At 37.8% G+C, this 271,922-nt stretch overlaps 14 protein-coding genes, 5 long non-coding RNA genes, 1 other non-coding gene and 1 pseudogene across 39 annotated transcripts in view; 15 read left to right on the top strand and 6 right to left on the bottom strand.

Moving 5' to 3' along the window:
• Positions 1-9,914: 9,914 nt before the first annotated feature.
• TRNAM-CAU (transfer RNA methionine (anticodon CAU)) lies at positions 9,915-9,999 on the bottom strand. The gene is given in 2 exon segments: positions 9,915-9,950; positions 9,962-9,999. It is a non-coding gene; the product is annotated as a tRNA-Met (tRNA).
• Positions 10,000-14,102: 4,103 nt separating this feature from the next.
• On the bottom strand, positions 14,103-17,266 carry LOC126618333 (uncharacterized). The gene is made up of 2 exons (XR_007621657.1): positions 17,174-17,266; positions 14,103-14,415 (listed from the first exon to the last, which is right to left on the bottom strand). It is a non-coding gene; the product is annotated as an uncharacterized LOC126618333 (long non-coding RNA).
• Positions 17,267-22,345: 5,079 nt separating this feature from the next.
• On the top strand, positions 22,346-27,806 carry LOC126618065 (NAC domain-containing protein 5-like). 2 transcript variants are annotated; one of them, XM_050286173.1, is made up of 6 exons: positions 22,346-22,748; positions 23,357-23,625; positions 26,036-26,182; positions 26,284-26,577; positions 26,769-27,194; positions 27,290-27,806. In XM_050286173.1, exons 1-6 carry the CDS (start codon positions 22,559-22,561, stop codon positions 27,563-27,565), a joined length of 1,602 nt encoding a protein of 533 aa, XP_050142130.1. In that variant the 5' UTR covers positions 22,346-22,558; the 3' UTR covers positions 27,566-27,806. The 2 variants fall into 2 exon arrangements, with proteins under 2 accessions (XP_050142130.1, XP_050142121.1); XM_050286164.1 differs by lacking the exons at positions 22,346-22,748; positions 23,357-23,625 and adding exons at positions 24,183-24,641; positions 25,256-25,524.
• Positions 27,807-41,792: 13,986 nt separating this feature from the next.
• Positions 41,793-43,586, top strand: LOC126618279 (NAC domain-containing protein 14-like). Its single transcript, XM_050286330.1, has 3 exons — positions 41,793-42,229; positions 42,839-43,106; positions 43,439-43,586. The coding sequence occupies exons 1-3, from the start codon at positions 42,034-42,036 to the stop codon at positions 43,446-43,448; spliced, it is 474 nt and encodes a 157-aa protein (XP_050142287.1). The 5' UTR covers positions 41,793-42,033; the 3' UTR covers positions 43,449-43,586.
• Positions 43,587-49,970: 6,384 nt separating this feature from the next.
• Positions 49,971-59,104, top strand: LOC126618339 (uncharacterized). 2 transcript variants are annotated; one of them, XR_007621659.1, is made up of 3 exons: positions 49,971-50,547; positions 57,887-57,945; positions 58,821-59,104. It is a non-coding gene; the product is annotated as an uncharacterized LOC126618339 (long non-coding RNA). The 2 variants fall into 2 exon arrangements; XR_007621660.1 differs by lacking the exon at positions 57,887-57,945 and adding an exon at positions 51,165-51,223.
• A 306-nt stretch (positions 59,105-59,410) lies between these two features.
• Positions 59,411-62,844, top strand: LOC126618052 (NAC domain-containing protein 40-like). Of its 2 annotated transcripts, XM_050286146.1 has the most exons (7): positions 59,418-59,859; positions 60,473-60,741; positions 61,068-61,217; positions 61,306-61,413; positions 61,597-62,004; positions 62,100-62,387; positions 62,483-62,844. In XM_050286146.1, the coding sequence occupies exons 1-7, from the start codon at positions 59,670-59,672 to the stop codon at positions 62,696-62,698; spliced, it is 1,629 nt and encodes a 542-aa protein (XP_050142103.1). In that variant the 5' UTR covers positions 59,418-59,669; the 3' UTR covers positions 62,699-62,844. The 2 variants fall into 2 exon arrangements, with proteins under 2 accessions (XP_050142111.1, XP_050142103.1); XM_050286154.1 differs by lacking the exon at positions 62,100-62,387 and having other exon boundaries at positions 59,411-59,859.
• An 8,183-nt stretch (positions 62,845-71,027) lies between these two features.
• On the top strand, positions 71,028-142,447 carry LOC126618220 (NAC domain-containing protein 71-like). Of its 4 annotated transcripts, XR_007621649.1 has the most exons (6): positions 71,038-71,292; positions 71,601-71,881; positions 72,100-72,228; positions 72,319-72,549; positions 72,729-73,086; positions 142,122-142,447. XR_007621649.1 is itself a non-coding variant. In XM_050286293.1 (5 exons), exons 1-5 carry the CDS (start codon positions 71,103-71,105, stop codon positions 141,908-141,910), a joined length of 978 nt encoding a protein of 325 aa, XP_050142250.1. In that variant the 5' UTR covers positions 71,028-71,102; the 3' UTR covers positions 141,911-142,447. The 4 variants fall into 4 exon arrangements, 3 of the variants coding, with proteins under 3 accessions (XP_050142250.1, XP_050142243.1, XP_050142254.1); XM_050286293.1 differs by lacking the exons at positions 71,601-71,881; positions 72,100-72,228; positions 72,319-72,549; positions 72,729-73,086 and adding exons at positions 140,641-140,921; positions 141,129-141,257; positions 141,354-141,578 and having other exon boundaries at positions 71,028-71,292; positions 141,758-142,447; XM_050286286.1 differs by lacking the exon at positions 142,122-142,447 and having other exon boundaries at positions 72,729-73,405.
• On the top strand, positions 94,958-97,966 carry LOC126618160 (NAC domain-containing protein 83-like). Its single transcript, XM_050286248.1, has 6 exons — positions 94,958-95,359; positions 95,935-96,203; positions 96,535-96,684; positions 96,773-96,865; positions 97,146-97,517; positions 97,613-97,966. The coding sequence occupies exons 1-6, from the start codon at positions 95,164-95,166 to the stop codon at positions 97,826-97,828; spliced, it is 1,296 nt and encodes a 431-aa protein (XP_050142205.1). The 5' UTR covers positions 94,958-95,163; the 3' UTR covers positions 97,829-97,966.
• Positions 109,669-110,271, bottom strand: LOC126618326 (uncharacterized). The gene is made up of 2 exons (XR_007621656.1): positions 110,141-110,271; positions 109,669-110,026 (listed from the first exon to the last, which is right to left on the bottom strand). It is a non-coding gene; the product is annotated as an uncharacterized LOC126618326 (long non-coding RNA).
• On the top strand, positions 110,545-112,832 carry LOC126618289 (sodium/hydrogen exchanger 6-like). 5 transcript variants are annotated; one of them, XM_050286338.1, is made up of 6 exons: positions 110,551-110,794; positions 110,985-111,361; positions 111,447-111,544; positions 111,647-111,722; positions 111,818-111,837; positions 112,002-112,832. In XM_050286338.1, exons 2-6 carry the CDS (start codon positions 111,359-111,361, stop codon positions 112,225-112,227), a joined length of 423 nt encoding a protein of 140 aa, XP_050142295.1. In that variant the 5' UTR covers positions 110,551-110,794; positions 110,985-111,358; the 3' UTR covers positions 112,228-112,832. The 5 variants fall into 5 exon arrangements, 3 of the variants coding, with proteins under 3 accessions (XP_050142295.1, XP_050142297.1, XP_050142300.1); XM_050286340.1 differs by having other exon boundaries at positions 110,939-111,361; XM_050286343.1 differs by having other exon boundaries at positions 110,554-110,624.
• LOC126618152 (NAC domain-containing protein 71-like) lies at positions 132,391-135,335 on the top strand. Its single transcript, XM_050286244.1, has 7 exons — positions 132,391-132,630; positions 132,940-133,226; positions 133,386-133,514; positions 133,606-133,833; positions 134,047-134,175; positions 134,279-134,479; positions 134,579-135,335. Exons 1-7 carry the CDS (start codon positions 132,450-132,452, stop codon positions 134,729-134,731), a joined length of 1,308 nt encoding a protein of 435 aa, XP_050142201.1. The 5' UTR covers positions 132,391-132,449; the 3' UTR covers positions 134,732-135,335.
• Positions 142,448-146,471: 4,024 nt separating the features above from the next.
• LOC126618078 (NAC domain-containing protein 45-like) lies at positions 146,472-189,024 on the top strand. Of its 6 annotated transcripts, none has more exons than XM_050286191.1 (6): positions 146,472-146,847; positions 165,478-165,980; positions 172,128-172,196; positions 172,291-172,578; positions 172,904-172,982; positions 188,565-189,024. In XM_050286191.1, the coding sequence occupies exons 1-6, from the start codon at positions 146,643-146,645 to the stop codon at positions 188,690-188,692; spliced, it is 1,272 nt and encodes a 423-aa protein (XP_050142148.1). In that variant the 5' UTR covers positions 146,472-146,642; the 3' UTR covers positions 188,693-189,024. The 6 variants fall into 6 exon arrangements, with proteins under 6 accessions (XP_050142148.1, XP_050142159.1, XP_050142153.1 ...); XM_050286202.1 differs by having other exon boundaries at positions 172,904-173,097; positions 188,689-189,024; XM_050286188.1 differs by lacking the exons at positions 146,472-146,847; positions 172,291-172,578; positions 172,904-172,982 and adding exons at positions 164,678-165,021; positions 187,793-188,080; positions 188,180-188,395 and having other exon boundaries at positions 188,507-189,024.
• On the top strand, positions 149,571-151,064 carry LOC126618258 (NAC domain-containing protein 91-like). Its single transcript, XM_050286312.1, has 2 exons — positions 149,571-149,894; positions 150,443-151,064. The coding sequence occupies exons 1-2, from the start codon at positions 149,696-149,698 to the stop codon at positions 150,880-150,882; spliced, it is 639 nt and encodes a 212-aa protein (XP_050142269.1). The 5' UTR covers positions 149,571-149,695; the 3' UTR covers positions 150,883-151,064.
• A 24,136-nt stretch (positions 189,025-213,160) lies between the features above and the next one.
• On the top strand, positions 213,161-256,535 carry LOC126618197 (NAC domain-containing protein 22-like). Of its 2 annotated transcripts, XM_050286276.1 has the most exons (6): positions 213,161-213,459; positions 213,704-214,269; positions 214,369-214,581; positions 214,693-215,600; positions 215,712-216,254; positions 256,491-256,535. In XM_050286276.1, exons 1-4 carry the CDS (start codon positions 213,246-213,248, stop codon positions 214,852-214,854), a joined length of 1,155 nt encoding a protein of 384 aa, XP_050142233.1. In that variant the 5' UTR covers positions 213,161-213,245; the 3' UTR covers positions 214,855-215,600; positions 215,712-216,254; positions 256,491-256,535. The 2 variants fall into 2 exon arrangements, with proteins under 2 accessions (XP_050142233.1, XP_050142231.1); XM_050286274.1 differs by lacking the exon at positions 256,491-256,535 and having other exon boundaries at positions 215,712-216,299.
• Positions 222,066-226,241, top strand: LOC126618120 (NAC domain-containing protein 30-like). 3 transcript variants are annotated; one of them, XM_050286218.1, is made up of 7 exons: positions 222,066-222,445; positions 222,839-223,383; positions 223,669-223,980; positions 224,094-224,354; positions 224,453-225,548; positions 225,669-225,959; positions 226,006-226,241. In XM_050286218.1, exons 1-5 carry the CDS (start codon positions 222,241-222,243, stop codon positions 224,642-224,644), a joined length of 1,515 nt encoding a protein of 504 aa, XP_050142175.1. In that variant the 5' UTR covers positions 222,066-222,240; the 3' UTR covers positions 224,645-225,548; positions 225,669-225,959; positions 226,006-226,241. The 3 variants fall into 3 exon arrangements, with proteins under 3 accessions (XP_050142175.1, XP_050142179.1, XP_050142172.1); XM_050286222.1 differs by having other exon boundaries at positions 225,669-226,005; positions 226,052-226,241; XM_050286215.1 differs by having other exon boundaries at positions 225,669-226,241.
• On the top strand, positions 237,287-239,026 carry LOC126618213 (NAC domain-containing protein 96-like; annotated as a pseudogene).
• On the bottom strand, positions 241,240-243,083 carry LOC126618313 (uncharacterized). The gene is made up of 3 exons (XR_007621654.1): positions 242,858-243,083; positions 242,090-242,149; positions 241,240-241,376 (listed from the first exon to the last, which is right to left on the bottom strand). It is a non-coding gene; the product is annotated as an uncharacterized LOC126618313 (long non-coding RNA).
• Positions 246,669-247,936, bottom strand: LOC126614196 (uncharacterized). Its single transcript, XM_050281786.1, has 2 exons — positions 247,927-247,936; positions 246,669-247,126 (listed from the first exon to the last, which is right to left on the bottom strand). Exons 1-2 carry the CDS (start codon positions 247,934-247,936, stop codon positions 246,669-246,671), a joined length of 468 nt encoding a protein of 155 aa, XP_050137743.1.
• LOC126618318 (uncharacterized) lies at positions 248,515-249,504 on the bottom strand. Its single transcript, XR_007621655.1, has 2 exons — positions 249,113-249,504; positions 248,515-248,992 (listed from the first exon to the last, which is right to left on the bottom strand). It is a non-coding gene; the product is annotated as an uncharacterized LOC126618318 (long non-coding RNA).
• On the top strand, positions 252,426-255,725 carry LOC126618139 (uncharacterized). 2 transcript variants are annotated; one of them, XM_050286235.1, is made up of 9 exons: positions 252,426-252,679; positions 252,786-252,877; positions 252,968-253,092; positions 253,177-253,258; positions 253,777-253,909; positions 254,089-254,246; positions 254,358-254,838; positions 254,939-255,067; positions 255,705-255,725. In XM_050286235.1, the coding sequence occupies exons 1-8, from the start codon at positions 252,479-252,481 to the stop codon at positions 254,945-254,947; spliced, it is 1,281 nt and encodes a 426-aa protein (XP_050142192.1). In that variant the 5' UTR covers positions 252,426-252,478; the 3' UTR covers positions 254,948-255,067; positions 255,705-255,725. The 2 variants fall into 2 exon arrangements, with proteins under 2 accessions (XP_050142192.1, XP_050142196.1); XM_050286239.1 differs by having other exon boundaries at positions 252,544-252,679; positions 252,778-252,877.
• Positions 256,536-268,343: 11,808 nt separating the features above from the next.
• The window catches only part of LOC126618111 (NAC domain-containing protein 62-like), a 4,158-nt gene continuing 579 nt past the window's right edge, over positions 268,344-271,922 (top strand). The window contains exons 1-5 of the mRNA XM_050286209.1: positions 268,344-268,676; positions 269,057-269,583; positions 270,026-270,397; positions 270,495-270,743; positions 270,841-271,825. Coding sequence (XP_050142166.1) covers positions 268,466-268,676; positions 269,057-269,583; positions 270,026-270,397; positions 270,495-270,743; positions 270,841-271,032 — 1,551 coding nt within the window. The 5' untranslated portion in view covers positions 268,344-268,465 and the 3' untranslated portion in view covers positions 271,033-271,825. The remainder of the gene's footprint in view (positions 268,677-269,056; positions 269,584-270,025; positions 270,398-270,494; positions 270,744-270,840; positions 271,826-271,922) is intronic.

Below are 271,922 nucleotides of genomic sequence, written 5' to 3'. Positions count from 1 at the left end.
TAAAACTATTTCCTGTAATTGAATAAATAAAATTAACTCATCTTCAGGCTGTCTATTTATTAGCATGTATTTTGTTATAATGAGAAACTATATTTTGACAATCTGTTTTAATCGTAAATACTTCATTATGTAAAAATAAAGAGAATGCCTCAAGTGAATTGATTATCCCTAAAATATCTAAATCTGTTGATGGTAATCTTGATTGTACATCATTAAATTTTCCTGATGAATATCTACAAACTTGTTCATCAGACTTTGGTGATTCCTTATACTTTTTTTGGTATAGTATACATGCATATCCTAATGATGAAGCATCTGTTTCAATTATTTTGTAACTATCATTTAATGGTAATGTTAATGGCTTAAATTTAGTAATTTCTTCTTATATATTTTGAACTAATTTAATATCTTCACTATTAAAATACTTTTGTCTTGTTTTGCTAGTTTTCCTATGTAATACTGCTATTTTTCTTCCTAAATCAGGGATAAAATTTCTTGCATAATTTAACAATCCTAAAAATGCTTGTAACTGTTTTTTGTCTTCTAATTTATCTGGAAATTCTAAGACCTTTTTAGCTATATGATCTTGTAATTGTATTGTACATGACTTGATATACATTCCTAAAAATTCTATATCTTGCTTTTGTAATGTTATTTTATTTTTACTAATCACAATTCCATTATTAATAAATTCTTGTAAAATTATCTCTAAGTGCTTTCTATGTTCATTTCTATTTTTACTATGTACTAAAATATCGTCTATATAAACACTACAAAAATTATCATATTTCTTAAAAATTTGGTCCATCTTTCTTTGAAAGATCGATAGAGCATTTTTAAGTCCGAATGGCATAACAAGCCACTAAAAATGTCCTTCTGAACAAGTAAAAGTTGTCCACTCAATTAATTCTTTTGCTAATCGTAATTGTCAAAATCTTGATTTACAATCAAATTTACTAAAATATTTACTCTCTTGAATTTTATTTATAAGCTCATTTTCATTTGGTAACTTATAACTATCTTCATATGTATTATTATTTAATCTTTTGTAATTATAAACTATTCTAGCCTTACCTCTCTTTAATTCTGAATGTTTTCTCACAATAAATGATGATGATCTATGTCTAGACTTAGAGGGTTTAATTACTTTTAGATTTAACAACTCTTTTATTTGCTATTCAAACTCTTATTTATCTATTAAACTACAAGGCATGTCAGCTGTCTTAATGGTTAAATCTGGATTAATTATATCTAATTTTGCTAATATTTTATTTTTACTCAAATGCAATTGTGGGTCTTCTCCTATGATTCTAGTTTGTTCTGCTAATTGTAATAATTCTTCTAAACTCTTTGGTCTGTCTAACTGTAATATTTTTATACGGGTTCATTCTTCTAAAATAGGATATTCATGTTCAAATATTTCTTCATCAAACTCTTCTATATTATTGTGCTCACCATTTTCTTTTGAGTTTTCTAAATAATAACTATCTTCGCTACTAATAAACTCTTCTATACTTATGCTTTTGTATGCTTCTACAGTATTATTTTGGTCAGTTATAGTTATACCTCTTTTGAAAAATGTTATGCTAGGGTTCATAAATAAAAAACCTTGTAAACTTTTCAAAAAGTTTAAACCTAAAATGAATGGGTATGATCCTACTGATGAGACAAATGTTAATGGTAAATTAAATTGTTGTTTTTCTACTTTAATAGACTCATTATTTATACAATGTGTTATATAAACTGGTCTCTCATCAAACTGTGTTATTCTCACTTGTTTTGCTAATTTTTGTCTATATTTTTCTGGTACTAACTCTTCTCTTATGACACTCTTTGTACTCCTTATATCGATCATAGCTGTTGTTTGTATCTTATGTTCTTTTGCTAATTTTATTTCACAATTTATGGTAATTAAAGAACTATTTTTTGGCTTTTCTATACTATAAACAATATTTCCTAATATTTCTGTATTTTCTTGTGATTCTGTTGAATTAATTTCTAATAACTTATTATTATAACACTTTTTTCACACAATATTGAATATGTATTATAGTATTTATTTGCAACTAATTTACTACACTTATGACATTTTTCTAGTCAACTTAAATTAATATAATTATATTTTTCTTCATGTTGTTCTTCTATGAATACACACATATACTCTTCTAAATCACTATTTGTGCCACTTGAATCTTCTGAGTTTGAATGTATCATATTTACACTTTCTATACTATAAATACTCTCATTATCACTTAAATCATCTAAACTATATATTGACTGTTATCCTCATCCTCTTCTAACTTAAACAACTCCATCGAATGTATTTTATCTCTTGGTTGTTTTCTTAATTTTGAACATTTAGGTCTAATATGTCCAGCTTCTCCACATGAATAACATTTACAACTACTCTTATCTTTTGGTGCCTTATATTTTCTAATCCAAGGTCTGTCACTTCTTTTCCTAAATTGTTTTGGAATATATTTTCTCTTCTTATATGTTCAAGAAGGTCTTATGTTGAAATTTTTATGCTTTTTGTAAGGTTTATATGACCTATATTTCTTTTTGTAAATTTTCTTATGCTTATTTTTCTTATGACAACCATACTGTTGTGGTAAATCTACATTTTTACAGCCCATGTAAAATTGCTTTCTAATATGTCTCTTAGCTTTTATTTGGCTATACTCTTGTCTAAGTATGTCTTATACATGTTAAATTCTAGGTCCTATTGCAATATCATTTTTCTTTGGATGCTTTTGTCATTCATTCCAAATCTTTTCACCTATTGGTCCTTTTATTTTTGCCATATAAGTATCTAATAAATTAATATCACTAATTTTACATGTTCTTCCTAAATATTTAAAGAGAAATTTGTTGTATATTCAGCTAAATATTGTAAATCACAAATTTATAATTATTCTAAATTTTTAATTGCCCTTATTTGTTCTTGTTCACTTCTGCCATCTAACCTATTATGATCTAAAAATTCTTGCTTAATTAAAGTAACAAAACCATCAATATTTAAATGCGTTTTAGCTGCCTAATGCTGTTCTGGATTTTGGACTTTTCCATGACTGGAAATAATAAAAAACTAATTCATCCAAAGTATGCTCAAAGTAATTTAACATATTTGTGAGTTACTAAAATCTAACATTAATGCTACATGTACGCAACTTTTTTCCCATCTATCAATTGTTCTCTCCCAATCTTGTGGATCTACATTATCTAAGTTTAATATATTACCTGCTATATTAATTTGTTCTAACCCTCTCAAATATGGAATCCTATTTTTTTTTAGGTGGTTTTATCATATTTCTTCTATGTAATCTACTTTTGCTTTTTCATTATATTGTTCATTTGTTGGTCTAAAAAATTGTTGATTAGTTATACTTGAATGTCCTGAATTTTCTAAACCTAGTATACTACTTTTTTCTGCTGGATTACATTCTTCTTTCAATTCTAATAAATTATTATATTCTTTTTTATCCTAAAATATGTTCTACTCCTATTTCTAAAATTAAAATTTTCATCTCTTCATTTGAAATTCTATGTAGTCCTAAATCGTATGTCTTATATTTTTCTAAGTACTCTTCTTCATCTAAATGATCAATATCTTCTATAAGTTTATTTACAATATGATCGAAATTTTGCTCTACTAAATTAATATTTAAATTATCAAAAGTCATATGAATACTCTTATTTTTTTATCTCACTCTCATCCTCTTCTATTTTTTCTAGTTGCTTGTAATTACTAAACCTAATTGTTGCTTGGCCTATACTAGTTTCATAAACTTGTACTTTATATGGTTGTTTATTTCTTACTACTTGTAAATTAGGTAATATCCATTGAGTTCCTTCTAAAAAGTTATTATCTATGGGTTTTGCTTCTATCATATTTACATGTTTACTGCCAAATGTTTGAACTAAATTTTGAAATTCTAAATTAAACTTATGATTATATGTATTAGACACTTTACCAATATACATTAAGCTAATACACAAATTTTTATACTCTCCTTTCATATTATAATTTTTTTGTTCTTATGCTTACTTTGATATATTTACTAAATTCATTAATTGTCATAACATAATTTGGAATACATCCTATGACTGCTAAGTTTGAACTTAAGTCTACTTCAGCTGTTGCTATTGCTGCTTGTTGGTAGTTATCTCATCTATCATCGTATATGTATACTAAAGCTTTTGTGCCTACTTGTGCTCTGGTTAATCCTGTTATTCCAATTAATATTGTTCCTATATGAATATGACTAAATTGTGATTTTCTCAAATGAGTAACTGCTTCTTTACTAATTAAATTAAGTGTAACTTCTTTATTAATACAACTAACTTCATGTTGACTGATGCTACTTACAATTCTGCTTTTATTTTCAAATAAACCTAATTGATACAAATTATATTCATTTTTCTGTGTTCTCTCAAATCCTCTTCTAATAAATTGTTGTGCTTCTTCTTCATTTGGATAAATATCTCAGCTCTAACTACTTCTTTTCCTTTTCTCTTAAAGAGTTCCATTTTATGTTATCAAAAGGATTTATCTTAGGTCTTCTAATATGTTAGTTGTACTTAAAGTTAAATTTTCTAATTTTTCTAGCAAAGATGGTGGAAGTGATGTCACGCCCCGAACCCAACATACGTCCAGGATCGACGCGTGACATCATCCAGCATTCGTACATCTAATAGATCCCGCCTCCGATATATGTACAAGACATAACTCAAGATCCAACTGCGTAATAGTTTTTCGTAAGCTTTATGGCTGCATCTAATCTCCTCGTTAGACTGCCTACGTACCCTAAACAGGGATCAAGCCATTCGTAGTTCATCTAGCACTACCCATCTACATTTACCAATGTACATTCAAGCCAAAAGATATAACATTCCTTAATCAATCATTAGAACTTGACAAGTATGGAAGTACTAGATTCAAGGCTACATAACAATCCAATATGACAATCAAGGTTTCCATTCCACCCATCATATAAGTCACTATGTTTTCAACATGAAATCTTAATCCACCACATGTAACATATCCAAGAACCAACAAAGCACAATATTATTCTCAAGCCATTTCGAGTAACGAGACTAATCATAATAATAACAATCATATCCCACATCATTCCGCAATCGTTCTACTTAATCAATCCTAAATCACAGATGAATGATATCTACAATTACTATGTTATTCAATCAATAAGGTCACATATCAATTCACAAATTTTAATAAAGGACCCTGCATAATTCCCCACCTGGATTCCAAGTATTAACATGATAAGTCTAATTTATACACAATGTCTACTGTGAACAATTCATATTCACTCGACTCTAAGGTCGGACTACCTTTACGGAAATGAGCAAGAGTAGGGATTCCAGACCACTCAACAGAATCCAACCAAAATACTAAGCGACCTCTTGTAATCTCTTCAGACCTGACATCTGTACAATCAGTGCCTACACCACGGGAATGGTGCATCGGCATCAAGAATTCAGATAAGCTGCAAAGCTCGGGTAAGTTACAATAATACAAGGATGTGATAATAATGATAAAGCCAACCATTAATCATAGTTTACATCTCTTTAATATAAATCATTCATAAGGAATCAATACCAAGCCTTTGTAACTCTGAAGGAGTCACCCCGACATCCAACGGTTCGTTTGAAACAAACCACAATAGCTCACAATCATAATCTCATACAACACAATGAAAAGTAGTGTTACGGCGACACAGTTCGGCCTTAGTCTACATCTTCGAAGCTATCTCAATCCAAATTCAATAACCCCAAGGTGAACACGATCCCGGACCATCTCTCAACGGAATCGCGTAGTAGGAGGGATTCCAAACCATCTCTTAACGGGATCCAAGTGGGTACGATTTAGGACCACTCAACTAAACCGAGCGTAAATCCAAGAAATATAGCAACGCTCAAAGAAGAAAACATGAAACAAGTACTCAAAATACAAAAGCTCAATGAAACAAGAAATGAAGTAATGATAGGATATGTGAAACAAGTCTCGAAGCAACAAACCCCATGACAATGGGTTCATGGTCCACTCCTAACCCTCACATTTCATCACATCAGGCCAATCATGCAAATCAAATCTCATTTCAAATATGCACATCAAATTACTTTCCATCGAACAATTCATCAAGTACTTCAAATCACATTTCACAGATATGATCCATACTCAAGTCAAATCACGACTAATAAACATAGATCCATGACTAATCACATTTGAATAGATTCACATTATATAATCAAGTGATATCCAATCAAAATATGATCGCCTATCGAATGTACCAAGTACAACTAATCCTTATCACCCCCAGAATGCGTAAGGTCCCCCATCACGGATATACCAAGCAGGATCATATATACTTTCTCTTAAAACCAATTCCCTTCTTTGAACATATTAACCTAATATGTGCAAGTAGTATTGGCCTATTGGGAAATTAGAAATCCATGAGTGAATCATAATTCTCAAACCATTTAAATCAAGTGTATGTTATGAACAAATTATCACTTTGATTCAAAAGGAACTATAATTGGCATAGTCATTTCAACTTTTATACCGAAGCAGCCCATTCAGCTTTTGTGTATATAATAGATAAAAGCAAGCATCTGCATAATACTAGTCTTGAAAAAAACGTGGCTAATATATGACATGCAATTGACTCCACCCAATTGATTATGTTATACAATTATCCCTTTCAGGTATTATACCAAAATAGGGTTTAGGTATTTGTGTATAAAACTAGCTTTTGTATCATATATCATATAAAAACTTGCACATACAACAACTGCATATAAAACTAATTTCCCATAATAGCATCCAATAATGACCATAAAAGAAATTTAGAGAATCAGAGAATAATTACCAAAGCTTTCCACCCATTGGATAACAACATACGAAATCATGTTTATTTCATGATTCAAACCCACCTTCTGGGACCTTCTTCTTTCTTTTCTCATCCCTGCCTTTTCTATTACCCTCTCTCCTTCCTCTCAGTTCTTGTTGTCCTGTGTCTCCACTTATACAATTGGATTTAAGTTGGGGTGGTAGAGTTGATTTATACCATAGGGAGATGGGGTTGATAGATGGAGGAAAGTAAGATGTCATGGTGATCAACCACGAGATGAATTTGGGAGAGGTGGTGGGAAGTGACAACCTCCTTCCCTCTCTAACCCCCCCCCCCCAACTGAAAAAAAAAAGAGATATAGAGGGAGGATAGAGTGCTCTAGAGTCTTCCCCCTTTTTTTTTTTTTTCTCTTCCTCTCCTCTTTCTAATTTTTTTGCCCAATTCCACTTATAATATCCGGTCCCTTTAATCCCAATAAATGTTTGGGCCTTTTAGCCACAAGTGGAAATTAAAATAATTCCCACAATTTATAGTTTCACAACTTCAAACGTCCGTAACTATATCGTTATAACTCGGACTGGCAAACGACTTTTGCCTATGCGCTCGTGGCTTCGAGAAAATGTTACTTGTGACCTCAAAAGGTCAATGAATTTTAAATAATTATTTTCCAAACTTCACTCTTCGTAACTAGTTTAATTGAAATCTAAATCCAAACGATTTAAAATAAATTCTCGAGAAATAATATAAAATCTCAATAGTACAAATACGTAGATTATAACAGTGAAATCCGCAAACGAAATTTCACAAGTGATGAAGATGCGTTATGTAAAACTTAGTTTATTTATGCTATTTGTTGTTCAATTTGATCTAATTTCTCAGCCAAACTTAAAACTAATTGAATAATTAAATTATTTTGCCTAATGGGAATATTACTACTAGTTACTTGTGTTGAAAAGTTTGTTAAACCTACTAGTTCTTTATCCAACTTACTAATTTCTTTCTAATCTTGGATATATCTTCTGCTAGTTCTAGAATCGATCATTAAAATAATAATTTATCTATTTTATTATGCAACTTATCTACTTGTTCACTCAAATCTTTTTGCACTAATTGAATTTTTTGAACTTCTAATTTTAACTACTCAACTACTTCTAATGATCTAAGTTCTACTTGCTTCGGCTTATTATCTATGAGGTCAACAAGCTCTTTTATCTCTTTTTTTTTTTGTAGGAAACCTTTGAATATTTCTATTATTATCTTCTAACTGGGATGTAATATAATCTAAATTTTGTCTAATTGTTTTTATGAAATTTTTCTGAAAATGCTCTAATAACTGGTTCAACAAATGATTATGCTTATTATTTTCTAATTTTATATTTTCTGCTTAACTAATAATAAGATCTACAATACTATTGACTTGTGGATTTTCTTCACTATGCAAAATATGATTATGCTGTCTCAATGGAAAATAACAAACTAAACTATTTTGGTCTAATGTTATTTTTCTTTTTTGAGGTTCACTAATTTCTAAATTAAGGTAATATATCATAAACTACAGTCTACCTTTCTCTAAAGTTATTGCTAACTGGTTTCTTAGAAACTCTCTTTCTTCTTCAAAGTCTCTAAAACTTGATTTGTTGCTCTTTTTGCTTGTAAAACTTTATGATGCACTTCTGTATTATTATATTTACTAATAAATGAAGAATGTTCAAGATAACCAAGATAAAACTTATGCTTCTTCAAAGTCCTGCTAATTCTTTTGGATATATATGCTAATCTTCTCTTTATGCTAGTTATAGTTAGATGTCGGGGACAATAAGTACCTCTTGGTTGTGGTTGACTAGGTCTACAAGGACAATAATATATGTTATTCATACAAAATAAACAAGTGTGATATCGGTTGTGTTAATGACTTCCGTCCTTAAGGTACTTTCCTATTATAATTATACTTATTAAAATGCTAAACTTGACTCTGATACCACATTCGCACAGCAATTCCCGGTTAAATAGTCGGATGACCATGATAACAACTAGACATAAAACCTTGCACATGGAACTCGACATGTTTCAGCATGATGGCCATTTACAGTACAAGTATAAGGCCTTAATGGCTGAATTAAGAGGTACGAAGAACTTAGAGGTACCTTGGTTAATGTCCAGTTATTTGTATGACAAACATTCAACTATAACAGAATGCTCGAACAAAGTATGATCGTCAGTTTAGCATGTTAATAATATAACTTCAATAGTGTTTTCATGTTTTGAACTATAAGTCTAATTAAACAAACACACTAAAGAAAGAAAAGAAAACTTACTTAAGACTTGGAGATTGCTTGAATATGTACACTTGAACTTTTATTGATATATAAAATGTTTACAAAGATAATTGTTTACAAGAAAGTGTTTACAAGGAAGTGTTTACAAGAATGCTATAAAAGGCTACCGGGTGAAGATGGTGTGAGTATATGGTGAGAGTAGGGTGTTCAGGTGTTGAGATGTCGAGAGATATGTTCTGCCAGGGAGGAAAAGCTCCCTTATATACAAATCCTAAAATAGAATAACGTTCTAAATATTTACAACTTTTTGGATAGTGACAATACACTGTTTTTGAAACCTGCCAGCACTGTTTTTGAAACCTGCCAGCACTGTTTTTGAAACCTGCCAGCACTGTTTTTGAAACCTGGCTTTCTTGTCTTTGCTTGAATGTCATGTGAATCTATGTTGTCTTGGTTGCTACAATGTTTGCCACATTTTCTTTTCCGTGTCAATGTTTTCTAAAAATGTCAATTTCCTTTTTCTTCTTTTGGATGTATGTTTTGGTGAAACCATATGAACTTTGCAGAATACTTTGGATGTATTCTTTGGTGAAACCACATGAACTTTGTAGAATACTCCAATCTTGTACGGATGTTTAAAGGGTATGATCGGCATTTTTAAAAACTTTTGCTCTGATGATTAAAAAAAAAGTTTTTTGGGGTTTTTGGTTAGTTTTTCATTAAAACTTAGAATGTTTTGTATAATCGCAAAAAGAAAAAAAAGAAATGGGGTGAGAGAGGCTCGAACTCTCGACCTCAGGATAACTCAGAAGCTATGAGACCTACGCGCTAGCCAACTGCGCCACCACCCCGCTGTTGTTCAAGGTCTGTTGATATTCTAAAAGTACATACAATTACACAAAATGGGCCATTTACCACCTATATGTCTTGGTCCACAGCTGCACAACCCACCTCAAAAATTTTGCTTGGTGAAAAACGGTTTGAAGGAGAGCTGGATTACCATTCAAATTTGATGCTTAGAGAAAGATTAAAGCAACCTTCCTAGGCACATTTACCGAATAATACTGTGGTTTATATCTTTATGTATAACGAATAATACTGTGGTTTATATCTTTATGTATAACACTCGGGCATTGAGAACTTAACAATCAGTACTCAAAATACTCATTTATTACGTGGATCAATAATTTTGCGACATTTGTCTCTTGTTATGTGAATAACCAAATGTCTATCTTCTTCCTTAGAGAAATTTTTCAGGATACCGGGTACCCAACCTGACCTGGAGTACCAAGCCAACTACAGGCAGGCATGTGGCCTGCTTTCTTTTTCAATTAAAACAATTTCTGTGACTTCCAAAACGGTGGGCTCGATAACTGAGAAGATAACGGCCGTCGTGGCCTCTGCACAGATCTTCTCAATTCCCTTTAGCTTTTTGCTCGATTTGTTTTTTTTTGTTTTTTGAGCTGGGTTTTTCACAATTTCAAACATTCATGCATTTATGCATAGTATGAATGTTTTGGGCTTTAAGAGGAATACATGGCGGCAGATTGCAATGACTTTTTAAGAAAATGCAATTTATTTTCCTTTAATTTCTCAACTGATTGGTATTCTTCGTCAGCGGTAGCTTGACAGAGTTTCTCTGATTCAGAGAGGAAGAAGCCGGTGAGGCTTTTTATTCCGATGATGTCGTCGGGATTTGGGGTGGGTCCAATGATGCCATCGACGGTGGAAAGGAAAGAGGTGGTGAATGCTTGACGTTTGTCGGAAGTTTTCTTGGTTTTGGATTACGTGTTCATATGTATTTAAAGAAAAAATGTTAATAGTCATGCATCCATCTCTTATTGCTCGGGTACACCAGCTATCAATCTTATGTGGAGTTCCCGGCTCCTTGAAAAATTTCTCCTTCCTTCATGGGAGATCTGGTCAATCCCTCGCCTCCTTCAGCTTTTGCCTTTGTTCCCCATCGACCCAACCTCGTCAGCTTCGTCATTCCCACTCGTCTCTACCATCGACTCCACCCCCTATCCGTCCCGTTATTTCTCATGGCAGCCATGTCAGTGGGGGAGGAAGGTGACAGCGAATCATGAAATGGTTTCATGGAAGGTTTTGTATCGATTGACATGGAAGAAGATGAGGCTGATCATATTTGCAACGACACGGATAAGAGAAAACTAAAAAAATGGATGTTTGGTTATGAGTACAAAGTGGAATTAGTGTTTGGTTATAAATTTAAATGAACAGATGTTGTAATATTATTGAGTCATTGTAATAGGTCAGTATATATTGGGTACTGAATGATGTATACCCAAACTGAAGTATTGTCCTACCTTTATTATGTGGAATTAATCCTATCATCTATGAAGTATACACTTAGGCCTCGTTTGGCAGGTCGGACTGTACTGACTATTTCTGTCGGATAGGATAAATAGTCTCCGGATAGTACTGACTAAATTAGTCGGGCGTTTGGTGCAGTATCGGACTATTGACCGTATTATTTATACTGTGTTTGGTATTATATCGGATAGGATAATCAAACTTAAAATAAAATTAAAAAAAAAAACAAAAATAATCTCTTTTCCCAGATCTCTCCGCCGCAACCCCCAAATCCCTCCCTCTCTCCATTCTTCTTCTTCGTCTGCTCCGCCATTTTCAGCACCACCATCGACAACTCCAGCTACAACTTCTCCAAATCCTCCACCTTCTCCTCCGTCGCCTCCCTTAAAACCCCCAAATCTACAACCTCTCTGAGATCCGCTCCGCGACCTCCAACTTCCTCCCCCACCACCGCCTCTCCTCCTCTTCCTGGCGCTGCTCCATCCGCGCCGAAGACGCCGTCGTCTTCCAGGGCAAGTCCCGCAACCCGAAGAACCCGAGCTACACCGTCCTGTCGTCGTGGCTTTCCCGGATGCAGATCGCTACCGACCTCGCCCACGGCCTCGATTACATCCACCACTGCTCTGGCCTCGACTCTACATTCGTCCACAACCACATCAAGAGCTCCAACATCATCGTCTCCGAGTAGGACCACCTCGTGCTGGGCGCCAAAATCTGCCACTTCGGTACGGCAAAGCTGAAAATGGCAGAGTTGATCGAGTTCGAGAAGGCGAGAGAGAAGGCGAGAGAGAGGGGGTCAAGTTCGAGAAGGCGAGAGAGAGGGCGAGAGAGAGGGGGTCGAGTTCGAGCGGAGAGGAAGGAGAGCGAGGCCGACTAAATTATACCGTGAATTTGGACGGTATAAGCAGTCGGGTAAGCGCCGGATAAAAAACGTGGGCCCGGATTATTTAATCTGGTGCCTATTTAATCCAAACGGCACCAAACACCGTACACCGTATTATTAGTACTATCCGGTGCCCTATACGGTGTGCCAAATAGGGCCTTATGATATTATGGATTAAGTGAAAAATGGGAACAAAAAGGTGTGAATGAATGGTACAATATTTATATATGTGAGGTGGGGTAGTCAGTAGTGTACCAGAAGACTACCTGCTGAGGAAGTGCTTGAGACTTGCTGAGGAAGTATTGGATATCTCCATCCTCCAATCACAAAATTCAAATATATTTCTATAAAGAGGGAGGAAAGAAAGGGATTAAACTTGGATAAGGGCACTCTAGATCACATTATGTGCCTCGAATCTCATGTATTTAATCTCATTTGATCTCACATTGAGATGTCTTAGTAGAGAGTAAATGACATCTGAGATGAAAACCAACCAACCCTGGCAATGCCAATTGCAATAGAATCCGGAAAGGTGACGAAATGGAGGAGGATTATTTCAAAGCCAAAGTTTGTAGTTTTATACTTTCACATGTGTTGCTTTGCTCCTAAAATTTTTGTCTCATTTTTAGCTTTAAATACACAGTAAACTGCCGATTTGGTCACTGATTATTATCTGAGTGAAATTAAGTCTCTAAACTATTTTTTCGATAAAATAAATCTTTAAACTCATTAAAAAACCTACTAACTTCATCTCTATTATAAAGATTCGAATCTATTTTATTTAATTTTATGTTCATTTAAGTCATGTTACTTGCATGCGATACATTTTAAAAGGTAATATCGTCATTTTCTGATGGTTGAGTTTTTTGGCTCGTTTTTACGTTATCGAGAAATGTAAAAGGCTTAGTCCGGTGAACTATTAGTATTAGTGAAGCTTCAAGGACTATAGGAGTGTACACATCAATGCAGTTTTGAAGAATTGAAATAATGGATGACCAACTTGAACTTGATATTTCTTAGTACTTTAAACTCACACCCTTTCTATATGTTGCTTTAGAACTCAATTTTTAAGAAAAATATATAAGCTGTTGTTTCTCCATATATTCCTTCAGTACATGGAACCTATATATATATACAAAAAGATAAAGTATATGTTGCAAGTTTGATAGAATCAGGGACCTGAAAACCTTAAAGAACCAAAACAGACGAAATCAAAAAGTAAATATTCAAAACGGAACAAAATAATGAATGCGGACCTGATCATCTTCTCTATTCAAAGAAGGAATTCCATCTAATTATTTAATGTGAGAAGCTTTCTCACGTTTCAAAGGTTAGTGAAGGAGATTACTCCTTATCAAAAGATAAGGTTAAAAATCAATTTAGGTTATATACATATAATGGTTGTAATAAACCAAAATATAAAACCACAACGGACAAATACATAGCAATTAAAATATTTAAATAAAAACATACTTACTCCAACAAATCATTTCTATTATTGATAAATGATAAGAAGATTCTCAAAAGTAGATTTCTCTATAAACTCTTTGTCATCTCATGTTTTTTTTACAGTATTTTATAATATTGAAACAAAAATTAATGTTAAACTCTAAAGTGACAAAGGGACCATGAAAAATTTCACTTTAAGAAAATTTCCTTAGCATTTTTATCATTATTATTTGATTTTGGATTTGTGAGAAATGCTAAAGAAACTCTCTCAAAGTAGAACTTTTCACATACTTCCAACCACTTCACAATTTTATAGTAATTCTTGTGCCAAATTTATAGAACATGTTGGTACCACACATATTGGGCCTCATACTTTGATACATTGGGCCTCATTACCCAGTCCATATGATTATATAAAAGGAGGAGCCCCTTATTCTATAAAAGGGGACTCCTCTCCCCTCACAAATGGGACAGAGAAAACACAACAGAGGGCAATACCCTCACAAACACAACAACACTCTCTTTCTCCGCGGGACTCCCCCTCACCCTTGTAATCCATATATACAGTCAGAAATACAATCAGTGTGGACGTAGCCCAAATCTTGGGGTGAACCACGATACATCTTGTGTTATTTACATTTCTTGCAGATTCACGGTCGGATTTACATTGTTCCAAAACCTCCGGTTTTGTGCATCAACATTTGGCGCCGTCTGTGGGAAATGATACGAAAAGTTGTGTCGGTTCTCTTTCATTTTTTCATCTCCGTCGTGAATCTGCAAAACCTAAGAAACCAAACACCTACCGAGGGATTGAAGAACACACTGCTTTCTCTCTCTGTCCCTCTCATCATCTCTCTTTTACAACTACTTTCTCTCTCTCCATGTAAAAGTTTCTCTCTCTAGAAAGCTGTTATTCTTGTTAATTTGGCTTTCTGTTTTCTTTGTTTGGTCTGGTTTAGATAGAGAGAGAGAGGAGAGAGAGGAGAGGGATGAGAGATATAGTGTGTGTGTGTGTGTGTCTGATCGTTGAGAGGGAGATTCGGGTAGATTGCCGGGTAGTTGAGGGGGAGGGGGTGAGTGAATGAATGGGAATTCCGGTGGGGTTTGCTAGAGTGACGGCCAGGTGGTGGTGGTGATGTTGCTAACGACGACTTAACTTACTGTCTCTCTCTCACCGGCGACGGAGCCATGGACTTTGATGCCGGAATTCCCATGTCTCGAGCTGCCGCGCCAGTCATTGACGATCGCTCACTGTCAGCCTCCTTGACCCAAGAAAGAAGAAGAAGCAAGCAAGAACCAGGGAGAAAAGGCGAGCGAGATGTCGTCTTCAGACGATGAGGGTTTAGGGGAGGAGTACCTCTTCAAGATCGACGACGACTTTGTGACGGAGACAATCAGCATAGGCGAGACTTCGGCGAAGAGGATTGCCATTGGCTGTGGCCACACCAACGAGGGCCTGTTCTCGGAGCAGCTGGGCTTCTCGGACTCGACGACGGCTCACTCTCGTTTCCATCCCAACTCAAGTAGCATGTCATTTTCCTACTGCCTCATGGATCACAACTTCGACTAGTCATTTTCCCACTCGCTGCTCCGTCCCAATGCCGTTACAGCTCCGTCACGCCGCAACTCTCAGCTGTACACGTTCCACTCTCTCGGTCTGACCGGACTCAGCGTCGCTGACCTGGATGCTTGACCCGGAAATTGCAGGACTGACAAAGGTTGGCCAGCTACTTGAGATGAAGGGAAAAAAGCTTTTGGGTTCCAAATACAAAGATCCCATCTCTTTAGCAAGATAAGATCTTTTTCTTTATTATTTTATTACTTTATCATTATTTTGATAAGATACTTTTGCTTTACAGTATGCATATTAGAGACCACATTATTTCTTTCATGGCTGTCATGACGTTCCACTGCTTGTGCAATAGCAACAGCTTGACGAGACCACATTATTATTAAATAGTTTATTATTTAATCATTCGTGAACTAATTTATTATTTAATAGTTTATTATTATTTTGTGTTGGTGGACGCTTTACAGTATGCATATTCTTTGAGGAGACCACATCATTTCTATCACACTTATATTTTAATGCATAGTTAGCAATATATTATTTGCTTTCATGATCTGTGTGCATATAGTGCGGCACTTCACAATATCTGCTTTTCCACTACTACTGTGTACTGATTATGTCGGGTCACGACGCATACACATCATTACTACTATCATTATTTTACTGTTATACAAATTGCATTACTACCTAAACGAACGGGGTGACATGTTATAATAATATGTTTTACATTATTATTAATGATTTATCACATGACTATTTTCCATAACATGTGACAAGTCTGACCAAATTACACCTTTTATTATTTGAATGTTAAGGTGACATAATTTTGGTGGTTCATGGCACAGACTTTGTTGATCAACATTGTTGCTGATTAAAGAAGCATACCGATACTATTGATCAGCCTATAGATCACTGAGCCACATGCTTATGGTGACAAAGATTTAGTCTAACAATGATCTCTTGTCGGACCAGACACCCACTTGCTCGGACATTTGCTTATTGGGACACCTATGTGCCTGGACCCAACTCGATGACCCTACAGATAGCCCCAACTCGATGACCCTACGTATGGCCTTGACTCAAAGACCCGACTTGCGGACCCGATCTGCGAATCCGACACATAGACCCAATATTCGAACCCGACAAGCAGACCCGAATCATGTCTAGAATCAACTCATACTGAGTGCATGTCGACATAAAGTAGATACTTGCAATGAGGAATACCACGAGCCGAGTCACCTCGTAGCGAGCATAGCCTCTAGCCGAGCCGCCTTGCAACGAGCATCGACTCCAGCCGAGCAAACGCTTCGCCGCGAGCATAACCTCTAGCCGAGCAGCCTCGCAACGAGCATCGCCTCCAACCAAGCAGTCTCGTAACGTGTGATACCTCTAGCCGAGTATTGCTTTATGTTGAGCATTGCCTTGGGTTGAGTACTAATTCAAGACATCTAGCCACTTCGGCCCGTACATAGATTGGATTTGAAGTCTCCAGCCAAAAGACTCTCTTGACTGAAGACTTGGGGGACTACTGTTGGTACCACACATATTGGGCCTCATACTTTGATATATTGGGCCTCATTACCCAGCCCATATGATTATGTAAAAGGAGGAGCCCCTTATTCTATAAAAGGGGACTCCTCTCCCCTCACAAATGGGACAGAGAAAACCCAACAGAGGGCAATACCCTCACAAACATAACAACACTCTCTTTTTCCGGGCGACTCCCCCTCACCCTTGTAATCCATACATACAGTTAGAGAAATACAATCAGTGTGGACGTAACCCAAACCTTGGGGTGAACCACGATACATCTTGTGTTATTTACATTTCTTGCAGATTCACGGTCGGATTTACGTTGTTCCAAGACCTTCAGTTTTGTGTATCAACAGAACATGATGCAAAATATGAGATGATAGAAAGTTCAAAGCCCACTTTTAAGAGAATTTACCTATACCATTACTCTTGGATTTGTAATTCAAGGAGTAGGATTCTTTCCCATCTTTTTTTCCCTCCCCTTCCCTTTACTCCCCTCCTAATTGAACAGTCACAGTTATGCCATGTCAACATCTTATATTAATTTTTTACAGCAAAAAAAAGATAAAATAAGAGAATATGAAAGAAGAGGATGGAAGTAGGGGTGGGCACGGTGCGGTTTTACCCCTAAACCGGAACCGGAAAATATTAACGGTTCGGTTCGGTGCGGTTCCGCTTAAATTTATTACTAGAACCTTACGGTTCGGTCTACACCGGTTCCGATTCGGTTCTTGCCGGTTTACGGTTTCGAATATTAAATTATTTGAACACCAAATCATCATGCATTCAAATACATCTCCAGACTACTAAATATGCTAAATATGAGACAAGATAATTAATCAAGTACAATTAAGTTCAACTAACCTGGAACTGTAGAAGATAATTAATCAAACAGTAGAAGACAAGAGTGTGCAGATGCCCTCCGCTCCAAAATTTCACGAAAAGCTTCAAATGGGAAACAATAGAAGATAATTAATCAAACATCTGTACGCTTCAAATTGAAAGTGGACACAAAATCTTTATTTAAAAGGACAGAAGGTTTAAGCATGATATACATGATACGCCCTCCCAAGATGAAATGAGAACGATAGATTAGGTCTCAATCGTCTATTTGCGAATGGGCTAAGTAATGTATATGCCTCAATGCCACTGTACAGGGAGGACATCCATTCAATCAAAATGACCCCAATTAGACAATTACGTTATACTACTTTTCATTTTATATTATTTCTGTTGTGGGGGTACTTTTAGTTCTTAGCTTCCTCAATTTGCATTATAATAGAAAAAAATAACATTACTTATTTCAATTCAACCATATAGTCCATGACTCCATGTAAGAGCCAATATCATACACCTCCAAAGAGCCACAACTTTCTTGTTACCTCCCCAAGAACAGAGCATTATATTCCAACAAAAGATAATAATCTCAAGGGCAAGCCTGAAAATACCAAACATCCTCAAAACCAAGACTGTCTTATGAAAGAACAATGTCGAGAGAGGTGCCCATCTCTAATGTGGAGATGAGAAATACATAATCTTTTGTTCTTTTAGTAGGAAACAAGAACTTATTACCAAATAGAACTCGTAAAAAATAAAATACAAGATATCAACCACAAGAGAAAAACAAAAACCAAGGTCCAAAATCATAAACATAAATCCTATGAAACCCAAGTGTTCGTTCGATAAGCACAGAAAAAAAACAATAAAAATCATAATCAAACATCTGCACACATCCAATTGAAAGTGCAACCTAAAGGCTGTTGTGTTTGGCTCATATAATTATGAGTTGGCAACCATTTCCTCTCAACTTTGTGGACTTTGGAAGCATGTTTTGTGGAAGCATGTTTTGTGGACTTTGGAAACATGACCCCGTAAACTTTGTTTTTTGGTGGTTGACATAATTGATGGTGCATGTCTATAAGTGAAGGCATTTTTCATACACAAAGAGAAGTGAGCTTGCCGATTGTGAAGAAAGTGAGTGTGCATCTGGAAAACACAAAGAAGAGAAAAATATAGAGTGAGAGTGAGAAACTCTTGGGGAGAGTGAGTCTCTTAGTAAAATTATGTGAGGGTACAAGGGGTTGGGGTTATGTTGATTTAACTCAATTGTATCTTGTACTAGTTATTCTCATAGTGAAGAGCAATATCTCTTGGAGGACGTAGGCAGGTTTTTGCCGAACCTCGTAAATCTCTCAGTGTCTTTATTTCTTGTATTTTATTCTGTTCAACTGAGTGTGAATATGGTGAGGTTGTAATCTGAATCTTGTTTCCGCACTAACGAACGGGCCAAGGCACAACAATTGGTATCAGAGCTTTGTTGGAAGCTTTGGTTCATTGACGGTTCATATTTTTTATTCACCATGATGACTACAAACATGTCATTTTCAGTTGAGAAGTTTAATGGGAAATGCAGTTTTACTCTTTGGCAGATGAGAGTAAAGGATGTCTTGACTCAACAAGGCTTGGCTAGAGCTTTGAAGGGAAAAGATGGGAAGCCTCAAGAAATGACAGATGACCAGTGGGAGGAGCTGGAGGCGCGTTGTGTTAGCACGATTCGACACTGTATAGCTGATAACATTATCAATAATGTTATGGATGAAGATTCTGCGCCTGCACTTTGGGAGAAGTTGGAAAAACTCTATATTGCTAAGAGTTTGACCAACAAGTTGCATTTGAAGCGGAAACTGTACAAGCTGAAGATGGATGAAGGTGGGAATCTCATGGACCACATGAATGAGTTCAACGGATACTTGGATCAATTGCGGAAAGTTGATGTTAAGGTTGAGGAAGAAGACAAAGCCCTCTTACTTCTTACCTCACTTCCAGATTCGTATGAAAATCTTGTGACAACCTTACTGCATGGAAAAGATACAGTAAGTTTGGAGCAGGTGCAAGCTTCTTTGGTGTCTTATGATACACAAAAGAAGAAGACCATTGTTGATGGTGGGCACGAGACTGCTTTAGCTGTTCAAGGTTGGAATCGTGGAAGAAATTTGGGAGAAGGATCTGAGAGAGACAACAGGTTCAAATCCGGTTCCGGAGGCAAAGGTCTACAATGCTACAACTGCAAAGAATTCGGGCATAAAAAGAAAAATTGTCCTTTGAGAAAAAGAAAGGATGATCTTGGTCTGGGTTGTAGCAATTTTGTGGCGGAAGACTTGAAGTATGCCCTCTAGGTACTCGAAGCAACACTTCTCCTGGTGATGTTTAGTCTCAAGTGTTACAGGGATTTTGCAACATGTGGAGCTATGGGATTCACAGGTGATGAGATGATCATGAGGTAGGAGGAAGTGTGGGAATTTTGTCTGGCTCGATGGGTTGTTACTGGAAACGGGCGCACTGACGAGTTTCCAGGTTGCAGACAATGAATAGGAGGAAAACCTGCTGGAGGAGACGAGGATGTGTCGAGATCCTGTCTGAAGCTAAATGGTGATTTTTAGCTTGCAGCAGCTGCACATGCATTGGCAGTGACTGAATCAGGAACAGGACCAACGAGGTTGATTCAGGGTGTGTATGCTGGTACGTAAGGCCAATGGACATTGGTGATGGGTGCAAGGATTTTTGCACAGTATATTCGCCAAGGTGGAGATTGTTGTGTTTGGCTCATATAATTATGAGTTGGCAACCATTTCCTCTCAACTTTGTGGACTTTGGAAGCATGTTTTGTGGAAGCATGTTTTGTGGACTTTGGAAACATGACCCCGTAAACTTTGTTTTTTGGTGGTTGACATAATTGATGGTGCATGTCTATAAGTGAAGGCATTTTTCATACACAAAGAGAAGTGAGCTTGCCGATTGTGAAGAAAGTGGGTGTGCATCCGGAAAACACAAAGAAGAGAAAAATATAGAGTGAGAGTGAGAAACTCTTGGGGAGAGTGAGTCTCTTAGTAAAATTCTGTGAGGGTACAAGGGGTTGGGGTTTGGGTTATGTTGATTTAACTCAAGTGTATCTTGTACTAGTTATTCTCATAGTGAAGAGCAATATCTCTTGGAGGACGTAGGCAGGTTTTTGCCGAACCTCGTAAATCTCTCAGTGTCTTTATTTCTTGTATTTTATTCTGTTCAACTGAGTGTGAATATGGTGAGGTTGTAATCTGAATCTCGTTTCCGCACTAACGAACGGGCCAAGGCACAACAAAGGCTTTCTTCTAGTTGATTGACCAGAAATGCTGATACACAACTCCTACAACCTTATTATTTTCCAGTTCCATGTCTACTCCAAGTCCTAAACTAGATTTCTTAAGAAAATCGTGTTCCTGCCCTCCCACTCCCCAGATGTTAGCACTTCTTACAACCTAAACCAAGGAAATAAAATAAATTCTTTTCAAAATCAAAGTAATTATAGTTCTGAGGAAGCATATGCCAATATTACACGGGGTCATGAAAGCTTAAAAAAAAAACCCAAACCTTGAAAAACAAAAGCTCAATGAGCTATACCGTTCTTGAAGATCCTTTCACGAGAAGCTAAGATATCACTCTGCGTGGAAGCCATGGGAGCACCTGAATCGACAACGCAATCAATCACCATTCACCAATCCGAAAACAAAGTTTCAAGAAATGATCGAACCTGATAATTCGGATGCAATGCGGTGGGGACTGAAGTGGGGAAGGTGAGTGAAGCAAGAGGTCCTCCGCAGCATGCAAAGAAGTGAATGCTTTAGAGACTTGACGAAGGGGTGTAGAGAGAGAATATGAGAAAAGATAGAGAAAATACCAAGGATGGAGGACGGAGGACGAAGCTGTCGCGGAGGAGGGATGACGAGGGTCGTCGCAAAGAGCCGCGAGTGAGGTGGGCGGCGACTTGGCAGAGTGAAGAAGCCTACAGGAATGGAAGTCTAAAAGTGTGAAATGGGCGATGACTGATGAGGCCGTGAGTGAGGATGAGGGTGGGATTCACTGCTTTGCAACTTGGTGAAACTAATTTTTCAAACTAACCTATTATATCATGACATGTGTGCATATATATAATTAGTTAATTTATTATTAATAAAACAGTTCGGTTCGGTTCCGGTCGGTTCCAGTTCATTTGAAACTGGAACCAAACCGGTTTGAAACGGTCCGGTTCGGTTTTTGACTCAAAGTTGACTTTTCCGGTCAACACGGTTCTTTTCGGTTTTTTTTCATACGGTTCGATTCGGTTTTGCGGTTTGACGGTTTTTATGCCCACCCCTAGATAGAAGGGGATGAAAATAGAAGGGAAGAGAATTCTATTCCATAATTTAATGTAGGAAAAGGACCCGGAACTTTTGACAGATTTTATGACTTGGGGCAGATTCCAAAATGTAAAATATTCTAAAAGCTAAACTTCCCAGAAAAGTTTCAAAAAAAAAAAAAAAAAACTTCCCAGAAAAGGAAAACGAACTTCCAAGAGGGGTTTGATCAAAAGGACAAAATATAATAATTAAAGAGAAAAAAAAAACGCGTGGCATGTCTGCAGGGGCTGGTGCTGATTTTTCAGCAGCCAAGTCCCGTTCCTCCTTAAAAGCAGAGTTTAACATCTTCTTCCATTAAGCAGAAAAGCAACAACCGAAAACCGAACACTTTGATCAAACCCAAGTCAGTTTCAGTACTCTTTCTCCTGTGTTTCTAATCCTATACAAACCCACCCACCCAGATTCCGATTCTTCTTCATCAACGATAGATGGCTGCCAATGGAATCCACTTCACCAGAGTTGGTGACGTGTTGTTGCCAGTGGGATTCCGATTCCGCCCCGCAGAAGAAGAGCTGATCCGCTATTACTTGCAGATGAAGCTCGAGGGAATGGATTACGTTTTCAGCCACGTCATCTGTGAAATCAATATCTGCGACCACGAGCCAAGGGACTTGCCTGGTAATTATTTTCAAAACCCAGGTCTTATATTTTCATTATTTTTCTTAGTTCACTGTGTCTGATAATCTGAATTTGCCATTGGGTGTTTGTGTTTAATCCAAATGTAAATTAATTACCAAACCCAGTTCTTAATTTTTTTTATTTTAATTTTGCTGAAATTTTTTGTAAAATCTTTGAATTTGCAGTTCAATGAGTCTGACACTCCGTTTATGCAATTGCGTTTAGTCCAAATGTAACTTTATTATCAAACCCAGTTCTTAAAAAATTCAATCTTTTTATTTATTTTTTTATGAGAATTTTACTGAAACTTTTCAATTTGCAGTTCAATGAGTTTGAATCTCTGTTTACTGTTTAGGAAATTGGGTTTAATCCTAATGCAACTTATTACCAATCCCAGTTCTTAATTAAAAGTTTTCTTTTTTGGGTGACAATTGTACGAAGGCCAGTGATTTCTGCACTCTTCTGTGAGTTGGAAAAATTATAAAATGTTCATTTTTGAGGTGTAAACAGCTGAAAATGCAGTGCGAAAAACGCTACCCCTTTCCTTGAATGAGTCTGATAATCTTTATATGCAATTGGGTTTGAACCAAATGTTGTGTTTTATGCAGGGCTTTCACTCGTAAAGTGGGATGATCAAGAATGGTACTTGTTCAGCACTTACAAAAAAAACAGCAAAAACCAGATCGTGAGGGCGACGAAGGAAGGCTTCTGGAAGGTCACTGGTGAGCGAAAACAGGTCAAGACTGAAGACAAAAGAAGTGTCATCGGTGAAAAAAGGATTCTAACTTTTAAGCAAGGTCGTGTTCGGAATCCCCAAAAGACCGACTGGGTTATGCATGAGTATTACATCCCCCAAACCAATCCTAATGATAATCAGGTCACCATTCTTGTTCTCTTTTTTTGGGGTTATTGTTTCCAAATAACTATATCGGAATGCTACCGACCTTTTCAATCAGACTTTTTCGATCTACCTTATTTAGTCTCTTTTCCATCTTACACATCTCCAACGGAGGTAGTGACTAAATTAGCAACTTACACTGTATACTTATAGGGTAATTGCTACTTTTTCAAGTTATAAATTAAGTCTCGCAATATATTTCTATCCAAAACTATTTGTTCAGTAAAGAGTTTGAAAATAAAATTTAAACCCACAATTATGATAAAGTTAAGACATTTTCCAAAAATAAAAATGCAACTTTTATTATCTATTTGTATCATATTTTTAATTGAGATGAAACTTACATTGTTAACGAACCCACCTTTACTAAAAAGATGATATAAATAATAGTAAAAATAAATACTCAATGCAGTATTAATAATTGGTATGAAAATTTTAGTACCATAATCGTATCGAACCCATTCCTAAGTATTATTCTTGAAAAGAAAATTTGCTCAACTCGTTTGGAGATGCTGACATGATCCCTCGCTTCTCAGTGAGTTCCCAGGAAACGGACCCAGCCATACAGCAAGCGGTCCCACACGTAGGACTCCTTAGCTTCCCACCAAACGCCACGACAACAAAAATTCCACGTCCCATGAAAAAGCAGAAGCAGAAGTTTAATATGTTCTTCCATTAAGCAAAAAGCACCCGCTGAAAGCCGAAGACTTAGATCAAACCCCAAGTCAATGTCCTTACTGTTTCTCCAGTGTTTCTAATCCTATACAAACCCACCCAGATTCCGATTCTCCTTCATGAAAGATAGATGGCTGCCAATAGAAACCGCTTCACCAGAGCAGGTGACCTGTCGGTGCCAGTGGGATTCCGGTTCCGCCCCACAGAAGAAGAGCTGATCGACTATTACTTGCAGATGAAGCTCGAGGGTGAGGATTACCTTGTCAGCGAGGTCATCCGTGAAATCAATATCTGCAACCACGAGCCAAGGGACTTGCCTGGTAATTGTTTTCCAAACCCAGGTGTTAAATTTTCATTAGTTTTCTTAGTTCAATGAGTCTGACAATCTGTATTCTCCATTGGGTTTTTGGGTTTAATCCAAAGGTAAATTAATTACCAAACGCAGTTCTTAAATTTTGTTTTTTAAAATTTTCTGAAAATTTTAGTAAAAACTTTGAATTTGCAGTTCAATGAGTCTGACACTCTGTTTATGCAATTGGGTTTAGTCCAAATGTAACTTTATTATCAAACCCAGTTCTTAAAAATTTCGATCTTTTTATTTGTTTTTTATGAGAATTTTACTAAAACTTTTCAATTTGCAGTTCACTGAGTTTGAGTCTCTGTTTACTGTTTAAGAGATTGGGTTTAATCCTAAAGTAACTTATTACCAATCCCAGTTCTTAATTAAAAGTTATCTTTGTCGGGTGACAATTTTACGAAGGCTAGTGAGTTTAGCACTCTGCACTCTTCTGTGAGTTTGAAAAATTATAAAATGTTCAGGTTTGAAGTGTAAACAGCTGAAAATGCCGTGCGAAAAACGCTACTCCTTTTCTTGAATGAGTCTGATAATCTTTATATGCAATTGGGTTTGAACCAAATGTTGTGTTTTATGCAGGGCTTTCACTCATAAAGTCGGATGATCAAGAATGGTACTTCTTCAGCACTTACAAAAAAAACAGCAAAAACCAGACCGAAAGGGCGACGAAGGAAGGCTTTTGGAAGAGCACTGGTCCCCAAAAACTGGTCAAGACTCAAGACAAAAGAACTATCATCGGTAAAAAAAGGATTCTAACTTTTCAACGAGGTCGTGTTCGTAATTCCAAAAAGACCGACTGGGTTATGCATGAGTATTACATCCCTCAAACCAATCCTAATGCTAATCAGGTCACCATTCTTGTTCTTTTTTGGGGTTATTGTTTCTGAATAATGTTATCGATATGATGTATAATTTGCAGCACTGTTTAACAATTTTTATGAGGTAAGTTCTAAACTGGAGGCTTGAGGAGTTTTCGTTGTGAAACCGAAGCCTATTTGGTTTGGTTCGAAGGGTTTTTGGTTTTGAAATGATTGAATGGATCAAAATCGAAACCCCTTTGAGCCAAATTGGTTTTAACATAAATGTGCAAAGGTTAATGATTTGTGTTTTTTTTTTCTTGAACGAACGATATTATCTACACTAGGGGATAATGGAGGGGGCTAAGCCTCATAATAGGCTAGCAATAACGTGGTTTAAATTCGCATTTGGCGAGTAATTGAACCTAAAACCTCTCACTTACAAGTGAAGAGGAATACCACTAGACCGTAGTACTAAGTGGCCTTTTGGTTTGGAACCCTTGTTTAATTTTGTGTTGCTGCCACTGCATTACATGATTTGTTTTGCAACTTAATTGTGCAGAGGGATTTCGTTCTCTGTTGCATAAAGAAGAAATCAGGTGGGAATGTGGATGCTGCAAACTGTGATGAAGGTGAATCTGGTACATGCAACAATGAATCTGATTTCGAAAATCAACTGCTACTAGCACCTGGTATGGATATTGAAGAGGTGAGAATGTTGAACACGAATGCTGATTAACGTCTTCGTATATATAAACGGTGCAAAAGAAACTGATTTAAAACCTTGCTAAATTATGGTTCACATTGTAGGAGCGTACTCAGCAACAACAAAGCATGGACTATTTTGAGAGGGAAAAGGTTCGTATGCTTGCAAGTGACCCTGGTAATAATGATTACCATGGGTTACAATCTGCATTTGGAGCTGATGGACCGGATGATACGTTCGAAGAGTTCTTATGTTCAGTTATTGTTGACGGGAATCAGGATGAAACAACTCATGCTAACATCTTCAACGACTCCACTCCGCCACAGCCAATTATGAGGGTGTATTTTGAGGATGAAGCATTAAGCAGTGACACAGACCCAGAAGTACTACTTGCACAGGTAACCCAAAAAAAAAAAAAAAGAAAAAGAAAAAAAACACGTTTCCCATATAATAGAAGCTTAAAATATATATTGTTTCGGTGTGTTGGTAGTTTTCACTGGCAAACGCTAAAACTTTGCTCAACTTTTTGGTGCTGGAGGCTTTGGAAACACATTCATGTTTTTAGACTCTTTTTTTTTTCTTTTTTCAGGAAATGAGTTTACAAATGCTTAGTGAGCCACCAGTTGATTCGAGCCACTTCAGAAGACAGGAAGGTGTTATGCTTTACCAGACACAGGCTGCTTCCTCTGTCAATGTAGTACCTAAACCTCAGACTGATCGTCTTCAAGTAGTCACTGATGAACATTCTGGTACACATCGTCAATTAGTTAATGACAAGCATTCTGGTACACATCAAAGAACAAGCAGGCCGCAACGTGAATCAAGACACAATAATGCCTTAAACGTAAAGAATGCTTCCTCTGTGGATGTAGATGCAGAATTACGTCAGATTAAATGTATTCGATTAGCCCCTGACGAATACTATAACAATGAAAGAACACGTGGAAGAACATATCCAACAAGTACCCTCGAAGCACTAAGCAAACAGAAAGAATTAAAACAGCAGCAAAGCAAGGTGAGTGAGAGAACCCAAAACTGCAGCACGTAGAATGTGAATAATGATTCTTTGTAGAGGCTATTTCCACAACTTAATTTGGTTTATTTTTGCAGGCGAAAGAAGTTGCAGAGCGTCGAGCTGCTGTTGATTTTCCCCCGAAGAAGACCTCTGTAACAAAGTCTAACAAAGAAGCAGATGTGGCTCAAGGCAATAATGCAGAAAAGGGTCTGAAGCAGACGCAGAACGCAACAACCGCCGGCAATTGGAAGGACTGTTTCATTTCATGGGAGACATCCCCTCCATTAACAAGTCCCCCATCGGTGTACCTTTTCAACATGGTTGTAGTTGTAGGCTTCTGCGTTTTAGTTTTATACGGGCAGTGGTGCTAGAGGGGTTCTTTCGCCAGAAAATGGGTTAGTTTTTGTTGTCTGTCACACAATGAGTAATGCCATACTATCTGGTTACTTATTGCTCCTCTAAAATGTGGGAGTACCAGCCACAGTTTGCAGTGATGAAGTGTTTATATTTGGTATAGCCTATGGAGTTGACTTTTTTTCTTTTTCTACGGACCAGATGTAATAATGGATGGCTAGTCCTGTAATCTCAATATAATATATTGTTTTTACCTAATCATTTAGGAACCAGGTGTCACGCCCCGATCCCAACATACGTCGGAAATCGACATGTGACAAGGAAATAAAGTTCGTTGAATACGGTATAAGTTACGGAATGAAATATTTTAACCGATAAACCAAAATAATATGAAGGTGGCTAAGTTCTCCACAAAATATTTACAAATATGTACATTGCAAAAAGAAGCATAATCTTTGCTTTACTAAGAACAAGTTTGAGATGCTCAAAAGAAAGTCCCAAAGATAAAATACAAGATAGGTTATAAGGGTAACCTAGCACTCCAAATCTCTGATAACTGTACCGCTACCCCACCTACGAACCTCTCGAAGCTACTCAGACTTGTTACCTGTAAGATCAGTGCCTACACCATCATAATGGTGCACCGGGTAAACAACAACCTGGATAAGCTACGAAGCTAGTGTGAGCGACACATAAAACAAAGTATATGATACTAACAATAAAATCAACCATCATTCACAATTTATAAACCTTGAATATAAATCATTCATAAGAAATTGCTACCAAACCTTCAAGCTCCGAAGGAGTCACACATACATCCAACGAGTTTTCCAAATCAAAACTCAGAGTTCTCAAAGCCACATTCACAAATACATTCAAAACCTGAGTTAGAGTGATGTCGTTCGGCTGAAGCCTACACAAGTAACCAAATAGGAAGTGGCCCCCCAAAGTGGATCAACCAAGCAGAGCCACCCCTGAGAAAATAATCAAATAGGTAGTGACCCCCCAATGCGGATTAACCAAGCAAAGTCACCCCTGAGAAAATAACCCAATAGGTAGTGACCCCCCAATGCGGATTAACCAAGTAGAGTCACTCCTATAACTATTGGAAAGTGATCACCCAATGCGGATTAACCAAGCATGATTACCTTTAAATGTGTATGGCCATACCTAGGATATAAGGATCGCCCAACGCGGATTAACCAAGCGCGATCCACAAATAGTATGGTCCCCTAACGCGGATTAACCAAGCAGGACCATTGCTACGTGGTACAGACTTAGTGTCACCTAACCCCATGACACTAGGGTAATGGTACTTTACAATCCATCATTTTTATCAAACCATCAAATGTATATTCCAAAACACAATCCATCATTTTTATCCACCATCAAATATATATTCCAAAACACAATCCATCATTTTTTTTTATCAAACTATCAAATATCCAAAACACAATCCATCATTTTTTATCAAACTATCAAATATATATTCCAAAACACAATCCATCAATAGTTCAAATATCCAAGTCACCTAATGTTTCATAAGTAGATAGACGGTAACTTAATAGCAACAATTATTTAGCATCAGAACTATTTTAAGAATCCATGGTGTAACCACAAAGTTTATTAGCACAAAAGATTTCAAAGCAATAACCATATCACATAGATTAGAATCACTCACTTGAGATCCACACTAATGCACTCAAACACGAGAGTCAAGGAATCACGTTCTATCACCGCCTAACAAGGTACAAGCCACATTTAGATTTCCTTCGATAATTCACATACTTGAAAATTCTCATATATCTCCCACAACAACATTTAATGAGGAATCGAACCGTCATTCTAAGGTAGGGTCCATGATCTTACGTCACTTATTCCGTAAGATCCAATCATTAGATTTTCACTTGGAAGTCACTAAGGTCCTTAAACAATATCTACCATAGCATACTAAAATTGGTGTCAATACACTGTAAGATCATCAATTGTTAGAATAATCAAGTGGTGGACCTTATCGATAAAATACTCAACCAACAACATTTTCATAAATCGAATGTCACACACCAGAAAATTTGACTTTCTCCAAAAATTCTCAAATTTTACAGGAATGAAGATTTCAATGAGTAGAGTAAACTTTATACCTGTGCCCGAGTCCAATTTGGCCAGGAAGGCCTTCAAATTGGCTCGCACCCAACGAAACCCGAAGGTGGGTGTTCTTCAATTCGGCTTCCTTGGTGTTCCAATGCCCCAACCACCAGTTGGGTCTTGTTCTTGGGTCCAAGTGAAGTTGATTAAGGGTGATGGTGAATGGTGATACTCTCTGGAATGATAATTCGTCGTCGAGAACCCTCGGGTTCTCCTATGGAGTTCTACATGAAATAGACCTTAAAAGCCCTTGATTTTTGGTAAAGAGGAAAGGGACAAGATATTTAAGCAAGTTGCAGGTGAAGGAGATAGGAGAATCAGTTGAGAATAGGAGGAATTGGCCGGTTTGAAATTGGTTGGTGGAGCTCAAGCCTCACGGTTTCACAAATAGGCGGGGGGAAAAGAAAAGTGGCCCTTCCTTTCTTTCCAAATGGGTCATTTCATACCCTTTTAAAAAATAATCTAACAGGTTCCCTCTTTTCTATTTTTTTTCTACTAACTTAACTTAACCTTTAACCCATGATTCCCACAATCTATAGTTCACAATTTCAAACGTCCGTAACTATACCGTTATAATTCGGACTCGCAAACGGCTTTTGCCTATGTGTTCGTGGGTTCGAGATCTATTTAAAAACACTAGTTGTAACTTAGAAATATCAACGAACGATAAAGATTGATTATGAAACTTCCAACTCAAAAACTTATCAATTACTAAACTTATAATTAGTGGAATTAAAATTAACTAATAAATATAACGTAATCGTGAAATACGAATTTAAAATTCGAGATATGTAATGAATGGTGAAATTCCAGGGATGGGATTTCACACCCTTCCCCCCTTTAAAAGAGTTTAGTCCCCTAAACTTAACGCACCTAAGTCAAATAGATGGGGATAATGTTGGCGCATCTCAACCTCTGGTTCCCAAGTTGACTCCTCCACACCATGATTATTCCATAACACATAAACCAATGAAATAGTCTTGGTGCGGAGAGCTTTCTCTCTCCGATCAATAATTTCAACGGGGTACTCCTCATAAGTGAGATTTTCCTTAACCTGAATAGGCTAATAAGAAATGACATGAGAAGAATCACTACGATACCTCTGGAGTGAGGATACATGGAACACTGGGTGAATGTGAGACAACTTTGGAGGTAGTGCAAGGCGATAGGCAACTTTGCCCACTCTCTCCAATACCTCAAATGGTCCAATAAACCTTGGACTAAGCTTCCCTTTACGTCCAAATCTAAAAACGCCTTTCATAGGTGAAACCCGTAGGAAAACATATTCTCCAGTATCGAATGTTACCTCACGTCTATGGGGATTAGCATAACTCTGTTGTCTACTCTGAGCAGCTAATAAATGCGCGCATATCATATAAATCTTTTTTGCAGCAATCTGAATTAACTCTGGTCCCAATAATTGATACTCTCCTACCTTGTCCCAATATAAAGGAGACCTACACTTCCTCCCATAAAGTGCTTCATATGGTGCCATCTGAATACTAGCCTGATAACTGTTATTATAAGCAAGTTTAATCAAAGATAAATGTTTATCCTAACTACCTTTTAAATCAAGTATGCAAGCTTGGAGCATATCTTCCAAAGTCTGAATTGTGCGCTTTGACTGGCCATCAATTTGAGGATGAAAAGCTGTGCTAAAACTCAACTTAGTTCCCATAAATTTATGAAGGTTACCCTAAAAGCGAGAAGTGAAACGAGGATCACGATCGAAAATGATGGATACCGGGACTCCATGCAACTTAATAATCACATCTAAAAATAATCTGGCGAGTTGCTCAAGAGTATAAGTTTTCTTAACAACAATAAAGTGAGCAGATTTCGTCAATCGATCGACGATCACCCAAATGGAATCATGTCCCTCATGAGTACTCGGTAAGCCTGTCACAAAATCCATGGTAATGTGCTCCCACTTCTATTCAGGAATAAGGAGTGATTGAAGTAAGCTCGCAGGCTGCTGATGTTTCGCCTTAACTTGTTGACAAGTCAAGCAATGAGCGACGAACTCGGCAATCTCTCTTTTCATATTTCCCCACCAGAAACTCTCACAAAGATCTTGATACATTTTTGTACTCCCAGGGTGAACGAAAAAATGGGAAGTATGAGCCTTCTCCATGACCTCTTTTCGTAGGTTTCTGACATTCGGAACACAAAGTCGAGTCCCGAAACGAAGTACACCACTGTCAGAAATGGTAAAATCGGACCGAGTACCTGATCGTACTTCATCCATGATCTAAACTAATTATGGGTCCTCACCTTGGGTTGCTTGAATCTGATCAATCAACGTAGGTTGTACAATAAAGGCTGATATGAGATGTTCTCCACCCTGATCAATCGGTTCAATCTTCATTCTCTTAAGATCCTCTGCTAATTGACCAACCTGAAGTGATAAAGCTGCAACACTAGTTAAGTGTTTTCGACTCAAGGCATCAGCCACTACATTCACCTTACCAGGATGACAGAGAATCTGACAATCATAATCTTTCACCAGCTCTAACCAACATCTTTGTCGTAAGTTTAGTTCTCGCTGGGTGAAAATATACTTGAGGCTCTTATGATCAGTATAAATCTCACCAGACTCCCCATACAGATAATGTCGCCAAAGCTTTAATGCATAAACCACAACAGCTAGTTCTAAATCATGGGTGGGATAGTTAAGTTCATGCGGTTTAAGTTGGCGAGAACCATAAGCCACAACCTTACCGTGCTGCATCAGAATGCAACCTAATCCTTTATGGGACGCATCAGTGTATACTATAAAACCTCCAGAACTAGATGGAAGCGTAAGAATAGGTGCAGAGACGAGTCTCTTCTTTAGCTCCTCAAAACTAGTCTCACACTCATCATCCCAAACAAAAGGAGTATCCTTCCTTGTCAGCTTTGTCAAAGGAACTGCCAACAATGAAAAACCTTCAATAAATCTACGATAATATCTAGTTAAGCCCAAAAAACTTCGAATCTCAATCACCGTGGTAGGTCGACTCCAACCGACAACTGCCTCTACCTTGGTAGGATCCACCTGAATACCATCCCTTGAAATCACATAGCCAAGGAATCTAACACTTCCCAACCAAAACTCACATTTTCTATACTTAGCATACAACTGATGATCTCGCATCATTTGCAAAACAAGTCTTAGATGTTCCTTATGTTTAGTTGCACTCCGTGAATAAATCAGAATGTCATCGATGAACACTACCACAAACTGATCAATAAAAGGTCGGAACACCCTATTCATCAAGTCCATGAACGCAGCAGGGGCATTAGTCAGACCAAACGGTAAAACCAAGAACTCATAATGGCCATAGCGAGTCCGAAAAGCTGTCTTTGCTATATCTCATCTCGGATCCTCAATTGATGATAACCAGTCCTTAAATCTAACTTACTAAAATATTGAGCACTTTGAAGTTGATCAAACAAGTCATCAATCCTCGGTAAAGGGTACTTATTTCGGACTGTCACCTTATTAAGCTCACGATAATCAATGCACAAACGCATAGATCCGTCATTTTTCTTCACAAAAAGAATAGGAGCATCCCATGGTGAAACACTAGGGCGAATTAAACCTTTATCCAACAATTCCTGTAACTGTACTTTAAGCTCCCTAAGTTCCAAATGTGTCATTCGATACGGAGCCTTAGAGATAGACGTGGTCCCTGGCATAAGATCAATGGTAAACTCAATTTCCCTCACTAGGGGTAAGCCAGACAGCTCAACAGGAAACACATCAGGAAATTCCTTAACTACTGGGATGGTGTCAACCTCACTGTTTCCTTGATCAACGGCCATGACATGAGCTAGATAACCCTGACATCCATGTTTCATAAGTCGTCTAGCCTTAGTGGCTGATATCATTACTGGTAGTGAATAAGTTTACGATCTCCAATAAACTGAAACTGAGGTTTACCAAGTGGTCGAAAAGTTATCACTTTCTCAAAACAATCAAAATTCACGCGATACAATGATAAGTAATCCATGCCAATAATGACATCTAAATCTCACATCAGAAGAATCATCAAATCCATTGTTATTTCACCCTGGCCCACACCAGCCACACACGATCGAATGACTTGATTAACAACATAAGGCCTCGAAAAAGGTGAGGAAATATAGTACGTAACATCCATTATCTCTATAGGTTTATTCAAAGACTTCACAAAATTATTTGATATAAATGAGTTCTCGGCCCCAGGGTCAAATAATGTTTTAGCAGGGAGTGAATCAAAATGAATAGTACCTGTAACTGTGTTCGGTTCCACCTCGGCCTCCAAGGTAGATAATGCACAGACTCTGTCAACTCGCTGAGTACCTACCTGAGACGTCCCAGCTCCACTGCTCTGGGCCCCAACTCGCTGAGAACTTCCACCAGACTGCTTACCACTTTGTTGTCCTGCCCTCTATTACCCAATCTTCGGCTGGCCCGAGATTGAAGATGCTCCAGCAGGCCTACTCTGCACCGAAGATGCTACTGAACCCCCAACAGTAGTAGATGGTCTGCCAGCACCACTAACAGTAATCTGGGGACAATCACGAATAAAGTGACCCATTTCACAACACTGATAACAGGTCCTAGTACCATCTCTACATGCTCCATGGTGGCGGCGTCTGCAATGAGCACATATCCGTGAAAGTGTCTTATGTGGCTAGTCATGAGATTCCCTGGAAAAACTCTGTGAACGACCTCCAGAAGAAGTCTGGGGTCCACGTTTGAACACGCTCTGGGTACCTCCACGGAAACGACCCTGATAACTCGCCCTAACTGAATGCTGGGAACCTCCCCTAGAAGTAGCATGTAAGTCTCCATGAGAAGTGCCCTGATATCCACTACGTGACGATCTTTGTGAACCACCAAATAATGATCCCATGCGCTTTCGGAATCTACCCGAAAACGCATCAGATAATTGACCCTCTGACCGGGCCCTCTTCTTCTGTTCTCCAGCCTTTCGTGCATTGTGCTCCTCATTAATCTCAATTGTGCGTGCACGATCAATCATCTGGGCATAAAAAGGCAATCTTTGGACCGATAACAGATTTCTGATACTAGGCTTGAACCCTCTAATGAGTTTATTCGTTTTCTTATCTTTAGGAAGAAGCTGAGAGAAACGGTAAAGTCAAGTAAAACGGGCCACATTATCAGCAACTATATCGGTTCCTTGCTCAACAGTGGCAAACTCAGCCTCCAACTCGTCTCAGAATGACTCTGGGAAGTATTGCTAAAAGAATACAGTCTAAAACCGTTCCCAAGTAAGAGGTCCCCCGGATACTAATAATAGATGAGTGATCTGCCACCACTCGTAGGCCTCACCTGTCAACATATATGTTGCAAGATCAACCTACTCCTCGGATGAGCAACGTAGTACAGTGGCGATCTAATTGATCCATGTCTCAGCCGCTCATGGATCAACACTACCATCAAAGGAACACGGCTTATGGGTACGGAACTCCTCGTACAAAGACTTCCCCTTACTAGAAACCGCTCGAACGTGAGCCTGCATCAATTGTGTCAAATCTTTGATGGCCCAGAAAGCTCCATCGGGTCCATCATAATCATGGCTAGCCTCCTGACCAGAAGTAGAAGTGTCCTCATCGGGAACATCATCCCAAACTGCTGAGTAGTACCGTGTGGGGTCGTCATAATGTCTGATGCAAGAAGAATTCAACATAAGCATATAATCAACATTCGAGAGACGAATTTACGGACCTAGTCAAGGTTCACTACCTAACCTTCCCAAGGCTTCCTCACTCTAAGGTTAAGGTATGAAACCCTGAACCTAATCTCTGATACCACAAATTTTGTCATGCTCCGATCCCAACATACGTCGGGAATCGACATGTGATAGGGAAATAACGTTCGTTGAATACGGTATAAGTTACGGAATGAAATACTTTAACCGATAAACCAAAATAATATGAAGGTGGCTAAGTTCTCCACAAAATATTTACAAATATGTACATTCCAAAAAGAGGCATAATATTTGCTTTACTAAGATCAAGTTTGAGATGCTTAAAAGAAAGTCCCAAAGATAAAATACAAGATAGAATATAGGGGTAACCTAGCAGTCCAAATCTCTGATAATTGTACCGCTACCCTACCTAAAAACCTCTTGAAGCTACTCAGACTTGTTACCTGTAAGATCAGTACCTACACCATCAGAATGGTGCACCAGGCAAACAACAACTCGGATAAGCTACGAAGCTTGTGTGAGCGACACATAAAACAAAGTATATGATACTAACGATAAAATCAACCATCATTCACAATTTATAAACCTTGAATATAAATCATTCATAAGAAATCGCTACCAAACCTTGCAAGCTTCGAAGGAGTCACACATACATCCAACGAGTTTTCCAAATCAAAACTCAAAGTTCTTAAAGCCACATTCACAAATACATTCAAAACCTGAGTTAGAGTGATGTCGTTCGGCCGAAGCCTACGCAAGTAACCAAATAGGAAGTGGCCCCCCCAAAGCGGATCAACCAAGCAGAGCCACTCCTGAGAAAATAACCAAATAGGTAGTGACCCCCCAATGCGGATTAACCAAACAGAGTCACCCCTGAGAAAATAACCCAATAGGTAGTGATCCCCCAATGCGGATTAACCAAGCAGAGTCACTCCTACAACTATTGTAAAGTGATCACCCAATGCGGATTAACCAAGCATGATCACCTTTAAATGTGTATGGCCATACCTAGGATATAAGGATAGCCCAACGCGGATTAACCAAGCGCGATCCACAAATAGTATGGTCCCCTAACGCAGATTAACCAAGCAGGACCATTGCTACGTGGTACAGACTTAATGTCACCTAACCCTATGACACTAGGGTAATGGTCCTTTACAATCCATCATTTTTATCAAACCGTCAAATATATATTCCAAAACACAATCCATCATTTTTATCCACCATCAAATATATATTCCAAAACACAATCCATCAACAGTCCAAATATCCAAGTCACCTAATGTTTCATAAGTAGATAGACAGCAACTTAATAGCAACAATTATTTAGCATTAGAACTATTTTAAGAATCCATGGTGTAACCACAAAGTTTATTAGCACAAAAGATTTCAAAGCAATAACCATATCACATAGATTAGAATCACTCACTTGAGATCCACACTAACGCACTCAAACATAGTCAAGGCATCACGTTCTATCGCCGCCTAACAAGGTACAAGCCACATTTAGATTTCTTTCGATAATTCACATACTTGAAAATTCTCATATATCTCCCATAACAACATTTAATGAGGAATCGAACCGTCATTCTAAGGTAGGGTCCATGATCTTACGTTACTTATTCCGTAAGATCCAATCATTAGATTTTCACTTGGAAGTCACTAAGGTCCTTAAACAATATCTACCATAGCATACTAAAATTGGTGTCAATACACTGTAAGATCGTCAATTGTTAGAATAATCAAGTGGCGGACCTTATCGATAAAATACTCAACCAACAACATTTTCATAAATCGAATGTCACACACCGGAAAATTTGACTTTCTCCAAAAATTCTCAAATTTTACAGGAATAAAGATTTCAACGAGTAGAGTAAACTTTATACCTGTGCCCGAGTCCAATTTGGCCAGGAAGGCCCTCAAATTGGCTCGCACCCAACGAAACCCTAAGGTGGGTGTTCTTCAATTCGGCTTCCTTGGTGTTCCAACGCCCCAACCACTAGTTGGGTCTTGTTCTTGGGTCCAAGGGAAGTTGATTAAGGGTGATGGTGAATGGTGATACTCTCCGGAATGACAATTCGTCATCGAGAACCCCCGGGTTCTCCTATGAAGTTCTACATGAAATAGACCTTAAAACCCCTTGATTTTTGGTAAAGAGGAAAGGGACAAGATATTTAAGCAAGTTGCAGGTGAAGGAGATAGGAGAATCAGTTGAGAATAGGAGGAATTGGCCGGTTTGAAATTGGTTGGTGGAGCTCAAGCCTCACGGTTTCACAAATAGGCGGGGGGAAAATAAAAGTGGCTCTTCCTTTCTTTCCAAATGGGTCCTTTCATACCCTTTTTTAAAAAAATATGACAGGTTCCCTCTTTTTTTTTTTTTTTCTACTAACTTAACTTAACCTTTAACCCATGAGTCCCACAATCTATAGTTCACAATTTCAAACGTCTGTAACTATACCGTTATAATTCGGATTCGCAACGACTTTCGCCTATGTATTCGTGGGTTCGAGATCTATTTAAAAACACTAGTTGTAACTTCGAAATATCAACGAACGATAAAGATTGATTATGAAACTTCCAACTCGATAACTAATCAATTACTAAACTTATAATTAGTGGAATTAAAATTAACTAATAAAGATAGCGTAATCGCGAAATAAGAATTTAAAATTCGAGATACGTAATGAATGGTGAAATTCCGGGAATGAGATTTCACACCAAGGATTCGAACTTTTGGGATATCTTCTTAAAATTGTGAAATAGAAGCACGAAGCACTACTAGACCACGGTGTTGTTCGTGTTGTTAGAAGTTGAAATGTTTTTCGTTTTTCTATAGTTGCAAAAGAATCATTTGGGGAGTGAGGATTTGAACTAGTGGGATATCTTGTAAAATTGTGGAAGTTGAAATGTTTTTCGTTTTAATATAATTTCAATAGTCACTCAGTACTACGGTTTGGTGGTATTCCTCTTCACTTGTAAGTGAGAGGTGTCTTAGATTTAAATTTCGTGGATTGTGAATTCGATACCAAATTAGGTTGCCTATTATGTGGCTTAACCGAACTCTCCATCTCTTTAGTGTAAAATATATTGTTATATTAAATATATATATATATATATATATATATATTATATATATATATATATATATATATATATATTATAATTTCAAAAGAAATCATTTGGGGAGCGGGGATTTGAAATTTTAGGATCTTCTAAAATTGTGAAAGAGAATTACATTAGACCGTAAAGTCGTTGGTATTGTTAGAGGTTGAAAGTTAAACTTAGAATGTTGTTGCATAATCGCAATACATTAGACCATGAAGTCGTTGGTATTGTTAGAGGTTGAAAGTTAAACTTAGAATGTTGTTGCATAATCGCAAAAGGATAAAAAGGAAATGGGTTGAGAGAGGCTCGAACTCTCGACCCCAGGATAACTCGGAAGCTATGAGACCTACGCGCAGGCCAACTGCGCCACCACCCCCAGTGGTTGAAGGTCTGTGTTTGTTTTTTACAAGTAGATACCAAATGGGCCATTTACCACCTATGTGTCATAGCCCACAGCTGCACAACCCACCTAAAAAATTTTGCTTGGTGAAGAAGGGTTTGAAGGAGAGCTGCATTACCATTCAAATTTGATGCTTAGGGAAAGATTAACGCGACCTTCCTAGGCATATTTACCGAATAATACTGTGGTTTATATCTTCATGCTTAATACTTGGGTATTGAGAACTTACCAATTAGTACTCAAAATACTCAGTTGTTATGTGGATCAATAATTTGGTGATGTGGATAACAAAACACTTATCTTTTTCCTTCATGGGAGATCTGGTCAATCCCTCGCCTCCTTTAGCTTTTGCATTTGTTCCCATCCTGTCACCTCCGACGACTCAACCTTTTCACCTCCGTCGACCCAACCTCGTCATTTCTATCATTCCCACCCATCTCCACCATCGACTCCGCCCCCAATCCGTCCCCTTATTTCTTGTGGCAGCCATGGCAGTGGGGGAGGAAGGTGACAGTGAATCATGAAATGGTTTCATGGAAGGTTTTGTATTGATTGACATGGAAGAAGATGAGGCTGATCATATTTGCAACGGCACAGATAAGAGAAAACTAAAAAAATGGATGTTTGGTTATGAATATTAAATGAACAGATATTGTAATATTTTTGAGTCGTGTAATAGGTCAGTATATATTGGGTATTGAATGATGTATACCCAATCCCAAGTATTGTCCTATCTTTACTCTGTGGAATTAATCCTAAAATTTATGAATTATACACTTATGATATTATGGATTAAGTGAAAAAAGGAACAAAAAGGTGTGAATGAATGTACCAATATATATGTGAGGTGGGGTAGTCAGTAGTGTACTAGAAGACTACTTGCTGAGGAAGTACTTGAGACTTGCTGAGGAAGTATTGGATATCTCCATCCTCCAATCACAAAATTCAAATATATTCCTATAAAGAGGGAGGAAAGAAAGGGAATAAACTTGGATAAGGGCACTCGGATCACGTTATGTGCCTCGAATCTCACATATTTTAATCTCATTTGATCTCACATTGAGATGTTTTAGTAGAGTTAATGACATCAAAGATGAAAACCAACCAACCCTAGCAATGCCAGTTTGCAGTTTTATACTTTTAGATATGTTGATCCTAAATTTTTTATCCCAGTTTTAGCTTTAAATATACAGTAAACGGTCACTTTGGTCACTGATTATTATCCGAGTGAAATGATGTCTCTAAACTATTTTTTTGATAAAATAAATGTTTAAACTCATTATAAAAACCTGCTAACGTCATCCCTATTATAAAGATTCAAATCTATTTTATTTAATTTTATATTAATTTAAGTCACATGACTTATATGTAATGCACTTTAAGAGGTAAAACCGTCATTTTCTCAAGGTTGAGTATTTTGGCTTGCTTTTACTTTATCGAGAAATACAAAGGTTCTATTAGTTTTAGAGGACTAGGGAGTGTACGCATGAATGCAGTTTTGAAGAATTGAAATTATGGATGACAACCTGAACTTGATTTTTCTTAGTACCATCTTCAAACTTATTCTTCAAAGTTTTGTTTAATCATTTGAATATTACGCATTCTCTTTCTCTCTTAGGATATGAGATCACGTGACTTACAATGTAAACATTCATTGTTGTATAGACGAAGAAAAATGATTTTCACATATATTTTCAGTTCCTACAAATTCCTTTTTAGTTATTGAATTGAACAAATTAAAAGAGAATCAAATATAAAAATTAGTGAGACCGTAGAAATCCCTCCATATTAGAAAGTCTAGTATTATTACGGGAGATTTCAACACATCATTTTTCACCACATGCACAACCCACTTATTTGTGATCGTTGCTTTAAAAAAGTTACAGAAAATCAACGAATGAAAACAATAAGGTGTGCAAATGAAAAAAATGAGCGAGTAGTAAAAAACAATTCTTGGCTACGTAAAGAATGTGTAGGTACTCATACTAAAAAAATTTCTTGTTCCGTTCACAAAACTTGGTACTTATAATCAGAACCCTTTATATCATAAATCATTTTGTAAAAATCATCTTTGCATAAAAAAAGATTAAAATTGAGATTATTTAGTCAATCAATTGTAGCAAATAGATAGACGATTTGTAATGCTTTAATCCTGATTTGTCCATCTATTTTTATGTTGTTCCATGACTAAATGACAATGTTTTAATTGAAATTTTTGTAGAGCTAATCTTTATAAACTGATTTATAATATGAACGATTATGATCATAAATACGAAGTTGTATGAATCGAAAATGAAGAGTCTTGAGAATGAGCTCTTACTTATGTTTTGCGTAACCAAGTATTATTAGTGTAGAAATCATTTCTATTATTGATAAATGCTAATGAGACTCTCAAAGTAGAATTCTCTATAAACTCTCCGTCACCTTATATTTTTTTACACAATATTTTATAATATTGAAACAAAAATTAATTTTAAACTCTAAAGTGACAAAGGGACCATGAAAAAGCTCACTTTAAGAAAATTTCCTTAGCATTTCTCATTATTATTTGATTTTCGATTTCTAAGAAATGATAAAGAAACTCTTTCAAAGTGGAACTCTCCACAGACTTCCAGTCACTTCATAATTTTATAGTAATTTTTGTGTCAAAATTATAAAACATAATGCAAAATATGAGGTATAGAAAGTTCAAAACTCAACTTTTGAGAGAATTTACCTACCATTACTCTTTGGATTTGTAATTCAATGTAGGAAAAGGACCTGTAACTTTTGACAGATTTTATGACGGCAGATTCCAAAATGTTAAATATTCTAAAAGCTAAAGTTCCAGAAAAGGAAAACGAACTTCCAAGATGGGGTTGATCAAAGGGACAGAATATAATAATTAAAGAGAAAAAAACGCGTGGCACATCAGCCGGGGCTGCTGCTGGTATTTCAGCAGCAAGTCCCGTTCCTCCTTAAAAGCAGAAGCAGAGGCAGAAGTTTAACATCTTCTTCCATTAAGCAGAAAATCAACAACTGAAAGCCGAACACTTTGATTAAGCCCGAGTCAGTTTCCGTATTCTTTCTCCTGTGTTTCTAATCCTATACAAACGCACTCATCCAGATTCCGATTGTCCTTCATCAAAGATAGATGGCTCCCAATGGAAGCCGCTTCACCAGAGCATCAGCAGGTGACATATTGGTGCCAGTGGGATTCCGATTCCGCCCCACAGAAGAAGAGCTGGTCCACTATTACTTGCAGATGAAGCTCGAGGGAATGGATTACATTGTCAGCGACGTCATCAGTGAAATCGATATCTGCAACCACGAGCCAAGGGACTTGCCTGGTAATTATTTGCAAACTCCAGGTCTTAAATTTTGATTATTTTCTTAGTTCAACGAGTCTGATAATCTGTATTTTCCATTGGGTATTTGGGTTTAATCCAAATGTAAATTAATTACCAAACCCAGTTCTTAAATTTTATGTTTTTTAAATTTTGCTGAAAATTTTGGTAAAAACTTTGAATTTGCAGTTCAATGAATCCGACACTCCGTTTATACAATTGGGTTTAGTCCAAATGTAACTTTATTATCAAACCCAGTTCTTAAAAAATTCAATCTTTTTATTTATTTTTTTATGAGAATTATACTAAAACTTTTCAATTTGCAGTTCAATGAGTTTGAATCTCTGTTTACTGTTTAGGAAATTGGGTTTAATCCTAATGCAACTTATTACCAATCCCAGTTCTTAATTAAAAGTTTTCTTTTTTGGGTGACAATTTTACGAAGGCCAGTGATTTCTGCACTCTTCTGTGAGTTGGAAAAATTATAAAATGCTCATTTTTGAGGTGTAAACAGCTGAAAATGCAGTGCGAAAAACGCTACCCCTTTCGTTGAATGAGTCTGATAATCTTTATATGCAATTGGGTTTGAACCAAATGTTGTGTTTCATGCAGGGCTTTCACTCGTAAAGTCGGATGATCAAGAATGGTACTTCTTCAGCACTTACAAAAAAAAGAGCAAAAACCAGATCGTAAGGGCGACGAAGGAAGGCTTCTGGAAGGTCACTGGTGAGCGAAAACAGGTCAAGACTGAAGACAAAAGAAGTGTCATCGGTGAAAAAAGGATTCTAACTTTTAAGCAAGGTCGTGTTCGGAATCCCCAAAATACCGACTGGGTTATGCATGAGTATTACATCCCCAAACCAATCCTAATGATAATCAGGTCACCATTCTTGTTCCTTTTTTGGGTTTATTGTTTCCGAATAATGTTATCGATATGATGTATAATTTGCAGCATTGTTTAACAATTTTTATGAGGTAAGTTCTAAACTGGAGGCTTGAGGGGTTTTCGTTGTGAAACCGAAGCCTATTTGGTTTGGTTCCAAGGGGTTTTGGTTCTGAAACCATTGAAAGGATCGAAATTGAAACCCTTGGAGCCAAATTGGTATTTAATGTAAATGTGCAAACTTCAATGACTTTTGGTTTTGAACATTGTTTAATTTTGTGTTGCTGCCACTGCATTACATGATTGGTTTTTGCAACTTAATTGTGCAGAGGGAGTTAGTTGTCTGTTGCGTAAAGAAGAAATCAGGTGAGAATGTGGATGCTGCAAACTGTGATGAAGGTGAATCTAGTACTTACAACAACAATGCATCTGATTTTGAAAACCAACAGCTACTAGCACCTGGTATGGATATTGAAGAGCTTTTTTCGGACCGGGCCGTGGCCCAGTGCGACCGTCCAGGGTCCAAAAAAATTGGGGGCACCAAATATATTAAAGAGGTATATTCATATGCGTTTTCTTAAAGAGTATAAATTTTTTAAATTTGATTAAATGACAAAAAAATTTAGCTAGAATTGGCGTAATAGATTTATTTAATGGTTATGACAAAGTCCAACATTTAATCAGTCCAATAAACATAGCCCAACTAATGAATTTTTGGTTTCGGCCCTGACGGCAAGTCTACTCCGTTTAAGTTCTCTATTTCCTTTCTGGATCTCTCTGCCTCCATAACCTCAAATCCTTCATTTCCTTCCATCTTGTTAATTCCAACTCTTTTCCCTGGTCTCGCCCAAATCGCACTCACTCACCAATCGAAGCCACAAAGCGAGAGTGAGAGAACCTGAGCAGCGGAGATGAAGACCAACTTCTCCTCTGAGACCATGGACATCCCTGACGGTGTCAAGATTCGAGCTCGAAGTTCCTCGTGGGAAGCTTATCCGCAACTTCAAGCTTTTACTCCAAATTATAGAGTTATCGAACAGTATTTACTCCCTTGAATGTTTTTTTTCCCTCCCAAAAACAGCCCTTTCTCCAATTTTTTTTATTTTTTTATTTTTTTATTTTTTTATTTTTATTTTTTATGAATCCCCTTTCTCCTGCAATCAATCACTCCACATAAATTTCTTTTTTAAGGGTTGTGCCATATATTTTAAATGGAGGAAAATCTCCATAGAAGCAAATACATAGAGTAAATTGTAGCTATGATCCTTTAACTTTAACTCAATTGGAGCAATGGTCCCTCAACTAAAAATTCATTACCATTGGTCCCTGAATTTATCAAAACGTGCAGCTATGGTCCCTCAACTAAAAATTCATTACCATTGGTTCCTCAACTTTAATTCAATTGGAGAAATTTTCTCTTAACTTTAACCCAATTGTAGCAATGATCTTTCCAACATAACTCGTTTTGACAAAAATTTTGACGTAGTTGACGAAAAGGACTATAATTACACACTTTGATGAGTTGAGGGACCCTAATTATATAAATGATTATTCCAACATAACTGATTTTGTCAAAATTTTGACGAAATTGATGAAAATGACTATAGCTACATATTTTGATAAGTTGAGGGACCATTGCTCCAACTTGATTAAAGGTGAGGGACCATTGCTACAATTTATTCCAAATACATAAGCTGGGAAAAGGCACCAGCACACCAAACCAAACAAAAGCTAGGAAAAAACGTTGTGCAATTTCATGCGTGTTTTTAGTTAGGTTTTTTTTTCTTTAATTCTTATCATTAAATAAAGCTATATGATAGTTTTTGGTTAAGATTTAAAATGTTGAAACCTTTTTCATTAATTTTCTCTACAATAACCCATACTATTTCTGAAACTACATCAAAATTATCTACACTATTTCTAAGAACTGAACCAAAATAACTACATACTTTTAGAATTAAACAAAATAAACATTTTCTAGAAAGATAGCAAAATAACCCACATTGTTTATTAAATAGAACCAAAATAACCCACACTATTTCTAGAACTACAACAAATTACCAACAATATTTCTCAAACAGAACCAAAATAACTAACACTATTTCTGGAACTACAGCAAAATAACACACACTATTTCTGAAATTGAACCGAAATAACCCACACTAATTATGGAACTACAACAAATTTACCCACACTATTTCTGAAAACTGAACCAAAATAACTCATAGTATTTCTGGAACTACAACAAAATTATTCACTATTTCTGAAAATTAAACTAAAATAACTCACACTATTTCTTCAAAATTCAATGAGAAAATTAAAAAATAACAAATAATAATGAATGGGTGAATGCATGTGGTTCAATATCTTAGTGAATATGGTTTTGGATTTCTATATATTTTTGGTTCGAAACTCTCCTAAAATAGATGATTGTAATAATTTCAAACATTCGTGCATTTAATCATAGTATGAATGTTTTTTTTCTTTTTTTTAGCTGGGTTTTTCACAATTTCAAACATTCATGCATTTATGCATAGTATGAATGTTTTGGGCTTTAAGAGGAATACATGGCAGCAGATTGCAGTGACTTTTTAAGAAAATGCAATTATTTTTCCTTTAATTTCTCAACTGATTGGTGTCTCCATAAAAGGGCAGTGGAAGGCCATCGGAGCAAGGACGAAAACGAGGACGGACGGGTATTCTTCGTCAGCGGCAGCTTGACAGAGTTTCTCTGATTCAGAGAGGAAGAAGCCTGTGAGGCTTTTTATTCCGATGATGTTGTCAGGATTTGGGGTGGGTCCAATGATGCCATCGACGGTGGAAAGGAAAGAGGTGGTGAATGCTTAACGTTTGTCGGAAGTTTTCTTGGTTTTGGATTACGTGTTCATATGTATTTAAAGAAAAAATGTTAATAGTCATGCGTCCATCTCTTATTGCTCGGGTACACCAGCTATCAATCTTATGTGGAGTTCCCGGCTCCTTGAAAAATTTCTCCTTCCTTCATGGGAGATCTGGTCAATCCCTCGCCTCCTTCAGCTTTTGCCTTTGTTCCCCATCGACCTAACCTCATCATCTTCGTCATTCCCACTCGTCTCTCCCATCGACTCCACCCCCAATCCGTCCCCTTATTTCTCATGGCAGCCATGGCAGTGGGGGAGGAAGGTGACAGCGAATCATGAAATGGTTTCATGGAAGGTTTTGTATTTATTGATTGACATGTTTGCAACGGCACGGATAAGAGAAAACTAATAAAAGAATGTTTGGTTGTTTGGTTATGAGTACAAAAAGTGGAATTAGTGTTCGGTTATGAATTTAAATAAACAGATGTTGTAATATTATTGAGTCATTGTAATAGGTCAGTATATATTGGGTAATGAATGATGTATACCCAAACTGAAGTATTGTCCTACCTTTATTATGTGGAATTAATCCTATCATCTATGAATTGTACACTTATGATATCATGGATTAAGTGAAAAATGGGAACAAAAAGGTGTGAATGAAAAATGGGTACAATATATATGTGAGGTGGGGTAGTCTGTAGTGTACTAGAAGACTACTTGTTGAGGAAGTACTTGAGACTTGCTTACTAGTTTGGTATTGCTGTGCTTTGAAAAAAAACTGCTGTGAGAATAAGCGGTTGTGCTGTGAGAATAAGCGGCTGTGAAATAAAGTCAGTAGAGTGTTTGGTAAACTTTTTTGTGAAAGTGCTTTTGGAAAAAAAAGCAGGATGATAGTGTGTCTTTTCATTAAAGGAGCACTGTAGCTCCGTGTGCTTTGAAAAAACTGGCTTTTTTTCAAAGCAGCAAATAGCAGCTTCACCTTTTCCTTTGATTTTCAGCTTATTCTCACAGCAGCTTCCAAAATAAGCCCTTTTTTTTCAGTTTACCAAACACAAAAATGACCCTCAGCTTTTTTTCACAGTGGCTTTTTTTAAAATCACCTCAATCCCAAACGGGGCCTAAGTATTGGATATCTCCATCCTCCAATCACAAAATTCAAATATATTTATATAAAGAGGGAGGAAAGAAAGGGATTAAACTTGGATAAGGGCACTCTAGATCATGTTATGTGCCTTGAATCTCATGTATTTAATCTCATTTGATCTCACATTGAGATGTCTAATGACATTAGAGATGAAAACCAACCAACCCTGGCAATGCCATTGCAATAGAATCCGGAAAGGTGAGGAAATAGAAGAGGATTATTTCAAAGCCAAAGTTTGTAGTTTTATACCTTCAGATGTGTTCCTCCTAAACTTTTTGTCTCAATTTTAGCTTTAAATACACAGTAAACTGTCGATTTGGTCACTGATTATTATCCAAGTGAAATTAAGTCTCTAAACTATTTTTTCGATAAAATAAATCTTTAAACTCATTAAAAAGCCTACTAATTTCATCCCTATTATAAAGATTTGAATCTATTTTATTTAATTTTATGTTCATTTAAGTCACGTTACTTGCATGCGATACATTTTAAAAGGTAATATCGTCATTTTCTCAAGGTTAAGTTTTTTGGCTCGTTTTTACGTTATCGAGAAATGTAAAGGTGTAGTCCCTTTTCGAGTGAACTATTAGTATTAGTGAAGCTTCGAGGACTATAGGAGTGTACACATGAATGCAGTTTTGAAGAATTGAAATAATGTGTGACCAACTTGAACTTGATTTTTCTTAGTACTATCTTCAAACTTATTTGTCAAAGTTTTGTTTAACCATTAGAAAATTACCCGTTCTCTTTCTCTTTTAGGATATGAGATGATGGTCACGTGACTTCAAATGTATACATTCGTTGTTGTATAGAAGAAGGAAAATGATTTTCATACACATATTTTCAGTTCCTACAAACTCCTCCTTTTTAGTCACTAATTGAACAAACTAAAGGAGAATCAAATATAGAAATTAGTGAGACTGTAGAAGGTGCAAAAGTATGCATAGAAATCACTCCATATTAGAAAGTCTAGAATCATTACGGGAGATTTCAACATATCATTTTTCACTACATGCACAACCCACTTATTTGTGATCGTTAGGTTAAAAAAGTTACAGAAAATCAACGAATAAAAACAATAAGTTGTGCAAATGAAAAAGAAAAATGAGTGAGTAGAAAAAACAATTCTTGGCTACGTACTCAAGAATGAGTAGGTACTCCTACTCAAATTTTTTTTTGTTCGGTTCACAAAACTTCGTGCTTATAATCGGAACCCTTCATATCATAAATCAGTTTGTAAAAATCATCTTTGCATAAAAGAAATTAAAACTAAGGTCATTTAGTCAATCAACTGTAACAAATAGATAGACGATTTGTAATGCTTTTATCCTTATTTGTCCATCTATTTTTATGTTGTTCCATGACCAAATGACCTTGTTTTAATTGAAATTTTTGTAGAGCTAATCTTTATAAACTGATTTATAATATGAACGGTTATGATTATAAATACGAAGTTGTATGAATCGACAATGAAGAGTCTTGAGAAGGAGCTCTTACTTATATTTTGAGTAGCCAAGTATTAATAGTGTAGAAATCATGTTGTAAACTGAAATAGAAAGGAACAAAGTTACCCGAAAAATGTAGAAACCTTGAGTGGTGAACGATTCTTGGAATGAGTAGTGGACTAAGTCGTTCTCTTTAAGACGTTTTGCGGCTCTGCCCAAAGTGTGCAAGCAGTTCACAAACATCACGTTGTTCTCAGGATAAAACAACCCAGAACCTTATTCCTCTAATAAGTTCTTTCTTGCACAATGAAAGAACTTTCAAACTCACACCCTTTTTATATGTTGCTTTAGAACTCAATTTTAAGAAAAATATATACGCTATTGCTTCTCTATATATTCCTTCGGTACAGTATATGTGCAAAAAGATAAAGTATACGTTGCAAGTTTGACAGAATCAGGGACCTGAAAACCTTAAAGAACCAAAACGGACGAAATCAAAAAGTAAATATTCAAAACGGAACAAAAGAATGAATGGGGACTTGATCATCTTCTCTATTCAGAGAACAAATTCCATCCAATTATTTAATGTAAGAAGCTTTCTCACGTTTCAAAGGTTAGTGAAGGAGGTTACTCCTTATCAAAAGATAAGGTTAAAAATCAATTTAGGTTATATACATTTAATGGTTGTAATAAACTAAAATATAAAACCACAACGGACAAATACATAGCAATTAAAATATTTAAATAAAAACATATTTACTCCAACAAATCATTTCTATTATTGATAAATGATAAGGAGATTCTCAAAAGTAGAATTCTCTATAAACTCTTTGTCATCTCATGTTTTTTTACAGTATTTTATAATATTGAAACAAAAATTAATGTTAAACTCTAAAGTGACAAAGGAACCATGAAAAATCTCACTTTAAGAAAATTTCCTTAGCATTTTTATCATTATTATTTGATTTTGGATTTGTGAGAAATGCTAAAGAAACTCTCTCAAATAAAAACTTTCCACAAACTTCCTACCACTTTACAATTTTATAGTAATTCTTGTGACAGTCCGTCCCTAATTTTAAGAATTTTTAAAGTTTTAATATAGGATTTTACAAAAATGCCCGTTGAGGTATGCGCATTATTCGAGGTTAATCGTTGTGTCGTGCCATCTAAGAATTTTTTTTCTTGACATATCCTCGTAGTACTCGTCGCTACGAACGTGTGGGCGCTGATGGTTCGTTATTTGGAGTTATAACGAAAAAGATTTTAAAGTTTGAAGTTTGGGCATTTTATAAATTTTATTATTAAAATTTAGATGACCCAGATTTAATGAAGAAGTAAATGAATGGCTCGGATGTAAAGGAAAACAAAAATAAATAAATAAAAAGTGAAGGAAGGTTTTGTGTGTGTGTGTACGTGTGAGGAAGGAGAAGAAGAGGAGATTGGGCAGAAACTGCCCAACCAGAAGGAAGAAGAAGATAGCTCTGGGAGAGAAAGGAGAGAAGCTGGGCGAATAGGGAGAAGAGAGAGAAGCTTCTGGACAATCAGAGAAGGGGAAAGGAGGAAAGGAGAGAGGTCGAGAAGTGGAGGAAGAATAACAGAAATGGGTTTTCAACCCATGACCCGCGCGACCCGGTGGGTTTTCCACCCCATTTCCGTCGAAATTTCTTCACTTTTCCGGGGAGTTACTTCAAACCAACACTTGGAAAACCCTATACGATCTTCCCTCTTCCTATTACACCCCAAAAATCAATGAATTTCGTGGTGATTTCGCGAAGAACACCCACACGGGTGCCGCGACTTTCTTGTTCAAATTCTTCAAATCTTGAAATGTTTCCTTTCAATAACTAACACCATTAGCATTCCTTTAGGACCTGGAACAAAGCCCAAGCTTTGATTTGGACGGTGGAGTTGTTTTGAAGGTCGAATTGGAACTCACCCAATTCTAGGGTCCGCACAGAATTTGATGAATTCGAAGTGTTTCCAGGCCAAATTGGCCTTGGCCATAGGTATGAAAGTTGCTCTACTCATTGAGATCTTCAATTCTGTATTTTTTGAGAATTGTTTGAAATAGTTGGCTTTTCAGGCGAGCCGGCGGCCGACCGCCACCCGCGGTGGCCCGTGCGGCGGCGCGTGGCCAATGGCCCGCCAATGTCATTCTTAGCATGTGTTTATGGTTCTAGGTTTAGTTTTGATAATTGATGGACGTAAATTGAGTAATTGAACCTAAGTTCGTTTAGATTCGTGGTTAGGTAAAAATGTGAATTGACGATCCGACCGTTGGATCGTCACCAAACTTTGATATGTTGTAATACGTAATATTTGAGGATTATAGGAACTTACGGATCAGGAATTCGATTTACGGATCTTTCGGAATTGGAGTTGTAAGTTCATAAAATAGAATGTTAACTGTCACTTGGTTTTCGAAATTGACGGAGATTTGACCGTTGGATGGTAATCAAAATTGTAGGATGATGTCCTAGAGGTATATTGTGGACCTCTAGAAGTTATGGATTTGAAATCTGAGTTGCAGATCTTCCGGACCGAACTACGTAGTGACGTGTCTTATATAAGTTATATATTCCATCGATATGAATTCTGAGGTTGGATTTGATTATTGTTCTAGGCGCTGATCGTCTTGACGCCTTGATGTGTGGTGCTACGGAGTTGTTGGGCGAACTCCAGGTGAGTGGGCAGTTTTTGTTTTTCGTATTACCTATATACTATTAATTGTCCCAGAAATTGAATTTATATGAAAGTATGTTTTCAATTGCCATGATGCATATTAAAAATTATATGAATTGATATTGATGCATATATATATATATATACATACATATATGTGTGTGTGTGTGTGTGTGTGTGTGAATTGGTGATGTGGACGCACATGTGAGTATCAAGTGAGTTTATAGGGTTTATATGAATGAATGATGATGTGAATTATGTTGAGAGCTCATAACCTGCACCCATGGTGTTAGTGCTTATGTTATTCACCCTGCATCACACGCTCACCTTGGATCCAAGTAGATGCTAGTCGTACAGACCACTAGAGGTGGTTTTGACATGCCAGTCGTACATGCCATTAGAAGGGTTCCGACCAGTAGGTGACCTTAGATTATGTGCACATATGATTGATGAGAGAAGCACTAGAGCGTATTATTTCACCATCTTAGTCGTACAGACTACTATAGGTAGTTCCGACTTATGTGCAGTGTAGTGCCGTACAGGTCACAGTTGGTGACTCCGGCTGGATGGGATATTGAGCTATAGAATCAGCCGTACAAGACCACTGTAAGGTCTCAGGTTGATTTATTATTTCGCCTGATTTATATTGATGCATTCATATTATATTTTGGCATATGACATGGCATGACATATTCTTTCTGAAAAGCGTTGAAGGATTGTGATTTGAGCTTTTGATGATATATATATGTTTATTTACTACTTTTCTGAGAAAGTATACAGGTTTTACAGCGAGAGGTTAGAAATGTTTTAAATGAAATGTTTTCGAAAAACTTTGTTTTACTGACCCACTCAATTTTGTTTTGCGCCCCTCCGGGTTCTAGTTAGCAGAGCTTTAGTGGCCATGAGGAATCCAGCGGTGTTCTGACATAATTCACAAAAGTAGGACTCACCCTCGGGTGTTTCATCTTAGTAATTGTATTTTTTTTAAAGCTTCCGAACTGTGTAAATGGTTACGTCACACTCACGTGACGGCTAGCACGCCCTCCTTCGGGACGGGGTGTGTCAGTTGGTATCAGAGCCTAGGTTGCAATTCTGGACATCTTGAGAATTTCCTAGTGTCTTCTGTCAAAACTATACCGCCTCGTAGCGAGTCACGTAGTTCGGATGGGCCTAATTTCCCTGATATAGTAGTTTGGGGGGAAATTATTGCCATTGTGATTCAGTCTATTATCTAAAGGGACTTTTTGAGACTGGTTATAAGTTAAATTTGAATCACTTTAGGGAAATGAATAACCTAGGGAGCAGATCGATGGCTTAATCATTTGGGAAAAGACGTTTCGGATTATGCAGAGTCAAGGGAATCTTCCTCCTGACAGGTGGGTCGAGATGACTACCTAGTTTCTGAGTGTTGAATCTGCATTCTGATGGAGATAGGAATGTTATCCGATGTTATCGGAAGAACAGCTGTTTGGAAGTCGTTTAAAGAATTGTTTAAGGAAAAGTTCATTCATCCAGCATATTATTACAGAGAGTTTATAGACTTGCCTTGTTTCCATTCGGATGTTGTTGCTAATCCGGTCGAGGTGTTATGTCGTTTTTGGTTGGATAATAAGAAGAAGTGGCGTTCTTTGGCAACCACTATTCATTGTACTTTTTACCAGGAGTTTACGAGATGTTGTTGAGCATTGAGGACTCTGAGAACATGATCAGCGAGAGTAAAGAGGAATAAGAGAGTAAAGAGGAATAAGAAAGGAATGAGAATCAGAATAAAGACGATAAAGTTAAAGATCCATCATATCAAAGACCTCGGAAGGCTCAGAGCTTCAAAAGAAGTGAAACTAGAGCTAATTTTCCCAGCTGAGGTTTTAGTGCCACTGGTTAGAGGCGAAGTGATAGATTTACTAGTGATCCCAGATTTCTGAGGCTAGGTGACTGGTAGAGGAAATGTATCTTTGTACCGTAGGTACAATATTAGGCTTTGGAGAGTGTGGGAAGTTGTGAAGGTGTTCATGTGGTTAGATGAGACATAGAGGTATGAATTGTCCCTGGGATCAGTTGTTACCCAACAGTCTTCCTTGACATATCACTTGGAAAATTGATGAGTAAGTCGTATAGGTCACTATATGTGACTCCGACGTATGTGCTAATATGGATGGTTGAGCTACAGACTCAGCCATACAGGTCATTCTAGCTGACTTCGGCTGATATAATTCTTATTATTGACGATGTTGCCAAAGGAAGTTATGAATGAGCACGATCAAGGCGTATATATGTATTTTCCCTGTGAGGAGTAAAATGATAATATTGCACCCTTAAGAATTGTTGCTTACTTATCGAGACGACAGTGAATTATAGTTATTGCGGGCTGCAGACCGTAGTACCCATAACTTATTTGTTGGATTCGTTAAGCAAGTAAATAGGTAGGTCATTCTATGTCGGTTATGACTACTCAGGGTGTCCAGTGATGGTGGAAGAAGTAGTTATGCCAGCGAATCGTATTCCGTTAGACATTGTGGATTTTGATGTGATTTTAAGCACAGATTGGTTACGTTATAATCATGCCAATATGGATTGCTACGGGAAATCAGTTACTTTCCATTGTCTTGGATTATCAAAGGTTACTTTTGTGATTGAGCAAAGTGGAGTGAGGCATGCCGTTATTTCTGTTGTGAGAGCAAAGAGATTATTATCAAAAGGTTGCCAAGGATACCTAGCTCATATGGTGTTGCAGGATCGTACTCCTAGTATTATGGATGACGTACGAATGGTAGACGTTTTTCTAATGTGTTTCTGGAATGATTTACATGGATTGCCACCAGACAGAGATGTGGTGTTCACTATTGAATTGTCTCCAAATACATACTTTATGCTATAGATTGGTTTCTACAGAGTTAAAGGAATTGAAAATTCAGTCGCAGGAATTGGTTGATAAAGGTTTCAGTCAACCTAGTACGTTACTTTGGAAAACCCCAGCTTTGTTTATAAGGAAGAAAGATGGGACCTTAAAAATATGTATGGATATTAAGTAATTGAATCGGGTAACGAATAAGAACCGTTATCTATTGCCGTGCATTGATGATTGTTTGATCAGCTTTGAGGTGCCTATGTGTTTTCAAGGAAATAGTTGAGGTCTGGTTTACTCTTAAGTGAAAGTAAAGCATACTAGTCATTTTGAGTTGGTGTTAAAATGTTTGAGGGAACCTCGGTTGTATGCTAAGTTTAGCAAATGTCAATTTTGGACGAATCAAGTGGCATTTTTGGGACATGTGATATCTACACAAGGTATTCAAGTAGATCCTCAATGAGTGACAAATGGGGAGAATTGGAAACAACCTCGAACCGTCACTGAGGTACTGAGTTTTCTTGGTCTAGCAGGCTACTATAGACGTTTGTAAAGGATTTTTCAGTCATTGCTTTGCCATTGGCGGGATCGACTAGAAAAGAGGTTAGGTTGGAGTGGATGAAAATTGTGAACAAAGTTTCAACAACTGAGGTATTATATCACTCATACTCTTGTTTTAGCACTCCCAGATGATAACAGTAATTATGAGGTCTACAGTGATGCATCCTTGAATGGTTTAGGATGTGTGTTGATGCGACATGATAAAGTGATTGCTTCACTTCACGACAATTGAAACCTCATGAGATGAATTACCCTACTCATGATTTAGAATTAGCAACTATCATCTTTGCTTTGAAGATTTGGAGACATTGTCTTTATGAGAAGAAAAATGCGAGATTTTTACGAATCAAAAGAGTATCCAATATCTATTTATTCAAAGGTATCTTAATCTTAGGCAACGGAGGTGGATTGTGTTGCCTAGTGATTTTGATTGCATGACCAGGGCGATCGTGCAAATGTTGTGGCCAATGCTTTTAGTAGGAAGACCCCAGCGAGAATTAATGCTTGGTACGGTTGCCATGTTCATCTTCTTGTGGATTTGAGATCTACTAGAGTAAAGTTGGGAATGGAAGATAAAAAAGAAAACGTACTTGCTAATTTTCAAGTTAGGCCTGTTTGGTAGGTCGTACTCGAGACTTAAGCGTTTGACGAAGAAATTCAAGAATTTATTTAAAGCAAGGAATTGCGGGAAAAAGAAAGACCTCAGAGTTAGGGAATCAGATGGCAAGCTTATGCAAGAGAACAAGGTGTTTATACCTAATGTTATGGAATTAAAGGAAGCAATTTTAGAAATTGCATACTGTTCAACTTATACAATGCATCCTAGAGGTACTAAAATGTATCATACCACTCGAATATTTTACTATTGGTCTGGTATGAAAAGAGAAATGTTTGTATATATAAATAGATGTAACATCTGTCAGCAAGTTAAAACGGAAAGAAATAAGTCTTTTGGATTGATGTAGTTACTACCCGTCCCTCAACGGAAATGAAAAAAAAATATTAATATAGATTATGTGTGCAAGTTTCCTCGTTCACGAGATGATTGTGATGAAATTGAGGTGATAATTGATTGACTTACTAAATCAGCGCAGTATTCTTCAATGGAAGAGCAGTAACCTTTCCAAAATTGCAACAATTATTTATCTGTCTTATGGAAAAGAGATTTGGGCTTACGGATCTGTTGAACTTCTTGGGTATGTTGGTCCTTTCAATTTATTCCCTAGAGTAACGCCATAAGGCCGTGGAAAGGTGCGGTTTGGGTCGAAATGGAAGACAAGTTAAATCCTAAGTACATCGGGCCGTCTTTGACTATTGAGGGAATCAGTGAAATACTTTCAAGTTTGAGTACCCTTGGGATTGGATAAGGTGTATAGTGTAGTTCATGTTTTGATGATTCGTTACAAAGTAGCAGATTCGTCGCATATGATTCTGGTTCAGCCTTGGAGATTAATCCGGATTTGGCTTATAATGAGGAACCCATGATTATTTTGGAATAGAAATAGGAAGTCCTGAGAAATAAAACAGTGTACTTGGTAAAAGTTTTATGGAGGAATCATTCAGCAGAAGAAACTTCTTGGGAGACAAAAGATCGAATGAGAGGGATGTGTTCCAGGTTGTTTTATGGATATCGATGGATTGTAAAGATTGTGTAAATTTCGAGGACGAAATTTTTTAAGGTGGGTAGATTGTGACAGTCTGTCCCTAATTTTAAGAATTTTTAAAGTTTTAATAAAGGATTTTACAAAAATGCCGGTTGAGGTATGCGCATTATTCAAGGTTAATCATTGTGTCGTGCCATCTAAGAATTGTTTTCTTGACATATCCTCGTAGTACTCGTCGCTACGAACGTGTGGGCGCTGACGGTTCGTTATTTGGAGTTATAACGAAAAAGATTTTAAAGTTTGAAGTTTGGGCATTTTATAAATTTTATTATTAAAATTTAGATGGCCCAGATTTAATGAAGAATTAAATGAATGGCTCGGATGTAAAGGAAAACAAAAATAAATAAATAAAAAGTGAAGGAAGGTTTTGTGTGTGTGTGTGTACATGTGAGGAAGGAGAAGAAGAGGAGATTGGGCAGAAACTGCCCAACCAGAAGGAAGAAGAAGATAGCTCTGGGAGAGAAAGGAGAGAAGCTGGACGAATAGGGAGAAGAGAGAGAAGTTTATGGCCAATCAGAGAAGGGGGAAGGAGGAAAGGAGAGAGGTCGAGAAGCGGAGGAAGAATAATAGAAATGGGTTTTCAACCCATGACCCGCGCGACCCGGTGGGTTTTCCACCCCATTTCCGTCGAAATTTCTTCACTTTTCCGGGGAGTTACTTCAAACCAACACTTGGAAATCCCTATATGATCTTCCCTCTTCCTATTACACCCCAAAAATCAATGAATTTCGTGGTGATTTTGCGAAGAACACCCACACGGGTGCCGCGACTTTCTTGTTCAAATTCTTCAAATCTTGAAATGTTTCCTTTCAATTACTAACACCATTAGCATTCCTTTAGGACCTGGAACAAAGCCCAAGCTTTGATTTGGACGGTGAAGTTTATTTGAAGGTCGAATTGGAACTCACCCAATTCTAGGGTTCGCACGGAATTTGATGAATTCGAAGTGTTTCCAGGCCAAATTAGCCTTGGCCACATGTATGAACGTTTCTCTACTCATTGAGATCTTCAATTCTGTATTTTTTGAGAATTTTTTGAAATAGTTGGATTTTCCGGGGAGCCGGGGCGGCCGACCGCCACCCGCGGCGGCCCATGCGGCGGCGCGTGGCCAATGGCCCGCCAATGTCATTCTTAACATGTGTTTACGGTTCTAGGTTCAGTTTTGATAATTGATGGACGTAAATTGAGTAATTGAACCTAAATTCGTTTAGATTCGTGGTTAGGTAAAAATGTGAATTGACGATCCGACCGTTGGATCGTCACCAAACTTTGATATGTTGTAATACGTAATATTTTAGGATTATAGGAACTTACGGATCCGGAATCCGATTTACAGATCTTTCGGAATTGGAGTTGTAAGTTCATAAAATAGAATGTTAACCGTCACTTGGTTTTCGAAATTGACGGAGATTCGACCGTTGGATGGTAATGAAATTGTGGGATGATGTCCTAGAGGTATATTGTGGACCTCTGGAAGTTATGGATTTGAAATCTGAGTTGCAGATCTTCCGGACCGAACTACGTAGTGACGTGTCTTATATAAGTTATATATTCCATCGATATGAATTGTGAGGTTGGATTTGATTATTGTTCTAGGCGCTGATCGTCTTGACGCCTTGATGTGTGGTGCTACGGAGTTGTTGGGCGAACTCCAGGTGAGTGGGCAGTTTTTGTTTTTCGTATTACCTATATACTATTAATTGTCCCAGAAATTGAATTTTTATGAAAGTATGTTTTCAATTGCCATGATGCATATTAAAAATTATATGAATTGATATTGATGCATATATATATATATATATGTGAATTGGTGATGTGGACGCACATGTGAGTATCAGGTGAGTTTATAGGGTTTATATGAATGAATGATGATGTGAATTATGTTGAGAGCTCATAACCTGCACCCATAGTGTTAGTGCTTATGTTATTCACTTTGCATCACACGCTCACCTTGGATCCAAGTAGATGCTAGTCGTACAGACCAATAGAGGTGGTTCTGACATGCCAGTCGTACATGCCATTAGAGGGGTTCCGACTGGTAGGTGAGCTTAGATTATGTGCACATATGATTGATGAGAGAAGCACTAGAGCGTATTATTTCACCATCTTAGTCGTACTGACTACTATAGGTAGTTCCGACTTATGTGCAGTGTAGTGCCGTACAGGTCACAGTTGGTGACTCCGGTAGGGCCGTACAGGTCATAGTTGGTGACTCCGGCTGGATGAGATATTGAGCTATAGAATCAGCCGTACAGGACCACTGTAGGGTCTCCGGTTGATTTATTATTTCGCCTGATTTATATTGATGCATTCATATTATATTTTGGCATATGACATGGCATGACATATTCTTTTTGAAAAGCGTTGAAGGATTGTGATTTGAGCTTTTGATGACATATATATGTTTATTTACTACTTTTCTGGGAAAGTATACAGGTTTTACAGCAAGGGTTTAGAAATGTTTTAAATGAAATGTTTTCGAAAAACTTTGTTTTACTGACCCACTCAATTTTGTTTTGCGCCCCTCCAGGTTCTAGTTAGCAGAGCTTTGGTGGCCATGAGGAATCCAGCGGTGTTCTGACAGAATTCACAAAAGTATGACTCACCCTCGGGTGTTTCATCTTAGTAATTGTATTTTATTTTTTTTAAAGCTTCCGAACTGTGTAAATGGTTACGTTACACTCACGTGACGGTCAGCACGCCCTCCTTCGGGACGGGGTGTGTCAATTCTCGTGCCAAATTTATAGAACATGATGCAAAATATGAGATGATAGAAAATTCGAAGCCCACTTTTAAGAGAATTTACCTATACCATTACTCTTGGATTTGTAATTCAAGGAGTAGGATTATTTCACCTCTTTTTTTTCCTCTTCTTCCTTTCACTTCTAATTGAACGGTCACGATTAAGTCACGTCCACATCTTATATTAATTTTTTATAGCAAAAGAAAGATAAAATAAAAAAATGTGAGAAGAGATGATGGAAGGAGATAAAAAAAGAATGAGAGAGAATTCTAGTTCATAATTCAATATGTAGAAGAAGGACCCGTAACTTTTGACAGATTTTATGACATGGGGCAGATTCCAAAATGTAAAATATTCCAAAAGCTAAACTTCCCAGAAAAGTTTCAAAAAAAAAAAAAACTTCCCAGAAAAGGAAAACGAACTTCCAAGAGGGGTTTGATCAAAAGGACAAAATATATAATTAAGCAGAAGTTCAACATCTTCTTCCATTAAGCAGATAAGCAAGAACTGAAAGCCGAACACTTTGATCAAACCCAAGTCAGTTTCCGTACTCTTGTTTCCGTACTCTTTCTCCTGTGTTTCTAATCCTACACAAACCCACCCACCCAGATTCCGATTCTTCTTCATCAAAGATAGATGGCTGCCAATGGAATCCACTTCTATAGAGTAGGTAACGTTGTGTTGCCAGTGGGATTCCGATTCCGCCCCACAGGAGAAGAGCTGATCTGCTATTACTTGCAGATAAATCTCAAGGGAATGGATAACGTTTTCAGCGACGTCATCCCTGAAATCAATATCTGCGACCACGAGCCAAGGGACTTGCCTGGTAATTATTTTCAAAACCCAGGTCTTATATTTTCATTATTTTTCTTAGTTCAGTGTGTCTGATAATCTGAATTTTCCATTGGGTGTTTGTGTTTAATCCAAATGTAAATTAAATACCAAACCCAGTTCTTAATTTTATTTATTTATTTTTAAATTTTGGTGAAAATTTTAGTAAAATCTTTGAATTTGCAGTTCAATGAGTCTGACACTCCGTTTATGCAATTGGGTTTAGTCCAAATGTAACTTTATTATCAAACCCAGTTCTTAAAAAATTCAATCTTTTTATTTAATTTTTTATGAGAATTTTACTAAAACTTTTCAATTTGCAGTTCAATGAGTTTGAATCTCTGTTTACTGTTTAGGAAATTGGGTTTAATCCTAATGCAACATATTACCAATCCCAGTTCTTAATTAAAAGTTTTCTTTTTTGGGTGACAATTTTACGAAGGCCAGTGATTTCTGCACTCTTCAGTGAGTTGGAAAAATTATAAAATGTTCATTTTTGAGGTGTAAACAACTGAAAATGCAGTGCGAAAAACGCTACCCCTTTCAGTGAATGAGTCTGATAATCTTTATATGCAATTGGGTTTGAACCAAATGTTGTGTTTATGCAGGGCTTTCACTCATAAAGTCGGATGATCAAGAATGGTACTTCTTCAGCACTTACAAAAAAAACAGCAAAAACCAGACCGAAAGGATGACGAAGGAAGGCTTCTGGAAGGTCACTGGTGAGCGAAAACAGGTCAAGACTGAAGACAAAAGAAGTGTCATCGGTGAAAAAAGGATTCTAACTTTTTACGGAGGTCATAGTCGTGATTCCCAAAAGACCGACTGGGTTATGCATGAGTATTACATCCCCAAAACCAATCCTAATGATAATCAGGTCACCATTCTTGTTCTTTTTTTGGGGTTATTGTTTCCGAATAATGTTATCGATATGATGTATAATTTGCAGCATTGTTTAACAATTTTTATGAGGTAAGTTGTAAACTGGAGGCTTGAGGGGTTTTCAACCGAAGCCTATTTGGTTTGGTTTGAAGGGGTTTTGGTTTTGAAGTCATTGAATGGATCAAAATTGAAACCCCTTCGAGCCAAATTGGTATTTAATGTAAATTTGCAAACTTTAATGACTTTTGGTTTTGAACATTGTTTAATTTTGTGTTGCTGCCGCTGCATTACATGATTGGTTTTTGCAACTTAATTGTGCAGAGGGATTTAGTTGTCTGTTGCGTAAAGAAGAAATCAGGTGAGAATGGGAATGCTGCAAACTGTCATGAACGTGAATCTAGTACTTACAACAACAATGCATCTGATTTTGAAAACCAACAGCTACTAGCAACTCGTATGGATATTGAAGAGGTGAGAATGCTGATTAACTTTTTCGTATATATAGACGGTGCAAAAGAAACTGATCCAAAACCTTGCTTATTTATGGTTCACAATGCAGGAACATACTCAGCAACAACAAATGAATGGGATGCAATCTGCATTTTGGGATGAAAATTTAGAAGAGTTGGTAAATTCATTTCTTGTTGACTGGGATCAGGATGCACAGGTAACAAAAAAAAAAAAAAAAAAAATCAGAGTCCCTCCCCATAGAATAGAAGCTTAAAATCTATATTTTTTCGGTGTGTTGGTAGTTTTCACTGGCAAACGCTAAAACTTTGCTTAACTTTTTGGTACTGGAGGCTTTGGAAACACATTCATGTTTTCAGACAATTTTTTTTTTAATTTTCAGGAAATGAGTTTACAAATGCTTAGTGAGCCACCCGTTGATTCAAGCCACCCCAGAAGACAGGAAGGTGTTAAGCTTTGCCAGAAACAGGCTGCTTCCTCTGTCAATGTAGTACCTAAGCAATTAGTCACTGATGAACATTCTGGTACACTTCATCAATTAGTTAATGATGAGCATTCTGGTACACATCAAAGAACTAGCAGGCCGCAACGTGAATCAAGACACATTAATGACTTAAACGTAAAGAATGCTTCCTCTGTGGATGCAGATGCAGAATTACCTCAGAGTAACTTTATTCAATTAGCCCCTGAGGAATACTATAACAATGAAAGAACACGCAGAAAAACATATACAACAAGTGCCCTCAAAGAACTAAGCAAACAGAAAGAATTAAAACAGCAGCAAAGCAAGGTGAGCGAAAGAACCCAAAACTGCAGCACAGGGAACGTGAATAATGATTCTTTGTAGAGGCTATTTCCACAACTTAATTTGGTTTATTTTTGCAGGCGAAAGAAGTTGCAGAGCATCGAGCTGCGGTTGATTTTCCCCCGAAGAAGACCTCTATAACAGAGTCTAACAAAGAAGCAGAGGTGGCTCAAGGCAATAATGCAGAAAAGGGTATGAAGCAGACTCAGCAACAACAAAGTATGGACTTTTTTGAGAGGGAAAAGTGTCGTATGCTTGGCCTTGGTAATGATTACTATAACAATGAAAGAACACGCAGAAAAACATATCCAACAAGTGCCCTCGAAACACTAAGCAAACAGAAAGAATTAAAACAGCAGCAAAGCAAGGTGAGTGAGAGAACCCAAAACTGCAGCACGGGGAACATGAATAATGATTCTTTGTAGAGGCTATTTCCACAACTTAATTTGGTTTATTTATGCAGGTGAAAGAAGCTGCAGAGCGTCGAGCTGCTGTTGATTTTCCCCCGAAGAAGACCTCTATAACAGAGTCTAACAAAGAAGCAGAGGTGGCTCAAGGCAATAATGCCAAAAAGGGTATGAAGCAGACGCAGAATGCAACAACCGCCGGCAATTGGAAGGGCTGTTCTTTCATTTCATGGGAGACATTGTCAAAGAAGATATCTCAATTGATTAAGTAAATATTGTAAATTGGTAATTAGTTATTTACTTGTTATGTATTTGACTTCCTTGTTTGTAGGCTTTAGTTTAGGATCAGGAATGTATCTGATCTCCTATATATTTTGTAATCCTTGTTTCGATCAATACAAGTGAAAGAATTCTACCACACTACGTTTCTTTAGATGGTACCAGAGTGATCGATCTGGGAAGATCACAACACAAAAAATACAAATCCTAGCAACCATAGCCATAGGCGACAAACCAGACAAGACAAGTCAACCTCTTAAGGCATGACTTTGTATCAGAAGTGGGAAAACCCTAACACCCATTTTACCTCCACCACTCGGATCAGCCTGGCGCCATACTTGTGCCGCAACTGCTTGTGGAAGTCAACTATGGTACATGGGTGCAATCCATGACCATGGCCTTGATGGTCAAAAACAAATTAGGGCTTGTTGATGGACCGATCAAGAAGCCAACTGATGAACAGGTTGAAGAATTACAGCAACGGAATCAGTGCAATAATCTGGTGAAAACATGGTTGCTCGATTCCATGTCAAAAGAAATCTCAGGATGTGTCATACATTGCAAGGACGCACGACAGATGTGGCTCGACCTGCAAGAGAGGTTTTCTCATGTGAACACAGTCCAACTGTTCCACATAGAAAACAAAATCCATAATTGTGTGCAAAGCAACATGATAGTAAGCTCTTATTTCACTAAGCTTAAGAGCCTTTGGGACGAACGTGATGCCTTGTGTTCGATCCCGGCATGCCATTGTGAGACATGGAAAGAGATAATATCGTACGTCGAGACTCAGAAAACAAAGAAGTTTCTTATGGGTTTAAATGACTCATATGCTATGGTTCGTGGTAACACGCTTTTGCTGGAACCATTGCCAATTGTTAACAAGGCTTATGCACTTGTTCTTTGCCATGTGAAACAAGTTGAAGTTTCAAATGGAAAGAGCAGCATCGCGCAACCAGAAGCTACCGTGTTTGCTGTAAGAGGTGCTGGTTGAGAACCTAAAGCTGAAGATAGTGGTCAACGATGTGGAAATGCAACAAGACGAACCATAGTACCAAAGAATTGTCGTGCTCATCTCAAGTGGACCTTCTGTTGATGGAAGGGTCACACATTCGAATTTTGCCGCAAACGGAAGGTAGCAGCTGAAACTGAACAAAGCCGTCCTTCTAATGGCAACCAAGTCACGGCACATGACAAGAAGGATGCAATGCCTAACTTCCCTTTTTCTCAAGAGGACTGCAAGCAAATTCTTCAACTCTTAAACAAGAGCAAATCCTCCTTCGCCAACCAAGTGGGTAATTCTTTGAATCATGAAGAACTTTCAGGTAAAGCATTTTCTTTAGTACGTAATGGAAAGCAAACCATTTGGATTTTGGATAGTGGTGCCACAGACCACATCGTGTGTAGTCCTGAATTTCTCATATCCTCAAAACGTGTTGAAAACCATAATGTTGAATGACCAAATGGTTCTCTTGCTACCATGACTCATGTCGGCCAAGTGGTTCTCTCCCAACCTTGTCCTTTATAATGTTCTATGTGTGCCATTGTTTAGGTTAAACTTAATATCCATTAGCAAATTAGCCTATGATTCCCTATACATCACATTTTTTCTAAAACAATTTTGTGTCATACAAGACCTACGCTCGGGGAAGATGATTGGGATGGGAGTTGAACGGGAGGGACTCTACTATCTCAAGACCTACACCAAGGAAGGGAACCTATAATACCGTAACCATCATGAGTTCTATCTTTTGGCACCAACGCTTTGGGCACCCATCACATAAAGTGTCCATGTTATTTCCCTTTTTGCACAATAAACCTTGTGATTCAAATAAATGTTTCATTTGCCCATTGGCTAAACAAACAAGATCATCTTTTCCATTGAGTTCTATATCTACTAAGTCATGTTTTGAATTAATACATGTTGACATTTGGGGTGGTTATCAAGTTGCTTCCATTTTAGGTGCCAAATATTTTCTCACCATTGTAGATGATCACACTAGGTGCACATGGGTTTATTTGATGAAACACAAATCTGACACACAAGATCTCCTTGTTCAATTTATTCACATGATCGAAAATCAATTCAACACTAAAGTCAAAGTGGTTCGAAGTGACAATGGTCTCGAGTTCAAACTTGACACATTCTATAAGCTCAAAGGTATTCTTCACCAAACTAGTTGCATGAACACACCACAACAAAATGGTGTTGTTGTACGCAAACATATGTACTTGTTAAATATCGCTCAAGCTCAAGCCCTACTTTTCCAAGCCAACCTTTCTAAACGTTTTTGGGGGGACGCCATTCTTACTTCGACCTATCTCATAAATCGTACACCCACACCTCTTCTTCAAGGCTAAACACCATACCAAAGATTATTTCACAAGGAACCTAATTACATGCATCTACGTGTTTTTGGGTGTTTATGTTTTGCATCCACTCATGCACAAAAACCTTCCAAGTTTGATCCTCGTGCACGTCGTTGTCTTTTCCTTAGGTATCCTTATGGTCAAAAGGGTTATCGTTTATTTGACATCACACTTCAAAAGGTTTTTGTGTCAAGGGATGTAACATTTTTTGAAGATCAATTTCCATACCAAACCTCCTATCCTTCCGCTGCTCCCAGTTCTTCACCCACTACTACCCCTTAACCACTCTCTTTTGATCCATCCCCTACTCTCCCACATTCACCTTTCACAGAATCCTCCTCACATTCTCCTGATGTCGATGCTTCAATCCCCGCCGCCCCACCACCTTTATCCATTGATACCAACCCTATCGACACCACCTCACCTATATTATCTTCCCCACCGCCATCACCTAGGTCTCTTACCCCAACTCACCTTGTTGTTGCTGCCCACCGCCACCGCATCGTGGCACACGCCCCCCAAACCTTGTACTTTTCTACAGGACTTCCACGTAGAAACCTCTCTCCCATCAAAACCTGTTCCTTCATCTTCCACGAATGTGGTCAAGTCATCAGGTACTTCTAACCCTCTCTCTCAATATTTATCTTACACCCGCCTTTCTCCCACACATAAAACCTTTGTCACTAATGTCACAACCATCCACGAACCTACCACCTTTTTGCAGGGCTGTCCAAAATCCAAAATGGCATGCTGCCATGAAACACGAAATAGATGCTCTCCAGGCTAACCATAATTGGTCCCTTGTTCCGCTTCCACCTCACAAAAGACCGATCAATTGCAAATGGGTGTACAAGGTCAAACTTAAACCTGATGGGACCATCGAGCGCTACAAAGCCCGGTTGGTTGCGAAGGGATATGGCCAAATAGAAGGAGTTGATTATCGAGAAACTTTTGCTCCCGTTGCTAAATTGACCAATGTTTGTGTACTTCTAAGTGTGGATGTCGTGCGTTAATGGAATTTGCACCAAATCGACGTCAACAACACATTTTTACATGGTGACCTTGACGAGAAAGTCTACATGCACTTACCCCCTGGTTTCAGACGAAAGGGGGTGACTCAAGTATGCAAGCTACACAAATCCTTGTATGGTTTCAAGCAAGCCTCAAGACAATGGTTCATTAAGCTTTCTACCGCTCTCAAGACTACAGGGTTTCACCAATCATGGTCTGACTATTCATTGTTCATCTGAAGTCGTCAAGGTAACTTCTTCGCTTTATTGGTCTACATTGATGATGTAATCTTGGCAGGAAATAATTTACAAGAAATTGAAGAAACAAAGTAGTTTTTCACACAACAATTCAAATTGAAGGACTTGAGCAACTTACATATTTCATAGGGATAGAAGTTGCACGGTCCAAAAGTGGCATCACTTTATGCCAATGAAAGTATGCATTGGATATATTAGATGATGCTGGGTTTTTAGGTGCCAAACCTTCACGATTTCCCGTAGAGCAAAATATTTCTCTCTCACAGGCAGAAGGAAAGCTTCTGGTCGATGCTTCATCATACAGAAGGCTTGTAGGTAGATTAATCTACCTGACTATAGCAAGGCTGGACTTAGCACACCTCGAGGCAGCACACAAGGTTCTCAAATACATCAAAAAGGCACCAGGACAAGGTATATTTTTGCCATCTACATGATCATTGCAGTTAAGGGCATTTTGTGATGTCGACTAGGTTAGATGCAAAGACACAAGGAGATCAATAACGGGTTACTGCATTCAACTTGGTCAAACACCGATATCTTGAAAACGAAGAAGCAAATTACTGTCTCTCGTTCTAGTGCAGAGGCTGAGTACCGTTCCATGACTACCACATGTTGTGAGATTACATGGTTGAAGAACATTTTGAAGGATTTGAAAGTGAGTCATCCACAACCAGTCACGTTGTTTTGTGACAACCAAGCAGCCATATACATCGCTTCGAATCCGGTGTTTCAGGAAAGAACAAAGCATATACAGATTGGTTGTCATTTGGTGAGAGAGAAGATCCAAGGAGGAATAGTTCGTACGGCCTATATATGAGCGACTAATCAACCAGCTGACATCTTCACCAAACCGTTGAGTTCAACGCAATTTGAAACATTACTCAGCAGGTTGGGTGTTATTAACATACACTCCAACTTAAGGGGGAGTGTTAAAGAAGATATCTCAATTGATTAAGTAAATATTGTAAATTGGTAATTAGTTATTTACTTACTTGTTATGTATTTGACTTCCTTGTTTGTAGGCTTTAGTTTAGGATCAGGAATGTATCTGATCTCCTATATATTTTGTAATCCTTGTTTAGATCAATACAAGCGAAAGAATTTGACCACACAATGTTTCTTTAGAGACATCCCCTCCATTAACAAGTCCCCCATCAACATACATTTTCAACATGGTTCTAGGCGTAATAATGTTCTGCATTTTTGCTCGGGAAGCAGTTTTATACGGTCAGTGGTGCTAGAGGGGTTCATTCACCGGAAAATGGATAGTTTTTGTTGTCTGTCACACAATGAGTAATGCCATACTTACTGGTTACTTATCGCTGCTCTAAAATGTGGCAGCACCAGCTAGGGCTGGTTCGGTATGGGATACCGAACCGAAACTAGTATCCCGAATCCCAAACTGAAATTTTTCGGGACGGGAATTTGAAGACCAATCCCAAATCAAATTTTCGGGAATCCCAAAATATTTGCAGGATTTTGGGACAAATCAGGAATCTCAAATTGATATATGAAATTATAAATTGTTCTTCAAATAGGGCTACATGTAATGGTTAAGCTCTGCAACTAGGGCTGGAATCTAGACTTGTGAAATTTAGACAGATTTGAGAAATTTAGACTTGTGGTAATTTAGACTTGTGCAGCTGTATCCCCGTCCTGCGCACATGGCTATGTCACCCTCACGTGACTACGTCACCCTGACGGCATGTTCCCATATGGGAACATGCCTAAATTAATGACATTCAAACACAGTGAGTTATAAATTGTTCTTCAATGTCATATCCGCACTGCGCACATGACTACGTCACCCTCACGTGACGGCCAACATGCCTCGATCTAGGTCAGGGTGTGTCATTACATGCCTCTTAAGATGTTTTGAATGTGTTTAAAATAGAGAAAATAATATTTAATAAACAACTGATTGAATCACATTATTGCTAGCCTATTGTGAGGCTAGCATCATCCCCCTCCTCCTTAGTGTCGATAATATCGTTTGTTAAAAAAAAACAATCATTCGACAACTAATTTAATTACATTAATATCCACGTGCGAATGACATTTTTTATAACCGGCATTATATGCCTCTTAAGATATTTTGAACGTGTTTAAAATAGAGAAATTGAATCACATTATTGCTAGCCTATTGTGAGGTACTAATTAAAAAAAAACAAAAAACAAAAAACAAACCACAAAAAACAAACCACAAAAAAATTAATTATTAAAAAAATACTGTTAAAATGACGAAAATGACCCTGCCTTATTTGATGCATTATTTTGGGATGTTTTTGAAGTTTTTTGTTTTGGGGGCATTTTTGTCCAAATATTTTTGTTAAAGCTTGGTGACACCAAAATCAGTATTCACCTTTTCTATTGACTTTATATATAGATTTTGAACCAAACTATGTCAATTGTTTACATTTTATTTATATTACACCCTACTAAGGAGAAAAGGAAAGGATATTCAACTGCAATCAAACGTATGTAGTCTCAGCAATCCATGTGATAGAACTTGAGAAACTAGCACAAGTCCACATCAAATGAATGCAAGGCAATAACTGTTACCAAGTGAATTTGAAGCTAATCTAATGGAGCAAAATGCGTGCCATGAACAAGACAATGCTATCACCACATTAAGAAGTGAGGAGGAGATCGACAACGAATTGAATGGACTAATTGAAGACGAAGAAAAGATCGAAAACTCAAACGAATTGAATGAACCAATTGAAGACGAAGAAAAGATCGAAAACTCAAAGATGGAGGAATCTTTGCTTGGGCCAACTAGTCAAACTACCTTCACCAACCGGTTACTCCCTACTGAAATTCTAGTGTTGAAGCAAATTCATCTCTTTGAATCCATTGATCCTAAGGCTCTAGATTCATTTACTCTAAATGATTCCAAAGATCCACTTGTAGTTCACTTACCGAATTATGGAAGAGTTTGGAATCGAACCAAAAATTGAGGATATGTTTGGTCAACTTAATTCCACTCCAATAGCCAAGATATGGTGGAAGAGGCAACGTAAAAAGGTGAAAAAGAGAAAGAAGTCTCAAGCCTTGAGATTTCAGAAAATACAAAAATATGCAATGTCTCATTGTCATGCATAGAGTGGAAGACAAGGAACACGAAGAACATGCATGGAGTGGTTCCTCATTCAATGATCCACCATCTTCGACTTAATCTCGGCAAGTCAGGCTGAGAAATTTAAGTCATGTGACTTAACATGTGATACACTTTAAAGAGTAATACCGTCAATTTCTCAAGGTTGAGTTTCTTGGCTAGTTTTTGGAAAAATCGAGAAATGTAAAGGTTTTGGCCCTTTTTGAGTGAACTATTTGTTTTAGTGGAGCTTACGGGACTAGGAGTTTACATATGAATGCAGTTTTAAATTTGAAATCCATGGATGACCAACTTGAACTTAAATTTTTCGTAGTACTCTCTTCAAACATACTCGTCAAAAACGATTTTTACACACATTTTCACTTTCTACAAACTCCTTATCTAGTCACTGAATTGAACAAATTAAAATATAATCAAATACCAAAATTAAGTGAGAATGCAGAAGGAGTAAAATGATTGGTAGAAATCACTCCATATTAGTTACCGAAGATTTCAACACATTATTTTTCACCACAAGCACAATCCGTACTTATTTGTGATCTTTACATTAAAAAGTTACAGAATATCCATGAATAAAAAAAGGTGTGCAACTTAAAAAAATGAGTGTGTAGAAAGAACAATGCTTGATTATTCAAGAATAAGTAGGAACACTTACTCAAAATTCTTCGTGATCGGAATAGTTCATATTATAAAGATCATTTTTGCAAATATTTGAATTAAAACTAAAGTCGTTTAGTTAATCAACTGTAGCAAATAGATCGATAGTTCGTAATGATTCTTACCATTTGTGTCCATCTATTTTTATATTGTTCAATAACTAAACAACGTTGTTTTAATTGAAATTTTTGCAGAGATAGTCTGTATAGAATGATTAATAATATGAAAGGTTATGATTATATATACACTCAAAGTTCTACGAATTGGAAACAATCTTGAGTGAGAAATCATACTTATCTTTTGGGTAGCCAAGTATTGTTTGTGTAGAAATCATTTCTATTACAAAAATGTTACTTCTACCAAAATTTTCATATCACATTTTGTACTATTTCTTTAACAGAGATGAGACTCACAGATATTGGTGAGTTCTACATCTCTTAGAGAGATGATACAAATATAGTATAAAAGATGTGGTAAGTGTAGCATTACTCTGACAAATTTTATGACTTTGGTCAGATTCCAAAATTAAAAGTATTCTAAAAGCTAAACTTCCAAGCCATTTTAGTACTACGATTTAGTGATTTTCTCATCACTTGTAAGTGAGAGGTTTTAGATTTAATTATCTCAAAAGGCGAATTTGAACTATATTATTGCTAGCCTATTGTGAGGTTAAACTTAACCCTTAACGTCGTTTGTTGAAAAAAAAAAGGCTAAACTTTCAATAGCGGTTGTCTCCCAGTAAAGGGTAAAGCTAAAAGAATACCCTTCCAAGCGCGGTTGATCAAAAGGACAAATTATATAAAAACTAAAAATTATCAAAAAACGCGTGGCAAGTCAGCAGACTTGTTTGGGAAGTGCAGGACTTGATTGGTTGGGATCAAATACTACTGGAGTATTCAGAAGTGAGTTATAAACTACTTGCAATCTCACCTTCTTCTCAGTTCAAACTTCACATTCACAAAAACACAGAGAGAGAATAAACATATGGGAACATTGGGAAGCAACAGAAAAACAAGAGGTGGAGGGGCATCAGACCCAGTAGGGTTCAGATTCCACCCCACTCCGGAGGAACTGGTCGATCATTACTTGAAGCTCAAGAAACAGGACAAGGATTTCAAATGTGATCACATCGCTGAATTCGATGTCTGCAACTTCGACCCTTGGGATTTGGCTGGTAATTATTAAGTTTGTCTCACTCTTTCTTCACTGTTTATTTCTCATTATTCATTAACAATCCATTGTTATGAAAAATTTCCCAAAAAATGTAGTGTTTTGTATTTAGTACTTTGTTTTTGAAGAACTGAATTTGGTTGGCATCAATTTCTTGTTTTGAATTTATTTCGTGTTGAATTTCTCACTAGCAATCATGTATAAGTTCCCCAAGGGAGAATTGCTCTGATAGTACTTTGTTTGTCAAGACTTCAGTTGAGTTGGCCTCAATTCTTGGTTCGGTCCTTTTTTTTTTTGCGTTATAATTTGCAGCTCGCATTCCATCCGACGATATGGTGTGGTACTTCTTCAGCCCAAAGGATTACAAGTACATCAACAGCACCCGGTCCAACCGAACTACACCAGGAGGCCACTGGAAAATCACAGGCAAGGAGCGTGCGATCAAGGATCGGCATTCCAAAGCTGTCATTGGGAAGAAGAGGACCTTGACATTCTACCGACGTTGTCAGCCTAAACCCATAAAAACCGACTGGGTCATGCACGAGTTCTATCTCATTGATAGTGAAGCCATCTCTAATCCTAAGCTGCATCAGGTTACTCTCTTTTTCAGTTGCAGAACTTGCTATTTTGTTCTTTGTTTATTATCTTTGGATTATGCAGCATCTTGACCAAAAAAAAAAAGATTATGCGGCATCAAAATTTTGTGTGTCGGATTGCTGTTTCTGTGTTTAACATACATGAATTAATAGTTTTGAAGTGTGATAATGGAATTTGATCTATAATTCATAATATTGTTATCCAACTTATGCAGAAGGATTTTGTTCTGTGTTGCATGAAGAAAAATTCCGATATGGAGGATACCTCAATCAGTGAAGTTGAACTTGGCAGCTACAGTGTGTCTAATGCTGAAGATCATGCTGCAGCTGTTGTGACTCCAGAGGTGAGAATGAGAACCGTCTCGTCTTTGAAATTTTTTGTTATGGATGTCGATTCATTGAAACTTAATGCATCTCTCGTTCATGCTCTTCAGTCACAGGATTACAGTTCCTCTACATACCTATCATCAGGATACATAGAGTTGGGAGATATTCCACAAGGCAATGCCAACATTGATGATTGCAATGCAATGCAATCACCATTTGGATATAATAATTATTCTTATCCCGATAAGAATGATATTTCAACCTGTGATGAAGGTGAACCTCCTAGCTTCACCATGTCTGATTTCGAAAATGAAGTTCCAGATCATATGTCTCAAGAGGTGAGAATAAACATTCTTATTTGAATATTTCTAGTATGAACTTTAATAAAACAAAAAGTTTATCAAAACTTAGACCTTCTCGTTTGTGATTTTTAATCCAGTTATGTCTTTAGTCACAAGAAGACATGGAAGAAGATATTCAAACTTAACTACTTACTTGTTCATGATTCTTAATCTAGGTATGTCCTCCACGAGAAGAAAATCTGGAATTGTTCTTTTATCCACCTCAGCCGGAGGACTACACACTGGAGCCACTAATGAACATGACAGTGGGAGATGTTTTGCATGACAATAACTATATTGCATACAATGAGTTTTGGCCCCCAATTTGAAGCTACACCAAGTTCTTAAATAAAATTATAGTTAACTATGACTATTAGTCCTATGAAGAAACAACGTACACTCATTTTGAATGACTAAAAGCTACCCTAGTGCAGTAAGCATTGATACGAACACTGCCATGTATTTGTAAAAGACGATTCTGCATTAGCGAAAGGAGAATAGCAAAAGAGACATTGTGATTTAGGCATGAAAGAGGTAGCTGACTGCAATTGAGACATTCTTTCAATTTCCCGAAAATAATCTCCTCAAGCCATTAATCAAGTCCTCCATAGAATATTGATTCGACCAAGCGCTGTAGTTCTCGCCTTATTGGCAACGCTATTGTTTGTTCTGCAGTTGTTGCATAGCTGTTGGAGTCTTATCAGTCTACATATTATCGATGCTTAAGATGTGACTGGAATAATTATCAAAATATATGGTTGTAGTTTAAGTCTTAAACCTTTTTATAAGTATATCCTTGTGTATTGTTTTTAAGAACCTCTTAAGATTGAATGGAATTTTGCATTTGCTTTTCTCTTTCCATATATATATATATATATATATATATGAGTTATATATATATATATGAGTTTTATACCCAACTATGTATATATATATATAGGAATTGCTTAAGGGGCAGGATCCCCATTTTTTCAAAAAAATGGGGCACGCTTTTCCGTTGGATTTAACTTTAATGAAATTGTGTGGTTGAGATTATGTGGCTTGTGTTTTAATCTTCACCACACAATTTCATTAAAGTCAATCTAACGTGGGGAGCGTGTCCTAGGGGTGGGCAAACGGGGGTCATGGACCCGCGGGTAGGGGCGGGTATAAGCGGTTCGGGGCGGGTACGGGCCGGGTTCAATTTTTTAAAATCTGAAACGGGCCGGGGCGGGGCGGGTCATGTTAATTGTGGGGCAGGGCGAGTTCTAACTGCTGAGGAAACGGGTCCCCGACCCAGACCGTTTCCTCCGTAAAAAACCTGAGATTTAACCTGTTCGTCCAAAAATTTCTCTCTCTCAGACATAGACTCTCCCTCTCTTTCATCTCTATCCCTCGCCTCTGCAACTCAATCTCTCGCCCCTCTTATCTCTGCAAGTCTAAAGTCTGTCTCTCAGACCTCGGTCGCACTGAGACTATCCCACTCCCCGAATTTAGGTTTCTGATTTGGGAATGACTCATAAATTGGTTGTGGGGTTTTGCTGGTTTCTAGCTGGAATATTTCAGATTGCTATGGGAAATTTAAAGGGAAGAAACTAAGTGAAGAAGAAGAAGATTGGTCAGAAAGGGATGGTTGCGTCTTCTTCATCGGGTGCACCGCTTTTTGGAATTAGAGAAGAAGATCAAAACCAGCAGATGAGGCAACAACATTCCTCCACAACACCAACCTCATCCACCCATCTCGATTCTTAGATGACAGCACCGCTGTTGCGATCATCATCACCCCATCACCGTGATAAGGACCAAATCCGGATCCAGATCTCAAACCTGCAAGTAGCTCAGATAGAGAGGGAAACAATGGTGGAAGAAGATAGAGAGAGGAGAGGGAAGCCGAAGCCAATATTTCTAAATTGATAGTTTTTAATTCCAATACAAAAATCCGTCTCCCACAAGCTCCATATGAGCCTTTAATACATTCTTTCAATTCAACTCATGCCACCTGTCACTACTTAACTACTAATCACCCACTTAAGGACTAACCCTGATATTACTTCTACTAAGTGAATTAACCTATCACTTATTATATTCATATCATTACCCTTCCCTTAGAGAACAACCTTGTCCTCAAGGTTTAAAAAACAAAGTTGGGAAATCTGGCATTGAATTCATCATAGTCTTCCCAGGTAGCTTCCTTGTCCGACAAACCCTCCCACAACACCAAGACTTGGACTCCCGCAGCATCACCCTTCTTGTACATACGCCTCTGCAGCACACTCTGTGGTTTCTTCACGTCCAAACCATCTGTGACTTGCTCTGGTAAAGCAGCTAGATGAGTGATCTGAGAACCCACATTTTTCTTCAAACAACTCACATGGAATACAGGATGGATTTTGGTACCCTCAGGAAGCTTAAGTTTGTAAGCTACTTTGCCAATTCGTTCCATTACTTCAAATGGCCCATAGAACTTAGGGTGTAACTTGTGGAAGGTATGAGAGTTTAATGACTGCAGCTGATAAGGTATCAACCGCAAGAACACCCAATCTTCCACTGTAAACTCTCTCTCAGTGCGATGTTTATCAGCTTGATTCTTCATTCGAGTTTGAGCCCATACCAGATTAGATTTCAACAATGCAAGCATCTGATCTCGCTCCAATAGAGCGTGCTCCACAACTTCCAGTTTAGCCGTGCCCCGTTCATAGGTGATAACAAGTGGAGGAGGAATACCATACACAATCTCAAATGGAGTGAGCTTGGCAGATGTGTGGTATGAGGTATTATAACTCCATTCAGCCCACGGAAGCCAATTCACCCACTTCTTTGGTTGATAGCCCACAAAACACCTCAAGTATGTTTCTAAGCACCGGTTCATGACTTCGGTTTGCCCGTCACTTTGGGGATGATATCCAGAACTCATGCTCAATTTAGAGCCCTGCAACTTGAAGAATTCTTGCCAAAATTGACTGAGGAACACAGAGTCTCGATCACTGACTATATTAGAGGGCATGCCATGAAGCTTAAACACATGATCCACAAATAGGTGGGCTACACTAGCTGCAGTGTATGGATGAGAGAGTGCAATGAAATGAGCAAACTTAGACAACCTGTCAACAACCATCATTATCACAGTCTTGCCCTTGCAGTTTGGTAAACCGACAATGAAATCCATGCTGATGCTAGTCCATATTTTCTCTGGAATGGGAAGAGGTTGAAGTAAACCTGGTGGAGCTATTGTTTCGTATTTGTTTTGTTTGCAAACAACACATTCTGACACAAAGGCCTTAATATCTTGCTTCATGCCCTGCCAATAAAAACACCGTTTAAGCCGTTGGTAGGTTTTAAGCACCCCTTGATGTCCGGCAGTGGGCGTGCAATGATGTTCCTCCAGCACTTTGGGCTTCCAACTCGAAGTAGGACTAAGAACAATGCGTCCCTTGTACTTCAGGAATCCATTATCCAAGTGAAACGCAGGATGGGCACCCGTCGAAAGGTCGGCCGATAAGTGAGCCACTTCCTGTGATTTATTCTTAATCCAGGGATCAAGCTCCAACTCTCTCCTTAATTCATCTAACCACCCAAAATAGGGATAGGTGATAGCCCTACATTCCAACATTTTAATTGACACTTCCACAGGTACATCGGAGCTATCCTTGGGCGGGGGAATTCTTGATAAGGCATCAGCCACCACATTTTCCTTGCCATGTTTGTACTGAATTTCATAGTCATAACCAAGCAACTTGGAAACCCACTTTTGCTGGAAAGCAGTGTTGGCTCGATGATGCAGGAAATATTTAAGGCTGTTGTGATCAGTCTTAATGATGAAGTGTCTACCCTGCAAGTAGTTCTGCCACTTTTTAATTGCATATACTATAGCAATAAGCTCCCTCTCGTAGGTTGAAAGGGCTTGATTTTTTGGTCCCAAGGCTTGGCTAGCAAAAGCCACGGGTCTCCCTTCTTGTTGCAACACATCGCCTATTCCCATTCCTGAAGCATCACACTCCAGCTCAAATGGCTTCGAAAAATCAGGTAGGGTCAAGACCTGTGGTGATGCCATGACTAACTTTAGGTGCTCGAAAGCCGCATTAGCTGAAGGAGACCATACAAAGCAGTCTTTCTTAGTGAGGTGGTATAAAGGCTGACAAATACTTCCGTAGCCTGGTACAAACTTGCGATAATAACCAGTTAATCCCAAGAACCCTCTTAACTGTTTCACAGTAGTAGGAGCGGGCCACTCAAGTATAGCCTGAAGCTTGGTAGGGTCTGCAGATACTCCTTCCCGTGAGACAATGTGGCCCAAATATTCCACAGTGCTCTGACCAAAGGCACACTTCTGTTTCTTCACATATAATTGATTTCGGTGCAAACAGCAAAAGTCTCTTGCAAATGTAGCAAATGATCCTCCCAAGTCTTGCTATAGATTAAAATATCATCGAAGAAAACCAAGATAAACCTCCTGAGGAAAGGCCGAAAAATATCATTCATGAGGTTTTGGAAGGTAGCAGGAGCATTGGTTAGGCCGAAAGGCATAACCAGAAATTCATAGTGGCCTGCATGAGTGCGAAATGCTGTTTTCTCAATATCGGATGGGTGCATACGAATTTGATGATAGCCAGACCGTAAATCCAGCTTAGTAAAATATTGTGCCCCAAATAATTCATCCAGCAGGTCATCAATGAGTGGGATGGGATACCGATCCTTCACAGTAATGGCGTTCAATTCCCTATAATCCATGCACATCCGCCAGGTACCCTCTTTTTTCCTTACTAAGAGAACTGGAAATGAAAAAGGGCTGTGACTAGGCCTGATGAATCCGGCATCCAAGAGTTCTTGAACTGCTTTCTCGATTTCAGATTTTTGAACCGGTCCATAATGATAGGGTCGTATGTTAGGAGGTTTTGCACCAGGAATCAAGGGGATGTGATGATCATGATCGCGAGAGGGTGGCAAGGCAGTAGGCACCTCAAAGACTGCCTCAAATTGGCCCAAAACCTCCTGCAATTGCTGTAGTTGAAAAGGAGTAAGGTCAGATGCTTCTAATTTGTCATGAGCCATAGAATACAATAACACCCCCAAATTGGAGTCATACGATTCCTTATCAAGTTGATGCACAGAAATCTCTTGCACTAAAGGCGTAGGAGGAACACTATGATGTAGCTGATATGTGTATCCCCCCTTGCTGAATTCCATAGTCAAGTAGTGAAAATCCCAGAGCACAGGACTGATAGTGGATAACCAATGGACCCCCAACACCATGTCACAACCGCCGAGAGGTAAAGAGAATAGCTCAATGGAACAATTATAACCTCCCAAAGACAGAGGGACATCCTTATAACAACCACTACCCTTAATTATTCCACCATTAGCAATCATCACTTCAAAGGCAAGAGTGCCTTCAGCCACCCAACCCCATTTCTTGGCTAATCGAGAGTCGACGAAATTGTGAGTACTGCCAGAATCAAGCAAAATACGCACGGGGTGGTGCTGCACAAGCCCGTCCACTTTCATGGTTTGCACAGATCGATGGGCAGGTGTGCCATAGAACGCACATTCACTTAACTCCATATGCAACAGCTCAGGAATTACCTCAGTGTCGCCCTGATCAGGAATTACCTCAGTGTCGCCCTGAGCAGCCCTTAACTCATCATCCACAACATCCAACATCAACAGTTGTTTATGGGGGCATTTGTGATCACGACTCCATTTCTCTGTACAGAACCAACATTCACCCCGTTCTTTCTTGCGTTGAACCTCAGCCGGTGTGAGTGTCTTATAGCGAGGTGGAGGTGCAGGAAGTTGGGGTAGGAAGGTAGGTGATGGTTTCAAAGTAGGAGCAGCACGAGGGAAGGAGGATTTCAGGGCAGTCAATTTAGCATCAACTTGAAGAGCAATAGAAATAGCATCATGCACCGTAGATGGCCGTAACAACTTAACATCATACTGTAATTCACGCTTTAACCCGCCTAAAAAACAACTTTTGAGCATAGCAGGACCAACATCACTAGATCGAGTGGCAAGCTTACGGAAATCCAGAATATAATCCTTCAAAGTTCCGGATTGGCGAAGTTTGAACAGAGACTCCAGGCAATCTTCAAATTCAGGAGGACCAAACTCCTGACAAAAGGCGGTGGTGAACTCGGACCAGGAGGGCGTGGAGTGCAAACATTGACGCCAGCGAAACCACTGTAATGGTTCACCATCCAAGTGGAAGGAAACTGTAACCACCTTCAGATGCTCAGGAATGGCATAGTAGGAGAAATATTGTTCGGCCTTATAGATCCAGGCCAGGGAATCGTCTCCCTCACTAAAACGAGGAAAATCCAGGCGAGGTTGCCAAGGAGGACGAGAAGCCAAGTCGCCACCTTCACCACCATCACGACGGGGAGGGCGAGGAGTCGCAATACGCCGAAGATCCACATCATCAGGAAAAAGCGGTGAAGGATTACTGGAAAAAGCGGCGGGCGACCGTGGATCTGAAGGTTGGCCACCACCACCAGCAAAAACTTGTTCACGGCGAAATTGCTCAAAGTAGGCTTGAAGTTTCAGGTCCCACGACGCTGTTAACGAAGCATTATTGGAGGAAACAGCAGCCTGAAGCATCTGAGGCAAATCAGCGAGAGTAGCTTCCACAGCATCCAGGCGAGTGTCCATGGCGGCGTACTTGGAAGTGGCGGTGTGGCGGGGCATACAAGAGGGAAAACCAGGATCGAAAGGCTGATACCAATGATAAGGACCAGATCCAGATCCAGATCTCAAACCTGCAAGTAGCTCAGATAGAGAGGGAAACAATGGTGGAAGAAGATAGAGAGAGGAGAGGGAAGCCGAAGCCAATATTTCTAAATTGATAGTTTTTAATTCCAATACAAAAATCCGTCTCCCACAAGCTCCATATGAGCCTTTAATACATTCTTTCAATTCAACTCATGCCACCTGTCACTACTTAACTACTAATCACCCACTTAAGGACTAACCCTGATATTACTTCTACTAAGTGAATTAACCTATCACTTATTATATTCATATCACACCGTCGTCGCCTGCTATGTTTTTGGTAATTTTGAATTAGGCGTTTGTTATTTATGTGAATTTTTGGGTTTTTGAATCAGGAATGATATATATTATGTTCTGGGTTCTAAATTTATGGTTGGGGAATACAAGATTTGTAGCTGTCACAATGAAGGTTGTGGAGGAATATCCCTTTCATTTGTTTTTCATTTGATATATGTGTGTATGTTCTTTAATTTTGGTTTCACTGTTTGGTGCAATAGGATCGAAATTGAAATTGAATATCCCTTTCATTTGTTTTTCGTATTGTTTTCATTCCACTGTTGGCTGTTTTGAATAATTCACTGACATATTTTTCAATTTGATGGAAACATTCCACCATGAGGATGATCCACTGGTGGCTGCAATCTCGTGGGTGCTCTTTGGAGGATGATACAGTCTTCTTTTCATCCACTTATGGGGCTGTGATCAACTTGAATTCTGGTGGCTGTTGGAGGCTCGGTATGCAGCGCTCTGGCGACGGCGGTGGATGCAGGCAGTTAGGGTTTGTTTTGGGTTTATTCCGGGTTGCGCTCAAAACTTTGTTTTGGGCTGCTTTGCTGTTTGCTTTTGGGGTCCATTTTTGTTATCTGTAATTGGGCCTCATGTTGTGTAATTATTGTTGTGTTGTTATTGAAGTTTCTTTGACCCTTGGACCCGTGGACCCGTCCTGAACCGAGCCATTTGAAACGGGTAGGGTTAGGTCCGGGTCCAAAATTCAAAATGCTTCTACCCGGCCCGTCCCGGCCCGTTACATTTTAAAACGGGTAGGGCCAGGTTCTTCCAAATTTGGGCCCGGCCCGGCCCGTGCCCACCCCTAGCGTGTCCCCATTTTTTTGAAAAAATGGGAATCCTTCCCCTTAAGCAACCTGTATATATATATATATATATATATATATATATATATATATATATATATATATATATATATATATATATATATATATATGAGTTTTTGTACCCAACTATGTTAATTATTACATGTTATCTATGTTACACCCAATCAAGGAGAAAAAGAAAGGATATTCAACTGCAATAAGGTGTCCATGGTTTCAGCATACCAAGTGCAGCTACAAAATCAAACAAACCATCATTCCCTTTAAATAATATTTCTTCGTAATTTTAATTAAAGGGTGTTTCTCTTGTGGTGACACACTTCGACCAGGAATGTCCACCTAGACTCTGAATCAAGCTGTGTTGGTCGACATTAGGAGGGTGACAAAGCCATCATTATAGTGATGTAGAAAATGTGAATAAATTTAAACCTAAAAGTGCCTAAGTATAAAAGTGCACATGTGAGAGAGAACGAACCCATTTCACACGTGATGTCAGAGCATATTGCATGTGCCGAGTTAAGTCATCGGAGAGTTGGCAGGAAATGTCGTCGGCGTCGCCGTGTACAGGGGCGGAGCACAGTACCTCCGAGGAGGCGCATGTGCGCCACGCACCGATCACTGCAGCACCACATGCAGCCCACGCATCTGCAAGTACAAACGTACTCGCCATTTTTCCGAAGCATAGGTTCGCCCTGATTTCTGGCAACTTCCATAGCTAATATCTAGCTCAATTCGCCACCAAAATCGATGATTCAAAAGTCATTTTGAAGTTAGAAATGTAGCGAACAAGACTATACCTGTTTCGAGAGCCATATGTCGCCGGAGATGGTTGGAAAAATCCTCTAAAAGTGGCCCAATGGCCACGGTTCCAAGCTTCCAAAATTTCTAGGAAAATCGTCAATTCGTCCTAACAGCTTTTAAACCCTATTAAAATGCGTCCAAACCTTGAGATCGTTCACTAACAATGAAAAAGGTAAGGGAGAGAGAGGTTCCTCCTTAGGTTTCTCGATGTGTCGAATCCGAATCTACCGTCCGTTTTCTGAAATTCGACTGTTCTAAAATAGTTCATTTATTAGTCATACTTTGTATGAAAACGAATAATTAAGTTAGTACTATGGCATGACTATATTTATATTATCTGCTCATTATTTGCTACACCAATGTTGGTACTGGCCCGTATCAGGGCCAGTCTTTCACGTGTATGTGCACATCGAATTGTACACTCACTTTGGATCCATTGTAGGTGCCAGTCATGTCCTAGATTGCTATAGGCAATTAGGACTCATATGTGCTGCGCGTAGCGCCAGTTTTCACGTGATTGTAGTACTAGAGCGTATATCATTGTTACACCCAATCTTGTTCATCTCATAATATATCTGCATGAACTTGTGTGTCAGCATGTATCGATGAGCACTTGTTATGATATGTTAGCTTATGCAAGATTATGTGATTACGGATGTCATGCGTACTTACGAAATATTGTGCCGTATTGAATTCTTGGGTTATTGCAAGCTACGGTAAGTATTTTCTTACTATACGTAGTTTGTATATTTTGGAAACTATACTTGTTTTACAGCAAGGGGTTATTATGTTTTCGAAAATTTTTTTATAAAACTTTATTTTTAGGCTCACTCACCCTTGTTTTTCACCCCTCCAGGTTTTAGCGGCTGAACTTCCGTATCGACGAGGATTCTTGGCAAATCTTGGTATAGGTGGTTACCTTCGACGGTATAATTCTCATCCTACCTTATTGTACTTTACTTATGCTCTGACACCACGTGTGAAATGGGTTCTTCCCACTATTGCGCACTCTCTTTATTAGCTTAAATAAATGTTAACTTTGGTTTAAATTTATTCATATTTTATGCATCACCTTCCTTTTGGCTATGTCACTGTTGGGTGTCGGCTAGCATGCCTCGACTCCAGTTGGGGTGTGTCATGTGGATAATATCCCGATATTTCCATCGAAATTTTCGTATTTTTGGACTACCGATATTTCCGATATCATTGATATTTTAGACCTTGATAGGAACTCTATGTGGTACTAAGTCACTCATGTATCTTACCATGCAATGTATAAAGTGTAAAATATTGTACTAATTCATTATATATAAATGATTATGGTGTGTTTAAACTTCTTTCATTAATTACTACATATTTTCTACACTCATAATGTTTGCCAGCTCGCTATATAATCAACTTAAACCAGTTAAATCCATCATGCAATGCATTTCCTTCCAATTTTTTTTTTTGTGATAAACTAATAGATAATTGACTAAATAAACATCCTGCAAAGTTTCAATAAAAATTTCCAAGTTTTTCTTACAATTTTCGTGGTTTTTATTCAATTTTTATCGATATCGATAATATCCCGATATTTTCATCGAAATTTCTGTGTTTTTGGACTACCGATATTTTCGATATTATCGATATTTAGACCTTGGTGATGACCATATAAGAAATTTACTTTTCTTTATGTCTGTGTAAATTATCTCCAAATTAAATTATTGGTCCTTAGAAAATACACATTCAACACCCCTGTAATTTTGTAATTTGATGCTTGGTAAATAAAATCTCACTATCATTTCTTGTCCAAAATAATAAAACGTGAATCAAGACACAATAATGCCTTAAACGTAAAGAATGCTTCCTCTGTGGATGTAGATTCAGAATTACCTCAGATTAACTGTATTCGATTAGCCCCTGACGAATACTATAACAATGAAAGAACACGCGGAATAACATATCCAACAAGTGCCCTCAAAGCACTAAGCAAACAGAAAGAATTAAAACAGAAGCAAAGCAAGGTGAGTGAAAGAACCCAAAACTGCACCACGGAGAATGTGAATAATGATTCTTTGTAGAGGCTATTTCCACAACTTAATTTGGTTTATTTTTGCAGGCGTAAGAAGCTGCAGAGCGTCGAGCTGCTGTTGATTTTCCCCTGAAGAAGACCTCTCTAACAAAGTCTAACAAAGAAGCAGAGGTGGCTCAAGGCAATAATGCAGAAAAGGGTCTGAAGCAGACGCAGAACGTAACAACCGCCGGCAATTGGAAGGACTGTTTCATTTCATGGGAGACATCCCGTCCATTAACAAGTCCCCCATCGGTGTACTTTTTCAACATGGTTGTAGTTTTACGCTTCTGCGTTTTAGTTTTATACGGCCAGTGGTGCTAGAGGGGTTCATTCACCAGAAAAATGGTTAGTTTTTGTTGTCTGTCACACAATGAGTAATGCCATACTTACCGGTTACTTATTGTTGCTCTAAAATGTGGGAGTACCAGCCACGGTTTGCAGTGATGAAGTGTTTATATTGGACTTGGATTCTCTGCCCTCCCATTTCGGTGCCCTTCCCGTGCCCTCCTGTTTTGTGTGGTCACGGTTAATCCATGTTAAAATTTTATATTTTTTTTTATAAAAATAATAAGAAAAAAAAATAGTAATATAAAATATTGACGTGGCTTAACCGTGATCACACAAACAGAGGGCACGGGAAGGGCAGGGATTTGAACTTTTTTCTGTTTCTGCGGACCAGATGAAATGATGATGGCTAGTCCTGGAATCTCAATATAATATATTGTTTTTTACTTAATCATTTAGGGAGCAGGGATTTGAACTTTTGGGATATCTTCTTAAAATTGTGAAATAGAAGCACTACTAGACCACGGTGTTGTTCGTGTTGTTAGAAGTTGCAATGTTTTTTGTTTTTCTATAATTGCAAAAGAATCATTTGGGGAGCGAGGATTTGAACTAGTGGGATATCTTTTAAAATTGTGGAAGTTGAAATGTTTTTTCGTTTTAATATAATTTCAAAAGAGTCACTCAGTACTACAGTCAGATGGTATTCCTCTTCACTTGTAAGTAAGAGGTCTTAGATTTGAATTTCGTGGATTGCGAATTCAATACCAAATTAGGTTGCCCATTATGTGACTTAGCCGAATTCTCCCCCCCTTTAATGTAAATTATATCGTTGTACTAAAATATATATATATATATATTATAATTTCAAAAGAAATCATTGGGGGAGCGGGGATTTGAAATTTTAGGATCTTCTAAAATTGTGAAAGAGAAATCTATTAGACCATGATGTCGTTGGCATTGTTAGAAGTTGAAAGTTAAACTTGCAAAAACAAAAGGATAAAAGGGTAATGGGGTGAGGATAACTCAGAAGCTATGAGACCTACGCGCTAGCCAACTGCCCCACCACCCCGAGTTGTTCAAGGTGTGTGTTTGTTTTTTAAAACTAGATACAAAATGGGCCATTTACCACATATATGTCATAGCCCACAGCTGCACAACCCACCTCAAAAATTTTGCTTGGTGAAAAACGGTTTGAAGGAGAGCTGCATTACCATTCAAATTTGATGCTTAGGGAAAGATTAACGCGACCTTTCTAGGCATATTTACTGAATAATACTGTGATTTATATCTTCATGTATAATACTTGGGTATTGAGAACTTACCAATCTGTACTCAAAATACTCAGTAGTTACGTGGATCAATAATTTTGTGATGTGGATAACCAAACACCTATCTTCTTCCTTCATGGGAAATCTGGCCCATCCCTCGCCTCCTTCAGCTTTTGCATTTGTTCCCATCCTGTCACCTCTGTCGACCCAACCTCATCATCTCCATCATTCCCACCAGTCTCTACCATCGACTCCGCCCCCAATCCGTCCCCTTATTTCTCGTGGCAGCCATGGCAGTGGGGGAGGAAGGTGACAGTGAATCATGAAATGGTTTCATGGAAGGTTTTGTATTGATTGACATGGAGGAAGATGAGGCTGATCATATTTGCAACGGCACGTATAAGAGAAAACTAAAAAAAGGGATGTTTGGTTATGAATATTAAATGAACAGATATTGTAATATTTTTTAGTCATGTAATAGGTCAGTATATATTGGGTATTGAATGATGTATACCCAATCCCAAGTATTGTCCTATCTTTATTCTGTGGAATTAATCCTAAAATTTATGAATTATACACTTATTATATTATGGATTAAGTGAAAAAGGGAACAAAAAGGTCTGAATGAATGTACCAATATATATGTGAGGTGGGGTAGTCAGTAGAGTACTAGAAGACTACTTGCTGAGGAAGTACTTGAGACTTGCTGAGGAAGTATTGGATATCTCCATCCTCCAATCACAAAATTCAAATATATTCCTATAAAGAGGGAGGAAGGAAAGGGATTAAACTTGGATAAGGGCACTCGAATCACGTTATGTGCCTCGAATCTCATGTATTTTAATCTCATTTGATCTCACATTGAGATGTTTTAGTAGAGAGTTAATGACATCAGAGATGAAAACCAACCCACCCTGGCAATGCCAATTGCAATAGAATCCGGAAAGGTGAGGAAATGGAAGAGTATTCTTTCAAAGCCAAAGTTTGCAGTTTTATACTTTCAGATGTGTTGATCCTAAAATTTTTATCTCAGTTTTAACGGTCACTTTGGTCATTGATTATTATCCGAGTGAAATGAAGTCTCTAAACTTTTTTTTTGATAGAATAAATGTTTAAACTCATTAAAAAAAACCTGCTAACTTCATCCCTATTATAAAGATTCAAATCTATTTTATTTAATTTTATGTTAATTTAAGTCATGTGACTTGTATGTAATGTACTTTAAGAGGTAAAACCATCATTTTCTCGAGGTTGAGTATTTTGGCTCGTTTTTACTTTATCGAGAAATGCAAAGGTTCTATTAGTTTTAGAGGACTAGGGAGTGTACACATGAATGCATTTTTGAAGAATTGAAATTATGGATGACCAACCTGAACTTGATTTTTCTTACTACCATCTTCAAACTTATTCGTCAAAGTTTTGTTTAATCATTTGAATATTACGCGTTCTTTTTCTCTCTTAGGATATGAGATGATGATCACGTGACTTACAATGTAAACATTCGTTGTTGTATAGACGAAGAAAAATGATTTTCACACATATTCTCAGTTCCTACAAACTCCTTTTTAATTATTGAATTGAACAAATTAAAAGATAATCAAATATAAAAATTAGTGAGACCGTAGAAATCCCCCCATATTAGAAAGTCTAGTATTATTACGGGAGATTTCAACACATCGTTTTTCACCACATGCACGACCCACTTATTTTTTATCGTTGCTTTAAAAAAGTTACAGAAAATCAACGAATGAAAACAATAAGGTGTGCAAATGAAAAAAAATGAGTGAGTAGTAAAAAACAATTCTTGGCTACGTACTCAAGAATGAGTAGGTACTTCTACTAAAAAAAATTCTTGTTCGGTTCACAGAACTTGGTGCATATAATCAGAACCCTTCATATCATAAATCGCTTTGTAAAAATCATCTTTGCATGAAAGAAATTAAAACTGAGGTTATTTAGTCAATCAACTGTAACAAATAGATAGACGATTTGTAATGCTTTTATCCTTATTTGTCCATCTATTTTTATGTTGTTCCATGACTAAATGACAATGTTTTAAGTGAAATTTTTGTAGAGCTAATATTTATAAACTGATTTATAATATAAACGATTATAATCATAAATACGAAGTTGTATGAATCGAAAATGAAGAGTCCTGAGAATGAGCTCTTACTTATATTTGAGTAACCAAGTATTATTAGTGTAGAAATCATTTCTATTATTGATAAATGCTAAGGAGACTCTCAAAAGTAGAATTCTCTATAAACTCTCTGTCATCCCATATTTTTTACACAACATTTTATTAAATTGAAACAAAAATTAATGTTAAACTCTAAAGTGACAAAGGGACCATGAAAAAGCTCACTCTAAGAAATTTTCCTTAGCTTTTCTCATTATTATTTAATTTTGAATTTCTAAGAAATGATAAAAAAAACTCTTTCAAAGTGGAAAGACTTCCAACCACTTCATAGTTTTATAGTAATTTTCGTATCAAAATTATAAAACATAATGTAAAATATAAGATGATAGAAAGCTCAAAGCTCCATTTTTGAGAGAATCTACCTACTATTACTCTTGGATTTGTAATTCAATGTAGGAAAAGGACCCTATAACTTTTTTATTTTTTATTTTTGGAAACCTGGTAACATTAAAAGGCAAAGATGCCAAGCAAATACAAGGAAGCCTACCTTGAGGCAAGACACCAATAACAACAAAGAAAGTAATACCAGTGGTTCATAACAATACCACGACTCCGCATCTAATGCTAAAGCGTCCCACATCGCATAACTCAAAAGGACAGCTAAGGGGGGCAGGGAAAGCTGTCATTACATAGAACATGAACAAGGGAAGATGGGGGTCTATCGACCCAAATTTGATCACAAGCTTCCCTACACTTACTCGACGCTAAATAGTCCGCCGCTGAATTGGCTGATCTTGGAACCCAAGACCAGCAGCAGTCAAGAAAATCCTTACCTAAGCTGCAACATTTCACCAAGATAGGAAAGGCATCCCAACTGCCATTCCTTGCCATATCCTTTAGACAAGAAATTGATATTCAGAATAGCCAGAGCCTCCATCATATCTGCACTAGACGCCTTCCCACTATACCTTTCTGCCGCCAGGAACCGTCCCTCCTCACCCCGTGCCACCACCCCAATGAAGCTCGACTTGCTCCTGAGATTCCAACTAGCATCCACATTTATTTTCACACTGCTCATGTTCGGCGAACTCCACCTAATTCCAACCCTAGACTCATGTTGACCCGTGCTAGGCTCGGGCGACAGAGCTAGATGAGCAGCAGTGTAAGAAGAAGCCGAGAGGGAAGAGGCAAAGATCACCTGCCTTGGATCAATCTGATGGTTGTTGAAGAGCAAATTACATCTAGACTTCTAGATATTCCAGCATGTAAAAGCAATATACGAAAACATCTTTAGACTCACCTCCTTTGAGCCCTTCACTGAAGTAAACACATGCAGCAGCTAATGAGGCCACGACACTATAGCCGAAATACCCACTCTCAAACTGAAACAACCTCCACGCTAGATATCACTCACCTAGGGACACTGCAAAAAGAGGTATTCGATTGTTTCCTCCTGCAATTGACAAATTGGACAAAGTGGGGACTGGGCCGATCTCCTTCGTGCGACATTTTCCATTGTTGCAAGCGCCCCATAGAGAGTCTTCCACAGAAAGCTTCTTATTTTTTAGGGAGTTTTTAAGCTCCAAACCAATTTCCAGAAGCAAATAGGGATGAGGGATAAAGAACTGTTGGGAAGGGATAAGTATCTATCAGTAGCCCAGTGATATCCCGATTTTACCGAGAACTTCCCTTTTTTCTCAAACGGCCAAATCAAACGATTACTTCTCGAGGAATCACCAATATACAGGTCCAATATGGTCTCTAACTCGGGTTGCTCAAGAAAAGGTTTTAAAAAATCAACATCCCAAACCCCAGTCACCGGATTAATTAGAGACTCCACCCTCAAGTTTCGGGAAACATGGATCGACCCCAAAGGAGTAGGCCTACCCAATGGGAGAGCCAGAACCCAACGATCCCCCCACATTTTAATCTCCTTGCCATTCATTATCTGCCAATGAGCTTCATTTAATAAAATATCTCTTCCCTTCAGAAGGCTTGACCAAGCCCAAGAAGCTCTCCCGCCTCTTTTCGCCTCAAGGAAAGAACAATTAGGGAAGTATCTAGCCTTTAACACCAAAGCCCATAACGAGTTTGGGTCTTCAACTAACCTCCAACATTGTTTTGCCAACAGAGCATCATTATACACTTCGAAGCTTCTTAGACCCAAACCACCTTTCTCTTTCGCCCACCCCAAGTTTTCTCTAGCAATCCAATGAATTCGGCGCTCTCCCTCCTTTTGTCCCCACCAAAAGTTCGAAATCACGGCATCTAACTCCTTGCAGAACGAGGCTAGGATTTTTAAAAGATTCATCGGATAAGCCGGAATAGCTTGAGCCACAGCTTTAATGAGAACCTCCCTCCCCGCTTGAGACAGAAAAGCTTTCTTCCATCCTTGCAGTTTCTCCAATAATCTCCCATTGATATAAGCAAGACCGGTTTTCTTATAGCGGCTCCAGATAGTAGGAACTCCCAGGTAAGAACCAAGATCCCCCACTATTTCCATGCCAAGGATAGAAGCCAATTGAGTGGACAGATGCCCCGGAACATTACATCCAAAGAAAATACTTGACTTAGATTTATTAACTTTCTACCCAGAAGCCAAGCAAAAATCATCAATCACTTTGGATAACTGTTGACAGTTTTCCACATCCGCCTTCAGAAAAATGAGTGTATCATTGGCAAAAAAGATATGGGAGATGGTAGGGCCAGGAGAACTCATTTGAATTCCTCTTAGGTGACCAAGCTAACTATACTTTTGAATAAGAAGGGAGAAGAATTCACTAACCAGCAAGAACAAGTATGGGGAGAGCGGATCTCCCTGCCTTAAACCCCTGGAATGAGCAAACTTTTTACCAGGTTGCCCATTCAAGAGAATAGCAAAGTTGACTGACGAAATACACTCGAGAATCATATTCCTCCATTTTCTGTCAAACCCCATCTTCTGTCAAACCCCATCTTCTCCATCACTGCCATCAGAAAGTCCCATTCCACACGATCATAGGCCTTATGCATATCCAACTTAATCCCCAACTCCCAATTGCATCTTGCTTTCCTATTTTTTAGGAAATGGAAAAGTTCGTGAGCAACTCCAATGTTGTCTTGAATCTACCTGCCAGCCACAAAAGCATTCTGAGTTGGTGAAATCAATTCCGGAAGAAAAACTTTGAGTCTTTTTGCCAAAACCTTCGACAGAACTTTGTAAGAGTAGTTGCACAAGCTAATTGGCCTAAATTGGGAGACCAATTCCGGATTTTGGACCTTTGGAATCAACACCAAATGAGTTGCATTTAATCTTCTTGGATCCTCTTGACCATTCATCAAAACCCTAACCATCTCATTTACGTCCGCAGCTATGATGTCCCAGTGTTTGTGGTAGAAAATTCTAGAAAAACCATCCGGTCCTGGAGCTTTAGTCCCCCCCCATTTCCAAAGCAGCAAACTTAACCTCATCAACTGAAACCGGCCCAGAGAGGACCTCGTTCATCGCCATTGTTACCTTCGGGGAAATGCAGCCGAGAACATCTCCCCAATCCCGCTCTCTCATCGATATGAACAGGTCCACAAAATGCTCATCAACCACTCTCCTAATCAATCTCGGATCATCCACCCATTCCCCGTTCCCATTCTTCAAAGTAATCACCTTGTTTCTTCTTCTTCTTCTTTGTATTGTTGATTGGTGGAAAAATCTAGTATTTGCATCCCCCTCATTCAGCCATTGCACTATTGACCGTTGTAACCAAAAACATTATTCTTGTCTCCATAAATGGTCAACTTCTTTGGAAAGATCTTTAATTTCTTCTTCATACTCCCTCTAGTTAAGTTGCAACCGGCCAAGAAGCTCTAATTTCTCATTCAATTGTCTCCCACGCTTTTTGAATTTTTCCTTGCTCCACCTCCAGAGTTTGTTTCGACAGTCATTTATCCTCCAATTCCATCTTTCAATAGGCGTCCCATCCTTATGCCTACCTCAGATCTCCTCCACAATATCTTTGCATTCCCCTTCTTTTGTCCAAAAAGCCTCAAAACGAAACAATCTTTTACTTATTTCATCCCCATGCAACTTGCATTTCACCACAACGGGACAATGGTCTGAACCCACACAAGTGCCTATCACCGCCGAAGTATTAGGCCACAAAGACTACCAATTTTCATTCATCAGAGCTCTGTCCAACCTCGCCTCAACCATCTGCCCATTTCGCATCCCCCTTTATGTAAATTTAGGCCCATTAAAACCCACATCCATAATCTCCGTTTTACTCATGAACTCCTCCAAATATCACAACCTATTGTATCTCACTTCTGCACCTTCTGCTTTCTCGTGATCCCATATAAATTCGTTGAAATCGCCTCCACATAACCAAGGATCATTATCAAGATTGAATTTACAGATCATATCCATCCAGAAGCTTTCTTTCTCCGCCCTGTATGATGTACCATAAACTCCAGTGAAACGAAACCCAGACCCAGACTCACCAATATAACATTTAGCATCAATGAAATGCTTAGATGACTCTTTCACCTCAACACATATTGTATCGTCCCACCAGAGGCTTAGACCTCCCGCACTCCCAACATGAGCTACATTAAAGCCATTCAGATATCCCATCCTCCTTCTCATTCTTTCAATCCTATGATCTTTCATTTTTGTTTTTGATAGAAAGATTATAGAGGGTCTATGTTCCCTAATTAGCCCATGAAGGGCACGAACCACCGTGTCCGACCCTAGGCCATGGCAGTTCCAGAATAGGTGCGTCATTGCGATCGTGAGGCTGTTGAAAGCCAGCCGCCACCGCCTCTGGAAGACTTTTCTTTTTTCTTAGCCAACAACACTTCTTTTTCTTTCGCCGAGACATTCTCCATATAATCCCACATATCCTGGTACTCAATCGGAACCTCCTGTAACTCCTCTTTAGCATCCAGAGCTCTCACCATCATCGAACATCTTTCTTTGATCGTCATTCTTCCTATATCTTCTGCCGCTTTTCTTTTTCTCTCTATAACATTACGGTTCTCAATCATCAGCTTGCATCTCTTCTAGGGAACTTGTGCCGATTTAAGAGTATTGTCATTCATCACCCGTTTGTTTCTTCTGCTATGGTCATCCCTCCTTGGTCCAACTCCTTACCTCTATGGATACTGGCCAACGTCCTACCCTCAAGCTGAGAAACATTCGTCTCCAGGATTTCTTCTATTACAACTGATGGGCCCTTACCGAAGGTAGTACGATCAAGACCCGGTATTAATCTATTTTGGCCCATCAAGCCTATATTCTCCGTGAACTATTGGGCCGGGTTTGGAAAAGGACCCAACCTTCTTTCTTGCAATCTATGCCATTTCTTTGCACTAACACTGATTTCCTGTTGGGATGTTAGAGGACTTGGGACCGCTCTCCCCGAGACTTGTGGTACCTTCTGTCTTATTTCATTATTCCCCCTTGTGTCCCCTCCTTATGTTATGCCCCATTCTGCTAGTACCAGCATTTCGTCTTTCTCCCATCATAACAGACGAAGGTTTAGTAGGTTCTGAGAAAACCCTTACTGGAGCAGCCTTTGTCTACTCTCCATATCCTGCCATTCCTCCCCCCATTGCCTCAAACGAACAATCAGAATTAGCATGCCCAATTCTCCCACATCTATAATAGAAGTCCTACAGTCTCTCATATCGAAATTCTATCCAAGTCTCTATATTATTTTCCCTTGGGATCCAGCATCAAGTAGTGATGGGCTTAGTGGTGTCAACCTCCACTTTAATCCTTAAGAACCCCATTGCCATAGACAGATCTTTAATCTCCTCCACCTTCCCAAGCTTAGCTTCCAAACACCTCAAATTTGTTTCTGTACTACGATTGGGTGGTAGGCCCCGAATTTGGATCCAGAACGGAACCTCCTTCATATTCACTTCCTCCAAAGCTAGCTCCTAGGGCCAACGCTTGACAGAGAAATTCTGTTTCATGACCCCCCAAGGGACCTGCTCCAGTATTTTTTTTGCCGTGCTTTCATCTTGGACTGTAATAATAAACTTATTTTCCTTAACCCATTTTACCTCCGTTTCCCCAAGCTCCTTCCAAGCTGATCTGAGCACATTTCGTATTCCCCATGTATTAAGAGTTTTGTTAGCCAAAACAGTACCCACCAGCTTGATTCCTTGCTCAATTGAAGAGAGCTCCAATTTGTTATTCAGTTGCACTACGAGCTCGTCAACCTCACCCCCAGACATCACAATCGACAGGTACAACATTGAAACTAATCTCCAAATAATTTTAACCTGGCCTTCTACCTTTTTATCTCTCTTTCAACTTCCACTCTATCCAGATTTTCTGTGCATGCCCCAGATCCTTTCGAGATTGAGACCAGCCAAAGATACTCTCCTCTCAATTTTTTGTGCATGCTCCAGATTTTCTGTGCATCCCCCCAGGCAACCCCCATTTACTCTCCTTTCACAAATAACCCAAGTCACAGAACAAATGAAAAGGAAAGACCAATATTCAAGCGCTTTCTCACCTGTGTTAGGCTTGGAGGAGTTATTCGTGGGACCCTCTTTATGGATTAGAATCGGCACATCTTCTCGATCTGGCATGTCACAATTAATTATGGTAGGTTCTGGGTTGTTTCCCATCTGAATTTCCTTCCAACCTTCGAAACCAAAGTCTAGATCTGACCTGCCATAGACCGGATCTCAAGGGGAAACAGAAAAATTAATACAAACCATTGCAGGGCAAGGAATAACTGACGATGATTTGACTAAAGAGAGCCGCGAAAAATCAATATCAGAACAGGGAAGCCAGAGAAGTTAATGAATGGGCGGAATAAGAATAAACAAGAGGGAAGAATTAGTTGGGGGACTTTGGGTGCGTTTGGTAAGCAGATGGAACGGGACGGGACGGGACGGAACGAAGGTGTAATTTTTGAAAAAGACATGGGGTATATTTGTCTTAAAATGGTAAAACATTGTGTTCCACAGACGTGGAACAAACCCGTTCCAGGGGGAGGAGGTGGGACGCAAAAACACCCAAAATCTGTCCCGTGGAACAGCCTGTTCCACCCATTTTTGGCGCACCAAACGCGGGACGGAACGCCTCGTCCCGTTCCGTCCCGTCCCGTCCCACGTACCAAACGCACCCTTAGGGAAAGAGAAGGTTCAGTCGAGCAAGTCAAGCCAAGAAGGAAAACCCACACTGAGGAGGGACTCTCACTCAGGAGAGAGGAGCTCTCACGGCAGAGAAAATTGAAAAACAAAGACTTTTCTGTGGTCCTATCTCCTTTGAGATCGAGATTTGGGGCAATGCGTCTTGTGGACAATGTATAAAATATCGATGATATCGGAAATATCGGTGGTCTAAAAACACGGAAATTTCGGTATTCTAAAAACACGGAAATTTCGATGGAAATATCGGGATATTATCGATATCGATAAAAATTGAATAAAAACCACGGAAATTGTAAGAAAAACTTGGAAATTTTTATTGAAACTTTGCATGATGTTTATTTAGTCAATTATCTATTAGTTTATCACAAAAAATTGGAAAGAAATGCATTTCATGATAGATATAACTGATTTAAGTTGATTATATAGTGAGCTGACAAACATTGTGAGTGTAGAAAATATGTAGTAATTAATGAAAGAAGTTTAAACACATCATAATCATTTATATATAATGAATTAATACAATATTTTACACTTTATACATTGCATGGTAAGATACATGAGTGACTTAGCAAGATCTAAAATATCGATGATATCGAAAATATCGGTAGTCCAAAAACACAAAAATTTCAACAAAAATATCAGAATATTATGGATATTTTAGACCATACTTGTGGATTAGAATTAAAGAACAACAGGACCCCATAGCTTTTGACAGATTTTATGACGGCAGATTCCAAAATGTAAAATATTCTAAAAGCTAAAGTTCCAGAAAAGGAAAACGAACTTCCAAGAGGGGGTTGATCAAAAGGACAAAATATAAACGCGTGGCACGTCAGCAGGGGCCACTGCTGATTTTGCAGCAGCCCAGTCCCGTTCCTCCTTAAAAGCAGAAGCAGAAGCAGAAGCAGAAGTTTAACATCTTCTTCCATTAAGCAGAAAAGCAACAACTGAAAGCCGAACACTTTGATCAAACCCAAGTCAGTTTCCGTACTCTTTCTCCTGTGTTTCTAATCCTATACAAACGCACTCATCCAGATTCCGATTGTCCTTCATCAAAGATAGATGGCTGCGAATGGAAGCCGCTTCACCAGAGCATCAGCAGGTGACATGTTGGTGCCAGTGGGATTCCGATTCCGCCCCACAGAAGAAGAGCTGGTCCACTATTACTTGCAGATGAAGCTCGAGGGAATGGATTACATTGTCAGCGACGTCATCAGTGAAATCAATATCTGCAACCACGAGCCAAAGGACTTGCCTGGTAATTATTTGTAAACCCCAGGTCTTAAATTTTGATTATTTTGTTAGTTCAACGAGTCTGATAATCTGTATTTGCCATTGGGTATTTGGGTTTAATCCAAACGTAAATTAATTACCAAACCCAGTTCTTAAATTTTGCTGAAAATTTTAGTAAAAACTTTGAATTTCCAGTTCAATGAATCTGGCACTCCGTTTATGAAATTGGGTTTAGTCCAAATGTAACTTTATTATCAAACCCAGTTCTTAAAAAATTCAATCTTTTTATTTATTTTTTAATGAGAATTTTACTAAAACTTTTCAATTTGCAGTTCAATGAGTTTGAATCTCTGTTTACTGTTTAGGAAATTAGGCTTAATCCTAATGCAATTTATTACCAATCCCAGTTCTTAATTAAAAGTTATCTTTTTTGGGTGACAATTGTACGAAGGCCAGTGATTTCTGCACTCTTCTATGAGTTCGAAAAATTATAAAATGTTAATTTTTGAGGTGTAAACAGCTGGAAATGCAGTGCGAAAAACGCTACCCCTTTTCTTGAACGGGTCTGATAATCTTTATATGCAATTGTGTTTTATGCAGGGCTTTCACTCATAAAGTCGGATGATCAAGAATGGTACTTCTTCAGCACTTACAATAAAAACAGCAAAAACCAGACCGAAAGGACGACGAAGGAAGGCTTCTGGAAGATAACTGGTACCCAAAAACCGGTCAAGACTCAAGCCAAAAGAACTATCATCGGTAAAAAAAGGATTCTAACTTTTTACCGAGGTCATGTTCGTAATTCTCAGAGGACCAACTGGGTTATGCATGAGTATTACATCCCCCAAACCAATCCTAATGATAATCAGGTCACCATTCTTGTTCTTTTTTTGGGGTCATTGTTTCCGAATAATGTTATCGATATGATGTATAATTTGCAGCATTGTTTAACAAATTTTATGAGGTAAGTTCTAAACTGGAGGCTTGAGGGGTTTTCGTTGTGAAACCGAAGCCTATTTGGTTTGGTTTGAAGGGGTTTTGGTTTTGAAATCATTGAATGGATGAAAATTGAAACCCCTTCGAGCCAAATTGGTATTTAATGTAAATGTGCAAACTTTAATGACTTGGTTTTGAACATTGTTTAATTTTGTGTTGCTGCCACTGCATTACATGATTGGTTTTTGCAACTTAATTGTGCAGAGGGATTTAGTTGTCTGTTGCGTAAAGAAGAAATCAGGTGAGAATGTGGATGCTGCAAACTGTCATGAACGTGAATCTAGTACTTACAACAACAATGCATCTGATTTTGAAAACCAACAGCTACTAGCACCTCGTATGGATACTGAAGAGGTGAGAATGCTGATTAACTTTTTCGTATATATAGACGGTGCAAAAGAAGCAGATCTAAAACATTGCTTATTTATGGTTCACAATGCAGGAACATACTCAGCAACGACAAAGTATGGACTATTTTGAGAGGGCAAAGTGTCGTATGCTTGCAAGTGCCCTTGCTAATGATTACCATGAAAAGGTAACATCTTCAACGACTCCACTCTGCCAGTCAATTAGGAGGGTGTCTTTTGAGGATGAAGCATTACGCAGTGACACAGACACACAAGTACTCCTTGCACAGTTAACAAAAAAAAAACACATGTTCCCCAATAGAAGCTTAAAATCTTTTTCTTTTTTTTTTTTGGGGTGTGTTGGTGGTTTTCACTGGCAAACGCTAAAAATTTGCTCTACTTTTTGGTACTGGAGGCTTTGGAAACACATTCATGTTTTCAGACTATTTTTTTATTTTTTATTTTCAGGAAATGAGTTTACAAATGCTTAGTGAGCCACCCGTTGATTCAAGCCACCCCAGAAGACAGGAAGGTGTTATGCTTTACCAGAAACAGGCTGCTTCCCCTGTCAATGTAGTACCTAATCAACTAGTCACTGATAAACATTCTGGTACGCATCAAAGAACAAGCAGGCCGCAACGTGAATCAAGACACATTAATGCCTTAAACGTAAAGAATGCTTCCTCTGTGTATGTAGATGCAGAAATACCTCAGATTAACTGTAGTCAATTAGCCCCTGAGGAATACCATAACAATGAAAGAACACGCAGAAGAACATATCCAACAAGTGCCCTGGAAGCACTAAGCAAACAGAAAGAATTAAAACAGCAGCAAAGCAAGGTGAGTGAGAGAACCCAAAACTGCAGCACGGGGAACGTGAATAATGATTCTTTGTAGAGGCTATTTCCACAACTTAATTTGGTTTATTTTTGCAGGTGAAAGAAGCTGCAGAGCGTCGAGCTGCTCTTGATTTTCCCCCGAAGAAGACCTCTATAACAGAGTCTAAAAAAGAAGCAGAGGCGGCTCAAGGCAATCATGCAAAAAAGGGTATGAAGCAGACGCAGAATGCAACAACCGCTGGCAATTGGAAGGGCTGTTCTTTCATTTCATGGGAGACATTGTTAAAGAAGATATCTCAATTGATTAAGTAAATATTGTAAATTGGTAATTAGTTATTTACTTGTTATGTATTTGACTTCCTTGTTTGTAGGCTTTAGTTTAGGATCAGGAATGTAGATCTCCTATATATTTTGTAATCCTTGTTTCGATCAATACAAGTAGATTTGGCATTCGTATCGTGTTTTCCGTGTTCGTGTCGTTTTCGTGTCATACCCGATATCTTAACGGATCGTGTCGTGTAACACCCGTTAAAATAAACGGGTAAAATGACCCGACCCGAAATCGACCCGATAATATTAACAGGTAATGTGACCCGACCCGTTACCCGTTAAGGAAAATATATTTTAAACCAATAAATAATCAAATGAAAAACATAATACTAAATAAGTATATACATTCCATATTATCACATCCAAAACATAAAAACGCAATTTTGTTTTAAGTATATTTTCGCTTACCTAAAGTCTTTAATAATTTTTTAATTAATGTAGAAGTGTAAAAAAATATAGAAAAAAATATATAAACACTCGTAATGACAAGTTTTATAACTTTCATGAAGAGTTTAACTTCGAAATTCGACACTATAATCATATAAATCATAGATCAAAATTTAACCGTTGATTATTGTTTACATTTATGCTTCATTGTTCACATCAAATTTCGTTTTTTTAGATTTTCTTTTTTGAAAACATGATCTATTAGAGGGTGCAGGTAGATGAACAGTTTGGATCGTTGGATCGTTGATATTATATTTAGAGTTCTAGGGTTAGTGAAAATATTGCTTGATGTTTATAAAGTTTCTACAAATTATATGACATTAACTCATATTTCAGTTAATCGTAAATATCGAAACCTGATATCATCTTCTTACATCCACCAGATGATCATGTTTTCAAAAAATAAAATTTTAAAAATGAAATTCAGTCAGAAGAATAAAGTGTAAATAACAATTGACGGTTACATAAATTTAAGGTTTCACACTACAAAATTATTTATTGATGGCGGTCCAAAAACTTTTTTCAACGATCCAACCGTCAAACTTATTTGTACACATTTCAATATTGCATACGTAAAAAATCTTTAAAAAAACAAACATTCAGATATTACGTAACGGAACAAAAGTTTTCGACGGTTATAAACGAAAAATCACAATTTAACGGTTATTTTAGGTCCGATCTTGATGATTTTTTACAAATACACTCCTCGACCCTATAAGAATGTAATGAATAAATTTGATCTTTAATTTAAAGTATTTACACTAGTGGATACCACAAAAACTTATTTTATACTTAATAGAAATATAATATTAACTCTAAGTGTTTGTTTAATCTACCGTTTTGATGCAACATGCATTCTACGAAGCTTTTTTCAACGATCAAACCGTCAAAATTATTTGTACACGTTCCAAGATCGCATACGTAAAAAATCGTAAAAAACAAACATTCAGAGATTACGTAATGGAACAAAAGTTTTCGACGGTTATAAACGAAAAATAATCACAATTTAACGGTTATTTTATCTCTGATTTTGATGATTTTTTACAGATACACTCCTCGACCCTATAAGAATGTAATGAATAAATTTGATCTTTAATTTAAAGTATTTACACTAGTGGATACCACAAAAACTTATTTTATACTTAATAGAAGTATAATATTAACTCTAAGTGTTTGTTTAATGTACTGTTTTGACGCAATATGCATTCTACAAAACGTTTTTCAACGATCCAACCGTCAAACTTATTTGTACACATTCCAAGATTGCATACGTAAAAAATCATAAAAAACAAACATTCAGAGATTACGTAACGGAACAAAAGTTTTCGACGGTTATAAACGAAAAATCACAATTTAATGGATATTTTAGCTCCGATTTTGATGATTTTTTACAGATACACTCCTCGACCCTGTAAGAATGTAATGAATAAATTTGATCTTTAATTTAAAGTATTTACACTAGTGGATACCACAAAAACTTATTTTATACTTAATAGAAGTATAATATTAACTCGAAGTGTTTGTTTAATCTACCGTTTTGATGCAACATGCATTCTACGAAGCTTTTTTCAACGATCCAACCGTCAAAATTATTTGTACACGTTCCAAGATCGCATACGTAAAAAATCGTAAAAAACAAACATTCAGAGATTACGTAATGGAACAAAAGTTTTTTATGGTTATAAACGAAAAATCACAATTTAACGGTTATTTTATCTCTGATTTTGATGATTTTATACAGATGCACTCCTCGACCCTATAAAAATGTAATGAATAAATTTGATCTTTAATTTAAAGTATTTACACTAGTGGATACCACAAAAACTTATTTTATACTTAATAGAAGTATAATATTAACTCTAAGTGTTTGTTTAATGTACTGTTTTGACGCAATATGCATTCTATGAAACTTTTTTCAACGATCCAACAGTCAAACTTATTTGTACACATTCCGAGATGGCATACGTAAAAAATCGTAAAAAACAAACATTCAGAGATTACGTAATGGAACAAAAGTTTTCGGCGGTTATAAACGAAAAATCACAATTTAACGGTTATTTTATCTCTGATTTTGATGATTTTTTACAGATACACTCCTCGACCCTATAAGAATGTAATGAATAAATTTGATCTTTAATTTAAAGTATTTGTACTAGTGGATACCACAAAAACTTATTTTATACTTAATAGAAGTATAATATTAACTTTTTGATGCAACATGCATTCTATGAAGCTTTTTTCAACGATCCAACCGTCAAAATTATTTGTACACGTTCCAAGATCGCATACGTAAAAAATCGTAAAAAAAAACATTCAGAGATTACGTAATGGAACAAAAGTTTTCGACAGTTATAAACGAAAAATCACAATTTAACGGTTATTTTATCTTTGATTTTGATGAATTTTTACAGATGCACTCCTCGACCCTATAAGAATGTAATGAATAAATTTGATCTTTAATTTAAAGTATTTACACTAGTGGATACCACAAAAACTTATTTTATACTTAATAGAAGTATAATATTAACTCTAAGTATTTGTTTAATGTACTGTTTTGACGCAATATGCATTCTACAAAACTTTTTTCAACGATCTAACCGTCAAACTTATTTGTACACATTCTGAGATCGCATACGTAAAAAATCATAAAAAAAAACATTCAGAGATTAAGTAACGGAACAAAAGTTTTCGACGGTTATAAACAAAAAATCACAATTTAACGGTTATTTTAGCTCCGATTTTGATGATTTTTTACAGATACACTCCTCGACCCTATAAGAATGTAATGAATAAATTTGATCTTTAATTTAAAGTATTTACACTAGTGGATACCACAAAAACTTATTTTATACTTAATAGAAGTATAATATTAACTCTAAGTGTTTGCTTAATCTACCGTTTTGACGCAATATGCATTCTATGAAACTTTTTTCAACGATCTAACCGTCAAACTTATTTGTACACATTCCGAGATCGCATATGTAAAAAATCGTAAAAAACAAACATTCAGAGATTACGTAATGGAACAAAAAATTTCGGCGGTTATAAACGAAAAATCATAATTTAACGGTTATTTTATCTTTGATTTTGATGATTTTTTACAGATACACTCCTCGACCCTATAAGAATGTAATGAATAAATTTGATCTTTAATTTAAAGCATTTACATTTTTTTATATATGAGTGATTGTATATATATATTTTTACATTTTTTACACTTGTACAATAATTATTATTAATTTTATTAATTTTTCCCTCAAATAAAAAACATTATTCATGAGGGTTTGAAGGATTTAAAAAATCTAAACGATAATATAAGTGTAACAATTATTTATTCGTGGATGAATAATGATAAATCACGAGTGTTTATATATTCTTCACATTTTTCATACTTGTATGTATGTCTTCTTAGTTCGTGCATATACAAATACTATACCAGTATATTTTAATTTTGGACAAGAATATGTTATGTAAAATTTATCCTAGTAATGATAATAAGGAACTCTCATAATAAAAATAAATAATGACTAAAACTTTTTTTTTTATAATTTATATAGAACAATAATACAAAACTATATATTTAATATAGAATATATTGTATATATTAATATGACTATTGTATTTTATAATAAATCTTTTAGTAATTAAACTTTAAAATTATTAAAATAATTTTTTTCTTAACGGGTCGAAACGGGTTACCCACGTGTTACCCGCGTGTATACCTGTTAAGAACCTGTTATTAACGGGTTCTTAACGGGTCACCCGATAGTGACCCGATAAGTTATCGTGTTGACCCGAAACCCGTTATTTTCGTGCCGTTTTCATGTCGTGTCATCGTGTCGTGTCAAAAACTGCCAAGTCTAAATACAAGTGAAAGAATTCTACCACACTATGTTTCTTTAGATGGTACCAGAGTGATCAATCTGGGAAGATCACAACTCAAAAAATACAAACCCTAGCAACCATAGTCATAGGCGACAAACCAGACAAGACAAGTCAACCTCTTAAGGCATGACTTTGAATCAGAAGTGGGAAAACCCTAACACCCATTTTACCTCCACCACTCGGATTAGCCTGGCGCCATACTTGTGCCGCAGCTGCTTGTGGAAGACAACTACAGTACATGTGTGCAATCCATGACCATGGCCTTGATGGTAAAAAACAAATTAGGGCTTGTTGATGGAACGATCAAGAAGCCAACTGACGAACAAGTTGAAGAATTACAGCAATGGAATTAATGTAATAATCTGGTGAAAACATGGTAGTTCGGTTCCATGTCAAAAGAAATCTCAGGAAGTGTCATACACTGCAAGGATGCACGGCAGATGTGGCTCGACCTGCAAGAGAAGTTTTCTCATGTGAACACAGTCCAACTATTCCACGTAGAAAACGAAATCCATAATTATGTGCAAAGCAACATGATAGTAAGCTCTTATTTCACTAAGCTTAAAAGCCTTTGGGACAAACGTGATGCCTTGTGTTCGATCCCGGCATGCCGTTACGAGACAAGGAAGGAGATAATATCGTACGTCTAGACTCAGAAAACAATGAAGCTTCTTATGGGTTTAAATGACTCATATGCTACGGTTCGTGGTAACACTCTTTTGCTGGAACCATTGCCAACTGTTAACAAGGCTTATGCACTTGTTCTTCACCATGAGAAACAAGTTCAAGTTTCAAATGGAAAGAGCAACATCGAGCAACCAGAAGCTGTCGTGTTTGCTGTAAAGGGTGCTGGTTGAGAACCTGAAGCCAAAAATGGTGGTCAACGATGTGGAAAATGCAACAAGACAAACCATAGTACCAAGAATTATTGTGCTCATCTCAAGTGCACCTTCTGTGGATGGAAGGGTCACACATTCGAATTTTGCTGCAAACAGAAGGCAACGGTTAAAACTGAACAAAGCCGAACAAAGTCGTCCTTCTAGGGGTAACCAAGTCACGACACATGACAAAAAGAATGCAATGCCTAACTTCCCTTTTTATCAGGAAGACTGCAAGCAAATTCTTCAACTCTTAAACAAGAGCAAATCCTCATTCGCCAATCAATTGGGTAATTTTTCCAATCATGAAGAACTTTCAGGTAAATCATTTTCTTTCGTACGTAATGGAAAGCAAATCATTTGGATTTTGGATCGTACGTAATGGAAAGCAAATCATTTGGATTTTGGATAGTGGCACCACATACCACATCGTGTGTAGTCCTAAATTTCTCACATCCTCAAAAAGTGTTGAAAACCATAATGTTGAATTACCAAATGGTTCCCTTGCTACTGTGACTCATGTTGGCCAAATGGTTCTCTCCCAACGTTGTCCTTGATAATGTTCTATGTGTGCCATTGTTTAGGTTAAACTTAATATCCGTTAGCAAATTAGCATATGATTCCCTATACATCACCTTTCTTCTAAAACAATTTTGTGTCATACAGAACCTATGCTCGGGGAAGATGATTGGGACGGGAATTGAACGGGAGGGACTCTACTAGCTTAACCCACCAAGGAAGGGAACTTGCAATACCGTAACCATCATGAGTTCTAGCTTTTGGCACCAACGCCTCGGGCACCCATCACATAAAGTGTCCATGTTATTTCCCTTTTTGAACAATAAACCTTGTGATTCAAATAAATGTTTCATTTGCCCATTGGCTAAACAAACAAGATCATCTTTTCCATTGAGTTCTATATCTACTAAGTCATGTTTTGAATTAATACATGTTAACATTTGGGGTGGTTATCAAGTTGCTTCCATTTCAGGTGCCAAAAATTTTCTCACCACTGTAGATGATCGCACTAGGTGCACATGGGTTTATTTGATGAAACACAAATCTGACACACAAGATCTCCTTGTTCAATTTATTCACATGGTCGAAAATCAATTCAACACTAAAGTCAAAGTGGTTTGAAGTGACAATGGTCCTAAGTTCAAACTTGACACATTCTATAAGCTCAAAGGTATTCTTCACCAAACTAGTAACGTCAACACACCATAACAAAATGGTGTTGCTGAAAGCAAACATAGGCACTTGTTAAATGTCGCTCGAGCCCTACTTTTCAAAGCCAACCTTCCTAAACGTTTTTGGGGGGATGTTATTCTTACTTCGGCCTATCTCATAAATCGTACACCCACACCTCTTCTTCAAGGCCAAACACCATACCAAAGATTGTTTCACAGGGAACCTAATTACACGCATCTACGTGTTTTTGGGTGTTTATGTTTTGCATCCACTCATGCACAAAAACCTTCCAAGTTTGATCCTCGTGCACGTCGTTGTCTTTTCCTTGGGTATCCTTATGGTCAAAAGGGTTATCGTTTATGTAGAAACTGATTTTCCTTGATTATTACACCATTAAAATACAGTATATATATATGTATATATATATATATATACACACACAAGTGAGTAGCTACTACTCTATGGTTACATCTTAAAGACCATAAATATAAACATAAATATGGAGTTACAACATAATGGACGATTGGCCAATATTCTATAATTAGTGTCATTAACTATTGTAACTCCCTAATATCCCCCCGCAAACTTGACATTGGCAAAAAGACAAGTTTGGAAATAAGACGCCCAAAACGATCAATAGACAATCCCTTGGTAAATCATCTGCTAGTTGATGAGTAGAATGGATGAAGCAAACCTAGTGACTGCCCAAAGTGACTCGTCCTCGAACAAAATGATAATCAATAGCAATGTGTTTTGTGCGGGCATGAAAAACGGGATTGGCAGCAAGATACGTGGTAGCTAAATTATCACAATTAAGAATAATTGGATGTGTGAGAGAATGTCGAAGTTCATGGAGAAGACCTTGAATCCATATAGTATCTGCACATGCATAGGCTAAGGCTCGAAACTCAGCTTCGGCACTCAAACGTGAAACAATATGTTGCTTCTTTGCGCTCCAGGAAATTAAATTAGGTCCAAAAAAGACACAATATCCAGTAGTGGACCGGCGGGTATCACGACAACCTGCCTAATCTGCATCCGAATACGCAACAACATATGAGGAACCCGTAGAATAGTGAATAGGGAGACCATGTCCAAGTGTACCTTTGAGATAACGTAGGATGCGTTTGACTGCTTCATAGTGAACATTAGTGGGAGATCCAATGAACTAAAAAACATGTTGTATAACATACGAAAGGTCTGGATGAGTCCTGGTGAGATATTGGAGAGCACCTACAATCTATCCATATGGGGTAGGGTCTGACAAGGGAGTACCATGAGTACGAGAGAGGCTGCCCTTAGACAACATAGGTGTAGAAACCAGTTTACATGCCAACATGTTACTGCGTTGAAGGACATCAAGAGTATATTTGGCCTGATTAAGATGAACATAACCTTTCTCATATGTAATCTCAATACCAAGAAAGTAATGAAGTCGGCCAAGGTCCTTGATGTCAAATTCAATGCCCAAGGTATTGATAAAAGCTTATAAAAAGGACTGACTGCTACATGTGAGCACGATGTCGTCAACATAGAGAAGCAAAATCATTTTATGAAACTGATCTTGGTGTACAAACATGGAATCATTAGAACAGCTTTGAGTAAAACCAACACGAATCAAGAATGAACTAAAACATTGAAACCAAGCACGGGGTGCTTGTTTAAGACCATATATAGCCTTGTGTAATTTGCAGACATGATTTGGTAAGCTGGGATCAACAAATCCAGGAGGTTGTTTCATATAAACTTCCTCATATTAGGCGCCATGGAGAAAAGCATTCTTGACATCGAGTTGGCACATGGACCACCCGAAACTAACTGCAAGACTGAGCACGATTCGAATCGTAGTTGGTTTAACAACCGGGCTGAATGTATCAAAATAATCTACCCCATATTGTTGGTTTAACTCCCTAATAGTTTATTTGATATCACACTTCAAAAGGTTTTTGTGTCAAGGGATGTAACATTTTTTGAAGATCAATTCCATACAAAATCTCCCATCCTTCCGCTACTCCCAGTTATTCGCCCACTACTACCCCTTCATTCTCTTTTGATCCATCCCCTACTCTTCCACATTCATCTTTCACATAATCCTCCTCACATTTTCCTGATGTCGATGCTTCAATCCCCACCACCCCACCACCCTTATCCACTGATACCAACCCTCTCGACACCACCTCACCTATATTATCTTCCCCACCGCCATTGCGTCGTGGCACACGCCCCACCAAACCTTCCACTTTTCTGCAGGACTTCCACGTAAAGACCTCTCTCCTGTCAAGACCGGCTTCTTCGTCTTCCACGAATGTGGTCAAGTCATCAGGTAATTCTCACCCTCTCTCAATATTTATCTTACACTTGCCTTTCTCCAACACATAAAACCTTTGTCACTAATGTCACAGCCATCTGCGAGCCTACCATCTTTTTGCAGGCTATCCAAATCCAAAATGGCGTGTTACCATGAAACACGAAATAGATGTTCTTTAGGCCAACCATACTTGGTCCCTTGTTCCGCTTCCACCTCACAAAAGACCAATCGGTTGCAAATGGGTGTACAAGGTCAAACTTAAACCTGATGGGACCATCGAGCACTACAAAGCCCGGTTGGTTACGAAGGGATATAGCCAAATAGAAAGAGTTGATTATCGAGAAACTTTTGCTCCCGTTGCTAAATTGACCAATGTTCGTTTACTCCTAAGTGTGGCTGCCGTGCATTAGTAGCATTTGCACCAACTCGACGTCGACAACGCATTTTTACATGGTGACCTTGACGAGGAAGTCTACATGCACTTACCCCCTGGTTTCAGACGAAAGGAGGAGACTCGAGTATGGAAGTTACACAAATCCTTGTATGGTTTAAAGCAAGCCTTAAGACAATGGTCCATTAAGCTTTCCACTGCTCTCAAGACTGCGGGGTTTTACCAATCATGGTCTAACTATTCATTGTTCGTCCGAAGTCGTCAATTTAACTTCATCGCTTTGTTGGTCTACGTTGATGATGTAATCTTGGCAGGAAATCATTTACAAGAAATTGAAGAAACAAAGCAGTTTCTCTTGCAACAATTCAAATTGAAGGACTTTGGCTAACTTAAATATTTCTTGGGGATAAAGGTTGCACGGTCCAAAAGTGGCATCACTTTATGCCAACGAAAGTATGCATTGGATACCTTCAGGATTTCCCGTAGAGCAAAATACTTCTCTCACATAGACAGAAGGAAAGCTTCTGGTCAATGCTTCATCATATAGAAGGCTTGTAGGTAGATTAATTTGCCTGACCATAACAAGGTCGAACTTAGCCTATGTTGTGCACATATTGAGTCAGTTAATGGAAAAACCTTGACAACCACACCTCGAGGCGGCACACAAGGTTCTCAAATACATCAAAAAGGCACCAGGACAAGGTATATTTTTGCCATCTACATCATTGCAGTTAAGGGCATTTTGTGATGCTGACTGGGCTAGATGCAAAGACACAAGGAGATCGATAACAGGTTACTGCATTCAACTTGGTCAAGCACCGATATCTTGGAAAACGAAGAAGCAAACTACTGTCTCTCGTTTCAGTGCAGAGGCTGAGTACCATTCCATGGCAACCACATGTGAGATTACATGGTTGAAGAACATTTTAAAGGATTTGAAGGTGAATCATCCACAACAGTCACATTGTTTTGTGACAACCAAGCAGCCATATACATCGCTTCGAATCTAGTGTTTCACGAAAGAACAAAGCATATAAAGATTGATTGTCATTTGGTGAGAGAGAAGATCCAAGAAGGAATAGTTCGTACGGCGTACATACGACCAACTGATCAACCAGCTGACATCTTCACCAAACCGTTGTGTTCAACGTAGTTTGAAACATTACTCAACAAGTTTGGTGTTATTAACATACACTCCAACTTGAGGGGAAGTGTTAAAGAAGATATCTCAATCAATTAAGTAAATATTGTAAATTGGTAATTAGTTATTTACTTACTTGTTATGTATTTGACTTCCTTGTTTGTAGGCTAAAGTTTAGGATCAGGAATGCATCTGATCTCCTATATATTTTGTAATCCTTGTTTAGATCAATACAAGTGAAAGTGAAAGAATTCTACCACACTACGTTTCTTTAGAGACATCCCCTCCATTTACAAGTCCCCCATCAGCATAGGGAAATTTGGAAAAATAATCAAATTTTAGACCCTATATAGAATTATAGCCACTATATTAATTTTATGATAATTATAACCAAAATTTGATATAAAAGTACTAATATACCCTTAATATTAGGGTTTCTCACAACAACCAAAACAAACCTTTAAACTATCCTAAAATGAGAAATTAATCTTCATCACTTTTTTGTTTTCACTATTCACTTTGCATATGCAATTTCGTATTCTTTCTTCATCAACTGGAAAAATATATTGGAATGTATGCAATTTAGTCAATGAAACACTAAATTGAAGTATCTAATTACAAAAATAATAATTAGCTATGGAATTAGTACCTTCTGAAGAACATTCTCATAAGTTGTCTTGCTAATTAAAGAGAAAGTTAATTCAGTGGCCTCAATCTGCAGCAATCCTCAACATTTTAAGGTAGTTTAAATGTTGTGTTGTGGTTGTTATGAGAAACCCTAGTATTAAGGGTATATTAATACTTTTATATCAAGTTTTGGTTATAATTATCATAAAATTAAAATAGTGGTTATAATTCTATATGAGATCTAAAATTTGGTTATTTTTCCAGATTTCCCATCAGCATACCTTTACAACATGGTTTTAGGCGTAATAATGTTCTGCATTTTTGCTCGGGAAGCAGTTTTATACTGTCAGAGCTGCTATAGGGGTTCATTCACCGGAAAATGGTTAGTTTTTGTTGTCTGTCACACAATGAGTAATGCCATACTTACTGGTTACTTATTGCTGCTCTAAAATGTGGGAGTACCAGCTAGGGCTTGTTTCGGATATCGAACCGAAATTTGAAGACCAATTCCATACCGAAATTTTTCGGGACGAGAATTTGAAGACCAATCCCAAACCAAATTTTCGGGGAACCCGAAATATTTTCGCGATTTCGGGACAAATCGGGAATCTCAAATTGAAATATGAAATTATGAACTGTTCTTCAAATAGGGCTACAAGTAATGGTTAAGCTCTGCAACTAGGGCTGGAATCTAGACTTGTGGTAATTTAGACTTGTGAAATTTAGACAGATTTGAGAAATTTAGACTTGTGCAGCTGTATCCCCGTCCGAATCCACCGTAATACATTGCCTGTTAAATATCTTCTAAGCTCTAACAAAATCATAACAATATTATCTTTTGGGCTGGTAGAACAGGCAATATAATGAAATGAGAAAAAATTGAACTTTCCCATATACGGTTAACATGATTCTGTGAAAAAACCCATAATATCATTTTCTTGTATTCAATAATCATAGGCAAGTAAAATATATCGTTTCTTATTTTATCAAACAGGTGGTGAGCAACATATAAAAAAAAACCCACAATACAATTTACTGCATAAGTTCACAACAAATCTCATTTACAAAGTCACTGTAACTAAAGTAGATCCAACCCCACCCCATACAAAAGAGATAACAGAGAACTACAGATTTTACCCATTCGACAATGAACAGCAGGCAGCTAAGTTAACATTCTTCAATCCCGCATAAAATGCAAAAAATAGTATCCGAATTATGAAGTACAGAGACACAGAAGCCCAATTAAACTAAACCGATTAAATTTAAGCAAAGTTTGCTCCAGATTCACAGTCCTGAGGTATGAACTTGCAGACTGAAATGGCAACAGAGTGGGGGTAAAAGGCCAAAATAAATGGAGGGTTTGGACGAAGGATGAGGCAGAAGAAATGGGTATTCTTTGGAATGTCAAAAGGAACAGAGCACTTACTTGATTCGAGCAAGCTAAGTAGATCCTCGTTTTCCGGTCGGGAGTGAGAATTCCGTGGAGTCGTAAATGCTTCAAAATTGAAATGAATGGAGAGAACACAGAGCTGGAGAACCCTAACAATGGACGGCACAGATCAATTTGAAACAATCCAAAGGTTGAAATTAACTATAACTATAATTAAATATATATATATATATATATATATATATATATATATATATGTATATATATATATATATATATATATATGTATACGGGGAGCTTAAGGGGAGGGATCCCATTTTTTTGAAAAAATGGGGAGCCTTCTCCTAACCGTTGGATGAAATGGGTGGTTGAGATTAAATGTGGATCCCCATCTTTCATTTTCCTTTTTCTTTTCTGGTTTCCGCCTCTTCTGTGCGACACCGGCGCACATCATCTCCCACGAACAGAGCGCAATACCAGCCAAATCACAGGCCATCGCGAATAACCTTTGAGATTTCAGGTATGGGTCTCCTCCTTATTCACTATTTTAGACGATTAATTTGGATTTGGAATGAACAATTGGGGTTTTTTCTGGTTCTCTCCTCTCCCTTGCGACACAAATATCTCCCACGAATAGAGCTTCGCGCCAGCCAAATCACAGGCCATCGTCTTTAACCTTTGAGATTTCAGGTATGGGTCTTCTCCTCATTCACTATTTTAGGTGATTAATTTGGAATTTGGGTTGAACAATTGGGGTTTATATTTTCAAATTCTAAAAGCAAAACCTATTGCGTTCTGATTCTTTTCTTCCATTCTTTGATGGCCTTTGTTTAGTTGGTGCTACGACGGAAATAACGAGGGTGTCTTGTTATCTTTTCAGTCTTCAAAACTTGGAGTGCTGTATGTTTGTCCTCTTTCCATACTTCTCGTGAGTCATCTTTTGTACCCCATTCCAAGACTCTGACAGGGAAACGTGATATGCACTCAGTTAATTCAGGTACAGAACCATTAAAATCAGGTTAATATCATCTTTGCTGCAAAGAATCTAATCTTAAGTCAGTAAACTTTAAACTTTCAGTATTTGTTAGTACACGCGTTGTTGTCTGAGGATGTCAACAATTGGATATAACTTATGTAAATTAGTTTTAAGGCCTTCTCCTTATATGCAAATTGACGTAGAACTATCATCTGTTTAGTTACATGCTTGCAGAAGGTCTTGGTCTGTCTGGTATTGTGTCAATATTGTTCACATGAATGGTAAGTGGAAGAACTGTACATTTTTTTCTTTTTAATATATTTTACGGTAAAGCTGTGCCATGGACAAACTGGTGTTCTGTTTTAGGTTATGAAGCATTATACGTATTCAAATTTATCAGAAAACTCTCAAAGATCTGTTTCTTCCTTTTTCCATTTGATATCATCACTAGCGGAGACGTTTGTGTAAGTGAGCTTTTCATTGTCTTGATCACATATCCAGTATTTAAGCTGTTATTTACACATGACACACCACGCTTGTTTTGAAATGAAAACCTTAATTTTCAGGTTTATATACATGGGTTTTGATATTGCCAAGGAACAACATAGCTGGTCACATGTGGGGTTCATTTTTTTCTCAATTGTATCCTTTGAATTAGTAGTCTAATGTGAAAAGTTCTTATACTGTAGCAACTGAAACTTCATCTTTTTCCTTAACTTGGTCCGTGATTGCCTCAGATTTTTATTATAGTTGCAAGGTATGCTTTCTGTATGTTTACTGTGATGAGACTTTGGTCATAATCTTACTTTATTAGTCTTTCAATTTCTAGACATTTGTTATTTCATTTTCCTTGTCCGTTTGTACAAATCGCTGTATTTTGGTATGAAAATCTTAATCAGTTTGCCGAATGATTTTGTGCAGGGCAGCTAATGTTTTTTCTTGTGCATATTTGGTCAATGTGGTTCGACTTGCACACAGACAGATACCTTTAAAACACCAGAAAGCACTTTGTGTCGAGTCTTACGATGGAAATTTAAAGGAACAAAAAAGAGAGGGTTTAAGGTTTAGGGTTTTAGGGCAAACAATGTTGTTGCTGCTCTTTAAAAATGAGTTATTGATATGCAGATTGAAAAGGAGACTAATTTGAAGGTGGGAGGAACCTTTTGGTCAAGCTAACCAAATTATACTTATGTTTATACATATGCTTGTACTGGGATTTGATTGTGTTTTGAACTAGCATCTTGTCCTATTAGCCTGTCTTTATGCCATAGTTCCTCATTGTATGCCGAACTAGAATTCTGTTGAAGAGTAGATGAAAAGAAATCGATGCTGCAGAGGAGATGAAATGAAACCAATGCTGCAGAGGATCTATGGCACTGCATGGGAGAGTGAAGATCAATTGAAGGCATTTATTCATTTCAAAGAGGAAGCTAAATGTCAAGATCACAGGAGCCTTGGTCAAGCTTGACTTGTTTTCATATCTTGGTTAACAAAAGGAACCCTCACTCATATCATGAATTTCCTATTTGAGTTGCTGAGTTGATGAGTAGCAACCAACAAGCAGAGTATGAAAAGGAAGTTGCAAAACTCAAGCTTTAGCAATTAGCAGCAAGCAGCAATATGAAAAAGAAGTTGCAGATGTCTTCCATGTTGACTCAAAAGTTATTTATCGACATTTTGTAAATTGTTATTGTTTTTTACTGTGTATGAGAAGCACTGTAAAAGAATTGGATTGATATTCATGAAATAAAAAAAAACCATTTGATGTCTTCCATGTTGCCTCCAAAGTTGAGATGCTATTGTTCTTTATCATTGAACTATAAATTTCTAAATAAAGTCATACAAAATATGTGAATTCCTTCAAGTTCATGGCCAATTCCTCCAAATTCATAGAATAAACTTATGCACAACAGAGGAACCTCATTAACACCATGCAAATTAGGAACAAAAAAATGAGATCAGCTTCCTATGGACAATGAGTGCTCCTCATCCTGCAAGCTCATGGCCAATTCCTCCAAATTCATAGAATAAACTTATGCAAAACAGAGGAACCTCATTAACACCATGCAAATTAGGAACAAAAAAATGAGATCAGCTTCCTATAGACAATGAGTGTTGCTCATCCTGCAATTAACCAAAATAGAAATCATAAAAATGTTGATTAACAATAATAATGCTATTATACATCAAAGACAACAAACGCATTTCAACTATTGATATATTAATTGCACGATATACATAGAAAAACACGTGGAGTATGTATTCTTACCGATTGTGGAGCTCTGGACAATTTCTTTTGTCATGATTAACTCCGTATTGCCCACACCCATGACAAAGGTTACCATTAACCCTCTTCTTGCATTTTCCTTTCTCTTTTCCCTTTTTAAGTCTTTTTCCAGATCCTTTGGTCTTAACAGGATCAGGTTCAAGAAAAAACATGATTCACATAGGATGGAACCCAAGTAGATCGAATCCCATATATTGATTGCAACCAGCCATTACCAGATAATCCACTTTTTGAAACAACGGCCATCCATTTCACATCAAACTCCTATCTAGTCTCTGACTCCCAAATACATGCTTTGAAATCTAAATAATGATCTTTGTATTTCATCGCAGGAAGCTTGCTCGAGAACTTATCCAAAATATGCCACGTACAGAATCTGTGAAACGTGTTTGGAAAACAGTAAGGAATGGCTTTTGTCATTGCCGGATCTTGATCAGTAATAATCATTTTTGGAGCATCACCAGGCATGGCATTTAAAAATTCTCTAAATAACCAAACGAATGAATCTGTTGTCTCGTCACTTAGAAAGGCACCAGCAAAAACGATTGTTTGACCATGATTGTTTATACCCATGAACGGGGCAAATATCATACTATACCGGTTGGTGTTGTATGTAGTGTCAAAAATGACCACATCACCATAAAGCTTGTATGCTTGCCTAGAACTTGCATCGGCCCAAAAACATTGAGTAATCTTGTGTTCTTCATCTGCTTGAATCTTGAATGTGAATTCAGAATTTCTTTCTTGCTCTAGCAAAAAATGATCATGCAACATTTTTCCATCATGCCCCTTCATCTTGTTTCGCACTTTTCCTCGATAGTTATTTAAATCTTCTTGTGTACAACCAACATTTTCAATTCCACCTACCTGCAATCCAAGAATGTCAAATTGTTTGTGTGGAGGTATGTTTGCCATGTCTAGCTGATCAGCTAATATTTTATGACACTTAGTAACCTTGCAATGAGACTTTAGCAAGTGGCGTCTTCGTGGGGATGTCATTGGATGATTATGACCCTCGTCAAATATGGTGATTGCATACCCACCAAGTTTAGATCTCACAACTATCAATCTTGCTTTACAACTTTCTTTGGTTAATCCACGACGCTTTTGTTCGTCACCAATCCATTCTTTTGTATTACTTCCCTCTTTGTTGCACACAAACTCCTTTCTCGTGATCTCACCATCCTTATTTTTCTTACTTGAATGCATTCGAACACTAAACCCAGCCTCCCTTGCATAATTGTTGTAAAATTCAAGCACTTCGTCTAATGTTTCGAAACGTTGACCTATGGTAGGCTTGAACTCATCTGTTACTTGAGGATAGAAAAAACAAATACCAGCTACAATTTCTGACTGATTTTCCATTGGAACTTGCATTTCATTAGCTTCCATAACTTGAACAGGCATTTCATTAGTTCCCGTAACTTCAATAGTCATCTCATTAGCTTCCATAGCTTCCATAACTTGAATAGGCATTTCATCAGTTCCCGTAACTTCAATAGTCATCTCATTAGCTTCCATAACTTGAACATGAACATTAGCACAATCAAACATCCACACCAAAAAGAATAATAAAAAGCATCAACAAAAATTTGAAAAGAAGAACAAAACTCAAATTATTCAAGAAAAATCTGTAACCAAGTTGAATTAGAACTCAAAAACCAACTTGAATTTTCTATTTTCTATCTCGTCCACTGCCTCTCGATTTTCAGTGAACTGTCTATGTGAGTAACATGCTTTTCCAAGGCGATAAACCTCTTCAAGGTCAGTTTTCTTTAGTGGGTTTCCAAGACAATCCCAATTATTACAGCGGCGTATATCGTTAATGAAGAGTTCCTTTTCAATTTATTTCAATTTGTCTTCTTAGCTACTCTCACAGGCTGCCCACCTGCGAGGTCAACTCTTCCAGCCTCCATGTTTGCCCATTCTTCTCACAATTTATATTTACTTTAACTAGAAAAACCCACATGATTACTAAAAAGGATAAACTTGGCTCCTTGGTTGTTAATGAAGAGTTCCTTTTCAATTAGAGGGTATTCGATTACAATTTTGTGAGTTTTAAGTATGATCGACTAACGCACACTGAAACACAACAGCTTCTCTGTTCGTGGGAGAGGAGAGAACCAGAAAAAAACCCCATTTGTTCAATCCAAATCCAAATTAATCGTCTAAAATAGTGAATGAGGAGGAGACCCATACCTGAAATCTCAAAGATTATTCGCGATGGCCTGTGATTTGGCTGGTATTGTGCTCTGTTCGTGGGAGATGACTGCGCCGGTGTCACACGGAAAAGGCGGGAACCAGAAAAGAAAAAGAAAAAAGAAAGATGGGGATCCTCATTTAATCTCAACCACCCATTTCATCCAACGGTTAGGAGAAGGCTCCCCATTTTTTCAAAAACATGGGGATCCCTCCCCTTAAGCTCCCCGTATATGTATATAATAATTAATAATATATATTTTCGTTTCGGTATGGGATTCCCGAAATATTTAGAAGACAATCTCAAATCCCATACCGAAATTTCATGATTAGTTTGGGATAGCATCCCAAAAATTTCGGAAATTTCGGTTTGGGAAATTTTTTATTTGAGATCGGGATTTTTTTTCCACTTCTAGTACTAGCCACGGTTTGCAGTAGAGTTTATATTTGGTATAGCGTATAGAGTTTGACTTTTTTCTGTTTCTATGGACCAGATGAAAGGATGGATGGCTAACCCTGGAATCTCAAATATAATATATTGTTTTTTGGTTAATCATTTAGGGAGCAGGGATTCGAACTTTTGGGATACCTTCTTAAAATTGTGAAATAGAAGCACTACTAAACCATGGTGTTGTTCTTGTTGTTAGAAGTGGAAATGTTATTCGTTTTTCTATAGTTGTAAAAGAATCATTTGGGGAGCGAGGATTTGAACTCTTGGGACATCTTTTAAAATTGGGAAGTTGAAATGTTTTTCGTTTTAATATAATTTCAAAAGAATGTTTACTATAATATAATGTCGTTCGTGTTGTTAGAGGTTGAAAGTTAAAACTTAGAATGTTTTTCTATAATCGCAAAAGGAAATGAGTTCATGTTGTTAGAGGTTGAAAGTTAGGGATCATGATCCTCTTCTGAGCTTAGGAGGCAAACCCATCAGACCATTGAAGTTTGATCAAACGACTATAAACAGGGAGAGGCTCGAAATCTCGCCACCACCCCGTTGTTGCTCAAAGTCTTTTTTTTTTTTGTTAAAGAGCACATAAAATGGGCCATTTACCACCTATACACATCTGCAAAAACCACCCAAAAGATTTTGCTTGGTAAAAAATTGTTTGAAGGGGAGCTGCATTACCATTCAAATTTGATGCTTAGAGAAATATTAAAGCGACCTTGCTAGACACATTTACCGAATAATACTGTGGTTTATATGTTTATGCAGAATGCGTGGGTATTGAGAACTTACCAATCAGTACTCAAAATTCTCACTCATTACGTGGATCAATAATTTTGCGATACTTATCTCTTGTTATGTGGATAACCAAACGCCTATCTTCTTCCTTCATGGGAGATCTGGTCAATCCCTCGCCTCATTCAAGGTGTTCCCATCCTATCACCTCCGTCGACTCAACCTTTTCACCTCCATCAGTCCCACCCGTCTCTACCATCGACTCCGCCCCCAATCCGTCCCCTTATTTCTCATGGCAGCCATGGCAGTGGGGGAGGAAGGTGACAGCGAATCGTGAAATGGTTTCATGGAAGGTTTTGTATTGATTGACATGGAAGAAGATGAGGCTGATCATATTTGCAACGGCACGAATGAGAGAATGTTGGAGCAATATTAGAAAATATGAAAATCATAAAGAAAATCACAACATCAATAGTATACAAAATTCATGTAAACAACTAGAAATAAAGTTAGGAAAACTGACAAACTTGAAGATTGAGGCTTGCATAAATGTAATGTCCTAAAGACAGAATTTCGCCCCTACTCTTGTGCTTGTAGTTCGTTAGGCGTCCGTCTCCCAGGATTCAACAATCTATAATCCGAAGTCAAAGCACTTCAATCTTCGGACACTAGCGAACTTCATATATTCTATACTCTCAAGACACGACTCGAATTTCTACTAAGACATTGGAGAAAACTCTTCTCTTCATTCTATTAGACAGGTGGGATGCTTGAGTTTATATAGAACTCAAGCCACCCTTTTTGAAACAATATGACTGTTGTCTAAAGTTTCAACGAACAGAAACAACTCATGAATTTTAATTCAACTATGACATATGATCAGTTTGGGATTCCCGAAACTTCATGATCGGTTTGGAATAGCATCCCAAAAATTTTGGGAATTTCGGTTTGGGAAATTTTTGATTTGAGATCGGGATTTTTTTTGTTCGGTTCGAGATTTCGGGATTTTTTTTTCCACTTCTAGTACCAGCCATCTAAGATTCATATAGCCGATCCCACTCAGTGACTTGGATTTTCCAAGTCTCCAACCAAGAAGTTTTCCTCACTCGGGAAATTAAGGGAACACTACCCCAACCTACATGCTCCACTCAGAAAGCTTCAACATACAAGCTTCAACAAAAGAAAATTCAAAGAACTTAGCGAAGAAGGCTTTGGTGTATTTAACACAATACGTTGAAATGAAGGAAAGCTTATTTATTGATATCCCCGATAAGCTACAAATATGTACATATACATGAGTCAAAATAAACACACAAGAGGGAGCCTTCACAAAGGTTGCTTAGGAGAAGTCTCAGCAGTCGGTAGAGCCCCAGAAAGAGAAGGCACCAGAGGGGGATCATTTGGAGCCTCAGTACTGGACAGAACCCTAGAAGGAGGAGGCATCAGAGGTTGATCATTTGGAGCTTCATTACGCGGTACAGCCCCAGAAGACGAAGGCAATAAATGCCTTTGGAACAAACCCACAAATCTCTGATGATCAAGTAAAACCTGACCATCAGTTTCCTTCATCTGGTCAAGCTTCCTCTTCATGTTTGTAGCATAGTCATGTGCGAGCCGGTGCAACTGTTTATTCTCATGCTTGAGCCCTCTAATCTCCTGTTTGAGACTCATCACTTCAGCCGCCAATGATTCAACTTGGCGGGTTCGAGCAAATAGGCGTTGGGCCATATTAGACACAGAACCTGCACACTGAACACTGAGAGCCAGCGAATCCTTAACAGCTAACTCATCAGACCGTTTGGAAAGTAGTCTGTTATCTTTGGGAGTGAGAAGGTTCCTGGCCACCACCGCAGCAGTCATATCATTCTTCATCACGGAATCCCCAACGGTAAGAGGACCAGTTGGGGAGACGAAGGATGGGCGCCATATGTTGTCTGGAGAAGGCGGGGCTGCCTCTTCAACAAGGTTCAAGTCAAAACGACGGTCGGAGGGGCCAGACATTTTCAAAGGTGTTGAAGAGAGAAGAGGTCGGACAAATCAAGATCTTAGAAGTGCAAGAATGAAGCTTCTACTGGTGGAGATTCAAGTGTGCTTTGGAACTTAATGCCAGCCTCTATAAAAATCTGCACTCGACGGAGCTTCAGAAATCAAAGAGGCGCCTGCTCAGAAATCGAAGAGGCGTTTGCTTTCTCAAAAGTTGGGCTGCTTAGAGATCACGAGGGTTGATCTCAGAAATCGAAGAGCCGTTTGCTTTCTCAAAAGTTGGGCTGCTCAAAGACCACGAAGGCCGATCTCAGAAATCGAAGAGGCGCTCGCTTTCTCAAAAGCTGGGCTCCCTAGAGACCACGAGGGCCGATCTCAGAAATCGAAGAGGCACCTACTTTTCCAGCCTTGTCAGCACCTGTCACACGCACACTCAGCTTTGCGGAAATTATGGGCATTCTGTCAAAGACTTCTGGGGAAGTAGAAAACACATGAATCTTACTGTTCAATCACCCACTTCCCACACGCAACAATAGCTCATGGGTACCACAGATAACTTTGCCAAAGTTCTCTGCCAAAGTTGAGCACGTGAAGCTTGCAGCTCCCACTACATCGCTCTGACCAAGAAGGGTAAAAGAATAGCAAAGAAACAGCACTAACAAAGTTTAGACCCATAAATTTTGAAGGTATAGCTACCATATTATTACCCACAAGGGTAAAGGAACAGTACCACTGCTAGATAATTGGAAAGTCCATGTATGTCAACCTCTGTGCTTCGTGGCAAGGTAGACTAGCAAACATGCCCAACCTTTACTCACATTCGAGAAAACACTCCCAATAAGATTGCTTGCTCCAAAATCGAAGAGGCACCGTCCTCCGAATCTAAAGAGCCAGACTCCCAACATGACTACTTTCTTAAAAATCGAAGAGAGGGTAAAGGAACAGTACCATTGCTGGATAATTGGAAAGTCCCTGTGTGTCAACCTCTGTGCTTCGTGGCAAGGTAGACTAGCAAACATGCCCAACCTTTACTCACATTCGAGAAAACACTCCCAACAAGATTGCTTGCTCCAAAATCGAAGAGGCACCGCCCTCCGAATCTCGAGAGCCACTCTCCCAACATGATTACTTTCTCAAAAATCGAAGAGACACTGCTCCCCGAATCTCGAGAGCCAGACCCCCAGCATGATTGCTTTCTCAAAAATCGGTGAGGCACCGTTCTCCGAATCAATCGAAGAGGCGCTCGCTTTCTCAAAAGCTGGGCTGCTCAGAGACCACGAGGGCCGATCTCAGAAATCGAAGAGGAATCTACTTTTCTAGCCTTGTCAGCACCTGTCACACGCACACTCAGCTTTGCAGAAATTATGGGCATTCTGTCGAAGACTTCTGGTGAAGTAGAAAGCACATGAATCTTACTGTTCAATCACCCACTTCCCACACGCAACAATAACTCATGGGTACCACAGATCACTTTGCCAAAGTTCTCTGCCAAAGTTGAGCACGTGAAGCTTGCAGCTCCCACTACATCGCTCTGACCAAGAAAGGTAAAAGAATAGCAAAGAAACAGCACTAACAAAGTTTAGACACATAAATTTTGAAGGTCTAGCTACCATATTATTACCCACAAGGGTAAAGGAACAGTACCACTGCTGGATAATTGGAAAGTCCCTGTGTGTCAACCTCTGTGCTTCGTGGCAAGGTAGACTAGCAAACATGCCCAACCTTTACTCACATTCGAGAAAACAGTCCCAACAAGATTGCTTGCTCCAAAATCGAAGAGGCACCGTCCTCCGAATCTCGAGAGCCAGACTCCCAACATGACTACTTTCTCAAAATCGAAGAGAGGGTAAAGGAACAGTACCATTGCTGGATAATTGGAAAGTCCCTGTGTGTCAACCTTTGTGCTTCGTGGCAAGGTAGACTAGCAAACATGTCCAACCTTTACTCACATTCAAGACAACACTCCCAACAAGATTGCTTGCTCCAAAATCGAAGAGGCACCGCCTTCCGAATCTCGAGAGCCAGACTCCCAACATGATTACTTCCTCAAAATCGAAGAGACACTGCTCTCCGAATCTCGAGAGTCAGACCCCCAGCATGATTGCTTTCTCAAAAATCGAAGAGGCATCGTTCTCCGAATCTCGAGAGCCAGATACCACAGACCACTTTTTCAAAGTGCTCTGACAGAGTTAAAACATGTGAAACTGGCAGCTCCCACTACCGTGCTATGACCAAGCAGGGTAAAGGAATAGCATTACTACTTGTTGTTAGGGAGACTCCTATATATGTCGACCTCCATCCCCAACGGACAGGCAGACCTGCAAAAATGCTCAACCCTTCATCATATCTGAGAGGGCACTCCCAACAAAGCCTTTCGAAATATTCAGCTTTCTTTCCCCCCGATAATACCTCTGCAAACAAGCTATACTAGAGCAAGAATATCTCATATCATCAGGGTTAAAAGCAAGAGTATCCCATATCATGCTTTTTCCCTGTTTTTTCTTTTGGCCTTGTTTTTACCTGCAAGACAAGGAGAAAGAGAGCAATCAGTCAGCACTTGGAATCAAGCTTCCAGCCAGGAACTGACTGCCTGGAACCCCTTACCTGATTACTTACCTGGCATTGCTCTCGAGTACTCATCTTCATCATCTTATGTTTCCAGGGAAGATTCCGCATCTGCTTGAGGAACAGATAGGGCAAGTGCGAAGGATACAAGGAAGCATGTGGAGACAAGCGTAACAGCACACGTGCCGATACATCCATTACTCTGTCAAAAGCAAAAGTATCCCATATCAGCAGGGTGGAACGTACTCTAGATTTGATGGACTTGTTTTGACCCTCAAATTCTTCAGTCGGCCTTATACTCTGGAGGAAACCAGAAAACCCTCCAGCTCAGTTCAAGAATAAGCCTGTGGAAAGTTACTTCTTCAAAAGCAAAAGTATCTCATATCATCTCTTCTCATTTTTCTTCTCTTTATCCTTCATGCTGCTGCAAGATGGGGAGAAGGTGAACAATCAGTCGGAGCTCTGATTGCTTACCTTGTCTGTCACCTCTTTCAGCAGACCCCCTAGCTCGGCGACTTGGGGGACTCCTACTACATGGTTTGTATCGCGCTTGACCAAGCCTGAAACTACAAGTAAGCTTCAAGTGAAATTGATACATTACCTTGTGCATCTCCACCAGTTAAAGATACCACCCCTGGATGGAGGAAGAGTACTTCCAGAGAAGATGCCACATCTACCTATGAGACAGATAAGGCAAGTCAAGACGACACCACACTCCGATACTTAGAAGTTTCGTGATTACGAGATCATTCTCCCACAATATTTCCTAATGTCATTTGTACTAAATCATTCACTCGTACTCACTAAAGGAGAGCTTGAACCTATGTACTTGTGTAAACCCTTCACAATTAATGAGAACTCTTCTATTCCGTGGACGTAGCCAATCTGGGTGAACCACGTACATCTTGTGTTTGCTTTCTTATCTCTATCCATTTATATACTTATCCACACTAATGACCGGAGCAATCTAGCGAAGATCACAAAAAGCGACCGTTTTCGTTACCTATGATCTATCTTGCAAGAGAACGGAGAATTAGATGGAGATCTCAACCATAGAATACGAGCTGGATGGAAAGAGTGCATCCGGCGTGTTGTGTGACCGTCGTAGGCCACTGAAGCTCAAGGAAAAATTTTATAGGACGGCAATAAGGCCAGCGATGTTGTATGGCAGAGAATGTTGGGTGGTGAAGCATCAACACGTACACAAAATGGGTGTAGCGGAGATGAGGATGCTTCGTGGGATGTGTGGGCACACGAGAAAGGATAAGATTGGGAATGAGGATATCCGAGGTAAAGTAGGAGTAGCCGAAATTGTAGGAAAGATGAGAGAAAATCGGCTCTGGTGATTTGGACATGTGCAAAGAAGGCCGACTGACGCTCCGGTTCGAAGATGTGACTACGGGACAGAGGTTCAGGGCCGAAGGGGTAGAGGAAGACCTAGGAAAACTTTGGAAGAGACTCTAAGAAAAGACTTAGAGTACTTGGATCTAACGGAGGGCATGACACAAAACCGAGCGCAATGGCGTTCTAGGATTCATATAGCCGACCCCACTTAGTGGGAAAAGGCTTTGTTGTTGTTGTTGTGTTCTAGTACCAGCCACGGTTTGCAGTAGAGTTTATATTTGGTATAGCATATAGAGTTTGATTTTTTTTTTGTTTCTACGGACCAGATGAAAGGATGGATGGCTAACCCTGGAATCTCAAATATAATATATTGTTTTTTTTCTTAATCATTTAAGGATCAGGGATTCGAACTTTTGAGATATCTTCTTAAAATTGTGAAATAGAAGCACTACTAGACCATGGTGTTGTTCTTGTTGTTAGAAGTGGAAATGTTATTCGTTTTTCTATAGTTGCAAAAGAATCATTTGGGGAGGGAGGATTTGAACTCTTAGGATATCTTTTAAAATTGGGAAGTTGAAATGTTTTTCGTTTTAATATAATTTCAAAAGAAATCATTTGGGTGCAGGGATTTAAACTTTTGGAATCTTCTAAAATTTTGAAAGATAAATATTACTATACTATAATGTTGTTTGTGTTGTTAGAGGTTGAAAGTTAAAACTTAGAATGTTTTTCTATAATCGCAAAAGAATAAAAAAAAAACGAGTTCGTGTTGTTAGAGGTTGAAAGTTAGGGATCATGATCTTCTTCTGAGTGTAGGAGGCTGGGCCTCCTAAGCAAACCCATCGGATCGTTGAAATTTGATCAAACGACTACAAACAAGGAGAGGCTCTAATTCTCGCCACCCTGTTGTTGTTCAAAGTTTTTTTTTTTTTAACGAGCACATAAAATGGGCCATTTACCACCTATACGTCATATAGCCCACATCTTCACAACCTACCCAAAAAATTTTGCTTGGTAAAAAATTGTTTGAAGGGGAGCTGCATTACCATTCAAATTTGATGCTTAGAGAAAAGATTAAAGCGACCTTGCTAGACACTTTTACCGAATAATACTATGGTTTATATCTTTATGCATAATGCTTGGGTATTGAGAACTTACCAATCAGTACTTAAAGTACTCACTCATTACGTGGATCAATAATTTTGCGACACTTATCTCTTGTTATGTGGACAACCAAACACTTATCTCTTGTAATATTTTTGAGTCATGTAATAGGTCAGTATATATTGGGTATTGAATTATGTATACCCAAACCCAAGTATTGTCCTATCTTTATTCTGTGGAATTAATCCTAAAATTTATGAATTTTACACTTACGATATTATGGATTAAGTGAAAAATGGGAACAAAAAGGTGTGAATGAATGGTACAACATATATGTGAGGTGGGGTAGTCAGTAGTGTACTAGAGGACTATTTGCTGAGGAAGTATTGGATATCTCCATCCTCCAATCACAAAATTCAAATATATTTTTATAAAGAGGGAGGTGTTATAAATAAGCAAAATTTAGAAAGATAACCTTTACTCGGGACAGGAACGAAGCAGTTTCAAAGTATTATACCAACACAAGCTGTTGCAGAGGAAGTAATGTATATTATTGCTATTAGATGTTTTGCTCTTTCTTTTCTCTTCTTGATCTTCACTTAATTTGAACAATCTAAGTGCTCAATTTATAGAGCCACTTCAATGGAAACTTACAAAACTTACTATTCACATGTGATACTTTATTGTACATTACTATACACATGTCCATTATTTACAACACTTCCCCTTGGATGCCCACATATCAGTATCAGTTGCCTCGTTAAAACCTTGCTTGGAAAAACCCAGTGGGAAAAAAACCATAGCATGGGAAAAAGAGTACAACTTTACCTGGATGGTGTTGAGCATGCTTATGTTACCTCGTTAAAACCTTGATAGGAAAAACCCAATGGGAAAAAATCCTAATCGAAGGAAAAAGAGTACAACATGCATGTCTCATGGATGCTCCCCCTGAATTGTATCTCCCCCTGATTCCGAATTCTTCAAATTTGTAAGCCGACGTAATCCGATTCCTTGCACCAACTTCTAAAATGTGCACTTTGGTAGAGATTTGGTGAACAAGTCTGCTAAATTTTCATTGGAACGGATTTGTCTAACTTCAATAACTTTAGCCTTATGAAGCTCATGTGCGCTGAAAAATCTTGGAGATATGAGTTTAGTCTTATCACCTTTGATGAATCCTTCCTTCATCTAGGCGACACATGCTGCATTATCTTGATGGATGACAATTGGAGTGTCTGTCTTTGAAGGTAGACCACATGAATTCCGGATGTGATGGATCATTGATCTTAACCAAGAACATTCACGACTTATTTCATGTAAAGCAATTATTTTCGAGTGATTGGAAGATGTAGCAACTTCGTTGATCGCCATGAAATTGCAGTATCTCCATTAGTGAACACGGAAGAGATCCATATTTATTGTCCAACGAAGGTATCGTAGAACATCTTTGACTCCCTTCCAATGACGAATTGTTGGAGCAGAGTTGTACCTGGCTAACAAGTTAACTAAAAAAGCTATATCTGGTCTAGTACATTGTGCTAAATACAATAAAGCATCTATTGCGCTTAAATATGGTATTTCTGGACCAATGACCAGTTCATCATCTTCTTTTGGACGGAATGGATCTTTCTTAATGTCCAAAGAACGAACGACCATTGGGGTGCTAAGTGGATAAGCCTTGTCCATGCCAAATCGCTTCAGTATTTTTTCAATGTAAGCTGATTGATGGACCAAAATTCCATTGACACAATGCTCAATCTGCAGGCCAAGACAATATTTGGTTTTCCCAAGGTCTTTCATTTCAAATTCGCTTTTCAGATATTTAGCAGTTTTGTTGAGCTCTTCAGGGGTTACAACTAGGTTCATATCATCGACGTATACTGCCACTATAACAAATCCAATTTTTGATTTCTTAATGAATACACAAGGGCAGATGACATTGTTGGCATATCCTTCTTTAATCAAATACTCACTGAGACGATTATACCACATTCGCCCAGATTGTTTCAACCCATATAGTGATCGTCTTAATTTGATTAAGAACATACTTCGTGGTTTGTTAGTTGCTTCAGGCAACTTAATTCCTTCTAGGACTTTCATATATATGTCAATATCTAATTCTCCATATAGATATGCGGTGATGACATCCATAAGTCGCATGTCAAGTTTTTCTGAAATCTCCAAACTTATTAAGTAATGGAACATAATTGCGTCCATTACAGGAGAGTATGTCTCTTCATAATCCATTCCAGGTCTTTGTGAAAAACTGTGTGCAACGAATCATGCTTTATATCTTGCAATCTCGTTTTTCTCGTTGCGTTTCCTTATGAATACCCATTTGTAACCTACGGGGTTTACACCAAGCGGGGTTTGGACTACTGGTCCAAAAACACTTCGTCTTTCCAATGAATTTAATTCTGCCTGGATTGCATCTTTCCACTTAAGCCAATCTTGTCTCTGTCTGCATTCATCAACAGAACGGGGCTCAATATCATCACTTAAGATAATTTCAGTGGCTATTGCAAATGCAAACATGGCGTCGATGATTATTTCATTTCGATCCCACAATTCATTAGTACATGCATAATTTATGGATATTTCTTTGCTTTCATGTACTTCTGTCTCTTCAGGGACATGTGTCTCATCAAGGACATTTTCTTTTTCTGGAAGTACAGAATCATGAATTGTGGATTTATCATTTAATTTATTTTCTAGAATGATATCATTTGGGTTCAACTGTGCCCTCATCTTTCTCTTTCGAGGGGCTGAATCTTTTGAACTTAGGGGTCTACCACGCTTCAGGCGTGCACTGGATGAATCATTCGCTGCCACTTTATTTTGTCCAACAGGGACATCAATTCTTGTAGATGCATTTGTAGCTGGTATAAGTGACTTTGTCACTTTCGAAGCATCATTAAATGCATCTGGCATTTGATTAGCAATACCTTGAAGATGAACGATAATTTTCACTTCATTTTCACATTGAGTGCTTCGTGGATCAAAATGAGATAAGGTGGGAACAACCCATGTCAACTTTTGCCGTTCTTCTGGAATGGTCTTTTCTCCCCCCTTAACGACGAGAAAACTGTCTCATCAAAATGACAATCAGCAAAACGAGCTGTAAACATATCACCAATCAAAGGTTCCAAATATTTAATGATAGATGGTGAATCAAAACCCACATAAATTCCCAGTCTGCGCTGAGGTCCCATTTTAGTTCGTTGTGGCGGTGCAAATGGCACATAAACAACACAACCAAAAACTTGTAAATGTGAAATGTTTGGCTGTTGTCCAAACACGAGTTGTATTGATGAATATTGGTGGTTGGCTATGGGTCTCAATCTAACCAATGATGCAGCATGTAATATGGCATGTCCCCATGCAGAGACTGCCAATTTCGTTTTCATGAGCAGAGTGCGGGCTATTAATTGAAGCCGCTTGATAAATGCCTCTGCTAAACCATTTTGAGTATGGACATGAGAAACAGGGTGTTCAACATCAATGCCCAGTACCATACAGTAATCATCAAAGGTTTGAGATGTAAATTCACCAGCGGTATCAAGTCGGATTGACTTAATTGGATGATCTGGAAACTGTGCTCGCAACTTAATTATCAGAGCAAGAAGTCTCACAAAAACTACATTTCGAGTAGACAATAGGCAAACATGTGATCATCGGGTAGATGCATCAACCAAAACCATAAAATATTGAAATGGTCCACAAGGTGGTTGAATAGGTCCACAAATATCCCCTTGAATTCTTTGTAAAAATGATGGGGATTCATAATCAACCTTTAGTTGTGATGGTCTAATTACCAACTTCCCTTGGGAACAAGCCTTGCAAGGGTTATCATTTGAGATATCAATGTGTCTGCTCAATAATGGATGTCCATTAGAGTTGGTAATGATTCTACGCATCATGGTAGATCCTGGATGACCTAGACGGTCATACCAAACCATGTAAACCTTTGAATTAATGAACTTCTGGTTCATGACAGTATATGCCTTAACTGTCTTTATGTATGTATAATACAATCCACTCAATAAACCATGTAACTTCTCCAATATACGCTTCTGGGTATCATTGGAGGTAATGCATAAATGTTCCACATTTTCTACACTTTTCGTTTCAATGTGGTATCCATTTAGACGTATGTCTTTAAAACTCAACAAATTTCGAATGGATTGAGTAGTGTATAATTCATTATGTATGGACAATATTGTTCCATTTGGTAACATAATCTGGGTTTTTTCGAAGCCTTCAATTACATCTGATTGCCCTGATATTGTTGTTACCTTTACTTTTGCAAGTACCAAATTCGAGAAATACTTGCGATCTCGAAGTATTGAATGCGTGGTTGCACTCTCTGCAAGACAAAAGTCTCCGCCATTGATCTTGTTTTGAGAATAATCATAATTTTTATCCATGATCTCTGAGTAAAGAAAAAGCAGTTTATTCATACTGGAATACTACTTTTATTGAATTGAAAATGCGAGCATTAAACCACAAGTACAAATAACAAGAGTACATTAAACATAAATAATTCAATTGGACCCATAAATTTCATTCCCTCTTTCATTAATAAAGTTTGTAGCATCCAGGTGGGTTGTGTTTAACTGTCTTGATAAATTGGTCACTGGATCAGGTGTTTCCATTGGTTGAGCCTGGTCGAAGAAATTGATCTCGACACCCTTCTCCTTGAATGAGGCTTGATACAGCTCCACCAGATACTTTGGGGTGCGACAAGTACGCGCCCAATGTCCGTTGCTACCACACCTATGGCAAACTCCTTTAGGATTTCTAGGAGTGTTCATATGAGCTTTTCCTTTATGGCGATTTGCATTTTTAAAGCTCGGGCCTGGATTATACCTTGGAATCTAGTTGTGAAACTGGTTGTGAAACTGGACACCATGGTTCTTGCCTTTCCCTTTCCACTGGCCTTACTTGTGGCCACATACTCGTTTGTAATTATTGCCATGGGAGGATATGGTATTCATTTCAAAGGAAGCAGCATTCACTTCTGGGAACAGTGCTGATCTAGTAGGTCGGGAATTATGGTTTTTCATCAGTAACTCATTGTTCTGTTCAGCTACCAGAAGCACATATATCAGCTAGTTGTATTCAGTAAAGCCTCGCGCTCTATACTGCTGCTGCAGGAGCATGTTAGAGGCATGAAATGTGCTGAAAGTCTTTTCCAATAACATCTCCTCATTAATAGTATCCCCACAGAGCTTCATCTGAGAGGTAATTCGGAACAACGCCGAATTGTACTCAGCCACTGACTTGAAATCCTGGATCCTTAAATGAGTCCAGTTATAGCAAGTTCTTGGAAGAATCACCATTGTTTGGTGATTGTATCTGTTTCTCAAGGCATTCCAAAGGGCTTACGGATATTCAACCATTAAGTACTCGCTCTTTAGTGCCTCATCAAGATGGCGACGAATAAAAATCATGGTTTTCGCCCGATCTTAAGATGATAAACTGCTCTCTTCCCTAATGGTATCTCCAAGATTCACTGCTTCCAGATGGATTTAGTATCCAGTACCCAGGTAAGGTAATTCTTTCCAGTAATGTCCAGGGCAGCAAAATCAAGCTTTGCCAAGTTTGCCATTTTCTTTTCTGAAAAAAAATGAAGTGTATAAAAACTTGCAATGATATGTGTTCTGGAGGAATATATTGTTAGAATTTCTGATTCTTACAAATTTTTTATCTTCAGGCCAAAATGTTAAGTACTCGAAACTTCAGGCTCAATATTTATATGATTAATGAGAAGGGCAATTGTACCGCACCATTCTCATTGAAACAAGTATAGGATGGGCGATTATTCCACACTACTTTAAACAGCAGGAAAATTTAAATATGTAAAGTAAGGCGGACGATTATACCGCACCACCTAAAATTGCGATAAAATTTAAATATGCAAAGTAAGGTGGACGATTATACCGCACCACCTAAAAATTGCGATAAAATTTAAATATGCAGAGCAAAGTGGGTGATTATTCCACACCACCTAAAATTGCGATAAAATTAAATAACAGATAAATTTAAATATGCAGGATAGGGCAGGTGATTATGCCGCTCCACTTAAAATTTGCAGTAAAATTAGATCTACAGTCCAAGATAGGCGATGATACTGCACCATCTTGGATTGCATAAATAAACACTAGGTTAGTAGTCAAGATTTACACCAAACAAAAAATCAAAGATATAAGTAACTGTTAGGTTGAGAACTAGAAGTAAACATGGTGTAAACAGTTCTTTGCGAGGGTATACCCAGCAAATGAAGAAGAAGAATAGTAAAAACCTTAGAGGAAACATTTTTTTTTTCTTTCGGTGAAGGGAAATTAGAAATGATTAGAGAATCGTGCTGATAACGTGTTATAAATAGACAAAATTTAGAGATATAACCTTTATTCGGGATAGGAACGAAGCAGTTGCAGAGTATTATACCAACATAAGCTGTTGCAGAGGAAGTAATGTATATTATTGCTATTAGATGTTTTTCTCTTTCTTTTCTCTTCTTGATCTTCATTTAATTTGAACAATCTAAGTGCTCTATTTATAGAGCCACTTCAATGGAAACTTACAAAACTTACTATTCACATGTGATACTTTACTATACATTACTATACACATGTGGGCAAACATACCCATTATTTACAACACTCTCCCTTGGATGCCCACATATCAGTATCAGTTGCCTCGTTAAAACTGGAGGAAAGAAAGTGATTAAACTTGGATAAGGGCACTCTAGATGACATGAATGCAGTTTTGAAGAATTGAAATTATGGATGACCAACTTGAACTTGATTTTTCTTAGTACTATCTTCAAACTTATTCGTCAAAGTCTTGTTTAATCATTTGAATATTACGCGTTCTCTTTCTCTCTTAGGATATGAGATGATGATCACGTGACTTACAATGTATACATTCGTTGTTGTATAGACGAAGGAAAATGATTTTCACACACATATTTACAGCTCCTACAAACTCCTTTTCTAGTCATGGAATTGAACAAATTAAAAGACGATCAAATATAAAAATTAGTGAGACTGCAGAAGGTGCAAAATGATGTGTAGAAATCACTCTATATTAGAAAGTCTAGTAAGTCTAGTATTATTACAGGAGATCTCAACACGGATCCTTTTCCTAGGGATCCCGTGATAGTGACCGCTCATCGTATATTATGCGATCAGAAATCAATCCAAAATTTAAAATTAAATATAAATAGTACTTAACAAAAACTGACCGTACAATGTACGATGAATGGTCATGATCACGGGATCTCTAGGATCCCTAGGAAAAGGACCCGGCGAGGATCTTTTTCCATTTCAACACATCATTTTTCACCACATGCACGACCCATTTGTGATCGTTGCGTTAAAAAAAGTTACAGAAAATCAACGAATAAAAACAAAGGAAAACTAATAAAAAGGGCTTGAAAACTTTGAGTTTTAATGATAAGGACAAAATAAAGGGTAAGATGAATAGTACCAGGATTGACTTTTTAGTGTAAAAATGTGGTTTTTCGTTAAAGTGAACAGTACCGGGAGCTTTTCGTTAAAGTTCCCTAAAAACAATGAGATGTGCAAATGAAAAAATTGAGTTGAGTAGAAAAAACAATTTGTGGCTATTCAAGAATGAGTAAGAACACCCTACGCAAAAAATTTCTTGTTTGATTCACAAAATTTCGTGCTTATAATCTGAACCCTTCATATTATAAATCACTTTGTAAAAATCATGTTTGTATAAAAGAAATTAAAACTAAGGTGGCAAATAGATAGACAGTATATAATGCTTTTATCCTATTTTGTCCATCTATTTTTATGTTGTTCCATGACAAAATGGCCTTATTTTAATTGAAATTTTTGTAGAGCTAATATTTACAAAGTGATTCATAATATGAATATAATAATAAATACAAAGTTGTATGAATCGAAAATGAAGAGTCTTGACGAGGAGCTCTTACTTATATATTGAGTAGCCAAGTATTATTAGTGTAGAAATCATTTATATTATTAAGAAATGCTAATGAGACTCTTAAAAGTGAAATTCTCTATAGACTCTTTGTCATCTCATGTTTTTTACATAGTATTTTATAATATTGACATAAAAAATTAATGTTAAACTCTAAAGTGATAAAGGGATTATGAAAAATCTCACTTTAAGAGAATTTCCTTAGCATTTCTCATTATAATTTGATTTAGGAGTTGTGAGAAATGCTAAGAAAACTCTTTCAAAATGAAACTCCTCATGAATTTCCTGCCAATTCACAATCTTACAACTTTTATGCTAAAATTATAAAATATTATACAAAAAAAAAAAAAAAAATGTAATGACAGAAAGTTTAAAGGTCCAAAGAATCTACTTACCATTACTCTTGGATTTGTAATTCAATGTAGGAAAATGACTCGTAACTCAGTCTGACAGATAACTTGGGGCAGATTCCAAAATGTAAAAGTACTTAAAAGCTAAACTGCCAAGAGGGGTTGTCTCGCAGAAAAGGAAAACTTCCGAGAGGGGTTGAACAAAAGGACAAAATATAATAAATTAAAGAGAATAAAAACGCGTGGCACGTCACCAGACTTTTTGAGGTGATATCAAATGCTTCTGGAGTATTCTGAAGTGAGTTATAAGTTACTTTGCAGTTGCACCTTCTTCTCAGTTCAAACTTCACTCAAACGCATAGAGAGAAAAGAAACATATGGGAACACTGGGAAGCAACAGAGAAAGAGGAGGGGTTTCGAACGCAGTAGGGGTCAGATTCCACCCCACTCCGGAGGAAATGGTGGATTACTTGAAGCTCAAGAAACAGGACAAGGGTTTCAAATCTGATCACATCGCTGAATTCGACGTCTGCAACTTCGACCCTTGGGATTTGGCTGGTGATTGTTCAATTCGTCTCACTCTTTCTTCACTGTTTATTTCTCATTATTCATTAACAATCCATTGTTATGAAAAATTTCATAAAAGAAAATAGCGTTTTGTACTTGGTACTTGGTTTTTGAAGAACTGAATTGGGTTGGCATCAATTTCTTGTTTTGATTTTATGTTGTGTTGAATTTCTCACTAACAATTATGTATAAGTTCCCAAAGGGGAAAAATTACTCTGTTTTTAGTACTGGTTTTTCAAGACTTCAATTGGGTTGGCCTCAATTCTTGGTTCAGTTTTCTTTTTGCGTTGTAATTTGCAGCTCGCATTCCGTCGGACGATATGGTGTGGTACTTCTTCAACCGTAAGGAGTACAAGTATATCAATAGCACCCGTTCCAACCGAACCACACCAGGAGGTCAGTGGAGACTCACAGGCAAGGAGCGTCCGGTCAAGGATCGGCGGTCCAAGGCTCTCATTGGGAAGAAGAGGACCTTGACATTCTACCAACGTTGTGGGCCTCAATGCAAGCTGAAAAAAACCAACTGGGTCAGGCACGAGTACAGTCTCATTGATAGTGAAGCCATCTCTAATCCTAAGCTGCGTCAGGTCACTCTCTTTTTCAATTGCAGAGTTTGCTATTTTGTTCTTTGTTCACATTTGTGTCGTATTGATGCTTCCGTGTGTAACATACATGAAGTAGTAGTTTTGAAGTGTGACAATTGAATTTGCTCTATAATTCATGATATTGTTATCCAACTTATGCAGAAGGATTTTGTTCTCAATCGCATGAAGAAAGAATTTGATGAAGAGGATACCTCAATTGGTGAAGTTGAACTTGGCAGCTACAGTGTGTCTAATGTTGAAGATCACGCTGCAGCTGTTGTGACTCCAGAGGTGAGAATGAGAATCTTCTTGTTTTTTAACATTTATCTTATGGATTATGCGAAATTTATCCAAACTTAATGCATCACTCCATGCACTTCAGTCACAGGATTACAGTTCCTCTACATTCCTGTCATCAGGATACATAGAGCCGGGAGATGTTCTGCAAAGCAATGGCACTAGTTATGATTGTAATGCAATACAATCACCATTTGGAGATAATCATTATTATTCTTATACTGATAAGAATGATATTTCAACCTGCGATAAAGGTGATTGGTTCACCATGTCTGATTTCGAAAATGAACCTCCAGATGATATGTGTCAAGAGGTGAGAATAAAATACTTATTTGAATATTTCTAATATGAGCTTTAATAAAAGTGTATCAAAACTTAACCTTCTTGTTTGTGATTTTTAATCCAATTATGTGTTTAGCCACAAAAAGACATGAGTCCGCTCTAGTTACGCATTGCACAAGTCACCAACATACACAAAATTCGGAGATTTTATGCATACTGATGTTTTTATGATGAATGTTGGCAGCCTCGAGTTGGTGATTTTTATTCACATGTTGCATACAAGAATAATATTTCAACCAATGATGAAAATGAGACGGTTAGCTACGCTGCGTATGATTTTGAAAATCAATATGCAGATGATATGATTCAAGAGGTGCGAAGAATTAGGCTTGACCATTTTTATACTACTTCTAAATATTGAGCACAAGATGTATACCAAAAACTTAATGCTTGCTTGTTTGTGATTGTTAATCTAGCAGTCATATCTTCAACCACAAAAATATGCGAGAAATGCTCTGGATGCTGATGTCTGTAACAACGGCTACAACAATTGGCAACCACAATTTTGGAATAAATATTCTTATAAGAATAATATTTCAACCAATAATGAGTGTGAACAATTTAGCAACACACAATTTAATTTTGAAAATCAAGCTACGAATAAAAGGACTTCAGAGGTGAGAATGAGAATGCTCTTTGAACATTTTGTTATATGAACTTCTTGTTATGAATATAATCAAACTTAGCTTTTTACTTGTTCATGATTCTTAATCTAGGTATGTCTTCCGCGAGAAGAAGATTTGGAATTGGCTTTTTATCTACCTCAGCTAGAGGACTACACACTGGAGCCACCAATGAACAAAAAAGTGGGAAATGTTTTGCATGACAATAACTATATTGCATGCAATGAGTTTCAGTCCCCACTCTGAAGCTAATGACTTATCCCACAAACTTCTTGAACAAAGTTTTAAAAAACTAGTCTACGGAAGTGAAATAAGAAGTGATGTGGAAACTGATGTAGGGTCATTTATATGTGAAAGACCATATTGATTTAGCTAAACGAGAAAAGCAAAAGAGGCCTTTTGAATTAGGCAAGGAAGAGGTAGCTCGCAGCAACTGAAAACATTCTTTCAAGTCCGCAAATCAAGTGATTTGGATTTTTGAAATTTAGTTCAACGACTAAAAATTATTATAACTTTCAAGGGTCTGGATTTCAAGAGCTGTTGGATCAAATTTCAAGAACCCCGATCACTTGATCTGTTGATTTTGAAGGAAGAGATTCGGAGATGATCTCTTTTCCAGAATAATGTATCGACCAAACTGTAGTTCTCACTGTATTGGCAATGCTTTTGTTTGTTCTGCCGCTGCTATTGCAAGGCTGCCGGAGTTTTTATCAGTCTACATGTTAGTGTTACTTTATATGTGTTTTTGTGTGTAATTGGAATGACTGTTAAAACATATGGTTGTAATTGGTCTTAAACCTTTCTATATGTGTATCCTTGTGTATTGTTTATCAGAACATCTTATTTTGCATATTGTTTTTTTTTTTTGAACGAGCATATTGTTTTCTATGTACTAACCTTCTTGCGTGTGAAAAATGTATTTTTTGAATCACGGCATGCTATGCGCGATTTACACGTTTTAAATGTATTTATATGCGTAAATTGACAAAAGGAAAGTCAAATATTTGAAGTAAATGAATAATCTTAGATCATACTAGAAGAAAATCCTTATAAACCAATTAAAGCAGCTGAATTTACATAATAAAATCGGTCTCTATAGAATTTGCATTAAGAGTAGAGAACAACTGATTGAATCACATTATTGCTAGTCCATTGTGCGGCTAAGCCCACCCCCTCCTTCCCCTTAGTGTAGATAATATCATTTGTTAAAAAAAATAATCATTTAACAACTAATTTAATCACATTATTATGTGCATGTGAAATACCTTTTTTATAACTGGCATTACATCATGCCTCTTAAGATGTTTTGTGTCACATCCCGACCCGGGGCGGACCACTTCCCGGGCCCGCTCCACCACCGTAGCACGATATTGTCCGCTTTGGGCCCCGACTACGCCCTCACGGTTTTGTTTTTGGGAACTCACACGAGAACTTCTCAATAGGTCACCCATCATGGGATTGCTCTCGCGCGCTACTCGCTTAACTTCGGAGTTCCAATGGAACCCGAAGCCAGTAAGCTCCCAAAATGCCTCATACTAGGTAGGGATGAGAATATACATTTAAGGATCACTCCCCTAGGCGATGTGAAATGTTACAATCTACCCCCTTAGGAGCCCGACGTCCTCGTCGGCACACTTCCGGCCAGGGATTGGCTTTGATACCATTTGTCACATCCCGACCCGGGGCGGACCACTTCACGAGCCCGCTCCATCACCGTAGCACGATATTGTCCGCTTTGGACCCCCGACTACGCCATCACGGTTTTGTTTTTGCGAACTCACACGAGAACTTCCCAGCCACCCATCATGGGATTACTCTCGCGCGCTACTCGCTTAACTTCGGAGTTCCAATGGAACCCGAAGCCAGTTAACTCCCAAAAGGCCTCGTGCTAGGTAGGGATGTGAATATACATTTAAGGATCACTCCTTTGGGCGATGTGGAATGTTACATTTTGAACGTGTTTAAAAATAGAGACAATAATATTTAATAAACAACTGATTAAATCATATTATTGTTGGCTTATTGTGAGGCTAAGCCCACCCTCTCCCCCTTAGTGTAGATAATATTGTTTGAAAAAAAAAACAATCATTTAACAACTAATTTAATCATATTATTATTTGCGTGCGAAAGACCTTTTTTTATAACCGGCATCACACGCCTCTTAAGATGTTTTGAACATGTTTTAAAATAGAGAAATTGAATCACATTATTGATAGCCTATTGTGAGGTACTAATTAAAAAAACAACACACAAAAAAAAACAACACAAAAAAACTAATTAAAATGACGAAGACATTTTTTGAATTACAGCGTGTTACGCGTGACTTACACGTTTTAAATGTATTTATATGCGTAAATTGATAAAAGGAAAGTCAAATATTTGAAGTAAATGAATAATCTTAGATCATGTTAGAAAAAATCCCTTATAAACCAATTAAAGCAACTGAATTCACATAATAAAATCGGTCTCTATAAAATTTACATTAAGAATAGAGAAAATGTAGATAATATCGTTTGTTAAAAAAATCATTTGACAACTAATTTAATGTAATTTAATCACATTATTAGCTGTGTGCGAAAAACCTTTTTTTATAACTGGCATTACACACGATGTTTTGAACATGTTTAAAAATAGAGAAAATAATATTTAATAAACAATTTATTAAATCACATTATTGGTAGCCCATTGTGAGGCTAAGCCCACCCTCCCCCTTAGTGTAGATAATATCGTTTGTTAAAAAAAAAATCATTTGACAACTAATTTAATCACATTATTATCTGCGTGCAAAATACTTTTTTTATAACCGGCATTACATGCCTCTTAAGATGTTTTGAATGTGTTTAAAATAGAGAAAATAATATTTAAGAAACAACTGATTGAATCACATTATTGCTAGCCTATTGTGAGACTAAGATCATCCCCCTCCCCCTTAGTGCATATAATATTGTTTGTTAAAAAAAACAATCATTTGACAACTAATTTAATCACATTAGTATCCATGTGTGAATGACCTTTTTTATAACCGGCATTACACGCATCTTAAGATATTTTGAACGTGTTTAAAATAGAGAAATTGAATCACATTATTGCTAGCCTATTGTGAGGTACTAATTAAAACAAAAAACAAACCACAAAAAAATTAATTATTAAAAAAAATACTGTTAAAATGACGAAAATGACCCTACCTTATTTGATGCATTAGTTTGGGATGTTTTTGAAGTTTTTTGGCTTGGGGGCATTTTTGTCTAAATATTTTTGTTGAAGCTTGGTGACACCAAAATCATTATTCACCTTTTCTATTGGCTTTATATATAGATTTTGAACCAAACTATGTCAATTGTTTACATGTTATTTATATTACACCCTACTAAGGAGAAAAGGAAAGGATATTCAACTGCAATCAAACGTATATAGTCTCAGCAATCCATGTGATAGAACTTGAGAAAGTAGCACAAGTCCACATCAAATGAATGCAAGGTAATAACTGTTACCAAGTGAATTTGAAGCTAATCTAATGGAGCAAAATGCGTGCCATGAACAAGACAATGCTATCACCACATTAAGAAGTGAGGAGGAGATCGACAACGAATTGAATGGACTAATTGAAGACGAAGAAAAGATCGAAAACTCAAAGATGGAGGAACCTTTGCTTGGGCCAACTAGTCAAACTACCTTCACCAACCGGTTACTCCCTACTGAAATTCTAGTGTTGAAGCAAATTCATCTCGTTGAATCCATTGATCCTAAGGCTCTAGATTCATTTACTCTAAATGCTTCCAAAGATCCACTTGTAGTTCACTTACCGAATTATGGAAGAGTTTGGAATCGAACCAAAAATTTAAGATATGTTTGGTCAACTCAATTCCACTCCAATAGCCAAGATATGGTGGAAGAGGCAACGTAAAAAGGTGAAAAAGAGAAAGAAGTCTCAAGCTTTGAGATTTAAGAAAATACAAAAATATGCAATGTCTCATTGTCATGCATAGAGTGGAAGACGAGGAACACGAAGAAGATGCATGGAGTGGTTCCTCATTCAATGATCCACCATCTTCAACTTAATCTCGGCAAGTCACGCTGAGAAGTTTAAGTCATGTGACTGAACATGTACATGTGATACACTTTAAAGAGTAATACCGTCAATTTCTCAAGATTGAGTTTCTTGGCTAGTTTTTTGGAAAAATCGAGAAATGTAAAGGTTTTGGCCCTTTTTGAGTGAACTATTTGTTTTAGTGGAGCTTACGGGACTAGGAGTGTACATATGAATGCAGTTTTAAATTTGAAATCCATGGATGACCAACTTGAACTTAAATTTTTCGTAGTACTCTCTTCAAACATACTCGTCAAAAACGATTTTTACAGACATTTTCACTTTCTACAAACTCCTTATCTAGTCACTGAATTGAACAAATTAAAATAGAATCAAATACCAAAATTAAGTGAGAATGCAGAAGGTGTAAAATGATAGGTAGAAATCACTCCATATTAGTTACCGAAGATTTCAACACATTATTTTTCACCACACGCACAATCCATACTTATTTGTGATCATTACATTAAAAAGTTACAGAATATCCATGAATAAAAAACAAAAGGTGTGCAACTTAAAAAAATGAGTGTGTAGAAAGAACAATGCTTGATTACTCAAGAATAAGTAGGAACACTTACTCAAAATTCTTCGTGATCAGAATAGTTCATATTATAAATTACTTTATAAAGATCATTTTTGCAAATATTTGAATTAAAACTAAAGTCGTTTAGTTAATCAACTGTAGCAAATAGATCGACAGTTCGTAATGATTCTTACCATTTGTGTCCATCTATTTTTATATTGTTCAATAACTAAACAACGTTGTTTTAATTGAAATTTTTGCAGAGATAGTCTGTATAGAATGATTAATAATATGAAAGGTTATGATTATACACACACAATTATACGAATTGGAAACAAAAACTCTTGAGTGAGAATTCATACTTATCTTTTGGATAGCCAAGTATTGTTTGTTTAGAAATCATTTCTATTACAAAAATGTTACTTCTACCAAAATTTTCATATCACATTTTGTACTATTTCTTTAACAGAGATGAGACTCACATATATTGGTGAGTTCTACATCTCTTAGAGAGATGGTATAAAAGATGTGGTAAGTGTAACATTACTCTGACAAATTTTATGACTTTGGTCAGATTCCAAAATTAAAAGTATTCTAAAAGCTAAACTTTCAAGCCACTTAGTACTACGATTTAGTGATTTTCTCATCACTTGTAAGTGAGATGTTTTAGATTTAATTCTCGCAAAAGACGAATTTGAACTATATTATTGCTAGCCCATTGTGAGATTAAACTTACTCCTTAACGTCGTTTGTTGAAAAAAAAAAAGAAGCTAAACTTTCAATAGCGGTTGTCTCCCAGTAAAGGGTAAAGCTAAAAGAATACCCTTCCAAGAGAGGTTGATCAAAGGGACAAATTATATAAAAACTAAAAATTATCAAAAAACGCGTGGCAAGTCAGCAGACTTGTTTGGGAAGTGCAGGACTTGATTGGTTGGGATCAAATACTACTGGAGTATTCAGAAGTGAGTTATAAACTACTTGCAATCTCACCTTCTTCTCAGTTCAAACTTCACATTCACAAAAACACAGAGAGAGAATAAACATATGGGAACATTGGGAAGCAACAGAAAAAGAAGAGGAGGAGGGGCATCAGACCCAGTAGGGTTCAGATTCCACCCCACTCCGGATGAACTGGTGGACCATTACTTGAAGCTCAAGAAACAGGACAAGGATTTCAAATGTGATCACATCGCTGAATTCGATGTCTGCAACTTCGACCCCTGGGATTTGGCTGGTAATATTAAATTTGTCTCACTCTTTCTTCACTGTTTATTTCTCATTATTCATTAACAATCCATTGTTATGAAAAATTTCCCAAAAAATAGTGTTTTGTATTTAGTACTTTGTTTTTGAAGAACTGAATTTGGTTGGCATCAATTTCTTGTTTTGAATTTATTTCGTGTTGAATTTCTCACTAGCAATCATGTATAAGTTCCCCAAGGGAAAAATAATTGCTCTGATTTTAGTACTTGGTTTGTCAAGACTTGAATTGGGTTGGCCTCAATTCTTGGTTCGGTTTTTTTTTTTTTGCGTTATAATTTGCAGCTCGCATTCCATCCGACGATATGGTGTGGTACTTCTTCAGCCGAAAGGATTACAAGTACATCAACAGCAACCGGTCCAACCGAACCACACCAGGAGGCCACTGGAAAATCACAGGCAAGGAGCGTGCGATCAAGGCTCGGCGGTCCAAAGCTCTCATTGGGAAGAAGAAGACCTTGACATTCTACCGACGTTGTCAGCCTAAACCCAAAAAAACCGACTGGGTCATGCACGAGTTCTATCTCATTGATAGTGAAGCCATCTCTAATCCTAAGCTGCATCAGGTTACTCTTTTTTTCAGTTGCAGAAGTTGTTATTTTGTTCTTTGTTTATTAACTTTGGATTATGCAGCATCTTGACCAAAAAAAAAAATTCAAAATTTTGTGTGTCAAATTGCTGTTTCTGTGTTTAACATATATGAATTAATAGTTTTGAAGTGTGACAATGGAATTTGATCTATAATTCATAATATTCTTATCCAACTTATGCAGAAGGATTTTGTTCTCTGTCGCATGAAGAAAAATTCCGATATGGAGGATACCTCAATCGGTGAAGTTGAACTTGGCAGCTACAGTGTGTCTAATGTTGAACATTATGCTGCAGCTGTTGTGACTCCAGAGGTGAGAATGAGAACCGTCTCGTCTTTGAACATTTTTCTTATGGATGTCGATTTATTGAAACTTAATGCATCTCTCTTTCATGCTCTTCACTCACAGGATTACAGTTCCTCTACATTCCTATCATCAGGATACATAGAGTTGGGAGATATTCCGCATGGCAATGACAATATTGATGATTGCAATGCAATGCAATCACCATTTGGATATAATAATTATTCTTATCCCGATAAGAATGATATTTCAACCTGTGATGAAGGTGAACCTCCTGACTTCACCATGTCTGATTTCGAAAATGAAGTTCCAGATCATATGTCTCAAGAGGTGAGAATAAACATTCTTATTTGAATATTTCTAGTATGAACTTTAATAACACAAAAAGTTTATCAAAACTTGAACCTTCTTGTTTGTGATTTTTAATCCAGTTATGTCTTTAGCCACAAGAAGACATGGAAGAAGATATTCAAACTTAACTTCTTACTTGTTCATAATTCTTAATCTAGGTATGTCCTCCACGAGAAGAAAATCTGGAATTGTTCTTTTATCCACCTGAGCCAGAAGACTACACACTGGAGCCACTAATGAACCTGACGGTGGGAAATGTTTTGCATGACAATAACTATATTGCATGCAATGAGTTCCGGTCCCCAATTTGAAGCTACACCAAGTTCTTAAATAAAATTATAGTTAACTATGATTATTAGTCTTATGAAGAAACAACGTAAACTCATTTTGAATGACTAAAAGCTACCCTAGTGCAGTAGGCATTGATACGAACACTGAAGTAGTGCCATGTATGTGTAAAAGACTATTCGGCATTAGCTAAAGGAATAGCAAAAGAGGCCTTTTGAATTAGGCATGAAAGAGGTAGCTGGCTGCAATTGAAACATTCTTTCAATTTCCCGAAAATAATCTCCTCAATCCATTAATCAAGTCCTCCGCAGAATATTGATTCGACCAAGCGCTGTAGTTCTCGCCTTATTGGCAACGCTATTGTTTGTTCTGCAGTTGTTGCATAGCTGCTGGAGTCTCTATCAGTCTACATATTATCGATGCTTAAGATGTGTTTTTGTATATTATTGGAATAATTATCAAAATATATGGTTGTAGTTTAAGTCTTAAACCTTTTTATAAGTATATCCTTGTGTATTGTTTTTAAGAACCTCTTAAGATTGAATGGAATTTTGCATTTCCTTTTCTCTGTCCATATATATATATATATGAGTTTTGTACCCAACAATGTTAATTATTACATGTTATCAATGTTACACCCAACCATGGAGAAAAAGAAAGGATATTTGGCTGCAATCAGGTGCCCATGGGTTTTAGTAGTTGTTCTATTTGGGCCGTTAAACCTTTTTATAACCAAATTGGTCCCCTAACTTTTAAAATGTGGTAAAATGAGAGCAATTCATTACAACCTAAAAAATGGTTTAGGTTCACAATGGTTTCCATGGGTTCGTATTCATGTGGTGGTGACCATATAGGAAATTTACTTTTCTTTATGTCCGTGTAAATTATCTCCAAATTAAATTATTGGTCCTTAGAAAATACACATTCAACGCCTCTGTAATTGTGTAATTTGTTGGCTGATAAATAAAATCTTGCTATCATTTCTTGTCAAAAAATAATAAATGTTGTGTGCAATTCAATTCAGGCGGTTTCTGGTTGTAATGAAAACCAAGTGGTAGATTGTCTTGTTTAGATAGGACCTTATTCTTCAGACCATTACGCCCATCATATAAACTCTTGTATACCTCTTAGTGTTGTTGCTTAGAGTAGTAATATGACTTGTAAGCAAAATCGTGTAAAATTAAGCGTAGCCAAGTTAGCTAAAACAGTGTACTCTTCTCGTCACTCAAGTTAAAATTTATCCCATGTAATTTGAATTAGATTACAGTATTGCTCGAATATAAAAAAACTGATCAGAAACAATTTGAAGACCAAAATGAAAGAAACCCCATAAGTAAAGGGAGCAAAAGGTGAACTTACACCATAAGCTCAAAGACTTGGGAAAAACACTAGTCAACTTTCAAAAGTCCAGTGCTTTGAGGGTTAAGTGAGGTCTTTGATGAGTGTACATAAGTACAACTTCACTCAAAGACTTGTTAATGTTTCTTTTATTATTATGTTGTATCAAAAGAAAAATATTCCTGTGAATGTAGTTTATTAGAACATTTAAACGTTGAATAGTGTATTTTGTATTGGTTTTTCGTTTTTTTTTTTTTTTTTTGCAATCCTTTTTAACAGTAAGTAGCACTAACTGGTATAATAAGATTGAAAATAAAAGTTTTAAACAATTATAAAAATTAAATCTAACAACTAAAATACCGTAACACTAAATACTACGTAGCATTAATGTCATGCCGTTACTTTTGCACTGTGGTAAATGTTTTATCCTATTTTTGTTATTAAATTATTGGTTTCGGGTACTTCAATGTCATGGCTGCTAATGTAGTAGACCAAATGAAACAATGAATCAATGAGTGTGGCAAAGGGGAATTCGAATCTGAGATATAATTTTGGGAAGAGAGGAATGATTAGACTAAGAGTTAGGTTGTCACATGAAGAACTTAATTTGAAATATTTTAGGTTGTGGTCCTTAGTATCTCGTGAATTAGTATCCTCATTTCTTAGAGGATCTCTAAGGAGAGATGTAAAAAGCCTTAAAATAGGTACTTTACATTTTCGATTGGGCAGAAGCTGTTTAATAGGCGAGATGTAAAAGACAGACCTTGTTGAAGAATGTAAATTTGTATATTATTTTCTTTTCCATTTTAGGTGGATCCATCCAATTAAAGAGATAAAATAAAATAGCAAGGTTCCAAAAAGCGATAGTCGAGCGGCTAGCAGGTGCCTAGCATCTAGGTGATTTTTTTATTTTAATTAGATTAAATTTTTTTTATATTCATGAATATAAGTGTAAATTTTTTTATGACTTTTCTATTAGTTTTATAAGGTTTTTAAGTCCAAAACTTATATTTTTAAGTCCATAAATAAACGCGGGCTTAGTTTTAAAACGAAATGACCTGACTTGAAACAAAAGCCCACATTTTATTTTATCTTAATTTATTTCGTTCGGAAGCCCTCCTGTTCTCAATTAAAGATAATAGTGTATAATTTTTATTTTTTGAAAATATATTATCTACACTATAGAGGTGGGGAAGTGGGCTAAGCCAATAGTTTATATTGAACACAAGCAAAAGTTTATTGAGAGAAGTTAAAAAAAAACCCTTAACTATCGTCATCTCAATTTCTTTTTCTCTACAACTATGGAAAACTCATCTTAACTTCTACATCGTTCTCTCTCTCCCCTCCCCTCTCTTTTCACTATCTTACATCATCGCCAGAAGCATGGGGCCCTCACAAAGTGACGCACCCAAGGGACAACGAACCACAAAGTCTCGCGTCATAGAGCCGTCCAACGGCCGCCTAATAGCATCGTCGATTTCCTAAACGATTTTGGGTTCATCACATCAGTGCTCCCCTGTCAAGCACATATGCGGCCGCCAAGGCCGTTTTTTAGAACATTGAAAAATAGTATCTCAAATTTACATTTTTTTCATTGAAGTAAAACTCACATTTACATTTTGAAAATGTAAAACAAGATGTAGATGTGGCTTTACATTTCAAATAGAAGTGTTTGCATTGAAGATGCTCTTATAAGCACATGTAACTTATTCTTTCTTCAACGTGAGATTCATACTGTCAACATTGATACAGTCTAAGAATAAATTCCACTTAAACATACCACGTAAGTGTTGAAATCTTCTAAATTGTACACGTTTGCAAATTCAACATTTGTTATACCTTGGTCAACATTCTCGTCACTCCACATGGACACGCTCAGTAGACGTAGTCACGTAATGGCTTTCGAACTTTTATCAGATTCCAAAATGTTCTTGAGTTCTCTCGATTTTATGTTTCCCTCCGAAAAAGTATTGGAGAAAATTAGTAAAGCTGAACCTACGGAAGGTGGCAGATAAGAATCATAAGATTCCGGATGAGGATTTTTGGATGAAGAAATTAAAGATTACTAATGAATTTTAAAATGACGAGATTTTATTTTTTAGAATTTATGAATTTTCTTATTTGGTTAACAAAAAAAACAATGAAATTGAATACGAAATTTGTTATTTTTAAACTCTCAATCATAGAAATTAAGAAATGACACATACTTACATGAAATTTAAACTTGAGAATTGGAGGTCTCAAATTCTAAGTTTTTTTTCTACGTGAAAATTCTAAATTTCTATATTTATGAATTCAAACAAAGGAATTGGTGCATGTCAATTTATAGATTACGAGTTTAATCCAAATTCCAAGTTTATTTTTCTCATCCAAACATAATGTTAGGGATTTTTACATTTTATCCGTTTATTGTATATTGTGCGGTTAGATTTCGTAAGACACTATTTATATTTAATTTTAAATGAAAAAATTCAAAATGATTTCTAACTGCATAATGTACGATGAACGGATAAGATGTGATGATCCAGATTCAAATCCAAGATTCCCACTACACGACAGAATAAAATAAACAAAAAAATTAATGCCTAAAAGGACGTTGATGGGATCCACTGTTTGTGACTAAGGTAAAACTTGTATCGGAAGCTCAAGACTTAATTAAATTTGCACCTTGAGTTTTAGTAGTTGTTGTATTTGGGTCTTTAAACCTTTTGTTTCGACCAAATTGGTCCCCTAACTTTAAAAAAATGTGGTAAAATGAGGACAAATATGAGAGAGTTTTCAGTATATTGGAAACACGTACACCAAAATATCATAATACAAGTAGTTGAAAATTTATTTTTTTAAGTTTCAATTGTATTAAACACCCTTCCATTGGTTCGTATTCATGTGATGGTGGCCATACAGGAAATTTGGTATTTTTGTATGTATGTGTAAATTATCTCTAGATTAACATTTAAATTATTGATCCTTAAGAAATTTACACACTATGGCCAAGGTATAAACTCTCCTGTATCTATTAGTGTTGTTGCTTAGAGTAGTAATATGATGTTGTAATTAAAATCGTCTAAAATTAACCGTAGCCAAATTAACTAGAACAATGTACTCTCCTCTTATCACCTTAAAATTTATCACACTGTAGTTTAAATTAGATTATAATATCACTCGAATAAAAAAATAATAAGAAATAGTTGGAAGTCCAAAATGAAAGAAACCCCATAAGTGTAGGGAGCAAAAGATGAACTTGCACCACAAGCTCAAATACTTGGAAAAACACTAGTCAACTATCAAAAATCGAGTGATTTGAGTGATCAGTGTGTCTTTGATGAGCGTATATAAAAGCAACTTCACTCATTCTGCTTCCCCACACAATCCAAAACACTGATCAATAATCACAGTTCAAAGTTGAGAGAGAGAGAGATGAGCAGCAGCAGCAGCATCACAACTGAAGGAGGAGATGCAGTGCATGCGAATGTGATCCTACGACCTTCGGTCAGATTCAACCCCACTGATGAGTTGCTGGTCAGCTACTACTTGAGGAGCAAGATACAGGGCACCGACTCCCTCTTCCGCCACACCATCCCTGAAATCGATGTCTGCAAGTACGAGCCCTGCGATCTTCCTGGTAAACCCATTAATCTATCTCACTTTTTCTTCACTAGCCATACATCTTGTTTCCAATGGATTCTGCCGTTGTTTATGTAAATCTATACCATCTTGTTTCAGTTTTCTGTTTTTCTTCATTCAGAATTGAATTGGGTTGGTTTCGATTTGTTGTTTCCTATTGTATGATGTTGTATGCATAAATTTATGGTCTTATCAGTTTTTTGTGTTTTTGTACCTCAAGAATTGGAGTCCAATGTTCCGGGTTCAAACCCTCCTCCCTCCCCTTAGTATAGCTTAAAGTAGTAGTATCACTTGTACCTCAAGAATTGAAGTTGGTTGGTTTCAATTTCAATATATTGTTTTGTGTTGCATTTCGATTTAATTTCCCTTTAAATAGCCAACCCATATCTCTTTCCTATCGTATAATATTGTTGCACCCAAAAATTTATGATCTTGTTTCAGTGTTTGTGTTTTTTGTTCTTCAAGAGTTGGAGTGGGTTGGTTTCAAATTTTGAACATTTTGTTTTGTTGTTGGATTTCAGCATTCTTCCCAGAAGATCGTAAGAAGGAGTGGTTCTTCTTCAGCCGGCCTGACTACAAGTACATCAACAGCACTCGCTGCAACCGGACCACGGATCAAGGCTTTTACAAGATCACAGGGAAGGAGCGTGAGATCAGGGCTGAAGAATCCAAAGCTGTGATTGGGAAGAAGAGGATTCTGACCTTTTACGAAGGTCGTGTGCCGAAATCAAAGAAGACCGATTGGGTAGTCCATGAGTATTATCTCACAAAAATTGAGGGGGGTTCTAGACCCACCAAGCAGATGGACTTTGTCCTCTGGCGCCTGAAGAACAAGTCAGCTAGTTATAAGAAGCCGAAAGATGATCCAATCCACGGCGAATTAGCTGATTCAGGTGCTAACTCGGAAGATGATCAAGCTGCTGTGAGTGATGTGATTGCAGAGCCAGTGGAACATCTGGGATACTTCTTTGATAACCTTCAGATTGAAACTCTGATCTCTAGTAACTATTGCTTTAATTAATTTCCCTGCATTAGCTGCTGCGTTCCTGTGCAGCATTTCTTCTTTTTTCTGTACTCCTTTCATGTAGTATTGCTGTTAATGTTGTTTATTTAAAACCTTTCAATTTCAGTGGAATTTTGTGTTATATTCTCTTCTCATTTTTTAGTCCACACAAGAAGAAAAAATTGTTTCCACTCTTTCCTTTAGTTAGGGAGCAATAGAAGAGGAAAACTCACTAGAGTACTGACTTAGCGCATTTTGATGTGTCCGGGCTCTTTTCCGCCCTCCCCCAAAGGCCGAAACTCATCCTCACTTGGGACGTCTTATCTAGCCAATCAAGCATTGCCATATGTTTTAAGGTGATTGATCGGCTTTAAGTTCCTCTTGACTTCCAATCAAGTTAGAACTTGGAACCAAAATAATGCTAAAAAACTGCACGGTTTTATAACATAACTGTGTTATCTATGTTTGAATTCATAAAGTCACAAAGACTGCCTATAACATAACAAGTCAGCTGAGGTGCCACGCGTTTTGTTTCTTTAATTTTATATATTTTGCCCTTTTGATCAACCCCTCTTTGCAGTTTTCCTTTTTCCTTTCCTTTTCAGGGACTGGGAGACAACCCCTCTTGGAAGTTTAGCTTTTAGAAGTACTTTTACGTTTGGAATCGGGATTCTCTTCCCTTCTTAATCTCTCTTCCCTTTTTAATCTCTCTTCCCTTTCATCCCTTCCTACTTGAACAGTTAAGCTACAACAACATCTTATATTAATTTTTTTTATAGAGATAACAAGGTAGAAAACAAAGTGTGAAAGACGGAGAGGGAAGGGGATAAGAATAGGAGGGAGATAATCCTACTCCGGTTCATATCATGCGGTGGTTGCCATAGAGGAAATTTACTATTTTTGTATATCTATGTAAATTATCTCTAGATTAAAATTTAAATTATTAATCCTTAAAAATTTACACATTTGGCACTTTTGTAAATGTATAATTTGTTGATTGATAAATAAAATCTCGTTGTCGTTTCTTGTAAAAATTAATAAATGGTGTGTGCAATTCAATTCAAATGGTTTCTAATTGTAATAAAAACTAAGTGGAAGATTGTCTTGTTTAGATAGGATTTTATTCTTCAGCCCACTAGCCCAGGGTATAAATTCTCCTACATCTCTTAGTGTTGTTGCCTAGTGTAAGATCCCACATCACCCCAGGGGTGAGGATCATGTAAGCCTTATATGTATATTCTCATCTCTACCTAGCACGAGGCCTTTTGGGAGCTCACTGGCTTCGGATTCCATCGGAACTCCGAAGTTAAGTGAGTTTGTGCGAGAGCAAACCCATGATGGGTGATCCACTGGGAAGTTCTCGTGTGAGTTCTCAGAAACAAAACCGTGAGGGCGTGGTCGAGGCCCAAAGCGGACAATATCGTGCTACGACGAAATCGAGCTCGGGATGTGGTGGGGCCCGGGCCGGGATGTGACACCTAGAGTAGTAATATGATTTGTAATTAAAATCGTGTAAAATTAACCGTAGCTAAGTTAACTAGAACAATATACTCTCATCTCATCACCTAAGTTAAAATTTATCACACTGTAATTTAAATTAAATTATAATATAACTCAAATAAAATAAATTATAAGAAAGAAATCCCATAAGTGTAGGGAGCAAAAGATGAACTTGCACCACGAGCTCAAAGACATGGTAAAGCACTAGTCAACTTTCAAAAGTGGGTCTTTGATGAGCGTATATAAATACAACTTCGCTCATTCTGCACCCCCACACAATCCAAAACACTGATCGATAATCACAGTTCAAGGTTGAGATAGAGAGAGAGAGAGAGAGAGAGAGATGAGCAGCAGCGTCGCACCTGAAGAAGGAGATGCAGTGCGTGTGAATGTGAGCCGACTACCTGGGTTCGGATTCTCCCCCACTGATGAGTTGCTGGTCAGCTACTACCTGAAGAACAAGATAGAGGGGACGGACTCCCATTTCCGCCACGTCATCCCTGAAATCGATGTCTGCAAGTACGAGCCCTGCGATATTCCTGGTAAACCCATTAATCTATCTCACTTTTTCTTCACTAGCCATACATCTTGTTTCCAATGGATTCTGCCGTTGTTTATGTAAATCTATACCATCTTGTTTCAGTTTTTCTGTTTTTCTTCATTCAGAATTGAATTTGGTTGGTTTCGATTTGTTGTTTTCTGTGGTGATTCCAGTGCTCTATTTCTATTGTATGATGTTGTATGCATAAATTTATGGTCTTATCAGTTTTCGTGTTTTTGTACCTCAAGAATTGGAGTCCGATGTTCCGGGTTCAAACCCTCCTCCCTCCCCTTAGTATAGCTTAAAGTAGTAATATCACTTGTACCTCAAGAATTGAAGTGGGTTGGTTTCAATTTCAATATATTGTTTTGTGTTGCATTTCGATTTAATTTCCCTTTAAATAGCCGATCCGTATCTCTTTCCTATTGTATAATATTGTTGCACCCAAAAATTTATGATCTTGTTTCAGTATTTGTGTTTTTTGTTCTTCAAGAGTTGGAGTGGGTTGGTTTCAAAATTTGAACATTTGGTTTTGTTGTTGGATTTCAGCATTCTTCCCAGAAGTTCATGGGAAGGAGTGGTTCTTCTTTAGCCGGCTCGATTACAAGTACAACGGCACTCGCTGCAACCGGGCCACGGGTCAAGGCTTTTACAAGATCACAGGAATGGATCGTAAGATCACGGCTGAAGAATCCAAAGCTGTGATTGGGAAGAAGAGGATTCTGACATTCTACGAAGGTCATCTGCCGAAATCAAAGAAGACCAATTGGGTAGTCCATGAGTATAATCTCAGAGAAACTAAGGTGAGTTCTAAACCCACCAAGCAGATGAACTTTGTCCTCTGGCGCCTGAAGAACATGTCAGCTAGTTATAAGAAGCCGAAGGGTGATCCAATCCACGGCGAATTAGCTGATACAGGTGCTACCTCGGAAGATTATCAAGCTGCTGTAAGTGACGTGATTGCAGAGCCAGTGGAACAGCTGGGATAATCCTTTGATAACCTTCAGATTAAAACTCTGATCTCTATTAAATATGGCTTTAATTAATTTCCCTGCATCAGCTGCTGCGTTCCTGTGCAGCATTTCTGCTTTTCCTGTAAACCTTTCATGTTGTATTGTTGTTAATGTTGTTTACTTAAAACCTATTAATCTCAGTGGAATTTTGTGTGTTATATTATCTTCTCATTTGTTAGCCAAAATGTTAAGTGATTGATTGTGTTTTTTTTTCTTTTTTTTTTAATTTTATTTTTATAAAACTTCGATGGTATAAGAAGAATTTTATTGATAACGAAAAAGAAGTTACACATAATCAGGGAAACAAAAATCTAACCCGTCAAAAGGATCTCCCGTTCTTCCATCAAATATTCTACTTTTTTCGGATACTCAGGTTCAAATACCCATGGATTCGCTGTTTGCTTATGAAAAAATCAAAGCCCTTTATCAGATTTGAATCGATGACTTACGTCTTACCATAGCGTTACTCTACCACTGAGTTAAAAAGGCTCACTAATGAGTACCACATCTTTAGAATTGTAACCTTCTCATGCCATATAAGCTACTAATACGTGCAAAGTAGTTCACTGCCTATCGTAGCAGCACCATCTGCTAAAATTTGTCCCTTTTTAATACATTTACCTTGCGAAACCTGGGGTTTTTGGTGCGTACAAGTATTTTTGTTGGAACGTTGATATATAACTAACAGAATGTTTAGAGTAGCCCCATTTCCCAATAAAATGATCATGTCAGTATCAACATTACCCTTCTAGAAAAGCAAACAATAAAGATACAAAGAAAAGAGAGGGGACATGAAACCTAACCTTTCTAAAACCAAACCTAAAAGTCTAAACATGCAGAACAGATTAAGCAACATCACAAGGTCAAGAAAAAAAAAAGTGAGCCAAACCTATATGCCCATTTGCAAATTAATTTGAGAAGCGGTAGGCAGGCTAAAAAGTATAGTATGAAAAATAAGCAACACGACTTGCCAATGGAGGGGAATCATGTCATACTAAAGTTGGAGAAGACAAGTCCACGTCAGCAAAATTGTTCGCAACAGCATTTCCTTCGCGATATATGTGAAACCCCGTCCTAAATTTAGTGTATTTTCATATTGACGGATATATGAAATTACCATTCTGCCCTCGAGTTGACTTTGTTTCACTGTCTCGTTGAAACGCTTAACGTTAATTTTCTTAAATTATTCTTAACGTACTTATCGCTATGAACGTGTGGGCACAAACGAATTTGAATTCGGACTTCTAATGAAGATTCTACATTCGAACGTCGAACGTTTACGAATGTTTTGTATTTCATCCTACACATTCTTGAATTGTGAGTCACTGGGACCCACTTTGAAAAGCTTGTCCCCTTACCTTTTCCCCTTGGACCCGTCCATCCCCCTTCCTCATTTTCTTTTTCTGATTTTTGTAACTCTCTCTCCCTTACTTCTCACTTTCTCCATTTTCTCTCCATCTCTTCCCTCTCACTCCCCTGCTCTCTCTGCATTTATCCTTCTCCTATCTAAAAATCACACACAAAAACCATACCAAACCACCACCACATGGACCACGAAGCTTCAAGAAACCCCGTGCTAAGCCAAGGAACCCTCTAATGATGTGGTCACTATTCATCATCTTCCCCGACATGTTTCATGATTTTTTCCGACGTTGGTAAGCTTCTAGAAACTCTTGGGATGTGTTTTAAAAGTAGATCGAAGCTAGTTTTAAGTTGTAATACGTGTTAATCGCATAATATAGCTCGGAGTAGCTTTTCAAAATAACTCGGCAAGCACCGTCACTTTCAAGGCGTTTTCCTGCCAAACTTTGGTTTTGAATCACTCAATTTGGTTGAGTATTGAAGAAGTTAGGAGCGTTTAAAAACTAGCCCAGAAACTGGCCAAACTATGACCTGAAACCGGGTCGACCCGACCCGTTTAACCTCAACCCAGATTCATTTGGGCCAGGTTATCTAGCCTAATAACCTAAGCCCAAACCCAATTGAGCCCATCCCAATAATCTGGTAACCTAGAAACCCAACCATGCCTTTGGGCCATGGAGTTCGGCCCAAGCCCAGAAGTCTAAACCTTAAGACCAGCCAGCGCATGGGTCCACATGTGGGCCTGCGCATGAGGCTGACCCTTGGCCGGAGCATAGAGCACACGCACCTCCACTGGAGACACTGTGCTCCACCGCCGTCCACGGCGGCGCTGGCGACTTTTCCTGCCAACTTTCCGATGACACGTCACTCGTTGCAACCATGGGTCCACGCGCTGGCGACACGTTCGTTTTCTGAAATTCAACCGTTATGATAAAGTTTTATTAATTGGACCTTTTACGTGCTTAGGTATGATTATTAGCGACGTTTCCGTCCCTCCTTTTTCGCACGGCTCTTCGACGACGGAGTATCTCTGAGTGGTGTGAAATCCCGTTCCTGGATTTCATTATTATAATCTACGTATTTGTATTATTGAGATTTTATATTATTTTCTGAGAATTTATATTAATTTATTTGAATTTAGATTTTAATTAAACTAGTTATGAAAAGTGAAGTTTGGGAATTAATTATTTAAAATTCATAGACCGTTCGAGGTCATGATTTATATTTTCGAATAGAGCTTGATCTCATGAACGCATATGTGCAAACCGTTCGGAAACGAAGTTATAACGAAAGAGTTATTAACATTTGAAGTTAGGGGCATTTTTGTAATTTTGCCCTCATTTGGAAGGCTCCAGAAAATCTGGAGCAAAGGATGTGCCACGTGTGTGGCTAGGATGAAAGCATAAGAAGAGATGGACAGCTGGGATAAAAAGGAAAGAAAAGAAAGAAGAGAAATGAGAGAAAATGAGGGGGAAGAATGACCAATCGAAAAGAGAAGTAAGGAGGGCAAAGGAGAGAGGGGAGAATGAGGGGAACCGGATCCCCCTCTTCGATTTGGTTGTATGTTGACCTGACCCAGCCATACTTTCCAATTTCGGCCACTGTTGACGACGGGACCAATGCCAAAATGATTCTTGCTACTAACCTAATCGTTCTCTCACCCATTTCCAACCACAAAATTGTGAAAATTGGATTGATTTTGGGTGAAGCCGCACCGGTGGGTGCGAGGGATGGAAGTGGCGATTCCGCCATTTTGGAAATCAACAACATTGACTACCACCATGGCTAGGCTCCCCTCAACCTCATGAACAAATCCCAAGCAGTGGTGAAGGCGTCAGAGCGAGTATGGGGGTCGAATCGAAGCACACATTTTTTAGGGTTTCCGACGGGTTTATGTAAAATTGAGGTGTTTCTTGGCCAAATTGGCTTTGGTCACATGTATGAAACTTACTGTACTCATTGAGATATTCATTCTGGTTAAATTTGAGAATTTTTGGAAATAGTTGAATTTTCCAGCGAGTCGGGGCAACCGACCGCCATCCACGGCGACGGGTGGCCAGTGGGCTGATGATATCTTTTTAAATACTATTAGGTGCCGTAAGTTCATGTTTGATATCCGTATAACGTAATTTGATTGTTTGAACTTAGTTTCATTACGATACCTTACTTGATCAAAATATGAATCGATAATCTCACTGTTGAATCGTCACCAAACCTTAATGAATTATAGAACATAATATTTGAGGATTATAGAAACTCAAGGATCGGGAATCCGACGTACGAATTTTCCCAAATTGGATTTCTAAGTTTGTAAAATTAAACGTAGACCGCCACTTGAATTTGCGATTGGCGAAGATTCAACCGTTGGATCGTAATGATGTTTTAGTATGTCATTCTAGAAGCATAATATGAATTTTGAGAAGTTACAGATTAGGAATCTGATTGGCGGATCTTCCAGTTTAGATTTCTAAGGTTGTGGACCCTAATCTCGACCTTGATCGATAGTTGACTTTTTAGTCAACTAGCATGAGTTCTTCTAGCGTGTTGCTGATCTTAGAGTGCGGTTAAGATTTTATGGAGCTTGATGGACTCATCGTGATGACGTGTCTTCGCGATTGACATGCACCTCGATTTACGCAATGATGGCATTATATGGTGATATGCTTGTTTATTTTATGTGATTTGACTTGTGTATTGAACTTGTTGTGGAATGTGTGGTTGATTTGTATGATTGGCTTGATGTGATGAAATGTGAGGGCTAGTAGTGGACCGTTAACCCATTGTCATAGGGTTTGTTGTTTCGACACTTGTTTTCCTTATTTCACTTTTTGCTTCATTCAGCCCTTCTAAATTGAGTACTTGGTTATTGTATTATTTCTTCAAGCCATTGATATGTTCCTTGGCCTTCGGCTCGGTTCCGTTGAGTGATCTGGAACTGGGTATCCACTGGGATTCCGTTGAGTGATGGTTCGGAATCATATCCTGCCTTGGATTTTATTGAGTGGTTTATTATGCATTGCACTCTGCGTTTCCGTTGAGTGATGTGCGGAATCCCTTCTATTCTGCGATTCTGTTGAGTGATGGTCCGGAATCGTATCTAGCTTGTATTTCATCGAGTGGTTCTATATGCATTGTACTCCACGATTCCGTTGAGTGATCCTCCAGAATCATATCTACTCGGATTCCATTGAGTGATGGTCCGGAATCTCTTTTACTCTGCGATTCGTTAAGTAATGGTCCATAATCGTATCCTGGTTTAGATTATGTTCAGCTTCAGCGATGTAGGCTTTGGCCGAACTGTGTCACTCTAACCCTGCATTTTAGTGTATTGTACATGTTATTATTTGGTGTGATGATTGGATGCTATTGGATGTAATTGTTATCATTATGATAGATCGTTGATCAATATGGCTATAGATTATTATTGCGTTTCGTCGATTGTTCCTTGAGATGTTGCATGCATTGAATTGTGTAATATGTTGACACATGGCGGTTTAGGTGATGAATATTTGAGACATGGCGATTCCGTTGAGTGATGGTTCAGAATCGTATCCAGCTTGATCTCTATTTAGGGTACGTATGCAGTCTAACGAGGAGGTTAGATGCAGCCATAAAGTATACGAAAAATTACTATGCAAATTCGAGGCATGACTTAAGCTTGGTACGTATCCCGAAGGCGGGGTATGTTAGATATACGGGTTTTTAAGGACGTCATGTGTCAGTCCTGGACGTATGTCGGGATTGGGGCGTGACAAGTGGACCCCTTCTAAAATGCACATTTTACTATTAGAAATGCGTACATGAAAAACATGATTTAATGGTTACATTTTATGAGTAAATTAGATTTTACTTATTATGAGATATCATGCTTTACTGAGAATATTTTGGAATATCATGCTTTATCGATTTCCTTTTCTTTGTAGTATATATGATGGATGACTATATACTATGAAGATGTTTTGAGATATGATGTTTGAGCTACTGAGCTTCGTTGAGATATATGTACTTATGTTGGAAAGATTATATTAAATGGTTTTGTGCTTATCTAGTGGTCACTGTTCTGCCTACGGGCGATGATACTTATACTAGCTTCGGCTAGGCATGTGCAGGTGGCTTCGGCCAGAAGATACTTATATTGGCTTCGGTCGGGCGTGTGTAGGTGGTTTCGGCCGTAAGAGTTCTATATGCCTTCGGGCGATACTGATACCACTATTTAGCACAATATATATGATATATGTTTTATGAAGGTTTTATGGCTAGGGTTTTCGGAAAACCTACTACATATTATGCAATTGACTTTTCATAAACTTTGGTGGCAGAGTATGTAAAGAGATTTAATATTTGCCAGCATGTGAAGGTGGATAGACATAGATTAAAGGGGCTAATGAAGAATCTCCATATACCAGCGTGGAAGTGAGAAGACATCACTATGGATTTCGTGTATGGTATGTCGAGCACATAGTCGAGGTTTGATGGCATTTGGGTGATTGTGGATCGACTCACCAAGACTGCTTAGTTCTTACCTGTTTGACAAACCTACACACTGGAGAAGTTGGCACGGTTTTTCATTGATAATATTGTCAAACTTCATGGTGTACCCATCACCATCGTTTCAGACAGAGATCCAAGATTCACTTCTAGATTTTGGAAAGTGTTCTATGATGCCATGAATACTCAACTTTTGTACAACACTGCCTATCATCCACAGACTGATGGTCAATCTAAAAGGTCAATTCAGACTTTGAATGACATGTTAAGAGTGTTTGTTCTCTAGTGGAAGGGTAGTTGGGATAGTTATCTACCATTAATCGAGTTTGCCTACAACAACAGCTACCACTCCAGTATCGGCATGGCACCATTTGAGGCACTATATGGGAAGGTGTGCCAGACACCGTTGTATTAGACTGAGGTCGGTGAATGGGTGTTAGTGGGGTCAGAAATTATCGACACCACTAATATTAACATCCAGTTGATAAAGAGGAACTTGAAGGCAGCACAAGATCTACAAAAGAGCATTGCGGACTGACATTCTAGGGATCGTAAGTATAATATTGGTGATTTTACCTTCCTGAAGTTGTCGCCCTAGAAGGGTGTGGTTCGTTTTGGTAAACGAGGAAAGTTGAGTCATCGATATGTTGGCTTTGTTTGAAATTACCATTCTACCCTTGAGTTGACTTTATTTGATCGTCTCGTCGAAATGCGTAACGTTAATTTCTTAAATTTATTCTTAATGTACTTATCGCCATGAACGCGTAGGTGCGAACGAATTTGAATTAGGACTTATATTGTAGAACGTTTGCGGATATTTTGTGTTTCGTCTTACACGTTCTTGAATTGTGAGCCACTGGGACCCACTTTGAGAAGCTTGTCCCTTTGTTTTTTCCCCTTGGACCTAACCATCCCCTTCCCTCTTTTCTTTTTTCTAATTTTTGTAACTCTTTCTCTCTCCCTTACTTCTCACTTTCTCCATTTTCTCTCTATCTCTTCCCTCTCACTCTCATGCTCTCTATCTGCATTTCTCCCCCTCCTCTATGAAAATCACACAACAACCATCCCAAACCACCACCAAGTGGACAGAGAAGCTTCGGGAAACCCCGTGCCAACTGAGGAACACTCTAATGATGTGGTCACTATTCATCGTCTTCCCCGACACGTTTCGTGATTTTTTTGACATTGGTAAGCGCCTAGAAACTCTTTGGATGTGTTTTAAGATCGAAGCTTGTTTTGAGTTGTACATACGTGTTAGTCGTAGAAAATAGCTCGAAGTAGCTTTTCCATATTTTTCGACGAGTATCACCACTTTTGAGGTGTTTTTTGCCAAACAACGACAAGTTAGTAGTCATGCAAGGTACCATTCTCTTCATCTTGTTGAGTACTACAACTTTAGCTTTTGAATCACTTGATTTGGTTGAGTATTGAAGAAGTTATGAGCGTTTGAAAACTAGCCCAGAAACCGACCAAACTATGGCTTGAAACCAGGTCGACCCTACCCGTTTAACCTCAACCCAGATTCATTTGGGCCATGTTATCTAGCCCAAACCTAATTGAGCCCAACCCAATAATTTAGGAACCCAGAAACCCAACCAGACCTTTGGCCATGTAGTCCCGCCCAAGCTTTAGGCCCAAACCCAAATAACCCCAGGCATAAGCCCATGACCCTAGGGCCAAGCCCAGAAGCCTAAAACCTGAACCTAACCAGCGCATGGGTCCACACGTGAGCCTGCGTGTGGGCATGCATGAGGTCGAGCCTTGGCCGGCACACACGCATCCACCGGAGGCACTGTGCTCCGCCGTCATCCATGACAGCGCCGATGACTTTTCGCCAACTTTCCGGCAACCCATCTCGGCACGTGGGGCGGCACGTGGTCGTTGGGGCCGCTGGCGGCACGTGAGGGTGCTTATAGCGACGTGTGAGGGTACTCGAGGTCCCCCTTATGTTTTTTGACGTCTTGAATCTGTTTATGATGTTCGTTTTCTGAAATTCAACTGTTATGATAGAGTTTTATTAATTTGACCCTTTATGTGCTTAGGTATGATTATTAGCGGCGTTTCCATCCTTCCTTTTTTGCACGGCTCTTCGAAGACGAAGTATCTATGAGTGGACCCCTTCTAAAATGCATATTTTACTATTAGAAATGCATAAATGAAAAACATGATTTAATGGTTACTTTTTATGAAACGTTTTATGAGTAAATTAGATTTTATTTATTATGAGATATCATGCTTTATCGAGAACATTTTAGAATACCATGCTTTATCGATTTCTTGTTCTTTGTAGTATATATGAAGGATGACTATATACTATGAAGATGTTTTGAGATATGATGTTTGAGCTACTAAGCTCCGTTAAGATATATGTACTTATGTTGGAAATATTATATTCAATGATTTTGTACTTATCTAGTGGTCACTGTTTTGTCTACGGGGGATGATACATATATTGGCTTCGCTTGCGTGCGTAGATGGCTTCGACCGGAAGATACTTATATTGGCTTTGGTCGGGTGTGTGTATGTGGCTTTGGCCGAGCGTGTGTAGGTGGCTTCGACCAGAAGAGTTCTATATGCCTTTAGGCGATACTAATACCACTATTTAGCACACTATATATGATATATGTTTGGTGAAGGTTTTATGGCATGCTAGAGTTTTCGGAAAACCTACTACATATTATGCTATTGAGTTTTCATAAACTTTGGGGGTTAATACATTGAATAACTATCAACTTGGTTCACTCATGTTTGTTTTGCGCCCCTTAAGACATAGGAATGAGGCATTCCCCTACCAGTGATATCGTGTCATCCTCTCTGCTTTTGACTTCACCTATAATAGCACTTTCTGTTACACCTTCCACTTGTATTTTGAATTAGATGTATGCTCTAAACATGTCATGCATTATCACTATCATTTTATTTAACAGTTGATTTTTTTAATATTATTTTGGTAAAGTTTATATTTGAATATTACATTGCGTAGTTCGTGCGAAATTTATATGCATGCTTCACATGTTCTCGGCATATACATTCATTAAATGGCTTGCGTCACCCTCGAGTGTCGGACAACACGTGGCCATCCCGCTGTACCCTGGACATTAACTAATCCTTTGGCAAAAGCCACCAAGAAATTGATCATGGTAATCCCTGAAAACTCATCCACAAGCTGTAGGACTGGGATTTTCTTTGGACAAACCATCTGTATTAAGTTTAATCCAAGGAAACCAATGAGAAAACCAAAGCACATGAAGAATAGTTAGCGTTGTGTGTGGGATAGGCTAGATCCCCAAGAAGAAATTATACGAGTGTCAAAACCTTGAGAATAACCAGGAAGAAACTTCTCATCGTGAACGATCCCATAATTGATAGATATTCAAAGACGACGAAAATAGATTCAGCGACCCTAAAAAATAAACTTATTTCGAGCTGAAATAGTAGAAAGATCCACAAAAATTCAAAGATTGTGCAACTTTTGGGAAAAGGGGCTTACGTACATAAGCATCCCAAAAAGCAACCAGAGAATCTGAAAAAGACAAAGAGGTACCAAATTGACATACTAACCACCTCCAAATCTGCCTAGATATCTGACAACCGAAGAAAAGATGAACAATAGATTGCTTAGAATTATGACATAAACAACAAATGGACGCCAAAGAAATACCACGTCGTTGAAGTGTACCTTCAGTAGGAAGTTTGTCATGAAGTAGCCGCCAAGCCAAAATAGATAGTTGAGGTGGGATAAAATGTAGCCAAATAACCTTAGCCCAAGCACAATCACTATGTTTTCGTCGAATAAGATGATAGCCAGAAGAAAAGGAAAATTTCCCAGTAGATAGGCTCCCAGATCAATTTGTCATTTTCTACATTTAAAGGCAAAGGTAAACGTAAAATTTGTTACACTACAGAAGGGAATAAATCTACAAAATAATCTGGCAAAGACCAACTTTGAACTTCAATAACATTTGCAACCCTAGAAAGACCTATAGGTGCAATGATCGAAGATAATGAAGGGCCAATAATCGGGCTATCCAACCATTTGTTGAACCAAAAGGAAACAAATTTCTCATCACCAATAACCCAATGACTATTATTATTCAGAAAGGTGAAGCACTCTTCAACCCATGACACACAGAAGACAGTAAATAGATACCTTGTTTGTTATAAGGTGCAAGAGGAAAACGTTGACGAGCGAATGAACTCCACAAATAAGAGGATTGTAAAGCATCCCGCCAAAACTAATCAAAGTTGTCAAGTTCAATGTCAAATCTCAAAGACCAAGGCCACCTTCATGCTTAGGTCGACACACAATACTCCAATCAACAGTTACTAGCTTTCGTGAAGCCAAGCCCCCTGACCAAATAAAATTTTGTGTACAAGCAAAGAGATGCTTTAAAAGGAAAATGGGCCATTGATAAACTGAGAAGCTATGGAAAAACAAGTTTTGATAAACAAATTGCACCAATTGGAGTCGTCCAACCATTGAGAGAAGTTTACCTTTCCAACCTAAAAGAAGAGCTTTAGTCTTATCCACCAAAGCTTGAAAGTGAATTCTTTTGGCTTACCACGAAAAATGGATTCCAAGATAAGTGAAAGGAACAACACCCATACGAAAGCCAAGATATCTCGAGACATGCACTCTACGATTGGCAGATGTGGAGCCGAGATAAAAAAAGTACCCTTAGTTGCATTAACAAGTTGTCCCGGTGCATAACCATACTTATCCAAAAACTTTCGAATAGAAAGAAGAGATCGAACATTCCCATGACAAAAAATAAAAAGATCATCAGCACCTAACACATGAGTTGAAAGGCAGCAACCCGGTGGAGCTGAAATAGTAGTGATTTGTCCAGTAGAGTAGAGTAAAGATAAACCTCTACTCAGAGCTTCCTCAGCTAAACAAAAAAGTAATGGAGAAAGAGGATCTCCCTGACGTACCTTGAGAACAAGATAGAATCTGAGAAAGTAGCACGAGTCTACAACAAATGAAAGCAAATTTACATTGGAATGAGATGCACTAATTTAGGGCATTCGGTATAATTGGAATAGCTAATTGCTACTGAATAATTATTTTGAATTATTGTGTTCAGTTGTTTGTTAATTGAGTTTAAGTTGGTGTCTTTGGAAGAATGGTTTTAGTTAGTGGCATAGGTGAGATGACAACATTTTTTGCAAAGCTTAATACGAACTTTTGTAATCCCTTCAAATGTTTCGATGAACGAAAGAGGGAAATTTTTCCCATAACAAATGAGATGCAATTCTTTTTAAGTTTGCAATTAGAGTTGAGTGATTCCTCCGAAGTTGAGTGACATCCACAATTAGCAATGTGGAATTATTTCGATGCCCCTAGTTGAGTGATACCAGACTATCTGGTTGACCTCATCATTTTCGCCTATTTGTCAAGTGTTGGGCTCAAATTAAATCAAGAGCATGGAGACAAAATGGCCAACCAAATTTACCCCAAACTCTTCAAGCACCATATCCAGATGGCCATCCAAATTTCATTAACTACGAGTTGACTTGATTCTCCTGAAAAAGAATACATAGGCAAGCTACAAAATCAAACATGACATTTCTTCGTAATTTTAATCAAAGAGTGTTTCTCTTGTGGCACATTACAAAAGATTGTAATTAAAACATTACTTAATCATGAATGGATCCGAACTTATATAATATAACCCTATTTTTTTCGAGTAACGGTGAAATTGTGTTGGAAGAAATTTGTTCCCAAATTACAAGTTTCCGTCAACACTCTTTGTAGACATGCACATTTTGATATAAAATAATGTTCACCAATGCATTAAATTTCAGTATGTGAGGACGTACATGGCTTGCAAGGACGGACAATATTTGATGGAAAGTGATATTTGATTTTCATTTAAATTAACAAATTAATTAATTTAAATCAAATGAAAATGTTAAATTAGGAAGATTGATTTGTTTGATTTTTAATTTAATTTTTATTTGATTAAATCAAATATTAATTGAAGGAGTAAAATCACAAATTACGAACAAAGACATGAATGAGGCCTCGGTTCTTTCGTAGGCAAAGCTTGGAAAGTCTATAAATGGAAGGCTTCAAGACAAAAGAGGGTCCATAAATCGTTTTCACGCCCAGACGTTAAAGCTTTGAAACTCTAAAGCTCTCAAGCATCTAAATTCCCAAATTCCCAAATTCCCAAATACTCAAAAGAATTCAGAAAGGCTTCTACGTTCTTCGCCAAAACCTGTGAAAAATCATCAAGCACCACATGTGCCGGTTCTTCCCTCGCCACAAGCCAAATTCTTGAGACAATCATTCATTCAAGATCAAGTCATCACGACCTTGAATCAATAACCCCTACATACACATTTTACATGTTTGGATATCGAATCAGATGATTCAATTAAAGAGATTATAATCTTACAAATTCATCAATACAAATATTCTTTAGACATGTGTTCATATTTCATTTGTCACATAATTTCGTATGTACAATCTCAAACTAATTATTCATCAGCACTTACTGGTACAACATCTATGATCCTTGCATTTGATCCAACAATTTTCGAACCCTCAATTTAAGCTAATAAATCAATTCAAAAATTAAATATACGCGGATACTATATTGACGTGCTACTCAAGAAAAATGAATGGTCATCATTAGGGGAAGAAAAGAATAGTGCAAGCTTGAATGTTGGCTTTTCAATCTCCAATTACAAGGTGAGATTCCTCAAAAGAAAAGAAACAAAAATTACAAATTACAAAGTGAAAAAGACTTGATAGGAGGTGGTGGGATCCACAGTCAAAGCCATTACCGTCTATAAATTTCACAGATGAGGATCATTTTATTGTATGATTAAGGATACTTTTTGTGTTAGATTTTAAATAAAAAATTCAAAATAAATTTTTATTGCCCAAACAGATAAACGAACATGATAAAGTATAGGATCCTATTCCAAATTGGACATCTGTTGTACCTTAATCAACACTCTTGTGACTCCACATGGACATGCACAGTTGACGTAGTGACATCATGCTTTGCCTTGAGCAAGGCTTTCCAACTTCCATGTGTCAGTCTCCAGAATGTTCTTGAGTTCTCTCGATTTTATCATCCCCACTACACGCCAGAATAAAATTAACTAAAAATTAACGCGTTAAGGCTAGAACTTGTACTCGAACCTCTAGATTTAATTATAAATTTGCACCTTGTGTTTTTGTAGTTATTATATTTAGGTCTTTAAACCTCTTTTTTTTTGGACCAAATGGGTCACATAGCTTTTAAAAATATGGTAAAATGAGAACAATCCATAGAACCTCTAACTAATTATTTTATGACATCTAATGTCCTGAATTTTGTTCTCAACATTTTGAAAACAATTCCTCGACAATTCATTACAACTTTATAAATGGTTTACGTTCTCAATGGTTTTCTTTGGTTCTTATTCATGTGGTGCTGGCCATATGGGAGATTTACTGTTTTTTTATGTCTATGTAAATTATCTCCATTTTAAATTATTAGTTCTTAGAAAATTTATACATTTGGCACCTCTGTAATTGTATAATTTGTTGGTTGATTAATAAAATATTTCTATTGATTATTGTAAAAATAATAAAGGTTGTGTGCAATTCAATTTAGACAGTTTCCGGTTGTAATGAAAACCAAGTGGTAGATTGTCTTGTTTAGGCAGGGACTTTATTCTTCAGCATACCACACCCAGCGCAGACGGGCTCATATCCATGTTAGTGTTGTAACTTAGAATAGTAATACGACTTGCAATTAAATTCATGTAAAATTATTCGTAGCCAAAGTAGCTAGGAGAGTATACTCTTTTCTCGTCACCCAAGTTAAAATTTATCACACTGTAATTTGAATTAGATAAAAATATTATTGTGATAAGAAATAGTTGGAAGACCAAAATGAAAGAAACCTCAATAGTGTAGGGAGCAAAAGATGAACTTACTCCTAAAGATCAAAGACTTGGAAAAAATTCTGGTCAATACAAAAATCCAGTGCTTTGTGTGGTAAGTGGTCTTTGATGAGAGAGAGAGAGAGAGAGAGAGAGAGAGAGAGAACAGCAGTGGAGGCAGCAGCAGCAGCATGACAACTGAAGAAGGAGATGCAGTTCATGTGAATGTGATCCCACTGCCTGGGTTCAGATTCCACCCCACTGATGAGTTGCTGGTCCGCTACTACTTGAAGAACAAGATACAGGGCACCGACTCCCATTTCCGCTACCTCATCCCTGAAATCGATGTCAGCAAGTACGAGCCCTGGGAAATTCCTGGTAAACCCACTAATCTGTCTCACTTTTTCTTCACCATTTCTTATTTCTGGTGGATTCTGATGTTGTTTCGGTTTCTTTTTTCATTTCAGAATTGAATTGGGTTGGTTTCTTTTCTTTTTCTTTTTTTGTTTAGTAATTCCAGTGCTCTGTTTATATTGATGATCTTTTTGTATGCATAATTGAGAGTAGTAATATCGCTTGTACCTCAAGAATTGAAGTGGGTTGGTTTCAATTTTAATATATTGTTTTGTGTTTTATCAAAAACAAAAAAAAAAAATATGCTTTGTGTTTTCGATTTAATTTCCCTTTAAAGAGCTAAGCCATAACTGTTTCCTATTGTATAATACTGTTGCACACAAAAATTTATGATCGTGTTTCAGTGTTTCTTTTTCTTCTTCAAGAGTTGGATGGGTTGGTTTCAAATTTTGAACATTTTGTTTTGTTGTTGGATTTTAGCATTCTTCCCAGAAGTTCATGAGAATGAATGGTTCTTCTTCACCCGGCCCAAATACAAGGACATCGACAAGACTCGCCGAGACAGGGCCACGGATCAAGGCTTTTACAAGAGCACAGGAGACGAGCGGGAGATCAGGGCTGAAGAATCCGAATCTGTGATTGGGAAGAAGAGGTTTCTGACTTTCCACGAAGGTCGTGGGCTGAAAGCAAAGAAGACCGATTGGGTAATCCATGAGTTTAAAGAAACTGAGGTGGGTTCCTTTGTCCTCTGCCTCCTGAAGAACAGGTCACCTAGTTATAAGAAGCCGAAGGGTGATCCTTTCTGCGGCAAATTAGCTGATTCAGGTGCTAACTCGGAAGACAATCAAGCTGCTGTAAGTGATGTGATTCCAGAGCCAGTGGAACATCTGGGATACAAAGGGCGAGGAGATGTTAATAGCTCTGAGTCTCCAGATGGTTCTCGTCTTATAGACAGTAATAACATTTTGAGCTTTGATGATGGTTCTTCTTTTAGATTCCACCATCTAGTTCTTGGGCACTTCCAAGTCTTGTTCATTTGTCTTACTCTTTTGATATGTACATCCATCACCAACAAGCGAGCGTGGCTAATCAACATCGCTTGTTGGTGATGGATGTACATATCAAAAGAGTAAGACAAAAGAACAAGACTTGGAAGTGACCAAGAACTAGATGGTGGAATCTAAAAGAAGAAAAACAAGCCATTTTCAAAGAAAAGGTAATCACCCAATGTGTGTGGGATAGAGAGGGGGAAGCTAGCCAAATGTGGGATTCCATGGCTAGTTGTATCCGAAAAGTAGCAAAAGAGGTATTAGGAGAGTCCAAGGGCTTTGCCCCACACCAAAAGGAATCTTGGTGGTGGAATGAGGAGGTACAAACAAAGGTGAAGGCTAAGAATGAATGTTGTAAAGCCTTATACAAGGAGAGGACCGATGAAAATGGTGAAAGGTATAGAAAAGCGAAGCAAGAGGCGAAGAAAGCTGTCAGAGAAGCTAAGTTAGCGGCTTACGACGATATATATAAACGACTAGATACCAAAGAAGGAGAGTTGGATATCTATAAACTAGCTAGAGCAAGGGAAAAGAAGACAAGGGACCTAAACCAAGTGAGGTGCATCAAGGATGAGGATGGAAAGGTTCTTGCTACAGAGAACGCGGTTAAAGACAAATGGAGAGGTTATTTTCATAATCTTTTCAATGAAGGACATGAAAGGAGTGCTTCTTTAGGGGAGTTGAGTAACTCAGAAGAGTGTAGAAACTACTCCTTTTATAGTCGAATCCGGAAGGAAGAAGTGGTTGTAGCTTTGAAGAAGATGAAGCATAGAAAAGCAATAGGCCCAGACGATATACCAATCGAAGTGTGGAAAGTTTTGGGAGAGACAGGTATAACATGGCTCACTGACCTTTTCAATAGGATTTTGAAAACGAAGAAGATGCCAAATGAGTGGCGAACGAGCACTTTGGTGCCTATCTACAAGAATAAAGGCGACGTACAAAATTGCATGAACTATAGGGGTATTAAGCTAATGAGTCATACAATGAAGCTCTGGGAGAGAGTCATTGAGCATAGATTGAGGCAAGAGACACGGGTTTCGGACAACCAATTCGGGTTCATGCCAGGGCGCTCAACCATGGAGACAATCTATCTCTTACGAAGATTGATGGAAAGATATAGAGATGGGAAAAAGGATTTACACATGGTCTTTATAGATTTGGAAAAAGCGTATGATAGGGTCCCAAGAGACATTCTTTGGAGGATTTTAGAGAAGAAAGGAGTACGAGTAGCATATATCCAAGCTATAAAGGATATGTATGAAGGAGCAAAGACTGCCGTAAGAACTCATGAAGGACAAACCGAAAGCTTTCCCATAACTGTAGGATTACATCAAGGCTCATCCTTAAGTCCTTACCTTTTTGCGTTGGTAATGGATGAGTTAACAGGACATATTCAAGATGATATTCCTTGGTGTATGCTTTTCGCAGACGATATAGTGTTGATAGATGAAACTCAGGAAGAGGTAAATGCAAAGCTTAACCTTTGGAGAGAAGTGTTGGAATCTAAAGGTCTTCGCCTAAGCCGATCAAAGACAGAATATATGGAGTGCAAGTTCAGTGCAAATGGAGGCCAAAACGAGTTAGGGGTGAGGATCGGAGATCAAGAAATACCAAAGAGCGACCGTTTTCGTTACCTAGGATCTATCTTGCAAAAGAACGGAGAATTAGATGGAGATCTCAACCATAGAATACAAGCTGGATGGATGAAGTGGAAGAGTGCATCCGGCGTGTTGTGTGACCGCCGTATGCCACTGAAGCTCAAGGGAAAATTTTATAGGACGGCAATAAGGCCGGCGATGCTGTATGGCACAGAATGTTAGGCGGTGAAACATCAACACGTACACAAAATGGGTGTAGCGGAGATGAGGATGCTTCGTTGGATGTGTGGGCACACAAGAAAGGATAAGATTAGGAATGAGGATATCCGGGGTAAAGTAGGAGTAGCCGAAATTGAAGGAAAGATGAGAGAAAATCGGTTACGGTGGTTTGGACATGTGCAAAGAAGGCCTACTGACGCTTCGATTAGAAGATGCTACTACGGGACAGAGGTTCAGGGCCGAAGTGGTAGAGGAAGACCTAGGAAAACTTTGGAAGAGACTCTAAGAAAAGACTTAGAGTACTTGGATCTAACGAAGGACATGACACATGATCGAGCACAATGGCGTTCTAAGATTCATATAGCCGATCCCATTCAGTGACTTGGATTTTCCAAGTCTCCAACCAAGAAGTTTTCCTCACTCGGGAAATTAAGGGAACACTACCCCAACCTACATGCTCCACTCAGAAAGCTTCAACATACAAGCTTCAACAAAAGAAAATTCAAAGAACTTAGCGAAGAAGACTTTGGTGTATTTAACACAATACGTTGAAATGAAGGAAAGCTTATTTATTGATATCCCCGATAAGCTACAAATATGTACATATACATGAGTCAAAATAAACACACAAGAGGGAGCCTTCACAAAGGTTGCTTAGGAGAAGTCTCAGCAGTCGGTAGAGCCCCAGAAAGAGAAGGCACCGGAGGGGGATCATTTGGAGCCTCAGTACTGGACAGAACCCTAGAAGGAGGAGGCATCAGAGGTTGATCATTTGGAGCTTCATTACGCGGTACAGCCCCAGAAGACGAAGGCAATAAATGCCTTTGAAACAAACCCACAAATCTCTGATGATCAAGTAAAACCTGACCATCAGTTTCCTTCATCTGGTCAAGCTTCCTCTTCATGTTTGTAGCATAGTCATGTGCGAGCCGGTGCAACTGTTTATTCTCATGCTTGAGCCCTCTAATCTCCTGTTTGAGACTCATCACTTCAGCCGCCAATGATTCAACTTGGCGGGTTCAAGCAAATAGGCGTTGCCATATTAGACACAGAACCTGCACACTGAACACTGAGAGCCAGCGAATCCTTAACAGCTAACTCATCAGACCGTTTGGAAAGTAGTCTGTTATCTTTGGGAGTGAGAAGGTTCCTGGCCACCACCGCAGCAGTCATATCATTCTTCATCACGAAATCCCCAACGGTAAGAGGACCAGTTGGGGAGACGAAGGATGGGCGCCATATGTTGTCTGGAGAAGGCGGGGCTGCCTCTTCAACAAGGTTCAAGTCAAAACGACGGTCGGAGGGGCCAGACATTTTCAAAGGTGTTGAAGAGAGAAGAGGTCGGACAAATCAAGATCTTAGAAGTGCAAGAATGAAGCTTCTACTGGTGGAGATTCAAGTGTGCTTAGGAACTTAATGTCAGCCCCTATAAAAATCTGCACTCGACGGAGCTTCAGAAATCAAAGAGGCGCCTGCTCAGAAATCGAAGAGGCGTTTGCTTTCTCAAAAGTTGGGCTGCTTAGAGATCACGAGGGTTGATCTCAGAAATCGAAGAGCCGTTTGTTTTCTCAAAAGTTGGGCTGCTCAAAGACCACGAAGGCCGATCTCAGAAATCGAAGAGGCGCTCGTTTTCTCAAAAGCTGGGCTCCCTAGAGACCACGAGGGCCGATCTCAGAAATCGAAGAGGCACCTACTTTTCCAGCCTTGTCAGCACCTGTCACACGCACACTCAGCTTTGCGAAAATTATGGGCATTCTGTCAAAGACTTCTGGGGAAGTAGAAAACACATGAATCTTACTGTTCAATCACCCACTTCCCACACGCAACAATAGCTCATGGGTACCACAGATAACTTTGCCAAAGTTCTCTGCCAAAGTTGAGCACGTGAAGCTTGCAGCTCCCACTACATCGCTCTGACCAAGAAGGGTAAAAGAATAGCAAAGAAACAACACTAACAAAGTTTAGACCCATAAATTTTGAAGGTCTAGCCACCATATTATTACCCACAAGGGTAAAGGAACAGTATCACTGCTGGATAATTGGAAAGTCCATGTATGTCAACCTCTGTGCTTCGTATCTCGAGAGCCACCAGATTCTGGTCTAGCCCTCCGAATCTCGAGAGCCAGACTCTCAACATGATTACTTCCTCAAAAATCGAAGAGACACTGCTCTCCGAATCTCGAGAGTCAGATCCCCAGCATGATTGCTTTCTCAAAAATCGAAGAGGCATCGTTCTCCGAATCTCGAGAGCCAGATACCACAGACCACTTTTTCAAAGTGCTCTGACAGAGTTAAAACATGTGAAACTGGCAGCTCCCACTACCGTGCTATGACCAAGCAGGGTAAAGGAATAGCATTACTACTTGTTGTTAGGGAGACTCCTATATATGTCGACCTCCATCCCCAACGGACAGGCAGACCTGCAAAAATGCTCAACCCTTCATCATATCTGAGAGGGCACTCCCAACAAAGCCTTTCGAAATATTCAGCTTTCTTTCCCCCCGATAATACCTCTGCAAACAAGCTATACTAGAGCAAGAATATCTCATATCATCAGGGTTAAAAGCAAGGGTATCGCATATCATGCTTTTTCCCTGTTTTTTCTTTTGGCCTTGTTTTTACCTGCAAGACAAGGAGAAAGAGAGCAATCAGTCAGCACTTGGAATCAAGCTTCCAGCCAGGAACTGACTGTCTGGAACCCCTTACCTGATTACTTACCTGGCATTGCTCTCGAGTACTCATCTTCAACATCTTATGTTTCCAGGGAAGATTCCGCATCTGCTTGAGGAACAGATAGGGCAAGTGCGAAGGATACAAGGAAGCATGTGGAGACAAGCGTAACAGCACACGTGCCGATACATCCATTACTCTGTCAAAAGCAAAAGTATCCCATATCAGCAGGGTGGAACGTACTCTAGATTTGATGGACTTGTTTTGACCCTCAAATTCTTCAGTCGGCCTTATACTCTGGAGGAAACCAGAAAACCATCCAGCTCAGTTCAAGAATAAGCCTGTGGAAAGTTACTTCTTCAAAAGCAAAAGTATCTCATATCATATCTTCTCATTTTTCTTCTCTTTATCCTTCATGCTGCTGCAAGATGGGGAGAAGGTGAACAATCAGTCGGAGCTCTGATTGCTTACCTTGTCTGTCACCTCTTTCAGTAGACCCCCTAGCTCGGCTACTTGGGGGACTCCTACTACATGGTTTGTATCGCGCTTGACCAAGCCTGAAACTACAAGTAAACTTCAAGTGAAATTGATACATTACCTTGTGCATCTCCACCAGTTAAAGATACCACCCCTGGATGGAGGAAGAGTACTTCCAGAGAAGATGCCACATCTACCTATGAGACAGATAAGGCAAGTCAAGACGACACCACACTCCGATACTTAGAAGTTTCGTGATTACGAGATCATTCTCCCACAATATTTCCTAATGTCATTTGTACTAAATCATTCACTCGTACTCACTAAAGGAGAGCTTGAACCTATGTACTTGTGTAAACCCTTCACAATTAATGAGAACTCTTCTATTCCGTGGACGTAGCCAATCAGGGTGAACCACGTACATCTTGTGTTTGCTTTCCTATCTCTATCCATTTATATACTTATCCACACTAATGACCGGAGCAATCTAGCGAAGATCACAAAAAGCGACCGTTTTCGTTACCTAGGATCTATCTTGCAAGAGAACGGAGAATTAGATGGAGATCTCAGCCATAGAATACGAGCTGGATGGAAAGAGTGCATCCGGCGTGTTGTGTGACCGTCGTAGGCCACTGAAGCTCAAGGGAAAATTTTATAGGACGGCAATAAGGCCAGCGATGTTGTATGGCAGAGAATGTTGGGTGGTGAAGTATCAACACGTACACAAAATGGGTGTAGCGGAGATGAGGATGCTTCGTGGGATGTGTGGGCACACGAGAAAGGATAAGATTGGGAATGAGGATATCCGAGGTACAGTAGGAGTAGCCGAAATTGTAGGAAAGATGAGAGAAAATCGGCTCTGGTGATTTGGACATATGCAAAGAAAGCCGACTGACGCTCCGGTTCGAAGATGTGACTACGGGACAGAGGTTCAGGGCCGAAGGGGTAGAGGAAGACCTAGGAAAACTTTGGAAGAGACTCTAAGAAAAGACTTAGAGTACTTGGATCTAACGGAGGACATGACACAAAACCGAGCGCAATGGCGTTCTAGGATTCATATAGCCGACCCCACTTAGTGGGAAAAGGCTTTGTTGTTGTTGTTGTTGATGATGGTGATGATGAAACTGGTGACTGGAAATTCCCGGATTTGGATGATCCAGCTGCATTTGCTAGGTTTCTAGAGGTAAGATAATCATATACTATACATTTTTTTTGTATGGACTCGCAAATCCTGCTAAAATTTAACACCTGCTTGTTTGTGATTCTTAATCCACCAGTTGCGTGCTGAGATGGAAGAAATTCTAAATTCACCCCCTCAAACACCGCACCAGACACCACAAGATTATCTTTCCTCTACATTCCTATCATCAGGAAACATACAGCTGGGAGCTGTTCTGCAAGCCAATGGCACTAGTGATGATTGTAATACAATACAATCACCATTTGGAGATAATAATTATTCTTATACTGATAAGAATGATATTTCAACCTGTGATAAAGGTGAACCTCATAGCTTCACCGTGTTTGATTTCGAAAATAAAGCTGCAGATGACACGTCTCAAGAGGTGAGAATAAACATGCTTATTTGAATACTCTAATATTAAATTTAATAAAACAAAAGTTTCGAAAATTTTATGGATGCCAATATTTTTTAGTGCATAAAGTGGCAGCCTCAAATTGGAGATGAATATTCACATGTTAATTTCAAAAATAATATTTCAACCAATGATAAAAATGAGCCGGTTAGCTACAATGCATTTGATTTGAAAAATCAATATACAGATAGCATGATTCTGGAGGTGAGAATAATCATGCTTGAACATTATTTTTGACACCAACTTGTATATTAAAAACTTAACAGTTGCTTGTTTGTGATTCTTAATCTTGCAGCCATGTGTTCAACCAGAAAAATATCTAGGAGGCGTTCTGCATGCCGATATTTGTGACAACGGCTACAACAATTGTCAACCTACATGTGGGGATAAAGATTCTTATCTGAAGAGTATTTCAACCAATGATAAGCATAAACAATTTAGCAGCATCGCTTCTAATTTTGAAAATCAAACTACGAATAAAAGGAAGAGGTAGCTGGCAGCAATTGAAAACATTCTTTCAATTTCCGGAAAATATCTCCCTGAAGTCGTTAATCAAGTCCTCAGCGGAATGACGATTCAACCAAGCCGTATTTCTCGCCTTATTGGCAATGCTTTTATTTGTCCTGCAGTTGTTGGTGCATGGTTGCTGGAGTTTCTATCAGTCTACATATGATCGATAATAAAGATGTGATTTTGTGTATAATTGGAATGATTATCAAACTATATGGTTGTAGTTTAAGATCTAAAACCTTTCTATAAGTATATCCTTGTGTATTGTTTATCAGAACCTCTTAATATTGAATGGAATTTTGCGTATTGTTTTCTCTTTCTATATGTATATATGAGTTCTGTACCCAATAATGTTACATGTTATCTATGTTACACCCAACTAGGGAGAAAAAGAAAGAACATTCAGCTGCACTTAGACGTCCATTGTTTCGGCATTCCATGTGCAGCTGCAAAATCAAACAAACCATCGTTCCCTTTAAGTGATTTGTCGAGTATTACAAGAGTTTGTAATTAAGAGATTACTTAATCACTAAGTATTACGATCTAGTGGTATTTAAGAGATATTGATTCGATTCTCGTCAAAGACGAATTTGAACTACATTATTATGGCTAGCCCATTGTAAGACTTAGCTCACTCCCCCACTACTTTAGTGTAGATAAATATCGTTTGTTCAAAAAAAAAATTAAGAGATTGAGAACTTTAACGAAAAGCTCATGGTATTGTTCACTTTAATGAAAAACCACATTTTTTACACTAAAAAATCAATCATGATACTATTCACTTTACCTTTTATTTTGTCCTTATCATTAAAACTCAAAGTTTTCAAGCTCTTTTCATTAATTTTTCTTTCTTTTTTTTAAAACCAAATTGGTCCCCTAAGTTTGAAAAATGTGGTAAAATGAGGACAATTCATTACAACCTAATAAGTGGTTTAGGTTCTCAATGGTTTCCATTGGCTGTTATTCGGCCATTTCGGGAATTTACTATTTTTTATGTTAGTGTAAATTATCTCCAGAGCAATCTCTATAATTGTGTAATTTGTTGATTGATAAATAAAATTTCGTTATCGTTTCTTGTCAAAAATAATAAAAGGTGTATGCAATTCAATTCAAACAGTTTTTGGGTGTAATGAAAAACAAGTGATAGATTGTTCTGTTTAGATAAGACCTTATTCTTCAGCCCATTATGCCAAGCGCATAAGCTCTCCTATACCTAGTGTTGTTGCTTAGAGAAGTAATAAGACATGTATTTTTTTTTCTTGAACATATGATATTATCTACACTATGGGAGGGGGTGAACTTAACCTTACAATGAGCTAGTAATAATGTGGTTCAAATTCACCATTGGTGAAAATCGAACCTAAAATCTCTTACTTACAAATGATGAGGAATATCACTAGACTGTAGTACTAAGTGGTTATAACTTGTAATTAAATTCATGTAAAATTAATCGTATCCAAGTTACGGTGTACTCTCCTCTCGTCACCCAAGTTAAAATCTAGGCTTAAACGTCAAAATGGTCCATGTGTTATAGCCATATGGCCGATTTAATCCCTATGTTGAGTCCTCATGTTTGTCTCTTTTAACCAATTAAAGTCATTTTAGTCAATCTCTTTTAAGATAAAACTTCCAATCAGAAAAATAATTAAGGTTGTGACATAGAAATGAGAGAAGGTAATGTTAGGGAGGAGGTCAGGGAATTGGGAAGGAGAATAATATTTTTTATTTTATATTTTATTTCATTTATAAATATTTTAAATCAAATATTTAATTTTGTAAATAAGTTTATAATAATTTATATATATATATATATTTTTAATACAGAAATTAGATGGAAATGTTCTTAATTGGCTAACAAAGATAAACACAATGACTAAATTGACCAAATTGAAAACATTAGGACTAAATTAATCCAATGACTAAAACACAGGGATCATTTTAACATTTAAACCTAAAATTTATCACACTGTAATTTTAACTGTAATTTAAATTAGATTACTATGTGGTTTATTTCAAACGGTTGAATGTTGAATGAAGTATTTTGTGTTGTTTTTTCATTTTACATTTTTTTTTTGCAATCTTTTTTTAACGGTAAGTAGCACTGACTGATATAGTAAGATTGAAAATAAAAGTTTTAAACAATTATGAAAATCAAATATAACAACTAAACTATCCGTAACACTTAAAACTACGTAGCATTAATATCATGGTGTTACTTTTGAACTGTGGTAAATGTTTCATCCTATTTTTGTCATTAGATTATTGGTTTCGGGTACTTCAATGTCATGGCTGCTAATGTAGTAGACCAATGAAAAAAATGAATCAATGAATGTGGCAAAGGAGAATTCGAATCTAAGATTTAATTTTAGGAATGATTAGACTAAGAGTTAGATTGTCACATGAATAACTTAATTTGAAATATTTTAGATTGTGGTCGTTAGCAGTGTCTCGTAAATTATTCAAGCTACAAATTTCTTACCAACTGGCAGTATAAAATTTTTAGAATAAACTGTAGTAATGGTCCCTCAATTTTAATTAAATTGAAACAATTGTCCCTCAACTAAAAATTCATTACCATTGATCCCTCAACTTATCAAAATGTATAGCTATAGTCATTTTCATCAATTTCGTCAAAAATTTGTCAAAATAAGTTATGTTGGAATAACCATTTATATAATTAGGGTCCCTCAACTCATCAAAGTATGTAATTATGGTCATTTTTGTCAACCATGTCAAAAAATTTGTCAAAATGAGTTATGTTGGAATGACCATTGCTACAATTGGGTTAAAGTTAAGGAATCATTTCTCTAGTTGAATTAAAGTTGAAGGATCAATGGTAACGAATTTTTAGTTGAGAGATCATTATTCTAATTGAGTTAAAGTTGAGGGACCATAGCCACAATTAACTCAAAATTTTATGGTAGTCAAACCAATATAAAGTCTGGAACATTCTCAAATTGTTCTATAAAAAATATTAGTCTAATGAAATTCATCTCTATTTTGTTGGATGATTCAAACTCGCATTCTGAAAAGTCATTATGAACTACATTCTTGTGACTCCACATAAACATGCAATGATGATAACGTAGTGACGTAATGCTCTGCCTTCACAACCAAAGAACAATTAGGAAGATAAAATTTCTAAATTAAATTTTGTAAGCTAAATTATATAGTTATTGATGATTAAATTATTACAAGTGATGATTAACATACTTATTTTTCATTGTTGACACATCATTTAATTTAAAATTTTATTATCTCTAGCATTACTGTTATTTTGAGTGAGCAAAACTGTACAACTTCCATGTATCAAAGAGTCTAAAATGCTCATGATTCTCTCGATATATATTTCTCACACAGCCGGGATTGCTAGCACATGTTGCACTTTTATCCCACTCTCAAAACAAGTTAGAATCCATATCATTAAAAAAACAACAAAAAAATTAAAAAATGGTCAAGAAACGAAGGGGATCCTTTCTAGATCCCTTCCATCAAATCCACTCGATCAGATAATTCGGATCCTTAAAATTTAATCTAATGGCTAAAAACAAGATATCTTTTTAAAATTTAAATAACTTTAACCGTTATATCAAATTTTAAAAATCCAAATTAATTAATTAGATAGATTTAGGAGAAGAGATTCCTTTCCGTCAAGAAGAATTCAAAATGGCAGAACACCTAAATTGATGACGAGACCCACTTCTAAAAAATGCCAAAAAATAAAAAAATTTAGCATGGCAAGCTCAAACGTCAACGTCAACGTCAACGTCAACGTCAAAGGAAGAGTTAGACACTTTGACTCCACTGTCTTATCATGTTTTCTTCATCATTTTGCCTTGAAACTTCATAAACAAGGATTGTCTGCCTTCCTACTTCAGGTGCCCTCTCGTGTCCTCTTGTTTGTGTGATCACGGTTAAAACACATCACTATTTTATATTACTATTCATTTTTGTCTTATTATCTCTATAAAAAAATAATATAAAATGTTGATGTGCTTAACCGTGATCACACAAAACAGGAGGACACGGGAGGGCATCGGAAGTGGGAGGGCAGACAATTAGGGGTGGGTATAAAAACTGTCAAATCGCAAAACTGCATCGAACCGTATAAAAAAAACCGAAAAAAACCATGTTGACCGGAAAAGTCAACTTTGAGTCAAAAACCGAACCGAACCGTTCAAACCAGTTCTGGTTCTAGTTTCAAATGAACAAGAACCGGTCAGAACCGAACCGAATCATTTTATTAATAATTAATTAATTTTATATATATATACACACATGTCATGATATAATAGGTTGACAAATTAGTTTCACCAAGTTGCAAAGCATTGGATCTCATCCCAATTAGGTTTTACACTTTTACTCACTCACTCACTTGGTCCTCACCATCACCTCACTCTAACTTACACGGCCTCACCCCTCTCACATCCCCATTCCCCCATTTCGCACATCTGAGATCCGACCCTCACCACGGCCTCAACTTCTACAACTGAGACGGCCCTCATCATCCTTCCTCCGCGACAGCTCACGACTCTTCGTCCTCCGTCCCCCCTCCTTGGTATTTTCTCTATCTTCGTCCTCCGTCCTTCGTCTAGCTTGAAATGTTTAGGAATCTCATTTGATTGAAATGTGGGTCGTCTTGTTATTAATGTGGCTTTCTGAATTTGATATCTTTAATCTTGTTTCTAGGTTTTGATTTGAGCTTATGACAGTTTTCGATTTCTGGGTTTTTATGTTTTTGTGAATTTCTATGGGTTCTGGCAATTCCTGAGTTCCAAGTTCTCGTATTGGATGGATGTTTGCATTCTTATTCATGTTCATGTTAACAACCTTCTATTTCTTTTTCTTAGTCTACATTTTCTCAGCAACCAAACATATCCTAACCAACTCTGAAGGTGCATTTTGTTCTTGTGATTCGGTTCTATCTTTACACAATATGGAATAGAAAAAGGATTTGGAGTTTTAAACATTTATAGAACCCCATTATTACATTAGGATTAGATGTACTAAAATTAAGTGTTTAACTGTGCTGAAATTAAAGTGGTTTAACTCTAATTGACAACACTATTGCCCGGGGGAAAATAAGTGTTTAATTATGCTCTGTAGTGCCACGATTTGAAGGTTAATTAACAATTTGTTTTTTTGGTTGCTCTGCAGTGGCACAACTGACGACAAAAATCAAGAATCTATCTTCAATCTGAGGAGAAAAGAAGATCTCATTAGTGTATGTAAAAGCATTGGAAGACTGTCTTCATCGGATTCCTCCTAATAGTTTCTCTAAGGTATAAAATGGTTTAATTGTAGATCTTCTCAGTATGGCCTCTTATCTCTTTCTGGAGTTTCATTTCAGATATATTTGTTAAAAATGTTTGTTTATATTATTTTTCATTACAAATATTGTGTCGTGTTTTCTGCTACTATTATCAATAACCATGAGAAAGTAGAATGTAGCTTGTCCTTTAGGCAATACAACCTTTGCCTTGACTGCCTTTAAGTGATTGAGATCCATGCTAATTCAAGTCTTTCATGCTTTTGTTTGGTTGGAATTTTAACATGTTCTATGCTTTTGTTTAGTTTTATGATGTGGGCATGTTGTTCATCTCGTTCTAATCACTCAGTATATTCCTATAATTCAAAATATGTATGTGCATGACATGGTTTTTGTTTTTTGTCTAGTTTAGGGATGACGAACCAATCAAAATCACATAGTTTTTGTTCTTCTTTTGCATATGTTTCTTCATCATCACCTTCGTCATTACCGGGTCCAACACCATCACTACCAACTCAAACCCAATCCCAACCACCAACTCCACCCCAGGCACAATCACCAACTCAACCAAGTGGTATTCCTCCATTGCCTCCTCTTGGGAACAGTAGGCGTAGGGCAAAAGTATGGGACCATTTTGTTGAATATGATCACATAGAAACATTGTGAAGCCAAATGGGACCAAGGAAACAATAATTAGAAGGAGAGCTAGGTTTTAGCACTGTTCTACTACCTTTGCTGCTAACCCTTCTGGAAATGGTACTTCAACCGTTACAAAACATATTGAGGGAGGAAGATGTAAGAGTTATCCGGGAATAAATCAAGATAAAAGGCAAAAGATTTTGTCTTTTGATGATGGTGTTGGTACTCTTATGGCTAGGGGGAATACAAAAGAAGATTGCATAAAGACGTTGGTACAAATGGTTGTCTTAGATGAGTTGCCGTTTTCACATGTTGAATGGATAGGGTTTAGGTTTTTCTGTAGTGTTGTTTGCCCCCATTTTTATCCACCATCTCGTAGGACACTTGCGAGACACTTTATCCTCATGTCTGATGAAATGAAAGCAAAATTAAAAACAGAGTTAGCCTCACAACCGACACATGGACAAGTCTTCAAAAGGTAAACTACATGGTGATAACGGCACATTTCATAAATAGTAATTGGAAGTTGCACAAAAGAATACTAAACTTTTGTGTCATAGCTAATCACAAGGGGAACTCCATTGGAAAACTTCTTAAGGTTTGTTTGCTAGAAAGGGGTTTGGAGAATGTACTAACCATCACGGGTCGATAATGCTTCTTCAACAAGGTGGCAATAAATTATTTGTAGACAAAGATCTGTCATTGGCAAAATTCACGAATGATACTTGAGGGAAATCATATGCATGTCAGGTGTTGTGATCATATTATTAACTTGATAGTTCAAAATGGTTTGACGACGTTAGATAAATCCATTTTAGCTATTAGGAATGCATTGGTGTATGTAACGTCTTCTCCACAAAGGGTGGAAGCTTTTAGGAGTTGTGTTAAGAAGGAGAAAATTAAATGCAAGGGTCTTGTTTTTTTAGATGTGCCAACTAGGTGGAATTCCACCTATTTGATGTTAACGAATGTATTAAAATTTGAAAAAGCTTTTGTAAGAATGGGAGATGATGAGATTGCATACTTGTCATGGTTTGGTAAAGATGTGCCAGGAGAAGAAGAATGAGTGGGTGGACCTTCCAATGGTAAAAAGAGGTATGGGCCACCAAATATGGAAGATTGGAGCAATGCCGCTATCTTTGTCAAATTTTTGAAAATGTTCTATCAAATGACATTGAAGATGAGTGTTGCTTTGCATTCAGCTTGTCATAGTAATTTTTCTGATTTGCTTGCAATTGATGAAGAGATAGTTGATTTGTTCGTCGAAGAAGATATGTTATTAACTCAAACCTACACAAGCTTGATATTGCATGAAATGGCACGAAGCTGAAGGTAAAATTTGATAAGTATTTGGGTGATCTTGTTAAAGTGAATCATTTTCTATTTGTGGGACTTGTGCTTGATCCAAGATATAAACTGGGCTATGTGCCACATATTTTGAAGCGTCGTGGGTGTAGTATTGATGAAGCCATGGCTAAGAAGGATGAGATAAAAAGCCTAATCTTCAAACTATATGATGAATATGTTCCTTCTTCTAACCAACCAAGTGTATCTAGTGCTAATAGTTGTTCTAAAACTACTAGTACTACAACTACTATTGGTGGGGCTGATCGAAATCAACATGGAAGGGGGGAAAAACGTGCAGAAATGGACGAAAGTTGGATAAAAGAAGTTGAAGCAAGTAATGTCGTGCTCTCGGACCATGAGTTTGATAGGTACTTGTTAGATCGCAATGAAAAAGTGGAAGTAGGTCAAGATTTTGATATTTTAAATTGGTGGAAATTGAATGGTGTTAAATACCCAGTGTTGGCACTAATTGCAAGCAATTCCAATCTCAACGGTAGCTTCAGAATCTGCCTTTAGCACGGGAGGAAGGATTGTGAACCCATATCATTATTCATTGACTCCTCTAATGGTAGAGAGGTTAATTTGTACTCAAAATTGGTTGATGTCAGATAACATCTCAATTTTAGACGATGAGACAATTTTGGAAGATATAGAGTTTTATGAAGCACTTGAAACAAGTATGAATATTTATTTTTCATTACTTTGTTTTTGTTTTTCTCTTGTTTTATTGCATGCTTACTTTCTTATTTTCTAATGAGTTCTTAATTTTTATATGTTCTAGAAAAAAGGAATGGCGGCACATCTAGCATTGGCAATTCATAAACTATTCAGTCCTAACTTATCACTTTTTACTAGTGATGGTATGTATGTAGCTTTAATTTTTTAGCACCTTCCTTATCACATTTTCTCCTTAATCTTTCACTTTTATATGTTCCCTTTTGTTACTATTCATATTTAGTGGAATTTATAATTTACTCTTTCAATCAGTGGCAGTCAAAATGCATAAGATTCTGTTTAAATTTGTGTGGAGCAACAAGTTGAAATTTGTCAGCAGATTATGTATAAATCAGTGGCAACAAGTTGAAATTTGGAGCATAATGGCAATCAAAATGTGTTTAAATGCTTTAAAATTTGGGATTGAGTAATTATAACATTTGTGGATATGACTAGAAAGGAACACTGCAAATGCATAAGATGTGTAGGAAAGGTGTTTTATGACTCTAATTTCTGGATTTATTTGGAGCTTGTAAGAATGTACACCTTTTATATTGAAGTTTCGGCAAGAATGAGATGAGCATGAGATGGTTTTTATTTTTCTTGATGCTTCTTCAAACTTTAAAACTGGGGAAGCCCATGCTTCCTCTCTGAAATAAGTTGTTTGATTCTTCTTGCTCTCTGGAATAAGTTGTTTGATTTGATTATATGTTGTTTGATTAATTGATTGTGTATAGGAGGGGAGCTGCTGATTGTGTACAAAAGCTGTTGCTTCCTGCTTGCTCTTTGAAGTCTGAAAATCTACAGTTTGCTTCATCAATTTTTTGTTTGTTGACTGATAACTGTTTGACCAATGCATATGTATTTTAGTTGTCTCTTTTTGTTGACTTGGTGCCACTACCAAAGACATTTGCATTAAAAAAGATGTGTTGTATGCAACTTTATATAATCAGTTTTAGAAGATGTATTTGAATGCATGATGATTTGGTGTTCAAATAATTTAGTATTCGGAACCGTAAATTGGCAAGAACCGAATCGGAACCGGTGTAGACCGAACCGTAAGGTTCTAGTAATAAATTTAAGCGGAACCGCACCGAACCGAACCGTTGATATATTCCAGTTCCGGTTCCAGTTTAGGGGTAGAGTTTGACACTTTGACTCCACTGTCTTATCATGTTTTCTTCCTCATTTTGCCTTTAAACTTCACTGCCCATCAGTCATGTTTAGTATCCTTATTCAAACCATCTCCAACCAACCGAATGAGGATCAGATGACTCGTTTAAACCCTTTAATCATTCAAAAAATTAATATTTTAATAAATAATGCAGGGTTATATTTCTTACCATCTTCAACCTAAAATTACGACTCATACTTTTCTCCACTTTTCTTGCATCCAAAATGGCATGAACTCTCATTTTTGTTTCAAAGTCTTTTAACTTTAAAAGGCTTTATCACATTATCTTCATTCACTTTTAATAAATAGCATTCTCCAACACCTAAAACCTTCTTTTGAAACTTCTTAAATTTTATGTGTAAATTGCAGACATTTGTGTTTCAAAATGTGATGGAGACTTCAAAATAGGTTCTTCATCCCATGTTTTTAAAATTATCTTGTGATTCTTCTTCTTGCTTATCTTGCAAAGCCACTATGTATTTTCCAACAAATTGTTTCAAGGTAGTTTTCTTGTTCACATATTTATCAAAAAAAAGAATTTATGCTTTCAGAGTGTTGAGTTGTAGACATTTTGGCAAAAAAAATGTCTCTTATATAAGTAAGCACCCATTATAAACGGTCTTCAAGCAAAAATCGAAGTCATTCATCATCTTCAAGCTCAAATGTTTGAATCATATCCAATCATTTGTTCTCAAAGTCTTCACTTGTTCAAGAATTGTAAATGCAATTATCGAATATATGCTCGTAAAGTTTTCATGTTTCTTAATCACTTATCCAATCTTTTTAGGGACTTTGCTTAATATATGCCATAAACAAAAGCAAAGTCGTGAATTTAGAAATACCTGAGCAATGGGTGACTTCATGGCTTTGTCTTGGTCAGTTAGTATAGCAGCTAGAGGTTTCCACCCATTGCTCTAACCCATGTTTTGATTAACCAAACAATGCACATCCAAGTACTGTGGATTGAAAATGGTTATTCACGCCAACAAATGGAGCAAATGTCATCTTCTATTTATTTGTGACGTATGTAGTATCAAAGGAAACCATGCCTCCAAAAGTCTATAGTCTTCACGACCTTTTACATCAACCCAAAAAACATTTCTCAAGCATTGATTTCATCTACATCCATTGCATAAAAAAAAAAATTGAGATTATCTTCCTGCATATGCATAAAATGCTCAAGTATTATTGTATCATCCACTGATGCTAGTTCTAAACGTCTCTTTTTATTGAAATAATTTTGCTCAGAAAACTGTTTGAATTGAATTGCACTCACCATTTATTATTTTTCTTAAGAAGGGCTCCGAGTATCAATTGAAGTGCTCTAGTATTTTGAGTTTTTCATGAGCATTTTTATTATTTTTTTTAGTTTTTTAATAATGTGGTTCCCAGGTTGTTTTGAGTACGGGATGGAAGCGCATCGTGCCTAGCTATTCTCGCTAGACTGCCTAGACTTGCTTTACTAGCGAGTCTGGCTAGCAATTCCTTAAAAAAATGAGAACTTTAACGAAAAGCACCTGTTACTGTTCACTTTAACGAAAAACCATATTTTTACATTAAAAAGTCAATCTTGGTACTATTCATTTTACCCTTTATTTTGTCTTTATCATTAAAACTCAAAGTTTTCAAATATTTTTTATTAGTTTTCCTTAACAAAATTGGTGAAAAGAGAAATGTTGCAAGACATAGAAAAGAGAAGACTTGCCCTTTAGGCGAGTCTGTCCAAACTCGCTAGGTGTGTGTAACTAAGCTGCCATAATAAAAAATAAGAAAAACTAAAGAAAAGAGTTTGAAAACTTTGAGTTTTAACGATAAAGACAAAATAAAGGGTAAAGTGAATAGTATCATGTTTGACTTTTTAGTGTAAAAATGTGATTTTTCGTTAAAGTGAACAGTATCACGGGCTTTTCGTTAAAACTCCCTAAAAAATAATGCCATTAAATTTATTTATTTATTTTGTTGCAATTGCAAGTTGAAGAAGAAAGAGATAATATTATTTTCAATTGCATATTTTGTTTCTTCCTCTCTCATATGATTGTTTGTTTTTCTATACCAATTTCAGGATTGCAGCTATGAATACGATCCACAAATACCAATTTTGTGAAATGAGAGTGAGAATGGTTTGAGATTTTAACAGACTTTGCGTTCATCTTGAGAGAGAGAGAGAGAGAGAGTTAGAATGGTTTGAGATTTTAACAACCCCTACATACACACTTTACATGTTCGGAGATCGAATCAGAGGATTCAATTAAAGAGATTATAACCCTACAAATTCATTAATACAAATATTCTTTGGCCATGTATTCTTATTTCATTTGTCATAGGATTTTGTGTGTACAACCTCAAACTAATTATTCTTCAGCACTTACTGGTACAACGTTGAACACATTTATGATCCTTCAATTTGATCCAACAATTTTCGAACCCTCAATTTAAGCCAATAAATCAATTCAAAAATTAAACATACATGGATACTAAATTGACGTGCTACTCAAGAAAAATGAATGGTCATCATCAGGGAAAGAAAAGAATGGTGCAAGCTTAAATTTTGGCTTTTCAATCTCCAATTACAAGGTGAGATTCCTCATAAGAAAAGAAACAAAAATTACAAATTACAAAGTGAAAAAGACTTGATAGGAAGTGGTGGGATCCACATTCAAAGCCATTACCGCAACGTCTATAAATTTCACAGGATCTTTTTTGGATTTTCTTTATAAAGAACTCAAGAATCACTTTATCGTATTTTTTAATCGTATTATCGTATTTTTTAATTATATATCGTGTGATTAATTTTTATCAGGTATTATTTTTGTTTAATTTTAAATAAAAAATCCAAAATAAATTTTTATGGCAGGATAACAGAAAAACAAATACGATAAAGTAATTTTCAAAATTCTTACAAAGAAGGATCTGATAGGATCCTATTCCAATTTGGACATCTGTCATACCTTGATCAACATTATTGTGACTCCACATGGATATGCACAGTTGACGTAGTGACATCATGCTCCGCCTTTGAGCAAGGCTTTCCAAACTTCAATGTATTAGACTCCAGAATGTTCTGGAGTTCTCTCGATTTTATCATTCCCACTATATGTCAGAATAAAATTAACTAAACATTAACGCGTTAAAGCTAGAACTTGTACTCGAAGGTCGAGACTTAATTGTAAATTTGCCCCTTGAGTTTTAGTAGTTATTACATTTTGGTCTTTAAACCTTTTTTTTTCTGGACCAAATGGGTCACGTAACTTTTAAAAATGTGGTAAAATGTTGATAATCCATAGAATCTCTAAATAATTGTATTATGACATCTAATGTCTTCAACTTTGTTCTCAACACTCTGAAAAAATTTCTCGACAATTCATTATAACTTTATAATAGTTTAGGTTCTCAATGGTTTTCTTTTGTTCTTATTCATGTGGTGCTGGCCATTTAGGAGATTTACTGTTTTTTATGTCTGTGTAAATTATCTCCAGTTTAAATTATTAGTTCTTAAAAAATTAATACATTTGGCATCTCTTTAATTGTATAATTTGTTGGTTGATTAATAAAAATTTTCTACCAATTCTTGTAAAAATAATAAAGGTTGTGTACAATTCAATTTAGATAGTTTCCGGTTGTAATGAAAATCAAGTGGTAGATTGTCTTGTTAGATAGGAACCTTATTCCAGTCCACTACACCCATCATAGAAGCTCTCATATCCCTGTTAGTGCTGTAGCTTAGAATAGTAATATGACTTGCAATTAAATTCTTGTAAAATTAACCGTAGCCAAAGTAGCTAGAGGAGTATACTCTTTTCTCATCACCCAAGTTAAAATTTATCACGGTAATTTGAATTAGATAAAAATATTCTCGTGATAAGGAACAGTTGGAAGACCAAAATGAAAGAAACCCCAAAAGTGCAGGGCGCAAAAGATGAACTTACTCCTCAAGCTCAAAGACTTGGGAAATATACAAAAGTCCAGTGCTTTGAGTGATAAGTGGGTCTTTGATGAGCGTGTATAAATACAACTTCACTGAAATGCTGCTTCCCCACGCAATCCAAAATTCTGATCAAGAATCACAGTTCAAAGTTGAGAGAGAGAGAGAGAGAGAGAGAGAGAGAGAGAGAGTGATGAGCAGTGGCGGCAGCAGCAGCAGCAGCATGACAACTGCAGAAGGAGATGAGGTTCATGTGAATGTGATCCTACTACCTGGGTTCAAATTCTGCCCCACCGATGAGTTGCTGGTTTGCTACTACTTGAAGAACAAGATACAGGGCACCGACTCCCATTTCCGCTCCGTCATCCCTGAGATCGATGTCAGCAAGTACGAGCCCTGGGATATTCCTGGTAAACCCTCTAATATGTTTCACTTTTTCTTCACTAGCCATTCCTTATTTCTGGTGGATTCTGATGTTGTTTATTTACATTTATTATACTGTTTCGATTTTTCGGTTTTTTTTTTTCATTTCAGAATTGAATTTGGTTGGTTTCGATTTTCATTTTTTTGTAGTAATTCTAGTGCCCTGTTTCTATCTATTGATGATCTTGTTGTATGCATAAATTCCAGTGCCCGCTGCCCTTCCTTGGTATAACTGAGAATAGTAATATCGCTTGTACCTCAAGAATTCTTGAGGTGTTTTGGTTTCAATTTTAATATATTGTTCTGTGTTTTGTCAAAAAAAAAATTAAATTTGCTTTGTGTTGATCTCGATTTAATTTTCCTTTAAAGAGCCAACCCATATCTCTTTCCTATTGTATAATATTGTTGCACACAAAAATGTGATCGTGTTTCAGTGTTTGTGTTTTTTTGTTCTTCAAGAGTTGGATGGGTTGGTTTCAAATTTTGAACATTATGTTTTGTTGTTGGATTTTAGCATTCTTTCCAGAAGTTCATGAGAAGGAATGGTTCTTCTTCAGCCGGCCCAAATACAAGGACATCAACAAGCCTCGCCGCAACCGGACCACGTATAAAGGCTTTTACAAGAGCACAGGAGGTGAGAGGGAGATCAGGGCTGAAGAATCCCAAGCTGTGATTGGGAAGAAGAGGTTTCTGACCTTCCACGAAGGTCGGGCACGTGGGCCGAAAGCAACGAAGACCGATTGGGTAATCCATGAGTTTACAGAAACTGAGGTGGGTTCCTTTGTCCTCTGCCTCCTGAAGAAAAGGTCACCTAGTTATAAGAAGCCGAAGGGTGATCCAATCTGCGGCAAATTAGCTGATTCAGGTGCTAACTCGGAAGACAATCAAGCTGCTGTAAGTGATGTGATTCCAGAGCCAGTGGAACATCTGGGATACAAAGGGCGAGGAGATGTTAATAGCTCTGAGCCTCCAGATGGTTCTCGTCTTATAGACAGTAATAACATTTTGAGATTTGATGATGGTGATGATGAAACTGGTGACGTGAAATTCCCGGATTCGGATGATCCAGCTGCATCTGCTAGGTTTCTAGAGGTAAGATAATCATATACTCTACATTTTTTTTGTATGAACTCGCAAAGCCTGCTCAAATTTAACACCTGCCTGTTTGTGATTCTTAATCCACTAGTTGCGTGCTGAGATGGAAGAAATTCTGAATTCACCCCCTCAAACACCGCACCAGACACCACAAGATTACCTTTCCTCTACATTCCTGTCATCAGGAAACATACAGCTGGGAGCTGTTCTGCAAGCCAATGGCACTAGTGATGATTGTAATATAATACAATCACCATTTGGAGATAATAATTATTCTTATATTGATAAGAATGATATTTCAACCTGTGATGAAGGTGAACCTCATAGTTTCACCGTGTTTGATTTCGAAAATAAAGTTGCAGATGATAAGTCTCAAGAGGTGAGAATAAACATGCTTATTTGAATATTTCGAATATTAACTTTAATAATACAAAAGTTTATTAAAACTTAACCTTCTTATTTGTGATTTTTAATCCAGTTATGTGTTCAGCCACAAAAGGACATGGATCTACTTCAGTTACATGTCGCACAACAGTCACAAACATACACAAGATTCGAAGATTTTATGGATGCCAATATTTTTTATGATGAATGCATAGAGTGGCAGCCTCAAATTGGAGATGAACATTCACATGTTAATTGCTGCAATGCATTTGATTTGGAAAATCAATATACAGATAACATGACTCTGGAGGTGAGAATAATCATGCTTGAACAATTTTTTTGACATCAACTTCTTAATATTGAGCACAATATGTACATTAAAAACTCAACACTTGCTTGTTTGTGATTCTTAATCTTGCAGCCATGTGTTCGACCAGAAAACGCCGATATTTGTGACAACGGCTACAACAATTGGCAACCTACATGTTGGGATAAAGATTCTTATCTTACAGATAAGAAGAATATTTCAACCAATGATAAGGATAAACAATATAGCAGCATTGCGTCTAATTTTGATAATCAAGCTACGAATAAAAGGAAAAGGTAGCTGGCAGCAATTGAAAACGTTCTTTCAATTTCCCAAAAATATTTGCCTGATGCCGTTAATCAAGTCCTCCACGTAATAACATTTCAACCAAGCCGTAGTTCTCGCCTTAATGGCAATGCCTCTATTTGTCCTGCAGTTGTTGCATGGTTGCTGGAGTCTCTATCAGTCTACATATTATCGATACTTAAGATGTGATTTTGTGTATAATTGGAATGATTATCAAAACATATGGTTGTAGTTTAAGATCTTAAACCTTTCTATATATAATTGTATCCTTGTGTATTGTTTATCAGAACCTCTTAATATTGAATGAAAATTTGCCTATTCTTCTCTTTCTATATGTATATATGAGTTCTGTACCAACAATGTTAATTGTTTACATGTTATCTATGTTACACCCAACTAGGGAGAAAAAGAAAGGATATTCGACTGCAATTAGGCGTCCATTGTTTCGGCATTCCATGTGCAGCTGCAAAATCAAACAAACCATCGTTCCCTTTAAAGGATGTCTTTGTAATTTTAATCAAAAGGTGTTCTTCCTGTCGAGCATTACGAGAGATTGTATTAAGAGATTACTTAACCACTTAATATTACTTAATATTACGGATTGGTAGTATTTCTGTTTACTTGTAACCAAGGTTTAAAATATCGATGATATCGGAAATATCAGTAGTTAAAAAACACGGAAATTTCGATGGAAATATCGGGATATTATCGATATCAACAAAAATTGAATAAAAAATTGAATAAAAATCACGGAAATTGTAAGAAAAACTTGGAAATTTTTATTGAAACTTTGCAGGATGTTTATTTAGTCAATTATCTATTAGTTTATGACAAAAAAATTGAAGGAAATGCATTGTATGGTAGATTTAACTGATTTAAGTTGATTATATAGCGAGCTAGTAAACATTGTGAGTGTAGAAAATATGTAGTAATTAATGAAAGAAATTTAAACACACCATAATCATTTATATATAATGAATTAGTACAATATTTTACACTTTATACATTGCATGGTAAGATATATGAGTGACTTAGTACCACATAGAGTTCCTATCAATGTCTAAAATATCGATGATATCGGAAATATCGGTAATCTAAAAACACGGAATACTCGATGGAAATATCAGGATAATATCGATATTTTAGACCATGCTTGTAACTAAGAGATTTTAATTTCGATCCTCGCCAAAGGCGAATTTGAGTCACATTATTATAGCTAACTCATTGTAAGACTTAGCTCACTCTCCTACCCCTTTAGTGTAGATAATATTATTTGTTCAACAAAAAAAAATTGTTGATGCACAAAATCAACGAGAACTTTGGTACAACAGAAAGTGTCAAGTTTGTGACCTTCGCTAGATTGCTCCGGTCACTAGTGTGGATAAGTATGAAAATGGATAGAGACAGGGAAGCAAACACAAGATGTACGTGGTTCACCCAGATTGACTATGTCCACGGAATAGAGGAGTTCTCATTAATTGTGAAGAGTTTACACAAGTACATAGGTTTAAGCTCTCCTTTAGTGAGTACTAGTGAATGATTTAGTACAAATGACATTAAGCAATATTATGAGAGAATGATCTGTATTTATAGGAGAGAGTTTCTAGTTTCATTCTGACATTGACATGTGTCGTGTTGTGATTGGCTTCTGATGTTGACACATGTCGCGCTATGATTGGCTTCTGATGTCAACACGTCTCACGCTGTGATTGGCCTCCTGGTCAGAGGGAAACTCTTCTGGATCCTTGACGGTATAATGTTGATCGGTGCTCAGTAGTTTCAGGATTGGTCAAGTATGGTACAAACAGTGATTCCCTAAGTTCTCGAGTGAGGGAAACTCCTCGGTTGGAGACTTGCAAGATCCAAGCCATTGTGTAATCACGAAACTTCTAAGTACCGAAGTGTAGTATCATTTTCACTTGCCTTATATATGTCTCATATATAGATGTGGCATCTTCTCTGGAAGTATTTTTCCTCCATCCAGGGGTGGTATCTTTAACCAATGAAGATGCACAAGGTAATGTATCAATTTCACTTGAAACTTACTTGTAGTTTTGGGCTTGGTCAAGTGCGATACAAACCCTATAGTAGGAATCCCTCAAGTCGCCGAGCTAGGAGATTTGCCGAAGGAGGTAACAGACAAGGTAAGCAATCAGACTTCTAAGTAAGCAACCTGGATCGGAGGTTCGACTTCGGCTTCCGGTTGATTGTTCTCCTTCTCCTTGTATTATAAGCAGCAACAAGGATAAAGAGAAGCAAATAGAGAATAGATGATATGATATACTTTTGCTTTTGAAGAAGTAACTTTCCACAGGCTTATCTTTGAACTGGGCTTGAGGGTTTTCTGGTTTCCTTCAGAGTATAAGGCTGACTCAAGAATTTGAGGGTCAAAACAAGTCCATCAAATCTAGAGTACGTTCGACCCTGATGATATAGGATACTTTTGTTGTTGACAAAGTAGTAGATGTATCGGCATGTGTTCTGTTATGCTTGTCTCCACATGCTTCCTTGTATCCTTCTCACTTGCTCTATCTGTTCCTCAAGCAGATGTGGTATCTTCTCTGGAAGCATAAGATGTTGAAGATGAGTACTCGAGAGCAATGTCAGGTACGTAATCAGGTAAGGGGTTCAAAGCAGTCAGTTCCTGACTGGAAGCTTGATTCCAAGTGCTGACTGATTGCTCTCTTTCTCCTTGTCTTATAGGTAAGAACAAAGCCAAATGAAAAGACAGGGAAAAAGCATGATATGGGATAATCTTGCTTTTAACCCTGATGATATGAGATACTCTTGCTATGGTGTGACTTGTTTACAGAAGTATTATCGGGACGAAAATAAGCTGAGTATTTCGAGAGACTCTGCTGAGAGTGTCCTCTCGGATGTGAAAAAAAGTTGAGCATTTTTTTTATTTGTAGGTCTGCCTGGCTGTGGAGGGTGGAGATTAACATATATAGAAGTCTCCCTAACAACAAGTAGTAGTGCTATTCATTTACCCTTCTTGGTCATAGCAATGTAAGGGGAGCTGCAAGTTTCATGTGTTTTAACTTTGTCAGAGCACTTTGAAAAAGTGGTCTATGGTATCTGGAAAGCTAATGTTACGTGTGAAGATTGCAAACAAGCTTTATCCAAGGAAATCTGGCTCTTGAAGTTCGGAGAGCGGTGCCTCTTCGGTTTTCAAACAAGCAATCATATCGGGGATCTGGCTCTCGAGATTCAGAGAACGGTGCTTCTTCGATTGTTGAGAAAGCAATCCTGTTGGAAGTCTGACTCTTGAGATTCGGAGAGTAGTGTCTCTTCGATTTTTGAGAAAGTAATCATGTTGAGAGTCCGACTCTCGAGATTCAGAGGGCGGTGCCTCTTCGATTTTGAGCACATAATCCTGTTGGGATTCTGGCTCTCGAGATTTGGAAGGCGGTTCCTCTTCGATTTTTGAGAAAACAATCCTGTTGGGAGTCTGACTCTTGAGATTCGGAGGGCGGTGCCTCATCGATTTTTGAGAAAGCAATCATGTTGGGAGTCTGACTCTTGAGCTTACTCCCAAAGATAACATACTACTTTCCAAACGATCTGATGAGTTGGTTGTTAAGGATTCTCTGGCTCTCAGTGTTTAGTGTGCAGGTTCTGTGTCTAATATGGCCCAACACCTATTTGCTCGAACCTACCAAGTTGAATCATTGGCGACTGAAGTGATAAGTCTCAAACAGGAGATCAGAGGGCTCAAGCATGAGAATAAACAGTTGCACAGGCTCGCACATGACTATGCTATAAACATGAAGAGGAAGCTCGACCAGCTGCAGGAATCTGATGGTCAGATTTTACTTGATCATCAGAGGTTTGTGGGTTTGTTCCAAAGGCATTTATTACCTTCGTCTTCTAGGGTTGTATCGCGTAATGAAGCTCCAAATGATCAACCTTCGGTGCCTCATCTTTCTGGGGTTCTGCCTAGTACTGAGGCTCCGAATAATCACCCTCTGGTGCCTTATATTTCTGAGGCTCTGCCGACTGCTGAGACTTCTCTTGAGCAACCTTTGTGAAGGCTCCCTCTTGGTTGTTTATTTTGATTCATGTATATGTACATATTTGTAACCTATCGGCATGGTCTAAAATATCCATAATATCCCGATATTTCCATCGAAATTTCTGTGTTTTGGACTACCGATATTTTTTTGGACTTCATCGATATTTTAGGCCTTGCTAAATCACTCATGTATCTTCCAATGGAATGTATAAAGTGTAAAATATTGTACTAATTCATTATATATAAATGATTATGGTTTGTTTAAACTTCTTTCATTAATTACTACATATTTTCTACACTCACAATGTTTGCCAGCTCGTTATATAATCAACTTAAATCAATTATATCTATCATGCAATGTATTTCCTTCCAATTTTTTTGTGATAAACTAATAGATAATTGACTAAATAAATATCCTGCAAAGTTTCAATAAAAATTTCCTTGTTTTTCTTACAATTTCAATGGTTTTTATTCAATTTTTATCGATATCGATAATATCCCGATATTTCCATCGAAATTTCCGTGTTTTTTGGACTACCGATATTTCCGATATCATTGATATTTTATACCTTGCCTATCGGAGATATCAATAAACAAGCTTTGCTTCATTTCAACGTATTGTGTTAAATACACTAAGACCTTCTTCACTAAGTTCTTTGAATTTTTCCTTTTGTTCAAGCTTGTGAGTGAAGCATGTAGGTTGAGATAGTGCTCCCTTAATTTCCTGAGTGTGGAAAACTTCTCGGTTAGAGACTTGAAAAAATCTAAGTCACTGAGTGGTCGTGAGACTTCCGAGTATCAAGGTGTAGTAGCATATGGTAGGAGTCCCCCAAGTCTCCGGTCGAGGGAGTTGACGTAGAAGGTGTCATGCTAGTAGCCAAGTTTCCAAAGTAACAAAACTTCACAATTTTCCTTTCCAAATGGTAGCCCAAAACTCGACTTTCATATAAATTTGTTATGAAAGTTGTTAGGCCCAAAGAAGATGAGGCCTAGACAATTTTTTTTTTTTGAATTTTTGAATTTTCAAATTAAAAAAAAAAAAATATATATATATATATATATATATATATTTTAAACTTTATGGGTGAAGCTTTGTAGGTGAAGCTTTGTTGGGTACCATGAATTGATTTTGCTTCACACTATCTTGATCAAGATAGTGTGAAGCTTTTGTAGGTGAAGCTTTTGTGTTGAAGCTTTGTATGTGAAACTTTTGTAAGTGAAGCTTTTGTGGTAGGTAAAGCTTTTGTTGGTGAAGCTTTTATGGGTGAAGCTTTTGTGGTGGGGGAAGCTTTTGTGGGTAAAGCATTTGTTGGTGAAGCTTTTATGGGTGAAACATTTGTTGATGAAGCTTTTATGGGTGAAGCTTTTGTAGGTGAAGCTTTTGTGGTGGGTGAAGCTTTTGTTAGTGAAGCTTTTGTGGTGGGTGAAGCTTTTGTTGGTGAAGCTTTTATGGGTAAAGCTATTGTGGGTGAAGTTTTTGTGTTGAAGCTTTGTAGGTGAAGCTTTGGAGTTGAAGCTTTGTAGATGAAGCTTTTGTGTTGAAGCTTTTGAAGGTGAAGTTTTGGAGTTGAAGCTTTTGTTAGGTACCATGAATTGATTTTGCTTCACACTATCTTGATCAAGATAATGTGAAGCTTTTGAGAATTTGTGGTTGTCCTCCATTGATGAAGCTTTTGTAGGTGAAGCTTTGGAGTTGAAGTTTTTGTTGTGTACCATGAATTGATTTTGCTTCACACTATTTTGATCAAGATATTGTGAAGTTTTTTAGGATTTGTAGTTGTCCTCCATTGATGAAGCTTTGTTGAATTTCCTTTTTTTTTTTTTTTTTTTGGAAAACTAGAAATTTGAAAATGTGGGAAATACAACATATATAAATTTTGCTTCCACACTGTTGAGTAAGAGATTGTGATGCAAGCCACACCTTGTAGTAGTCGAAGGTTTGGATTAACCATATAAATTGAATTTGCTTCGAACAGTCTTGAATTTGCTGCGAAGGTTTGAGAATTGTAGTTGCCCTCCATTGATGAAGCTTTTGTTGGCACAATAAATTGGTTTTGCTTCACACTGTCAAGAGTGTGTGAAGCTTTTGAGAATTGTGGTTGCCCTCCATTGATGAAGCTCTTATTGGAACCATAAATTGGTTTTGCTTCACACTGTCTTGATTAAGAGTGTGTGAAGCTTTTGAGAATTGTGGTTGAACTCTGTTGATGCACAAAATTAGAGAGGAATTTGGTACAACAGAAAGTTTTAAGTTTGTGTCATTCGCTAGATTGCTTCGGTCACTAGTGTTGATCGGTATGTAAATGGATAGAAATATGGAAGCAAACACAAGATGTACGTGGTTCATCCAGATTGGTTACGTCCATGAAGTAGAGGAGTTCTCATTAATTGTGAAGGGTTCACACAAGTACATAGGTTTAAGCTCTCCTTTTGTAAGTACTAGTGAATGATTTAGTACAAATGACATTAGGAAATATTGTGAGAGAATGATCTCTATTTATAGAAGAGAGTTTCTAGTTTCATTCTGACATTGACACGTGTCGTGTTGTGATTGGCTTCTGATGTTGACACGTGTCGTGCTATAATTGGCTTCTGATGTCGACACGTGTCGTGCTGTGATTGGCCTCCTAATTATAGGAAAACTCTTATGGGTCCCTGACGGTATAACGTTGACCGGTGCTCAGTAGTTTCGGGATTGGTCAAGTATGGTACAAACAGTGCTCTCCTAAGTTTCTGAGTGAGGGAAACTCCTCGGTTGGGGACTTGCAAGATCCAAGCCATTGAGTAATCACGAAACTTCTAAGTACCGAAGTGTGGTATCATTTTCACTTGCCTTATCTGTCTCATACGTAGATGTGGCATCTTCTCTAGAAGTACTTTTCCTTCATCCAGGGATGGTATCTTTAACCGATGAATATGCACAAGGTAATGTATCAATTTCACTTGAAGCTTACTTGTAGTTTCAGGCTTGGTTAAGTGCGATACAAAACCCTATAGTAGGAGTTCCCCAAGTTGCTGAGTTAGGAGATTTGTCGAATGAGGTAACAGACAAGGTAAGCAATCAGACTTTCAAGCAAGCAACCTGGATTGGAGGTTCGACTTCAGTTTCCGGTTGATTGTTCTCTTTCTCCTTGTGTCGTAAACAACAACAAGGATAAGGAGAAGCAAATGGAAAAGAGATGATATGATATACTTTTTCTTTTGAAGAAGTATCTTTCCACACGCTTATTCTTGAACTGGGCTGGAGGGTTTTCTGGTTTCCTCCAGAGTATAAGTCCGACTCAAGAATTTGAGGGTGAAAACAAGTCCATCAAATCAAGAGTGCATTCGACCTTGATGATATGGGATACTTTTTCTGTTGACGAAGTAATAGATGAATCGGTATATGTTCTGTTGTGCTTGTCTCCACATGCTTCCTTGTATCCTTCTCACTTGTCCTATATGTTCCTCAGGCAGATGTGGTATCTTTTCTGGAAGCAAAAGATGTTGAAGATGAGTACTCGAGAGCAATGCCAGGTAAGTAATCAGCCAAGGGGTTTCAGGCAGTCAGTTCCTGACTGGAAGCTTGATTCCAAGTGCTGACTGATTGCTCTTTTCTCCTTGTCTTGCAGGTAAGAACAAGGGCAAAGGAAAAGACAGGGAAAAACATGATATAGGATACTCTTTCTTTTGACCATGATGATATGAGATACTCTTGCTCTGGTGTGGCTGGTTTGTATAGGTATTATTGGGGGGAAGAAAGCTGAGTATTTCGAGAGGCTTCGTTGGGAGTGCCCTATCAGATATGAGGAAGGGTTGATGATTTTTACAGGTCTACCTGTCCGTGGAGGATGGAGGGTCGACATATATAAGAGTCTCCCTAACAACAAGTAATAATGATATTCTTTTACCCTTCTTAGTCGTAGCAATGTAGTGGGAGCTGCAAGCTTCACGTGTTTTAACTTTGTCAGAGCACTTTGAAAAAGTAGTATGTGGTATCTGGAAAGCTGATGTTGTATGTGAAGATTGCAGACAAACTTTATCCAATGAAATCTGGCTCTTGAAGTTCGGAGAACGATGCCTTTTCGGTTTTCGAACAAGCAATCACGTTGGGGATTTGGCTCTCGAGATTTGGAGAGGGGTACCTCTTCGATTTTTTGAGAAAGCAATCCTGTTGGGAGTCTGGCTCTTGCGATTCGGAGAGTGGTGCCTCTTCGATTTTTTATAGAGTAATCCTGTTGAGAGTTTGGCTCTCAAGATTCGGAGGGCGGTGCCTCTTCGATTTTTGAGCAAGTAATAACGTTATTCCTTTACCCTTCTTGGTCATAGCAATGTAGTGGGAGATGTAAGCTTCATATGTTTTAACTTTGTCAGAGCGCTTTGAAAAAAATGGTTTGTGGTATCTAGAAAGCTGATGTTATGTGTGAAGATTGCAGACAAGCTTTATCCAAAAAAATCTGGCTCTCGAAGTTCGGAGAGCGGTGTATTTTTTGGTTTTCGAACAAGCAATCTTGTCGGGGATCTGGCTCTCGAGATTCAGAGAATGGTGCCTCTTTGATTTTTTAGAAAACAATCATGTTGGGAGTCTAACTTTTGAGATTTGGATAACAGTGTCTCTTCAATTTTTGAGAAAGTAATTCTGTTGGGAGTCTGGCTCTCGAGATTCGAAGAGTGGTCTCTATTCGATTTTTGAGCAAGCAATCTTGTTGGGAGTGTTTTCTCGAATGTGAGTAAAGGTTGGGTATTTTTGCCAGTCTGCCTTGCCACGGAGCACGGAGGTTGACACACATTAGGACTTTCTAGTTATCAAGCAGTCGTGCTGTTCCTTTACCTTTGTAGGTAATAGTAGGGTAGCTGGACCTTTAAAATTTATGTGTCTAAACTTTGTCAGAGATCTTTGGCAAAGTTATCTGTGGTACCCAAGGAGCTGATGTTGCGTGTGGAAAATAGTGCCTCTTCGAAATTCGGAGAGTGGTGCCTCTTCGATTTTTGAACCAACGGCCCTGTTGCCCTTTCTTTTATAAGGGCACCAATTGTGTGCAAGGAGTACATTCAGAGAGTTATTGCTTGTAGGAATTTTCCCCTTACTTCAGAGATTTATTGCACCTCATTTCTCCTTCATCATTTCTGAGAATGTCTGGCCCATCCGACCGTTGTTTTGACTTGAACTTTGATGAAGAGGCAACCATGCCTTCTCAAGACAACATATGACGCCCATCCTTCTTATCCCCTATTGGTCCTCTTACCGTTGGGAACTCTGTGATGAAGAATGATATGACCGCTGCGGTGGTGGCCAGGAACCATCTCACTCCCAAAGATAACATACTACTTTCCAAACGGTCTGATGAGTTGGCTGTTAAGGATTCTCTGGCTCTCAGTGTTCAGGTTCTGTGTTTAATATGGCACAACGCCTATTTGCTCGAACCTACCAAGTTGAATCATTGGCGGCTGAAGGGATAAGTCTCAAACAGGAGATCAGAGGGCTCAAGCATGAAAATAAACAGTTGCACAAGCTGCACATGACTATGCTACAAACATGAAGAGGAAGCTCGACCAGCTGCAGGAATCTGATGGCCAGATTTTACTTGATCATCAGAGGTTTGTGGGTTTGTTCCAAAGGCATTTATTACCTTCGTCTTCTAGGGCTGTACCACGTAACGAAGCTCCAAATGATCAACCTTCGGTGCCTCATCTTTTTGGGGTTCTACCTAGTACTGAGGCTCCGAATAATCACCTCCTGGTGCCTCATCTTTCTGAGGCTCTGCCGACTGCTGAGACTTCTCCTGAGCAACCTTTGTGAAGGCTCCCTCTTGTTTGTTTATTTTTATTCATGTATATGTACATATTTGTAACTTATTGGAGATATGAATAAACAAGCTTTGCTTCATTTCAACGTATTGTGTTAAATACACCAATGTCTTCTTCACTAAGTTCTTTGAATTTTTCCTTTTGTTGAAGCTTGTATGTTGAAGCTTTGTGAGTGAAGCATGTAGGTTGAGGTAGTGCTCCCTTAATTTCCCGAGTGAGAAAAACTTCTTGTTTGGGGACTTGAAAAATTCAAGTCACTGAGTGGTCGTGAGACTTCCGAGTATCAAGGTGCAGTAGCATATGGTAGGAGTCCCCCAAGTCTCCGGTCGAGGAAGTTAACGAATGAGGCATTTCCTTTCTAAGTGGTAGCTTAAAACTCATTCTTCATATATATTTGTTATGAAAGTTGTTTGGCCCAAAGAAGAGGAGGCCTAGTCAATTTTTTTTTTTTTTGCGAAATTTTTGTTTTTCGATATTTTGAATTTTTGAATTTTTGAATATTTTGAATTTCCGAAAAAAAAATAAAATAAATATATATATATATATATATATTTTTTAAAGCTTTGTAAGGGAAGCTTTGTAGGTGAAGCTTTATTGGGTACCATGAATTGCTTTTACTTCATACTATCTTGATCAAGATAGTGTGAAGATTTTGAGAATTTATAGTTGTTATCCATTAATGAAGTTTTTGTTGGTGAAGCTTTGTTGGGTACCACGAATTGATTTTGCTTCACACTATCTTGATCAAGATAGTGTGAAGCTTTTGAGAATTTGTAATTGTCCTCCATTGATGAAGCTTTTGTTGGTGAAGCTTTTGTGGTGAAGCTTTGTTGGGTACCACAAATTGATTTTGCTTAACATTATCTTGATCAAGATACTGTAAAGCTTTTGAGAATTTGTAGTTGTCCTCCATTGATGAAGCTTTGTTGAATTTGCTTTTTTTTTTTTGGGGAAACTAGAAATTTGAAAATGTGGGAGAGACAACATATACAAATTTTACTTCCACACTGTTGAGCAAGAGATTGTGATGCAAGTCACACCTTGTAGTAGTCGAAGGTTTGGATGAACCATATAAATTGAATTTACTTCGAACAATCTTGAATTTGCCTCGAAGGTTTGAGAATTGTAGTTACCTTCCATGGATGAAGCTTTTGTTAGCACCATAAATTGGTTTTACTTCACACTGTATTGATCAAGAGTGTGAAGCTTTTGAGAATTGTGGTTGCCCTCCATTGATGAAGCTTTTGTTGGCACCATAAATTGGTTTTGCTTCACACTGTCTTGATCAAGAGTGTGTGAAGCTTTTGAGAATTGTGGTTGAACTCCTTTGATGAAGCTTTTGTTGGCACCAGAAATTGGTTTTGCTTCACATTGTCTTAATCAAGAGTGTGTGAAGCTTTTGAGAATTGTGGTTGCCCTCCATTGATGAACCTCATGTTGGCACCATAAATTGGTTTTGCTTCACACTCTCTTGATCAAGAGTGTGTGAAGCTTTTGAGAATTGTGGTTGAACTCTTTTGATGAAGTTTTTGTTGGCACCATAAATTGGCTTTGCTTCACACTATCTTGATCAAGAGTGAAACTTTTGAGAATTGTGGTTGCCCTTCATTGATGGAGCTCTTGTTGGCACCATAAATTGGTTTTGCTTCATACTGTCTTGATCAAGAGTATATGAAGCTTTTGAGAATTGTAGTTGAATTCCTTTGATGAAGCTTTTGTTGGCACCATAAATTGGTTTTGCTTCACATTGTATTGTTTAAGAGTGTGTGAAGCTTTTGAGAATTGTGGTTGAACTCCTTTGATGAAGCTCTTGTTAGCACCATAAATTGGTTTTGCTTCACACTGTCTTGATCAAGAGTGTGAAGTTTTCTACGAGTTGTAGTGTTTGCATTGTTACAGATGGAAAATGTCTGAAGCAGATGCAAAAGGGCTGAATAGCTTGATCTTTATACGCCATGCACTGAAGTTGTTGTTGGCTTGCAATAAGACTTTGTTGATGACTATAACTCTTGTTGGGCATAAGTGTTCCCCTAGTTGAGTTGTCAAGCTTGAGGGTTTTTGATTATTTGTGAATGCTAGGAGTGCACATATAAAAGTTGTACCACTCGTCTTTTGGTAGGTGAAATGAATGGTGAGTTGCTTTCATCACTTGGTTGGTGGTACGAAGGTGAGTTCCTTCATCACTTTTCATCACATTTCATCACCTGGTTGGTGGCACGAGGATGAGTTCCTTCTTTACCTGGTGGGTAACATGAATGACAAGTTGTCAAATGATATTAGAGTATGGGTTGTACATTTCATCACCTAGTTGGTGGCATGAAGAAGGGTATGGGTTGTACATTTCATCTTCTGGTTGGTGGCATGAAGATGAGTTCCTTCTTCACCTGGTTGGTAGCATGAATGGCAAGTTGCCAAATGATATTAGTGTACGGGTTGTACATTTCATCACTTGGTTGGTGGCATGAAGATGAGTTTCTTCACTTGGTTGGTGGCATGAGTGGCAAGTTGCCAAATGATATTATAGTACGGGTTGTACATTTCATCACCTCGTTGGTGGCATGAAGGAGAGTACGGGTTGTACATTTCATCACCTGGTTGGTGGCATGAAGATGACTTCTTTCTTTACATTTCATCACCTGTTAGTGAGAATAAGGGCAAGGTGTCAAGGCATATTGTAGCAAGTGTCGAAGACACAAAGTATATTTAACCATTTCGAAGCACAGTTGGCTTATGTATGGATGTGTTGGAATATATGATGTTTATGTATGAATGTGTTAGAATGTATGATGTTTATGTATGAATGTGTTGGAATGTATAATGTTTATGTTGATTGATATGAGTGATGCTTATGAATGTTTTGCTATGCATGAAGGGATCCATGCTTTTGATATGTGAACCATGTTGGTTGTAACACTTAGTATCACATACTTTTTGTCAAAGTACGCATGTTAAAGCTCTGAGTTGGAGTATAAGGGTAGGTCAGCGTAGACCAAGTGGTCCAGTACTAGAAACGCAAAAGATTCAGAAGAAGTTTTCCTAATTCCCTATTCTTTAAATATTTGCCGAATGGCTTGTGTGACAAAAGATCTCAAGCGGTTGAGAGTCAAAATATTTGTAATGTGTATGCCTTCTTATAATAGCATTTCCTTCAGTACCTAGTCCTCCATTTTGAAAGAGTGAGGCTTGGCCGCATAGTCATAATAGTCGATGGTACGTTCACCTCTGGTTGTCTTAATACAAACTTTTATCCCTCTTGTTGTAATGGGCTTGCTGAGAGAAAAATTCTTCCTCTTACCAAGAGAAAGATATGTTGGGTGACTTAGTGAGTAGCTAAATGAGGTAGGAGATGACGCAATGGGTGTCTAAATGGCCAAGATCTCCTCACTTGGTAGAACTTGACTTCCACTTCCCACTTGTTGATCGGGGTTAACCATATGAGGGTTCCCTTGGTATGTCCTTGCTTCGGTGGAGGCGTGGTTGTAAGCTTGTGCCATTACCTCAGAGTAAGTCTTCCAAGTGTTGGCATTGATCATGTACTTGAACAAACAATCATGTAGGCATGCCGTGAAGGCTTTGAGGGCGGTCTTGTCATCTGCCTAAGCACAGTGAGAATACTCATGGCTGAAGCGACCGGTATACTCTCATAGTGACTCGTCTGGTTTCTGGCGAATAGTGTACAAGTCATCTGTAAAATGCAAGCGATCGGTCTGGAAGATGTGTTGAGAAACAAACAGTTTCCTCAGTTCTTCGAATGAGTTTACTGTCTCAGGTGGAAGACGGCAATACCAGTTTAGAGCTCCACCAGAGAAGGTGGAGGGGAAGAGAAGACATCGTTCTTTGTCGATGTATATCTGATATGCCATGGTCGACTCAAAGAGGTTAAGGTGTTCAATTGGGTCATCCTTTCCAGTATATAGTTGTAAACCAAGCTTTTGTTTTTTCTTCGCTTGAAGGGGGGTGTCGAGGATCCTCTTTGTGAGAGGGCCAGGCCTAGGTTGGTTCCAGTCAGGTATCTCGGCCTGACGTTTAGCCTTCAATTTGTTTACTTCTTCAAGGAGATGTAGGACAAGGGGGTCCTAAGTGGAGCCATGTAGCACTGGAATTTTCTTTTGTAAGTTTCCATCACCTCTTGGAAGTAGGAAAGTTTAACCAAGGGCGTATGGTTTTTTGTTAGACTCACCGTACTGCCTTCCAGGGCAAGTATATCGGAATACCTCTGAGTCCCATGTACCTTCATGTTCCTTTGGGACCTGTTGTTTCTTCCCTAGATTGGCAGCGAGCCTGGGTCGTAGGAGGGGACCGAGTCTTTTAAAAACCCTTGGGTCATTGATCTTCGAGCATATGTGGAGGGGATTATTTCGACGTTGCTTTAGGAAGTCTTGGCAGTGAAGATAAACGGCTTTCGATCCTTCAAACCCCTCTGCAATGATGTGTCTTCCTCCACTTCTTCTACTTCAGGTCGAAGCATATGGGTTGAGAGAAGTCTTGTGTTGATCAATGTTTTGATGATTAGCTCGCTCCTCATCAGGGATACCCATGTCAAAGGGAGTTGACCCTCTGTGTTAGGGGGTACCCAGATGATGGTTGATGTCCACAGGGGTAACGAGCTCGCGTGTTTGAGTACGCCTAGTTTCGTGGAGCGTCTCAAAGAGCTTCTCATACTATTCCTAGAGGATCTCACTATTCATTGTTATCTTGTTGTTCTAAGCTTCTAGCTCATCGACTTTAGCTTAAAGAGCAACCATTTTTTCTTCCTTCTTTCGTTGCTTCGCACTAGGTGCAAGAGGGGTGTCATTCTGTATGTTATGGCTTCCTTCGCTCCCCATGTTGGAGAGGGATGCCTAGTCAAAAGAAAGTGTACGAATGTTGGAAACCAGCTTGACAAAGCTGAAGAGAGTGGAAATAAGTGTCGCTCCCACAGACGGCGCCAAATGTTGATGCATAAAATCAGCAAGAACTTTGGTACAACAGAAAATGTTAAGTTTGTGACCTTTGTTAGATTGCTCCGGTCATTAGTGTGGATAAGTATGTAAATGGATAGAAACAGGGAAGCAAACACAAGATGTACGTGGTTCACCCAGATTAGCTACGTCCACGGAGTATAGGAGTTCTCATTAATTGTGAAGGGTTTGCACAAGTACATTGGTTCAAGCTCTCTTTTTGTAAGTACTAGTGAATGATTTAGTACAAATGACATTAGGAAATATGGTGAGAGAATGATCTCTATTTATAGAAGAGAGTTTCTAGTTTCATTCTAACATTGACACGTGTCGTGTTGTGATTAGCTTCTGATGTTGACACATGTCGAGCTATGATTGGCTTCTGATGTTGACACGTGTCACGCTGTGATTGGCCTCCTGGTTGTAGGGAAACTCTTCTGGGTTCTTGACGGTATAACATTAACCGGTACTTAGTAGTTTCGAGATTGGTCAAGTATGGTACAAACAAACTCATTTGATAAAACTTTTGTTGGCACCATAAATTGGTTTTGCTTCACACTGTCTTGATCAAGAGTGTGTGAAGCTTTTGAGAATTATGGTTACCCTCTATTAATGAACCTATTGTTGGCACCATAAATTGATTTTGCTTCACACTGTCTTGATCAAGAGTGTGAAGCTTTCTACGAGTTGTAGTGTTTGCATTGTTACAAAAGGGAAATGCCTGAAGCAGATGCAAGAGGGCTGAATAGCTTGATCTTCGCCATGCACTGAAGTTGTTGTTAGCTTGCAATAAGACTTTGTTAGTGACTATAACTCTTGTTGAGCATAAGTGTTCTCCTAGTTGAGTTGTCAAGCTTGAGGGTTTTTTATTATTTGTGAATGCTAGGAGTTCACATGTATAAGTTGTACCACTCGTTTTCTAGTAGGTGGAATGAATGGTGAGTTGCTTTCATCACTTCGTTGGTGGTACGAAGGTGAGTTCCTTCATCACCTTTCATCACATTTCATCACCTGGTTGGTGGCACGAAGATGAGTTCCTTCTTCACTTGGTTGGTGACATGAATGGCAAGTTGCCAAATGATATTAGAGTACGGGTTGTACATTTCATCACCTGGTTGGTGGCATGAAGGAGACTACAGATTATACATTTCATCACCTTGTTTGTGGCATGAAGATGAGTTCTTTCTTCACCTGGTTGGTGGCATGAGTGGCATGTTGCCAAATGATATTAGAGTACTAGTTGTACATTTCATCACCTGGTTGGTAGTATGAATGAGAGTATGGGTTGTACATTTCATCACCTGGTTGGTGGCATGAAGGAGAGTACGGGTTGTACATTTCATCACCTGGTTTGTGGCATGAAAATGAGTTCCTTCTTCACTTGGTTGGTGGCATGAGTGGCAAGTTGCCAAATGATATTAGAGTTCGAGTTGTACATTTCATCACCTAGTTGGTGGCATGAAGGAGAGTACGAGTTGTACATTTTATCACCTAGTTGTTGGCATGAAGATGAGTTCCTTCTTCACTTGGTTGGTGGCATAAGTGGCAAGTTGACAAATGATATTAGAGTACGGGTTATACATTTCATCACCTCGTTGGTGGCATGAAGGTCAGTACAAGTTGTACATTTCATCACCTTGTTGGTGGCATGAAGATGAGTTCATTCTTCACATTTCATCACCTGGTTGGTGAGAATAATGGCAAGGTGTCGAAGCACATTATAGCAGGTGTCAAAGCACATTATAGCAAGTGTCGAAGACACAAAGTATATTGAACCATTTCGAAGCATAGTTGGCTTATGTATGGATGTGTTAGAATGTATGATGTTTATGTATGAATGTGTTAGAATGTATGATGTTTATGTATGAATGTGTTGGAATGTATAATGTTTATATTGATTGATATGAGTGATGTTTATGAATGTTTTGCTATGCATGAAGGGATCCATACTTTTGATATGTGAACTATGTTGATTGTAACACTTAGTATCATATACTTTGTGTCAAAGTACGCATGTTGAAACTCTGAGTTGGAGTATAAGGGCAGGTCAGCGTAGACCAAATGTTCGAGTGCTAAGAACGCAAAAGACTCAGAAGAAGTTGTCTGAATTTCCTCTTCTTTAAATATTTTCCGAATGGCTTGTGTGACAAAAGATCTCAAGCGGTTGAGAATAAAAACATTTGCAATGTGTATGCCTTCTTATAATAGTATTTCCTTCAGTACCTAGTCCTTCACTTTGAAAGAGTGAGGCTTGGCCCCATAGTTATAATAGTCGACAGTACGTTCACCCCTGGTTGTCTTGATACGAACTTTTATCCCTCTTGTTGTAATAGGCTTACTGATAGTAAAAATCCTTCCTCTTACCAAGAGACAGATACGCTTGGTAACTTGACGAGTAGCTAAATGAGGCAGGAGATGATGCAATAGGTGTTTGAATGGCCAATATCTCCTCAGTTGGTAGAACTTGACTTCCACTTCCCATTTGTTGATAGGGGTTAACCATATGGGGGTTCCCTTAGTATGTCCTTGCTTCGGCGGATGTGTGGTTGTAAGCATGTGCCATCACCTCAAAGTAAGTCTTCCAAGTGTTGGCATTGATCATTTACTTGAAGAAACAATTATGTAGGCGTGCCGTGAAGGCCTTGAGGGCGTTCTTGTCATCTGCCTCAGTACAGCAAGAATACTCATGGCTGAAACGACCAGCATACTCTCGTAGTGACTCGTCCGGCTTCTGGCGAATAGTGTACAAGTCATCTGCAGAACGCAAGTGATCGGTCTGGAAGATGTGTTGAGAGACAAACAGTTTCCTCAATTTCTCAAATGAGTCTACTGTCTCAGGTGGAAAACGGCAATACCAGTTTAGAGCTCCGCTAGAGAAGGTGGAGGGGAACAGAAGACATCGCTCTTCGTCGGTGTGCATCCGATATGCCATGGTGGACTCAAAGAGATTAAGGTGTTCAATTGGGTCCTCCCTTCCAGTATAGAGTTGTAAACCAAGCTTTTGTTTTGTCTTCGCTTGAAGAGGGTGTCGAGGATCCTTCTTGTGAGAGGACCAGGCCTGGGTTGGTTCCAGTCAGGTATCTCGGCCTGACGTTAGGCCTTCAACTTGTTTACTTCCTCAATGAGATGTAGGACAAGGGGGTCCTGAGTGGAGTCATGTACCACTGGAATTTTCTTTCGTAAGTCTATATCACCTCTTGGAAGTAGGAAAGTTTGAGCAAGGGCATGTGGTTTTTTCTTGGACTAGCCATACTGACTTCTAGGACGAGTCTGTTGGAATACCTCAGAGTCCCCCGTACCTTCATGTTCCTATGGGACCTATCGTTCCTTCCCTAGATTGGCAGCTGGCTTGGGTCGTGAGAGGGGACCAAGTTTTTCAGAAACTCTTGGGTCATTGATCTTCGAGCATATATGGAGGGGCTTCTCTCGACGTTGCTTAGGAAGTCTCGGCAGTGATGATAAACGGCTTTCGATCCTTCCAACCTTTCTGCAATGAGGTGTCTTCCTCCACTTCTTCTACTTCAGGTCGAAACATCTGGGTTGAGAGAAGTCTCATGTTGATCAATGTTTTGATGATTAGCTCGTTCCTCATTAGGGATACACATATTGAAGGGAGGTGACCCTCCGTGTTGGGGGGCACCCAGATGATGGTTGATGTCCATAGGGGCAACGAGCTCGCGTGTTTGAGTATGCCTAGTTTCGTGGAACGTCTCAAAGAGCTTCTCATACTGCTCCTGGAGAACCTCATTCTTCATTGTTATCTTATTGTTTTGAGCTTTTAGCTCATCGACTTTAGCTTGAAGAGCAACCTTTTTGCTTCTTTCTTTCGTTGTTTCGCACTAGGTGCAAGAAGGGTGTCATTCTGTGTGCTGTGGCTTCCTTCACTCCCTATGTTGGAAAGGGATGCCTAGTCAAAAGATAGTGTACGAATAGTGAAAACCAGCTTGGCAAAGCTGAAGAGAGTGGGAATAAGTGTCGTTCCCACAGACGGCGCCAAATGTTGATGCACAAAATCAATGAGGACTTTGGTACAACAGAAAATGTCAAGTATGTGACCTTCGCTAGATTGTTCCGATCACTAGTATGGATAAGTATGCAAATGGATAGAGACAAGGAAGTAAACACAAGATGTACATGGTTCACCCAGATTGGCTACGTCCACGGAATAGAGGAGTTCTCATTAATTGTGAAGGGTTTACACAAGTACATAGGTTCAAGCTCTCCTTTAGTGAGTACTAGTGAATGATTTAATACAAATGACATTAGGCGATATTGTGAGAGAATGATCTTTATTTATAGGAGAGAGTTTCTAGTTTCATTCTGACATTGACACGTGTCGTGTTGTGATTGGCTTCTGATGTTGACACGTGTCGTGCTATGATTGGCTTCTGATGTCGACACATGTCGCGCTATGATTGGCTTCTGATGTCGACACATGTCGCGCTATGATTGGCCTCCTGGTTGGAGGGAAACTCTTATGGGTCCTTGATGGTATAATGTTGACCGGTACTCAGTAGTTTCGAGATTGGTTAAGTATGGTACAAACAAAAATATTAAGAGATTACTTAATCTTGATCGTAAATTTGCTCCTTGTGTTTTAGTAGTTGTTCTATTTAAACCTTTTTTTTAATGGTTTCCCTTGGTTCTTATTCGGCCGTTTAGGAAATTTACTATTTTTTATGTTTGTGTAAATTATCTCCAGAGCAAATTATTGGTCCTCAAAAAATTACACGTTTGGCATCTCTATAATTGTGTAATTTGTTGGTTGATAAATAAAATATCGTTATCGTTTCTTGTCAAAAATAATAAAAGGTGTGTGCAATTCAATTCAAACGGCTTTTTGTTGTAATGAAAAACAACTGGTAGATTGTCTGGTTTAGATAGGACCTTATTCTTCAACCCATTACGCCAAGCATATAAGCTCTCCTATACTTAAGGTTCTAAAAGACACTAGGCGCTAGTCAGACGGCGGGTTGGGGCCTAGGCAGATTAGACGAATTTAAGTAAATTTATTATATTTCGTGTAAATAAGTGTCTGCTTATACTTTAAATATATATAATTTCATTATAAACTACAAAATAGAATGATATATATATATATATATATATATATTATGAAGTATTGGAACATAATGAAAACATGAGGAACAAGGATATAATGTGTGTTCATTTAAGTATGCAACAAGTCTCTTACAATTTATTGAAAAAAATAAAATGTAAAAAATGTTATCTATTTTCTATTTAAGTGAGTCGAGATCTAGGCGGGTTTGGGCAAGCTAGGCGAGTGCCTAGGCAGTCTAGGCGGGTGCCTAGGCAGTCTAGGCGGATGCCTTAACATGTCTAGACACCCTTTCTTAATTTTCAAACGCCTAGGCAGATATTTTTATAACATTGCCTATAACTAGTGTTGTTGCTTAAAGTAGTAATATGACTTGTAATTTTTTTTTAACATACGATATTATCTACATTAATGGGGAGGGGGTGAGCGTAGCCTCACAATGGGCTAGCAATAATGTGGTTCAAATTCTCATTTGGCGAGAATCGAACCTAAGACCTCTTACTTAAAAGTAACAAGGAATACCAATAGATTGTAGTACTAAGTGACTATGACTTGTAATTAAAATTATGTAAAATTAATCGTATCCAAGTTAGTTAAAACAGTGTACTCTCCTCTCGTCACCCCAAGTTAAAATTTATCACACTGTAATTTTAACTGTAATTTACATTATATTACAATATTATTCGTACCAAAAAAATGATAAGAAATAGTTGGAAGACCAAAATGAAAGAAACCCCATAAGTGTAGGGAGCAAAAGGTGAACTTACACCGCAAGCTCAAAGACATGGAAAAACACTAGTCAACTTCCAAAAGCCCAGTGCTTTGAGGGATAAGTGGGGTCTTTAATGAGTGTATGCTTTTATTATTATGACTTGAGAATGTTGTATAGAAAGAAAAATATTCTTGTGAATGTGATTTATTTCCAACATTTGAACGTTGAATGAAGTTCGTTTAAAAAAAAATGTTGAATGAAGTATTTTATGTTATTTTTTCGTTTTACTTTTTTTTGCAATATTTTTTAACGGTAAGTAGCATTGATTGGTATAGTAAGATTGAAAATAAAAGTTTTAAATAAATATGAAAATCAAATCTAACAACTAAACTATCCGTAACATTGAATACTACGTCGCATTAATGTTATGGTGTTACTTTTGAATTGTGGTAAATGTTTTATCCTATTTTTTTCATTAGATTATTGGTTTCGGGTACTTCAATGTCATGGCTGCTAATGTGGTAGACCAAATGAGACAATGAGACAATGAATCAATGAATGTGGCAAAGGAGAATTCGAATCTGAGATTTAATTTTAGGAATGATTAGACTAAGAGTTAGATTGTCACATGAATAACTTAATTTGAAATATTTTAAGTTGTGGTCGTTAGCAATGTCTCTAGTAAATTATTCAAGCTACAAATTTCTTACCAACTGGCAGTGTAAAAATTTTATGGTAGTCAAACCAATATAAAGTCTAGACCATTTTCAAATTGTTGTATAAAAAAATATTGGTCTAATATAATTCATCTCTATTTTGTTGGATGATTAAATTCAAACTCGCATTCTGAAAAGTCATTATGAATTGTAGCATTGTAAGTGCTTTTTACTTTCAATCATAAAGGAAGTTGATGTTCTGTGTAGAATCTAATTAGTAGTATGATTAGTAACCTATTCTTTAGAGAATCTCCAACGTGAGATACAAAATACCATGAAATAGGTACTTTACATTTTTGATTGGTCATAAGCTATTTAATAGACGGAATGTAAAATATAGACCTTGGTAGGAATATCAAATTTGCGTATGCTAGTCTAAGAGAGAGAATAGCATTTCAAAATTACATCCCTTCTATTGAAATAAAACTCACATTTACATTTTGAAAAAGTAAAACGAGAAGGTAAATGTGGCTTTACATTTTAAATATAAGTGTCAACATTAAAGATGCTCTTATAAGCACATATAAACTATTATTTCTTCGATGTGAGATTCATATAACAGTCAGAAAAAGTTCCACTTTAGCATACCAGTTGTTGATATCATCTAAATTAATTATACACTTGTGCAACTCTTAACTCAGCTAAATATAAAATCAAATCTGTTATACCTTGAACTACATTCTTTTGACTCCACATAGACATGCAATGATGATAATGTAGTGACGTAATGCTCTGCCTTCACAACCAAGGAACAATTAGGAAGAAACAAATTTTAAATTAAATTTTGTAAACTAAATGATATAATTGTTGATAATTATATTATTACTTAAATATTGATTAACGTGCTTATTTTCTATTATTGACACATTATTTAATTTGTAAGTTTAATTTAAAATTTTAATCTCTCTATCATTACTCTTATTTTTAGTGAGCAAGGCTTTACAACTTCCATGTATCAAAGAGTTTAAGATGCTCGTGATTCTCTCCATATATGTTGCTCACAAAAAAAAAATATATATATAGGAATTGCTAGCCGGGCTTGCTAGACACGTTGCACTTCCATTCCATCCTCAAAACAAGTTAGGACCCATATCATTAAAAAACAAAAAGTGGTTATGAAAAACAATATCTCTTTCTCCACAACTATCCAATCAAAGTAATTCGAACATTTGAAATTTTATCGAATAATCAGAAATTATTATATTTTCTAAATTTTTTTTACCCATGTCTGGACCCACTTCTTAAAAAAAAGAAAAGAAATTAGCATGGAGAACTCAAACGTCATCGTCAACGTCAAAGGAAGAGTTTGACACTTTGACTCCACTGTCTCATCATGCTTTCTTTCTCATTTTACCCTTTATACTTCAATACGCGTTGGTCATGCTCATGTTCATATCCTCATTTAGTAACCCAAAATTGGAGCTCATACATTTCTCCTCTTTTCTTGCATCGAAAGTACCATGAACTCTCATATTTTTTTTTTCAAAGTCTTTTAACTTTAAAAGGTTTGAGCATTATCTTCATTCACTTCTAATAATAACATCCTCCAACGTCTAAAATCTCCTCAAAACTTCTTAAAATTTTATGTGTGTAAACTCTAGACATTTGTGCTTCAGAAGGTGATGGAGACTTCAAAACAGGTTTTTCATCCTATGTTTTAAAATCATCTTGTGATTCTTTTTCTTGCATATCTTGCAAAGTCACCATGTATTTTTTAACAAACTGTTTCAAAGTAGTTTTCTTGTTCACATATTTATCGAAAAAAAGAATTTATGCTTTCAGAGCTTTGAGTTGTATATATTCGGCAAAAAAATGTCTCTTATATAAGTAGGCACCCAATATAAGCGATCTTCAAACAAAGACTTTGCTTAATATATGCCATAAACAAAAGCGATGTTGTGAATTTGGAAATACCTGAGCAATGGCTGACTTCATGGCTTTGTCTTAATTAGTTAGCATAGGAGCTGGGGGTGTTCCACCCATTGCTCTAACCCATGTTTTCATTAACCAAACAAATGTTGAAGCATTCTCGTTATGCACATCCAAGTAGTGTAGACTAAAAATGGTTATTCACGCCAACAAATGGAGCAAATGGCATCTTGTATTTATTTGTGCTGTACGTAGTATCAAAGGAACCACGTCTCCAGAAGTCTTATAGTCGTCACGAACTTTTGCATCAACCCAAAAAAGAGAAATGCTACAAAACTCTGCCCAAACTCGCTAGGCGTGTGTAACTGACTCACTGAGCTGCCATAATTAATGTTGACTCTGGTCCCACTGTTAATCCAATAACAAAAAATAAATGCCATTAAAAGTATTTTGTTTGCTGCAAGTTGAAGAAGAAAGAGATAATACCATTAAAAGTATTTCTCTTGGAGAATATTAATAAAGCTCAACTTAAGAGAGGAGGCAAATAAGAATCATAAGATTCCCACTACAGGACAAAATAAGAATAACTGAAAATTAACGCGTTTAAGGTAGAACTTGTATTGAAAGCTCAAGACTTAATTAGAAACTTGCACCTTGAGTTTAGTAGTAGTTCTATTTGAGTCTCTAAACCTTTTTCTGAACCAAATTGGTCCCCTATTTTTACAAAATGTGGAAAATGAGGACAATTTATTACAACCTAATAAATGGTTTAGGTTCCCAATGGTTTCGATTGGTTATATTTATGCAGTGGTGGCCATATAGGAAAATTTGTTATGTTTGTATGTCTGTTTAAATGATCTCGAAATTAAATTATTGGTTTTAAGAACATTTATACATTTGGCATTTTTGTAATTGTATAATTTGTTGGTTGATAAATAAAACCTCGAATAAATGGTGTGTGCAATTCAATTTAGACAGCTTTCTAGTTGTGATGAAAAACAAGTGGAAGATTGTCTTGTTTTTATAGGACCTTATTCTTTAAGCCATTACGTCCGACGTATAAACTTGCTTATACCTTTTAATGTTGTTGCATATAGTAATATGACTTGTAATAAAATCGTGTAAAATTAACTGTAACTAAATTAACTAGAGTAGTATACTCTCCTCTCATCACCCAAATTAAAACTTATCACACTTTAGTTTAAATTAAATTACAATATTACTGTGATAAGGAATAGTTGGAAGACCAAAATGAAAGAAACCCCATAAGTGTAGGGAGCAAAAGATGAACTTGCACCATAAGCTCAAAGACTTGGAAAACACACTAGTCAACTTTCCAAGGTCTAGTGCCTTAAGTGATGAGTGGGTCTTTGATGAGTGCAATAAATACAACTTCACTAAAATTCTGCTTCCCCACACAATCCAAAACACTGATCGAGAGAGAGAGAGATGGGTAGTAGCAGCAGCAGCAGCAGCATCGCACCTGAAGAAGGAGATGCAGTGCGTGTGAATGTGAGCCGACTGCCTGGGTTCGGATTTTCCCCAACTGATGAGTTGCTGGTCAGCTACTACCTGAAGAACAAGATAGAGGGGACGGACTCCCATTTCCGCCACGTCTTCCCTGAAATCGATCTCAGCAAGTACGAGCCCTGCGATATTCCTGGTAAACCCTTTATTCTATCTCACTTTTTCTTCACTAGCCATAAAAAATAAAAAAAAATTTGTTTTGTGTTGTATTTCGATTTACTTTCCCTTTTGAAGAGCCAACCCGGATCTCTTTCCTATGGTATAATATTGTGGCACCCAAAAATTTATGATCTTGTTTCAGTGTTTGTGATTTTTGTTCTTCAAGAGTTGGATGGGTTTGTTTCAAATTTTGAACATTTTGTTTTGTTGTTGGATTTCAGCATTCGTCCCAGAAGTTAATGAGAAGGAGTGGGTCTTCTTCACCCACCCCAAATACAAGGACACCAACAGCACTCGCCGCGACCGGCTCACGCATCAAGGCTATTACAAGATCACAGGAGATGAGCGGGAGATCAGGGCCGAAGAATCCAAAGCTGTGATTGGGAAGAAGATTATTCTGACCTTCCACGAAGGTCGTGGACCAAAAGCAAAGAAGTCCGATTGGGTAATCCATGAGTATTATTGTACAAACACTGAGGTGGGTTCTAAACCAACCAAGCAGATGGACTTTGTCCTCTGCCGCCTGAAGAACAAGTCAGCTAGTTATAAGAAGCCGAAGGTTGATCCAACCCGCGGCGAATTAGCCGATTCAGCTGCAAACCCGGAAGATGATCAAGCTGCTGCAAGTGATGTGATTGCAGGGCCAGTGGAACATCTGGGATACGAAGAGCTAGGAGATGTTAATAGCTCTGAGTCTCCAGACGGTTCTTGTCCTATAAACTGGAATGACATTTTGACCTATGTTTATGGTGATGATGATCCAGCTGCATCTGATATGTTTCAAGAGGTGAGATAATCATATGCTTTTTCTACGTATTTTTTGTTATGAACTTGCAAAGCCTGCTAAAATTTAACACCTGCTTGTTTGTGTTTCTTAATCCACCAGTTGTGTTCTGCGTTGGGAGAGATTCCGAATTCAACCTCTCAGCCGCCGCAGACACCACAACCACATCAGCCACCGCATCCACATCAACCACACGATTACTACCCCTCCACACATCAGCCACCTGAGTATATTATTTCAACTAATGATCCCAATGAACCAGTTAGCAAACCTAATGGTGTTCAAGATCTTGCTACAGATGAAATGATTCCAGAGGTAAGAACCAGTCTCTGAATGTTGTATCCTTCGTTTTATATGAACTTTCCAATATGGAGCACAAAAATTACATCAAAACTTAACATTGTCTCGTTATGATTCTTGATCCAGGATTGTTTTCTTCCAGATGAATTTATGGGTCTGCTGTTTGATCCGTTACAAGATTACTTGCCGCTGTCACCAATGAACATGGAGCCGGGAGATGGTGTGCATCCCAATTACTGTATTGGATGCACTGATGAGTTGCGATCTCTAGATGATATGGAGATTTAAACTCTTTTCCCATTAGGTTCTTGATTTATCATTGTTGACCAGGATTAGTAATTAGTATCCTGGTAAGAAACAACGTACCCTACTTTTAGTGACTCTAATCTACCAAGAGTCACAAGCACGAGTCTAAGATAGCAACAGTAACATAGGTTTAGTTGGTATTACTTACTCTAGAATAGCTAGTGAACAACAAGATTTAATTATCGAAAAATAGCAAGATCTTAATTATCGAAAACAGCAACATGGGACTTGTAAACCCCAAGAACTCTAGCAAAAGTAAAACATCACCCTTATCTGCATTTCCGGAACTTTAGGCATTAGAAACTTCTTTTCCTAGTTCTGGTCGATTATGTCCATGACAACCGATGTAGGTTACCTAAGCCTATTCTTGTCCTTTTTGGCCGTTTTTAAGCATTCCCTAGTTTTAGAAACTGCAAAGCTTGTTAGGTGAGCCTGTTAGTTCAAATTAACAGCAGCAAAACCAGTATTTGAGATTTCAACTGGAAATCTCTCTCCAACGAGGTGTCCAGATGAAGCAAAGATGTCTCTTCTCAGAAGCAGTTGTTTGGAGACCGCGACTCTCCTAGAACTACAAATAATCCTCAGCAAAATTGTCGTTTAATATTGTGCTGTCTTCATCAAAAGTCATGTACCTCAACAAGATCGTCTTCAATCATCGTTCATTCGTGTCTATCCACTGGGAGTTGCTCCGAGAAGAATCCGACTGCAAAGCTGTATCACAAGACAAGGTAAGCAATCAAAGCTAAAATTGTTGATAAAAGCTCATGTATTGATACTTTGGGAAGGCTATTTTCTGTTTTCAATCAACTTAATTTGATTTCTGTCAACTTTATTTCCAGGTCAGGGAAGCTGCAGAGTATTGCATTGCTCTTCATCTGCCCCGGAAGAAAACAAAAACCGAGTCTTTGAAGCATACAGTTTTGAAGCAGGCATCTATAGGGTTCTTTCATTGAAGCATCTCCTTAAAACCACTTATAAAGTCTCCCCGATGGGGAATGGTATTGTTACTTCGATACCAAGTTCTAGTTGTAGCCTCATACTCAGGCTTTCGTTCCACAGTCGTTTATTCTGGAAATGGCGATATACAGGATCTGCTGCAACATGGCTGCTGGAGTCCCAAATATATTACAATAACCAGACACTAAATGGTGATGTACTGGTTGTTGGTATTGAAATTTGAGCTTCCATCCCTAATGGAGTAGCAATTACAATCATTATCAAAATCTGATGATTATGATTGGTATAATCCGTTGATAACCTTCAGAATTAAACACCCATCTTATGTAAATATTGCTTTAATTATTTTCCCTGTATCAGCTGCTGCGTTCCTGTGCAGCATTTCTGCTTTTCCTGTACTCCTTTCATGTTGTATTGTTGTTAATGTTGTTTATTTAGAACCCTTCAATTTCAGTGGAATTTTGTGGTTATATTCTCTTGTCATTTTTTAGCCCATAAGAAGAAAAATTTGTTTGACTTCCAATCGAGTTAAAACTTGAAACCAAAATAATGCTAAAAAACTTTGTGATTTTGTAACATAACTGTGTATGTTATGCTACACCCAAATAAGGAGAAAAGTATCAAAAGGATATCCAGCTGCAATCAGGAAAGTAGCACAAGTCCACATCAACTGAATGCACATTTACAACCCTTTTATTTCTTTTTGTAAATAAGTGAACACTCGAATTGAACTTATGATCTCTATCACTCTTAATCGAACTTATGATCTCTATCACTATTGGAAAGAGATGTGCTCATTTGGGGCATTCGGATATAATTGGAATAGCTAGTTGCTACTGAATAATTATTTTGAGTTAATGTGTTTAGTTGTTTGTTAATTGAGTTTTAAGTTTGGTATCAGCTAGGATGATTTCTAGTAGACTAGTAGTGTAGTCTTGGGAAGAACAGTTTTAGCTAGTGGTATATATAGGTGAGATGACAACATTTTGTTGCAAAGCTTATTAGGAACTTTTGGAATCCCATCAATTGTTTCAAGGAGGGAAGTTTTTCCCATAGCAAAAGAGAAGCATATTCTCTGCAATTTCTCCAACGTTGTTGAGTGACACTTACGATTAGCATCGTGGAGTTATTTTGTTGCCCTTGGTCGAGTAATTTCAGGCTATTTGTTTGATCTCCTCATTTTCACCTATTTTCATTTGGTTCTACGACTTTGAGCCTTCATCATATTTACTTGTCCACCTTACTTTTGTTCTTTCAAATTCGGATTTACTTCTTAGTTTGGCTAGCTTTAACTTCAACTTTATATGGTTTTTTTTTTATACAACGATATATTTGCACTAAAAATGGGGGACTAATAGACTGCGAACTCGGCATCCACGAAATCCGAACCTCAAATCTCTCATTTACAAATGAAGAAGAATACCACTAAACCCAGTACTAAGTTTCTAAAACCATATGGTCTCTTAGAAATCAAAGGGAACTATTAAGAGTTTAGTAATAAAACTTCAAAACTTGTAAGAATTTTAAGATTTAGAAAATAGGCCACTTGAATTAGAAGCCAATGATGTACACACAGTAAGGTGATTGATCTATGTCCCTTCTTTTGCTATTGTAACTTCTATCGAAATATTTCCATAGAAAAATTGAACCAAAGTATTTTAAGGTAAATTATATTCTCTTAATTGGAGATAAAACATGTCTTTGATTCACATCTTAGATTCTAGCTAGGATGTCTCTTGCTTTGCTTCATATGCATGGTGTATGGTAAAGCAAAGGGAAGAGGAGCATATAAATAAGGAATTTAGAGATTGGGTTAGATAGTTTTTTTTTTTTTTTTTTTTACTATTGATCTTCACACTTATTTTGTAAATAACTTCTGCACGTTCATTTTCTCTCTTTGCATAGTTGCATTAATTTATAATTTTTTTAATAATTCAAAATAAAATTAATGTTATAGATTCTATTGTTTTTGTGAGAGATGTTATATACCACATTGTGAAGATCTCTACTCAAAATTTTTCCTATTGTTTGGCGATAAAATTTCTTTCGATAAAAAAGGAAAGAAAATAATCATGCAGAAAAGAATAAGTAAAAAAAAAAAATTATATTCACACACTCCAAATTACTTCTCGCACACCTTTTTATTTTTTTAGTATTTTTTGACACACCACTAATACTTGATAGAAAAATATTAAAAAATTAAAAAAGTACGAAAGAAATAATTTAAGGTGTGTGAATAAAAATAGATATTCTTTTAGCATGTGTGTTTGCCGTCCAAATCCAAGAAAAGATCATATAATTTAAAGGTGCTCGCCATTGCCTTCGTTTGCTTGAAATCTATGGACAAGGATCCTCTCCATATTCTCTTTGTGGGGATCCGAATGATCAATCAATCGTGTTCGTTCATCGTACATCGTGTAGTTAGAAATCATTTTAAATTTAAAATTTAAAATTGAATATAAATAATAACTAACGAAAGCTAACTGTACAATATACGATGAACGGATAAAATTGGTTGATCTTCCGGATCTCCACAAAAAGGATCCGAAGAGGATCCTTGTTCGAAATCTATCATCTCAAGACTGAGGAGTCTTTGGGAAGTCAAAGAGCACAGTGGCGCTGATTTAATTGGGTGAATTTGTTTTTAAGGTAATTCTAACTTTTTACCTAAAGTATCGTGATTTTTAAATTTTCATGCATCAAATTTTTTCATCCAAGTCTCATACATAAAGTTACGTTTTTATCCCAGATTCATATTTTGTTAGGTTGACCATTAGTACGTTAAAGTGTGACATGTCTCCCATGTAAACGATTACTAAGCATCCAATGTGTCACTGTGGCTCCACGTGGATAATTAAAAAAAAAAACTAATGAAAAAGGTTTCAAAACTTTGAGTTTTAATAAAAAACCACCAACTAACTTCATTTAATGACAAGGACAAAAAAAAAAAATTACCTAACAAGAGCTTGTGCAAGCTCTGCACCTCTATCAATACGTGATCCACCACTCACAGAGAAGAACAATATGAGGAAGGATTTTTTTCAAACCGTCAGTCGGTCGTCTTTTTCCAATCAAATGTCCATCTCTCTTCAAATATCTTAGAATTCAACTCTATTTCAATCTCTAATTTCCTCTATTTCAATCTCTAATTTCCGAACATCCAAATGGACCTCAAAGTCCTATTGATTCAAGCAAATGAAGTTGAAGATCAACAAAGCCTGCGATTTCCATACACCTGTGTCAATACGTGATCTGCCATCGTGACGACGACGACGATGTTCCTGCTCATCAGACTGATTTGAAGGGATGGACCCCATCATTCACATCCCCATGTTGTAGTTAGACATTATCTCCACCATTCGCATCCCTATGTTGTAGTTAGACATTAGCATCTGGTGTTGGTGGGGGTATTGGGGTAATGCTAGTAAACTCTTGTGATGTCCTCCTCCTCCTCCATGATTTAATAAGAATTTCCTGCTCTCAACTCCAGCCGTCATGTTGATGGTATGATGGAAATTATGATCCCAAGAGGAAAGTTATTGTTGCTTTTCACCTTCAACTTCTTTTATGCGGAAGTTTATGTGGCAGTTGCAGGCAGAGCAGTTGAGGCCCTTGAGGGCTTCGATGGTGCCCTCTTCTCCATTGGATGATGACACGTCAACAGGTGGTGGGGTTTGGCGTTAGGGTTGGGACTCGAAGTGTGCAAGTTTATAATGCATGACTGCCTCGCTCTTTTAGATTTAGGTTTAGGTTGGTACTTGGATTAGGGTTAGGGTTGAGAATTTTATTTAGGGAATTTTAATACTCTCGGTACTGTTTACTTTAATGAAAAACTACATTTTTACACTAAAAAGTCAATTCTGATACTATTCACTTTATCTTTTATTTTGTCCTTAATAGTTAAAACTCAAAATTTTCAAATCATTTTCATTAATTTTCCTTTTTATTTATTAGGTTTAGGTTATTTAAAGAAAGAGTAAAAAGGTCCACTTAGTGAGATTAATCCTTTTAAATTTGAAAGAGTAAATGATTACACATGGTTTGAAAAACCCTAACGTCCAAAAATGCTAGTTTCTTTTAACATTTAGTAAAATCAAGAAACGACGACGTTGCTACACTTTTCCTACCAAAATTTCAACTGGGTTCAAAATTGTTCTGGAAAAGAACTTTTGAACAAACCCACCACTATCATAACCTGTCCAGACAATCGGAGAGTCCCCGAATATCCTCACAGGCGTTTCTCATGAACTCCGCGGAGGTCCCGAGCCGAGACAACCCGAGTCTCTATGATGATCTAGGCAACACCAAATGCTCCTTGTTTGAAGGAGCTTAAAGTAACTAAAAGAAATTAGCGCGTTAAAGGACGATGGGATCCACTGATAGTGATATGTCATATGTCGCAGCTTGCTTTGTAACTCGGGTAAAACTTGTATTGGAAGCTCAAGAATTATATTATATATATTTGCACCTTGAATTTTAGTAGATGTTATATTTGGGTCTTTAGACGTTTTTTGAGTACTAAATTGGCCCCTAAACTTCTAAAAGTGCATGGTAGAATGAGGACAACAAATCCCTAACAAAATTTGATGGAATTTACTCGTGTGTTGTTCAATAAATACGGTTTTGTAACAAATCTTAGTGTCGCCTATGTAAACAAGAAGACTTTTCGGACGAGCACAACACAAATGTAATTAACAAAAAGAACACTAATTGAAATACGTTGTAGGCCTCAAAATTTTGATGAAAAAAATGTCCACCCACAAATTAAATTTTGACTTGCTAGGGTTTATGTGGCGCATTTCATGGGTTTCGCCAAATTGCACACATTGCATATTTACATGTGACTCATCAAAATTGGATGAGTCATGAAGAGTGACACATGTCGATATCTGAGACCTCTGTCAAACAAATCAAATCAAGTAAAAAAAAAAAAAACAAATTAACCCTAATCAATCAAATCCCTCAATTATGGTTTAATTCCTTAAACCTATTGATTCTGATTTGAATAACGAATAAATTAAATCCATTAGTCTAAATTAAATAAAATCAAATACAAAAAGGGAACAAATTAACTCTAGTATGATCAAGTTAAATCATTTAGGGTTTAATTTTCAAAATTAAAGATTGATTTAACTAAAGAGCTAAATTAAATAATTAGCTCAAATGGGAACAAATGACAAAATTAATCCCGCAAATTACGGGATTCAAATTGGCAATTCTAAACTAAAACTCAATCGCTTGCTATAAATACCAGCCTTATTTTCAAGAAAAAAAGACTCCAGAGAAATAAAGCAAGTCCAAATCTTTGGAGAAATCCAGAAAGCTCTATGGTCAAAACAAACACCAAGAACCCAAACACTTGTATTCTTCATCAAGCTTGTGAAGAATCAACAAGCATAACAAATATACGTGCCAGTTCATCCACGTTGAAGCTGACGACACCCACCACGTGAAACCGCTTGTGGTCCCGTTTCGTTCAAGATCAAGTGGTTGCCACTCTTGGATCTAATCTCAACACTAGAGGTTGAATAAGAGGAATATTCTTGTAAAAAAATAAACCACAGAGATTGTACCCTAAACATTCATTTAATAAAAATATTATTTTATACACAAGTTCTTTTGCTATTCATTAATGGAATTTTCGTATTTACGCACATATATAAAAAAAATTAAGATCAGATTATTTAGTTTACTCAAGGTTTAAGGTAGTAATATCGTTCATAATACATTCATTTGGGATAGTAATATTGTTTGTAGTCATAACTGTGTAGATTTAAAATCTGTCATATTGGAATTTAGATCAAGATGAAAATAGTAAAGTGTTAGTCATGCACCAATTTTTACCTTCCACATACTTTTGTTAATTTTTTGCTATTGATTTTCTTCAACTTATTTGATCCGACGGCCGAAAACTAAAAAACGTATGTGAGAAATAAAAATGAGTGGGGATAGATAGCATCACTCTTGAAAATTTATCCTATGAGAAAAGGTTGAAAGACCAAAATGAAAGAAACCCTAAAAGTGTAGGAAGCAGAAGATGGAACTTGCACCATAAGCTCAAAGACTTGGAATAAACACTATTCACTTTCAAAAGACTATTTCTTTGAGTGATGGATGAGGAGTGGTGTGAGATTCCTCGAAAGAACAGAAACGCACAAATACAAATTACTAAAAGACATGATAGGAATCTGGGTGGGATCCACACTCGATGCCATTTCCACACCATCAAGAAATTAAACTTGGTTTGGCAGCTTCATCTGAAGACTAGGAAGTCTTGCAAGCCAAAAGAGCACAGTGGCACTTTGTTTTTAAAGACAAACTTCACTTGCTCTGCTTACTCCGCTCTGTTCTCTGAAGGCAAAAAAACATCTGATAATCCGTTTCCAAAACATTTGAAGGAGAGGAGGAGGGATGAGAAACATCAGCAGCAGCAGCACCAACACCACCACAACCACCGCACAATCGGTGCCGGACATGGTGGCTGCGATCAGATTCCATCCCACTGAAGATGAAAAGGTCGACTTCTTGAGCAAGAAGATGAAAAGTCACAACTCTCAAGCCTGCCTCTTCCTCCCTTTCATCGATGTCCGCAAGTTCGAGCCTTGGGAATTGCCTGGTAACCCATTATTCTATCTCACTTTTACTCGTTCGGTCCCAAGGATTGGATAGTGTTGGATATCTCTTATAATTCAAGGTATTCGTGAAGCAAGAGATGAGCGATTTTTCTTTTTAGGGGATTAGATGGATTAGACATGAAGAAAACTTATCCCTTCGAAGCATTAAGTTTCATTCCGAGTAATTCATCTTCTACCTTCAAATTGGACAAAATTTCTTCATTTCTTCCATCAACATAGCTTAAATATTGTGAGCTGTCCAATTCGATCCAATCCCAGGCACCGAACGAGACATGAGTCTATTGAATCATCCAATATAATTTAATCTTTATTCACCAAACAAGGCCTTGAAGTGAATTGGTTACAAATTTTTGATATCTTACTCTGTTTTGCAGAGCACATGTTCCCTGATTCTCCTCATCATGCTAAGGCGTGGTACTCCTTCAGCCCGTGTGGTTACAAATCCATCAATAGTCGTCGCTTCAATAGGGAAACAAAGAAAGGCTCTTGGAAGATGAACAGCAAGCAACGGGATGTGGGCTCGAAATATTTCACTTGCAAAAAGAGGACATTAACCTTCCAAATAAAGACCTTCCAGGAAGGTAGTAAGTCTAAATCCGTTCCGACCGGCTGGAAAATGCACGAGTACATTTGCATTAAACCTAAACGGGGTTCTAGTCCTCATCAGGAGAGGGATCAGCAAAGGGACCTTGTTCTCTGCGTCCTGAAGTATAAGCCAGTTGATTCTAAGTCTAATACGGGTACTTCGATCCGTGGTGATTTTGCTGATAGTACTGGTAATCGAGGCTACATTGCATCTAGTCCCGGAGATGATGAAGCTGCTACTGCTGCTGCAATGAATCAAGATGATGGTGAACCTGGTGGCGGCAGCAGCTCATCTGATTTTATTAATAAATCTCTATGCGACATGATTCAAGAGGTTTGGTTTCATGTCCCCCCTTGTATGTATTTATCTGTATTGTTTTGTCTTTTAATAATCACAGAGGATCAGAGGGACGTTTTTGGATGTGTTGTTCCTCTCACCTTCGTGACTGAGAGTCGCACTTTGTGACTTTGACGGACATGAGCTAATCTCGCCTAGTCCTCTGTTTTATTAACAAGGAAAAAAAAATGCTCTTCGAACATTTTTTTTCCCTTGTTAATATGGAGCACGAGAAATGTATCAAAACTAACACTCGCTTGTTTGTGATTCACAATCTTGCAGTGGCAGTCATGTGCTCCGGCAGGAGAATGTCTGAATTCACTCCTTCCTCTTCCTGAACAACCACAGCTTGGACATTCTCTTGATACCTATGGTCATGAATTGCTTGATCCTGGTACTGGTGGCTGCATCACCTATAATTCTGATAACCAAGCTGCTGCAACGAATCATATTATTCCCGACACAGAAGAAATTCTTGCATCCAAACAGCTAGAAGGAAGTGCTGTGCTCGGCAGTGGCAATCATGATGATGGTGAACCTTGTAGCGGTATTTCATCTGATTTTAATGACCATGCAGTAGATGATATGCAGGAGGTAAAGAGGAAGACGCTTTTTAAATATATTTTATGTGAACTTGGTAAAACGAATTACTAGAAGTAAATCAAAATTTAACACTTTGCTTTGTCTTGTGAATCTTAATATGGCAGTTTGATCAGCTAGACATTTTTGATCAGCTAGACATACTTTTGGATTTGCCCTTATCTCCTCCTGAGCTGTCTCAACCACACCAGCTGGAAAATGTTCCTGGCGTCCATAGTGGCAAATTCAGTAACTGGCCATCTCCAATTGGGGTTAATACTTCTTATGTTACTAATAAGAATAATATTGCAACCAATTGCGAAAACGAACCAGTTATCAACGCCGCTTTTAATTCTTATAATCGAGCTACAGATGAAAGGATTTCCGAGGTGAGAACGAATTTTTTTTTGTATTTATGAACTTTTTAATATGGTGCACCAGAAGTACATCAGAACTTAACACATGCTTGTCATGATTCCTCCTCCAGGTTTATTCTCAGGCAGAAGAAAATCTGAGTTTACCCTTTCAACCGTTTGATCAGCCTCAAAATTACACATGGCAGTCACCAATGTTGTTCTCAGAAGTGGGAGAGCTTCTGCATGCCAATAACTATATTGGATGCAACGAGTCGCAATTTCTAGATATGGAGGTTGCGACTCTTTTCCCACAAAGTTCTTGAATAACAGAGGCATCGTACACTCTTTTCAACGCTCCAACCTACAAGAGTCATTGAGATGGGTGTATGATGGGCATAGTGGAGTAACCCAGTGATACTAACGCTGAGTTACTCCACTGACGTGCAAAAGATTATTCTGCATTAGCTATTGGAGAAACACTCCAATATTGTTAATGAACAACGATTTTCTTATCTGTAGGAGAATATCAAGAGTGCCTTGTGAGAATGTGCCTCCAACTCACATTGTTACACCGTTATATTCTCCTACAAATAATTCAAAAACATTCGCAGTTATCAACATTTCTGCAACCAGATTTTCTGGGAACTTATTCGTAGGTGTGGACATTTATGTCCAGGAACCGCAACATAAGTTATGTAGTCTTTGACACAGTATTGATTTTGGACAAATATGTCCCAAATCATTGTTGTGTGTCACAGAATCCCCAAGTCTTGTATACTTCATCCTTGTTAGGTGAACTTTTGTTGGTACAAAGGAACACCAGGAAATGCAAATGGTTGAAATGCTATCCGGAATTCTACCCTTCTCGGAACACGATGAGTCCAGACAATGTAGGAATGTCTTTTCTCACAAGCGTTATTCGAAGATGGTACTTCCTCTTTCAACACCACTACAGATATTCCTCAGATGAGTAGCTCTTCAACCGGAATTCTACCCTTCTCCGAACATGATGAGTCCAGACAATGTAGTAATGTCTTTTCTCACAAGCGTTATTCGAAGATGGTACTTCCTCTTTCAACACCACTACAGATATTCCTCAGACGAGTAGCTCTCTATCCTACAAGTCAAACAACACACAACCGCAATATCCACCAACATCCATCCCTGTCTGCCCACATGGAGATGCTCCAAGAAGAATCCGAATGCAGAGCAGTGTCACGAAACAAGGTGAGGAAATCAAGCTGAAAACATGAAGTGAATACTTTCTGGCCCATATGTTTATCACTTCACTCCGAGAACCTATTTGATATGTTCACTGAAGTAGTTAATTTGATTTTGTGTTTGCAGGACAGTGAAGCTGCAGCTAGCGCATTGTATTGCTTTCTGCTCATACTGTTCGAAGCAGGCATGGAATGTGCAACGAATTGAAGGGTTCTTTCAATTTCCCGGAAGCATCTCCATTAAGCGATAAATCAAGTAGTCCACGGTAACACTATTTCAGTTACAACCAAGTTCTATGGTTTTCGATCAAAAGCGGATTTGCTTTGTTCCGCATTCACTTTACAGGAGCTGCTGCTACATGGCTGCTGGATACTCAACTGATATATAAACATAACCAGACACTAATGTGATGCCATGGTTATGTAAATAGAATCTTTGAGTTCCATCCTTGATGGAGTGGTAGGTTATGTAAATAGAATCTTTGAGTTCCATCCTTGATGGAGTAGTAGTAACATTTATTTTTCAAAAGAAAAGTTGTATGATTAATTAGAAAGTCTTATCAATGACCTACTTTTAAGTGTGAAACACCAAAACTTGTATCGTTGTTATTGTTGCTTTTATTATTAGGTCATTGAGAATGTTGTATCAAAAGAAAATATTCTTGTGAATGTGGTTTATTTCCAACATTTGGATGTTGAATGGAGTGTTTTGTTTTGTTTTTTTCGTTTTACTTTTTCACAATCTTCGTTAACGGTAAGTGGCATTGAGCAGCATAAAAAGGTTGAAAAGAAACATTATAAACAGTTGTGGAAATCAATTAAAACACATGTGACACTAAATGTTATGTATACACATGTAACACTAAATGTTATGTAGCATTAAAGTCATGGCGTTATTTTGAACCGTGGTAAATGTTTTATCCTATTTCAATGTTATGGCTACTAATGTAGTAGACCAAATGAAGCAATGAATGAGGCAAAGGAGAACTCAGAATTCGAGATTTAATTTTAAGAAGAGAAGAATAATTAGACTAAGAGCTAGTTGTCACGTAAAAGCTTAATTTTAGATTTTGGTACTTAGCTTTTCTTTAATCGTTTAAGCTATAAACGCTTTTCTTGAGTTTTTGGTGGTCCAAAGCTCTAATGAGCCCTTCTCGACACATTGTTTTTACATGAAAAATAAAGGAAAGTGTTAGCACTCCTAAAATCTCATTTTACACTCATCACAAGTGTATTTTTCTTCCTAATTATAGAAAGTTTGGAGTGCAAAATGAGATTTTTGGAGTACCAATAACAATTCCCAAAATAAAAAGTGCAAATTTTGTTTCCACACATTTGTATTTTTTTAGCTTACTCATAATAGTTTAACGAAACATTACCAAAAATACATTGGGAAGCTTTTCTCTCCCTCCGTGAGAGCCTTTCTCACCGGTAAAGTGAGTGACTTTGTTTTCGTTTTTCTGTGTCGCTGTCGGCTCTTGCCATGGTAAGGCCGATGGCAGTCCCTTGACTTCCCTTTGTCATTTTCTTTTTCTTTCTCCTATTGTTTTTTTGCAATAATTCCAGCCCCGTTTCCATCCAGATCTTCTGACGATCTCATCTTCCATGTACTTTTTTTGCCTCTGTTTTCATCATCCTGAGTCTCAAATCTTGTTCACCCATTTCCTCTATCTCATTCGGTCATTTCCCCTGTATCATCTTCATCACTTGGCTCCATTTTCTTTCCACCAATCCTAATTTCGATTCTGCCAGCTTTAACCGTAATTTGTCGCTTTTCTATGGGAAGGTGTGTAGAGCTTTGGCTCGGCTGTTCGCACTACCACCTTTGTTGGCCCTTGTAGGTTTTTCCCAGTGTTCGCCTTTGTTGGTGATGTCGTTCGTGGGATCTTTTCTCGCGGGCTTCCTTTGTTCTATGGCGGCCATCGTTTTGGTGGTTCACGGAGGATGGAGTGGCCTTGTCCTTCCTCAACTCTGGGACTCGAGATGGTGTGATGGCAGGTCCTTGTGGTGGAGATGGCTTCGACTCGTTGTGGGGAGTTTCGGCACCAGGAGGAACTACTACAGTAACTGGTGTGGTTTAGGGTTTCTTCTGTTGTGTGGTGTGTTTGTGCTAGGTTCCAAAGCTTTCTTTTGTTCAAAGTGTGTATTTAGGCCCTTCTTGTGTAATGTTTCTTTGTTTGTAATATATTTACCCTTTCTCCCTTTCTTTAAAAAAAAAAAAATTACATTGACATACACTAGGTTATATATTAAATTTTATTTTAACTCTAAGAACAAGTCGAACCAAATTGATATGAAGTCTAGACCATTCTCAAATTGTTGTAAAAGCAAAAAATTGTCTAATAATATTCATATTGTTGTAGGCCTATTTGATTGAACTGTATAAATGATGGAGAGGGAGAAGGGCCGGCGGCAACAAAGAGAGAAGCGTGAGATATAATTATGAGGCGTGTGTTGTATTACCATATTGCGCCTTTATATATAGTAGTAGGGAAGGTTAAACCATTACCCTATTAGGATTACAACTCTAATGGGAATTAAACTACCGATTCATTAGACGAGCTTCTAAAAAGTAGACTTGGGCAATGACTTAGTAAATAGATTAGCCAAGTTGTCTTGGGAACAGATTTGCTTGACTTTAATGTTTTGATGTTGTTGTTGCTGGTGAGAATAAAAGAACTTCGGCGCTATGTGCTAGGTGTTGTCTCCCTTGATGTATCCATTCTTTAACTGCTCGTTACATGTTATGTTGTCTTCAAAGATCGTTGTAGGAAAGTCAACGATGGAAAAAAGACCAATAGTGCTTCGAATATGTTCCATGAATGCTCTCAACCAAAAGCACTGACGCGATGCTTCATTAGGGAGAGAATCTCAGCATGGTTTGAAGAAGTCACAACTAATGTTTGCTTGGTAAACATCTAAGATATAGTGGCGTCTCCAATGGTAAAGACATAGCCCATTTGAAAACGTGTCATATGCGGGTCAGACAGAAAACTAGTATATATGTAACCAACGAGGCGGGAATCAACCCGAGGATTGAGAGGGCAGCGGCCCTTCTTAAGGATTCATGGGTGTAGAATAAGCCCAAATCCGTTGTACCCTTGAGGTAGCAGAAAATGTCTTTAAGACCATTCCAGTGTCTGTGTGTAGGCGCATTGCTATATCTAGCCAAAAGATTAACAGCGAAGAAGATGTCAGGTGTAGTGCATTGAGCCAAGTACAATAAAGCACCAATTGCACTTAGGTATGGAACTTCAGGCTCCAAAATCTCTTCCTTATCCTCATTGGAATGAAAGGGATCTCGTTGGGCATCTAGAGTCTGAACGACCATAGGAGTACTCGAAGACTTCGTTTCATCTTAATTAAAACATCGCAACACTTTCTGAGTGTAGTTCGATTGATGTACTAGAATTCCATCCGAACAATACTCGATCTCCAGGCCAAGACAATATCAAGTAGGGGTGGGCACTTGGAACTGAAAATCGAAACCAAAACATGAATGGAATCAAACCAAACCAAACAGTTCGGTTTTATGGTTTTGAAATGGTTGCGATTTCGAAACCAAACCACGGTTAGGATAATGGTTTGGTTTCGATTTTGGGTTTTCAAAACAGAACTGAAACTAAAACCGCACCATATATTAAATGTCATATTTTAATTGATTCCTTACTAGAGTCCATACATTTATTGTATAGACTCAACTACACTAGAATGACATCCCTTTCCATTTTCCACCTCTATTCGACAGAATGTCGTCCTTTTCCTCTTTCTTCTCATGGCTGATTCTTGTGCTCATCCTAAACAACCAGCATAAACTTGTAAAAGCAAGCCCCTCTTTAACTACCAGTTTTGGAATATGGTTGGTACCGTGATTAGATTTATCATAAACCTAATGATGGCTTTTGAATCCTAAAAGGGTTTCCTCCAACCCCAGTTGCCTTTCATCTCTTTCATAGTTCTATCGGTTCCTTACCTTCTGCTTATTTCAGTACAGATTCTAAGATGCTGACTTGGCATTGGTAGTCGTCAGTTTGGTTGGTGACCCCTGTAGTATACAAGTCTTACCAGCTATGTTTATAATTAAACTTCTCAATTCTTCGTATCTTCAAAACCCCCCAAAAAACGCACTTAACATTTTCCCTTCCTTCTTGAACCAAAATCAGAAGAACCAGAAATCCAAGGAGAAAAAAAAAATCTTAAAAACCGAACCAAAATCGTATGAAACCGCATCGAACCGAACCAAATGGTTTGGTTTCATTTCGATTTTGATTTCAAAACCACACCGTAAAATGTTACGGTTTTGGTTGCGGTTTCACTCGAAACCGCACCATGCCCACCCTTAATATCAAGTTTTCCTAAGATCTTTCATCTTAAATTCTGATTTTAAGTGAACGGCAATTTAATCAAGCTCTACAGAAGTTTCGATGAGGTTCATGTCGTCGACATGAACTACAATCATTGCAAATCTGAAATGTGATTTCTTAATGAACACGTATGGGCATAGTTTGTTGTTCACATAACCCTAACTTGTCAAATATTCACTCAGACGATTGTATCACATCCGCCCATATTTGTTTCAACTATAGAGCGATCTCTTCAATCTAATCAAGAGAGCGTTCCGTGGTCTAGAACTATTTAAACCAGTCAATGGACGTCATTCTGGAACTTTCATGTACATTTCCATATCTAGATCCCCATAGAGATACGTGCTTACCATGTCCATAAGATGCATATTTAATTTTTTCAGAAACTACCAAACTGATAAAGTAGTGGAACGTTATGACGTCTATTACGGGGGAATATGTCTCCTTGTAATCAATCCCAGGGCGTTGAGAGAAGCCTTGTGCTATGAGGCATGCTTTGAATCGCACTATTTCATTCTTCTCATTACGCTTCCTCACGAAAATCCAATTGTAGCCCATAGGTTTCACATGTAGTAGAGTATGAGTTACAGGCCCAAACATCTTACGTTTTGCGAGTGAATCGAGTTCTACCTATATTGCTTGTTTCCAATTTGATCAATCTATTCTACATTGACATTCATCAACAAAATGTGATTCAATGTCATCGCTAAGCATGATGCCGAAAGCAACGATATATGCGAATGCATCATCGAAAATCATCTCATTCCGATTCCAAACCTCATCCATTATTGCTTAATGGACCGAAATCTCACGACTCTCAGGAGGCCGGTATGTCTCTTCTAAGACATCACCATAATCTAGAATGACTTCATGCATTGGAACAGATGAGTAAGTAATGATTGGATTCAAACTAGGGTCACTAGTTTGTGCTGTTTTCCTCTTCTGAGGTTGTGAATCCTTTGAACCAGGAGGCCTGCCACGCTTCAGGGCATAAGCAGATGATTGGCTAGCCACTAGCATGTTGTGCCTTGTGGAAGGTGTAACCGCCCCACCCTTGGGGATGATTCGGCCTTCGACGGTGGTGTTACCACATACGTTCAGTATGTCAATCCTTACATGTGTGTTTGCAGCGAGTATATTTGATCTCGTCAATTTTGCTAGATCAGTAAAAGCATCCAGCATGCTTTAAGTGATGTTCTGAATATCTAGAATACGTTGCACTTCAGTTTCAGACAGAGGGGTGCGGGGATCTAAATGAGACATAGTGGGAGTAATCCACGACAATTCGCGGTGTTTTACAGGAACGTTAGTGATCTCATCTACCCCTAATGACGGGAAGACTGTCTTATCAAAATGACAATCTGCAAAACGTGCAGTAATGAGATCTCTTATCAAGGGTTCTAAGTAACAAATAATGGATGACAAATCATAACCAACATAAATTTCCATTTTTCTCTGAGTAACCATTTTGATACGTAGTGGCGGCGCTATTGGCACATAGATTGCGTACCCAAACATATGTAAATGTGAGATGTTAGGCTCGTATCCAGTTACCAACAGTAACAGTGAATGAGGTTAGGCAACGGTGGGCCTCAGGCGGACTAACATAGTTGCGTGCAATATTGCATGGCCCCAGGCAAATACAGGTAAATTGGTTTACATAACCAAAGTTCGAGCTATCATTTGAAGGCGCTTTATGAAAGCTTCTGCCATGCCGTTTTGGGTGTGAACATGGGGTGCAGGATGTTTAACTTTAATCCCAACAGACATGCAATAATCGTCTAAACTTTGTGACGTAAACTCTCTAGCATTATCCAGTCGAATCAACTTAATCGGATAATCAGGATGGTGAACCCTAAGCTTAATAATTTGTGCTAGGAGTTTCACAAATGCAGGATTTCATATGGACAATAAGCAGACATGTGATCATCGCATCAATGCATCAACCAACACCATAAAGTATCTAAATAGTCCGCATGTTGGTTGGATAGGTCCACAAATATCCCCTTGAATCTTCTGAAGAAACTTAGGGGGGTCGTGAATAATCTTTATAAGTGAGGGTACAATATTCAACTTCCCCAATGAGCGTGCTTTGCAAAACGAATGGCTGGGATAAGATTTCAAGTGATGCCCAAGTGATGCTTTAAGGATACGGCGCATCATATCTCGTCCAGGGTGTCCCATTTGATCATGACAAAGCAAGAAAGTGGTCTGGAACTCGGCCATAGGGTCGACCACGTGGTGGGTCTTAATGGCTCGAATGATTGTTATGTACAATCCACTCGGGAGACGTTCTAGCTTCTCGTGAATACGTTTCTGGCCATATTCTTAAGAAGTGATAAAAAGAAATTCAAAACCATTCTCTTTAGTGGTTTCAACATGATATTAATTATCTTGAATATCTTTAAAACTCAGCAACGTTCTTCCAAAACGTGGAGAATATAGTACCTCTTTAATGGTTAATTCAGCATCATTGGACAACATTATACGGGCCTTTTTGTATCCTTCTATCAGGTTGGATAGGCCTGAGAGGGTTGCCAAATGTGCATTTTTAGGTACGAAGTTAGTGAAACTGTGTTTCTCACACAATATAGTGTGCGTGGTGGCACGTTAGCCAGACAACTAACTTCTCCATTAGTCATACCTTGAAATAAATTAATTGAATCGGTCATATGCATAACTATAATTCCATTCATTCAATTAATCAATTCGAGAAATAATATCCATAAAATAATTGTTCATAGTTCAAAACAAACCAAAACCAAACAATTAATTCCAAATACTTAGAAAATTGTCCGAAAAATAAACCATAAACATAAAATTTAGGGGGGGTTCGGCCACTAGGGGTATCTCGGCATACCTTTTGAAAATCTAAAACCTTCAGAGTTGTAGTAGTATCTCCGAGAAGTTCTATAAGCGCAAAGTTAAACTCACGATGGGAATGATATTTGGCAATAGCCTCGTGGGTAGCTCGACATACGCGTGACTAATGATCCCTTGATTCACAATGATAGCATATGTCCAGTTCAGTGGAAGCCGATTAAACAGTAGTTTTTCCCATATTCTTGAAGTCTGGGGCCTTAGGGGCAAGGATTTGGCGTTTCTAGGTCAAATGTCCTCATTTGGGTGGGCCTCTGTTTTGTTGACCTAAGGCTTGTGGTGGGGCTTACCGCCATTTTCTACGGCCAAGATGGGGTTTCTATCGGTTTTAGCTGCTAGAATTGGTCGTATGCACTTCAGGCGCAGCGTTCAAGCTGGTAGGTCAAGCTTGATGATTTCTCATCAAAAGCTAGTTCTGCTTTTTAGCAATAAGTAAAAAAAAATATCAAATCAGAAAATTTGGTGAACTTCTGTACCTTATATTGTTGCTGCAGGACAATATTAGTGGTATTGAAGGTTGAATAGGTCTTATCCATGAGATCATATTCGGTTAAGTCCTTGTTACAAAACTTAAATAGCGATCGAATTCTACAAAATTCAGAGTTGTATTCATTCACAGACTTAAAAGTCTTGGAAGCATAAATGCTGCTAGTCATGTCTTGCTCCAGGCAAATAAATGTCTTTATGGTGATTGAAGCGATCGGCTAGAGCGAGCCAGAGGTACGTGGATCCTCATCTGCGAGGTACTCAGTTTGCAGTGCATCATAGATGTGTCTGAGGATGAAGATCATAGCAGTAGCTTTCTAAGCTTCGTCGACGGGTTCATCATCGATTGGTTCCTCGATAGTAACTCTAAGACTTTTTGCAGTAAGATGGAGCTTCAAATCTTGAACCCATTTCAGGTAGTTTCTTCTAGAGACTTCTGGAGCAGTGAAATCAAGCTTGTTCAAGTTTGACATGTCCCTAAATAAAGGGTACAACAAAACGTGGTTAGTCATATGGAAAGCCATAAGCATATATCGTAGAACATTCGGGTTCTATAGACATGTATTGGTTTAATTTAAGCATGAAAGTTACAGGTTTCATGTAGTAAGTTTTGAATGAAAACTTCAGGTTTCAAAGACTCTAAATTCGAAACTATAGGTTTGATTTAGTTATGAATGTTCAGTTCATATATAAAGGTACATGCAAGAACACAAAATACAAAATACAATAAAGTGTAGTGAATTTGTGGATTGCTTCAGGAACCCAAGTATAAGTGCATCGGACTACGAAAGATAATCAACGATTCAAAGAAACGAAATAATTTATTGAATCGTTAATTGCCAAAAAGTGAGCTTCAGGCCAATAATTTTGTATTAATTATCAGATTAATGGAATGTTGGTCACTTTAATTAATTCAATAGATCGTAACCATTCAGGTTTGATCGTAGAAGTAAAAATAATAATAATATTCGGGTTAAAATTATAAAGAATACCAAAAATAACATTAGATTAAAAAATACCCAATTACAGTGGGCTTGGGTGCAGTGAGTAGGACAAAGCCCTAAAAGGCATATTAGGCCTCGGGTGGTTGCAGAGCAGCCTAAACATGGCTGCAGGCCACGGGCCATGTAACTAGGACGGGCCCAGCAGCAAAGCTGCTAGTGTTTTGGGTCAAAACTGGTGTAGGCGGACACGGGCCCAGCACGGAAGATGGCCCAGGGACATGTGCGCGGAGCCCAGCAAAGCTTGTTTCAGTTTTTGGGTTGTAGGGACAAGCCCAGCCGTCTAGGCTAGCTTATGGTAATCGCAGGCCGGGGTTAAGACAAAGCCCAACAAGCACAAAGGTTTGTTGGCAAATAAGGCCAAGATAAGGGACAAGCCCAGCAGGCTTCAGGCATGCTAGAGTGTGGGTTGGGGCTTCGGGCTCATGCGTGTGATCCAACCCAGGCCGAAGTCTTGTTGCGGTTTAGTGGCAGCAAGCCTAAAGAGCTGCTGCGATCGATCCAAGGTGTCGAAAACAACACCGCCCCAAGGTTGTCTCCACGCTGCTAGGCTGCAGCCCAGCGCAACGGTCCGGTAGTGTTTCCACGATGATGCGGCGGCGGTGCCACATAAATCCTAGTCTTGTTCTTTCTTTTTTTCAAATTTTTTGGGTTAAAAACCCTAATTGCTTCTAAATTAATTTTGATGCTTTGACTCACAAATTCCACATAGCCTAATTGCATATTGCATGAACAAGTATATATATATATATATATATATTGACAAAATATATGAACATATATACAATATATATAATTGGAATGAAAATATAAATATAAGGGGTTCATGCATCATGGAGAATGTTTTCATGCTTCAAGGTTTTTTCAAATTCTTAATTTATTTTATAGGAACCTGATTGGGAGAAAATAATTGAAAGCCTTTGATTTTGTAGAAGAAAGCTTCCTCCATGATCCTTCAGTTCCTTAACTTTTGGCAAGAGCTTGCTAATAACATATTGTAGGCCAATTTGACTGAACTATATAAAGGACAAAGAGGGAGAAAGGTTGTCGGCAACAGAGAGAGAAGAGAGAGATGTAATTCTAAAGTGTGTGTTGTATCACCTAATTGTGTCTTTATTTATAGTGGTAGGGAAGGTTAAATTTTTATCCTATTAGGATTACAACTCTAATAGGAATTAAACTACTAAAGAGAATATACAAGATACTCCTAAATATACTAGAATTTACATAATCACATTCCTAATCCAATAGTACTGCAACACATATCTGTTTTTGTTGGACGAACTCACCTCTCGAGAAATTCATTATAAAACCATTGTTGTGTTGCAAGTGATACATATCCGAAAATACAATAAAGTTGAGATTCTATTATATAGTAGTACGTAAAGTAATTCAATTCTTTATAAGAATATACATAGTATTTTTTTTTTCCAATATAAAATTCATACTCGGTTAAAAATAATTATTCCATATGACAATAAATATAGATGCCACGTGTAATAGTATTAAGGCTAAGCTGGATGTAAACTCGACACCTGTTAGAACGATATTCTTGTCACCCCACAAGACATGCACAGTAGATGGACTGACGTAAGGCTTTATGATTTTTGGTCAAATACTGACGTAATCCTGTGCCTTCACAAACAATTATTTTCTCACGTATTAGTTTCTAGAAAGTTCTTGAATTCTCTCGAATGTATACATTTCCCTTCAAAAATACCTAAAGCTGAACTTAGAAGGGGGCAAAAAATGAATCAAAAGATTCCCACTACACAACAAAATAATATAACATTTGCAACTTCCAAGGGGGGCAGAAGAATGTGAATGTCCTTGTATTGGAAGCTCAAGACTCAATTATATATTTGCACCTTCAATTTTAGTAGTTATTTGTTTGGGTCTTTAAACATTTTTTTGTGCCAAATTGGCCCCTAACCTTCTTAAAATGCGTGGTAAAATGTGTACAACGCTAACTCGACAAAATTTGATAGAATTTACTGGTGGAATTAACAAAACAACAACTCATATTGCAATACGTATATAAAAGAAGTTAAAATCATCTTCTTTTATTTATTTATTTAATTTTTTTTTTTGTGAAATTGGATGATTGTGTGTAATCTGTATATATAAAGCTAGCGCCTCAATTTGCGGCCATGGCTTCACCAAAAAATTTTGGACAAAAATGTTCAAAAGCAACCCAATATAATGTATCAAATAATGCAAGGGTATTTTCATCATATATATATAATTAGTCGTGAGGGAGCTTCGGGAGAGAGAGAGAGTGAGAGTCGTGAGGGAGGAGAGAGAGAGAGGGTACGGGAAAGAGAGAGAGAGAGGTTTGACATGTGTGGTTCATCCCAAGTCATCACCATCCATTTTATTTAACTCCCTTAATACCCGTCAAGGGTAATTCTGTCATTTCACATTCGCGTCAAAAGTACCTTCGGGACGGGCTGTGACAAAGGAGTTTCTTCTAGCATGGACTAATATTATTCATTTAGACCAAATATTTTGAATTTCTTTTTGTCATAAAAAAATATTGAAGCAATTCACACATATATATATATATACATTTAAAATATGTAAGTTGTGTGTAGCATGGTGACTCAAAAATTACATTTTGCACGTGCTCACGCACATGCATGAAGGCTAGTCATATTATTAGTTTAGTTAGAATTTAAATAATAATATCGTTTGTAATCGCATTAGTTTAGTCAAGGTTTAAAATAATAATATTGTTTGTAATCATAATTGCGAGTAGCCAAATAAGTTAAAGCAATTAATTATGAAGTAAAAAACGTAAATTAAAATCTATCACAGTGTAGTTGAAATTAGATTGAAATATTATCCGATAAGAAAAGGTTAAAAGACCAAAATGAAAGAAGCCTCAAAAGTGTGGGGAGCAAAAGATGAACTTACACCATAAGCTTAAAGACTTGGAAAAAAAACCAACTTTCAAAAGAACAGTGCTTTGAGTGATAAGTGGGCCCTTGATGGGCGTATATAAATACAACGTCACTGCAATGCTGCTTCCCCACACAATCTAAAACACTGATCAATAATCACAGTTCAGAGTTGAGAGAGAGATGAGCAGTGGCAATAGCAGCAGCAGCATGACAACTGAAGAAGGAGATGCAGAGAATGTGAATGTGATCCTACTACCTGGGTTCAGATTCTACCCCACTGATGAGTTGCTGGTCAGCTACTACTTGAGGAACAAGATACAGGGCACCGACTCTCATTTCCGCCACCTCATCCCTGAAATGGATGTCTGCAAGTACGAGCCCTGCGATCTTCCTGGTAACCCCACTAATCCGTCTCACTTTTTCTTCACTACCCATATCTTATTTCTAATGGATTCTGCTGTTGTTTATGTAAATTTACAATCTTGTTCGATTTTTCTGTTTTTTTCTTCCAGAATTGACTTGGGTTGGTTTCCATTTTTTGTTTTCTGTTGTATGCATAAATTTATGATCTTTTCAGTTTTCTGTTGTATGCATAGCTTAAGAGTATTAATATCGTTTGTACCTCAAGAATTGAAGTGGGTTAGTTTCAACTTTTGAACATTTGGTTTTGTTGTTGGATTTTAGCATTCTTCCCAGAAGTCCATGAGAAGGAGTGGTTCTTCTTTACCCGGCTCGATTACAAGTACAACAACGGCACTCGCTGCAACCGGGCCACGGATCAAGGCTTTTACAAGATCACAGGAAAGGAGCGGGAGATCAGAGCTGAAGAATCCAAGGCTGTGGTTGGGAAGAAGAGGACTCTGACATTCTACGAAGGTCGTGTGCCGAAATCAAAGAAGACCGATTGGGTAGTCCATGAGTATTATCTCACAGAAATTGAGGTGGGTTCTAAACCCACCAAGCAGAAGGACTTTGTCCTCTGCCGCCTGAAGAACAAGTCAGCTAGTTATAAGAAGCCGAAGGGTGATCCAATCCGCGGCGAATTAGCTGATTCGGGAGCGAGTTCCGAAGATGATCAAACTGTTGTAAGTGATGTGATATCAGAGCCAGTGGAACATCTGGGAAACAAAGAGCTAGGAGATGTTAATAGCAATGAGTCTCCAGATGATTCTTGTCTTATGGACTGCAATGACATTTGGACCTCAGCTGATGGTGATGTTGAAACTGGTGGCTGGAAATTCTCGGATTTCGATGATCCAACTAGGTTTCTAGAGGTGTGATAATCATATGCTTTTTTCTGCTTTCTTTTGATTGAACTTGCAAAACCTGCCAATAACACCTGCTTGTTTGTCATCCTTAATCCACCAGTTGTGTGCTGAGATGCGAGACATTCTGAATTCACCTTCTCAACCGCCGCAGCCAATGCAGATACCACAGCCACATCAGCCACCGCGACCATATCAGCCTCTGCAGCCACCACAACTATATCAGCCTCTGCAGCCACATCAACCACAGGATTACTGCCCCGCCACACTACAGCCACCACAGCCACATCAGCCGCCGCAACCACAGCAGCCTCTGCAGCCCATCAATAAACACGGAACTGGGAGATGTTGTGCATACCAATAACTATATTGAATGCAATGATGAGTTAGTTGTAGGAATATCCCAAGAACCTAACAGCATGTATTAGGATTACAAAAGGAACAATATTCAAAAGAACAATATGCAGCCAATCCTACATACGCACACTGCATGGCATTATCGACATGCATGCATGCGAATGTGAGAGACTTACCTGATGCCATAGCCGCTTCTGGTGCGAGATCGAAAACAGCCTTCTACTTCCAATACCTCTTTTATGAACTCAACTAACGAAATAGGTTTGTAGTGCTCTGAGACTCGGCGGCATGGAAGCAGGGACTGCTTCTTGATTATATACTTAGGGTTTCTATCAATTCCACCCTATTAACAGAAAGGATATTCACCCTAATATTCTCTAATCAATCAGAGTCCTATCATGACTCATTTACCTTATATTCTCTTAATGAAAGGACCCTAAACTGACTGCAAGATGTTAGGACTCCAATATATTTACTTCTTTAAGGTTCCGAGAATCATGGAAGATTTCATCAACTTGATTGCCAAGTCAACTACTCTTTCAAGGACTCTCGGTATAAGTCATTGTCATTCACAAATGGTTTTACATTCTCCCACTTGAATGTCAATGAGAACTCCTCAATGAAATAAATATATATGGTGATCACTAGAGTCCACTAAAGTTTGCAGCCATGCCCCTTCGTAAGTAACCTATCACTCTTGAGATTAAGTGCAGAACCAAGGAAATAAAAATACAAGTAAGACTGTATTTTTCCTCCATGATCACATACACACTTATCTCAAAAGTACTGCGTTACTAATGAGATCATGATGTTCAGAACTGGCCATCTAAATTCCAGTTCCTTACAATACAACATTCATCAGTACAAAATCATCTATCAAAGAACTTCAATTATTAATTCTCAATGCAATTGTCAAATAACAATTCAAAATAACTTAAAGAAAAAACATTTATCAATCAACTGAGTGCTTACTCCCACTCATTAACTGAATCAAAAGTCTCTCTAATTCCCATATTGTGAACATGCCGCTTAAAGACTCCCACTGATAAAGCCTTTGTCATGGGATCAGCTATCATCATCTCAGTGTTGATGTGTTGTATGTCCACTATCCCTTTTCTCACCTCATCTCTAACTTTCAAATATTTTATGTCCATCGGTCTACAAGCCAAGGATCTTTTGTTGTTCTTCGAAAAGAATACTGACACCTTGTTATCACAATATATCCTCAGTGGTTTCTCAATGTTGTTGACAACCCTTAGTTCTTTCACCATATTTCTCAACCAAATAGCTTGTTGAGTTGCTGCATAACATCCAATGAATTCAGCTTCCATCGTGGAAGATGCAATAGAGCTTTGTTTTGCGCTTTTCCACGAGACAGCTCCACCTGCAAGCAAGAAGATATAACCATTGGTTGATTTTCTATCATCCACACATCCAGCCAGATCCGAATCTGTGTATGCCACCAATTGCAGATTATCAACATTGCTATAAGTTAGCATGTAGTCCCTTGTCATCTTCAAATACCTGAGAACTTTCTTGGCCACAATCCAATGAGCAGTGCCAGGATTTGATTGAAATCTTCCTAGCACGCTTACTGCAAATGCCAAGTCGGGCCTTGTACACACCTAAGCATACATCAAGCTGCCAACTAAGGATGTATAGGGCTTGTCCTTCATGCTTTCATTTTCTAGCTCATTTTTGGGACTTTGTTCAGTACTCATTTTATCCCCTTTCCCAATAGGCAGTTCCCCACTAGAGCACTTCTCCATGTTGTATCTTTTGGTGACTCTATCAATGTACTGTTTTTGCGAAAGACCAAGTACTCTTTTGCTACGATCTCGTATTATTTCAATGCCAAGCACAAACTGAGCTTCTCCTAAATCTTTCATATCAAAATTTTCTGTCAACAGTTTCTTGGTTGCATGTAACAATGACATATCCGAGCTTGCCAACAATATATCATCGACATACAAAACCAAGAATATAAACTTAGAAGCACTGACCTTTAGATACACACATTCATCCATCTTGTTCTCTTGAAAACCTGCTGCCATCATCACTTGATCAAACTTCTTGTTCCACTGTCTTGAAGCCTGTTTTAGCCCATAAATAGACTTGTTTAATTTGCAGACCAATGATTATTTCCCCCTTTCAACAAATCCTGGTGGTTGTGCCATGTAAATATCTTCCTCCAAGTCTCCATTGAGGAAGGCAGTCTTGACATCCATCTGATGAAGCTCGAGATCAAAGTGTGCAGTGAGAGCTAGAATAACTCTCATGGAATCCTTGGTAGACACAGGAGAGAAGGTTTCATTGTAATCGAATCTTTCTCTCTGTGTAAACCTTTTGTCACGCCCCGGACCCGGGGTCGGTAGTAAAAACTTGAACCCGAATCCGAAACGCGAACTAAAAACTAAATAATTAAAGTAAAACTGAAACGGGTTGGAAAATAAAATTCTTCTTATTTAAAATAACTCAATAATTCTTTACAAGGCTAAAACAAAGAAATACAAAATTCTATCCTCACACTTAATCCGATCTCATCCCGCCTACCCTCTTAGATTGTTTAGTTCGTAAACCTGCATAACAATAGAGGGGTGAGCTTTAACAGCTCAGTAGGGACATAACCTTATTACAGTACATTGACAATATTAAATTAAGTGTCATAAAATCATGTAATCAAGTACCAAATCATTATCATCAACAATGCATGAGTGCGATACAATACTCTTCATCTCTACCCGTTAATTCATATAATAAAACACGCGGACCTGCACGTCCCATACCGTGCATTTTACCTCTGCAGTGGTGGTTCGAATGTTCTATTATACAAATTAACCCCCTGTAACTCAATCATCCCAATTTCCCCTTTTGTTAGTCATCTTGCCTAAACTCTTCGTCGCCAGTCCCGAATTACCCTTAAAGAATCTGTGCACTGTGGGCTCACCTGGGACCTGGTACCTGCTAAGAGTTTGGCTCAACTACACAAAAGATCATTTCCAACTACCCTCATTTCCAATTCCTTCTCACCACTGAAACTCCAACCACACCACCAATTATGAATGAGTCACAAATACTTTCATTTATCATTCACATATACCATAGTATATTCTCAACCAATAGCATTTCACCAATAATTCCATAACCAATAACAAGTAAACACGCAAGATAAACATTTATTCAATGAGCATCAGATCACATTAATCAACCAACAAGATCGATAATAATAGTATAATGCTTCACGAAATTTAATAAAGCCAATCTCCGTAAAGGTCTGCCGTATTTCCCCTACCTGGATTCCAAAGCATTGCTCCGAGATAATAACACAAGAAACCACAACTGTGATAAGCTCCTATTCACAAGTATAAGAAAATTACCAAATGCCTTATATGAACTTTAATACTAATCAACACACTTAAAACTCATCAATTCCACGGTACTCAATTCAAAAGTCATTTGGTTGACTATAATGCTGTACAAAATAGTTTCTTATATATAGCAAACATATATAGTGCTTATTCAAAAGTCATTTGCCTTCAAAACCATTCATATTATTAAACTGTACAGAAAACCATTTACCAACATGCTTCTTCATTTAATATAACTAAAACGATATATATGTGTGTGTGTGTGTGTGTGTGTGTGTGTGTGTGTGTGTCTAGTGCAAACAAGCTGAAGACTAAGTATGCTTTTGTTACAGTATGTACAAAAGCAGAAAAAGATAACTATATATAGTTGATAGTGTGAAACCAGCGGCAGATAGATATGTAGATATAAACTTTATCTATTCTCAATTAAATTAGCATAATACTTGATACATAAGTAGTTTGGAAAAGGAAATTGAATTGGATTGTTAAACTAGGGTATTATCCATAGCCCTTTCATATTTTATAATTAAAACATCCAACTCAAAGAAACATACATACTTAAAGCCGAATACAATATATTTGATCGAAGTAAGCATATGCATAAATTAGCTTTGAATAACCACTCCATGTCAGATACAAAGAAGGTATAAAACAGAAATGAAAAAGGATAAACAGAGTATGGAAATTGTTACCCATAAATAGCGAGATACAGGTTAAGTAGGTTGGAGGACTAGTTTCTAGTTTCTGGTCTCTCTCAACCATTTCTCCTCTCCACATAGACATCTATATATATATATATATATATATATATATATATTAAATGAACGAGCTCCAGAGCATCCATTGCATGCTAGCTCATGCCGGAAAAACAAATGGAGTTAATCTCCTATTTATAGGAAAATGATAGCGGCAAGACTAGATGAGTCGGCTAGTTTAAGTGGGTAAAGATTTAACTAGAAAATCATTAATTGGTGGAGATGTAGCTGCTACTTATCTTGGACACCGAGTAATTTGGTTGGTCCAATCAGAAGAAGACCAACATAAAGTATCAATGCATGTCTTGCCTGGTGGCGGTGCAAGGAGAGTTGATACGTGCATGGCTGCAATCATCCCACCTCATGCTAAACCAATATGGTGAGTCAACAACGTACTGAAACTTCAGTATGATAAACATACCTAATAAATATATATATATATATATATATTTTTTTTTTTTTAATTTTTAATTTTTTTTTAATAATAATAAGAAACATATATTTTCAAAATGCGGGATCTTACACCTTTTAGCCATCAATCTCGCTTTATGTTTGTCAATTTGTCCCTGGGAGTCTCTTTTTGTCTTGTAGACCCATTTGCAGCCCACTACTTTTGTCACTTGCTGATCATGTGGAACTAGGGTCCATACATTATTCTTGTGCATTGAATGCAGTTCTTCTTCCATAGCTGCATACCATAACTTTGATCTAGTACTCGAGACTGCTTGATTAAAAGAGATAGGATCATCATCATCTCCTACATTATGCTCAGCTTCATTTAGAAACACAAAGTCTGAGGAAATGTTAGCTTTTCGATTTCGTTGAGATCTCCTTACAATCGGTGCTTCCTATTGAACTTCAGTTGGCATGGGGAGTGATGTAGTTGCTGCTTCATTGAATTCAGTAGGAGATGATGTTGCAGTGACCTCAGTTGGTGTAAAATTATTTGCATGGTCAGTGTAACCAGGATGCACTGACTCACTCTCTTGAAAATTAACTGTGTCACTTTGGGGCAGCATTGTTTGGGGTATTTCTGCAACTGGGACAGTGATTGCTTGCAGATCAAGTAATGGAAGACTCGTTTTTTCTTCAAATTCAGGTGCTGCATTAGTTGAATTACTGATGGAACTTTCTTCGATAAATTTGGCATTATTTGTTTCCATGATTCGAGTACTGGAGTTGGGACAATAAAATTTGAATCCTTTAGACTTATCTGGATAGCCAATAAACCAGCAACTTGTTGTTCTTGGATCCAACTTCTTCTCATTAGGGTTATAGAATCTGGCCTCAGCTTTGCACCCCCACACGTAGAAGTGATTAAAGCTAGGTTTTCTCCCCGTCCAGCATTCAAAAGGTACCAACTTTACTGACTTACTTGGAACACGATTCAAGATGTAATTAGCAGTCTTCAGTGCTTCTCCCCAAAGAAAAATTGGCAGCTGTGAATGAGCAAGCATTGAACGAACCATGTCCTTGAGAGTTCTGTTCTTGCTTTCTGCCACTCCATTCTGGTGTGGAGTTCCAGGAGTTGTATATTGAGCAATGATGCCATTTTGTTCAAGGTAAGTTGCAAAAGGTCCTTTGTGCTGTCCAGTTTCAGTATACCTGCCAAAATACTCACCACCTCTATTGGATCTCACAATCTTAATTCGTTTTTCCAATTGTTTTTCAACCTCCAAATGAAATATTTTAAAACAATCAAGTGCTAAAGACTTAACAGAAATCAAAAATACATATGAGAACCTTGAAAAATCATCAATAAAAGTGATGTAATAATTGTTTCCACAGATAGTTTTATGTGGAAAAGGTCCACAAACGTCAGTATGAATTATTTCCAGCAAGTTTTGACTTCTGTTTGATCCTAACTTTCTTGTGTTCGTGAGTTTTCCTTTAAAACAGTTGTAGACATCGAAATTTCGGTAAATAAATGTTGACCGATAAATCAAAGTGTCAACGCTCATGTATTGCATAAATTTTACACATAGCGTGTGACTCAACGAAAATTGAAATGAGTTGGAAAAGTCATCAAATAGGACACGTGTCAACACCTGGCAGAAACGACTTATTTCATCTGGGATATTATATTCAAAATTAGGCCTTGGAAATTTCTATAAATAGAAGCCAATTTCATTCATTTAGGAGGGACCAAAATCATTATGCAAAATTCTTGAAGCTCTGAAGCTCTGAAACTCCGAAGCCCTCAAGCATCCAGGTTCCCGAAGAATCAAGAAAGCTCTCTTCGTTCTTCATTCATCGTTCTTCCAAGATCAAGCCCAAACGGCCCTTTGGATCAACAATCATCCACCAATTCAAGATCAAGCCCCGACGGCCCTTGAAGAAAGTGTTCTTCGTTCCTCGTTCATCGTTCTTCCAAGATCAAGCCCCGACGGCCCTTGAAGAAAGCACCATCGTTCATCATCCGTTCATCCTAAGACCAAGCCCCAACAGCCCTTTGGATCAACAAACGTTGACAAATCCACACATCCAACTGTTCTTCAAGATCAAGCCCAAAAGCCCTTGAAGATCCGTTCATCACCATTATTCAAGATCAAGCTTTAACGGCCCTTGAAGAAACACTCATCCTCGAGATCAAGCCCCAACGGCTCCTTGAAGATCCGCTCAAATCCACCTTCAAAGATCAAGCCCACGGCCCCTTAAAGAAACTTCCAACAGTTCATCCAAGATCAAGCCTCAACGGCCCTTGGATCAACGAAACATCCGCAAATCAACGCCTTACGGAGATCGAATCAGATGATCAAAATAGAGAGAGATTGTAACCAAAAATCATCAAATACAAATATTTGTTTGTGCACGTCGTTCTTGTCTCTTTCGTTTCAGGAATTTTCCGTGTTCACAACAGTCAATACACTCTTTGAAATCACCGAAATCTAGTTGTGGCAACAGGTTTTGTTGAGAAAGTGTTAACATTCTCTCTTTCGAAATGTGTCCCAATCTATTATGCCAAAGCATGGATGATTTTTCAGAAGTTATCTTGCTATTGGAACCGTTTATTGACACATTAAAACATTCATTGTAATAACTACAATCCATTTGCCACATGTCAATTTTAAGAAAAACACTGCGGAGCAAGGTGTTCAAATTATTAGAATGGAAAAACTTTACACTTTCATTGTCTCCAACAAAGGTAATTCCTGACTCAACTAATTTTGATGCTGAAATCAAACTCCTTCGCATGGAAGGTACAAATAAGACTGGACTCAAAATCAAAATAAAACCAGACGCTAAAACCAACTTGACACTCCCTATGGACTTCACGGCCACCTTGCTCCCATTTCCTACAAAGACATTGTAGACCTCATTGTCTATCTCCCTTGTTTTTGAGAACCCATTTTCTAACAAGCCAGTTTTTTAAACCAGTGCAATTCTTCCTCATATGGCCTGTTTCTTTGCAGAAATAACACTCATTTTCCTTATCAATTTCAGTGTTCATAGGTTTAAGTTTGTGAGATCATTTAAAAGTGTTAGTATTCTTAATTGGAGGGGAAAAAATGACCTTCTTTTTCTTCTTGTAGGCAACATTCACAGAACCAGCATTAGGAGCCTTTATACCTTTTTCAGTTTGAACAAAGTGTACTTCCATAGTCTTATCAGTCTTCAGCATGTCTTCTTCTTGAGCACACATTGAGATTAACTCATCAATGCCCCACTTGTCTTTCGAAGTGTTATAAGACACCTTGAGCTGTCCATATTTTGCAGGTAGTGAATTCAGTGCCATGTGCACCAAAAACTAATCAGTTACAGCCACCTCAATGTCCTTTAGTTTTTGAGCAAGATCTGCCATTTTGAGAATGTGCTCACGCACACTCCCTACTCCATCGAACTTCATGGAAGTGAGTTGAGTAAGAAAAGTGCCAGTCTCAGCATTCTCCGATTCTTTGAACTTTTCCCCAATAGCAGCAAGAAAACCCTTGGCACTGGTATGCTTTGGGATTCCTCCTTTCACCGACTGAGCCATGGCCTTCTTCATTATCATCATTGACATCCTATTTGCTTTCTCCCATTTTTCAAATTTGATTCTAACCTCAGCAGTGCTTGTATTAGTAAGTTCTGCAGGCTTATCTTCTCTTAATGCTAAATCTAGGTCCATCAAACCCAGCACGATTTCAATGTCCTCTTTCCACTTCTTAAAATTCAAACCAGTCAATGTTTCAATACTGGTAAAATTGAGCGATGTGGTGTGAGGTACTGCATCCAGTGAACAATCAATTTATTAATATTTGATACAAAATGTCAAGAGAGATATGGAGGGAATAACTTTAGTACAAGTTTCCTCAGTTCTTCAAGAGCATATAAACACAACAACATCTTTGGACTGAAGTCGCTTATATTAATTTTGCATAATCCAAACATAGAACACAAGGGCAATATATATATCCAACACTTTTGAGCAGGCGGATTACATATTCTTGTCAGTTCCATGCTCCATTATACACTAACTCATTTGAATTTCAACAATAGTAATTAAACACCTTTAGGCAGATTAATTATTTCAATTTAATCAAATGAGTCAGATCCAATTAGATTGGACAACAAGCAACCAAAGCATGCTAAACACTTTTGAGCAGATTAGCTATTATGATTCTTGTAAATATATATTCATCTGTTTAACATTGATGAACAAATTCTCTTCTCGTCAGTTTATGATCCATGTTCTTTGCTTCTTTCTTTTCCATCTAAACCTGATGTCAGGTTAAAACAGCAGCAATATATATACATATATATAAAAGAAAAATATCATCAGTGCTGCGGAAGTTTATTATAACAGGAACCTTTTTGTCCATGGATCATATTTGTAAGACTTTAATATTGAACCCTAACCACACTGTGTGGCTCTGATACCACATGTAGGAATATCCTAAGAACCTAACAGCATGTATTAGGATTACAAAAGGAACAATATTCAAAAGAACAATATGTAGCCAATCCTGCATACCCACACTGCATGGCATTATCGACATGCATGCATACGAATGTGAGAGACTTACCTGATGCCATAGCCGCTTCTGGTGCGAGATCGAAAACAGCCTTCTACTTCCAATACCTCTTTTATGAACTCAACTAACGAAATAGGTTTGTGGTGCTCTGAGACTCGGCGACATGGAAGCAGGGACTGCTTCTTGATTATATACTTAGGGTTTCTATCAATTCCACCCTATTAACGGAAAGGATATTCACCCTAATATTCTCTAATCAATCAGAGTCCTATCATGACTCATTTACCTTATATTCTCTTAATGAAAGGACCCTAAACTGATTGCAAGATGTTAGGACTCCAATATATTTACTTCTTTAAGGTTCCGAGAATCATGGAAGATTTCATCAACTTGATTGTCAAGTCAACTACTCTTTCAAGGACTCTCGGTATAAGTCATTGTCATTCACAAATGGTTTTACATTAGTCTCTAGATAATATGGAGATTGCAAATGTTTTCCCATAGTCCTTCGTTTATCATTGTTGACCAGGATTAGTAATTTAGTATTCTGGGAAGAAACAAAATACCCTACTTTTAGTGACTCTAATCTACCAGAGTCGCAAGCACGAGTCTAAGATAGCAATAGTGAAGCAAGAAACATAGCAAAACAGGTTTATAGTCTTTTATTAGCTATTCAAGAAACACATCAGTATAGCTAGTGAACAGCAAGATCTTAGTTATCAGAGAACAACAAGATCTGAATTATTGGAAACAGCAATAGGGGACATGTAAACCCCAAGAGTTGCAGCAAGAGTAAAAGCATCACCCTAATCTACCATTCAGGAACTGTAGGCATTAGAAAGTTTTTCTGCTAGTTTTGGACGATCATTTCCAGGACAACCGATGTAGGTTCGCTAAGCCTATTCTTCTTCTTTTTGGCCTTTTATTAGCATTCCCTAGCTTTAGAAACTTCAAAGCTTGTTAGGTGAACATGTTAGTTCAAAGAACAGCAGCAGAAACCAGTGTTTGAGATGTCATCAGGAAATCTACTCTACTCCAACTGAGTCCAGATGAAGCAAAGATGTCTTTTCCCAGAAGCAGCAGTTGTTTGTAGATCGTGTGTCTCCTGTCAACCAAACTACAAATATTCCTCAGCAAAATTGTCTTTAAATAGTGTACTCTCTTTATCAAAAGTCATAGGAACCTCAACAAAATTGTCTTCAAATAATGTGCTCTATACGTCAAAAGTCATACGTACCTCAGCAAGATTGTCTTCAACCATCATCCATTCGCGTCTAGTCACTGGGAGTTGCTCCGAGAAGAATCCAACCGCAAAGCTGTATCACAAGACAAGGTGAGCAATCAAAGCTGAAATAGTTAATAAAAACTCTTACATTGAAGCTTTGGGAAGGCTGCTTTCTGTTTTCGCTCAACTTAATTTGATTTCTGTTTACTCTATTTGCAGGTAAAGGAAGATGCAGAGTATTTCATTGCTCTTCATCTGCGCTGGAAGAGAACAAAAACCTAGTCTTTGAAGCGGGCAACTATAAGGTTCTTTCCTCGAAGCATCTCCTCAAAACCATCAATCAAGTCCCAGATCGGGAATGGTATAATACTTCGATACCAAGTTCTAGTTCTAGCCTCGTACTCAGGCTTCGTTCGACTATTCTGGAAATGGCGTTATGCAGGATCTGCTGCGACATGGCTGCTGGAGTCTCAAATTATATATATACTAAAAAGTAACTTTCCAATTAATTCCCTTTGTGTCCTAACAGAGATCACTGTTCCTTCGACAGTGTGCTTCCCTTTTTGCGCCTGCTTGATTTGTATAATTTCGATTTTGCCCTCGCCCACTCTTTTATTTCAACTGTTTTGCTGTCAAATGGAGAACAAAATGGGACGCGTGTCAAAGGAATAAGAAGTTAGTGACGCGTGGGATCTTCACTGCGTTTTCCCTTTGCAACCTTGCCTTATCTGCAAAACTTTGTCCCCCATCCATCTCTCTCACTCACAATAATCGGAAAAAATTCAAAACTTGGAACCGATACATCGGAGAGATGCTGTCCAACAACCACCATTAGCGGGCCAGGAGTAACTGGCTTTGATTGCAGGGTAAGTATTCTCTCTCTAGAATTTTGTTTGGGATTAATTTTTTCTCTCTGTTCCGCTCAATCTTTCTGGCCTCTGATTGAATCTATTTTGTTAATCGTCTTCGAAAAGTGACCTCTGAGCTTTCTCAGCCAAAGAATCGTCAGTGACTGGGTTTAGGGTTGTGGGGTTATTGATTTTCTGCCATGTTCGTCTCGGAGGCCTAGACACGTCATTTGGTAAAGTGGATTCTTCCTTCCTTTTTATTTGTCCCACTTAAATCATTATTTTCTTTCCTTTTTTGTTTCGAAGCCATCAAATAATATGTAAAAGTAAATGGGTTTTCCTCTTTGTTGTTTGGTTTGGTATGGTGAAATTTTCAGGAAGATCAGGCTAGTGAAGCAGTATGGAGTGGGAAAATGGGCACAGATAGTTGAGAAGTTGGTGGGTAGGGCTGGTAAGCAGTGCAGAGAAAGATGGCACAATCATTTGCACCCTCATATCAAGGTAATTTGTTCTTACATCTCTTTATGATGCATGAGTAAATTAACAACTAAAATTTACTGCTTGGATACATTTTTAGATTTGTACATTTTATTCTTTCTCAATTCTGCCAAAGAGAATAAAATTTTACTCTGTAGTCCTTTTGAATTTGGTTTACTGTTGAATTTTATCGCACTGTCAACAAAAAACCTTTCCATGCTCGAGAGTCCCGCAGGAAAGTAGTCACTCAATTTGTGCAGGACTTTTTTATCCGTTCAATTATATATCCCGTATTGAATTTTGGTTTTTGATGTTTTCTCAGGGATTGAATTCTTCTTGGATGAAATGGTTCTTGCTGCTTATTTTCTTTTTGGAGTTCTCAGTGATTGAATTCTTGGGTTTTTAGCCGTACCCAATTAGCAAGGGGAGTTTCCGCATCACGCAGTGGATCAGCATCACCGCTATTCTTCTTGCTCGAATCTGAAAAAAAAGTTTTAAACCCAGAAAAGGTATTGTTCTCTACTTTTCACGTTTTCCGTGAATATCTTGCATCTCTTTAAAGCATGATTTTGCTGAATTTTTCTTAATTAGCTTCTGCTGAATTTTCTCCCTGTTCTCAGTAAAAGGAAGTTGCAGAAGTAAGAGCAGTGAAAAATTAATTACATGTAGATGCTATTAACCTTAGAATAAATGTTCAAAGTTTTTGGTTCCGTATTGGAAAAGAAGTTTAGTCATCATGGATATAATCTCCAACATAAAAAGTGGATACAGATAATATTACAATATTGATTAAGAAACAAATATGGATCCCCTCCTAATAAAAAAGATTTTAACAAACAATGGCCAAATGTAGAAGTATAGAATGATCGTGGGAAATGTAGAATACAAGGTTGCTAGGCCATTGAACCTACACCTATCTTTGTGTATGTTTTGTTTCCCTTCTGTGTTATCTCCAACATAAAAAGTAGATACAGATAATATTACAATTGATTAAGAAACAAATATGGATCCCCTCCTAATAAAAAAAGATTTTAACAAACAATGGCCAAATGTAGAAGTATAGAATGATCGTGGGAAATGTAGAATACAAGGTTGCTAGGCCATTGAACCTACACCTATCTTTGTGTATGTTTTGTTTCCCTTCTGTGTTTAATTGAGGAGCTTTAAAACAGTTAGTTGCTGTATAAGTTTATGATTGTGATGTCTTTGCTAATGAGTAGTCTGCAGGGTCAATTGGTTTCTTTATTGAAGTTGTTCTTAATTCATCTTTTCGATATCGTGTTATTTTGACCATATTATTTGCTGTAGTCTTGGTGCATCAATCTCTCTGATTACATTCAGCTGCATTTATAACTAATGTATACCACACTCTTAATTTAAAGGTGATCAAGAAAGTATACCACACTCTTATTTTAAAGGTGATCAAGAAAATAAAACAAGCGACTAACATCTAATGCCATATAAATTTACGTGCAAATAAAACAAGCGACTGACATCTAATGCCATATAAATTTACGTGCAGTTTTGTAGCAGAATGAAGATAGATCCTATCGGAAGTTTATCAGCTTTTGAGTTTAATAAGAAGATCAGAGTCCGTGTATGCAGAATTTGGAGACCTAAGGTTATAGGAAAGGATAATACGTTTGGAGGTCTTCAATGTATATTGGTTGACAAAATGGTAAGAATTTTGTTTTTTTTTAGGTTTTCAATTTCAAATTGTGGTTATGATTTCAAACTTTTGCTCTGATATATATCATTTTATCAGATTATATTTTTTGACTTTACATGATGTAATCTTCATATTTATCTGCCTAATTTTTTGAATTGATTTGTAATCATGTAGAACGATGCAATTCAAGCCTCTGCAAAAGAATTTGATTATGAGTATGTTGCTCCAAAAATTAAAGCTAATCATGTTTATGAGATCACTCGCTTTTCTACCAGTCATTGCAAAACGTCCTACAAAATTGTCCCCCATGATGCGCAAGTGTGTTTCAATAGGTCGTACCCAGTGCACAAGGCTCCCGCTTTACGCAGGGTCTGGGAGAGGTGAATGTCGGCTAGCCTTACCCCCATTTATGGAGAGGCTGCTCCCAAGTCTCGAACCCGAGACCTACCGCGCAAGTGTGTTTCAATACAAAAACAAATTTTGAAGAGTTGCCAGGTGTTCATCCAAACATTCCCTCGCATCGGTTTTACTTACTTGATTATTCCCAACTGTCTTCTCACATCGATCAAGATGCTATTCTCACAGGTAACTGTATATATGTAAAAAATCAAAAAATTTAACATCATTTTAGTATCATTTTGTCAATTTTGAGATCTGACTACACTTTTTGGACAAATGTTGAGATGTTTAGGGACGCATCACTGCAGTAAAGCCTTTGGAGGACAGAATGATTGGTAATGAGAGAATGGAGAAAATTCACGAAGTTAAGTTGCAAAATATCAGGTAAAGAATTTATCCAGACATCTAAATTTCTCAAAATTGCTGTACATCTTATTCAAAATATTAATTGTTTCTTAATATTAATTCAATTAGGAAAGAAGATGTTAACCTGACGTTGTGGGGTGACACTGCAAAGACCTTTGATTTCGAAGCTCTGGAACACTTGACACCACCAGTTTTGGATGTTTTTACAAGCCTTAAAGTTAGACGATTCAGAGGTATGGAATTTATCAGTTCTATTTTCAATTGTTCATATTTATTGTATAAAATAATGATTTAATTCCTCATCTATAAACAACCAGGAAACATTGTGCTGAGCAGCAGTATCTCCACAATGATTTTTATCAATCCAGACATTCCCGAGGCAGCACCTTACAAAGCAATGTCAGTTCCTAAATTTCAAATACTTTGAAATATTTTTTTCATCTTGAAATTCAGTATGAGGGAAAAAAATATGGATATACCTGTTTACTGATGATATGCATATAAATACGAAACTATTATTTCAATTAAACACTAGAAATACAATGTTTATATATTTATTTTAGTTTACATGTTTCTATAATTAAAAAAGCTACATAAAAAAGCTATGATCTAGCTTCTTTGGGTGTAAGTTTGATCAAATAATTTGCTACAACTACCGAAAATTGTACATTACAAAGTAGTAGACATTTTTTGTAATAGTGAACTTATGAAAGCTATGTACAAACTTGGAAAGGTTTGTCAAGTTGATTAGAATTGTTTAAAAAATGATGTATACAACTCATTGTTGTTGCTGCTGTACAGTAGATGAGGTGGAATTTGTCTCACTGATTACATGCATATTGATATTGATCTCAATACATGCATGTTCATGGTTTAGGTTCTTATACTATTTTATTGGAATACAAAAATATATGCAGCTTTGCTGGTCCGGCTCATTCTGTAAAAATGTTGTCAACATCATCAAGGCAACTAATTGGATCAGAACAATTAGAAAACGCTAAAAAAATGTTTGTTCAGGATCTGAATATTTTGGATCCAGATTTGTACAAGGTAAACAAACTTTTCTCAATGTTGTAGAAATCAGACATGTGCACCTGTTGTGATACTAATACGCATCGTTTATTGTTGTTAAATAAATTATATTCCTCATATGATATATGACAAATTAGTTAAGTACATATAATTCTTAGAGATCCATATATTAATTATTGTCTGTACATATATTTCAGAGCACTTCAATCTTATGTAGAGCAGCCATTACACGTTTTGACACGCATGCTGGATGGTGGTACAAAGCATGTCCATGCTGTTACAAACAACTCAGAAAGGATGACAATAATGACATGCTAATTTGTGTAAAGCACAATGTTCAAACTCCCCTTCCCTGGTAAGCCAAATGTTTATAACTCATTTCATAATATTTAGGTACCCTCCCTTGGTAAACCAAATGTTTATAACTATAAGCTTTATACTTAAATATGGTTCTTCATATACTTAGGTTCAAAGTAAATTTAATTATCGAAGACGCCAGCGATGAGACCAGTGCTATCATCATTGGTAAACCGGCTGAACGTTTATTTGGAACTTCATGTTATGATTTAGTTGTCAAAAAAGGGTTTACTGATCAACAAGAGCTACCATATGCAATTCTCCAATGTCAAGGGCAGATCAAAAAATTTCAACTTCGATTTGGAAATTTGAAAAATGATTTCAACAGAAACGATCTTTTGATCCAAGCAATTTTCGACGACAAAATACAAGCTGTTCAATCAAGTTCCCAAGCTTCTTATGAATCACTGACTGAATTTGAGGAGGAAGATACGACAACTCATAATTTTTCATCTACCCCACCACTTTTTGATAAAGAGTTAAAACGTATCTCTTCCACCATTTCACCCACTGTTGTCACAACATCGCCTACAAAAAGTTCAATTCGGAAGAGTCTTTTCAGCTCTAAGAATAGAAAAAAAACAAAAAAGGTAAGAGTTTTCACTGTAACTATCTCATTTGTATCTATATTTTGAAATAACCTGATATTTACTAATGTATTAATCTCTCTTTTGTTTATATGGATTTAAGGGAAACTGAAATTACCGAAGAAATAGATGAACAAAACATTTCGGACACTGAAGATTTTCCCATCAAATCTCTCAAGAACAAGGTGTCTCCAAGCAAATCTGAAATAGTATTTACTGCTTCCAAAACCCGGTACGTTACTTCTATTTGTTATTAAGGCTTTAACTATTAGTTAGGTTCCAAAAGTACGGTTTTACTTTGTGGTTAGGACTATTGGTACGGTTTTACTTTGTGGTTAGGACAATTGGGATGAAATTTTGTTATTGGGTTCCCAACTTAGTGAAAACATAAGAAAAAACTCAAACGCTTAAGTTTATATTTGTTTAGAGTTGAACTTGGATAGGCAGAATTTGTTAATTTTCCTTTTTGTCCATTTATTCCATAAGTAACTACTGAACTTGGAATTCACACAAAGGTCACAACAAATATTAACAATTAACAAATACTGAAACATTTGGCTCTTCCCAGAAAAGGAAAATAAGAATTTATTCTCCTTTATTTTTGTTTATTCTGATAAGCTTCTAAAAGATTTGGTTCGTATAGTTCTTTTTTCTACAAAGAGAATTCTGATCCATTCAAACTTAAAAGAGCAAAGTAGCGAGCACATTAGTTTGACTATCTACTTTAACCAATATCAGACAATCAGTCATTGTTAAGTTTAATTTATGAAAGATGTTTGCTTACAATTCTCACACTGGATTACATTTTTGTCGGTTAATTTTCCTTTTGATCATATTTCTTATAAAAAGAATTTAATTTCAATCTACAGCAAGAACAAGTGCAAAGATGACTGAAGTTCTCTGTAACAATACAGAACAAATGGAAGATTTTTTTGATGAGCCCAAGCACAGAGAAGGGCAATTTTTGAAACTGTATATATTTGGGACTTGAAAGTCCATCCTTTTAGTCGTTCAGATCTGTTTTTTTTTTTGTTGTACATAGAACTTTTAACATAGAGTTGGTAAAATTCAGGTGCAAAATGAATGACTAATCAATGTAGAAGACTTTTGGAAGTGCATGTAAATGTAACTTAGAAATTTCCCCTTTGGATTGCAAATATGATGTTGATGTAAAGTAAATAGAATGTCATGTAACTGAAAAACTTATGTTACCCTGTCTGTTTAGTTGTTCTATTACTTGATAAAATGTTTTGAAATGAATGTGTTGATTTGTGTTGCACCATCATGTTGAACTTTGCCTCAAATATCCATAAAATTATTGTTCATACCTATGGTAAATTTTCGATTAAGCTTACGGATTCATAACCCGCAGCAGAGCGCGGGCAAATTTCCTTGTATATTACAATAACCAGACACCAATGGTGACGTACCGGTTGTTGGTATTGAAATTTGAGGTTCCGTCCCTAATGGAGTAGCAATTACAATCATTATCAAAATCGGATGATTATGATTGGTTTAATCCTTTGATAACCTTCAGAATTAAAAACCCATCTTATGTAAATATTGCTTTAATTAATTTCCCTGTATCAGCCGCTGCGTTTCTGTGCAGCATTTCTGCTTTTCCTGTACTCCTTTCATGTTGTATTGTTGTTAAGGTTGTTTATTTAGAACCTTTCAATTTCAGTGGAATTTTGTGGTTATATTCTCTTCTCATTTTTTAGCCCATATGAAGAAGAAATTGTTTTTGACTTCCAATCGAGTTAAAACTTGAAACCAAAATAATGCTAAAAAACTTTGTGATTTTGTAACATAACTGTGTATGTTATGCTACACCCAAATAAGGAGAGAAGGATCAAAAGGATATCCAGCTGCAATCAGGCGTCCATAGTTTTAGCAATCCATGAGAAAGTAGCACAAGTCCACATCAACTGAATGCACATTTACAACCTTTTTTTTCTTTTTGTAAACAAGTGGAGAACACTCGAATCGAACTTATGATCTCTATCACTATTGGAAAGAGATGTACTCATTTGGGGCATTTGGATATAATTGGAATAGCTAGTATTTTGAGTTAATGTGTTTAGTTGTTTGTTAATTGAGTTTTAAGTTTGTTATCAACTAGGATGGTTTCTAGTAGACTAGTAGTGTAGTCTTGGGAAGAACGGTTTTAGCTAGTGGCATATATAGGTGAGATGACAACATTTTGTTGCAAATTAGCTTATTAGGAACTTTTGTAATCCCATCAATTGTTTCAATGAGGGAAGTTTTTCCCATAGCAAAAGAGCAGCATATTCTCTGCAATTTCTCCAAAGTTGTTGAGTGACACTCACGATTAGCAAAGTGGAGTTATTTTGTTGCCCCATGTCGAGTGATTCCAGGTTATTTTGAGAACGGGTCGAACCAAACCGATATGAAGTATAGTCTATAGACCATTGTCAAATTGTTGTCAAAGAAAAGCTGAGGTTCTTACTCCAAATTATATAGAAAATTGAGGTTCTAGCATAAAGTAATTAGCGACATGTGAGGTAGTCTAATTCCTTATATGAACATACAAGGCTCTTTTTTTCAATATAAGATTAATATACTCAACCATAATCCTAGTCAAGGATGATCATTCCATGTGACAATAAATCACCTATAAATACCACGTGTACAGTTATTACAACTAAGTTGGATAAAAACTCGACATATGCATTCTTGTTACTACACAAATGTTTTAAAAGGCAAAGGCGAAACTGATGATAGCCTCGCCTAGGCGATAATCTTATTTATATACATAACATAATACCTTGTAAAACAATCAAGCAAGCATAGCAAACAATTAAATATTTAACTATTATTATATCTCTAATTAGCATCGCCCCTCCCAAATGCCTAAGCTAGTCTATAGCCCACTCATGTTGGCCAGAGGCATTTTCTTGATAGTCCCAACCAAAAAATTGCTAGACTAGTCTTTATTTTTTTTATGAGTTCGTCAATATTTTTATATTAAGGGAAAAGAAATTCGGCTAAATCACATAATGTGCAATCTAATTTGGTATCAAATTTGTCATCCACGAGATTTGAACTTAAGACCTTACTTTCAAGTAAAAAAGAATATCACTATACCATAATATTAAGTGGCAATTGCTAGACTAATCTTAACATTAATTTTTTAAAACATTGCTTCACATGGACTTGCACGGTAGACGTAGTGGTCTGCCTTCACAAGCAATTATTTTCCCACGTATTAGAGTCTAGAATGATCTTGAAATCTCTCGAATGTATATGTTTCCCTTCAAAAATGAGCTGGAATTCTCTATGGATCTCAAACCCCAGAACCCTACAAGTTCACAATTTGGACCACCTAAGAAAGAGATTCGGCCCTTTAAATTTTTGGGTTTTTATAAAATGAAAATTAGTGAAAATAATTTAAAAACTTTGAATTTTAACGAAAATAACAAAATAAAGAGTAAAATGAATAGTCCATGATTGACTTTTTAGTATAAAAATATGATTTTTCATTAAAGTGAACAGTACCGGAAATTTTTCTTTAAAGTTCCCTTTTTATAAAATGAATCCGTAAAATAAGTTTAATAAAGACATTAAAATTGAAGTTGAAAGGCCAGAATCTCATAATCTGCGTACTACGAACACCAAAATTCGGAGTGTATCTCAATTCTCTTAAAAATTACGGAAGTTCATCTTCCGATAAAAAAGTGGGAGAGTGAGGGCGGGCGAGAAGAATAGTAAGATTCCCACTCCAGGACTAAAAAGATAAAATAAAAATTAACGCGTTAAAGGACAATGATGGGATCCACTAATAGTGATATGACGCAGCCATGTTTGTGACTTGGGTAAAACTTGCATTGGAAGCTCAAGACTTCATTATATATTTGCACCTTCAATTTTAGTAGCTCTTATGTTTGGGTCTTTAAACCTTTTTTTTGTACCAAATTAAACTTCTAAAAATGCATGGTAAAACGAGGACAACATTAATCCCTTTACAAATTTGATAGAGTTTACACATGTGTGCTATCCAATTCAAACGGTTTTTAGTTGTAATAAATCCAGCATCGCCTATGTAAACAAAAAAGCTTTTCGGACGAACACAAAACAAACGTAATTAACAAAACAAACACTCATATTGAAATACTGGACGTCCAAACTTATGTGAAATGTTCATCTACAAATTAAATGTTCGATTCAGACCCTTTTTTGTTGTAAAAAATTCACCGTCGCCCATGTAAACAAGAAAGCTTTTCGGACGAACACAAAACAAATGTAATTAACAAAATGAATAATTGTTAAAGGCAAATTTGAATCACATTATTGCTAGCTTATTGCAAGGCTTAGCCCATTCCCCCACCCTCTTTAGTTAGATAAGATCGTTTGTTAAAAAACAAAAAACAAAAAAACAAAACGAATACTCATATTGAAATATTGGACATCGAGATTTATGTGGAGTAAATGTTCACCTACAAATTAAATTTTGACTCGGTGGGGCTATGTGGCGCACCAAAAGGCAATTGGCTCTTTCCAGGTTCATATGTCTCGCCAAATTGCATATATTGCATATGACTCATCAAAGTCAGACGAGTCACCAGAAGTGACGTATATCAACATCTGAGACCTCCGTCAAACAAATCATATCAAGTAAATAAAGGAGCAAGTTAACCTAATTGATCAGATCCACTCAATTATGATTTAATTTTTCAAATTACTGATTTTGATTTAATTAATAACTATAAGTCTAAATTAAATCAAATCAAATACAAAAGGGGAAAAATTAACTCTAATTTAATTAAATTATATTAATTATGGTTAAATTTCCTAAATTAAAGATTTGCTGATTTAATTAAGAGCTAAATTAAATAATTAGCTCGAATTAGATAACTTAGAAAATCAATCCCACAAATTACGGGATTCAAATTAGAGCTCTAAACTAAGACTCAATAGCTTGCCTATAAATATTAGTCTCATTTTCAAGAAAGAGGACTTCAAAGAAACGAAGCAAGTCCATCACTTTGAGATCAAAGTGCTTGCCACCCTTGGATCAAAACTCAACACTTGAGATCAAATTAGAGGAATATTCTTGTAAAGAACAAAATACAATGTTTGTAACCCTAAATAATAATATCATTTGCAATCGCATTAGTTTAGTCAAGGTTTAAAATATTAATATCGTTTGTGATCATAATTGTGATTAGCAAGTTGGCAAAAGATGAACTTACACCATAAGCTCAAAGACTTGGAAAAAACACTAGTCACTTTCAAAAGATGGATGAACTTACACCATAAGCTCAAAGACTTGGAAAAAAAACTAGTCACTTTCAAAAGATGAACTTACACCATAAGCTCAACACTAGTCGCTTTCAAAGTCCCGTAACAGATATGTTTGGCTAATTTTTTTTTTCTCTTAATAAAAATTAATTAATGTTTTCTCTTGATTAGATTATAAAATAATTATTTACTAATAAAAAAGAGATTATAAATAATTTATGCGAAATACATAGGTAAAAATGAATTATACTAATTAAAGTTTAATTATATTACGAATAATTTAAGTAGTAACAAAATAATGAAAAAAAAATTAGACCATAAATAATTTTTTATGAAAAAGTGTGTTTTAGTAATTATATTAAATTTAGATATTAAAGTAAATACTTAAATTTATAAAAAACAATTAACAAAATCATTTTAGTGTGTCTATGAAATAAAAAAGCAATTTAATTTTTCTAGTATTCTGTGCCGATTTCCCAACAGCACCAATAAAAAGTAAAATACAAATAAGAGTTATGGCATTAAATCTCATATTGCAAGAAATCCAAGAATTTATGAGATCCTATAAGGCCCAATAGACTGAATTAGCCCTTCTACCCGAAAGAAGCTATAGGTGAGCTAGCAAGTAAGGGCATTTTAGTAATCATACTGGTTTATATTTCAATTCTGCTGAATTAGTAAACAGCTTTATGAAATTCTATTTCAACAGGAATCTGATTCTGATTCCGTCTCGTTTCAATTCCTCCTCAATCTAATTCATCCTCAATTCAATTCCTCTCAATTTGATTACGGATTAGTAAACGCACCATGAGTGATGGCTGCTGAGAATTGGGTGAAATTCTTCGAATGAACAAAAACAAACTAAAAATTAAAAGACATGATAGAAAGAGGGTGAAATCCACACTCAATGTATTTTCACATGAATAACGTTATAAAGACTAAATTTATAAATAAAATTTTATAGATTAAATAACATTGTGGATGCAAATTTCTTCCTCCTCGATCTTGGACGATTTTGCACCTACAAAACAATTAACACCTTAGGTTAAGGCCAAGAGCCTCACGCGCCCACGATGAATGGGGGGGGCTTTGGCCGAAGAACCTCCGATGCCAAAGTTAGAATTTAGAGAGAAAGAGTGTTTAGAGAATTTTGGGATTTTTGCCAAAGTGTTGGAATTGATTTTTTGATGAGAATAGGTGCCTATTTATAGAGTTAGGAGGTGGCTAGGGTTTTTAGGTTTAATTTAGGTTTAATTAGCCAATTTATTTGGCTATTTAAACATAAAATGAATGTTTTGGTGGTTTTTGAAATAAATGGCTAATTGAATAAGGAAAAAATGAGGTAAAAACATATATGAAATAGGTTTTGAATTGTTACCCATTTTGGGTACTCCTGACTTGGTTGATGGATGATTCTCCACTGCTCGCGTGTAGGAGACCCGGTATGCCTCGAGGGTATTTTTGTCCTATTTTGTCCAAAAATCCACGTGTCGCCTAGTGAATATTTTTGGCTCCACAAATGCCCCCACACCTGTTGGGCTGCTCGTAGGAAAGGGCAGCAGGTGTAGAGATCTTTTTGCTTTAGGAAACGTAGGATTGCTTCTTATTTTGATGTTGATTCTCTCTTTAATTGGAAATTAGGCCCTTCTAGGAAAGGGAAATAAACTTATCTCAAAGCCTATTTAAGTCCACCTTAAGTGGGTTATTAAATCAACTTTGGAGAGCAATTTATTCTACCCCACAAGAGAGAGAAAGTTAGAGGATATTTGTTCCCCCTCCTCTAGCAATCTTCTACATCTTGCCCGTGCAAAGGACCGTCTTTCGTTGATTTCTTCATCTTCTCCGTGCCGCACCGATGTAAGAAAATTTTAATTTTTCTTGCCTTCTTCTTGGATTAGTGCTATTGCGAGGCAGCCGTCGGGGTGGTGCAGTACGTCGGCTGGCAGGAGCCAGGAGTTGGCTCAGCATGGGCCGAGGAGATGTCGTGGCAGGGACCACTGCTTGGGCAGGCTTGGCTTGGCTTGAGCCAAGGGCAGCTTGTGCGGCTGGGGTCGCGGATTGTGGCGCTGGGGCGCAGTGCTAGGCGAGCCGCATGGCTCATGTCCTTTGGGCTCTTGGACTTGACTCGGGCCAGGCTGGCGATTGAGAGAAATGAGGAGATTGTGGGCCTCATAGGTTGCTGGAATGTTGGGTATGCAGGCCTTCTGCCTGCTGGAATGCTGGTTGAGCTCCCCTGCTGAGTACCATAAATGTCGTTGGCTGCTTAGTCCTCTTCGCTGAGAGAAATATGGGCTGCTCCCGAAAGAGGAGGTGAGTAGGATCAAGGCAGATGCATTGGCTCGTCCAATCACTGTTGTGGATCTTGCTACAAATGAAGGTAAGAAAAGGGATCTTTCCTGCTTGCTCAAGAGATGCCGGCTGAGAAAAAACCAAAGGTTTCTTTCGCTCGCACGGGTTCGCCGACTGCCTTCAGGCTTGTGATTGACTTGACTTTTTCCAAGGGGACGAAAAATGAGGCTGCTAGATCTGAGCATGTGGCGCCTTTGGAGAGGTTTGCTATTATGAAGAGCGATAAGGTTGACTCTGCTGCTAAAGTGGCGTCAAGGCCTGCTCCCTTTGCTGCTGAGATTGATTCGCCTCAGATTCAAGATCTTAAGCTTGCAATTTCTGAGCTTCGTTTCGCTACTTATGCTAAGAAGAGAGTGGATGAGCTGCAGCGCGTCCGTGTTAGTCTGCTTAAGAAGAATGCGCAGCTGAAGGGTGAGAAGGATGGGCTTGAGGTTTTAAGACCTTCTCTATTTCTCCAGAAGACTTGCTTACTTTTACTTTTAAGGCTTTCATTGGTGAAGTAGTTGGAGAAGTTAGTGCCCAGACTGGGGCAGCCGGGGGTGAAGCGCCGGATGATGCCGCTGCTAAGAGCGTTACGGCTGTTGAAGGTGTGGCAACCCAATAGTCGTGGGATGTCCAAGCTGCTGTAGTGTAGTATTTTAGGTAGCCTTTAGGATTTTCTTTGTTTTTCCTTGTAGCTCTTGTTTTGCTTGAACTCCTTCGGCCTTTGCTAGTTGTTTATAAACATGTTTTCCTTCGTTTTTCTTCATCTTCACTTCTTTTGTTCATGCCCTAACCTTTAGACTTGATAGACCAGTGGCAGGCATGCTACTTTTTTATAAGCAGACAAGCTCGCGTAGCCTATGCAGCCGTAGGTGTTGGTGTAGAACTTTGCAAAGTTGTTAGCCATAGGGTTGGCAGCCGGATGCCTTACTTACAGAAGCAGACAAGTCCGCGTAACCACTAGGCTGTTAACCTTGACTTTCTTCAATTCCGTAGGTTGCGTAGCAAGTATCACAACACTTTAGGACTTGGTGTAGGTTGTTCCGCGCTTGGCAGAGGTGAAGCTTATCGACTACGTAGCATGTCGGCAGTGGATAAAACTTCGTATATGCGCGCTAACTTGTTTAACCTTTCACAAGAATGTGCGGTTGTATAAGTCTAGCGCGGCTTTACTGCTCGAAGGGTAAGCCGTAGGCAGTCTTCCGGAATCCGTAGGCTACCTTAGTGCACTCAGTAGCAGCTTTAGGATTCCAGGGCAGCCGTCCATCGGATGTACTGCGTAATGTGCCATCTCCGTCTCTAGGGCCCGGTTCCCCACGGATTAGGCCAAGAGACCCAAAATCCTTCAGTTAGCTAAGCCTTGAAAAAGACCATTGCGGCTACTTCTAGGAATCCCGACGCAAGCCATCGTGCATCTAGTTATACTAGGGCAGCTAGGCTCATCCACGTCTGGATATTCGGAGTGTAAAGTTTATCCTCCCGTCTTGGAGAGCTGACCCATATGGGTGTCGGGAAATTGGTTTATCCTCTCGCACTGGAGAGCAATTAGTTTACCCTCTCGCACTGGAGAGCATGGTTGGTCCCTCGGGGGGCGCAATTCCTGCGATGGGTCCCTAAGAAGGGCACAGTCTTCTTTTGAAGTGCTGGAGTGATCACTTGTTGTAAGCATGCAGCCGAGCCAAGTTGTGATTACTTCTGAATTCCTCATTGAAAAACGAGTGAAACGAACGAGAACTTAGCTGTAAGGTAGGAACTGCATAACAACTGGATAGTCATCGACTTGTGAGGTGGTGCCCGTCGAGCTTCTTAAGTCTTCGGGCTTTGATGTAGTCGGAGGTCACACATGGTACTTCTTCAGATTGTAGGCGCTCCACTACTTTTCGATCTTTTTATCGTTTCATGGTAGCGGAGGTATAATTACTCTTACCGCCTATTCTGCTGAGCTTGTACGGACCTTCCCCGATGAGATCTATATTTTTGGATGTTTCGGCCTGCCTATTGCTTTGAGGATATCTCGGCATGGACATATGCTGCTTGATGCCATATTTTTTGAAGAACTTCGCCAAATCTTTGCCCACGAATTGCAGGCCGTTGTTGGTAACGATGGATTAAGGGATGCCAAATCGGTAAATGATGTTCCTCCATATGAAGCGCTCTATGTCCGTCTGAATCGTGGTCGTCATAGGCTCTGCTTCCACCTATTTGGTGAAGTAGTCGGTTGCCACGAACCACAGCTGCTCGCAAGCCTTTGTAGTTGGATGCGTCGTTGACATGCGAATGCCAGAAATCTCCATTAAGGGAATATGTGCAGCTAAAGTGTGCTCGACTGCCTTCGGGGCATCGTTGGGCCGAGTTGTTGCGTTCGTCAGAAAACTTTGCATCTGCCAGGGTCTACGCCTTTATCGTCGCCGATTTGGATTCGGCGGAATAGTGCGTCATGATGATGACTGCATGTAACTGTAGAATACAGGTAGTCGGGCCCCCAGCTCTTCTCGCATGATGGTAGAGCTTATTGCTACTTTAGATACCGTCAAACATGCGAATAAGTCCTCCGCTGCTTCTAGGGATGTGATGTCGGGTACTTCTTCAAGTCCTTGAATGTGCATTGGCGAGCCTCATCCCAAAGTGCATGCTTCTCTGCTAAAGCAAAAGAGTCTGCCAGAGTTAGATCTTCTTTCATGATCAATTTTCCGAATAGCGGGTGGTCTGTTGGAAGTTCTTTTTGGAAGGCTGCTCTAGCTATCGAGTCGTTGCATCCGACTATTTTTGCCTTCTCTATTTTGAACCTCCTCATATAGTCGCGAAGCGACTCCTTTGGGTTCTTCTTGACGTCGAACAAATGGTCAGACTTCTTTTTGATCGAGCGATAGGATGAATATTCTTTGGTGAAAACCAAAGAAAGTTCGTAGAAATTCCGGATGGATTGTGGCGGTAGGGTGTAGAACCAATCTTGCGCCTCGCCTTGTAGAGTGGTGGCGAATATCTTACACATAAGCTCATCGTTGTTTAGATAAAGGATCATTGCGCTTCGGTAGCGCTTTAAGTGTCTCTCCGGGTCTTCATCCCCTTTGAAAGATGTGAAATGTGGCATGCTGAACTCTCGTGGAGGCTCTGCCTGCTCGATCTCGTCCGTGAAGGGTGACCTGCTTATGTTGGTCATGTTCCGTCGTAGTGCCTCGTCGGTGACCTCGTTGCGTTGGAAATCATGCAATCGATTGGTCAAGAGTCTCTCTACTTCTTCCTGAATTTGCCTTTGTTGGGGTAGCGGAGCTCTCGGCTGCCCCCAGCCATAACTTGCTGGTCTAGGCTGCTCTTCCATGTGTTTGGCTCGTCTACGCCGCAAATGCAGTGCATGTGGTGCGTTCTTAGCAGGCGAACGAGTTCTTCGCAGGCTGCTGGTTGAACTTGAGCTGGATTGAGTGACTGCTTCTCTCCGTCCGTCGTGCTGCCTACTCTGATGTGAGGTGGATGATGCTCCTTGTGGGCTTAGCCGCGAATGAACACTTTGTCCGGAAGGTTGCTCATGTTGACTATCGGAGTGTGACCCCAACCGTGAATGTATGCTCATCCGTGGGCCTAGTCGAGAGTACACGCTCCTCCGCGCGCTAAGACGGGAGTATACGCTATCTCGGGGGCCCAATCGGGAATGTACACTGCCTGAACGTTCAGCTCGTGGCTGGTCGAATGTCTGCTTTCCAGGACGCTGCTGGAAAGGTTCGTCTGCCTTTGGATCCCGATGCGTTGCAAAAGTTGATTCACCAAAGTTGTCTGTTGTGCAAGGGCACTCGTCAACTCTATGACTTGTCGAGACAAGTGTTGTTCGCCATTTGGATTGGAAGAGCTTTGAAGGAATGCGCCTCCTTGGGCAGTGGAAATGTGGTAGACTCCGGGCGCGAGATTTGAATTGGGAAATGTCAAATGCGTGAAAAAATATGGTGAGAATGCCCCCGGCTCGATGGTAGGTCCGGATGGTTGAGATAGTCTTGGGTCGACTTGGGCTGCTTGGAAAGCCACTAGAGCAGGATAGGCAGTGAGAGTGGGCTGCTCGTCGGGAGCAGGCTGGGTCATGAAAGCAGGCTGCTTGGCAGGAGCAGGCTGGGCCACGGGAATGGGCTGCTCGACGGAAGCAGGTTGGGCCACGGGAGTCGGCTGCTTGACGGAAGTAGGCTGGACCACGAGAGTGGGCTGCTCGTCGGGAGCAGGTTGGGTCACGAGAACAGGCTGCTTGGCAGGAGCAGGCTGGGCCACGGGAGTGGGCTGCTTGATGGAAGCAGGCTGGACCACGGGAGTGGGCTGCTCGTCGGGAGCAGGCTGAGTCACGAGAGCAGGCTGGGCCACGGGAGTGGGCTGCTCGACGGAAACAGGCTGCTCAATACGCGGTGCATGTGAATGAGAGGCTTGGGCTTGGGTCCACGTAAACTTGGATGGCACGGCTTGGGTCGTGGTCTTGGTACCGTGAGCCTTGGATGGCACGGCTCGGGCCGTGGTGAAGGCTCCATGGACCTCGCCACGAGTGGCTACCGAAGTAGCCACCCCGGTGGTTCCCATGGTGGCCGTGGTGAAGGCACCATGGACCTCGCCACGGGTGGCTACCGAGGTAGCCACCACGGTGGTTCCCATGGTAGAAGCTTGTGGTGATGATGCCGCTCCCCTTATTGTCGCATTTTGCCTCACGGATCTCTGGGCCGTGGTGAAGGCTCCATGGACCTCGCCACGAGTGGCTACCGAAGTAGCCACCGCGGTGGTTCCCATGGTGGCTATGGTGAAGGCACCATGGACCTCGCCGCGGGTGGCTACCGAGGTAGCCACCACGGTGGTTCCCATGGTGGAAGCTCGTGATGATGATGCCGCTCCCTTTATTGTCGCATTTAGCCTCACGGATCTCCGCAATCCCATTTCTTGAACATTAGAATTTTCACTTGTGGAATTTTCTAAATTTCTAGCCATTATATTTTGCTTATACGTTTTATCAAAGAACCTTTGCAAATAAAAAATTCTAATAATAAGAACGTATGAAAAATATTCAAATGGACTAGAAAATAAAGAAAAAACCTTTTTTGTGCGAGAGTCTTCTACGAGTATGAATTTCAACTCTCAATGAAAGCACCAATTTGTGGATGCAAATTTCTTCCTCCTCGATCTTGGACGATTTTGCACCTACAAAACAATTAACACCTTAGGTTAAGGCCAAGAGCCTCACGCACCCACGATGAATGGGGGGCTTTGGCCGAAGAACCTCCGATGCCAAAGTTAGAATTTAGAGAGAAAGAGTGTTTAGAGAATTTTGGGATTTTTGCCAAAGTGTTGGAATTGATTTTTTGATGAGAATAGGTGCCTATTTATAGAGTTAGGAGGTGGCTAGGGTTTTTAGGTTTAATTTAGGTTTAATTAGCCAATTTATTTGGCTATTTAAACATAAAATGAATGTTTTGGTGGTTTTTGAAATAAATGGCTAATTGAATAAGGAAAAAATGAGGTAAAAACATATATGAAATAGGTTTTGAATTGTTACCCATTTTGGGTACTCCTGACTTGGTTGATGGATGATTCTCCACTGCTCGCGTGTAGGAGACCCGGTATGCCTCGAGGGTATTTTTGTCCTATTTTGTCCAAAAATCCACGTGTCGCCTAGTGAATATTTTTGGCTCCACAAACATGAAAATTGACAATTGAGCTACTGCTTAAGCGTTGATAAACGTTCTCATTTTTATCAGCAATATATCATTTAATTTAAAATTTTTATCTATAAATTTAGCCGCTCTAACATTACTATTCCGATACCATAAAGAAAATTTAATTTGGCACATTCTTACCCAACGTGTTAACACGGCAGTGGTTTGGCACCATCATGATCATCTGAAGACCTGGGAGTCTATGGAAGTCAAAAGAGCACAGTTGCACTGACTTAATTGGGTGACTTTGTTTTTAAGTACAAACTTCACTTCACCTGCTCTGCTTTTCTGCTTTGTTCTCTGAAAGCAAAAACATCTGATAATCTGGTTTCCAAATTTCCAAAGCATCTGAAGGAGGAGGAGGGATGAAAAACTTCAGCAGCAGCAGCAGCACTTCCATGACCACCACAACCACCGCCCAATCGGTGCCGGACATGGTGGCTGCGATCAGATTCCATCCCACTGAAGATGAAAAGGCCGACTTCTTGAGGAAGAAGATGAAAAATCACAATTCTCAAGCCTGCCTCTTCCTCCCTGTCATCGATGTCCGCAAGTTCGAGCCTTGGGAATTGCCTGGTAACCCATTATTCTATCTCACTTTTTCTCGTTCGGTTCCAAGGATGGGATAGTGTTGGATTTTCTTTTTAGGGGATTTGATGGATTAGACATGAAGAAAACTTATCCCTTCGAATCCTACCAAGTACCCACTTTGTGGGGATTTGAAGCATGAAGTTTCGTTATGAGTAATCCATCTTCTACCTTCAAATTGGACAAAATTTCTTCATATCTTCCGTCAACATAGCTTAAATGTTGTGATTATCCAATTCGATCCAATCTTAGGCACCGAACGAGCCCTGATTCTAATGAATTATCCAATACAGTTGAATTTTTAGTCACCAAACAAGTCCTTGAAGTGAGTTGGTTTTAAATTTTCAGTATCTCACTTTGTGTTGCAGGGCGCATGTTCGCTGAATCTCCGTATCAATCTAAGGCGTGGTACTCCTTCAGCTGGTGTGATTACAAATCCAACAACAGTCCTCGCTTCAAAAGGAAAACAAAGAAAGGCTTCTGGAAGATGAACGGCGACCAACGGGATGTCGGCCCGAAATATTTCACTTGCAAAAAGAGGACATTAACCTTCAAAAAAAAGACCTTCCAGGAAGGTCGTAGGTCTAAATCCGTTACGACGAGCTGGAAAATGCACGAGTACATTCGCATTAAACCTGAACGGGGTTCTAGTCCCCATCAGGCGAGGGATCAGCAAAGGGGCTTTGTTCTCTGCGTCCTCAAGTATAAGCCAGTTGATGAAGCTGCTACTGCTGCTGCAACGAATCATATGTCTCCAGACACTGAAGAAGTTCTGGCGTACAAACAGCTAGAACATGATCTGCTTGGTAGTGGAAATCAAGACGATGGTGAACCTGGTGGTGGCAGCTCATCTGATATTAATCAATCTCTACGCGACATGATTCAAGAGGTTTGGGTATGTATTATTCTGTATTTATTTATTTATTGTTGTAATAAACACAATTATAAGTATAGAATCTAATCACCATTAGCCTGTAATAAACACAATTATAAGTATAGAATCTAATCACAATTATAAGTATAGAATCTAATCACAATTATAAGTATAGATTCTATACAAACCCCATCTGTGTTTCGCTTCACCCCATCATTGTTGTAATAAACACAGGGGATTGGAGGGAGGTTTCTAGATGTGCTGGTCCTCTCTCCGTCATTACCGAGAGAGTAGCTCTTTGTGCCCATAACGGACATGAGCTAATCTCGCCTAGTCCTCTGTTTTATTAAGAAGAAAAATATACAAGCTTTTTGAATATTTTCTGATGTAAACCTGATAATATGGAGCACAAGAGTGTATCGAAACTTAATACTTGCTTGTTTTGTGATTCTTAATTGTGCAGTGGCAGTTATGTTCCCCAGCAGGTGAAGATCTGAATTCACTCTTTCCTCTTCCTGAGCCACCTCAGCCTCATCAGCCACCACAGCTTGGAAATGCTCCTGATGTCTGTAGTGGCGAAATAGTTGATCCTGGTACTAGTGGCTGCATTACCTATAATGCTGATAACCAAGCTGCAACAATGAATCATATGATTTCCGACACAGAAGAAATTCTGGCATACAAACAGCTAGAACGTGATGTGTTTGCCGGTGGTAATCACGATGTTGGTGAACGTGGTAGTGGTATTTTGACCTCTGGTGATGGTAATGATGAAACTGGTGGCTGGAAATTCTCGGATTTCGATGATCAAGCTGCATCTGATAGGTTTCAAGAGGTGATATAATCGTATGCTTTTTCTACATTTTTTTGTATGAACTTGCAAAGCCTGCCAAAATTTAACACCTGCTTGTTTGTGATTCTTAATCCACCAGTTGTTTACTGAGCTGGGAGAAATTCTGAATTCATCTTCTCAACCGCTGCAGCCACCGCAGCCACATCAGCCACCGCAACCACATCAACCGCAGGAATACAGCCCCTCCACACTGCAGCAATCTTTATTCCCGGATAATATTTCTTATCCTCAATATAAGAATAATATTTCAACCAATGATCCCAATGAGCAAGTTAACAAACTGGCTAATGGTGTTCCAATTCAAGCTACAGATGAAAGAATTTCAGTGGTGAGAAGTTGTTTCTTTCATTTTATATAAACTTCTAATATGCAGCACAAAAATTACATCGAAACATAACCCTTTGTCGTTATGATTCTTAATCCAGGCTTCTTTTAGCCCAGAAGAATATATGGGTCCTCTGTTTGATCCATCTTCGTTACAAGATTACTTGTTGCTGTCACCAATGAACACGGAACTGGGAGATGTTGTGCATACCAATAACTATAACTATATTGGATGCAATGATGAGTTGCGGATCTCTAGATTATATGGAGATTTCAACTCTTCTCCCATATAGTTCTTGATTTATCATTGTTGACCAGGATTGGTAACTTAGTATCCTGGGAAGAAACAATAGACCCTACTTTTAGTGACTCCAATCCAACAGAGTCACAAGCATGAGTCTAAGACAGGAACAGTGGAGTAAGAAACACAGAAAAATAGGTTTAGTCGGCATTAGCTAATCAAGAAACACATCAACGTAGCTAATGAACAGCAGGATCTTAGCTATCGAAGAACAGCAAGATCTTAGTTATCAGAAAAGAGCAATTGGGGGACTTGTAAACCCCAAGAGCTCTAGCAAGAGTAAAGCATCACCCTTATCTACAATTCAGGAACTGTAGGATTATGCCCATGATAACCGATGTAGGTTACCTAAGCCCATTCTTGTTCCTTTTGGCCGTTTTAAGAATTCCCTAGTTTTAGAAACTTGAAAGCTTGTTAGGTGAACATGTTAGTTCAAAGAACACCAGTAGAAGCTAGTGTTTGAGATGTCATGAGGAAATCTACTCTCCTCTGATGAGTCCAGATGAAGTAAAGATGTCTTTTCTCAGAATCAGCAGTTGTTTGGAGACCGCATATCTCATGCCAACCAGACTACGAGTATTCCTTAGCAAAATTGTCTTCAGATTGTGTACTTTCTTCATCAAAAAGTCATACGAACCTCAGCAAAAATGTGTCATTTAATGTACCCTCTTCATCAAAGTAATACGTACCTCAGCAAAACTATCTTCAACCATCATCCATTCGCGTCTATCCACTGGGAGTTGCTCCGAGAAGAATCCGACTGCAAGGCTGTATCACAAGACAAGGTGAGCAATCAAAGCTGAAATAGTTAATAAAAGCTCTTGTATTGAAGCTTTGGGAAGGCTATTTTCTGTTTTCACTCAACCTAATTTGATTTCTGTT

This window comes from Malus sylvestris, chromosome 1 (genome assembly GCF_916048215.2).
Source record: "Malus sylvestris chromosome 1, drMalSylv7.2, whole genome shotgun sequence".
NCBI lineage: Eukaryota > Viridiplantae > Streptophyta > Magnoliopsida > Rosales > Rosaceae > Malus > Malus sylvestris.
This window is presented reverse-complemented; position numbering and strand designations above follow the sequence as displayed.

What these genes read in the sequence shown, in the direction of transcription:
- LOC126618139 (XM_050286235.1), top strand. Translation starts at nt 252,479, where the DNA reads ATGTCGGCTAGCCTTACCCCCATTTATGGAGAGGCTGCTCCCAAGTCT. An exon ending in TCAAGATGCTATTCTCACAG is followed by an intron (nt 252,680 to 252,785) that starts GTAACTGTATAT and finishes TGAGATGTTTAG; the next exon opens with GGACGCATCACTGCAGTAAA. An exon ending in GTTCAAACTCCCCTTCCCTG is followed by an intron (nt 254,247 to 254,357) that starts GTAAGCCAAATG and finishes TCATATACTTAG; the next exon opens with GTTCAAAGTAAATTTAATTA.
- LOC126618279 (XM_050286330.1), top strand. Translation starts at nt 42,034, where the DNA reads ATGGCTCCCAATGGAAGCCGCTTCACCAGAGCATCAGCAGGTGACATA. An exon ending in CGAGCCAAGGGACTTGCCTG is followed by an intron (nt 42,230 to 42,838) that starts GTAATTATTTGC and finishes TGTTTCATGCAG; the next exon opens with GGCTTTCACTCGTAAAGTCG.
- LOC126618160 (XM_050286248.1), top strand. Translation starts at nt 95,164, where the DNA reads ATGGCTGCGAATGGAAGCCGCTTCACCAGAGCATCAGCAGGTGACATG. An exon ending in CTAATGATTACCATGAAAAG is followed by an intron (nt 96,866 to 97,145) that starts GTAACATCTTCA and finishes TTTTATTTTCAG; the next exon opens with GAAATGAGTTTACAAATGCT. An exon ending in TAAAACAGCAGCAAAGCAAG is followed by an intron (nt 97,518 to 97,612) that starts GTGAGTGAGAGA and finishes TTATTTTTGCAG; the next exon opens with GTGAAAGAAGCTGCAGAGCG.
- LOC126618289 (XM_050286338.1), top strand. An exon ending in GGTTCATTTTTTTCTCAATT is followed by an intron (nt 111,723 to 111,817) that starts GTATCCTTTGAA and finishes TGATTGCCTCAG; the next exon opens with ATTTTTATTATAGTTGCAAG. An exon ending in ATTTTTATTATAGTTGCAAG is followed by an intron (nt 111,838 to 112,001) that starts GTATGCTTTCTG and finishes GATTTTGTGCAG; the next exon opens with GGCAGCTAATGTTTTTTCTT.
- LOC126618197 (XM_050286276.1), top strand. Translation starts at nt 213,246, where the DNA reads ATGGGTAGTAGCAGCAGCAGCAGCAGCATCGCACCTGAAGAAGGAGAT. An exon ending in CGAGCCCTGCGATATTCCTG is followed by an intron (nt 213,460 to 213,703) that starts GTAAACCCTTTA and finishes GTTGGATTTCAG; the next exon opens with CATTCGTCCCAGAAGTTAAT. An exon ending in CAGATGAAATGATTCCAGAG is followed by an intron (nt 214,582 to 214,692) that starts GTAAGAACCAGT and finishes TTCTTGATCCAG; the next exon opens with GATTGTTTTCTTCCAGATGA.
- LOC126618258 (XM_050286312.1), top strand. Translation starts at nt 149,696, where the DNA reads ATGAGCAGCAGCGTCGCACCTGAAGAAGGAGATGCAGTGCGTGTGAAT. An exon ending in CGAGCCCTGCGATATTCCTG is followed by an intron (nt 149,895 to 150,442) that starts GTAAACCCATTA and finishes GTTGGATTTCAG; the next exon opens with CATTCTTCCCAGAAGTTCAT.
- LOC126618078 (XM_050286179.1), top strand. Translation starts at nt 186,284, where the DNA reads ATGCTGCTTCCCCACGCAATCCAAAATTCTGATCAAGAATCACAGTTC. An exon ending in CGAGCCCTGGGATATTCCTG is followed by an intron (nt 186,594 to 187,120) that starts GTAAACCCTCTA and finishes GTTGGATTTTAG; the next exon opens with CATTCTTTCCAGAAGTTCAT. An exon ending in CATCTGCTAGGTTTCTAGAG is followed by an intron (nt 187,699 to 187,792) that starts GTAAGATAATCA and finishes TTAATCCACTAG; the next exon opens with TTGCGTGCTGAGATGGAAGA.
- LOC126618065 (XM_050286173.1), top strand. Translation starts at nt 22,559, where the DNA reads ATGGCTGCCAATGGAATCCACTTCACCAGAGTTGGTGACGTGTTGTTG. An exon ending in CCAATCCTAATGATAATCAG is followed by an intron (nt 23,626 to 26,035) that starts GTCACCATTCTT and finishes TTAATTGTGCAG; the next exon opens with AGGGATTTCGTTCTCTGTTG. An exon ending in CAGAAGTACTACTTGCACAG is followed by an intron (nt 26,578 to 26,768) that starts GTAACCCAAAAA and finishes TTCTTTTTTCAG; the next exon opens with GAAATGAGTTTACAAATGCT.
- LOC126618152 (XM_050286244.1), top strand. Translation starts at nt 132,450, where the DNA reads ATGGGAACACTGGGAAGCAACAGAGAAAGAGGAGGGGTTTCGAACGCA. An exon ending in CAGCTGTTGTGACTCCAGAG is followed by an intron (nt 133,515 to 133,605) that starts GTGAGAATGAGA and finishes CATGCACTTCAG; the next exon opens with TCACAGGATTACAGTTCCTC. An exon ending in CGAATAAAAGGACTTCAGAG is followed by an intron (nt 134,480 to 134,578) that starts GTGAGAATGAGA and finishes TTCTTAATCTAG; the next exon opens with GTATGTCTTCCGCGAGAAGA.
- LOC126618220 (XM_050286286.1), top strand. Translation starts at nt 71,103, where the DNA reads ATGGGAACATTGGGAAGCAACAGAAAAACAAGAGGTGGAGGGGCATCA. An exon ending in CGACCCTTGGGATTTGGCTG is followed by an intron (nt 71,293 to 71,600) that starts GTAATTATTAAG and finishes TATAATTTGCAG; the next exon opens with CTCGCATTCCATCCGACGAT. An exon ending in CAGCTGTTGTGACTCCAGAG is followed by an intron (nt 72,229 to 72,318) that starts GTGAGAATGAGA and finishes CATGCTCTTCAG; the next exon opens with TCACAGGATTACAGTTCCTC.
- LOC126618120 (XM_050286218.1), top strand. Translation starts at nt 222,241, where the DNA reads ATGAGAAACATCAGCAGCAGCAGCACCAACACCACCACAACCACCGCA. An exon ending in CAGTAGATGATATGCAGGAG is followed by an intron (nt 223,981 to 224,093) that starts GTAAAGAGGAAG and finishes TTAATATGGCAG; the next exon opens with TTTGATCAGCTAGACATTTT. An exon ending in CAGATGAAAGGATTTCCGAG is followed by an intron (nt 224,355 to 224,452) that starts GTGAGAACGAAT and finishes TTCCTCCTCCAG; the next exon opens with GTTTATTCTCAGGCAGAAGA.
- LOC126618052 (XM_050286146.1), top strand. Translation starts at nt 59,670, where the DNA reads ATGGCTGCCAATGGAATCCACTTCTATAGAGTAGGTAACGTTGTGTTG. An exon ending in CTCGTATGGATATTGAAGAG is followed by an intron (nt 61,218 to 61,305) that starts GTGAGAATGCTG and finishes TTCACAATGCAG; the next exon opens with GAACATACTCAGCAACAACA. An exon ending in TAAAACAGCAGCAAAGCAAG is followed by an intron (nt 62,005 to 62,099) that starts GTGAGCGAAAGA and finishes TTATTTTTGCAG; the next exon opens with GCGAAAGAAGTTGCAGAGCA.